Here is a 223,155-nt window from a genome sequence, read left to right as displayed (position 1 = left end):
CGCCCTTCCGGCTTCTTAACAAGCGTCCAGGTATTATTCCGTTCGAGAGAGTTCAGTTCATCATCTATAGCTGCTTTCCATTCTTTCCAGTCGTCATGTTTCTGCAACTCGTCGATCGTGCCTGGAATCTCATCAACATAATTCACAGCGCTTAAGGCGAAGCTAGCATATTCCATCTCGAAGTCTTTATGCCAGGTAGGAACCGTCCGATTTCGTTGTGGTCTGCCATCCTCAGAATCTGCCTCAATAACTTCGGATCCCGCATCTTCCACGAAACTTTCGAATGTTTCGTCGGATACACTTTCTTCAGAATCCTCTGTCTTAACACTGATGTCATCTTCATCATCGTTTGCAAAAACTCGAGCAGTTTGATTCCTGGTCTGATCCTTGCCCTCGACGGAGCACTTATCCTCAACGAAATCAACATCACGCGCTACCACAATTTGGTTTTTCACGGAGTTCCAAACTCGATAACCGTTAGGACTGTATCCCAGCAAAATACCCTTCCAGCTCTTCGAATCTAGCTTTCGTCTCAATTCATCCGGAATATGGACAAAAACATTACAACCGAAAACTCTTACATTCGACATATTTGGCTTCCGGCTTTCCCACAGCTCAAACGGAGTTTGCTTCGTACCAAGCGCATTCGTTGGGCTTCTGTTAGTCAAAAAGACCGCAGTTTGCACAGCCTGTCCCCAAAAACGCTTATGGATTCCTGAATCCTCCAACATCGCCCTAGCTTTTTCGACGAGTGTTCGATTCAATCTTTCGCTTAGACCGTTCTGTTGCGGTGTGTATGGAACAGTCCACTCGATTTGAATGCCTTTACGCTTACAGAGTTTAATGAACCGTTTGTTCTTATACTCCCCTCCGTTATCACATCTCAAACGAGAAATTTTCTGCCCAAACTTTGCAGTCACCCAGGCTTCGTATACTTCAAAAAAATCAATTACCTGGTCCTTAGACTGCATCAAATAAACTGCTGTGAAGTGACTCCAATCGTCCGTAAATGTAACAAAATATTTCACTCCAGACAGCCCAACCGGCGTTACAGGGCCACACACGTCTGTATGCACGAGTTCGAGTACACGCGTCGAACGTTTGCCGTCAGACGAAGTGAACGGTTTTCTCGTCTGTTTGCCTGCAACGCACGAATCGCAAACAATCATGTCACGATTGACACTTGCGGTACTCATGTTCATTCCCAATACCATTTCACACTGGACCAACTTCTTGAGACTGTTTTCATTTAAGTGACCGAGTCGTCGATGCCATAATTCAAAACTTTTCCGAATACGACCGCACGTCAACAAAGCATCACCAACACTGTGGTTAATCGAGAAAAAATCGAGTTCGTATAGCTTCTCTCGGCGAGACGCAATCGCGACGATTTCGGTACCCCGATAGATCTTCGCCTTTCCAGATTCAAACACTACCTTCATCCCTGCTTTTTCTACCTTCAGTACCGAGAACAAATTACAGCGCAACTTGGGAACAAACAAAGCATCATTGATAGTACATTCAATTTGTTTATCTTTCACAACCGACACTACCTTCACTGTGCCAGAGTGTTCAGCAATAATCGTTTCGCCGTCCTTTGCAATTGCAATTTCGATTGGTTTCTTGAGACGATGTAGCTCGCTAAACAGCCCTCTGTCTCGAACAAGATGATCAGTTGCACCGGAATCAATAAACCACCGGATACGCTGCTCTTCCAAAAATGGCATATCACCACTAACACCAACAAAACAAACTTTTTCTGCATCGTCTGTTTCGGCAACGTTAGCCTTCGATTTCTGCATTTCCTTTCGGTCCATTACCTTTTTCCGGTCAGGGCAATCCATATGTTTGTGCCCTTCCTTCTTGCAATGGAAACAAATCAGTTTCTTTTTCTTCACTTTCTTCGTTCCAAGGAAAACTGCATCTCCACTTGTCGAGGGTGACAACTCCATACCTCGCCGCTTGGTTTCTTCATCGAGCAATCTGCACTTGACAAATTCGATCGATAGATTTTCTTCAGGCATCGTCTCGAGTGCCGTAACTACTCCGGAGTACGAAGATCCCAATGTAACGAGAAGATTACAAACCACGTCTAAGTCCTCTAGCGCAGCACCGGTCGAACGATATTCACGCACCAATTTGTCATACTTGAGAAAATGTTGTTGCAAGTTTCCTCCTTCAAATCGCAGTTGCAGCATCTCCCGCTTTAAATGCATCCGGCTCGCAATGCTACGGCGTTCAAATACCCGATGTAAAGCGTCCCAGCTGTCCTTCGGGAACTGCTTATCGTGTATATACTCGAGCTGCGAGTCGTGGATCCTTGAGACTAGCAGTGACTTACATTTGCGATCTTTCTTAGTGCGTTTTTCCATTTTTTTCGCTTTCGCAGCTTTTACCTCATTTGTGTCACCATCCAACGGAACCAGTTCTTCCACTTGCGCTGCATACGTCTGCACGCACTCCACAAGCTCGTGCTCTTCCAGGAGTATCAACATGCGAAATTTCCACGCAGCGAAGTTTGATCCATCGAATAGCGGCAGCAATGTACGATCGTACCTCTCCTCCTCCATACCATTAACACTCCAATTCCAATCCACGAGAAACGCAATCTGGGCCCAGAACCTGAAGTGGTTTCGGGCAGGTTCAGAGGTAACGATCAAAAAAAACAAAGTGCGAATTACAAAAAAAACAAAAGTTGATTTTTATTCAAAACGTGTTCCTTGTTGATTAATTCTGACAATACGTAAACAAAGTTTTAAGATGCACTGACGTACCAAAAATGGGGGCAATTAGAGTACGGTGGTTACACACTCAACACTGAAGACACTAAGCCTCGAACTAAATTTGATTGGAATTTGTAATGCATCCAACTGGAAAAATTAATCAATAAAATTATGCTGCTAAAGTGCTAAATACTAAACCTCCAAAAGCTGAGGGTTTCCAAATTATGGAATCTTGTCGCCATTCAATTCAATACCCGAATGTACATCATAAATAGCGAAAAACGCGAAAAATTTTAATTTTTTTTATTACCAATTTTAGCTAGTGGCACTTTATATAAATGCACATAATAACCGATTTTGACCTGTTAGAGACAAGCATAAAACGCCATTTTTCATCAGTTTCTATGTAGGCGTTTTCATTGAGCTATTTTGCTTGATATTTACATGATTTATCAACTATAGGATCCTCACTAAAATATTAGTTACAAGATCCCATTCTCACAATTTACAAAAAGTCCCCATAACGTTTAAAACATTAGGTTCTCAATGTAATGAACAGATAATAAACTTCCAAAATTATTATTTGAATATTTAACAAACTAGTCAGCATCAAACTTTTTTTCTTCAATTCAAATATTTTGGTTTGGAGGGGGTTTTAACCTCCAAACCCCCCCCCCCTCCCCTTGGCTACGCCACTGATTGTCAAAGTAAATTTGAAATAAGATTTTGACATTCAGATGCTTTTTAGTTGGACAATGGTCCAACTAAAAAGCGGTCCAGTTAAAAAGTGTCCAACCAGCGAATCACGACTGTAGTATAACCTTTTATAATTTAGAGTAGGTTTTGCAATTCTTCAAAACTTCATGAACTAACTTTAGCAAAAAGCGCAAAAAAGTAAAAGTAGTTTCTTACCATCACTTTTATATTCCATATTAAAATAATTAGTATTTACCTGTAAGAATATCGTTTAGAAATTCACTTCCTCTACAAAAATTAAACCCATCATCCTTATTGTAATTGCAGGCCTGACAGACAGGTGTCTCACAACACGTTTTAGTTTTGCTTTGGTTCTTCAATTCTGGTACCAATTACTGGGTAGTTTTTTTAACAGTGCACATTCTCATGACAAAACGACAACAAATTAGTTCACGAGTGCGCCTGTTTCACAGGCAAATTGAATTTAGTTTGCGATTGAAAATTTCGATCATGAATCGACCAAAGGGCCGAAGTCGCAATGATATCGAATCGAGAAAAATAGCTTTGAAAATTCGGTTCAGAAAATTAAATCGTATTTTAACAGTGTTTGCATACTGCGCCTTCAAATGTATTGAAACACTTTGAAACAATACTAGTTTTCGGAAGCATAACTAAAATGTTTTATATAATAACGTTTTCGTTGATAAAATTGAAAACAGATTATTTCGCCGAGTGTTGTTATGAAATGTTGATTAGGCCATTTTTGAGTCGCCCTCTTGTTTTGACGACTCTCAATTTCGCCCTGCAGTGTCGCCAAAAAACAAAAATCAAATGTGGCTTTCGCCGTGCTCGCTGGAGGGGAAAATTTGTTATTCCCCCTGGGCGTAACAAGCACTTGGTTTTTGTTTAGGGCGATTCTGTTTACGGACCTTGTAAACAATGATGCTGTCAATTTCGCCTGTATACACTACCTTAGAAATGCAGAGGCGTAACCCGTCTGGCTTTTTGTTTACAGTTGAAAGTCGGATCCGCCGTTTTGTTTTTTATTGATTTTCATGAAGTGTGAAATATTTATAAATGAGTTTTTATATTTTTTATGAAGTATTTTTATTCCTCTTTCAGATATTAATCAAATCTCTGTTTGTGTACATTTGTTAGTTTCGCCCATTTGTCGGTTCACGATCGATTTGTTTCATGGAGCTTGTGAATGGACTTTCGACCCCAATTACGACGCAGAAGGAAACTACCGATAAAACCAGCGGTACTGAACGTGTGGCAACGATTTCACCAAATGGGTAGGATATGTTTTATTTACTACAGCTTGTGTTGAGCATCAACGGACATTATTATTATTGCTCTGATGTGTTAAGCCATTGCCGAACTGAACCAATCTGGTATATACAGGTATGGCGAAGATGGCACTTTGGTATTCGTAAAGTGAATCTTACATGAGTGGTGTGAGTGATCACAGAATAAATCGACTTGCTTTCGGCATACCGTTCGCTCCGCTCCCATTGAATCGTGTGAACGGTATGACGTCGACCCGTGGTGCTTCTAGATTGTTTACATATTTTTGGTTGCTAACACTAGCAAACCGTGTATTCTGCCACACCTATATATACCGTATTGCTCATTGAAACTGAACGTCATAAATCAAGAGTGCTGATTCAAATGGTCCTTAGTGACAAATGTAAACAAACTGAGTTATTTGCAGCACAGCACGTGATTATAATATAACGAATACCGAAGACCAGAACTCATTATGCCGTGTCTTTATCAAAATAATAAACAATATAAAATTATACAAAAGTCGCAAAATTTTCATGATCAGATTTTGAAATTTTGCACTTGCAAATTTTTTTTCTGCGCATGCGACTTTTTTTCGAAGCTGAATTTGGAAAATAAAATCGATTAAATTATGAGCTTTAACCTCATTTATTCCAATGTAACATCTCATTTATTGATTTTAGCCATTTCCAGCCAATGGTTAATATAAACTGAAATTTTCCGCAATTTTTTTTCTTTAGGATTTCTTTTAAATCCAATGCAAGAAGCCTTATGTGCAGCGCCGTATGATTCCTGGGCCCGAAAAAAAAACTATGTGAAAGGTCCTATAATTTTCAAGAGGACGCATCCTACTGAAGGGCTTAAAAACTACATTAGCACTTAACATTTCATGTTTTTATTAGCACATCCTTTCCTTATATTCCATTTTAGAGTTATGATGTCTTTGGGAATATTGGCGCATGGCATCTAGCGCTTTATTTGATTATTTCATATTAATTTGAAATTCAGTCGCAAGGGCGGCGCTGTTATCAACTTTTTAATGGAACGAGATAGAAAGATGGTGTATATGACAAAGTTGTATTTCAGGTAACTAAAGGTATATCTTCTGAAGACACTAACTTTGTAGGTCCTACAAGTTTTGAAATATGGCGTATTTATGAAAACAATATGTAAAATTTTTAACGAAATAATGCTCTGAAACCTATATTTAAAATGATAGGACCTACAACTTTTTCGAAGACACCACATTTCTATCTAGTTCCATTGAAAAGTTGATAACAACGCCGCCCTAGTGGCTGAATTCCTAACTAGTATGATTCTATCAAGAAAAAGCGCTAGGTGCTATACAGCAACTTTTCCGTAGACACCATAACTGTGTAACGAAAAATAATTATTGCCTCCACGCTTTTTTTTAATTTTTCGGCCACAATATACCGTTTTTTTCTTGATCCCTTATTGCTCGGTCAACTTTCAATGTAGAGACGTGACACTTTCACTGGAACTTTAAAAAAATTACGCTCAACAATATACAATCGTGCAAGAAATATATATTAGATAGAAAATAGCCATACATAGCAAGTATGTGAGCGGCATTCACCTTCAGGAATGACTGTTTGGGCCGAAACGTCAACGTACAACGCAATCCAACTAAAACAGTATTATATTGGGTTCACCAATGTGTGAGCTACAACATAACATTTACTGATGGCGAGTCGATAGACTACTTTTTCTTTTTCTTTTCACAATGTGGGGACCCATAAGACACAAAATAGAAGTTCATAATGTATTTTGCGTTGCGTGCAACGTATTTTGTGTTGCGTGCAAAACGTCAAAACCCTACAAAAAACGCCCTACATTCAACAAAACTTCGAACAAAGTGAATCAGTGTAGGACGTTTGTTAATCTTTTCTGAGAGGGAGTGCAAAGTTGATGCAAAAATGGAAATTAAATGCATTTTTTCTAATGTTCTAATCAAACACCCCTCCCCCACTAGGACGGGATTTACAGAGATTTAAGTTGCTTATTGATATCGATAACACAAGTCTGATGAATAAGGAGCCATATACTAATTACGTAAGGGCATATGGGGAGAGGGGGAGTTTCACAATATCATATCTGTGGGGGAGAGATGGTTCGTTCCTTCTTACGTTACATCATAAAACATGCATGAAAAATGAAATCAATAAGAAAAATATTCTTTTCTTATGCTTTAATAAATTATTTCTTACTTGTGCCCCAAACATTTTGTATATTATTACAATACGAGCACATATTGTACATCAAGGTCAAGCAAAGGTGGACCTCGAATTGAAGTGTTTTAAAACGACAGAATATGATTGTTAAATTAGTTATGGAATTTTGTTGATTGTTGCCAGCGTGAGGAGTGGCTCAATTGTCGATGGTTTTGGTTTTGGTTATTCTGAAATTTCAACTGGGCGAAATCAGAATGCAAAAAAATTACTGCGGATGATTATAGTTAAATTTTGCCTTGAACTTTATTTTAATAGTTCTACAAGTATCGTTTTCGCTGTCGTATAATTTATTGAATTAACAATATGATTTTTTAATTACACAAATCATGATAAGATCTTATGTAGGGGGAGGGGGAGTTTACCAAAATCTTACGAGCTCTTATCTAATGAGAGGTTGAAAAGTTCTAAAAAAAGCTTTTCGTAATTAGTGTACGGCTCCTAAAATAAGGTTTGTTCCAAAACCAGCTTCATGCTCCGGAACAAAAAACTTACTCCTGTTTACTTCCAGAAAATAATGAGCTGAGCTGAATACAGAAGCGACTTTCTCCAAGAGCATTCTAGTTAGAGTGTGGCCATGATGTATCCAAACGAACATGAAATATGACGTATTCACAATAGAAATATGTCAGATTTCTGCTCGTTTGGATACGTCAAACTCGTATTGGCCACACTGTACCTAGAGTGTGGCCAATACTTTCTCCCTGTATGCGCCGGAGTACTTCTGTAACAAACCTATTGTTTCAGGCAAGTAAACGTTTATTTTTTTACATTATTTTAGCATTGGCACTAACAGCGATCGTTCAATAGTATCGGTTTCACATTGGGAGCTCATGGATCAGATAGACGCATCTTCAAAGCAACGAAAGCGAGCCGAACGACCCCATAAATGCGAGATATGTGGCAAAGGATTCGCTCAGAAGTGTCGGCTTGAGCGACATATGTTTATTCACGCTGGCGAACGGCCGTTCAAATGTGATATCTGTGGCAAATCATTCCATGCGAAGGGTCACCTAAAGCTACATGGGGTAGCTCACACTGGCGAGCAGCCGTATAAATGCGAGATGTGTGGCAGAGGATTCCTTCAGAAGTGTCCACTTGAGAAACATATGTTAACTCACACTGGCGAATTGCCGCACAAATGCGAGATATGTGGTAAAGGATTCGTTCAGAAGTATCTGCTTGTGAGACATATGTTAACGCACACTGGCGAGCGGCCGTACAAATGCGAGATATGTGGTAAAGGATTCGTTCAGAAGTCTGGGCTTGAGCGACATATGTTCACTCACACTGGCGAACGGCCGTTCAAATGTGATATCTGTGGTAAATCATTTTATGAGAAGAGTCACCTGAATCTACATGTGGTAGCTCACACTGGTGATCGGCCGTATAAATGCGAGATATGTGACAAAGGATTCGTTCAGAAGTGTCTGCGTGAGCGACATATGCTAACGCACACTGGCGAGTTGCCGTACAAATGCGAGATATGTGGTAAAGGACTCCTTCTGAAGTATCAGCTGAAGCAACATGTGGTAATTCACAGTGGCGAGCGGCAGTACAAATGTGATATATGTGGCAAATCATTTACCCGTCAGAGTGTCTTAACTTTGCACAGAAAGATACACAGTAATGAACGATCGCATAAGTGCGATACATGTGGTAAGGAATTCTTTCATAATCATCACCTGAAGCGACATGTGGTAACTCACACTGGTAAGTTGCCGTACAAATGCGAGATATGTGGTAAAGGATTCGCTCAGAAGTATCTGCTGAAGCAACATATGGTAACTCACGGTGGCGATAGGCCGTACAAATGCGAGATATGTGGCAAAGGATTCATTCAGAAGTATCTGCTTGAGCGACATATGTCAACTCACACTGGCGAGTAGCCGTACAATTGTGATATTTGTGGCAAATCATTTTATGAGGAGAGTACCTTGAACAGGCACAGAAAAATTCACAGCAATGAACGATTGCATAAATGCGAGATATGTGGCAAAGGATTCCCTCAGAAGCATCTGCTTGAGCAACATGTGTTAATTCACACTCGCGAGCGGACGTGCAAATGTGATATATGTGGCAAATCATTTAGGTTGAAAAGATGTTTGAGCAGGCACAGACATTTACATTAACGGTCACATGTGAGGTATATGGCATACGCACAATAAATGAATTGTATGTACAATCAAATAAAGGTTTGAATTAATAATGTTTTAACAAAAGTATCACTCCATTAGTAATTGTTGTGCTTGCAGAAATAAATCGAAACATCAACATATACTAGCAGACATAACACTCAAAAACAATGCTTCGTTTACTACATTGCGTAAGTTTATTGTTCGGCCGATGTCACAAATGGTTTTCAACTATGCGGGTTTTCCTCTTCATCTATCTTCCTATCCTCTCTGAATCGTGCAACAAAATTTATTTCAATATTAATTCGTCAAAAGGGCGAAAGTGTTTTTTTGTAAACAAACTTGTTTCGCTCATTAGTCTGCTGCAGAGTAGAATTCATGAAAAATATGCGTTACTGTAAATTTTTATCCTTTGTGGAAGTAATTTCAATTGTTTTCTGCTTTGAAATTATAGTAAATTAAGAGAAACCATAAAAATAAAAGTTTGTTTACAAAATCTTGGGCCCTATTCTCACAGTCACGTCACTTGGTAATTCAATATATGAATGAAAAGAGAAGTTATACGTTTGATATTGAAAACCAAGAAATAATAAAAAGCAAAAAAAATCCAATTTCTTCAAAAACACAAAGTTGATGAAAAAGAGCATAAGTAAAATGCTTTTTATGCAGTTAGGTAGAACACAATAAATATCTCTAAATAACATCACAGACAAACGGACGTAACAGCTCGGAGAAAAATCTAAATAAATCGTCGCCCACGTTATACTAGCGACATCTGTTGAACACATTGCACCAAATGTGATTCTAACAACCATGGGAAATATTTTTTTTCAACCGAAGTCCTGGCAACAATGCCCACACGGGTTGTCAACTGCAAGATAGTAGATGAAAGGTAGGAGCATTGTTGCAGTTGTTAAATTTGAAGAGCAAAATAGAAAAATCGCCTGTCACGTACTTCAATTTCCATAGCATAATAACTAGACACTTTATACACAGACTAGCGAAGTGTCAAAAATTGCACACGGAAACGAAAAACTACCTAAAATTGAGTTCCTTTGACTCAATCTCGTGGTATCGTGGGGGAACATAAAATTAGGTAAACCGTGTTGAAGGTAGTTTCCATTTAACCACGGCAAAAATTACAACTCATTGATAGGTTTTTTATACTCAAATTTAAGTTGAATTTACCTAATTTTGAGTTCACCCCAAACAACTCAAAAGTACCTTCCTCCACGGAAGACCTCGACTGAGTCGAATCTCTCTTTTTGTTTTTGACAACACTAATAAGTGCGAAAGCGACGCACAACTCAAAAGTACGTTAAAAGAACTTATTCTGCAGGTTGTTTTATTTAACCGTGCAGCCAAACGGACTCAAAAAGTGCAGCCAAATGAGCATGAGGGTTTTGAAAGGGGAAGTGCAAGAGGAAGCCCATGCAAAGCTAATGGGAGCTTCCGTGATGCCAGTTTACATCCATGGTTGCTAGTTTTATTGTTTTTCTCTCCGCTAGTATGTTATATAAAGTGTCCGTAACAATAACTACAATTGACAAATTCAAAGAATGTAGAGCTACGTCTGCATTTTTAAAATCCAACAACCATTTATTGTTACGGGAAGTTAGGCAACACCAAAATTGTTTTTCTTTTCGTGTGAAGAAATCAATTCTTATGGTTAATTGGTCGTAAGATTGATTTTTGTCTCTATTTACTCTTCTTTGTCGTCGCGCTTTTGGAATCCCGGAGACATCAGGAACTCTTTATTTTATTTTTCAAACTGGCGTTTGCTTTTACTATAAAAACAAGGTTATGTAGCCTAAAAAGTTGGCTGTGTTATCGAGGTAATTGGATCAAGATCGCAGAGAAACAACCCCTAAAATTTCATTGCCAATATCAAGATCAATTCGCATCAACGATTTCAATTTTTAGTTTTTCGTAAATGAAAACTCACTATGTAGGTTATGGGAGAATTTAATTTTATAAAATTCTAAGCTGATGGTTCGTCACGATGATTCTGCATACGAGTACATGACACTACTTTCCCTTTCAACGAAATCTTTGATCTTTTTCTTGAGTGCAAACTATGCTCGATGTGTTGGTCTTCTACGGAACTGTATCCTAACGCAACCTAAATATGTAGTTATTATCATTCATAATAATCTCACGACTTGATGTTTTATCACTTGTTAGGTTGCGACTGATCATTAAACATATCTAGATTGAATATGGCCTTAGCATATCTTTAGTTTCCATAGCATAAATTGGCAAGATCTTAAAATGTATCTGCTCACCGACCGACATCGTGCAGGAAACTACGAGATGATTTTGAACAATTCTTGCCTTGGACACTTCGTCAGGAATACATTTCACATTTCTGGATCATTGTTGTCATTTTTCTTCGATAAAACAAACGAATATGAAGGAGTGTTCGAATCGGAAGATCCGTGGTGAAGTTTATTGGGCGTAAATCAACGATCCCGGACTGGATGCAAGGTGGAAAATTCTCCGACGGAACAAGTAACACTTCGACCGGGTCCGGGACTTTTCGGATTCCGCGTGTAACGATGGCAAAACAAAAGAGCGTACACTTTTTGCGTCTTCTATTTACGGGCGTAACTTTAGGACTGATGATGACAAAGCAAAGTTCATGAAATTCATAGGTATACACTTTTCGCCTCGTTTCTTCGCAACTCGTCGAGACACAGATACGAGGAAAAGCACTTTCTACACTCTTCCTCGATATCGTCAGCGACTATTGAACTCGGTTAAACCCAACATTTCCGAAAACTGTTTCTGTTTTAAACACCCCAAAGGTTTCGTAAGTATATCGGCGATCATAGATACCGACGGACAGTACTCAATAACCACAATTCCTTTCTCTGACAAATCTTTAGCAAAATGCAAACGAGTGTCAATGTGTTTAGATCGTCTGGACGAACGATCGATATCGATGAAATCAATACAACTGATGTTATCCTCCAGCACAGTAGTCGGTCCCTTCTGCTTCTCGAAATCTTCATGTAGCATCCGCAGCCACAGCACTTCTCTGCAAGCTTCGGATAATGCTATGTATTCGGCTTCCATACTCGATAGAGACACGCACGTCTGCTTGCGACTGACCCATCCAATTGTCGCTTGTCCAAGCTGGAATAAGTATCCGGTGTTAGACTTGCGATCATCCGTATCGCTACTCCAATCGGCGTCGCTGTAGCCGACTAGTTTGAGTCGCTCTTCTCTTTTACTGATTAGTTTCAGCACATAGCCTTTTGTAGTAACAAGATATCTAACCACCCTTTTCAGTTCTACCCAATCTACTTCCGTTGGAGCGCTCACTCTTCGGCTGAGAATCGAAATACTGGCAGACACATCCGGTCGCGTGTTGACAGCCACGTAAAGCAGCGCACCAATTAAACATTGGTATTGCTTGTTATCGGGCATCAGCTTGCTACCGTCCCTGCTGCGATAGTAGCCTGTATCTAGCGGAATCTTTGATCCTTTAGCGTGATCAAGGTTGAATCTGTTTGCAATTTTTGAAATGTAACCTTGTTGATCCATCGAATAGTAGCCATTTATATCTTTCGTGATCCGAATTCCCAGGAATCAACTAACGTTCCCTAGCGACGACAGCGTTAATTTTTTCTTCAGCTCATACTCTACTTTCGTTATGGCTTCTTCCGACACACAGGCAACGAGAATATCGTCCACATATATTAGAATATAGATCAAACTCTCTGGAGTACGTTTTGTGAATAAGCAAGGATCTGCTGGTGATTGCCTGAAGCCCATCGCCTGAAGAATTCCACAAATCGTTTCATTCCACACTCGCGCTTGTTTCAGTCCGTAAAGACTGCGTTGAAGTTTGCACACTAGGTTCTCTTTACCGCTTTGCTGGAAACCTTTCGGTTGCTGCATATACAGCTCCTCCTTTAAACGTCCGTGTAAATATGCACTTTTAACGTCAAGATGACGAACCACCATCTGCTGATGGCCAGCAACAGTTAGCAAAACCTTCAATGTAGTCTGAGTAGCAACTGGCGCGAAAACAGAATCGTAATCCACTCCAAACTGTTGTGAGTAGCCCTGCGCCACTAAGCGAGCCTTGTACCTAGTAATATTCCCTGCACTGTCCTCCTTTTTCTTGTATACCCACTTGCTGCCGATTGGTTTTCGGCCAGTTGGCAGTTCAACGAGTGTCCATGTATCGTTCTGCATCAAGGTATCATACTCCTCTTTCATCGCAGCATGCCATAAATCCTGCTCTGGTCCTTGGATGGCTTCATCGTAGTCAGCTGGATCACCTTCAACCACTAGAGCCACATCAACTATGTAATCCTGTAGCCTACGTGGAAAGATACCTCTAGTCGACCGTTTTTCACCGGCAGTCGAACTTTCTGCTCCCGCGGCTCCACCAACAAGGTCTTGCTCCTCGCAGCCGTAGTATTCCTCATCTGAATCGTGATCGGTCTGCTCCGTAGCGCTATGCTCTTCCTGAACGCACTGTTCCTCCTGAGCACCTATCTCCTCCTGAGCCGCATCAACTTCTGGCCATTCTAGATCAGCCTTCATTTCTCCTAATTCGTGAACTTGTCGCTTTATCATGTGGGGATTACCATGCTGCTCAATGAAGCGCGCATCACGACTGATCGTGATATTATTCGTTTCAGGATCTAAGAATCTAAATGCCTTACGATCCTCACAATACCCCACGAAAGTTAATTTTTGCGCTTTGTTGTCAAATTTCGTTCGTTTAACGTCTGGGATATGTACGTAGGCCGGACAGCCAAACACTCTAAAGTGGCCCAACTTCGGCGCCTTTCCGAACCATTTCTCGAATGGTGTCTTGTCAACCACACGAGAAGGAAGTCGGTTTTGAACGTAAGCGGCGGTCATAACCGCTTCGCCCCAGTATTGCCTCCCGAGTCCTGCGTCAAGCAACATACACGTTGCCATCTCCTGCAACGTACGATTTTTCCGCTCAGCTACACCATTCTGCTGGGGGCTGTATGCAGTAGTGTACTGAGGTAGAATTCCTTCCTTCTCATAAAACACCTTCAACACGCGGTTGACGTATTCTCCACCCCCGTCGGATCGGATGACACATGGGGCTCTTCCAAAACGCGTCTTAACGTGAGCTACATATCGCTTAATGCAGTCTGCTACATCGGATTTTTGTCGCAGCAAACATACAACAGTATAGCGACTGAAATCATCGATGAGCGTCATTAAATACTTGCAGCCGCCTGGGGTCACGTTAGCCACAGGTCCACATACGTCGGTATGAACAAGGTCGAGTATTCTACTGGCTCTGCTATCGGAAGTTTTAGGGAAACAAGTGCGTGGGAGCTTACCTTTCAGGCAGTCTTCGCAAACCTGCCGCAAACCGCAATCATCTATCTTGAAGCCGATACTGAGGTTACCTGCTTTTAGCTTTTCCAGTACGGCCGGATCTCGGTGCCCGAATCGTCGGTGCCACATATGTTGGCAGTTCGGCAGATGATGCAACTCCTTGCCAATCTTCGCATATTCCACAGTTTTCAGCACAAACAAATTTCCGTTCAGGTCTCCCAATGCGACAATTTTACCGGTGGCGCTCACTACCGAACATGCTGACCCGACAAAGTTCACTTGAAATCCTTTCTGCGTCAGCTTTCGTACTGAAATCAAACCACTGTCTTGCGCCGGCATAAAAAGCACTTCCACCAATTTCACCTCTAGCACTTTACCGCCTTCGACGACGCATTTCACGAATCCTTCTCCGGTTCCGTACGACTTCGACACAGAGCCATCTGCAAGTACGACTTGCACCTGTTTGCTTTCATCCAAATCGGTAAAAAACGCCCGATCGTTGGTCATGTGGCTCGAACAGCCACTATCGATATACCAACAACCCTTTCGACGGCCATTTCCGATGGTGAAACATATTGGAACGTCTTTTTCAGCTGTTAATTTGGCCTTCACATCACTTTTCTTCACTTTTTGTGTTTCTGCTTTTGCACTAACTGATTCCCCCGAACTTTTCGTCTGCTGCTGCAACCACTGCCGGCAATCCTTCCGGAAATGTCCAGGCTTCTGACAGTGAAAACACAGTCGTTTCTTCTGCTCTTTTTGCTGGAACTTCAAAACTTTTTCGCCCGATACCGAACCCCGCTCGTTTCGCCTTTGAAATTCATCCAATAACTTTTGCTTAACGAGCGTCATCGTCAGATCTGCTTCTGGTCGCGATTCTAAAGCCGTAACGAGACCGCCGTACGAATCCGGTAGACTACGCAATATCATGGCAATCTGCAGTGGAAGAATCACTGCGCTTGCCCCGCACACGCCAAACGAATAAAGAGCTCCTCCAAATCAAACAGATGTTTCTCCAAATCTTCAGAATACAGGAAATCTTGAAAGGAAGGGTCTGTCGAGAAAAAAAACTTGAACCCAGGAGGTGGCAAACGCACTACTTACACTTTCTTACACAGAAACAAACAAATTCAGTATGTACTACAGACCTAATATTATCCAACATCTCACCAGACCCGGAGAAATTGATGTAAAACCTAGGGGCAGATCACTCTAAGAATGTATAACAAATTTGCATCAAATTGAAAAAATGCCTTTAATTTCCATTTTTGCATCAGCTTTGCACTGCCCCGCAGAAAAGTTTGTTTAACAAACGTCCTACGCTGATCCACTTTATTCGACGTTTTGTTAAATGTAGGGCTAGTTTTTCTGTAGGGTTTTGACGTCTTACACGCAACGCAAACAACATTGCACGCAACGCAAAATACATTATGAATTTCTATTTAGATTGAAATAAATGTATTTAATTTCGCTGATTTTTAAAAATGCATCACAAGTGATCTGCCCCTAGCGTAAAACCCAGAGGCCCGGATATCGCTCTAAAAAACCGGAGTCTCTGGCTCAAACCTGGAGGGGTGGCAACCCTATAGCTCCGTTTTTTAATTACTCTACGAATAAATAAATCAAATTGGTTGTGAAATTTGTGCTTCGATTTCCTCTCATCAGAATCCGGATTAACTTAGACGCTATTCCATATTTTTCCCTAAGGAGAAAAATTTTGGTTAAAACCAATATTTTCAACATAGGAGAAAATTAGGTAAAACTACTTTTGCACGTGAAGGTAAAAAACCTATAACTGATTGAGAATTTGCGTTTCGAACGCAAATTGTATCTATATCTTTGAAGCTAGCGTCAATGCGGCGCTAAGTTGGTGTCGGATTCTGATGAGACGAAGTCGAAACGCAAATTCCATAACTAGTTTAATTTACACCGTTCGTGTGCAAAGGGGTTTTATCAAATTTTCTTCCTAGTGAAGAAAATATCGGACATAATAGATTGGACAAAGACATAAAATATCCTGCAAATTTTGCAATTTCGGTATGTTTTAATAACACAATTATCTATATTTTTATCACTAATTTATTAATTTTGTATTGTAAAAGTTCTTGTCGGTGAACAGCAATAAATATGTATAACAGAATAATCTCTCTCGTTGAATAACATAATATAAAATATAATACCATCATCATTGTCACTAGACAACAAAATTTGAACTATTGTGTCAGAAATGTCATCTAGAGAAATATATTAAACAACTTGTCCATTTGTCGCAATCGACGGTACACATCATTGAACACAGAATTCGATTTCTTTCCACTGTCGAGCCCCTTACTGCCGGAAATTTTCTCGCTGTCCTCCTCCGTCACTTCACTCGCGTCGTTATTTTTAGCTGATTGCATCGCACACCAGATGGCACTGATCAGTCGCTGGTAGAGGAACGATTGGCGGCAAACCGGTTTGCTGAGATTCAAGTGATCCTCCCTGGTCAGATAGAAGTCACCCTCGTCGATCCGAGCGGACGTCTCCGGAACAATGTGGAAAGCAAGCTTGAACGAAGTCAGTACCGTGGGTCGACCTTCACAAATGCTTACAATCTCAGGTTTCCTTCCAAGCGTACCGAGGGTTTTGAGAAATGTCTTGTTCAAGTGTAGTAGTTGTTTCGAGTTCTCTTCCAGCTCGCGAACTTCGACCGATGGCCAGACCAACGCGGATGTGTGCTGTTTCAGTTTGGCTACCGCACTGCCTCGATGGGGAGTACCCAAGAACATAATGGCACGTGAGTTTTGAGCTATTCTCTGTACGGTCGGATCATCGCTTTCAGCAGCTTGAACGATAATACTTTTAATCAGTAAACCACCCATCGAGTGGCCAACCCAAACCACAGGACGATCCTGACCAATGTTCGATTTGGCCAGCTTACGAAGGAACTCTGTAGCGCGTTTTTCCAACTTTCCGTCGTATTTCTCACAAGGGCATCCACTCGCCGACCACTGGGAAAGGGACGAGTCATAGTTTAACCCTATGACGCGTATATTGGGGAAATCCTTCGGCAGCCACTCCATTGGCCAGCAGAAGGACCGCCGCTCGGCCTCATCACCAAGTGACTCTTCGATCCATTGATCCCCGGAAACACTGTACCGACTTTCGGTTTTCAGGGCGCTGGGACTGGTGAATTTTTCATCTGCAACCAGGGGCAGATCGGGGAATACGACCGACCATTCCGAACTAAGTGGTTCGTCTTCCTGTAGTGCCTGGATAAGCTCTTTGGTGGGAGTATCACTGATTGAAGCCTGCCGCTTGGTCGGCGTCGGCTGTAACGTAAGCAGTTCATCTTTGTACGGTGCGATGCCCTCTGCGAGGATGAAATATGAAAGTAAACAGGAATGAGTTTTAAAGTTGTATCGTGAAAGTGAGGTTAAACTATTCAACTATAACGAAATAATCAAATAATAATTGAAACGTTGGCATGAACGCAATGGAACGGAACTACTTTTTTGGACGTTCTGTAAAATGACCATTATTTCATTTCAATTTTTAAAGCTATTTGTAGTGAACCAGTTATGTCTAATAACTTTCTCAACTATTTGTTTGAAGTCGAATTCGAGGTATGGAAAATCTTCTGGAAACGCAAAGTATATAGAAGAAATTTCATGTACTTCGAAAACTATCCATGTTATTTTAAAATTTTGAAGATATTCTTATGCGCAATGACTCTTCAAATCTAAAACAAGCAACGCATAATTTAGTCTCCATGTACGTCCGTCCGTCCAGCAGAGGGTTGGCAGTTTGGGGCAAGACGCATAAATGGCCCGCTTACCTTCTGCACGATCCACTGGAGGCTCGTCTTCATCGAAGGAGGACTTTTTGGCAGACCAGTTAAATAGTCGTACAATTGGGGCTGATTTTGGTGGTGAGACTTCGCCACCAGTCTGGGGCTTTGCAATCGCACTAGACGCCGAAACGTTCGCTCGCATCCAATCACCATGTCCGTGATAGTCACTAGCAGTACCGTTTGCACCGGATGCAACTAAGTTAACGGATGAATGTTTCTTACCTAGGAGACTGGCCGCCTGCGGTTTAAGATCCTTTTGTCGCCAGGTTACAAATACACCGCCTAAAAATAAAAACCTATGAGACCGAGTTGTGAAATAACTAACTTTTCATTTACCTAGCAAACCATGAATGAAAATTACATCCACATCCGGTCTGCGTTTCCTGCGTCCCTTGGGATAGAGAGGATATACGTTTGATTCGTAACTGAAACAGTTCGGATCATCCCGATCCAGATTTGACAGGGTCAGATCGGTAGTAACCTGCATTCGCATGTCAATATCTTTCTGCCAGCGAGACAATATACTAATCCAGCCACTTGCAAAAAAGTCATAGGCGCAATCTCCACAAACGGACAAATTTGCTACGATTCTCGAAATGATAAGTTTCACGTCGATATTATCCTTGAACAGCTTCTCAGCTTCGATTAGAGCCAGCAGACCACCGGCGGCAATAATCTTCCGACAGTTCTCTGCAGTCACAGTCAAATGGACCATTGCACTGAGCGCCTGTTTCAGCAGCTCATGCTCGTAACGGGACAAACTCAGCCGATAATCGATTCCATCATCACCAACTGGTTCTTTGATTTGATTTGCAGCGAACGTATGCTCCAATACGTACACAGCACACCGGTCCGGAATTAGCTTCTCGATCAGGCTCTTGATGTCGGATAGTACCTCCCGGATTTCCTTCTCCACGCCATATTGCCGGGGCGGTAGAAACCAACGAGAATCGCAGTTCGAACGCGCTAGAGAGACTGCAGTCTGAGCGTCGCACAACTGAGCCAAATGCTGGAAGTCCCAATCTGGAAGAGATAACATGACATCAAATTTGCAAACAAAGTTCGTGATCAATCCAAGCGATACAAGGTCACTTTCTATGTGTACCTCGAATGGAGCTCCCTTCAGCCCGAATAGTAAGCATGTGAGAAATGGAAACAGGCGTTTTAACACTAATGATAGAATCAACTAATCTTAAATCCTATCAGAACACAAACCCAGCTCACCTTTCAAATGGTCAATCAAAGCCAACTGTTTGACTGCCTTCAGTCGATCGTTCTGGTCGCCTTCCTGGGCTATCCGGAGCAACCGCCAGGCAACCGAATGCTTCAAAACCTTCCACCACTTGCCGAAGGGTTGCACAACAATATTAACCAGTTTGCTGTTCTGTCGTGCCTGCTCGAGTTCTTCCTGCAGCGATTGACGATAAATGTGATGCTTGATGTAAATGTAATCCGGACGCTTTCTGTCAATATCCAACACCCGAGTGTCAACCAAACTGTTCAATGCCGAATACGTACGATAAACTTCGTAACCGACAATACTACAGCTGAAATACAAAAAAAATTATGACCAAAATCATGCATTTTTGTTTTGTAGACTATACTTACAGTGACACCAATCCGCCACCAGCAAAAAGTTTGCTGTACTTTTTATACTCGTGCATAATTATTTTATCTGTTCAAATTTGCATTACTCATTAATTGGCTGTTTCAAAATAGTTCACTTCTGTCCACTGCCTTGTGGTTAATAGTTCTTATACTAGTACAAAACTCGTCACTAATAATTTTTTAGTCCATTACACTTGATGGAACGTGCACTGATTTATTATACTGCAAATATCTGTTCATTCACTACAAAACACCACCAATCACTGACGTTTCCTGTTGTTGAATGAAAAATCTAATTCCGAAGAAGGCAACAATAAACCCTAGTAGGCTCGTATACCAAGCTCGGACGATATTATTTACGTGAAAATTTTAGTAAACAACTGGTACCAACGATGACAAAACTTGCTGGGTGGATTTTTCTCTCTCACCATAACCCTTTCAACCCTTGTGGGTGCGACAGAGATCACTAGCTGAGTTGCGATATCAGCAGATCCAAACGCGTCACCTCACCTACCTATACTAATATTGCCGTTACATTACGCGTACGGCGCTGTTTATGTCTAGTCCATTCATGATGCAGAAATGCATTCAAAGCGCAGCAAAGAATTTTGTTTTTGAACTTTTGTTGTTGTTTTGATGCACTCTTCGGAAACAACATACTGCGTTGTGAACTCCGACATTCATTGTTTTTTTTTGTGTATTACGATTTAAGTTGAAGTTTAATAGTAACGTTATTCAAAAAATTCGACGAATATTTTAAATTTATTTTCTAGGAAATATTACGAATATTATCTCTATATTAGCGCTCAGATAAGCATATAATATATTACAATATGTATTTACGCTACGCCCAAGATTGAGAGAAAGGTGCACCTTCCCATGGGAATGTTTTTGAGTGCATTGTACACGCCACCGAAAAATTACCTAAAATTCAGTACTTTTGACTCAATCTCGTGGTATCGTGCAGGAAGGTAAAATTAGGTAAACCGTGTTGAAGGTTGTTTCCATTTAACTACGGCAAAAATAATAACCCATCCTTGAGTTTAATTTACTTAAATTTAAGTTGAATTTGCCTAATTTTGAGTATACCCGAAACAACTTAACCCTCAAAAAGGCAACCGGGTCTCAGAGGCCCGGCACGTTACAATTTTTTAGTTACAAAAAAATGTGTATGCAGTACAAGCTTGGGCATGGAAATTTTGATAAGTAGCTTTGAAATCTATAACAAAAATAAAGAATTGTGAAATTTTCATCTATGGAGTGATGCGCAGCTATGTTTGAATTTTTTACATGCACAAAAAGGCAAGCCGGGCCTGGCAGGCCCGGTGTGCATGCAATATTTACTAGGAATACCACGAGTTTTATACATTAATATTTATCTGAAAAAAACATTTTGATGAGTTCATCTTCATATTAGCAGAAATTTTTTTCATGATCTGATTGATTTTATCTTTTTACCTTTTCTTAAAAGAAAAAAATCTTGAAAGTTTGAGCGAATTCTATACATTTCTTTTATAAGAAATGGAAAAATAGCATACGATAATGACGTGTGTCATATTTTTTGGGTAAATACTTTTATTTCACCCACTGTGGTCTACTTGACAATTATTTGGATACAACATAACCTAACTCTGTCGTTATTGTCTATTTTTGTAGTCTATTTTTTGTATTATAGTTGTCGTAATTATTCAAATTGTAAGATCTAAAAGCAACAAAAATTGAAATGGCTATAAGACGATATGCCCATGTTTTCAATCGTCTCAAAGAATCTGAAATAATGGAAGAAATTCGAGCAAATTCAACAGCAGACGATTCCGAAACTGATTTGCAAAGCGAGGAAAAAGATGTGAATGATATTGCTTCCGACGATGAATCTGATGCAGAAAAGTATGAATATGTACTCCGGTTATGCATCAGAAGAAATTAATAGCAACCCAGAAACATTTATTGGTCGTTTTCAAACGAAATGGAGCTCAGAACCAATCGACAGTCGACGTGATCTTCCGAGTACTGACCTTTTGAAAAAAATTGACCTTTTTACATCCATCGCCTTATACGCTGAAATCGGGATTTGCTGCGTGTTCGTACTCATCATCCTGTAATTCCGGAACCGGACGTCGGATCAGAAATTCAACAGCAGCCAATGGGAATACTGTACCTTTCATTTGAAACCAAGTTTGTAAAAATCCGTAAAAAATTCGCTGAGAAATAGGTGTGACATTATCTTAGGAACTTGATAAGTTCCCCCGGGGCATCAAGAACCGCCAATGTGGTCGAAGTGCCTTCGGTGGGTCATTAATGATCTAGACATGCAAAGCCAAGTAATGTTGCACATATTTTAATATATATTGAATCATTTGGAGATCATGGTGGTATCAGTTTCTATGGAAATTTGCTGTGATTGTACTGTACGTAACTCCAGAACCGAAAGTCGGATCAATAAAAAAATCAATAGCGACCGATGGGAAGGCTGCACCTTTCATTTGAGACTAAATTTGTACAAATCGGTCCAGCCACCTCAGAGAAAAATCGGTGAGATTGTTTGCCACATACATACATCTATACATACATACATACACACACATACAGACATTTTACGATCTCGACGAACTGAGCCGAATGGCATAAGAGATTTGGCTCTGCGGGTCTCGGTTAAAAAGTCGAAATTTCGACCGATTGCATAACCTTTCTATATGAGAACGGCAAAAAGGAGCTTGAATTTAGACGGGCCTGAGAGGCCCGGCTTGCCCTTTAATGTTAGGATTTTGGCTTGCCTTCACAAGGGTTAAAAGTACCTTACTGCACGGAAGACCTCGACTGAGTCGAATCTTTCGTTTTGTTTTTGACAACACTAATAAGTGTGAAAGCGACTCACAGCTTAAAAGTACCTAAATTTAAGTTAAAAGATCTTATTCTGTAGGTTATTTTATGGTTGTGTGTAGTGTACTGGAGTCAGGGTGGCCAGATAGAATTCCTTAATATCGTTAGCAGGGATGCCAAGTGTTTTTCCAAAAAATCTGTCATAATTTTTTAAAAAGTCTGGAATTGTCTGGATGACCTAAATTCTTTAAGAAATGGTGTATTTCTCACCGATGGGCTATATTTGTTACATTTTACTAATGAAACATGTTTGTATATTAGTAAATATATTCAGCTTTTTGTTGGTGGCTGCGTTCCCAAATGCGCTCCCCACTATGACAAGTCGACCGTCCAGTGTCAATTTTGACAAATCGACAGGAGTGTCAATTTTGACAAGCCTTCAGTGTCACAAACTTTAACCTACCCTGCTCATTCATGTTCTCAACTCCAAATTTAAAATTTGTTTTCAATAATCTTTTCCGTTGATATCAATCGCTTCGCGCATCTTTTTGTAGGCTGATTAATAAATTTATAACATATTCTCAGTTGTTTGGATGCTACTATGAGTGTCGAGAGAATTAAGGGATTCAAGCTTCTGCTCCTACATGAATTCATCACGTACGATATGACCAACGAAACTCGGTGTAAAATCACCCGGAAAAGCACTCCATCTTTTTTAATACAGTAAATTAGCAAACCTTGTTTAGAGATGGGTGATTTTCGATCAAAATTAACCATTTATCACAACCACTCTTATTCGTAGTAAGCCCATTTGATTTCGATGTCGTAAACGGGAATACAAAGCACTTTCGAATGAATCTTGCATTCGTCGTAAAAAAGAATAAAGCCAAACTAGAAAAGCGATAAAAAACAATCTCATAGAAAATTGACGATTGCAGCTGCAATGACGAAATCGGTTGCAATTCAACCGGCTTATTTGTTTCAACTAAATCGAGTGTCGCTGATAATTGTTTTTCTCAGTATATCAATCGGCGAATTGAATTAGAGATGATCCACAAAACAAACACCTCAATTCACTCGATTGTGGTTTTTTTTATTTTCAACGGAAAAATATACAAAATTTTAATTTGACGTTTAACGTTTTAGTTGAGAACAGAAATGAACGCCTACCGTGATGTGAAAATTGAAACTCAAGCGACGGCTTGTCAAAATTGACAAGACTGACTATTTGTCAAAATTGACATTGGACGGACGACTTGTCAAAGTGGGGTGCGCATTTGGGAACGCAGCCACCAACAAAAAGCTGAATAGGCTTACTAAAAATTCGGTGATTGCACTGCTAATTTGGACATGTCAAATGCTTGATTTTCAGCATTGAGCACATTGATTAAATTTGAATCTCAGAGTTTACAAAATCTTGGGCTGCTGGAACTTCTAGCTGATATAATTCGGCAAAACATTTGTTGACTTTCAGCGAAAAAACTGTCGTATGTTGTGTTTCCAGCTTTCTCAAAAATTGGCTTATGATTCAAGGAAAAGCTCTTGAAACTTATTTTGTTATTTTTAAAATTGTCTGGATAAATCTGGACAAATTCCCTGAAATCTGGGTCAGACAAACCGAGAGACAAACATAAATCTGTATGTCTGGACGAGGCTTGAAAATCTGGAAGAATCCATATAAATCTGGAAGGTTGGCACCCCTGATCGTTAGGGTCACTAAAAGTTTATCGGTAGTTATCGGTAGGCCGGGTTGTTGTCCCAAAATCGTAGTATTGACATAGAATTGTAAAATACTGACAACACAGATCTCAGACCAAATCCAACCCAAAAAATGAATGTTAAGTAGGATGTGTCCAAAATCAATAAAAATCGGTAGTTTCCGGTAGGAATAACAAAAATTTTGCCTTGTTTGTCTGTGAATCGGTAGGGAAGACCAAAATCGGTAGGACTACCGATAAATCGGTAGGTCTGGCCACCCTGACTGGAGTCAAGACGGATACTCTCCATCTTGTATTGGAGTGACACCTCCCGGTCAAAAAAATGCGGACGAACATGGTCCAGCGATTTAAAAAGTTTGACATTTGACTCAACTCGCCTGTGCTAATTGCCCCTAGGAACAAATGCAATTTGCGAATGCGATTTGAAGGCAATTTCAATACTTAGACAAATATTCTGGCGGCTGAAATGGACTTGGTTGTTTTTCGTGTTTTTCAAACATGGCGGTTCATGTTTGGCTTAAGCTTAAAATTGTTTTTTGAACAATTGGTGTGTTCTCATTTGTACTTTGTTTGTCTAGTGCACTTCATTAAGCCAACGAATGTGGGAAATTGTGGAATCGTGTGTAAGTATAGTAGAACAAGATCTCCTAAAGTTTTAATGAACGTCAGATTGTGATAAGTTTTGGTGTGCAATACCAATTTCACCATTGATTTTTTCTATAATTTGGTGGTGATTACCTAGTATACTGGTAAGTATATGTGAGTAAATAACGAATCCGAAAATAAGTATTATTTGTAATTTTCATATTAGGCAATTGAGGGCGATTAAATGGCGCGTTCTGGGGGCGATTTAAGGGCGGGTAGAGCGGCAAAAAAATGACGGCGGCAAATCGCCCAAATGTTACATATGAAATAGCCCTCTAATTGCCAGCAATTTGCTGGCAAATTGCGGGGCAATTAGCGCATCCGAGTTGGCAAATAGCCCCCCGTTAGCCAGCAAATTGCCCTTTTTGACTGGGTAATTTTCATATTAGGCAATTAAGGGCGATTAAATGGCGCCATGGGCGATTTGGGAGTGATTTAAGGGCGGGTTGGGCGGCAAAAAAATTACAGCGGTTAATCGCCCAAATGTTGCATTTGAAATAGCCCCCTAATTGCCAGCAATTTGCTAGCAAATTGAAGGGCAATTAGCGCATCCGAGTTGGCAAATAGCCCCCCGTTAGCCAGCAAATTGCCCTTTTTGACTGGGATACTAACTACAGTCGACTTGGAGAAACATCACAACGTAAAACATCACATCTACAAAATATTAGCAAAGCTTTGGTATACTATATGTGACATTTTGACTTAAGATTAAATTAACGCATAAAGAGTTATCATTTTTCTCTATTATTTGTGGACGATAAAGAGTCAATGCATAGCTTTTATTTGGCATAATAAACTCAGTTTGTTTACATTTTTTAGATATTACGTTTTGAATAAACGGTATAGACTTTTCTCTTTCATAAAATGTTAACATCCATTCTCGGCGAGCTACGTTTTGTCCGCAATTTTCTCTCAAAGTGAATTTTGACAGCACGCTTATTGGTCGTTTACAAAAAAACACGCGAGAAATATATTTACACGGTAAAAAATTGTCACATTTAATTCAAATGATTTTACACTTGAATCAGTTTATCATGCATCACTAACAATTGAAGTGATTTGGCATTGATTTTTTAAGGATGCATAACTAGTATCAAAATGACCTGGTCTTTGAAAGCTATTTAATAGAAATAATCTTTAAATTGAAATGAATAGCCGTTGAATTCGCACCTCTGTACTAATCTATTGAATTTGAGTGGTTTCATCTTGAATTACAATTGTCAAAGGTACCAAAACACTAATGTCTTTAACCGATTACAAACATATGTTCGTAAATAGGAGCAAAAATGGATAAGTTGCATTTCCAAAGTAATGTAGAACGTGTAACAAGTGGTTTAGTTTCGTCCAAGACTGTTGAGATTTTCGCGTTTCTTAATATTTGTGTTTATTTGTGTATAGTGTCAAGAAAATAAATGTAAGATCTAACGGTAAGCAGCCCACCCAACACCCACATAGCACGCAGCCATCCATCACATGCAGTAGCTTCCACCACCCACCACTGGTCGCGCATATCGAAGGAAGTAGGCGGCCATGGAGGGTGGCGATAAACACACAACTATAAGGACAGAATGGGGCGGAATATGTGGACGACTGAGGGGTCACCGGTCGAGGTTCGAGGTGAACGACCATTAGCCTGGTAACCACCTAGCAAAGCGGTACGAAAAGTTTAAGTGAAAGATAGAGTTTTGAGCAGTGATTGCATTAAAGTGACGAAAGAGGAAGCGAATAAGGAGAAGAGAAGACAACCAGGTAATGGCCCTTCCAAGTAGAACTTCCCATACCAACCCGACCGTACCCACTGCAATATTTAAAGTCCTACCCCAACTGTTCCAACAGGACCCTTCGGTTTTACGCTAGGAAACCTCCAGAGCGTGTTAGACCGCCGGAGTTTCCCAATCCGTCAACCATCATAAAAGAGCGATATAGTTGCGACCGCCATCGCGGAGTCAAGGCCGACGCCATTCCTATCGGCCTCCTAAAAGCTGCCTGGATACGTTACCACATTCAGGCCAGCACAACAGGGTTACCAAGATCCTTCTGCAGGCTAACGAGACGCCGTTAGCAACCAACGTAGATTCCGTGGCCGTCCCGCGAGCTACGACGGAAACTGTGTACACCACTGAGCACGACGGTGAAGCAGCAGTAGCAGAAGGGGCCCCGAAATAACAGCAGGTGTAGTGCCACCATCGGCACCCGAGGTAGGAGTAGCTTAAGAAAGTGGGAAAAGTGCTCAACCAACAGAAGAATAAAAAAGTGACATCGATATCCGGAAATATACTGGGTTTTTACTTGAAGGTCAAAAAAGCGTTTTCTTGGCAATAGTTCGCGATCGCAAGCCTTCCCTGAGAAGTGTAGAGGGGGGTCTCATAAGTGCTGGGAGTAACGACCCCGCCAGGTTACAAACGTGAGTATTATATAATGTACTTGTGGATAATGTATGCAATTATTTATTCAGGTAACATATTTATAATGGGATATGCCGTAAGAAATGTGTATATAGTTGAATGTAAGATCAATCAGAAGCAATGTGCAACTCATTTCAAATGGAAGTGTTTTGTTGTTGATTTCGTAGTGCTTTGATATGATCTATTCCAATAGATTGACACATCGCATTGCAATGTTGGGCAAGTAGTGCGAAATCAACTGCAAATCACTTTCCATTAGCGTGACGATTTTTTACCGTGTACGCTACGCTACACTCAACATGGAGAGAAAGGTGGGAATGCTTTTGAGTGCATTAGTGTACTGGAGTCAAGACGGATACTCTCCATCTTGTACTGGAGTGACACCTATACTGCCGTGATCCGCATAACCGTCCCATTTGCTATGGGTTTCCTATGCAGGCGGGACTGTTATGCGTATCACGGCAGTATAATACCCAGTCAAAAAAGGCAAGATGCTGGCTAATGGGGGGGGGGGATATTTGCGAACTCGCGTACGCTAATTGCCCTTCAATTTTCCAGCAAATTGCTGGCAATTAGGGGGCTATTTCAAATGGGGGATTTGCAGCCGTCATTTTTTTTTTGCGGCCCCGGGGTAAGTTGGCGGTATGTGTGAATACGCTAGAAAATGGAGATTCAATTATATCAAAGGTTCGTGTTGAATGTCTTTTCAATAAAATTGTACATTAACTGACAATTGCCGATATATTTCAGTCTCAATACCCCGGCATTTCATTTTGACGCGTATTCCATATTCAAAAGCATATTTTCGAAATTCTTCAGGTGATTGGCCGAAGTAAATATCCCCTGCATTGACGAGATACACAAAGTTTTATTTTGTGTGAGTGAATTCTAAAAATAAAAATATTTGATGACTACATTTGCACTGTAAATAGTATCGCCAACTTACCCCGCGTGCGTCACCGCCCACTTACCCCAACCGCAATTTTACAAAAAACTTTTATTAACTTTAATTCATGGATAGATTTAATATCTATACGGATACTGAAAGCTCTTTTTACGCACTATCGAAAAATGAAATCAATTGGGAAATAGATTTAAAATCACCCTAAATAACAGTGTTAAAAATTAAAAAAAAATGTTAGTATGCTCGAAAACACAATATCGCCCGCAACTTTTACAAAACAAAATGTTTTTTTTTAACAAAAACACATTGGATAATGGGTTTCACATAACATGAGGTACACAATGAGAGGCAGCGCTATATGTCTAATAGAAACGAAGACAAATGGATTCCACCAACGTACCCCAACCACCAACTAGCCCCGGGCTCCCCTAATATTTAATTAACTTAATCAACATGAGTTCAACGTTATCTTCATGTGATTATATTTTGAAATGTTGATGGAATGGGTTTGGAAGTGGAGCGGGTGGGGGTTTAGTAGAGTGGGAGTGGAGGATGCGTCAGAAATCCTTCATTTTATTTCTGTATACGGGGAGGATGAAGGAAATGCGGATGTGAGGGTCGTCCAAAGGGAGAGGGGTGATGAAGGAGCGAGGTGTGAGGGCAAGGATTGGGGGGGAGGGGTGCTGAGTGGCGCCACAATACTCAACCGTAAATGTTGCCTTTCATTTGAGACGTGGTTTGAGAACATCGGTTCAGTCATCACCGAAGAACTTAAATTGTAAAATATGCCCGGAATCCGGGACTTCCGGAATCGTCGATAGTGGACAATATATCTAAAGAATGTTTGATTGGCAATCAGTGATCTAGATGTGCGAATCGAAGTAATTTGGTGACCATTTCAATAGTTTTTAGCCTCTGCGGTGTTACGATTCTACCGATTTATATGAGAAATTCCAGTTTAAGCTTACTAGCCAACGTGTAACTCCGGAACCAAGCGTCAGAACCGAATGAAATTCAGCAGCAGTCAATGGCATTACTGTATCTTTCATTTGAAATCAAGTTTGTAAAAATCGGAAGAGAATTCGCTGGGTAATAGGTGTGATATTAGCTTAGGAACATGGCGAGTTCCCCGGAGGCATCATGAACCGTCATAGGTGGCCAATGTGGTCAAAGCTGCTTTGATTTATCATTACTGATCCAGACCTGCAAACTAGAGTAATGTTGAATCCATTTTAATACGTGTTACGTCACTTGGACATCATGGTTGTACCAGTTTATATGGGAATTTGCTGTGTGACCGCACTATTCAACCCGTAACTCCGAAACCGGAAGTCGGATTAAGTAAAAATTCAATAGCAGCTTATGGGAGCGTTATACCTTTCAGATGAAACTAAAAAACTAAACTGTGAAAATCGGTTCAGCCATCTCTGAGAAAATTGTGATTTTAAATGACACATACAGATACATACACACACAGACATTTGCCGATCTCGACGAACTGAATCGAATGGAATATGACACTCGGCCCTCGGTTGAAAAGTCGATTTTTTCAGTGATTGCATAGCCTTTCTTTATATGAGAAAGGCAAAAAATGACTTATCCATACATTCTGAAGCCACTTACAACGATTTTGTTGTAGATTTTGGAAGTCAAGTCTTTATTTTACATTGTTTTAACAATGATTTTATTTGCTTTTTGCCTTTCTCATATAAAGGCTATGCAATCACTGAAAAATCGTTCAGTTCGTCGAGATCGGCAAATGTCTGTGTGTGTATTTTATAGCGGATTTACTGTTAAATTTGATTTCCAGAATAATTGAGATTTAAAAGAAATCATTTTTTTGTTGTATTTATTTTTATTATTGCTTGAATCGCAGTATAAAGATGCTTACACAATATCTCTACTTCACATTATAATCAATTCCTGAAGCACATCGCATATGGGAACTCGAAGCCTTATCCAAAATAAAACGCGCACCATTGTCCGGCGACAGAGCAAAATCTTGTCAACTGAAGAAATCGTGAAATAAAAATTTATCAAATAAAACTTTTAGCAGTCGTAGCAATATTGAATCATACTTCTACTTACTTGATACATGTTCATGTTCCGCAGAACATACTCGTGACATTTGTTGTCTTTTATCCTCGCTTTTACCTTTTTTGTGATGATCGACCACGCAGATCACAAAGTGGCCAGGATCAGTTCACGATTGCCAGCCTTTAAATAGAAAACATTGAACTAGATTTCTCTTATTTATCACATATATATCTCCTTACCAAAGTTTTAAAAATTGGAAAATGTTCCACAAAGCGGTAAAATAACTGCTGTGAACTGTGTTTGGCCAGTAACGGTTAGTCTGGAATTTTCTTTCAAAGGGAATTTTGACAGTTGGCTTTTAAGCCGTAATCATATGTTTGTCGAGATATGTATATTAATTTGTTTGCTACCAATTATTTAATGCAAACTGTAGTTAGCACGTCGAGCGGATAAATTGGCTTGAGAGCCCCTCGTACGATTTCTTCGTCAAAGTGTTCATTATGAAAAACATTCATTCCATGATGAATGCAATTCGAACGAACAAGCATTCCTTCTCCCTCTTGCTTTAGTGCTATATACACCATCAGGTTACAGCGCGCTCTCACTCACGCGTTCGCCTGCAACGTCGACGAAGAGCGCAATGCCGCGAATTCAACTCGCAGTTTCTGTCCGGTGATCTCGCGAGGAATCGAGCATCATTCGAGTGCTGTCACGCGACGTGTGTGGAAGTAAAAAAGGCGAACAAACGGTACCGTTTCCTCGCTCGTTTTGCCGTGTGGTGAACCCGTTTCGAATTGTGCTTTTGCCTTGCCTCTCAGTGGTAAAAATAATTGGAAATATTTGGTCACTTTTGACCGATTTGTGGTGTGAATTCGGTGTGAAATCTAGTTGGAAACGTCAGTCGGATTGTCAGTGTTTACGTTGAACGTAGTGTTTGAGTCGAAAAATGATTCTTCAGTGCCGAAAATAAAAGTTTTTTGAACGTCTAGGATTTTTTTTGGTATGCTACAAGCAGTTTCTTGCTGATGAAGTAATTCCATTGAATTTTACGTATGTGTGCGTTATTGAGGCCGTAGTTTTTGTCGTGTGTCGGTGCTTTCGGCTTCGTTGTGTACGCGTTTTGTGTGCTGGATCATGTGAAGAAGCAATCGTAGCGAGGAAAGAAACAAAACAAAATACGAAGAACAAGAAGAAAAAGATTCATAAAAGGCAAGAGAATTAAAGAAAATGTGAACAATATTTTCGTTTGACGCTACTTTGATCGTGTTAGTGCGACAAAAAGAAGACTGATCTGTACGCAAGGATGCAGTAAATTTTAGCTAACATACGGGAGTTGATTGCCACACAACTGCAACGGGATAAGAAATTTCATTGGCCAACTTCATCAGGTACGCAGTAGAAAGAGAGAGAGAGAGAGAGAGAGAGAGAGAGAGAGAGTAGAGTTGGTTGCGATAGCAAGGTTATCGTCAACTAATTTTCATGAATGAATGTTACTGTTAAGAATGATCACAAAATAGTTTGTTGGAAGTAGCAACAGAACTGCCATTAGAGTGAGAGAGATGGGCTTAGGGTAAAAAACCTGCTAGCCAAGGAAGTAGAATTAAAATATTTACATTTTGTTTACGTCCTATCTGCGCATTTGATAACGTTAACAATAACAACGCTATTATTAATGGTATTACCCGTCAGCGAGTTTATGTTTATTGCGGCTCAGATGAAAGTCGATTGTGGAAAAGGCTGTACTATTTACTGCACTCGGTCGAGTGGCGTGTTATTGAATGAAAAAATCAATAAAAATAGGAACAATAAATTGCATGCATGTGCTTATTTCTTCCTAAGTTTTATGCTTCCTTCTACCGTAATAATTCATTTCACACCGTCGTAGTTTCATGCAGTGGAGCATTGTTGTCGGTACCTACATATTTTGGAATGCTTCCGTTCATTGTTTCATCATGCCATGTAATCGAATGAATTGAATACAAGACCCGGTCACGGAAAGCAACGGGAACTGGGTATAGTGTGTAAATTTCGACAAAATAACAGCAAAGAGTAGATACCTGCAGCCCACAACGTCATCCGCATCCGCTATCGACTCGTTGTAGGATTTGTGAGGGATGACGTAAGATGTTTTTGCATTGCTATGGCGATGTGCTCATTTTTGGTAAAACACGATTGAAGCAAATTTGACAAACAAACTGATTTGATTAATACTTATCTGCTTTATTCCATTGGGGTAGAGTTAATTGCTGTTGCGTCGAGTCAATGACTATAGGAATAGAACTTAGAAAGAAAGCTACAACGTGATATGTATTCTAGTAAATGCTATAAAAATGATCGTTTCGGGAAAATGAGTTACTTCATGTATTGCTGACAGTAAAAAGCTAGTACATTCGCAAAACCTGGACGGAACCGGAAGTATTTAATGATGAGCGTCAAACGACTAGCAATGTGTATTGCTGTGGCACTATGTGTGAGAGTTTGTCATAAAATGCAAGCTAGTGAACGTCGAGTTCTCCTTAGAAATAATGACAGCTGCAGTGCATTTGCTAAATCCATAAATTCAGTGTACTTAAGTTCCCTTTTTCATGATACATGTTGATACTGATTCGCTAATAGCTCGTTTGAAGTACGACGATTGGAAAGTGCGCCCACTCGTGGTCGTTCCACAGCATGGCTATCTGTCGATTAGTGATGCGGTTTGCCGCGAGAAAATCAATTGAAAGCGATCTCTTTTCGCCACGTTTCATTGTGACAAGAAGCAAAACAACATACAGTCACACGCCCATACGCCGCAGGCAGGCAGGCAGCAGCGAGACACGACGATTCAGCAAATATTGCAAACCGGCAGCGTCCGGCCAGTACGGTTCGACATCGGTGCCTGTTTTTGTCGCACTTGTTTTACAGTAGTGGCACAGGCAAATGATGTGCGAATTTCCGCTCTCACTCAGTCGCGAATTGCGATCTTATCCGCAGCGGACAACAACGAAAACTACATCACACACACCGAGAGAGGTTGGTAAACAACTTTGTCAGGCATTCCGCGACCAAATGATCGAACAGATAGAGTACAGTGGGGCAAGGTTTGCTGCACTTATTTACAAACATGTTTGAATACATGCGGTATCGGAAGAAAAGAGCAACTCAGTAATCGTGCATTAGCTACTGAACCATCCCCACTTTACCCTGGCGACTGCTTGCGTTGCGCGGGAGTAAGTGGTTTGTTGTTTCTCGCCTACACCTGATATGCGCGATACAAGGTATACCTTATCAAAGACAAATTTCCAGACAATGTTGTAAATTACTTGCGCAACAGGATTGAATTCCTTGGAATTTCCCATGTTATCGCACGAACTTTATTTCTCCCGAAACGGCTGACACAGCAGAGGTCGTCAGTGACAGGATGAGTTTCGGAAAGAATTTTAGTGCCGTAATTCTTCTGTACCGTTGGATATACCGGGAGGCCATTCAGGGAAAACATCTCCAGAAAAGGGAATGAAATCAAAGCTTGGATTAATACGGTCACCATCTATGACTGATAGAGAAATCACTAAGCGGAATCTGGAAGGAAAATTACTGATACTAAATACCGAGCTACCGAAGACCAACTCAGACGGTTGTTTGGAGAAGCTTATTTATTCTCTGCAGCAGAAGGTCTGACGAACAGATCCTCCAAGAGGCGACAGGCCCGATAAGTTTAAGATTCGATATATCACTTAGAAAACCCTTCTTTGAATGTAGGACACACTCGCGGCGTTTCGAAGCAAGACTCCGTACATTTGCCGAGTTCATTTCGATCATCGTCTACACGCATAACTGTCCCATGTGCTATGGGATGCCCTATACACTTGGGACTATTCTGCGTAGAGCGGCAGCGGTTCCGTTAGTTACTAGTTACTAATGGACTTTGCTACGTTCGGGTCTTCATGTTCGCCAGCGAAATAGCCGCTGAAACAGCAGACTTCCAAACCAATAATTAGCACCATCAACGTTCCAAAAGCATACAAATACGAAGAAGATGTATATACGCTCTTAACCCGATAGGCTAATGAACCAACCAGAATATTCAACAATGGGGATCAATACACCACCAACACATGGAACGCGTAGGCTTCTGCTTGGAATACGATACAGTATCTACCAAGCGAATAAGACTGGTTTAATCTCATTTCACGACAATAGACACCAGCACCGGCTCGGCCTTCTCAGATAGAACCGACAGTATAACAAACTACGTATTCTTCAAGTTGTCACTATTCAACCAGACAGCCACTGCTCACGAGGAGAAATTCTCACATTGAAAGTTTTAAAAGGAAAACTACATGGGAGTGTAAGGTCACTGATAGTGTATACTCATCCCAAGTAACCATTTGGGGCCACAGCCTTGTGTGGCTGGTTGCACAATCTATCGGGTTACTGTCTCAGCACCCAGTAACCCTAAGATGGTATGCACAAGAAAGTCCACACATTTAGTGATTTCATGTTCGCGAGTGCCTCTAGAGCAGCAGTAGGTGTTTCCTCAACAAGCCATGGGCAACAAGATTGCATAGAAATTGTGACAACATACCAACTTAAAGACATCCGCGTACACTCAGTTTCTTTATCTTTACTTGTCTTAACGCTGATCGCAGATGTCGGTTGCTAAGCATTGTGTGTATCCAGTTTGTAATATATAAAGGTACTCCATGGCCTCGTGCTGCTTCTAAAATGGATTTGAAAGACGCGTTGCAAAAAGCACCTTCTATATTCAGCCCAAGAATCAGAACTACCTATAAAGAACTCAGGGGTCTGGAAAGTGTGTGTCAAAAAGATAGATTACATCTTCGTCAGATGAGTAATCGCCATTAAGAGTTCTAATTAAAATGACATGAAAGTCTTTCAATTTTGGAAGTAACTTATTTAATCTACTAGTCTCGTTGAGTTGTGAGATATTTGTGTAGGGGTTTTTCCAACCGCTTCGCTCTGAGGATCGAAGGGCCTTGCTGTATGCTTTGCGAGCCAATTTAAACGCCTCTGACCCGTCCCTGCGCCTGCGATGCTAACTAAGCTCTTCTACATAACGTTTTTAGGTCGAACAAGTTTGGTGTTTTACTAAGGGCTCCAGCTACCCTATTGCTGCACTTGTTATCAGCATTTATTGTGCAGCAACTAGAAGATATCATTTTAATCCCACGAATTGCGACGAAGCAAACGTCCACTGCGTCAGAGATTTCCTTAATATAACAAGCGTAAGACCCACGACACTTCATGCGCTTCAGTCCTGTCAACCATTCGGTCCTCGGAATGGAGAAACTGGAACAGGACCCCAGTGGAACAATTTAACCTTAACCTGCCGGATGCCGCACGGCCTCTAGGCTGGTTACGCTACTATACGACTTCTTACTTGTGGGCGACTAATCAACAGCCAAATTCGGCCCAATGAAGAATGCGTCAGTTACCATTCCCTACACGTTCCTCTTTCCTTTCTCTCTTTGTTTGTGGCAACTGTCACGATTCACATCCATCTTGCTATTTCTCACATCTATCTCTACATTACCAAGTTGTGTCATTAGATGTTCTACTGATCTGCAATATTCGTTAATGTCCAATCTAACTTGATGTGTGCGGCTTAGTTGTAGTCGTGAGAAAATTGGCAACACGTTTGTATGATTAGAATTCTAAAACTAATACAAATTAGTTCAAACTCTACTTTCCCTGAAGATAAACGGATATCCCTTCGAAACGTTGCACTATGGGGATGCATGTAATCAAAAATTGGAAACTACAGTAACTCAAATTTAGTTCAATTTAATATTGAGTGTTTATATACTGAAATACAGGATATGCATGGATATCTCCGAAAAATATTTAACCAAAGTTGATAATATCGATAAAATACCCTCCCCTAGGTTGACGGGTTTGACGGTATTGCAAACATCTTCAAGCATATTTCAGAGTCAGTTTTAAAGAAGCTCTGGAAGACATCTGCTTTAAGATGGTTATTGCATTACGCCTCGATAGTGGTGCATCGAGGAGACCGAGAGGGCTTATGGGCCTATTTTATGTTTTGTGTCGACCTCGTCAACGTGCACAGGCGCATTAAAAAAAATAACAGTAGAACCCTATTAGTTGTGTTGTGTTGTAATAATTGTAGTTTTTGGTACTAGTGTACAATTGTGTGCTAGCCGTGTGTCTATCTGTGTATGTGGGCGTCTGAGTATTTGTGACATATGGACCAGGGAATTGATGCAGAACTGGCTTATATGATGGAATAGTGGGTGATCCTTCTTGGGATTCGTTGGTCACTTTTTACTGGTGTTCAATTCGTGCATTCGATTCGATTCATTCGGATTGGATAACTAAAGGTGCGATTAATTTACCGACGCACGTCAATCCTCCATTCCCGTCCAGCATAGCATGAGAAACTTCTAACGGAATTAATTATCGTTAATGGTAAATATATATCATTTTGTGGTATTCAGACGATTCCAAGTAGTTTTATTGCATGGTACATGTGTTGTTCAATTAATATTCAATAACAGTATGAGTCTTTTCTCTATTCTATACCTTTCCTCTATTTACCCTCTCATAGCCGACAATCAACTAGCAACAAATAGATAATTGGGAAAGGATGTGCTATGTGTGGTGGTTGGCTATTCAAGTATTGGTAGAGTTTGAAGTACTAATGTATATCTTTCATGTGATTATCATAAATTCAGCTGTATCTTGTGCCTATCTAATCTATTTCTTCTCTCATTTTCTGTTCGAGTCCTATACTACCATTCTACACCCGCCTTCAGCTGGGTCAGTAAAGATGGTGATAGTGAACGTCTTAACACTCACACATTCTCAAACGCGGTCTCAAGCGGGAACCTACAAAAATGCCCTCGCGCACGCGATTACGAATCGATCACGTCCGGAAGTCTATCCTTGATCCTAGAAGCCTAGGGCAATGCCTTCAGTTGGAGCAATTAAGAAAATACGCTCATACCTATTAGACAACACGTCTCATGGCGACATCACCGGGAACCCTATCGATATTCTGCCAGAATTCTAACCGCGCACCGAAAATTTAATATCAGACTCACGGTTCGCGTGACCATTCAAGAACACACCTTGCAAAATCACGTTAGCGTACAAACGTTAGAACCCCTCGCGATTTTCTAAACAACCTACGCCCACCAACTCGCAAGCATGATTATACCCCGGTGATAAGGTTAACGTCTCAGCGCTCATAAACTTACCAACGCGATCTCAAGCGTTAATCTACAAACTCCCGCGTTCGCGCCATCATGAATCGGAGTCGTCCGGAAGTCTCTATCCTCGGTACCAACAGTCTAGGTCCATGTTAATTTAAAAAAAATAAATCAAATTGAAGAATTAAAAAAATTGCTCCCATATCCACTAGACAAAACGTTCCATGGCGACATGACCGGAAACTCTAGTGATATGGGGTAACTCCCTCCCTGTCAGAATGTGATCCGTACACCAAACTAAAGATCAGAATGACGGTCCGCGAATATATGAATGGCCGCAGGGTTTCAAAATCGAATTTATACACGCGAAGTCACATGCACGCGAGCACACGCGACAAACACGTCAACATACGAACGCTTAAGCCCTTCGCGATCATCTACGCAGACCTATGCCCGCGATCGCGTAAGCTTGATAACACTTCGGCAATTGTGTGAACGTTTTAGTACTTACGAAGTTACAAACGCGGTCTCAAACGCGAACCCGCAAACGCGCGCGATCATGAATCGGTCACGTCCGGAAATCTTTAGCCTTCATTCTAGCAATTTAGGTCCATACATTCAGCTGGACCAATCAAAAAAAAAAAAAATAAAGCTCATATCCTCTAGACCACGCGTTCTACGGTGACATGATTGGGAACTCTAATGATATGGAAGAACCCATCTTCTTCTGGAATCTGAACCGTACACAAAAATCAGATTCACGGCCCGCGCGCGATCATTCTAGAACACACGCGAATATGCGAAAGGCACACGGTTATGAAATAGAATTTATACACGCGAAGTTACATACACGTTAGCACACGCGACATACAAACGCACACGCGATCGAGCACGTTAACGTACAAATGTTCGAGCCCTTCGCGATGATACACGCGATCGCGAGTCCCTGCGCCCGCACATACCTGAACCGTACAATGAATATCACATTCAGAATCACGGCCCGCTACAATTGGCCTAATGCAGTGTTTTATTGGGCGACATTGCCTGTCTCGTCTGCAAATTGTAGTATGTGATTCTGACGGGGAGCCATTCCGAGAACCTAGCTCTACAGCTCCAGTAGGACAACTCTCGAAAAAAAAGTTGATAATATCGATAAAATAATCGCGAACGAAGTCTAGACATTTCTCACTCCCTTCTATTTACTTCTGTGCAAATGAATATTTTGAAATATTTACTTGTCTCATTCAAGACTCGCTATCTCTCTGTCATTCTCTATTTATGGGGCTTCAAAGCACAAGTGACATTATCTCAGTTTACTTTTTCCAATCTCCTAAAAAATTACCTTCTGTAAATAAGTCTTGAGCATAAATGTTTCATTTTTCTGTTACAAAATACCTTTATTTGTGTTGCACATTGTTATCAATTCACGCAAATTTTCTGCGCAAGAATGTGAGAAAAAATATGTTAAGTTTGTATTAAACCTTCTAATAGTTCGTTGTCCATTTGACGCAAAATAAATAGGGGGCCCAGGCCTATTAGGACCGTGGGGATAATTCGCACCCCCTTGATTTCTCAGAGAATCGTAAGACTTTCTGACTGTCGTACATATTCGTGCAACTGCTATTCAAAAACATTAATTTTGACAGCTGCATCTAATTCTTTGGTTTTTTGTTTGGAAAGGAGATACAACGTGTTTCATTTTTTTGCCATCCTCAAAACAAAAACCACTATTATGGTAAAACCGTAATTAAAGCAACAAATAAAAGTGAAAAAAATAACAAGTAAGTATTTTGGAAAGCTTGAGGCTCCTATTCTATGGAATGGGTTTTGTTTGGGTGAAAAAACAGATATTTTCAAGACGCTCGCCACTTTTGTGCGGACCCCCTATTCCATCAAACACCGTTCAGCGGCTTGCGGCTCGACAGCTGTGACTAACCAGATTAAGATTTGATAACGCAATTTATTAATTTGTTTGCTGTTTTAAGGAGCTTCTCTAATTAATATTTCATAGGCAAACATAATTCAATTGCAAAAAAGTGAAAAAATTGACGTCCAAAATTGCCTGGTAGGGAGGTCTAAATTACAAATTTACAGTTAAATTTAAAGTTTTACAAATCGTCACCTAGCGCTGCCATGGAGTAGTGCAAATAGACTTTTATGGTACCAGAATGTAGCTGAGGTTTCAAGCTAACGATTGGAATCTTTGAGTAAATTTTTTTCCGCGTCTATCCACCTGGAAGGGCGATTTTTTTTTTTATTTCTATTATAGAGGTTTTAACCTTAAGGTCATTCGCCTCTTCGGGTTAGAAAAATCTCTTATGAAAAATTTCTAACCCTATGTGCGGGGTCGGGGCTCGAACCCAGGTGCGCTGCGTACAAGGCAATCGATTTACCAACTACGCTACGCACACCCCCGAAGGGCGATTTGCTTAGGTAGGTCCGAATAGCCCAGGGTTCCCCTATTATATACTCATATTTTTTCAGTTTCTTCATGTCATGTATTTAATTTGTTTTATTTATTTCATTCATTTTAAATATTTGACTAATTTCAAATAAATGATCATTTCATTTTAATCATTTATTTTATTCGGTATTCATTTTATTCAATTTTGTCAATTTAAGCTCCATTTTTAATTTAACTTATTTTATTCGTTTCGTTCAATTCAAGAAGCCTTCTTATATTTTCAGACATTCATTTATCCATTACATCCAAATTATCAATTTGAAACAATTTAATTCTTGCTGTTAATGTTATAACTTTTTAATGCTGTTTGATTTTTCATTCCAATCATTTAATTCTTTTTATTAATTTTATAAAATTAATTCATTTGGCTTATTTGTTTTATTTTTTGCCTTATATTTGCTTTGTTGACTTTCTTCAAATATAAATATAAATACATTCCACTCTTTTGTCACCTTTTTCGGATTATTACCTTTTTGAAGAGGCTCCTGCTGGCAACGCTACTTTCCACAGTGCCGTGGTGTCCCTCGATCTTATTCGAAGGTCGCGCCGAGTACGATTCCGAAAGAGTCTGGGCATCCGATAGCTGGCGTTGCATGGCAATACTGTCTGTATTTGGTCACAAGTGTCGCAATCGTATGTCGAGAAAGTAGGGAAAAAGATACGATGTGCCAAACCTGGGTAATATTGAATTGATAAGATGGTTAGGGGGCCTAAGAACTAATCCTAAACCTAAGTACACGAAAAAAAAAATTGTTCCCAAAATCGTGAAGAAAGTGCCATGAATTCTGGAACAATCACGTTTTTACGTTACGACAACAGGACCATGAAAAAAAATCATATGCTTTATAATTATGTTAATTTGCTCTTCAGTAACGCCAGCATAACGTTTTTATAAGTGAAAATATTGGTTTCTGTTTTGTGAATTTCAGTCACGAAATAGTTCGCAACTTTATGAACATTACTCATAAAAGCAAAACACGAAATTATTGCGACACATTCAACAGGGCATAACTTTTTTACCATTGGGTAAAAATAATTCAAATTTTGCACACTTTCTCATCGATGTGTATTGTTTACATGCTGTCAAACTCGAAGTCGTGTTTTTCGATTCAACGAAAATGGAGGTGAACCAACGCGAGTCGAGAGAACAAATTCTTTACAAACACCTGGAATTTCCTGACCTGTCGCACCGGCTGTTGCGAAAAATGTTGAACATTCACCATTCAACCGTCTCCAGAGTGTTGAAGCGGTTCCAGGAGCGGTTGACGTTGGACCACGGCAAAGGAGTTGGAAGAAAACCGGGACCGGAGAACAAAAAGATAGAGGGAAAGGTGAAGTGGATGATTAAAGCAAATCCCAACGTCTCAAGCCGTGATTTCGCTAAAAAGATCGGCATGTCGCAGAACTACGTCCAGAATGCAAAGAAGAGAGCTGGACTACATACATACAAGGTACAGAACTTCCCAAACCGCGATGAGCGGCAACAATCGACGGCTAAAACTCGGTCACGGAAGCTCTACGAGAAGATGCTGACAAAATATGGCTGCTGTGTGATGGACGACGAAACGTATATAAAAGCCGATTTCAAGCAAATTCCGGGGTTGGAGTTTTTCACCGGCAAAAGAAAATGTCGAAGTTCGCCTCCAAATAACTCATTTGGCAGGCCATCTGCTCTTGCGGACTGAGGAGTGAGCCTTTCGTGACAAAGGGCACAATAAATGGCGGGATCTACAAATCTGAGTGCCTCGAGAAGCGCCTTTTGCCGTTCTTGCAGCAGCACGACGAAGCTCCGCTATTTTGGCCAGATTTGGCATCATGTCACTATTCTAAAAGTGTCCTGGAGTTGTATGAGGCCAATTCTGTCCATTTTGTTCCAAAGGACATGAATCCGCCAAACTGTCCGGAGCTGCGCCCGGTGGAGCAGTACTGGGCAATGATGAAGCGGGAACTTCGGAAGAGCAAAAAGACAGTCAAAGACGAGAAGGACAGGTTAAGAAAATGGAAAAAAAAACTGAGAAACTGGTACCGGATGACACTGTAAAGACTGATGGCATCAAACGAAAATGCGGTCAATTTTACACTCAAGGCTTCATCGATTAACTTTTCTTTTGATTTTTGAAGTAAATATATGTATAAAACTACCCTAAAATTTTGGTTTGATTTTAAACATTATAAGAAAATTGGCATGAAATTTTCGGTGTCGCAATAATTTCGTGTTCACCATTTATATATCTAGAAACATTAGTTGACATTATCGGACAACATTATTTTCTCGTGAATTATTTCACGAAACACGAAATTTTAATAATTATCCCATGAAATCCCCGTGAACTAATTCATGATTCCTAAATATTAGTAACGATCCGATATCCGTGCTCGTGAGATAGTTCACAAAATCATGAAATATTGATGAATTCGTGAACTGGTTCATGATTCCTAGTACAATAGTCACGACCATGCTTGCCCGTGAAATAAGTCACAAAATTATAAAATATTCATGTACACGCGAACTAGTTGATGAATCCTAGTAACATAGCCACGACTTACCAGTAGTGCTCGTGAAATAGTTCACAAAATTATCAAATATTATTCTTTCGTGAACTGGTTCATGATTACAATAGTACAATAGTCACGTCTGACCATTCGTGCTCGTCAAATAGTTTATAAAATCATGAACCAGCTTTATAAACATTACTCATAAAACCAAAGGCTGACTCATGATGTTATTCATATATTGAGGAACATGAGTTCACAAAATCAAAATATCTTGGATATTTTCTCGTAAACTATGTCACGAAACTCGGAATTTAATTAATGAACCTATTAAATCCTCGTGAACTAATTCATGATTCCTAATACATTAGTCACGATCCGATATCCGTGCTCGTAAGATAGTTCACAAAATCATGAAATATTCATGAATACTTGAACTGGTTTATGATTCCTAGTACAATAGTCACGACCATGCTTGCCCGTGAAATAAGTCACAAAATTATAAAATATTATTCATGTGTGTAATAGCCACGACGTACCATTCATGCTCGTGAAATAGTTCACAAAATCATCAAATATTATGCATGTATTCGTGAGCTGGTTCATGATTACTAGCACATGATTTATGATCTTTTTTGTGTGCTTGTAATATTTGGAATATATTTCTGACGAGCGTTTTATACGAGCTGGATTTGCTGGATTTTTCTGCTCGTGTGACGCGCTGAGGGCCGCCGTCACGGTTGTCAAACGAAGTTTGTGGTTTTTGTTTCACGTTTGCAAAGTTGTACGAGAGGCAGCCATCCCCAAAGTAGCAGTACATTACATCGTGGGGGATTGGTGCGGAATCTTAGCACGTGAGGTCTTTCCAGGGTACGTTGGCTGTTGCGGAGGGTCCAGCCGACCCACACTCCGTATCTTTAATTCGGCCATATGCACACGAGCCGTTGTTGTCGGCCACATTTCGTCACCTTCGTCGACTGTGAGTCGGTCGATCCACATCTGTTCGACGGCGACCATCGCTAGTTCATCGGCATAAACTATTGTCCAATCCGAACTTTTTTTTGAGGCCAGCTAAAAATGAAATGAAAAATATAAAGCTTGAATTTACGTTTTTTTGAGTTTCGGTTATATTTGAGCAGAATCCTTTGAAGGAACTCACTCTCATTTCCGTTCCGTTGTATCCACTTTGGTTTTCCGAAATTTTCTTCTCGATTCAACGGTTTTCAGGTTTTGGAAGAGTGTGAAATTTAAATTACGAATTAGTTGATTGCGAAGGTAACACGGCGAACATAAGGCGAGTTGGATCTGATATTTTTGTGTAGCTAAGTGGACCGTTAGTAGCACAGTGGGGCAAGCAAACAAGACCGGTGGTCTCTCGTTAACCGCTAGAGTGGCGCATAAACCACCGAGTTTGAGATTCCTCTAATATCTTGTACGCAAACGGTTACAACTATTAGGATCTCGAACATCGTTAATCATTTGATAGGGTTCAGTGTGATGTCTCGACAGAAAACGGAAACTGTGTTGAGCACCACAAATCGTGTTCATGATATATTTCACAGAATAAAATTGCTGGTATCATGAACATGGGTCACATTTCTGCACGTGTCAAATTCGAAAGCAAGTTCTAGAATAAAATATCATGATAACGTGACCAGAAATTACGAAAATCGTGACTAAGATCCTGAAATCATACACATGAATCACACAACTCGTGACAAAAATGTCAAAAATCGTGGCTAAGATCCTGAAATCATGAACATGAATCACTCTACTCACGACTAGAATATGATGATAACGTAAATAGAATTTACGAAATTTACGACTGAAATCCTGAAATCATGATCATAAATCCAGCCAGTCTGACAGAAAAATCCGATAATAAACTAATGAATAAAATGGACAGGTAACGTGATGAGAGAAAAATCGCGAATAAGCTCCTGAAATCATGAATATCACGTGACTGGCGGCTGTGTATTGTCAAATTATGAACAAGAATCATAACAAAAACTAAACATGTCGAGGGAACAACAACAGTAACCCAACCCAACATTCGAATGTAACGCCATGTATATATTCGGGGCGAGTATGAGGTTTATTATTCACAATTTCAGGAACTTGGTCAAGATTTTCGTAAATCGTTCACGAAATCGTAATCTTTTGTTCATAAATTCATGAACGGATTTTTTTTCCGTGTAGGGAACAGTAGCTGGGCCATTCCATTCCTCCATCAATTTGTTCGATTTATTAGTGCCTTTTTGAAGAAGCTCCTCCCTAATAAAAAAAAATATACACAAACCTTAACCCATATAATCCAACGATTCCACATATTAGCACTATCAGAAACCAAGGAAAAGGACATATTTTACATCAACAAAAAAGAATCATTTTAAATAGTATTAACTGAAAACGCCCTCCAATATTCCATGGCGGTATGAAATAAATTAAATAAAAAACGTATTCTTCCTGTGAATAGCTGAAATGATTACAGTTTCACACACATTGTTAGTAGTAAAGTGCTTCATTTTCATCACCTCATTCGACAGACATCAAAACAACCGTGCGATGCGTTGACCTTAGCCGAGCTCCGGGAAATCTGTAACGAAGCGAGTAAATATGTTTACATCGCTCCATCGTTGTTCTAGGAAAGGTTTCGTTTTTAATTCACTATATATCGCGAAATCTTTCACGTAGGAGTAGAATGAAAATCTTGAATGCAAATAAATTATGAAACTGAATGACTTGTTTATCATATTGCCTACCTATTAATAGTAATCAGAAAATGGCTTCCATGAATCCAATTAGCACTCACCAATCTGCAGCATCGATCAACTGTCGACGAACAAAACGAGAGGGTGAAGGTCACCGCCTACTGCATGATTGCAGTTGGCTCATTTGACTGTGAGTGCCCCGCTTTTGCATTCACCGTGACCGCAAACGAAATGATGGATCGCGCAATAAAAACACAGCCCATCAGATGGGATGTAGCGGCGCGGTTGAATTAGAGAGATTTCAGACGTGCTGATAACGTGCGTTCATGGCGTGCCATCATGCTGTGACCTGAAATTACCTGAAAGAATGTTGCCGCTGATGATAATAATTGATGCTCACTGCTAGCACAGACTGGCTGGCATAAAGCAGTCCGTCGGTTAAACAGAATAAAATGCGAATGGTTCGCGGCTCTGTACATATGCTGCCGAACAGAATCAGCAAATATTCGCACCTGCTTGTGCCAGAATGCTCACGTATGCGTAGAGAACACCTATTTACACATACACACACGGCTGCGGTGTGTTTGTTGTCTCTGTTTGCTGTGAATGGTCTGATCTCTCGAGCTGATGGCTGACGGCTGTTGACGTAAATACAACTGATTTTTTTTTCCGGGCAATACCACAGATAGTGCCGTCACGAACGATCACATGAAACCATTCCGGGCCAGACGCCAACTGATGTAATACGTCAATGGATATTTCATTGAGCTCAGTTCAGTGAATGAATGACACGTTTCTGCGGATTATTTCGAGCAAAAAATATCGAAATTTCAATTTTAAACATGTGCGGTATACATGAACTGATGTCACTATTTATAAAAATTTACCATACGTTCATTCGAACGTTCAACTTTTACGGTTGCGAGACCTGGTTAATGCTGACAGAGGAACAATGCACCTTTGAAATATTCGATCGGATGATGCTGTGCACCATCTATGGTGAACTGTTGATGGATGCTAAAATGTGGAGATAGCTTTTAAACTATGAATTGTAACAGCTGCTTCGAGAACTACCCATCGTGATCGGTCGTGGTGTGTTGGGTATGTCGCCAGAATCATTCAAGCACCTTCATTGTTTTTGCCACTTAGCCACTAAAGTACATATTTTCCACCAAAATTCGACATCCGGTTGTTGGTCCTATAAATATTAGTAACAATATATTTTTTTAGTTATCAATAACATTTGACTAGAAGGATTTCATACTGTCATCTCCCTTATTAAGTAACTTCACATGCTTGGTTTTCGCAGAGCATCTGTGTTTGCCTATCCGAGTCATCACTCCGGACCAATCAGTTTCTTCAGGCGTTCACATATGTTATGCGAACCGTTCGGATTTTGTGTTCAACTGACGTCAGCTTGGATTACTTGTCTAACTGGCAGCAAGTTGGTGTCAGTTACTGACGAGTTGAATATAAAAAGTAAAAATTTGGCTTTTCTAAGTTAGGTTTTATGCTCTTCTGCGCAAAACCTATCACTTGTTACTACTTTACTACTACGGTACCACTCTCTAGCCGATCTCTATCCGTCGTGTAATAGCATCGAGGTTTACTACCAAAACGTCGTGGGCCTAAATTCATCAACGGACAGCTTTTTGATCGTGTTACGACTTGGTTTGCCAGGTGTTTGGTTCAGCGTTTGATATCTACCGCTGTGATCGTAATACCCTTAACAACCCCTCGACTGGTATGTGCCAAAGCAAACAACTAGCATCAATTAACAACCTCCGCGACAATCAACTATCCTTAGTTTCCTTTGAACTTAACAAAAACACCTGTAAAATTTGACAATTTGGTGGAATCTTTATGTTGATGTACATAAGTGGACAATTGTCGCTTCTAGGCCCCCTCCCCATTAGGTTGTTTTAATTTTAACAAAGGGAGATGTTGGCTTGAAAAAAATGGCCGCCCAAAACTATTCGAGCTGGTTATTTTAGATTCTATTTTCTTTCACTGCAAACACTACTTTGCAGACGACCAGTACGGTTGAATGCCTAAACAATCCACAACGACCCACCTGCTCTCGTTCACAGCATATGTACTCGATAGATTCGCTGACGGATTACAAACCGATGCTATTTACATGGATATATCTGCGGCCTTCGACAAAATCAATCATGATATCGCAATAGCGAAGCTGGACAAACTCGGTATTCATGAACAAAGCCTGCGCTGGTTTCGTTCCTCCCTCGATGGAATGCAACTTCAAATCAGCATTAAGGACTGGCTATCTTCACCATTTTTCGCCACATCCGGCACCCCCACCAGGAGGCCATCTCGGTCCAGTAATATTCCTTCTCTACTTTAATGACGTCAATATTACATTACAAAAACCCCGCTTTTTCTTCACCGACGACATGAAATTTTTTCAACAAATACGGGATAAAACCGATGCTTTAGTACGTGGTGTGATCAAAACAGAATCGCTTTAAACCCGAGTAAATGTTTCATCGTTACGTTCACGTGGAAGCACTATCCGATTCAGTTTAACTATAATTTCTTCGACCCGAGCAAATCAAGGGTCTCGAAGTCGTCATGGATTCAGCTCTAACGTTCAAACCACATGCTTTAAGGACTTTAAGGATATATACTGTTTACTTTAAGGTTATATACTGTTAAAAATCACTATTGCGCGTTGGTTCGCTCAACACTAGAATATTGTTCTGTTGTTACGAATCTGCACTAACAGAACGGCGTTAACAGAATCGAAGCCGTCCAACGCCGGTTCATATGCTTTGAACTCCAACATCTTCCTTGGCAAAACAGATTTCAGCTGCCAACCTAAGAAAACCGATGTCAGTTAATACAGCTCGACACTCAAGGCATCTGGAGGGACTACTCTTGATCCCTGGTCGTCTCGGACTTACTGTCTGGCAGAGTGGATTGTCCTACAATCCTCGGACGCCTGGAGCTTTAAGCCCGCGTTCGAGCTTTACGCAACAATTCTCTTCTGCGAGTTCCATTCAGGAGATTCAACTATGGTCGCCAGAGCGCTGTTACCGGACTCCAGCGTATTTTTAACAATGTGGCGACTTTTGACAATGGGGGCCTTTGAGTTCAACCGGACGAGGAATTCGATTAAAGCTAAAATATTATATATTCTGAAATTCAATTAGTTTAAGCAACCATCATTGGGGTCAAGTTGTCTGTTGGTGAAGGTACAACAAATAGACAGTAAATATAAATAAACGTCTCTCTTTGTTAAAATTAAAACAAACCAATGCATGAACATGGGAGGCATGGGCCTAGAAGCGGTTGGGGGCCCACCATATGTTGCAAAAATGGCCAGGTTAGTATTCATGAACAACTCCTTCCCTGAATTCATTACTACCTCGATGGAAGGCAACCCCCAAATCATCATTAAGGATTTTTTTCACCATTTCTTGCTACATCGGGCATCCCGCATGGAAGCCACATGTGCCCACTAATATTTCTCCTCTATTTCAATTACGTCAACATCAAACCATAAGGGCTCCGCCTTTCCTTCGTCGACGACATGAATTTCGTCAAAGTAAACTTCTTTTTCAAAAATTTCAAAAAATTGATATTTTTTCTTTGCATTTTTTGAAAGGTTAAGTGTCTGCTATATTGTGTTCAACAATTTGTTTTTCAATCCACGCATCAAAAAAAGTTTCTACATGCCATTGTTTCAAACGGCGTCCTGGCCGCCACGGGACGCTCTCGGATCGAGACGCGCGCCTCAGGTAGAAACCTTTCCATGGCATTGTACACGTTTCCAGAATGCTTCACGTTGCACAGTACATGTGTACAGGTCTCGAGAACGTATTTCATGGCATGATTTGTAGAGGCATCGCCGACCAATCGTGAGTTATCAAACAACCACAGAAAATGACGAAAATCGAAAAAAATTTGGTCAAAATTGTTGGTCACATTTTAGTCCGCCATATTGAAATCGTTATTTTTATTTGTTTTTTATACATATTACCGCAAATTCATGTTTATAAATCACAAAACTTTTTTTTCTTTCGATTTTGGCTGATATGCAACTTAATTTTAGTGGAGGTCCGTCCTATTGCATAGGTCATTTTCAATTACGAAAAATTGATTACAGATTTGTAATCAGTTATTTCCAAAACCCATAATTTCATGTAATTGTTGCAAAATATTGACATTCTACCACGAACAATTCTTCGAAAGTGTTCTCAAAACTTTAAATGCGTTTATCTCATAACATGATTTTTCAAAACTACGACATTTGAAAACACTTCATCTTTTGACCTCTCGAAAGAAAAAAAAAATCATTGGAGCAATGACCTATCAAATTTGCAATTTCGTCTTAAAAAAATTTGTAAATGAAGACTTAAATATATACTTTGTGAATCCTACAACTGTTTCCTTCTATGTTTTTTCATTGGCCCGCAATTTTTTTTTGGTAATTTGAATGAAAACCTCCCCTTAAGTACGAGGTGTCGTGATCTGATCCAGTTCACCTACTGTTTGTTCGACTCAAGCGTTCTGAGACACTGACACGTTAAGGCTGTCTGAGTCATCTTGGAATCGTGCAAGCTATTTTATTGTATTCACACATAGAAAAAATCGTGAAAATTTACGTCTGCTGACCATCACATATACGAGCATCAAAAATGACACAGTTTTACGTTTGATTTTAATTTTACATAATTAAAAAAAAACTATTTTGTAGTTAATTCCGTAGTATGTACAATTACTTAAATAACGGAAATCTTGGCTGTTGTTAAAGCAGTTATTATCTGCGCCATGATTGGTCCGTATAATTCGACCAACGGACCAAGCGAGCCAGACTCTTGCGTTGATCATAAACTGAACCGAGCACAGAGCATACTGTAGGCAAGGGATGGTGTGCGAAGGACGCGAGCGTTAATTTTCTTTTCGCTCGATGGCCAGCTCCTTTCGCTTCGAATGTAAATTGACCACAAAATCGAGGGCCATATGCCAGTGCAGCGTCATTCGGATGTTACACTCGTGCTTCGCTGACAATTCCATTCGGTTCGTTCTCTAGTTACCTGTCGCTCGAATCCATCGTTTGCTGAGAAAGGGTCACTACGTCGAGCGTGTCGGTGCCGGAACATCCCTCTACATGGTAGCAGAGATGGAATATCTTACCGCCGAAGTATTGGAGCTGGCAAGAAACGTTGATCGTGATAACAAAAAGACCAAAAGAAGGGCTGCGTAACCTAAATCGCAATTTTTCTGGTCGAATAAAAAATTAATTTGATTTGTTCTAATTTATGTACATTTTGAGGATTTGACAATTTTTAATTCGCAACTGTAGAGTTGATATCTGATATAGGTTCTCATTCCCCTTGCGTACTATTTTTCTGTTTATAAAACCATACCTCCCCGCCGACCATTTATTTTATTTTGAATAATGGTACGAGAACATCTACATTTTCAATTATACTGAAAACCAGTGCCCCACAACTTCAAGATTGAAAATGGTGCAAGCCGGGGAAAATGAAACTAATACAACGAAAAACGAAAATTTCAGTTAATTGTTACTAGAATATAATTGGTTGGTAAAAAATATTACTTAGAAGAATTATAATTGAAATTTTCATTTACAAGAAACAACTTCCTGTGAGGAATTATAATAGCGTTGATTACGGCGACTAGATTCGCAAAAGCTAAATAAAAATTTATTAAACTCGTTTTTCAAAAACTTTGTGTAGTAAAGTATTTCAAACGTTTAAGTATAGGGGCCCTATTTCAAAATTTTCGGACGCAGTTTTACCCGCTTTTTTGAACGCGAATATCTGCCGCTGTGTTGAATGAAAAAATTGGATGTTTGTGCTATCTGATGGGAAAACAATTTTGTAACTAAGTCCGTAGAATGTATAATTACTGAAAATAACGGAAATAATGGATTTTGTTAAAGCAGCTATTATCTGCGACATGGTTGGTCTGTACAACTCGACCAAGGGACCAAGCGAGTCAGATTTGTTTTCGTTCAAAGGTTCACCTCTTTGACGATGGTAGTAAATTGTCCATGGTCAGGCCCGCTCGCGTTAAACGTAAACTGAACCGAGCACAGAACACACTGTGGGAAAGGGGTGGTGCACGAGGGACGCGAGAGTTGATTTTCTTTTTGTTCGATGGCGAACAACCTTTGACTTCGAACGTAAACTGAACCAAGTACACAACCGGGGTTCATATGCGAGTGCGGTATCATTTGTGTGTTACACCTGTGCTGATTACAACACACATAGGCTCGATATGCCTGGACGTAGTAAAGGAGGAAAGGTGACGGAAAAGCCACATTCCCATCCGGTTCGTTGCGGTTTCCAGTTCCCTGTCGGTCGAATCCATCGTTTGCTGAGAAAGGGTCACTACGCAGCGCGTGTCTGTGCCGGAGCTCCCGTCTATCTGGCATCAGTGATGGAATATATTGCCGCCGAAGTATTGGAGCTGGCAGGAAACGCCAAAAGAAGGCCTGCGCAACCTAAATCGCAAGTCGACTAGAAGAATATTTTCTTCGCATAAAGAATTAATTTGAAGTCTAGTCTAATGATCCGTACAGTTGAAATGTGAAATAGTTTCTGATCCCGCTTGCGTACTATTTTTCTTTTTATGGAACGATACCTCCCCGCCATTTTATTTTGAATAAACCTAGGCCAGGTAGGCCTCGTTGGCTTCTTGGCGGGATATTACGACGGAGTTCTGGAATACACATTGAAGTCCATCGGTATTGTAGTCCAGCAAAATCTCTAGGACCAGATGCTAGAAGAGCAGCTTGCGGATTACTAGCTCCATTCACCTCTGATAGCGCCCAATTTCTGGCGACAGTTGGTGGTCGTTAGCGATTGGGCTTCTTAACGCTACCAGTGGCTGGGGCAATTTTACGGACGGCTTTCGGTACTCTTTGCTAGCGGGGAGCTTTCCCTTCGGTGGAATTGCGGACGGTCTGTTTGGTACGGGCCATGTTTAGCCTAGTCTAGTCTACACATACACAGCCAATACATGTAGTGATCCTGGAAAATTGCAGACGTTCGCCTACAATTTTTCTTGTCGATATTAATGTTTGTAGTACATATGGTATGTAACACAATCATTAAAGCGACCAGGCCAACTGTACAGCGTACAAAACGAAGATGATTCAAAATTATACGGCAATAAATAATTTCATTTAATGAAGAATTTAATCAACGAACTATTCTGAACCTTGAATAAGGAAGAAACGTGGACAACCGTACCGACCGTTTCGATTTAATGGGTGTTTGAATGTTTGATAAATCGTTGGGAGTGACGTGGCTAAGAGGGTTAATGTCACTCCTTTGGTCCAAAGTTCCTGGGATGGGACAAAGGTATTTAGCCCTGTCCTGGCTAATGAGCCTAGGTTACAGCGCCTTTATTCGCTCTCTGAAATAATGGTTAAGAAAAATTGCGAAAGCGGTTAATTAGTGCTAAACAGCTCCAAATTTTTCTTAGCATGTTTAATTTCTTAATTGCGTAGCAATAGCTTAGTATAGCAAAAAATCGTTGGTCTGCCAAGCCACTCACTATGAAAAGTTCGAATCGTCTTACCTCTTGTTGCGAAACCCATGTGAAAGCCGATTGAGAAAAGTTTCGATATCTACTCTACTTCAACTGCATAGCCATGTGAAGATGACGTACCATAAAATTTATAGCTTATTGGAAGCATACCAATAAACAATATATTAGATATCCTATTAGTTGCTCCAAACAGTAGCTCTCAGTTTGAGCAGCCCATCCTCCTGCTCACTGTCGTGGGAGTAATTAGGAAACTGCTCACTATTAGCGAACCTGTCAGATTCGCCACCAACATCAATTGCACGACTCTTATTCTTGTCCTTCGATTCCCCAATTTGATTGATGGTCGAAGTATCACTTTCTCTAATGCATCCAGAAAATCTTGTGGAGTACGGCACCGACTTCCATCGTCCCTTGCCTACAATGTTGCAACAATCCTCCGAAAGCGCTACGCACACACTAGGTGAGAACGCACCGTACGGACTATGACGACACACACTGGTTCAATGATCCTTTGCAGTGGGAAAATTAACTTTTACAAAGTAATTCCTCCAGGAGTCGCCCATTGCTTCCTAAAAATAAATCGTTATGTGACTTTTAAAGGAAATTTAACAAAGAAACAAAGTTTCGAAAACAACAAAACGATCTGACGCTTCAGAAAAAAGTTATTAAGCAGAAACCGATTGATGCTCTGACGATTGATGAAATATTCATTTTTTCTAGCACCACTGCTGTTGGTTGTTCAATTATACACAATTTTGTTTTAATCCTCTCTGAATGTGTCTAAATCGTTTATCTACACTATTTGGCTACTTCGCAAGGTTTTGAGGGATAAATTGAGGCTTCTTTTGTACATAATAAGAGAAAGTTAATTGTTTTTGTATATAATTAGACCGTCAGAAGCAGTGATGCTATGAAAAGTGAAATTTTCATCAATCTTCAAGACATCAATCGGTTTTTGCTTAATAACTTTCTCCACAAGCATCAGATCGTTTTGCAGTCTTCTAGACCTCGTTTCCTGGACAAATTTCCTATAAAAATCAGACATCTATTTATTTTTAGGAGGTAAAGGCCGACTATTGGAAGAATTAATTTGCAAAAGACAATTTCCCCATACGAAATCCCATGTAAACTTTAAACCGCGGGCGCAAAAATATAGTTTCACCGATCGAGCTGAAAATTTGCAGAGTTGTTCTGCGAGCTAAATGGGACTCAAAAAGTTACTCGGAGCCAAATTTTATTTTTTTCATATAACCATGTCCCACTCTACTGGACAGTTCTGTTTTGGGGTGGAATGGCAAACAGTTGAAACTTGTTAGACTGTTTGTGCAAGTTAGCAAAGTTTCTGATTAGTTTCACAACTGTTAGTGATGTTTGCATACTTAACACTATTGGCCAGCTCTATAGTTACATAGTTGCACAATTAGTTTAAAAACCCGTGGAAATTATTTTCAAATATATCCAACAATTAAAAATATTGTGTAGCAGTTGTGCAACATTTAAAACTTTCAACAAGTTGCAATTGCTACTTGGGTGGTGATCAATTTGTGCATTTGGTTTTATTCATTCGGGATAGTCGGATTGGATAAATTAGGGTGCAATGAATTTACCGACGCACGTGAGTCATCCATTCCCGGCCAGCATAGCATGATGAAAGTCTAACAGCATGCAATTGTCGTTAATGGTAAATATACAACATTTGCTGCATTTAGACGAGTTTGATTGCATGTTACATGAGTTATTCTATTACTGATGTATACCAAAATAGTATCGGTCAATTTATACGCTTCTAATCAAGCTCTTTGTATCTTTTTTCTTTATTCGGCATGTTATGATTCCTGTTATTAGTACATACCTACTATACGCTATCTATACTTATATAGGTACAAACGCTCGTGGCCTTCGTGATAACACAAACGCGACCATCCAATTGCAATAATCCACGCATACTAACGCCCGCGATTTCGCCAACATGAAAACATCCCGGTAGTTAAGTAAACGTAGCACCTTTAAACTTCCACGCGGTCTAAAACATTAACCCACCACTCGCGCGATCATGAAACGGTCACGTCCGGAAGTCTTACTTCAGTCCTAGCAGTTTGGACAAATGCCTTCAGTTGAACCAATAAAAAAGTGACGCTCATATTCACTATACAATACGTTCCATGGTGACATGACCTGGAACTCTGGTGATTTGGGGAAACGGCCTCTCTTCTACCATTTGTACACTAAAAATTAAGCATCAGATTCACGGTCCGCGCGTGATCATTCAGGCATACACGCTGCATGATTATAAAATCGAAATTATACACGCGAAACCACATACGCGTGACAAACACGTTAATTTACAAATGCTTGAGCCCTTCGCGACCATCCACGGCATCTCGTAAACATGATAACATCCCGGTGATAAAGTGAATGTCTCAGCTCCTATAAATTTTTAAACGCAGTTTCAAGCGTAAACCAAAAAACTCCCGCGCTAGCACGATCATTAACCGGTCACTTCCGGAAGTGTCTATCCTTGATATCAGCAGACTAGGTACATGCCTTCAATTTGATCAATTAAAAAAAGAAAGCTCTCATATTCACTGGACAACATGGCAACATGATCGGGAACTCTAGTGATATGGGGTAACTTACCCTGTTAGAATGTGAATTGTACACCGAAAACTAAATATCAGAAGGTCCGCGTGACAATCCCAGAGTGCACGCGTATATATGAATGACATCACGATTACAATATCCAGTTTCGTACACGCGAAGTCACATGCACGCGAGCACACGTGACAAACACGTTAACATACGAACGCTTAAGCCCTTCGCGATTAACAACGCACACCGCCGTCCGCGATCGAGAAAACTTGATAACACCCCGGTAATAAGATGAACGTTTTAGCACTTACGAAATTTCAAACGCGAACCTACAAACGTCCGTTTTCGCGCGATCACCTCCGGAAACCACTACCATCTGTCCTAATAGCTTAGGTCCATACATTCAGTAGGACCAATCAAAAAATAAAGCTTATATCCACTAGATAACACATGGTGACATGTCGTACACCAAAAATAAAATATTATTTTCACGGTCCGCGCGCGCTCATTTTAGAACACACGCGAATATGCGAAAGAAAGGTTTTAATATAGAATTTATACACACAATGTTACACGTTAGCACACGCGACATACAAACGCATACGCGATCGAACACGTTAACGTACAAATGCTTGAGCCCTTCGCGATGATACATCTTTTTTAAACCAGCTTTTCAACACTTTTTATTGAAAGGGGAATACTTACAAATGTTAATAAACTGAGTTTTCTATTTATGCGAATGAAGTATTCGAGACGCAACAAATTCACCTAAAAAATTGATTATCATAATATTGTTGCCCAAATTACAATAAAAAATACAACTTTGTTTTACTACCAACTCAGGGGGCGAAACTCATTTTTCCACAATTTTTTATGGTTATCAAGTTACAACGATCGTAATTGACCCTCCGGAGGTCGCGCAAATGGCTCACCGAACGAGCACCAGCTGGTTCCCTAAGACAATTTCACTAGATTTTCAGAGCAGCGTGCACTCAGTGCACTAGCACGACTGCCGGAAGGTTAAAAAAAACCGGGGGTTTTTATAAAAAAACATAAGAACGATACTTCAATGGTGATATATGGAACCAAACAAGTAAACAATCACCCTAATCTGATGGTGTCGACTATCATTTGATCCATTTATACATTGAAATCGAATTGGATTCGATAATTTAAACACTATGAACTATGCTGTGGTGGAGAATAATTTTGGTAAAAAAAATTTTTTTCCATTAAGGAGAAAATTGTTTAAGCACAAAATCTATAACTAAATTAGTTATAGAATTTGCGTTTCGACTTCGTCTCATCAGAATCCGACACTAACTTAGTAAAAGGATTAGGCTAGCGCCGGTTTGACGCAAGCTCCAACAAACGGTAATACAATTTGTGTTCCTGAGCAAACCCCTAGCCAAGCTTGATGTCCTGCAAGAAAAGGAGCTCATTTTAAGCTAATGAGTTCGTCTCATCAGAATCCGACACTAATTTAGTGACAGGAATAAGCTGGCGCCGAATTGACGCTAGCCTTAAAAAAACCGGATACACAATGAGCAAACCCCTAGTCAAGCATGATGTCCCTCAAGAAAAGGAGCTTTTTTTAGGCTGGTGAGATTTGAACATTTGGTTTGGCTTAGCAAGCCAATGCAAGTTGCACTATGCTATATTTCTTCTTAATGGAGAATAATTTGGGTAAAAACTATGTTTCCTCTATTAAGAAGCTAAGTCAAACCAAATGTTTCGATTTCATTAGTTCTCGTCATCTTAAAATAAGCTCCTTTTCTTGCGGGACATCACGCTTGACTAGAGGTTTGCTTAGGCACACAAATTGTATCACCGTTTGTTGGAGCTAGCGTCAAACCGGCGCTAGCTGAGTCACTAAGTTAGTGTCGGATCCTGATGAGACGAAGCCGAAACGAAAATTCCATAACTAATTCAGTTTACGGAGCTTTGTGCATCGATCACTGATTTATGCAATTTAGAATGAAAAAAAAGACACGATATATTTTAAAACCGATATTAAAACCAAATCCGGAAATTTTCACAGTAAATTTTCTTAGAATCATGTCACTGCTGGTATCGCCCTTTTCACAAAAACGTGTTGATGAAATCTTCCTCACCGCGTAATGTTTTCCACCTTTCGCTGATTTACAAATTATCCTAATCACTGCTTTGAGAATTATGTATTTTCGCTTTTCTTGGAAGTAATTCTGAATTCCAGTTATCAAGTGTTATCTCTAATTGTGGTCGGTACTGACGCAATTGCAACCACCATCATGTCCAAAAAAAATTGCATATCGAACAGTTTCCAGGTTTAACTATTTATTTATAGAATAACATGTAAGCCGTTTGCAGTCTGTTCGGCTTAGCGGTTTTCAAATGTTTTATTCAACAACAAACCGAACCCACGCCACACGCTATCAGTCAATCAGTTCGCGATTAGCATCGCACATCGAAACGCCGAATCAGTCCAGCCTTGATTCATAATTGAATTCTGCGGAACTCGCGAAACCTCTTTGTTCGCTCAGCTGCGCTGTTTGTCCATTTTATTTCCGGCAGTTCCGGCGAAAACTGTTCACACTTTTAATTATACAAAGCGCAATTCTCAGGAAATCGGTCAGCTCTCTCTCTCTCTCCCTCTCGGATTGTTGTCTAATTGAAAAGGAACTGCGTGCGGAATTGTTATTAGCATCTGGGTTCCCAGCCGGTGCTTTTATCACCGACGTTTTCAGGTGAAATTATTGAAGCGGGTTGTACAACAAATGGGCTCCAGTCACGCCAGTCAGCACCACCACAGGTCCGTGTGATTTCCGTGGCGATGGCATCTTGTTTGCTTCGTGTACAATTCGTAAGTTTCGCTAATGTTCTGGATTGGTGTACGGCTTAGCATTGTTCGTACTTAGAAGCTAACCAGGTTTAACCAGGAGTACCTGTAAAAGAAAAAAAAAATGAATTCTCAGTTAGTTGACTGTATTATTTCTAAATTAGCTATGGAATTTACGATTTGACTTCGTCTCATCAGAACTCGATCCTAACTTAGTGACAGGACTAAGCTAGCGCCGGATTGTCGCTAGCTCCAAAGATAAAGATACCATTTGTGTTTCTGGGTAACCACAAGCGTGATGTCCCGCATGAGAAGATGTTCTGTTTAAGCTGAAGAGAACAAACACTCAGGAACATAAATCGTGTCTCCGTCTTTGGAGCTAGCGTCAATCCGGCGATAGCTTAGTCTTGTCACTAAGTTAGTGTCGGATTCTGATGAGACTAACTCGAAACGCAAACACCATAACTAATTTAGTTATATGTTTGTGCCCTTCACACGCAAATATGGTTTTACCCAATTTTTTCCTCAATGTAGAAATAAATGGTTTTTATTAAACCTTTTCTCCGTTGGGAGAAATATAGCATAGTGTGTTATATCTAACGTTTCAAAAAGTGCAAATCGTGACCATTTCGTTACTATAAACAAAAATCGTTTCAGTGGTCATGTGTATGCCATCATTGCGTCTAACCGAATGTATCTTCAAGTTAACGAACTCAGCACACAAACGCAACATCGCACGAGGTTAACAACGGTCAGACGAGTATCGAAAAAAAACGAGAACCCCCTAATAGCAACAGTCTTCACACATGAACCCCTCGCTGACTGATTTGACAGTTCATAGCACTTGGCAGCTGCATTTAAACAACTCAACCACACTATAAATACTGCGTTAATAAATACACTGCGCGGTCATTCGTGGAACTGTGTGAGTTTACTCAATCAACACACCGAACCGCGTCCAGTCAAGTCAAGGCACGAGACCTAATGGCAGTGGCCCCCTTGACGGCAGAAGAAACGAAGAATAAGAAACAAATGGATGGTAAACCGTACCAACACAATTTTAACTCGCACAGGCTGGGAACAGGTTCGGCCTACTGCCATCATGATGCGGAATAGGTATAGAGAAGTCAAAAACGACCCCCAGCCCAGTGCACCGTGTATAGTTCAACGCCATTGAAAGAGCATCAGCTCAGAGGCAGGGGTTGTCCTCTGTGTATGATCGATTCCCTGTGTAACAAAACGGAGACCCTATGAATGACGACGAAGGCAACTGCAGTGATGATCCCCTTCCCCGCCACGACATATTTCATCGAACCTAAAATGCACTCGTGCATGGGTTGGAACGACCAAATTGACACGATCATCTCGCTGCAGAGGTATCTTCCCGTTTCCCATTAAAAAATCATCTCAGCAGTAATATTTCATGTAAATTAGCTTATCTCTTCTTCTCGTGATATTTATTACCTTATTTCTACTTTGCCAAACAACGGCAAACTGCAGGATGACACCTCTAGACCGGCTCATCTTGTGAGGGGGTCTCTTGGCGGAAATTGAAACCATAAAAAAACTAACTGTAGCGAAACCTCTGTGGTGCGATAGAATGCAACGTGAATCCGGTGGTAAATGTTGCAAAAAGAAAACGCTTGTTGGCATTGAGGAGAGAGAGAGGGGGGGTAGGGTCCACATCAATTAACGGGTAATTGGACTGGGTCCGAAAGGCAAACAGAAAGTTACTTTTTGGCATCACAGTTGATCGCACCGCCATCCAACGAATTTTTCTGCGGTGATGACAATTTGAATTTTGAACGGGTTGTAGTTTTGAATTGATTGGTTTTAGTGAAGTAGCATCTGCGATGGTACTTGGTGAATTGATTGAAAACTTTCATGACACAGTGTTTTACATGATCACACTATTTTTATGTGAACAATTTCACAGAACTCAGAATATTATTCAAGGTTTTGTGAACTGGTTCATGATTCCTAGTCTATCTCGTCATCGGCACTGCTTTCCTGCTGTTCATGGTCGTATGTCCTTGTTCCTCTGGGTCGCTATTGTGTATCCGTACTCTTCAGCTTTCGTTTCTTTGTTATTGGTGCTGGTTGTTTACTTGGAGATACTAGGTGCCATCGTTCTTGATTGAATATTTGTTGCTGCCAGATCCGCAGATCCGTAGCCGTTTATGGTTTAACATAAGCTGATTGTGAGCTGTGTTTGGTTGTATTTGGTGGACTTAGCGTATGAGTATTCTTGGATTAATATACTGAAATGAATACAGTTAGTCCCATAAAGATGGGAAATCCCATAGAAAATGGGACAAATATGAGATCATGGATAGTATACCGATCACAAGTACAATATTCTTGAGCTGCTGATTTCAGTTTTAGTTGAACCGGATTAATGTTGAACGCAAGGATAAATTATGAGTCACGGCGACAGATACTCGACCAACAAAAGAATCGTTAGTCCTTATTCTGCAGCAAAGAATACGAGAACCGAAAATGAATTATTATTATTCTAAATCATCTGAAGGGGATTCGTTCCTGATCAGAATGCAATAACAAGATTATAACAGAATGCAATTTTCATAGTAACCTGTGTTATAAATCTGGTCTCGTTGGTGGGTTAAATAACAGAATATTATAACATGTAACAGCGCGAGATATAGTTTTGAATTGTTTTTGTTATGTGTTTCTGATCGGCTTAACACAATATTGATTGATTTCAAGATTTATTTTAGCGAAGTGGAATGTTTATTGACAAACCAAATGTGGCTTTGTTTGTTTCTTGTTCTTATGTGTCGCTATTGTGTATCCGCACTCTGCGGCGTTCACTTCTTTGTTGTTGGTGCTGGCTATTGGCTTGGAGATACTGGGCGCGATCGTCGTTAAATGAATATTTATGATTTCCGTTGATCCGTTGATATTGATTTTGTGGTTTTAACATTAGATGATTATGGATTAGCTGCTTCTTCGCAAGGTTTTCCGTGGTGCAGCGTATCGTTGCAGAATTGGTACGTAGGCAGTGTCGTCTTTGGGAACACGGGGCTCCAAGATGAGGATAGGTACATAGAGTCATACTAGTTGTCTGCTATGCTTGCGCCGTAGAAACTTTGTAATAAAAGAGCGGCTCAATCTTTATTTGTAGCGAACAATTTTATGACCGTTCTTGGATTGATATACCGATCACAAGTATGTTATTTTTGAGCTACTGATTTCAGTTTTAGTTAAACCGGATTAATGTCAAACGCAAAGATAAATTATGAGTTACGGTGACAGACACTCGACCAACCAAAGAATTATTAGTTCTTATCCTGCAGCAAGAAACGCGAGACTCGAAAATGAATCATTCTGATTCTAAATCATCTGAAGGGGATTCGTCGACACAATAGTGATTGATTTCAAGAAGTTTTTTTTAACTAAGTGAAATGTTTATTAAAAATGTGGCTTTTCTGAAGACACATTGTGCCCAGTTTCATCACCTTAAGAACGTGGTACTGCTCACGTTTAATATACTAAGGATAATACTTTTATAAACCTCAAAGTTTAAAATGAAGATAAATGTTTACGAAACTCATTCGTTTAAAGACACACTCGTGTTGAAATTATAACCGAGATATATTTGCATTAAAAGTTGAATTTTATTGGCATATTGTGCTTCTAGTATATTAGATATTTGTTGAATGTTGTCCACGAAATTATTGCACCATGGTCGGACATGATTCACTTTATAATATGACATATTTAAAAAGATGGGTGGGTAATGTCAAAGACTTAGCCGCAATGATGTAGAATACACTTAATTTTTCCCTTCTAATTTATGCCATAAATTGTCATTGGAATCTACAAGTAAGTCGTTCTGGATGATTTTTTTCAAATTCAAAAAGAAAGATAGTCTTCATTTATTGTTCTGGAATATGCAAGTACTTCAAAACTATGAACATTTTCTCCATAATTTTTTGATATTTGCAAGAATTGTTCCTAATTTAATAGTACTATTATTTAGAACAAAAAATGGGCACAAAGCACAAATTCATCCTAAATATATTTTTTCGCAAATATCAAAAGTTTGGTGACAAACTCCTAATTTTGTTTGTAATTTTCATGAACAAATAAAATTATTTCTCTCAAATAAAAGACAATTCTCTTTGTAACTTTCTTTGTAACTCTTTTGAATAAAAGATTGTCGATTCGTAATCTCGTTGTGAAATTTTGGAGTGGCAATTAGTAAAAAAATAAAGGATTGTGTACATGACACGACCACGGCTAATCAAAAATATAGCTACTTTCAAAAGCGTGTAACACAATTCGCGAATGAACCTTAATATGTCAAAACTATCGATTGGAGACGGGTTGGAGACTATATAATCTTCAGTGAAACACGCTATAGCCAACTCTCCTACTCCCATGTTACAATGTGCTACATAACAAAATTCTAAACCCAAGTACAACACCATACTTTCTGCCTTTACCTTCAAACAAATTTATTAGTTCAATTAATCAACCATCTTTTGGCATCAATCGACTACAGTCAACAACTTTATGAAAAACAATCTATTCATGCGCACGCCACCTCGCCGTGCGAACCGAAACCCTGCATCAGCATGTACATTAATGCTTGTACCATCCGGACGATATACCCATGGTGTTGCTCGTTTAATATTCGAGCGATGAATGATTAAAACGGACATGCGGCACCTCTATTTTTAAACTACCCGTATTTGATTGGGGGCTCTTAGATGCGAGTGTGTGCATATTCCAACGTTGTCGAAAATCCATAGCGTCTACCGCTTATTGTACAATCTGGATAATACAATCAGTCAACAGGTTGCTCGTTTGGCAAGTGAACAGCGACTGATACAAAACGAGCACGCGAGGCCTATATAAATAACTTTCCCGTATGCGATGAAATGCTTAGATGCTCCTTTTTGGCGGCTCTGCTTGAAATAGGCTTGAAAATATCGCATTTTCCCCGTCGCTTTCGAAGAATTTTCTAAAAATTCCGTTTATAGTAGTCGTACATTTTGCGAAGTAGAATACAAAACTCTTGCACATATTTCCGATCAGATGATGCAAAAATATTACGATTTTGTTTAGTAGAACGAAAGTTATTCGCATTTAACAGCTGGCAAGGTTTCTCAGCAAAAATTTTTGAAACGGGACCCCCGTATTCAAACATTAGAAGTATTCTACTTTAAGAGTTTTGAATGGCACTCATAAACTTTTACACCGTAGTATCTGTAACATCTCTCCCAGCTTTTTTATACTTTCGTTACATTTTAATTTCATTTTTAGCAACATCTGCTTTACCTAGCTGTTGCTTCGCGATTGCCCAGTATCTTTCGATTTAGTTTGGCGTATTGCAGTCCTTGTGCACAAAATTTATCTTGATGACTCTATAATAAAACCCTAGAACTGATTTTTCATAACCGCACGATGTCTAATCAGGTCAAAACCACACTCTTGTCTAAAAGAGATAATTGGAGTTTTTTGAAGGCACTGGTTCATAATCCCAGTTGTGACATAAATCTGGCTTCGTTTGCCGAAACTGCAGATTGCTTGCCGGATCAAAAAATCTTGGCCAATTTCGAATTAATGTTGGTTTGTATTTTTCGGCGCTATTAAATTTATCCATGGCGGTAAATATCAGGCACTTTCGAAACCGTGGCCGTTCACGGCCCCGAGTCTAAGTTTGCGATTTCGAATTCTTACTATACTATACTGTTAATTCTATCAGTATGCTGCTAACTGTGCATTCAATTATACGGATCGTACACTGAATTTTGTTCCGCGTTGCAAATGACGATGTTTGCTTTATGTTTTTGAACATCATCAGCACGCTATATTTGATATGTGCATTTGCCGGGTGTGTCCACTTCTACAAGATTGAGCTCCGTCTGCACTTTTGGTAATTGTTTCGCTTCACGAATAGCTGGTTTTACGGCACATTTCGAGAAATCTATAGCAATACAATTCACCCGCACATACTCATCACTGTTTCATTAATTGTTATATTATTGGGGCAGTAGACATCGTACCTTTGCAAAATAGACAAAGGGATGAATGGGTAGAAAACATATTGGTTTCACTGGTCGCAGCTAAGCACTTCAGCTACTGTTCTGAGCGAGATGAGAAGGTAGACTGATATCGCAATTTTTATTCGTCTCGGCTGAAAGTTCAAACTTTGGGTTTGATACGTTCCAATGAACTTCACCAGTTTGCTAGTATCTAGCTATTGCGATTGCATCCTCAACAAATTTTCCACGTTTCGAAATACCCAAATACTTCGATTGAGCGGGCCGGAGTCAGTTTGGTTCTTCATTTTTTTTTTCTAATTTGATGTCTGTCCGTTCATATTGTTTGAAATAATGGATCCCTTTCGACCGCAGCTGCATATTACAGTTTGCTAGCCAGCAAACATGATCACAAAAACAAATTTATATATGTTGGAAACATCTTCGCTATCCCTGGGCAGCCTAAAACTGCCGCTCAGAAGCTGTTTAAAGTTCAATTTGATGCCAACGGAGTTGAGTTCCTTTTTTCTTCATTAGTGAGGCATTCGAGCAAACATCAACTTTGTTTATTTTTGCGCAGGATTTCAAGAGAAAGTCAAAAATTTCCAGAACCGATCACTAAGAATACTGTGCCGGACTGTTTCAAAAAAGGATTAACAAAACACATCTGACGTGCTTACTATTCCGTCTATTGTTCAAGCCTGATGTAGAAATAAGTAGAACGGCTCATATTTTTAGATTCGAGACATTTTGGTGTTCTACTTTGAAGCAATTTTAAGCCAACATTTGTAGCAATAAAAGCTTTGAATTATTTTTTCGATTGATAAAATATCATTTAGTGGAGTAAGGAATCTGAAATAAGAACATGATGGCTCATCTGGCACGTTCCCTATGTTTTTTTGATGATTGTGCTTTGTTATACGGGAAGGGACTAGGAAAGCGGTGCGTTTTTGGGATAGTAACGGCACTTCCCCGAAGGAACATTGTCGTTTACATTTAATTTAAACCAATTTGAGTTTACCCATTTCACTAAACACATTTCATTAAACGCTCGTCGATGCTGCAAAACGGTTTGGCGCGCAGAATATTCCCAGTGTCGGCAATACGTCGGTGACCACAATTCTGTATTTCCCATGGAATATAAAAGATCTTCTTATTCTAATCAAGATTGTATTATACGATAATGAATCAAAATAGAAAAGAGGTCGCTCGAGAGATCATCAACTATACCGGTAGAGTCGATCAGAATGGAGGTACGATAACTCCTTACCACGAGCTAGTGTGACCACTTTTGAATGAGGTCAGATCCGTAGATTTTGAGTTTACCCGCCAGAATCCAATTTTTAACGTAAATTTGGATTCTTTTTCAATCCCAATTGATGTAGCGTTTTGTTATCTTGGATTTAGTTTTTAACTTTCTCGTGTTAATATAAAGCTGAATTGGAGCCCTGGGGCGTTTTTTCAGCAACTTAACTTAACCCTCCGGCACTCGCGCGAATGGCTCCCCGAATGAGCAAGGAAGAAAATTTCGTTAGAGTTTCGGAAGGTGTTGCACAAAATACAACGACGCGAGTGCCGGAGGGTTAATACTTTTCAGTTTTAGATCAGGAAATAGTTAATATTTTGTCTTTGGAATTCACTCAGATACAGGCCTTATAAATGAAAACCGCGTAAATTTCAAGATCCGCGTAAATGAAAACCGCACAAATTTCAAAATACGCGTAAAAACCACGCAAAAACCGTAAAAAACCTGAGTGCATTAATCAGTTTTTCTGTTTACATTTGAATTATCAAGTTATGAAACAACATAAGTCAGTTATATTTCTATGTATTATCGCGAATAATTAAAAAAAGTCGCTTCCTGATTTGATTTGCATTTTATACTTTATACATAAAAGAACTAACAACGACTCTGTTTTATAGGTTAAAGGGCCGTACAACTGTGCTGCAGAATCTCAATAGCTGGTATATGCGAGAAACCGAAAATATGGAGGTTGAATTTCTGAGAAATAATTGACTTTAGGAAGAACTCACATCAGCATATTTGCGATCTTTAGAAAACAATAGATCAGCGACATGAATGGCAGATCCCAGCTGACCAAGATATCACGAATATGGACACTGAGTGATCTAGCTCGGACATTTAAGGAATCTTATGACCAAACAACATGCTCGATGTCTTGGTAACTCTTGCCATACACGCATATTTCACTATCAGTGATTCTAATATGAAAGAGATGTGCATAGTGTGTATAACCAGCGAACGTAGATGAAGCGGACTCCTGCAAAAATTCTCTTCCATGGACGTGTATTCTATGCAGAACGTGTAATCTGAATGTGAGAGAAACACACGTAAAGGAATTAATACTTTGCGCACGTGGCTGAAGGGATATCCCAGAATTCGATTTCCGGCAATATACAAACAACGCAACTGTATTCGTTCCACATTGATAATACAAGTGTTTGTGGCTGAACCGAAACACAACTCCCATAATTAGTTACAGAGAATATAGTTATTTGATACAATCTTTTTAAGTTTCATAGGTAAACACCATACCAAGATCAAATTAATGCGCGAATAAAATTAATTCCTTGCTGACATTTAGTCTAACGATATCGGATCCGAATGTATCTTTTTCAAACGCATTATGAATCAAACTACCCTTCGGGTACTTAAATGCGAAACTTCAGCGATCATTCTATCCTTTATTAGAAGTTGAAGTTGAGCTGGACCATGCTTCATTGAAAACCAGCTCAATTTCCTTCTAGGGGAACTCGATACGCGAATTTCCAGCCAGAGTTCAAAAATGTTCAAATATACCTTGCATTGTTTTTCGCAAATCTGTAGCTCTGTGACAGAAACCACGGCTTATGGAAACAACAATTTATACAAATAGTTATTTAAAATTGTACGAACTTATACGAATAGTTACTTAGAACTAACGGTGAAGTTTATTCCAGATAACAATTGCTACAGAATTGTATGGTCCTTTATTGGCCACGAATACACAAACCAGTCGCTCTTTATTGCGTATGCTAGTTGAATTTTCGCCGAAAACAGCATAGGAAAATTATTTGTACCCTTCCCGTTGCGAAATGCAAATTGAATTTTGATAACAAGCCGTTTACCTTCATCCAATTGTCTGGGTGTAGTGTAATGCAATCGACCGATACAAATTGTGGTCGAATGCTGGTTATATATGAATAACAATGTTACATGTCTCCTGTCGCGTGGACCAATGCCTTTCTGCAGAAATCAGTTGTATGAATTCAATTATCGACTCTTTGTCGGATCAGCAGATACTTCAAAAATTGAGTTTGATTCTGTCAAGACCATTATTTTCGCATGACACTAGTGCATCTGGGTATTCATCGTTAAATGGGAGTAAATTATGTAATTCCGCGGAGACATGTCACGCACAATTTTCTGCATATAAACAGAGTACTGGCATACCTTTCTAAAGTTTATCTCGTCGAACTACTTCGTGTGCTCGAAAAAAACTTGTTTGAAGAAATCCAATCATCGTTTCGTTGGCATGACATTCTTGCCTAAAGCTATGTTCCAACTTTGAGCGAAAAAGGCTCACCTATTTCTCGAGTGCGGGATCTGCACCAACGACATTCAGGTTCACAACTGAACAGAACTTTAGTTGTTTTCTTTTCCTGCAAACTAGCTAGGTTATTTGTAGTCTGCTGTACTTTATAAGCCTTTCATGTTTGCATACCAGTTGATAATCAATTTCCGTCAACGACTGCACCTCATATCTGAATAGAGCAACAGGGAGTATCAGCGATATGTATGAAAAGAGTTTTGTGTGTGTCCATAGGCTGCGGGACTTTAGTTGATTATGTAAATCGTAGAAGATGCCATTTACAGCAGCAATCCGCTTTTTTCCCACGACTGTCACTAATGTCACTAGTCTTCCAAGATATATGAACTCGTGGACAACCTGTTGCCGCGTCAATTGCTATCTCGGAACTAACACCGTGCTGGCGATCTGGTTCTCTATCAACTACAATTTATTTTATTTTACCAGAGTTTATACTCGTACCGATATTGGCAGCCTCTCTTTTAAAAGGCAAAAAAAACCTCTTCCACTGCACTACGGTCGACTACAATGGCGTCTAAGACACCCAGAAACCAAGAAGCATGCGGGATCTTTTAATGGTAGTTGTGTTACTTTCGAACAGCTGTTCTTGGCATCGCACTTTCAATCACTTTTCAACAACAAATCAGAAAGTGCATTGCTCAGCTTCAGTACAGCAAGCGTCACAGACGAGTCGGATGTTTAATAGCCAAAGATGTAGCTTGTTTTTAACCTAAACTATTCAATTTGTCGGGAAGTCAAGTTCAAACATTATCTGAGACCAAAACTGATTTTATTGCACTGAATCATGGACTACCTTAAATTCCACAAACAGATGATAACTTGACAAGTTGTATTCCCAAAATATAGGGTTAGTCTTCTAAAGAGCAATTATTAAAATCGAGAGCCCTTACCTAGTTGTATTGGTTCGTATTGGTGTAAAAAATTCAATATTGAATTTCCGGATATAAATATAGATAGATAACTCAATACAGATATCCTAACAACTTCTTCGAACATGTTCAAAGTTTTTAGAGTTGGTTTCAGTAACTGCACAAATTTGAACAAGATTTTCTGGTTCCACAAAATATCCCAATGTTTGTTTCAGCTTCAGTCTTCTGACCTATAATACTAATCCGATTTTCTTGATGCGAATAATCTATTGAGTTTATCGGTGATCTGTCACACTATCGCAAGAAACAAAATACAGTTCAGTTGCTGGGTCCGATAACATTTTATGAATTTGTTTATCATCGAAGAAATTATTCACGTTTTCAACCCAGAGTTAATATTGGCTCGAAGGTACCAATAGTATTCCCCATTTGTCTTCATGAGAGAAAGCCCTCATCGTCCATTATAGAAATTCGCGTTGCTCTGTACTTCAAATGAACGAACTATACGAACTTTAATTTAAATGTTCTAGATTGAATACCAGTCAAATTTTGCAGAAATATAATTCGGGATTCTTGTGTATTCCTACACAAATTCATAAACCGATTACGATTCGATTGGCTTCGGAATTTAAAACATGCATGATTGTCTATTTGATGTCATGAAATCGAATACGTATTATTTTTACTAAACTTCCGTAGAATTCTGAAGAAATTTTGAAAATTCCGTAGATTTCACGAGTTAATCCGTAGATCCGTAGAAAGGACAGAAATCCGTAGATCTACGCGAAAATCCGTAGGGTTGGCCACCCTGCCACGAGCACAAGTATTGTGCAGCAATGTATTTTAACGGCTATGATCTTTCTTTGATGATGTATATGTAACCTGTTGCATGATTACAAGTGAACCTTTTACAAACTATGTTCGAAATATAACAAAACTTTATTATACTTTGAACTAGTAAATCCAATTAAGTCGTCACGATTCGGCGAGCCTATGTCTAATAATCAAAACTTTCTAAAAGGAGCTCAAGGGCAGTGCTCTATTATAGCTGCGTTCTCGACAAAATTGCGTTCTCGACATGCACACGGCACGACACAAAGCGAGGGCCTCTCCCTATGCCATGACCATGAGTAAGTTTGTCGTATTCATGACTTTGTCCAAGTCACTTGAGTAATCAATTTGTGGAAAATTCTGTCAGAGCAGAGAGTTAGATCTAGCATCTTCTCTTCCAGATCGTGCAAATAATAGTCAATTTTCTGCATTGTGTATATAATGATACTTCATCCTTTTACAAAAGGTACTGTGGTGTAAACGCATTTCTACCACAGAGTGACACAACCCCTTAAAATTATCAGAAGGCAAATACGTCGAAGCGTTCTATCCATATTGACTGTCGCTTGCGACATGCGTCCATAGCGCTATACGTTAGTATAGATGCAGATTGGTCATGCCATCTGGTATTGACGACTTATCGTCAAAATAAAAAAAAACACATTCATTAAAACCAACGACGATTGAATTTTCGTCAAATCTCTTCCATAGTCAGTGAGACGAATGATTTGGCGCGGCACATGTAGCGATTACTAATACGTAGTATGTGAGATAGATAGAAATATATTGGAGGCGTTTGAGCGGGAGGATGACGAGGATTGCCTGTAAATAACATTATCACTTAGATATTTGAATTTGTCATCTGAGATATGGCAATACCCCCACTACTCATATACAGTGACTATGCTGTATCCAGAGCTGTACGGTAGCCTAGGATAATGCGTTAGCGCCAGAGTCGCTAAGGATACTAGGTTGAAGTCCCAGTCAGTAAGGCCAAAAAAAATCTTTCACGGGTTTTAATCTCCGTTAATATTTTACTTGTTCTTTTTCTATCCCCATTACCACTGCATTAGTAAAATAGGTATTGAAAGTCAAATTCACGGAACTGGAATTAAACAAGATTAGTGTGTTCATAAAAGTTAGTGTGTTCAGAAGTCACGCAAATAAACTAGCAAGGCTTCTTCCTGTCACGTTTTGAACGACTGTTATCAATAGTTGAAGTAAATAGGTGAAATTATAAATAAAATTCAGTGCATTTTGTGTCCGATACTTTCTCTTCGTAGGAAAGGTAGGAAAGGACAATCCATTATTTAGACTTCCGCACAGCGAAGAGTATACTTGCAGGCGAATTACTGGTTTAATTCTATTTTTAATTGTAGCTATATGGAAGCAGGCGTTGAGTTTTTATTAGTCGGTGTAGTTGAACTGTTTTGATGTTTTTTTCTGATTCGAATTTGTCACTGAATAACAACTGTTCGACGGGGAGACAGAGTGCTCACGTGCGCGTTAGAAAAATAGGGTTTAGTGAGACATGGCTATATTTCCGTGTCATTAAATGGGATCTTTACCATAAATCCGTATCTAACTCTCAATCTTATCGTGAAACGTGAATGACACTAATTATTGTATGTGCGTGTTTCGTGTGACGTTGGTGAGACTTTAGATAACCAGCAGTTGATAAAACTGATTAGAATTGTTTTTGTTACTAACACTCCCACACGGTGAAAACATCCTGCTATAATACGACTTCATTTGTATCAGCAAAAAAAACGAATAGACGTGGCTCTGTAAATCAACAAAATGTTCATGTGATTGCATCACGCTTCTCTGATTTTGTGAATTGATCATTTGGCTCTGATAGGGTAAAAAGCTTTACTGCTTTCCTCAACTAAAGTAGTATTATTTTCGTGCCATAATTAGCTTCCGGAACGTTCTTCTTTATTCAAAATTTCCTGTTTTGGAAGCAATGGCGTAGTCAGCACCCAGAGGGTGGTGGTTCAATCAATGACCGAATATTCGAAGCTAATTTTCAACAATCATGCACCTAAATCTTGGTGATTATGAACATTAGTCTTTAATCCGTTCAGGAATATTCCCATTGCCATAGTACAGGTTGGAAACGAGATTCCTGTTCGCGTTTAGCTTCGAACATGTTGTGAGAACTGTTTGTATTTAGTATCTATTTGGTGCCAGTTTTGGTATTAGTTTAGGTATATCGTCTAACGCAGCAAATTGGTATCAGTTACTGACGAGTGGAATACGAAATATTAAAATCCAACTTTTCTATGCTAGGTCTTGTGTCGCCATGCGCAAATTGAATTATTATTTTTTTTCCTTTGGGAACGCCTCAGAATTTTATTAACTGAAATCTCGAACACATAACGGTACATCAGTACAATTATGGTTTCAGCCTCGTTACCCTAATAGAATTTCGTACACAATAGAACTGTAAAAAGATGACTGCCGTAAGCACAAACATGATTTTCACCTACAGCTAACAGAAGAACAGATACGACCATATTTAGAATCAATTGCTACTGTGTTGAAACGAAGTGTATTCGCACTACGCTATGAGGACTCACTTACCTCGATCAAACAACAATCGTACATCACTATTGTAAGTGTTTCATCTCTAACGTCAGATCGTGGATGACGTTAATTGTCGATTGCTTGGGTCAAGGTAGAAAACCGACGGGTGCGTTTTTTTGTCTGCGCCTTTTGATATTGCACTTGATCGGAACGCGAGGCTAATGAAATTGAGCTATTCAATCCAGAGGAATTTCAAGAAGAATCAAAGTCCGAAAACCTCCAAAATCGTGACCGACCATCTTATATTCCGATGAAACTTTACAGGTTTCACAGGCATGGAATACTAAAATTTTCCACAGTCATTAATATTATTTTGACTCAAGCGCAATTTTTTAAAAGGGCGTAGACGTTTCTACATGTATTAATGTCAATCTTTTTTTTTGTTCGGTAACCCAATTTATACAACAAAATACCGTGATAACGAGTTACAGGGAATGAATACTTCTTCAGGAAAAAATATACACTGAAAAAAATGTTGTGTCATTTTTCACCAATACGAAAATTGATGTTAAAAATTTTAATGGCAAAAAACCCATTTTTTAATTTTTTATTTTTTGTCAACAAAAACCTAAAGAGAAAAGAAATATTTTGAATGTGATTGCATGATGGAGAACTTATCGGCAAAAAAGGTTCTTCTAACAATAACTTTGTACATATTTTTAAATTTTATACTGACATACTAAACTTTTTGTATGGCTTTTAAATGGTTCACAATATCACCTTGATGTCAAAGAGAAAGTTACAGGAAATGTTATGAGCCTTTTGAAAAACCTATCGTTGTTGATGAAGAAACGCGAAAAACTTGAAAAGGACATAATAAAACCTGTTTTAATCCACCTAGCGGAGCAATTGTGCCTTTCTCATTTCTTCATACTATGGCTCGGTGGCTGGCTATGTTCAACATAATTGTGGAAATGTCCATTACATTCTTAGCACTTTTTGCACTTATACACAATAGCTTGTCAGCCATGAACTTAATGAGCTACGTGTCGACGGTGGAACAGTTGAAACAAAAAAAACCTGTTTTAATCCACCTAGCTTGTGCCTTTCTCATTTCTCTAAACTATGGCACGGAGGCTTTTTATGTTCAACATAATTGTGGAAATGTCCATTATATTCTTAGTACACTTTGCACTTATACACAATGGCATGCCAGACACGAACTTGATGAGCTACGTGTCGACGGTGAAACACTTGAAACAAAAAAAATATCATACTTCATTAGCCTAATCAGCATTAGATCAATGTTATCTGCTTGCTAACTCATTTTGTCATGGGGGTGGGTATGTGAGGAGGGCGAAAGTCCCATGAACGAACGACTCCACAGCTTAAATCGGTATGCTTTGTGATATAGTGGTGGTTTAAAGATGATGGGGTTGAGAGGGGGGGGGGGTATGAGGGCTGGATGGGATGGTGGTCTGAGGAGTGATTTAAGGGGGTTTTAAAGGGTGGGAGTAGAACAGCAGAGGGGGGGGGGGGGTAACCCTGTCAAAAAAAAATTGGCCCGGGATTAGGTTGACGGGTTTCAGAGTGATTGCACAACCTTTCTATATGAGAAAGGCAAAACAAAATAATTGTGTTGTTAAAACAAAATTTAAAATATCTCGGTAACTATTATATTGCAGAAAATTGCTGATGCATTTTGATTTTAAATGGGGTTTATATTCAAAAATAAAATTATATATTTGACTGCAAATAGTATGAATTATAAAAATATGTCAAAAGTTGTTGTTGTTGTTAGGAAAACTTTCTTATTGAAAGTTTCCATCCATCCATGATCCAAATACACTGAAAAAGTTTCTTTTACGTCTATACGATAAACATTAGATTGTTGACATTTTATGATGGGGTAACGCGAATAATTTCTAAAAAGGGCATACTTACACGAATTAATTGTTTTTGTTGGAGCAAAATTCCAATTATCTCGAAAACTATCGCATTTTGGAAGATTTTTGTTATATGCATTTTGATTTAGAATTTAAAGAAATTTATTCTGTAATAAAATAAAAGTTTTGTTCGTCAATGATGATGCCATTTAAAAATATGTATAAAGTTATTGTTAAAAAAACTTTTTTACCGATAAGTCTATCATGCAATCACATTCAAAATGTTTCTTTTTTTAAGGTTTTTGTTGACAAAATTTAAAAAAATTAAAAAATAGGTTTTCTTGCATTTTAAATTTTTAATAGAATTTTTTTTGGTGAAAAATGACCCAACATTTTTTCAGTGTATATTTTTTCGCATAAAAGTATTCATTCCATGTTATTCGTTCCCAGACAGTTTTGCTATATAAAATAGAGTAATCGACCGGGTGGGAGTAGCGTAGTTGGTAAATCGATTACCTTGTACGCAGCGGACCTGGGTTCGAGTCCCGACCCCGCACATAGGGTTAGAAATATTTCATAAGAGATTTTTCTAACCCGAAAAGGCGAATGACCTTAAGGTTAAAACCTCTATAATCGAAAAAAAAGAGTAATCGACCAAAAAATTTTGGAAATTAATGCACATAAAAACGTCTATGCCTGTATCAAAATATCGCAATTGCTAGAAAAAATCATGGAGGTTCATAAACCGAACACAACTGCAAAGTTTCGTTCGGATCGACCGGTTTCTCATGGAATCCCTCTCCAGCAAACTTCGTTTACTTGTTTGCAGACTTGTATCGTTTTCCGACCGGATCAATCTTAAGGGGTGGCCTGTGCTCACCATTTTCGCGATTACTTCGGATGGAAATGATAGCAGATTTTTTGAAAAGCTGCAATAAATTTTAACGTTTCAGAATGTGTCAAAATGGCTGAATTATAGGTTAAACAATGAACCAACTCGTTACTGTAAAGTCTGGTTTTTAAGTGTTTCGGATTCTGCTCGTCAGTAACTAACACCAACTTAATGCTAGTTTGAGAAGTCCAAACAGACACCAACTTGGCGCTAGTTAGACTCCAAAATCCAAAAAGGTCATACGTATTCCGTGAACGCTTAACAGCTGGCTAGTATCAAGTGATGTCTGGCCAGTAAGCACAATGTTTTATTTTCCGACTAAGGATGTTAGATTTTAGTGTCTAACTAGCGTCAATTTGGTGAGGGATTGGATTTATCAAGCTAGCACTAAGTTGGTGTTAGTTACTGACGAGGAGAATCATCACCAACACCAAAAATATTAAATGCTACTTATAGAAAGTGTCTTTCAAGAATTAAAACAAGTAAAAAAAAATTTCTTTTCAGCACTGTATTGTATTATAAATTAGTTAAAAAATGTAGTTAGAATTTTTTGATTCGCGTTTTTTAAAAAAATCGAAAAAAAAATTTTTATTGGAAAAAGAGCATTCGAAATTCTGAGAATAATCATAACTCGATAATCCTCAAATTCTAGAATGTTTTTTTATGTCAAAGACCAACTTTCCTTACTTTTTTGTAGATATGACAGTCGGTTTTATCAACTCCATGGTGTATTTTAGACTGACAAAACGGGAATATTGACAAAATAATGACATTTTTCATATTGTTTAACATATCGAAACTGTTAAAATATTCTCCATTAGTCCCTAGACATATACACCCTTTCTTATTATTTAGTATACATCTCCCTTAAATGCAAAATTGAAAAGGATATATTTTCATTTTTGAATGTTTCAGATCTATAAGATAAGAAAAATATGCTCAGGAAAAAATTTAATCGAATTTAGCTTGGTTCGTCTGCTACAGACCATAAGACGAATTTTCAGGCGGTGGTTAACTATTCCCTATTTTTATAAGGGATTCGTCAACAGTGCTATCTTTGCAAATGTGCCACCTTATTTATTCAACTATTTTAATTTTATTATTTTCAAAAGTGCACATATTTTATCGCATTCAATGTTAAATGTTCGTTGATTTCATTGGACTGTAAGGGAACACATATCCGCCGGGTGATGCCAATCGAGCTCATATTTCTTTGGACTAAGAACACTAATTTATTTGATCAACTAGGGAACTAATCTGCAGGGCATTAAATGTGCACGGGCAAAACGTATGGTCTTGTCTGAGTGGAATGATGACTTTAATCATGTATGAGCGTTGGGAATTGACAATTCGCGAAAAGTATCGTAAACCAGTTACCAATTTTCTTTCTATCACTACAATGAACAAATGTTTTATTGTCATGTTCATTGGATTGCTTGTAGTCCATTAAGTCATGTTCAACATATTTTTGCTCATTGTTTTGAGTAAGTAGTACATGCACTCTATTATATAAACCGTAGCTTGATTTTTGTGCTAAAAGGCAACAAAACCAATTGTCCCTTTTTGTCTCCCATCTTCTGCGTTTTCTGGGTTTGGTACATTGCAGTTTTAAATTAGAATTTTACTTTTTTCTGCTTATATGTTGTTAGAAGTGACCAAAACAGTACTCTCTATGCTTGATCTCCCCTAGTTTTTTGTACTAAATTAGTAAACTAATTATGATCATTCTTCTTAGCTACCGGTGGTGGTCGAGACCATCAGACGAATTTTCATGTAGCTTGTCAGCTTGGACAACATCGGTTCAAAAGCTGATAAAACCAGGGGTACACAAAATCAGGAGCTGACAAAATTGTGTCTTCACTGTAATTACTTTATACATTAAGTACAGCTGTTAATTGCAAAGTGCTAGCAATGTGTGTTTGCTAGATTACAACCCATTATATCACCCCAGTAGGAAATTTTAATTTCAGACTAGCTGAGGTGAGAACAAAAATATTTTTCAATTTCATGTAAATCAAAGAAACTGAATCGTTGTGGGTTCCGTATATTCTCAGTTTTGTAGAACGATCGCTGTCGGTCCTATACTTTGCATCCCATGTTGCACTGGCGATCGATTCGCAGTTTTCGGTTGCAATTGCAAAGAAATTTAAAACTGTGCGTGTCCAAATAAGTTAGATCAATGTCCCAAAATAGCTGGCTTTGATACGTTTCACATTCTAAAAACAAACATCCACTTCAATCGGATTTGCATTCGGGTAGATGATTTCAACACAGACGAATTCAACTACTAGTGATCGAAATAATGGAGTGGAAAATCGATTACTTTCAGTATTAAAAATATTTGTTTTCAATGTAGGATTGATTTTGTTAATTTTACCTGAACATTCATAAAATTTTCTAAAAGTCACCTATCGGTCACATTTTGATAGAGTAGATTGTAGTAGATTTCGGACGAATAAAGTATGTAGTTACATTTTTCACACCGACAAAAATTCATCAGAAATCCTTCTGTGTATTCCATATATAAGTTGGCACGAAGTTCACCGCATTCAGTTTTAATCAGTTATGGAAGCACTAATTAGTGTTTTTTTCTTTGAACACTCGACTATGTGATAATCGTCATCGTGCTGCGTTGTGTAAATAATGATTTTCATTTAATGATGCTCGTTTTTTTGGTCCGTACGTATTCCAAGTTTATTTATTAATTTACGTAATTCAAGTTTGCTAATTGAATACCTCAACATCTAGGTGTTTCTCAGAACCAGGATCGATTGAAGATTTTTAGGATGTTCGCTTTTACACCGGTACTTCCGCACACTTGCAACACGCGCTCTTCCTCGATTGAGCACAGCTAGCGAATGAAGGGTGTGTTCTGAAGCTAACAGCCATTTGTTTAACATTGTTTCAATTAAACATAACTTCTATTGGTCTATTTTAAAGAATAACAACTATCTGTTCAGCTCACTCTAGCCTTCAATGTTTGGTTACCAGATACCAGCAATTTTATTTTCCCTCGATCTCTATCAGACGCTATGTAATATGTTTTGACATACTTTATATTTAGTCCGATTCTCGTAGCATCTCGTTCAAAATGCAAAAAAGCTATTCACACTACTCAGCGATCAACGTTTGTGATTTTAATGTCGGAGTTGGTTTTTAACCGCACTGCGTCTTACGAATCAGCATCAATAAGGCCTTGTTCTAACATTATCTGCAACAGTTCGTTTCGTTTCACTGAATCGTACGCTACACTAAAATCAAGCAAGCCAATGGCGAGTCCGCATGTATTGTATTCCTGAAATAATTTATTCTTCCGCAGGACGTTACATAAAAGGATAAAGCAGCGTGGAATATAATAGAGGTATCTACTCATATGTACGAAAGTCGCTCGCGATCAATTTACGATAATTCGAAACGAGCAATTTGAACTCCGAACAGCCGGTCATCAGGAGTATTCCTTCTTACTATCACTTCAATGATCATTTTCAAAGCAAAGGGTACAAAAAGTATAAAAAGCATAAAAATGAATGTGAAGAAGTTCACTGCGAAATGTTAATGACAAGTTGGCATCTCCACTCTCCCTATCAGACACGTTTTCATAATTGGGTTAAATGCCAAATTGCGTAATAAATATAATAAACACAATGACGAGGGATTTTGATCCATCGGCGGCTTAGAAAAAGAATGTGTGGAAGAAGAGCAATACTGGCAAAGACCGACTACCGTATGAGCGGTTCAAACTCGAAAGAGTGACGCAGAGTACTGCACTGGATGATCTTGTAAGAAAGACCAGGAGTGCGTTTTTACGCAGTTGCAGCATCCGGTGGCCCTACATTTTGTGACAGAGTGATGTTCTGGAGTGATGAAATGTTTAGCACTATTTTAGTACAAAGTTAGTGTCGGACCTTCATGAAACCTCAACAAGTTACTTTTGGAGGTATTCCTCAATGCAGATTTGTCGGTAGACGGTTCCAGATTTAATAAAAAACTGGCTTCAAAGTCTGTTACAATAGAAACCGATAATTTTTGCAAGGGATTTGCTTTTTTGGTTACAAACGTGTCGATATTCGTCGCGCCGGCGCGCCGCCGCCTATAGGTACCAAGAGCGTATCGCCGCTGTCGCAAGCCAAAAATGTCGTAGGTCACCGCCGATCGAAAGTGCATCGGCGCACGCTCAACGTCCGGAAGCATCTACCATAGGCCCATGTCTTCAATCTCCGTCTCAATAATACAAACCAACTTATATACACTGGAAGTCTCAGGGCCCCAAGGCCGGATACTCTAGTGATATGGAGGAACTCACTTCCTTCTAGAACCGTAAACTCAAACTAGCAGTTTGCGCGAACAGTCAACGCGAATATGTAAGCGGTTACACCGGTATACACACTAGCACGTACGACATACAAACGCCCGCGCAATCAAACACGTTAACATACAATCGCTGGATTCCTTCTCGATCTCGCAAATGTAAATTTATAAACTTATAAATGCAGTCTCAAGCGCGAATCTTCAAACGCTCTTGTTCGCGCGATCATTAAATGTTTACGTTCGGAAACTGCTGACCACGGTTCTAGCAGCCTTGGTACATGCTTTCAATTGGTCACTCTGGTGATATGGGGGAACTCACGCTTTTTTAGCATCTGAATTGTTTGCTGAAAATGAAGCATCAAATACACGGTCCGCGCGATCATACAAGAACACACGGGAATATGGGATTGGTCACACGGTTATAAAATCTAATTGATAAACGTGAAGTTATATACACGATAGCATACGCCCATGCGTTTGTACACGAACACGTTACCATAAAAACGTTCGAGTCCTTCGCGATGATACACAAAGGTGAACATGCAATCGCAAACAGAAAAAAACGCCCCGATAATTTAGTGAACGCTATAGCACTTATAAGCTGATCAACGTGGTCTTAAGCGCGAACAAATGATGAACGCTCGTTCCCAGGCGATCGTGAAGTCCCCCCTACGATACACAGAATATCGCAATCAAAATCATGGCCCGCTGCAATAGGCCGTAAGCAGTGTTTTAGTGGCAAAGCATTTTTCGTCTCGTCTGCAATTGTGGTGAGTGATTCTGACAGGGGGCTCTTCCGAGAACAAAGCATCGCAGTTGCAGTTGGACCACTTTCAAAAAATATATATCTCCGAACAATAAGTTCGCAGACCATACCCATCCATATTATATTCGCTCTGCAATTCAATTTCCTATTACGTTTGGAATAAAGGGTAAGTCGTTAATTATAACGACACTTTAGATTGATTGTGTATTCATTTCAGCTTGTATGTGTCGATGAAACTTTGTGATTGGTTTAAGTGAAATGGTCGACATTTTTGATAGGTGCCCTCCATTAGAGCTTGTACAGTCGTTTCCGGTACTTTTTTCTGTTTTTGTCCAGTTCCAAGTCATGTTTCGTCCTTTGCCTCCCTTTTGGTCTTCCCAAATTCGTGCTTTTCATGGACCAATAGATTTAAATCCGACGGAGCTCAACATATCAGACCAAAACGACAGGTTTTGATCATGCTGTCTCAAAAGTCACAGAAGCCAGACAGTTTTATAAATCTCATTGTTAATGGAGCTTTTGATCACGAATGGTTCATCCCGTCTACCGCAAGTGCATATGGCCTGCCAAATCTAGTAGTTTGAAGCGAATTTCTACAGCTTTTTCCGTTTGAAACCATCATCGACAGCAAACCTATTCTTAACCTGAAACTTATGATAAGGGTGATGTGCATCCATCAGTTTCCCCAAGTCGCAATGCGAAAACCCGGGATTTGGTTCTTTTTACTCATGTATGAAAAAGTTACGCAAGCTTGAAGTATATTTAGCGACTCACCCCATACTCACTTTGCTTCTTTTCTTTGAACTTGATCGAATTTTTTTCCTATGTTTAAGGTTTTAGAAGGAGCATGATTCTCATAACTACTAGTATTCAGAGGTTGTGGGAAGTGACTCAATTTTCGATTCCCCGAAAAAAAGATCTACACGCATCAACATTTTAATCAAAAAGAGTGAGAATTTACAATCTAGCAGAGTCCACACAATTAAATTCAATTTTTCTACCGCTTATTCAAAATTGCTACATCTCAACATATAAATGATCAAAAACCGATGTACTTATGGTCAGATAACGACGGTTCGAGCTCGTTAGGTAAGAGCGTAATATCGTCGGAGCAGAGGGTTACATCTAACATCTCTTCTCTGCCAGATCGTGCAAATGTTGGATTATTTCCTACATTAAGTATATGCAAATTTGTACTTCTTTAATAGTCCATCTCTCAAATTAATATCAGAGCTGCCTCAAATTATGTGGTGCCACTTATGAGTGGATGATACAACCCTTTTATAATCATCAGAAGGTGATGATTCATGTTTCGTTCCACGCCGATAGTATACGTTATTTGCAGTGCCAAATCCATTTTTGTAGTTTTCTTTCAGACGCAAGCGCAGATAACTAGTAGGCTTTTTTATTTTATATCCATCCTAAAAGCGGGGCCTTCGATACTCCGAAGCCCCTGGCACTAGTGCAGTGTACCCATGCGTGAAGACGGTTCTGCCATAATGCATCAGAACGGGTCTGGGTCAATTGGTATAAAGTCATTTAGCATAACGGACATTTGGCATAACGGTTATTTGGCATAATGGTCATTTGGCCTAATTTTGAGAATTGATCACACTTAAGGTCATTTGGCATAACGTACATTTGGCATAACGGTCATTTTGTATAACAGACATTTGGCATAAAGGTATTTTGGCATAACGGACATTTGGCATAACTTTGAGAATTGATCACATTGAAGGTCATTTGGTATAACGATCATTTGGCATATCGAACATTTGGCATAATTTTGAGAAGTGATCTCACTGGAGGTCATTTGCCATTTTTTCAACTACTGGGAAACACATAATTTAAGACTGCGAGAAATCATGTAATTCGGCATAATTTTAGGCCATGCTACTGCTGAAGATCTTTCCGTACAAATATTATTATTTTTAGGAAAACAGTAATTTAGCATAACGGTCGTTTGACATAGGTATATGTAGTGATGAAGTTATTGATTACCAGGATGTTTTTTGAGTGTATCCTTCCTTGTATGTATTATGTATTTTGATTGCATGCTGACAATAACGTTCATCGTTCGGAGTAAAGTTAGTTATGCAGTTGTAAGCAGCTGAAATGTAGATCAAATGTTTGAGCCTAACGGCAACTATCTAAATATTTAAATGACTTTAAATGAGTTGGTTTATCAATAGTACCAAAAATTGAACTACTACGCTACATCGCTTCAAGTCGCGTGCTGTCCGACATCGCTGTCGCTCCGTTGGACTTAAACTAATTTATAGCCCCTATGTTTGAGTAATCCGGGCAAACGAGTGGATCACAAGTTTGCTTGCGAGGGGCCGTCGCTTCCGACTCACTTGCGATCATAATTATAATAGCCAGAACAAAAAATACGTTGGGTGAATCGCTGTTTTACACAAAAATTTCAAAAATTAAACTCAAAAGAACTGCTCATATTTAAAAGAAGGCAAAATCAGTTATAAAATGTTGAAAATTCACTCGAAATATAATAAATAACAACACATTATTATTATTGCTTAGTGCTTAACCGTATGGGTCAAGCTGACCAACCGTACGGAATTTGGGAGGACAGTACGGATTTTTGGTCGGGTGTCCGGAAAAAAATACTTGTACGGATTTGTCCGGAATTTGTACGGAATTTCCAACTTCAGTGGAAGTGGAGGTACTCCCGGGACAAACAAAAATCTTCCACAAATGGAAACAGACTAAATAATGTTGCAAACTAGTTTCCCAGGTTCCAGAAATGCAATTTTTGTTAGCAAATGGAAACCGGTGAACAAGGAGAGTGCTAAAAACTTGATTTTTTTTAAATTTTCTCATAAGCTGTGGAACTAAGCAAACTTTGCGATTTTTTCTAACATAAAAGAAAAAATTTTAACTTTTATGTGTCTCACTGTTCGCCTCGACTAGTTGTTTAAGTCGTTCTCCCAAGTTGTGCATATTACTCATTTTTACTTTTCACCGAATGAAGTGTTTAGTAAATTTTTAGTAAATTTTGGGAAGGTATTTAGTAAATTTTGGGTGAAAAATTATCTAACTTCGATAAAAGTGAAACAACTAAAATGAGTAACAAGCACACATCACATGATTATTCTGATTTTTATTAGGGTAACTGCTTTAAATATATTAGAATGTTAAAATCGGAAGCTAAAAGAAGCTCTTCCATGTAACAGTCGTTTAAAACAAAAAACCGGTATAAAATCCGTAATAAATATATTGGGTTCTTACAAAGGAATCTTCTTCATCCGACTTTCAATCTTGAATGTAACGTTATACGGATTTAGCCACAAGCCAATTATGCTGGAGGTTGCAATTTTTTTCGAGTGAGAATTTTCTAAGTGATTCTCATGCTGAAGGATCTCTGTCCGATTTTTATGCTTGATGTTTATATTCGATTTTAACATTTTAAGATAGTTGAAGTGGGTTTTTCAAAGCATGTTCTATCCTTGCGACTTTAATTTTCGGTCGCTCAAATCTAAATACAAGATTCTTAAAAAAGCGCTAAACAAACATTCTATAGTCGATCGAATCGAAAAAACAGGTTTCGGCCGGGTTAAAATGATTTGGGAAAAAACCCGGTTACAACCCAAAAATAGAAACCTCAGCGATACATAATAGAATAGCGGCATAATAGGTATTGTGTTATATATCAGGCTCGTTTGTATCAAAAACCGTCCATATTTACTGCTGTATGTTGTTGTGATGAGATCTGTTACTTCTATTTCAGTTATTGGGGTTATTTTATATTACGTGGATGCCTCTTTGGCCATAACCGGAAACTCTAGTAATATGGGAGAACTCACTCTCTTCTAGGATATGAACCGTACATTGCAAATTAAGTATCAGATACATGAAAATCCACGCAAATATGCGTCTAGCCACACGGTTACAAAACCGAATTTATACACGAGAAGTTACATACACGCTAGCACACGGGACAAACACGTTCACATACAAACGCTTGAGCCCTTCGCGATCATCCACGCATACCTACGCTTACGATCTTACAAACAGGATAACACTCCGGTGACTAAGTGAACGTTCTAGCACTTATAAATTTACAAACGCGGTCTGAAGAATGAGCCTATATACGCTTGTGTTCAGGCGATCATGAATTGGTTATGTCCGGAAATTCTTCCTCTCGGCCCTAGCCGCCTAGGTCCATGCCCTCAGCTGGACTAATCAGAAAAAATGACGCTAATATCTACTAGACAATACCTTCCATGGCGACATGACCGGGAACTCTAGTGATAGAGTTGATAGTGATAGAGAACTCGCTCTCTTCTAGCATCTGAACCATAAACTGAAAATTAAGTATTACATTAACAGTCCGTGCGATCATCCAAGAACACACGCAAATATGTAAATGGACACCCGTTTTTAAAATCGAATTTAAGCCTGCGAAATGACACGCTAGCACACGCGGCACACAAACATCTACGCGACAAACACCCACGCAATCGAACACAATAACATCCAAACGCTCGAGCCCTTCGCGAGGGTACACAAAGACGAACATACAATCGCGATCATCCATGTACAACTACGCCCAAGATTTCATAAACACAAAAACGACCCCAATGATTTAGTAACCCCTACAGCACATCTAATCCGATTAACGCGGTCTCAAGCGCACACAAATAAACGCTCATTCCAACGCGATCGTCAAGTTCATTCCACTGCACAACTGAACCGTACAGTCGATATCACAATCAGAATCACGGCCTGCTGCAATCGGACTGAAGCAGTGATGAGTGATTCTGATAGGGAACCCTTCTGATAGGGAACTGATCGTTTAGTGTCGAGATATGTGAATATTAAAAACAAAAGTGGAACTCTGGTCAAAGAACGGACTTCGAGTCTTTCCGTATTAGCCCGAGTTTTTGGAATATTTAGTTACAGGTTTGATAGCCTAGCCTTGCGAAAGTCACCTCTATCAGATGCCATCATATCAGGCATTCAATAATGATAATTTTCGATAGATTGCGCCAGGCAAACAAAATCATTTTGCAGAACAATCTACAACATGTCGTTGATCGTGAAGCACTATAATTAAATTCAATATCCTCGTGTTTATGGATAAAATCAAGATTCAACTGCCCCGATACGGTACCTCGAACTTGTGATACGGTCTTTAAAAGTATCGCTGTACAGAAAAGTGGAATCGTTACAAAGGATACATGAAAAAACTAATTATGCCTAGATTATTTCAATGGTGATTACACGGTAAGATTACGTCCTTCCTATCTGATCCGACAATACAAAACACGACAGTATTATTTTACAAATAATGCTTTGCAGTTATCAATGACAGATTCCTACCTCCATATTCTATGATGAAACGGCTCACTATCATAAAACGTAACAGCAGTCGTTAAGGAAACTCATCTCTGACAATTAATACCAATACACAGTCTTCAATTCCGTTGCCTGATCCCCAAATGGTTGCCAACTTTGTGACACTTGTTCAGGCAATAACGGCAACTGCATAAAACCGTGAAAACTGTGTGCAACTTCAAATCAAAAGCCAGAGTTCTCAGTTGGACGAAGAAAAAAAGAAGATCCAACCGTGCATGTACTGATGAGATGAATTCGAAACGCATAAGCATTTTATTTTTAATTTGTCGATTTGTAACAGCTGTTTTTGTGAATTTGAAGTATAGAATACATCCTTTTTATTCCAAAATTCGAATCTGAAAAAAAAAATCTGCGCACGTTTCGGGTCTTTGGTCTCTGTACTAAGATTCTAATCAAAATTCATAATCCCGGGATTGGATGGTCGTGGATATTTAAATTCGAAACCTAATTATTTTATCCAATGTGCTGAGCAACAGTCTGTTATAATTTCGTAAGATCATTTCGATCGGAATATCTAATTTTCTACAGAAACCCATATAATTTCAAAGAACCTTCCTGAATGGCAAGAAATTTCAGTTCGTCGTGAACTTAACATGAAGAATGTTAAAAAGAAGGTATTTTTTCTGGATTTTTTAAAAACATAATGCGAAGAACGAAACGATGTCTCGGATTGGTCGAACTAGACTTAGATGGTAAACTAAATCTAGTTTGGTTCCATAAATTATAACTGCAAATTAAAGAACAAATGTACATGAAGGAATTAGGTCAAGACACTACAACAGGAAACTATGGCATATAATTTTTGTGCTTCATCACTTACATTGAATCCAGAAAATATTTCGATTATAGAGGTTTTAACATTAGGGTCATTTGCCTCTTTTTTCGTGGTAGGTATCTCTTTTGAAAAAAACTGTAACCTTGTGTGCGGGATTGGGAATCGAACCAATCGATTTACCAACTACGCTATGCCAACCCCTAAAATCATTGTTAAAAATTCCATTGCCTGTAGTAAAATATAGTAAACAAGAGAAACACTAAACAGTCTTAGAAATCAACCTCTGTGTTCTAAATTTTGAAATGAAATGTGTACGGATTTTTCTTAGCCCACAGTTGCATTCCCCTGGTAAACTACACATTCGTTTGTTATGCCAAATGACTTTCAGTGAGATCACTTAGCAAAATTATGCCTAATGTCCGTTATGCCAAATATCCGTTATGTCAAATGAACGTTATGCCAAATGTTTGTTATGCTTGTTTGTTATTTTCAAAATTATGCCAAATTACCATCATGCCAAATAACCGTTATGCCAAACGTCCATTTTGGCAAATGACCTCCAGTGTGATCCATCCTCCAAATTATACCAAATGTCCATTATGCCAAATGACCTTATGCCAAATGACCCCCCCCCCCCAACGTTTGATAAATGTGTAAAACCTCCCGCAACAATTCATAGGAAGCCAGCGCTCGCACTGAAAAAACAGCCAGTACCTAGAAATTAGTATACCATCTAAACCCACGACTTTCGGCACCTTGTCTTTTGCGCTTGATTTGTTTGGAATTGTTCGCTTGGAGTATTTTTGTTTGCCTTCCGCGCGTCGCTGGCGGTCCGAAACGAGTTTCTTCTTCTTTTTTTCATTCGCTTAAAATCTTGTTTCACAACGATTGATTTATTATGTATGCGTATTGTATGCGTGTGAGGTGAGCTTGAAGTATCGAAGTGCGCTTGAAGGCCTAATGTCTTTTGGATTGAGGGACGGAATCGTCGTCGTCATCATCTAGGTGTTGGGTCTATTATAGCAGTAGAGCCTATTGTTACCATATTTTTCACTCCTAGGTTTCGAATCGAAAATGTGAGTTTATGATATCGTAATATAACAAAAACTTTGGTGATGTAAAAAGTTCAGAAAGTTTTCTACCATAACGAAGAACATATTTGTTGAGAATTGTCGATTAACTTAAATTTTTAGGTAAACAAAACATACTTTCTTAATTCTAGTAGCTAATTCACCTTCAGCATAGTGAATCGAATCTCAACGATTTGCGCGCTAAGCGAAATTCATTTATATCAGCGACACATTTTTGGCAAATTTCTACTTACAACACAAGAATTATAAAACATATTTCACCGAAACATACCTTAAATTTAAGTGGAGAACATTTTTATTAATAATTCACATTAAAATTCAACACACAACGATAGATTAAGTGTATGTTTAAAATAGACACAAAATAAATACGATGGTTCATATTATTACGTGATTTCTTCAAGCGCACGACCACAATCGAAGCAATTATTTCACATCCTGCATACGGTATACAATCATCCGTGCTGCCAGACATTGTGGAATTTGAATTTTTTAAAAGAGTTTTATGCAATTGTCGACACTATATACTATATTTCATTATACAATTTACATTAGAGAATACATCATACCAACGGTATAATCAGTTGACATTTTAGGACAATAATCAATATTTCAGTTGAATATACGACATTTTGGATAATATTCATATAACTACACTTTCAACAGAATGCAGAAAATCTGAAAAGGCCAAAGTTCATGAACAAGATGTAAACGATATGCATTTGTATTGTTCAGTGATACTGCAACGAGTTATGCACTAATGATGCGCCCATCCAGCTCGATTTGTATACATTTATTTACACAGAAACAAATATACGAAATGCAAGGGCGAGACGTGCAATTGTATTATTCTACTAGATAGTTATGGTAAACTTTGTTTTGCACAGCACACACAAACGATAGCATAATTCATGTCATGTTGAACTATATGATTTCGGTTCAAATCTGTACCTTGTCGGCAGAAATCCCTTCCGCATCGGAATAACACGATTATCGACATTATCTAGAAATTATTTTACACACGAATGATTCCCTGTAAAATAACAACAACATCAAGAGGGAAAAAGAAGACCATCTTAGCATGTCCCGTCCCAGGTGTACGCACTATCAAAGTATACCTGTTTATTCACCATTATGATAAAAAGAGCTTTGAAACTTACAAATTACATGGAAAATTTGAAAATTTTACTTGTTTTTGGTTTTCAATAAAAATAGGAAAAAATGCGAAAAAAATATTCTGGCAGCACTTTGCCCCATTGCTGATTTGGTCCTTTAAAGAAAAAAAACTTTACACTGTTGTCATCGTCAGCTGTCATCACGAATTATATCGGAATCGGAATGTCGATCGGGAACAAATTCGTTTTATTTTGTAGCGATATCCTGCTGAAATAACCGTTTGGATTAAATCGTAGACCATTGCGTAGTAGTGATCACATACACATTTCAATGGAGCCGTTGGATCTACGGATGCGAATCAGCGATGATGGCGGTCTCGTGGATATTATTGAAAGTCAGGACTTTATCGGCACTGCTTACAGTGTTCCATTCAGAAAAAGGTGGGTAAAAATTAATGTTGAGTGCTACCCTTGAAAAAATTGTCCGAATTGGCGAACGAAGCTTTTTGCGTAGTCCTAAAAACAAGATGCTTTGCTCACGTCAAAGCTCGGATTGTCCAGACGCGTCAAATTTATGTCATTCTGAAAATCGTGCACTGAACAAAAAGTGTAACGTCAACACTTGAATGTGTGAATCATTTTAAATTCATTTTTAATATATTTTATTGTTTTTAGAGTAATACCACGGTCGTGCAATCGATAGTTTCTTTCGACGAAAGGAATCACACAAATGAGAAACTAAAATAAAACGAGGGCTGCTGGTAAACGAGTATAATTAGTATAATTAATTGGTATAAAAGTCTCTAAGAATGTGATCGAATCGAAAGAAATTTATTTTATCCGAAATTCATTACTACTAAGACTCGTGAGATCAGTACCATACATCCATATAAAACCATATGTTATAAAAGTTAAGCAATTGTATGATGAATGGTAGGTCTTTCCAGTTAAAAACCACATTTGAACACAATTTTCCTAGTTTTTACAGAATATTGAAATTTGAGTGAGTAATAGTGAATCTTCAGGGTGTACCTCGAAAAAATTCGGTGTGCACCATAACTCAAAATCTCCTGGACCAATCGCTTTGAAATTTCGCACAGTTCTTCACATTATTGCCCATGTAACTACCGGAGCGTTTATGATAATTATTTTTACAACAGTATATCGGATTGCGGCTTCAAAGTGCTTCAAAGAAAATCGGATTTAGCTTCAAAGCTCTCGATCATTACCCGATGTGAAGAAGAACCACAGACTAACAGATATAACGCTATGAGGGAATTCCCTCTAGAACATCGATCCGGCAATTTTCCCAGAACACTAGCTCCACCTTTTTTCACGGTCCCACTCATTTGCTGGTGGGTTACCCCTCAGGTTTTAGAACATTTTTTCACTAGAGGTCTATCCCTCATATGCATGCTCATATGTCAGTGGCGCCATAATTGCAAATGTGGCCACAGTCCCAACTACAAATACATTTAAAATGACCGTTGAAGCGGGCGAAGCATTGTTGTCGAGTGTTCTGTCTGTTAGTCTGTGGAAGAACTACCAAAGTTCAATACGATTGTTCCGGTAGGTTTTGAAACAAGTGTGACGTAGTGCCTCCGGAGATTCACTTGCATTCGCTCAACTTTCAGTATTTTGCTTTGAAAATTTGACAGAATATAGTTCAATTGTGTCATTAGTATAAGCAAATTGAATAAATATACTAACACTCTTTCTGTATCCTATTAACAAATTTGTTAAAAAAATGTGCTTTTGACCGAATTAGCCTTATTTTCTTCTTAATGACATCCTTGACAAGTACTTTCAAGTACTTACACACGCTTACGACAGAACCGGTCGCGCCAAATACTTTTTGAACGTATGGTCGATCGCACCGATCTCCCGGTCCAAGTGTCGGAAAGATTTCGTCATCGTGCTGCATCTTCCGGATACTACTTTTTCGGTATACGTATCACACTTATTTCATTTTGTCATAGCCTATAATTCATGTGTATAAAATATAAAACTGCTCACTGAAAAATTGCATAAATTTCAACATTTGCAGGCAATAACAATTTTTGAAAGCAGAAGAGAATTTTTGAAAAATGGCGTTTTACGTTTGACTCTAGCAGATCCTATTCGATTTTTATGAGCATTTGATTTTTGTTGTATTATCAATTATATGAATAGGTAAAATAAATGTACGAAAACAGTTTTTTAAAGTCAAAATCACATTATTCCGAAACCGCTAATTTCGGAGGTTTAGCATCTTCAAAGAATTTTACGTGAAACAGCATATCATTTGATAAAATATTTTGGCGCAAAAGGACACAAAGTCTGTTATTATTTATTTGAAGGAAAAATTCTCCAAGAATACCTTTAGGAGAATTAATTACTCAAATTATTATATCAGAAGATGGAAAATTCTTCGAAATTTTAAAACTTCAAAGATGATATTTTGACAGCAAGTTCGATTTCTATCAAACACCCACTGAGTGTTTCGCTGGCTATACCACTGACCCCAGGTAAGTAGAAACAAAATCTTTGTACACTCCTCCACAAGAAACTTATTCGAATACTGTCTATCTATTATATTATTCACTATGTCCTACATCAACAGGTACCTACATTCCATTTTTCGAGAACATTTTTTTTCTATTACATTGAACTACACCAAAATTTTGGTCGTTTCTTTAGACGTTAGTTTTTAGCATTTTTACTGATTTAGCCCTCCAGAAGTCGCGCAAATGAATTTGAACAAGAACCATTGGTTCCCTAAGACGATTTTGATAGATTTTCAGAGTAGCGAATACCAAGTGCACTAGCGTGAGCGACGTAAACTTTTCAAAAGGTTTCGCGAAAATAAATTGTTCCAGTAGTGATGATGATTTTCTTTACAAAAAACGGGTTTTGTGAGTTTTTTAATTTTTTCTTTGCCATTAGAATTAGTAATAGTGATTCAAATCAAAGATAATACTGGAAAGTTCGACGGTATTCGAAATATTTTGCACTCTTAAAATAACATATGACGTAATCAACGTAGCGACGTATTTTTCTTTCTGATAACAGGACTTTACCTGTTCTGATATGTAAAATTAAATATTGTGAGTCTTTTGATGTAAAACTCAGAGTATATGTCCTTAGAAAATACATTTCTTTATGATACTAAATGTAAATTTATGTGAATCGAGAGGCTCCTTTTCTGGTGCATCTTGCAAAACGTAAAGTTACAAGATTTTTTAGCTGTGTGCTCACTGTGAAGTGACTTTTCGAAAAAAGTCGATATCGAAATATAATTTGAAATATGCACACCGACAAACCGACATGACAACTAGAACGATTTCAGTATAAATGTTTGGCAAATAATTTAAACTAATTCACGTTGGAACAGTAGCTTCATCTGTATAATGAGTTACACATCATTACGCAACGTGTCTCTCATAAAAGAACACTAATGTTTTCTAGTAAATGTCTGAATAAGATGAGTTTGACATATTCAAACGAGCAGAAGTTTTTCGTATTCAAATGAGCGAACGGACTTCATGAAAAACAAATCAAAAAAAAAAAAAATTTCAAACACATTAATTGATAAAACCATTCCATTTTCGTCGTTAGAGAATGGAACGGTTTACTATCAGATTGCAAAGATTTTTTGTCGAAAATGCAGTGTATATCGTTTACTCTGAATTTAGCAGATTCACGGATATTTTGTCAAAATATCAAATAATTGTCAACTGTCCAACAAAACCGGAACATATATTTCTAAGATCATTGCGCGCTTCAACAATTTCAAGTTTAGTTCAACTTCTTTGAGTTACATTTCTTGACGCTATGGTTGTCAATTTTCTCTTGACCAGACTTTTACTGTAGGAACTCTAAGCAATACATGACTGTTTCCTCGATTATTAGAGAGTTGACGCAAAATTCTGTAACTCGTACTGTCAAATGCAAATGTCCGTTTGACAGTATGGGTTACCGATTTTTGCGTCAACCCTTTAATAATCTCTTGTCAAATCTAAACCTAGAGTGTCATGTCAGATTGTCGGTGGTATGCACGCTAGGGTGGGACAAAAATTAGATTCCTGCTCCGAGCAACTTTTTAGGTTCCATTCAGGTTCTAGAACAACTGTGTAAATTCTTAGCTTGATCAGTGAAACTATATTTTTGCGCCCACCGTTCAAAGTTTATATGGGAAAATTAACTTTCACTAAATAATTCCTCCAGGAGTCTCACATTGCTTCCTAAAAATAAATCGTTATGTGCCTTTTATGGGAAATTTAACAGAGAAACAAAGTCTCGAAGACCACAAAACGATCTGACGCTTGAGAAAAAAGTTAATAAGTAGAAACTGATTGATGTTCTGACGATTGATAAAATATTCTTTTTTTCTAGCACCACTGCTATTGGTTGTCCAATTATATGCAATTTCGTTTTGATCTTCTCTTAATGTGTCTAAAATAATTATCTGTACTGTTTGGACACTTCACAAGATTTTTAAAGGATAAATTGAAGCTTTTTTTGTACATAAAAAAATAAAGTTAAAAAATTTGTATATAATTTGACCGCCAGCAGCAGTGATGCTATGAAAAGTGAAAGTTTCATCAATCTTCAGGGCATCAATCGGTTTTTGCTTAATAACTTTTTCCACGAGCATCAGATCGTTTCGCAGTCTTCTAGACTTTGTTTCCTTGATAAATTTCCTATAAAAATCAGCCATCTGTATATTTTTAGGAGGTAACGGGCTACTCTTGGAAGAATTATTTTGCAAAAGATGATTTCCCCATACGAAATCCCATGTAAACTTTAAACAGCGGGCGCAAAAATATAGTTTCACCGATCGAGCTTAAAATTTGCAGAGTTCCTCTGGGAGCTAAATGCGACACAAAAAGTTACTCGGAGCAAAATTTTATTTTTTTCATATAACCGTGTCCCACTCTAATGCACGCGTGCACTTCATCGGTAGCGTGTTATCAAGAGTTGCAATTCCAGTTCTAGTTCTTAGATCGCCATGATAAATTGATAAAATTCGATTGAGGATATGTATTTCTTTTTCTTTTTTTGATTATAGAGGTTTTAACCTTAAGGTCATTTGCCTCTCCGGGTGAGAAAAATCTCTTTTGAAAAATTTATAACCCTATGTGCGGGGTCGGGACTCGAACCCAGGTGCGCTGCGTACAAGGCAATCGATTTACCAACTACGCTACGCTCACCCCGATATGTATTTCAAATATATGTAATAAATATATATCTCGATTTTTTGGCCCAGCACAACCCCTTCAAGGGAAATTCAATTTTTGCATGCATAATGCATTGCTTGAGGAACTTCCCTCTCGCAGGTTGATGGGATTGACGGTATTGTAAACATCATCAAGCCACAATATATTCAATAGAGTTATCTAAATATAAGGACCTTCGCTCTTTTTAGTTTTTATTTGCACCAAGTTCTACTACTAGAGGTTAATTAGTTCTCATGTTAATAATCCACCAAACATTATGACTACTGAGGATTTGATTTATATAAGAAGCCCGCTTCAAGATGTTGATTACAATACGCCTCGATAGTGGTGTGTCGAGGAGGCCGGGAGGGCTGATATGAGCCTTTTGTCTGTTCTATACCTTTCCTCTATTCACCAGCTCATAACCAACAATCAACCAGTAACAAATAGATAATTGAGAAAGGATGTGCTATGTGTGGTGATTGGCTATTCAAGTATTAGTAGTGTTTGAAGTACTAATGTATGTCTCATGTGATGATCATAACTTCAGCTGTATCTTGTACCTATCTAATCTATTACGTCTCTCATATATTGTCTTTTATTTCTTCTTTTCGAGTCCTATACTGCCATTCTACACCCGCCTTCAGCTGAATCAACAACGATGGTGATAGTGAACGTCTTAACACTCACACATTCTCAAACGCGGTCTCAGCGGGAACCTACAAAAATGCCATCGTGCACGCGATTACGAATCGGTGACGTCCGAAAGTCTATCCTTGATCCTAGAAGCCTAGGTCCATGCCTTCAGCTGGACCAATTAAGAAAATACGCCCATACCTATTAGACAACACGTCTCATGGCAACATGACCGGGAACCCTATCGATATAAACGATCCCACTCTCTGCCAGAATTCAAACCGCGCACTGAAAATTTAATATCAGACTCACGGTTCGCGCAACCATTCAAGAACACACGTTACAAAATCACGTCAGCGCACAAACGTTAGAGCCCCTCGCGATTTTCCAAGCAACCTACGAACTCGCAAACATGATTACACCCCGGTGATAAGGTGAAAATCTCAGCACTCATAAACTTACCAACACGATCTCAAGTGTCAACCTACAAACTCCCGCGCTCGCGCCATCATGAATCGGGATCGTCCGGAAGTATCTATCCTCGGTACAAACAATCTAGGTCCTTGTTAATTATTAAAAAATAATAAAATTGAAAAATAACTACCATATCCACTAGACAAAACGTTCCATGGCGACATGACCGGAAACTCTAGTGATATGGGGTAACTCTCTCCCTGTCAGAATGTGATCCGTACACCGAAAACTAAAGATCAGAATAACGGTCCGCGAATATATAAATCGCCGCAGGGTTTCAAAATCGAATTTAAACACGCGAAGTCACATACACGCGAGCACACGGGACAAACACGTCAACATACGCACGCTTAAGCCCTTCGCGATCATCTACGCACACCTATGCCCGCGATCGCGTAAACTTGATAACACTGCGGCAATTGTGTGAACGTTTCAGTACTTACGAAGTTACAAACGCGATCTCAAACGCCAACCCGCAAATGCGCGATCATGAATCGGTCACGTCCGGAAATCTTTAACCTTTATTCTAGCAATTTAGGTCCATACATTCAGTTGGACCAATCAAAAAAAAATAAAGCTCATATCCACTAGACCACGCGTTCTACGACGACATGATTGGGATCTCTAATGATATGGAAGAACCCACTTCCTTCTGGAATCTGAACCGTACACAAAAAATTAAGTATCAGATTCACGGTCCGCGCGCGATCATTCTAGAACACACGCGAATATGCGAAAGGCACACGGTTATGAAATAGAATTTATGCACGCGAAGTTACACGTTAGCACACGCGACATACAAACGCACACGCGATCGAGCACATTAACGTACAAATATTCGAGCCCTTCGCGATGATACACGCGATTCCGAGTCCCTACGCCCGCACATGCCTGAACCGTACAAAGAATATCACATTCAGAATCACGGCCCGCTACAATTGGCCTATTGCAGTGTTTTATTGGGCGACATTGCCTGTCTCGTCTGCAAATTGTAGTATGTGATTCTGACGGGGAGCCCTTCCGAGAACCTAGCTCTACAGCTCCAGTAGGACAACTCTCGAAAAAAAAAAATAATGCATTGCTTGAGGAACTTAAATATTTTATTCACAAAGCATTTGTCCTATTATTTCAAGGGTTGTTTTCTTTCGCTTAACCATTGATTTGATTTGACTTTTGAAATTTATCGCACTGATATCGTCCCAGGCTGATTTAAGCATTTTTTCTGAGCCCTACCGCTGTGTTATGGAATATGTGTTATCAAAAAAGTTGCGAAACATCATGTTCTAACTGTTCTTATTCGATATAATATCCGAAGAGATTGATAAGAGTAATGAGAAATATGTCGTCACACTGTTAGATGGATTAAAATCGTTTTTCTTGGTTATACTCGTACTCTGGTTATGTAGCAAATTTGAAAATAATCTATTATTTCTGAAAAAATCAGTTAACTTTTTTTGTTCAGTGTATTTACATCGAGCAAGCGAAAAACGCAACGAAGCCCTTTGTAGTTTTTTTCAAAGATTTGTATGTATGTGTTCGTTGTGATCGGAAAGCAAATACAGAATGATTTGCTTTGCAAATCATGTAATTGCGTCCATATTAGGTGTATTTCTATACCCTCCGGCGCAATACGGTACGTAATATGATGTTTTAACTCCAACTTTTTTCGATATAGGGAAAATATGTACACCGTTGAGGTAACAATTGGTTTCATGGGGTGATAATGGGAACGCACAATTGAAAATTAGTATCTCCCCAACAAACAACGAAAGCTGAACAAGCCTTTAACCAGTGAGAATAAGCTGAACAAGAACTGTTTAAACCATTATCCAGCCAAAATGTTTGTTGGGTCTTTATATGGAATATTGATCGATATATGTTAAATAAGCGTTATGTAGATGCATGGTGCATAGAACATGGTAATCTATGCAATGGAAAGTTATTGATTTCATTACTTCAAGTAGACGATATTTAAAATATGATACGAACCCTTGCATAATATGGTTAAAATAGGCTCATCACCCTATCTGCGCAGCTGAGCGATCGAATCAAAAAGAAAAATGTTCCTCCACTACAAAGCCAACGAGTGCGTTGTGTGATGTATTTGGTTGTGTTAAATGCATATTGCGCGTATGCTAATTATTTTTTTTTGCGCGTATGAACTCGGAAGGAAGGGAAAATACGATGTCTAAACCATTCCATTTCCAAAGAAATAATTCATCGGTTTGTGTTCCGAAGAACCGAAGTAGAATTTGTATTGCACTTCGTTGGAAATCACCCCGTCCAGTCATCGTTGGATGATAAAGCAGGCTCCTGCCTAAGTTCAAATTGATGTTTTGTGTGCCTAACCCTAGTGGGAATTACCGAGAAAGACAAACGTTTCGGTATTGTGGTCGGAATCCTTTCGACGGATAACAGCTGTTCCAGGTCAAAAAGTTCTAAAATGAATCATTCCACGGAGGAAAGGGGTTTAAGTGGTGACTACCCTAGCTTGCGAGGGACTACAATAATAATAATGGAGAAGACAGAAAATTCTTCTGAATTCACCGGTTCTTTAATCGTTTATGAAGAACTCTTCAACGACATGGTGCTTAGTTCCATTGAAAACAGTTGGACTTAACATCGTTCAATGCACGTTCAAAAGTGTGTCCTTCGACTTCATCCACTTATTGCTCTCCATTCTTGTTAACCCCATTTGATTGTCTTCTTCATTTCCACTTTTACTTGGCTCGATTCATCACTCAAAACAAAACACGGAATGCAGTTCGGTGTAACGAAGTCAGCCGGCCTCCGCTTCGTCAGAAAGTGGCAAAAGAGGTCAATTTGCGCTTGCATGTTCGGAATGACGATATCGTTCACGAGAAATACTTAAAATTTTATTGTTACAGGCTTCTGTTAATTGGCCCGTCGCCGATACGAGTTTTCGCTGGTTAGTTGCAGTTTGTGGTTGAAAAAATCCAAATAGTTCTTAATTACGTACCAACTCTATCGATTTTCATATATATTATTATGACGCTATACGGACTACCGAAAATTTTTTTTTTTGTTATTCAAAAAGAGACCTCATTACTTAATCAGCAAAAGTTGTTGGCAACGAAAAAGCTTCTTAAACTTCTCCCATCATTCAACCTGTTTCGTTATTTCCGCCGCACGGCTGAAATGGGTGCCGTAAACAAGCACAAATAATACCCTCGTCAAGCAGTAACAAAAGCAAAAACGAAACGAAATTCATCAGAAATCTAATAAAATTTAATTTTGTTCTAGGAAAAAAATTGCCACCCTGGCTGAGCGAAACGACCGACATCCGTGCGGGGCAAAAACTACTACTACTACTACCCTCTACCAGGAAAACTCTCGGTTTCCATCCGAACAGTCCGTCGCACAGAGTCAGTTAATGAGGACGTGAAGGACAAGCACGCGCCCCCTCCTCGCCTGCTGCCGGAGAAATCACCGAACCAGAGGCAAAAACAAAAACAGACAATATAAAGACGGCCGACGAGGTAAGAAGAAGAAGAAGGTATTTTCGGTGTAAACCAATCACTCTTCTTCGTCGAGGATTAGTTGGAAGAGAGTGCGAGGAAGGTTGCGAAAGTAAACTTCCGAAGTGAAGTGATACAACCGCTCATGGGGACTAGGCATAGTCGCCGACAGCAGCAGCAGCAACAGCAAGCGTACCAAGTGCAGACAGAGCAGAGCCAAACGCAACGGCAGCATCAATCGTCGTCGTCAATTTCGTCGTCGTTGGCAGTTGGCAGCTGGCCGAACGGCGGTGAGTTTGTGGAAACCGATGCAGATGAGCAGGAGTCTGCCAGTAGTAATAGTAGTAATAGAAGTAGTAGTCTGGTCATAAAGATCTGTATGCTGATGATGGAACCGAGTCAAGAAGCCGCGGGGGTTGATGGTGGCGAAGAAACGCACTCTACCACAACGGTATTATCTCAGCATGAGGCTGACGGTGGCAGATCGGCATCGACGGAACCTCCAAAATGTGGCTGTTATGAAAATAGCAATTGTTCGATCAGTTTAGCACCTAATACTATTGCCGCTAATACTACCAATAACACCAATAGCGGAAGTTCTTTATTATCTTCAGAGGATGTGTACAGTGGTGGTAATAACAATCAAACGCAAACGGTCGCTTCCAAATGTGGCTGCAATTGTAATAACGATAGTGTCAACAACAATGAACCGATTAATAACAACATTCATTCAGCTGTAACAAGCTCAAGCACAGAAGCGAGAGCAACCGTTTCATCTGCTTCAGCGAGCGATTGTGCAAACAACAATGATGCTGCTCTGATTAGTGATATTCTGAACAATCATCATAATCTGCTGCATCATCATCATCACCTTCATCACCACCATCACCATCACCACATGCCATCCTGGACGTGTCCAACGTCTTCCTTTCTGGCGACGGTTACAACCGCTTCTTCTGTTGCGACTACGTCCTATCCAGTGAACATGGTCACTGCCACCGCCAGTAACAATGCCAGTGTTCTGAACCGTACGATGCAGCAGCATCAGCAGCAGTTGCGACAGCAGCAACTGCTACTCACACCCGTTCCGCCAGCAGTTCCTTCTTCCCCGGGCCCAGTGAGTCCCAGTCTGATGGTGACGGCCAGTACCGTTTGTGAGATGAGTGATAAGTTGAGTGATTTGAAGCTGAACAATGGTCCCAGTTGTACTAGTGAACTGCACACCGGTAGCAGCAGCAGCAGCAGCAGCGAGGAGCATCCCTTCAGCGTCGGAGAATGTCCTCGGTGTGCGGTTGCATCCGCGAATCAAAGATCTACCGCGGAGACGGAGGAGAAAATACTGAACACTACACCGGGTAGCGAGAAAGGTGAGTTGGTGTTTTTTTATTTCTATTTTTTTTTTTTGCGCTATTCTATTGTGTTGAGTAGGTCGCTTCAAGTGGGCGAGCTGAGGTAAGATGATAGTTGGAAACGACCTCTAGAATTTTTCTAGTGGTTTTCTTGATGGAGCACGTGTGACGATGTGACTGCAATTCACCATCGACAGCTGTTCCATTCATTCATGGCAGAACCACAAAACAAGATGGTTTACGTTGCAATTCAATAGTTATTAGCGAGGATGTGTGTCATTGATGAAACCTCGTTCGATTTGTGCGGTTTTTAACTGCAGTTGATGCAATTAATGGTGTCATTGGTGGCAAAATAATTGACTAAGATCGGTGGCAGAAATGAGCTGTAGCGTTCGCTTTAAGTTTCCTTGTAAACGATTATCGATTCCCTTCAGAATAGTCTTTCAACTAGTTTCAAACTGAATCGTTTGTAGAATGCTCTTCGAATTTTGAACTTTTAAATAAGCCGCTTCTTTGTTCGTAAAAAAATCAGTTCGATAAATGAAGCATTATTGTGTTATTCTAAATTTACAATTCAAGTTATTAAAAATAGTTGTTGGTGTTTATGTTGTAGTTGAACGACTTTCACAACAACATTAACTATTAGGAACCAATCAATATTTCTCGGGAGGATGCTGAACGATCTACCTACAGAAAGATTTAGAATTTTTATTTAAACGGTGGGCGGATATATCAACAAGAGAAGAGATATTGTCATTCAAATACGGCTTAAACTATAGCTCTTTACCACACTGGGTTAGAAACAATAGCATATCCTTGAGTTTAGCTTTTTCGACATAGGTTCATCTATGTATGGAGAACCAAAAATCCGAATACGCGATAGCAGTACTACAGGGCAGTTGCATATCAAATGATATGATGTTCCGTAATCGGATTCATAAAGATCACATGAATAATACTCAGCGCGCTGAATAATAGCCCTGTGTCAATTGAGTTTGCAATGTCCAGTCAGTGCCCTGACTATAATACTGCTATTGTTCTTGGAAAAATGCACCAAATTCATTTTCGGACTCACGTTCGGCAGGAAACTCTTTGTGTGAACGAAAGTTTGCAAGCTACGCCAATGGTTGGTATATTCGGATGCAGCGCAAGAGCGAATCTTGTGCTTTATTCAACTTATCGACAGTGGTAGAACGGGTTCTGGACCAACGAAGTTAGTCACAGCGCCAGCTCTAGCCAATTCGTCCGCCCATTCATTTCCAGTAATACCGAAATGACCAGATACCCAGAGAAGGTAGATAGCATTTGAAATGCTAAGTTAGAGTTCGACATGCTGTTACTAATTTCGATCTCGAATCTGCCAAACTAAGTGCTTTCAGGGCAACCTAAGTGCCGATTGTACGCCACACAGAATCGCAAAGATTTCTGCTCGGAATACGGTACAGTATCTACCAAGCAAGTGAGACTGGTTTAATCTCATTTCACGTTGGTAAACACCAGCACTGGCTCGGCCCTCCAACAAAGAACCGTCAGTATAGCAAACTACGTATTCTTCAAGTAGTTGCTTAATCCAACCAGACAACCATTCCTCGCGGAGAGGAATTCCCACAATGAAAGTTTTAAAAGAAAAACTACATGTTAAAAGATGCACATAAAAGTAGCGTCACAATTCACTTGACTCTACATTCAAGAATATGTAAAAATGCGGTTTGTTCACAATTCTCTATCTCAATTCAACCGAGCTCTACCTCAAAAGAGACTCAATATTTTATTTCACATGTCAAAAAATGGAAAATTCCATTATTAGACAGCAAAATACGTCGCAATGTTGTTTACGTCAAATGTAATTTTCATTTCTTCTGAGTGTGTAGGGTCCTGGGATCAAGTGTATACTCATCACAGGTAACCATTTACGGTCACAGTATTGTATCGATCTATTGGGTTACTGTTCCAGAGCCCAATAAACTTAAGACGGTATGCACAAAAATGTGCTTCTTGTTTCAAAAACACATATAGTGGTTTTATGTTCAAGAGTGCCTTGTGAGCAGCAGTAGGTGTTGTCGAGAACGAGCGAGTCATCGCCATCAAGACCATTCTCTGAAGATGGTTTAACTTTGATTGGATTGTCATAGCTTCTCCCTTCTGCCACCACACAGGGCACCGGTAAACCAGTATTGGGCTAATAATTGTTGTGTAGATCCACTGAATGTACTTGGGTGTGACTGTCCAAGATTTGCCGTCCACATTGGCCGAAGGCCACGCAAGCTTCCTTGATTCTGAAAAAAAATGTGAGCTGTCCAATTAAGATTTGAGTCAAGTATTACCCCAATGCACTTAACTTGATCTGAGAAAACAATTTTAGAGTCAAAGAACTGCAACAGACGAGCTCAGGTTGTAATCCTTCGTTGCGTGAAAATATGCAGACACCATTGCTCAACAAAAATGTTTGTTACATCAAATCGAAAAATGTGTTAATGCAAATACCGGTGATCATTATATGATATTAATCTACGAAGCCATACGTCGGAAACCCAAGCTCAGTTAGTTTCCTTAACAAACCATCGGCAACAAGATTCCATAGAAGTGGTGACAGCACACCACTTTTAGGACATCCGCAGGCACTGAGTTTCCTTATCTCTACTTGTCTTAACGATGAGCACAGATGTCGGTTGCTAAGCATTGCGTGTATTCAGTTCGTGATATATGAAGGTACTCCATGACCTCCATGAATTAATTCTAAGGACACATTGTCGAAAGCGCCTTTAATATCGAGAAAAACTTCGCTCAGAGGATCGAAGAGCATTTCTATATGCTTTGCGAGCCAACTTAAATGCCTCCGACCCGTTCCTGCGTATGCGATTGCAAGCTTTCCTACATAACTTTTTCAGTCGAACAAGTTCGGTATTCCACCAAGGTGTGTTCCTCTAGAAGCACGCATGACTCGAAGCAGACAAGCCTCTTGGTATGCTGCTACTATGAGTGAGCTTGTTTTAACCACGACCTCATCCAAGTCACCTGAAGATTTAATCGTCGGAAGATACCCATGAAACCTAGTCACCAAGCCCTCTTGGTAGAGGTCCCAGTTCGTAGATTTGCTATTACGATGTGTGACGATATCTAGCGAGACGTTTAAATGATCAACTACGTGTACTTATGATCAGATAGCGACAGTTCGAGTTCGTTTGGTGCGAGCCAGTTTGCCAACTTATGCGTAATACCGTCAGAGCAGAGAGTTACATCTAACACCTCTTCTCTGCAAGCTCTTGCAAATGCAAATTTGCAGATTTGTACTATTGAAGTATTCCATCTATTCGGTCCTTCTATGTTAACAACAGTATATATTGACTGTTACAGCACAAATATCGCGAGTTGTGAGGTCGGATATAAGACATGCGTCAATGGCACAAGTATACATGCACGAGGCATTTCACGTGGATTTGTCATGCCATTTTTGCTGCAAGCTACGAAGACGAGGTTAAACAGTTTTCCAACATAGAAGTTTCCTTTATGGAAATACGGTTATTGAACCAAAGCTATGGAAGCTTTTCCTTCATGCAAAAGGCGGGATAGATTCATAATTGCTGTACGTTTATGCTGAAGATTAATTTGTGCTACTGTAACCATACTTGATCACCGCACTACACATTTCATCATCAGCACTTGTTGCACAGCAGCTAGAAGATACCAAACACGTTGGCTTATAATTGCCTAAAGCGAATCCTGAAATGGGTATTAGGGACATGACCACCATTTGAATCCCACGATTGGTGAAGAAACAAACGTCCACTGTGTCGGCACCGAGAAAAACCTTGACTTGAGGGCTGCTGTTTTAAGTTAGGACATGGGAGCAGAAGAGCAGTGGATTAATTCGTGGTTGAGAAACTTCAACCCACCGGATGCCATACGGCTTCTAGGCTGGTTTAGTCCTGAGAAAGATAATACACCGTTATCAACCTCGTAGTGGTCCCAGCCACATACAAACATTGTAGAACAGCGGTTCTCAACCTTTTTCGCATCAGGGACCCCTTCAATATTACCCATGGTTGTTGCGGACCCGCCAGGTTTCACATCGATTTTTATATTTATTTTTTTTAATTGATACGACTCAATGCGTTAGCATAACTGAACCGTGAAATTTTTATGCTTTTTATATTATGTAAAAAAAAGAATAACACAAAGTTACTTCAGGCAGGAGGGTCTTGTGGATGCAGCTTGCTACTGCGTGTTGAGAATTTTTTCCATGGCGGTGATGCATTAGATGTGTTGTCCATCACAACTTGGGAACCAGCCCATTTGCCTTCTCTCGCGTTATCGTTCACTCCCATGTCTTGATCGGTTAAGCTTTCATGATGTTCGAAATCGGATGTTTTTATTTGTTTCTTGATCTTACGGATCGTTTTTGTAAATCCGTCATTATCGGAATTTATTGTGCTGGTTGTCAGTTTGGAGACACTAGATTAATCGTTGTTGGTACAGGAAGCTCGCTTTGATATACAAAGCGTATCAGTTATTGGTTGGACAATTGATTATGTTTTATCAACATCAGTTGAAAATTGTTTTGTTGTGTTGGTTGTAGTAGGTTGGTTACCAAACTGGTACGTAGGAATATGACCAGGGTATGTGCACAGCGTTATTTGCCAATCGCATTTTAACAACACGAACGCCGTTGTAAAAGCCACTGACAATTTTTCAAGTATCATTTATAACAGATTCCACTGCCATAATTTTTTAATGTGTTCTGGTTAAATTCGCGGCGCTAGATCGTGCAGACACACTTCAATTTTGTCGTCATCCACATATTTAGGATATTGGTTTTAACATTGTCATGTTCGATGCCGTGTTGCATGTTGTTCTTCGCAATGAAGTTTTCTATACACAGTTTCTCACGTGGTGTAACTGTATGAATGCCACTTCCTTAAGGTTAAGATCTGTTTTCACTTTTAATAACAGCTCAACGTCTACTGTAGGTTTCGATACGTTGTTTACTTTCTGAGATATAGGTCATTTTGTCAAAACATTGCAGGTTTATAGTAAATAACTTACAAACAAAGCAACGTCCCCACAACATGCGCATAGTTGGAAACCTTGTAATGATACCTTTCTATCAAGCTATATATTGTCAAAACCCGTTCACGAGCGACGGAGATATTAAACATTTTGTATTTCTATTCCTCGCTTACCAATTTTCACTAATTACAAAGGAGACCGTTTCATATAGAGTATTGCTTGACTGGTGTTTTAGGGGCAAAACTAAACCGATTTTGAATATCGGGGTATTAAAACACATCTACGTGATTCAAGGTATTCGATTTTGAAAACATTTTGTGAATTACCTATATAATAATTGAACTATTTCTCAAAAATCAATATGTAAGTTCACTTCAAAAACAAAATAATGTGTTAATAGTGAATTTTTTTCTAGAGTTCATGTATTTATCCCTTGGATTAGGCGTTGCGTTCAATCGTGAAGTAAATATTGGCTGGTATATAACTATACAGAACATCAAGTAATTCACCTAGTAGTGAGATAAAAGACTTCTCATACAATTATACTCACCGGCATCACCGAAAGAAACTGTATGTTTGAATCCCAAAACTCTAGCAAAAATTTAGCTCTTTGCAAAATTTAGATTATATTAATTATGGCGCAAAATTACTACTGACATTATTTATAATAAGGATGTAAGAAATCAATATATCGCATAATATAGCTATAAAAATAAGGTCTCGGCATGAACCATCATTTGCCATTCCTCACATGCCCTCCCCATCTCTATCTCACTCTCTTTCTCTCTCTCTCTCTCTCTCTCTCTCTCTCTCTCTCTTTCTTCATGTTGGTGGCAACTGTCACGACTCACATCTATCTTGCTATTTCTCTATTCATTTCTAAGTTGTGTGGTAAGATTCTCTTTATTAATATTCAAGCTAATTTCATGTGTGCGATGTAATTGTGAAGGTTTGAGAAAACAAAACTATTTTTTGTCTGTTACCCTATTATTTTTTCTTTGCATTTTAGTGTACAAGAGACTCGCGGAAACAAGTTTAATAATACATCCTACATGTCAAATAAAATATTTGTAGTCCGAGAAAATTTGCAAAATATTTGCCTTATGGGAAAACTATAACTATTTTCAAGGTGAAATTGGTATTTCGAAACGTTTCACTATGGGTAGACAGGTGACCATCGAAGACTACATCAACTCAAATTTAATTCAGTTCTATTCAAAGCTTGTATAAACACTATAATAAAGGCAATTTATGGCAATCTCACAAAAATGTGTGGCTTAACTGGGAGGTGGGACATTCAACGTGCGATATTTCAACTCTTCGTATCTCGATTGAATTTTGAATAAAACTTATGCTCAAATATGTCATGTGAAAACTATGATGATGATTATTGAAAATGCACATACATTGTATTGGTATGAACTTTCATGAAAATAACGGATCAAAGCCCAAAAATATCCACGAATTAGATCCGGGAAAAGAAGTCTCCCAAAGTCCCCACTCGCAATGGGGGGGGGGGGGGGGGTGCAAGTACAAGGTGTCTTCTAACTTATCGTCGTCCATATCTGCTCTATACTGAGTACACTTCAATTGAAGTTTCAATGGAAGTCACAATTAGTAGTGAAGTATTGGATAATTCAGCACACGTTTCGTTCGAGTTTTCCATATTGTACAAGTAAATTAGCGAGGATTTCAATCAGAGTTTATGCATTGGACAGATAGTTAATCTGACTACATTTTTGCCTTCCTGACAGTTTGAACCATTTCTTTTTCACAGTATTGGATTGTACAGGGCTTATTTATCCATATTTCCTGAACGAGAATTCCGAACGAAACAATATGCAAGCTATAAGGATGACTGGAAAGAGACTGTATTATAATCAACTGAATGCACGCCTTTTATGCTATTGACATAGCCTAGACACTTCACACTATTTATTTTAATTCAAATAAAAACTTTGAAATATCTACTTGTCCCTTTTACGAATCGCATTCTCCATCTTTTGCTCTCTGCTCAAAGAGCTTTCGTGAGATTTTGTCTACTTTCCGAATCTGTAATAAGTTTTGATGTAGGCGTTCATTTGATAAAGTTATGACATATTTGTCGAATGAAGATTCGTCAAATCGTTGTATACGTCACGAAAGAATGTGTCATGTGACCTTGTCTCACTTTACTATATTTTTTCGGGAATATGTGACCAAAAAGTAAACTTTGAATTCCAAAGCAAATTGAACGTTCCAGGTTCCTGATAACTAATTAAGGAACATCAATAACACTAAATAATCTTGAAACGACGCCGTCAAGTAAAGAAGCGTGAAAATGAAAAGATTAAAACAAAAAAAGAATAGAAGCCCTAGAAATCCCATTGTATATTAATTAGCCTTTTCTCGGAAGATAAAATTTTTAAAAAAATTTCATAACTTTCTGATGCAATGGTTCTCAAATTCGTACAATCTGGATTATCTATTTTCTTATTTTATTCAAAAATGTTTTTTAACTCCATCTTTAAATGATCATTGCATTTTAATTAATTGTTTCATTCAGCATCTTTTTATTAATTTTGTTCATCTGCGTTCATGTAATCTACTTTATTCGTTTCATCATTTGAATTCACTCTGATCAGTTTATTAATTTCGTGCATTTTAGTCATATCATTCATTTCACTGATTTTATTCACTGTTTTCATTCAATGCATTCTATTCATTTTTCCAGTTCATACATTTTGTTTAAAATGAAGAACATTTTATTAACCTGACTATTTTTTCAGTTTTATTCATTTCATCCAAATAATTCTTTTGACACAATTTATTTTTTCTATTAATTTATAACCTTACAACATCGATTAATTTATCATTTTAATCAATGCATTTCTTCTTTTTTATTCATTTTGTCAATTCACTTCATTTTGTTTATTTGGTTCGTTTGTTTCATTTATTCATTTAATTTATTTTTTATTCATTTTATTTTCTTTGTTCATTCCATTCATTTGAACCCTTAAATTAAATCGATTCATTTAATTCATTTGATTCATTTGCTTCACTTGATTCATTTGATTCGTTTGATTCATTTTATTTATTTGATTCATTTGATTCGTTTGATTTATTTGATTTATTTGATTCATTTGATTCATTTAATTCATTTTGTTCATATCTTTAATTTTGTTCATTTCAGGTTCATTCATTCCATTTATTTATTTCATTCAATTTGTTAGTTTGATTCAATTTTTTTCTATTAATCTTATACTTATTTCTAAATATAGTCTAAATTTTCATTAATTAGGCTAATATAATTTGATTTGTGTATTTTATAATTTTGATTTACTACTTCGCATGAGTTCTGCAAACTAATGAATGATCCAACAGTGATATGTGTAAGAAATGTCTTATCTCACTGCTAGGTGGATTAAATCGGTTTTTCTAGCGAAACTACACTGAACAAAGTTCTTACTGTTCAATGCTTGAAAACGCAATCATGTCGACATTTAACCTAAACTGGCCTCTACAGAGCAGATGGTAGCTTTGGTAGGTGAATAAAAAAGCATCAATTTGACATGAAGACGTACGGTTTTGTCATGAAAATCCCGCCAACTTGAAAATGAATGATTGAGGGAGTCTTAGAATCTGAATCATGGTTGGGGTAGATTAAACTGAAAGCTGGCATTTGAAAATGAAAATTCGAATCACTACGGTAAAAATTAATGAAAGATTACTTTTGCGTTTTTTATGTTCAAATCATTTGATTTACAAAACAAAAAATGATATTTTGAGCGGAATTTCGTATTTATTTAGACAGAACCATCACCCAAACCTTCGCTCAATGTTACGCAATCTCAATGCCAAGGAAACAGAAACCTCTACACAATTGCTGTAACGGCTCCCTTCTGTTTTTGGCAATGTTTGCAAACTTTTCGCTGAATTTAAAAACGAACGGTTCAAACGAAACCGTTATTAAAAACAACCAAAAAAAAAAAAACAAAATAACCGTACCCGATATAGTCGCCACCGTAATCACATTCCTAGAATAAGATATTAAATTTACTCGCTAAAATGTGGTGGCCGGAAAAATCAGAACAGGTCCCAGCGTAGGTAGGTTTGGATCGTATTTCCGTGTCCCATTACCAACACCTTCGTGGTCACCATCCCACCGTCAGCACCAATGAAAGACGGCCACAAACTAATTGGTGTCACCTTTGATGACTTCTTTCCCGGTTTGGGACCCGGCCGAAGCACCGTTACATAGACTATACCGTTCGGTCCGGTTGCAGAAACTTAAACCCCGCGTGTGGATAGGGGTTTTTTTGTGAGCGATTTCATTTTTGCGAACTAGCAGTTCTCGGTAATCACTTTCCAATTTATACCGTAACTCGTTTAATTGTTTGTCGCCCTGGCGCAGCGAAAACGCGAGAGCGCGAAACGAACTTGGATTGTGCGATTTGCTAAGACGGATCTTTTGTTTGACGTACCGCTATTCATTTATTTTTTTGCAGAATGTGATGATAACGAAAGACTCGGATTAATCTTTACATTAGGGTGATCAATTTTTTTTTGAAGAAAAGAGAAGAAAAAGTTTTACTTTTAGTCTTAGCATCTATACATCTAAAGCTGTAAGCATTTTCGCAAATTGGATCATTTGAAAAATATTCTCTAAATAACATAATATGCTTTGAGAATGGCGCTTCCCAGGCATTACAATGAACGGGGAGATTACATCTTGATCACCCTAACCAACGCACATGCTAAAGATGGTACCCTGCGAACAGTAATAACGAGAAGCTCTGGCAGCATTTCTGAACTAATTAAAACTTTCCTGGAAACGCCCGACTCGCCAAGACACACACACAGATAAGTTATTTTTGCTCATTTTTTCTCCGAATCGAATCGCTTCCGATCTTTGATGACGTAAGAAATAACAGCCCATCCGAGATCATAAATTCCATCTGCATGCGAATATCGGACGCTTTGGCAGAAAAAAAAATGTGAAAAAAATCGGATGGAAATTCCACGAAGGGACAATGTCCCAAAAGGGGATTGAACAAATTTCGTATGAAAATTTCATGATAAACGAACGTTCTTGTCGTGCCTCAATCGAAACAAATTGACCCTGAGCCGGAATTTGATAGCATTTTCGATCTGCCAACTGTAAGGTCTTGTTCTTTCAAAGAAACGAAATTAATCCCACCATATTTATGCGCGTAGACTACATAACTGGTTTCTTATTTCCGCTGTGCTGTGCGAGGGCGGATGCAGAAAAATCGATATCCTTTTAACTGTAGCTACACAGCAGTAGGTAGCATTTTGATCCTTTGGCTACTAGCCAGAACGCGACTACTACTACTACTCTAGTAGTTCGCTGATGGTGATGTGCTGCTTCCGACAAGGAGAACATGATATGGAAAATTTCACTTCCGAGAAGCATTAATTTCTCGACATCAAAAGTGGAGCTTGAAGTACGCGAGCTAAAACCAATATATATTAGTATATGTTGCTGTACTGTGCATATCTGGTGGCCGCAAACACAGTATCAAGGTTAAGTGAGAACACACGAGCAGTAGTGTTCCCGAGTGGTTCGCGGTGTCTCAAGCAAACACGTAAAACTGTAATAGCACTAAAGCACGTGGAAGCGATAGAAGTTTTATCAGGCTATAACCTTCCAAGAAAATATGCCGACTAATCATTTGCGGATACTGTTTGAATTTCAAGAGGGACGATGAATACCCGAAAGGTCAGGATAGGAACCGCAAAAAATCAATAACAGGAATTAGAATGACACGAATAATTTTAATTGACTTGTAAAAATCAATTTTAGAGTACGCTATTGCTTTTTACCTATTTGTGACATGATTTTAGCATGATCCCAAATAAAGAGAAAAAAAACCTATCACATAGTTAAAAATTTTAAGAATTCCTTAACTGAAAATTCAAATTGGATAGTTTTAAATTAGGATTCCGGAACAAACAGGAGATTTTTCAACACTACACTACAGTCCTGATACTAGTTTTTACATTTCCTGAAGACGAATGTGTATTGTGTCAAGTTTATTATGAACACGGTAGTCATGGATAGATTGATTAATTTGATCAGTTTTCAATGGCATTTCGAGAGAAATAATTCCACTTTTAATACCAATAACCGTAACTCAAAAGGTAATAGTCCATGTTACTAACATTACTAGTTGCACAAACCAAACCAAATCGAACGATAAAAATATCTCGAATCTATACATAACGGCGACATAACAGATTTCAGTGTTATTTTCAGTATGTGTCACCGTGGTTCACAATTTGTAGTTTGTCGTTTGTTTGTGTGCAAAGCTTGTAGAATGAGAAACCTACTGAAAGAAGCTACACAGACGTCTTCCTAGATTCGTGAATAGAGTGTCATGATTTCATGAACAATCACGTTTTCATGTTACGAAAACAGTACAAAAATCTTGTGTTTTATAGTTATGTTCAATTTTCCTTCCGTAACACCTGAATGATGCTTTTGTTAGTGGAGATATTTGTTACTGTTTCGTGAACTTCAGTCACGATTTCCGCATTGTGATTACCGAATTCATAACTCTATGAATATTATTTATAAACCAAATGTTGACTCGTGATTTTGCCCATAAATATATCATGATTGATATCGATCATGATTTGATTTTTGTGGTTGTGAATTAGATCCCAAAAAAAAAAAATTCTTAATATTTTCTCGTGAACCACTTCACGATTCTCGGAATATTCATGGATCCATCCATGCCTCGTAAACTGGTTCAAGTTCCCTAGTGTATAAATCTCATCTTACCATTCGTGCTCGTGTAATAATGCACATAATCATTAAATATTATTCATGGATTCGTGAACTGGTTATTCACGATATATCTTGCGATTTTGTGACAGATAGAAAATATCCCTAATTATTTACACTTTGATGCCACTCCGCTGCACATGGTATCGAGATGTTCACATGATTTTTTCAACGATATATAAAATATTATTTATAGAATCGTTTTTGTTTTGACTGCTACACTGCCCATGATCGCAAATCGGTCCCATAAAGATAGGAAATCTCATACAAAACGGGACAAATATGCGATCATGGGCAGTACATGGAATATAACAAAGTTACGTTCAACTGCTAGCGAGCAATCATATGTACGAGCAGCTGCTATAATCAAACTATTAGGACAGCGATCTATGTTATTCATTTGATAATGTTTGTGAAATAGTTTACAAAACAAGATACCTCCAATTGGTTGCACTTCCATGATTCATTCCAAATAGTCACGTTACTCTGAGTTAACCACCCGATAATAACCCAAAAAATACATAACACGAAAACGCGAATATCGAATACGAATATCTTTTTGTGCGAATTGTCCTACTGGGTCTGTAGAACTGTAGGTTCTCGGGAGGGCTCCGCGTCAGAATCACACAATACAATTGCAGACGAGACAGGCAATGGCGCCCACTAAAATACTGCTTTAGGCCATTTTAGCGGGCCGTGATTCTGAATGTGATATTCATTGTGCGGTTCAGGCATGTGCGGGCGTAGGAACTTCGCAATCGCGTGTATCATCGCGAAAGGCTCGAGCATTTGTATGTTGACGTGTTCGATCGCGTGTGCGTTTGTATGTCGCGAGTGCTAACGTGTATGTCACTTCGCGTGTATAAATTCTGTATTAAAACTAAAACCGTTTGCCTTTCGCATATTAGCGTGTGTTCTAGAATGATCGCGCGCGTGAATCTGATACTTATTTTTTCGTATATGGTTCAGATTCTAGAACAAAACGTTTTCTTCCATATCACTAGAGTTCCTAGTCATGTCGCCATGGAACGTGGTGTCTAGTGGATATGAGCTTTATTTTTTGTTTGGTACAACTGAGTGTCTGGACCTAACTTGCTAGAATGAAGGGTAAAGGCCTAAACGCAATGGCGACGGAAGCGGAACGGCAACGGAAAGCGGCTGTCAATTATAATTTTGGATACATGGAAGTCAATGCGGTTGCCCGCAATGATGGCGGAACGGTAAACGGGGCGTTGTACTAAAAGAACAAAACCGCGTTTTTTTTGAAAAAAATCAAAAAGAGCGGCAGTCGAAAACGCGGTAAACAGACTGTTTTAATTCAAATTCTTCGGATTCCATATTCAGTGGAATCTAACGTATTGTATTGCAGATATTTAGGTTGGGTAGATAGTGAACTTAATAACAGCTTTTTTGTTTCGTTCGATTTTAGAGATTTTAACCTTGGGGTCATTCGTCTTTTTTGGGGTAGAAAGCTTTTTTCTAAAAATCTCCAATCATATGTGCGGGTTTGGGAATCGAACCCAAGTAAGCCATTTTCGTGTGCCGTACTGATGGACCAGATGAAATTCAAAGATGGCGGCATGAAAAACATGAACGAAATTCACTGTTGAAACTGCACGCATTAGAGAAGATCTCTCTGGATTAGACGCAGGATGTGGGCAGTAAGTAAATTGGTACCCTCAAACGATGGCATACCACCGAGAACCGACTTAACAGAGGAATTCGAAAAGTGTCCCATACAAAATAACGATTGTTTTGAAATGAAGCGATCGCTACTGTCAAACTACGACAGATCGCTCCGCCATGTTTGAACAACGGCAGGCTTCTCGATAAGTATATTGATATAACAGAAGGTATGAAATTCCCTCATCTGCGTATGTAGTGGTAATATGCATTAAAATAGTATTCAGAATTCATTGAAAAGGCATATATTCTGTTACTTTTTGTTCTTTTAACGAACAGTTTCGTGAAATAGTGCATACAAAAGATAATAAAAAGCTGGGAAAGATAAGAAACGATTATTCAACAAGAATAAAAGATGGTTTGTTCGTTCTAACATACCTGGTACAACGTCAATACACTTTAGATTTTGCGTATACTGTTGATTTATCGTCGTCTACCACACGAACCATCATACAGATGCCGCTAGTGTAACAATGTATTTTAATTTAAACAATTAGGACAACTGGCGTATTTTTTGCTCCCTTTGGCACGTCGCACAGTGGCGGGTCTTCAAACAAAAGTCGAACAAAAGCTCAAATGTTACCTAATTTGACTGAAAATCATAATTTAAGCTAATTTTGAGGTGCTGAGCTCATTTTTGGTGTCAAAAGTCGTAAAATATTAAATGCATTTTTCCATAAAGTGTCATTGAACCTTTCTTATAACTATGATCCCGTTTTCATGATAAATTTTCCGTTACTGTTCACCAATGTCAGCAATATCATAAAAAATGAAGAACACTACTTTAAATCCATTGTATAACGTGTTGGTTTACTGTAGATTGTCTAACTATTTTACACAAAACACCATGCGCCTCCATATCAGCAACAAAGCTTCAAAATCTCCTTAAACCTTTTTGCGCACCGAGTGGACCGACCACGATTGGTAAAGCAGACATTCACTGCGATGAGCTTTGGAAAAGGAAAGTCGCTTTGGTTTGGTCAAAATTTGTCAACAAAGAAACGTCAAGCGCTAACCGCGCTCTAACCGCTGATGTTCATTGCGTTTTGAATACGCTGTAATGGTCGCGGTTTTTTTAGTACAAACCGCGACAATTCCGCGTACCGTTGCCGTTCCGCTTCCGTCGCCATTGCGTTCGGGCCTTAAAGATTTTCGGACGTGACCGATTCACGATCGTGCGCGTTTGCGGGTTCGCATTTGAGACCGCGTTATAAAACTTACCAAAACGTTCACATTGTTACCGGAGTGTTATAAAGTTTGCGCGATCGCAAACTTTATAACACTAACACAAAGCTTTCTTTTGTTAATGTGTTTGTCGCGTGTGCTCGCGTGTGTGTATGTGCCACGCGCACCGTCATTCTGATATTTAATTTTCGGTGTACGGATCACATTCTAACAGGGAGTGAGTTACTCCATATCACTAGAGTTCCTGGTCGTGTCGCCATGGAACGTGTTGTCCAGTGACTATGAGAGCTTCTTTTTAATTGATTTAATTCAAGGTATGGACCAAGACTTCTGGAATCGAGGATAGATACTTCCGAACGTCACCGATTCATGATCACGCGAGTGCGGGGGACTCTAGGTTCACGCTTGAGACCGTGTTTGAATGTTTATAAGTACATACTGAGACGTTCATATTATCACCGAGATGTTATCATGTCTGCGAGAGCGCGGGTGTAGGTTGCGTGGGTGATCGCGAAGGGCTCAAGCATTTGTATGTTTGTTTGTCGCGTGTGTGTGACTTCGTGTGTATAAATTCGATTTTTATATTGCCATGGAACGTGTAGTTTAGTTGATATTGAGCATCACATTTTTGATTGGTCCACCTGAAGGCATTGGACCTATGCTACTAGGGCCGAGAATATGGGTTTCCAGACGAAACCGATTCATGATCGCGCGGACACGGGCATTTGGAGGTTCACTCTTGAGACCGCGTTTGTTAATTTATAAGTGCTAAACCGTGCACTTAGTCACCAATGTGTTATCCTGTTTGCGAGATCGTAGGTGTGGTTGTACGTAGATGATCGTGAAGGACTCGAGCGTTTGTATGTTGACGTTTTTGTCGCATGTGCTAATGTTTATGTAACTTCGCGTGGATACATTATTTTTATAAGCGTGGGCCATGTTCGCGTGTTCTTCAATGATGTCTTGTCTAGTTTTTATTTTAATTGGTCCAATTGAAGGCATGAGTTTGGGCTGCAAAGATCAAGGGCAGAGACTTCCGGACGTGACCGATTCATGATTGCGCGAGCGGTTGGTTGTTGCTTGAGACTGCGTTAGTAAATTTTTAGGTGTAAGCGTTCACTTAATTATCGGGGTGTTTGAACGTTGGCGAGGTCGTGGGCGTTCGCATTTGTGACCAGGTTTGTGTTATCGCGAAGGACACGTTTGTACGTTTGGAATGAGAGACTGCGAGTGAGCCTAGCAGTGCCATATGACATTTCTTATGACACGACGTATTTACATGTTCATTATTTAACAGAACATGTGGTGATTTTTTTTTTCAATTTCGATTATAGAGGTTTTAATTTAGGGGTCATTCGCATCTATTCCGACCTAGAAAAATTTCTAACGGTGGAGTTTTATTGTTTTGTTTTATTTGGAGCATGGAAAAGTCCCCTGGAGCTAAATTTCATATAAACCCTTTCTCCAGCAGGCATAAAACCCCCTCATCTTTTGTACCAACAGATTAGAAACATCCAAATGATACATTAGGCAGCTAATTTCCACAACTAACACTATAGTTTTGCCACTGTATAATCAAAATAGGTACAAAAACAACTTGAGGAATTAACAAACAATCAGTCAAAGAACTGGGAACATCGGTTGAATAAACGGCACATACTGGCGAATGGCTCGTTAAGGCCATAATTGGTTCTGGCAATAGGAAGAGGAAAGAATGGATGGGATCGAAGGGTACGGCAACGGATATCGAAAGCCAATAACTGTAGAAGATCAGGGTAGTCGATTCGTGATATTCGCGATAAACAGAAAGGAGATCGAGATTGATGAGCCTGCAGCGGACAGCTTCGATGCGTTGAATGTCGTTTTGGTAGTAAGGTGCCTAAACAATAGCTGTCTATTCAAGCGTAGAACGAACGAAAGCACTATATAATGCTTTTAACCAGTGTGCATCAACGAATTCTCTTGTAACACGAAAGATCCATCCTAAAAGTTTGGAAGCTTAGGAAACGATGTATTCTATGTGTTCTTTAAAATACAGTTTTGAATCTAGCAGAACTCCCAAGTCCTTCACGGACGATTCACGTTGAAGAACACTCTGAGAAATATTGATCACGGAATGTTTGCGGGTGAAAGAGATGACTGAGAATTTAGAAGCATTCAGTTGCATCCTGTTGACTTGGCACCAATTTATAAATATATCGAACTGAGACTGTAAGAGTTCGGCATCGGTGGATGCTTCAATAAGGTAGAATAGTTTAAAGTAATCGGCAAATGATAATTTCATACATTTTATCGAGAGACTCAAGTCGTTGGGGTAGAGCAAGAATATGAAAGGTCCAAGATGACTACCCTGAGGAACTCCAGAGCAGGCAGCCAATGGAGAGGTAGTGCATGCTCGAATTTTTACAACCATTTCTCGTGCAAATGGATAGGAGTGAAGCCAATTTAAAAAGAAGAGCCGCCGAATCCAAGTCTGTCTAGTTTAGAAACAGCTATCTCGTGGTTGATATTGTCGAAGGCTACCAAAAAGTCAGTGGATATGGCGTCTACTTGCAGTCTTGTTTGCAAGGAACGGATGACGAAGGATGTGTACGATATTAAGTTAGTAGAAGTTGATCGTTTAGGCATAAAAGCGTGTTGGGTCTGGGATATGCAATCGGAACATTTATAAGTCAAAAGGCAATCGATTCACCAACGACGCCTTAGAGCACGTAATAATATAGCCCAATTAAAATTTTGCGAAACTTTTATATTTATGCCTTGATTAATTTTACAACCGGCGATAGACACAATTCGAACATCGCAAAACCAAACTGCCGCCCTATTGCAAACTTACATCGAAAACAAGGTTACGGTTCATTGCGTGCCTTCAGAGTACTGAACAGAATGATCAAGCAGAGTCTAGTGGCCAGAACCGGCTCGGACAAAAGTTCTGACCACAGCGCGAGGTAATATCCCCAACGAATTCGAATTGCACTACGCTATATTACTTCTTGAGCTCGAGCTTGTGCGACCACCCCTGGCTGCTACTCCGTTATCGATCTGGATTAGCTGAAGTTGCACAGGGAATCAGTAGATAATTATGCTTGGGAGTATCGAAAAATCTTTCAATGTGCAACTCCTGGTAATCCTAAAGTGTTTATTGATCAATACCGGCGCCCGCCAGGCCTTAACGTAGATCGCGGAAGGAAAGGAAAGGATTGTTAGTCCGATACTTACTTTTCTTAGAGGCCGTATACACTACTGCGCACTCCACAAGTATCACGGGAGGAGGATATTTGTTAGTAAGTATAGAGGGGTGCAATTCTTCATCAGAGAGGTTACTCCGCTATCTGGACTAGATATCGACCCATCAACTCATGAACTGGAGGGACCAACGCACAGTGGTCGGAAACGCCAAAAACGTGAACTTAATTCACTAGAGGCCAAACCATCGTATTTATTTACAGGGTGTCTTTGGAATAATTGTTCGTATGAATATTCCCCACAATCTAACTAAAAAAATAACTTTTTATACTGACGACGTAGAAAGTTGGTGTCTTCGTCAAAGTTTTAGAAATGCTCATAGTGAAGAATGTTGTTGAAGAACTTGAGCTTGTAGGACTAAAGTTTATCGAGTTATAAGGCGTTTTCTATGGCAACCCCCTTAAATCTAATTTTTTTAATAAAACTTTTTTCATTGTGACTTTTCGTGCAAACTATGTTCAAGACAAATATGTAGGTATCAAAACTATATAATATTGTCGAAGACTGTATGTAAAAATATTCATTCGTTTCAAAGTTATTGAAGATTTTTACATTTTTTACGCCAACTTCAACTACGTATAAGAAAGAAACCAAAATACACGAACACGCACTTTTTTCACTGTCTAAACTATGCACAATCAAGCTAAGAAGATTTGGTGCGTGGCACTCTAGAACCCTATGAATAGGGTAAGCTTACTTTATCATGTTTTTTGATTTTTTCCATTAGTAATTAATGGTATGACATCCTTTTGTGAGCATTAAATTCATTATGACATGTCCATTTGAGTATATATTAGTTTGGGATCTCCAATGATATTAAAAACTTCATATTTTTTCTCCCTCGTTTAAAAAATCTGAACTATTCAGGTATAAGTTGAAATAATACTGGAAATTGAATATCAAACCAAAAATTTAAAAAATTGGGGTAAAAAAAAAAAATAATTGTTTGCTGATTTTTGTATGGAAAAAGTAAAAAAAAATATGATAAAGTAAGCTTACCCTATTCATAGGGTTCTAGAGTGCCACGCACCAAACCTTCTTAGTTTTATTGTGCATAGTTTAAACAGTTAAAAAAGCGCCTGTTTGTGCATTTTGGTTTGCACCTTTCTTTCTTATACGTAGTTAAAGTTGGTGTAAAAAAATGTAAAATTTTTCAATAACTTTGAAACGAATGAGTATTTTTACATACAGTCTTTGACAATATTATGTAGTTTTGATACCTACACATTTGTCTTGAACATAGTTTGTACGAAAAGTCACAATAAAAAAAGTTATATTAAAAAATATATTTGGGGGGGTTGCCATAGGAAACGCCTTATAACTCGATAACCTTTAGTCCTACAAGCTCAAGTTCTTCAACAACATTCTTCACTATGAGCATTTCTAAAACTTTGACGAAGACACCAACTTTCTACGTCGTCAGTATAAAAAGTTCATTTTTTTAGTTCGATCATAGTAAGCCATGCCTAATTTCAATTGTTATCAGATTGTGGGGAATATTCATACAAAGAATTCTTCCAAAGACACCTTGTAAATATATTCGATGGTTTGGCCTCTAGTGAATTAAGTTCACGTTTTTGGCGTTTCCGACCACTGCGCAACGGGGCTTTACTTCCCTTCCGAAGGAAGACGTGATCACAAATTTTTCCCTTTAGAAAAATCTCAACGACCTCGGCTGGAATTGAACCCAGGCCAACTGGGATGGGTGGCGATCACGCTTACCACTCAACCGTCGGCGCCGTCTGCATATATATTACTCCCTGGTGGAGAAAAATTTAGGTAAAAGCTATTTTTCCACTAAAAAGATAATTGTTTAAAACCACCTTTGCGCGTACTAGGGCACAAGACCTATAACTGAACTAGTTATGGAGATGCGTTTCGAGTTCCTCTCGTCAGAATCCGACACTAACTTAGTGACAGGACAAAGCTAGCGCCGGATTAACTCTAGCTGCACAATCCGCACGAAAATTGATGATCTGGCAAGAGGTTTGCAGCTGCGTGCTCAAAACCTAATTTGAGAAATACATTTGGTCCGTCTATGATCGTTCTTCTCGAAACCCGCTTTGGGTTCAGCCTTAAGAGGCTGAATTAGCGCGGCTTATTTTTGCTAACGGCGTTGTCCTTCTGAAAGCTTGCTTTCGTAAAAAAAACTGCATAAAACGTCAATATACAATACGAACTACGAAACATTATTTGAAACATTTAAGAACAATTCCAACAACTGTTTATACATTTTAAAGATTTACACCAATGGATACATTTATTTATTTATGTATTTAATATGAAATTTTAAAAACGAAACCAAGGTGGAAGTCGGATTGGGCTAGAAGATCGGTACAGTGGTCTTTCGTGAATTTATTCTCTGAATGTGCGTCTTCCAGCGCATATCGCGTTAGCCATTCCAATCGAACCCAAAACTCCTTGGTATTTAAATTAGAAAATAAATAGTCAATTATTCAAGAAGTAGTGCGTAACGCATTTTTATTGAAAATGTATGTATTCTTTCGAGTACAAGCCGGGATGAAAACAAATCAATTTGTTTTAAATTACAAATTAAGCCGCATATCCAAACATATAACCTAAAAATAGGGAATAGTCGACTCCCAGTCAAAGTTTGGTGCGTCGTCTAAACAACAAAGTTTTCATTGGATTGAATTGGATTAACTGTCAGCAGTCTTCCAATTACGTTCCGCGAGGCAGATTGGCTCGCAGTGAGAACCATCAGTAGGAAGAAAGCACTTAATCAAATAATGTCACATACGTCGGACCAACGACTAACTATACACAGAAGATGACAATATTGTGTCGTACATTTCTCAAGCCATCTCAGAGAGAAGCTGCACGGTTTAAGCTTTCAGAAGTCGGAGAATCATACGTTATGTTGTAGTGCACAAATGCTATTATTTTAATTTGAGCGTTGATTGTATTATTGCTTCATAATGGTCGGATTGTCAAACTGACAGCTAGCTACCTGCTAAACTTAGATGATTGACAGGAACTTGCCCAATCTGACACAATCAGATAGGGGGTTGGGTTGATACACGCAATGCATTCTGCTGTAGATAAGACCGTCAGACGAAGGTTTATGAATGAAATGGGCTACCACATTGATAAGTTCGGTTGTAGTAATCAATTTCATGAAGAAAGTGGCGATTGTTGTTTACACAATCATATTTTTATCGACTGCAATTTGTTCGATTCATATCGCTGCCTTCACAGTTTATTTTCGTCACACATGTCTGGTTGATATTTCACCACATCCGGTTTTTTTTATTACTAGTGGCAAGGTAACAGCACAAACTAATGCCTAAAAGTGGAAACCATGACGTCAAGGCAGCAATTGATAACGATATCTATTTCCGTCGAATCGAATGACGAACAACGGAACTCAAATGTTCGTCTAAACAGTGACAAGTGAGATGGTTGATTGTGGATTAAAAGGAAATGTACAAGTTAATTGATAATTTTCATTTTTTAGCAAATTTGCACACTAAAAATGAGAATCGCGATATTTGTTGTGTACCAACGAATCAAATTCAACATTTTCCAGTAGATGTAGTTGATTGTAATTCTATTTGCACCAATTTCGACTGTACACAATCACTCCCAAACAACGGTGAAAACGAACAGATCCTGAAATTCTCTTATCGCCCTCTGTTCCCGGTACTATTTTCCTCGCGAACAAACATCACCATTTTTCCGGGAATCCACTGGTAATGTAGGGAAATCCAACAACAGGACCACCGTTTGCCGATACGGACATTCCGAGTAAATGCTATTATTCCAGTCTTCGCTGTTTTCCGTTCCACGGCTTCCCCCTGCAACCAAACCTGTCTGACTGTATGGAAGGAAGCGTTTCGCACAACAGACTGTGAATAAAATATGTATTTTTTATCGCCTGTTCGAATCAAAATCGCATAAATGTTTCTGAAGGCGATAACAGCTTGTAATTACATTTGAAACAGTGAAACTGGAATCATTATTCGCAGTGCACTTTAATTGACTCTGGTGGTGATGGAGCTGTACATACTCCATTTATGAAATTTGCCGTTTTTGTGGGTTGGATTGGTGGCATGCATCGTATTTAAACTAGTGCCATAAATACATGAACCGTTTTGGTGGAATGTGCAGGCGCGAAATTTAGCACACGTTTTTATACGCACTACGATTATGCACAAATGATAATGTATACATTAGACAGGGTACAAAAATTGACTTTTTATTCGGAACACCACTCAATCGAATGGTAATTGGCTTATTCCAAATACAAACGTGTTCGGATGCCTCTGCTTTACTCACGAGAATTTTTAGGTTTTTATGTAACAATGTATGACATATGGAATGGAAACAAATTCAGTAAAAAAACAGCATCATCTGAGGTATCCTAAAATAATCAGACGTGTATCTGAAGATGGAAGGATTAACATTGCAGAAGACTGCAAATTGATCCGACTTGGTAAAAAAAATTCTAATATAATGTTAAATAGTGGTTCTCTTTCTCGCACACGCTTAGAATAGGACATTTTCAAAAAAAAATTAAACCTGATCTTCGAAGTTAAATAACTTTGTCCAGTAACGTCCAACCATTATGCAGCCTAGCAAGTTTTTCAACAAACTGTTTTTACTCTCAAAAGGACACTTTTTATACACATTTTTACGGCGTGAACGTAAATGTTGGTGAAAGCCGTCATCATCAGCTTTGTACGAAATGTAGAAATGTATTTAAAAGAAATATTTAAAATTGTTCCTACCAGCAGAGGAGGAGAAGGTCTTGGAAATAGCTACGTTGTTCCCAAGGGGAAGGTTCTAAAATCCTCGAAAAAACTGCGTCATTTGTGCTTGGCCCCAAATGACTACTTAAAGTCATAGCAGTGAACCAATTATATGATACTTGGGAGTAGTTCATCATACTCAACGTGCAACCTAAAGAGTCTAAGATTATAGTATGATCAATAACGTAGATGGCCACGCCCATGCAGGTCAATTTTGGAATGGGAAGGAATGTTAGTTCAACACTTGTGACCATTATGACCGAGGAATTCTCTGCATCATCCACAAGTGCCGTAGGATAGGATTGGTGTTAGTAGGTAGAGAGATGAATCAGGATCTTGGTAGATATTGTGATTTAGCTCAGTACTCACGCGCTTTATCTTTTCATTTTAGATCAAAGTTTTCAGGTGTACGACCTCCAGTAGCAATATGAATCCATTCAAATAGGCATTTTAAAAATTATTCTTCCGTGGGGCGTAATGAAAGGATAAAGCCGCGTGGAATACGATAGAGGTCAATTCATCTATAGACAATATGATCTTAACAATATGTACGTAGTCGCTCGCGATCAATTCCGAGAATTCGAAACGAAGAATTTGAACAGCCGGCCATCGGGAGTAATGCTTCTTATTAACACTTCAATAATCATTTTCAAAGCTTGCAGTACAAAGAAAGCGTACAAATGTATAAAAGATATCCCAAATGAACGTGAAAAAATTCACTGCGAAATGTTAATGACAAGTTGGCATCGCCACTCTCCCTATCAGAAACGTTCCCATAATTGGGTTAAATACCAATTGCAAACGACATGTTTATTATGCGTAACAAATATAATAAACACAACGACAGGGGATCCCAAAAGAACAGCAATACTAGCAGATACGGAGTACCATATGAGCGGTGCAAATTCGAACGAGTGACGTAGAGTAGTGCACTGGATGATTTTGAAGAAAGGACCAGGAGTGCGATTTTACGAAGTTTTAGCTTCCGATGGGCCTACATTTTCTGACAAAGTGAAGTTCTGGAATGTTGAGAATTTTATCACTGTTTAGGAAAGCAAAAGTATCATAAAGCTAGCGTCAGGCCTTCATGAGACCCCAAGAAGTCACTTTTGGAGGTATACGTAAATGTAGATTTGTCGGTAGACAATTCCAGATTTAATGAAAAAATACCTAATGTAACACATCTACAGATCGCATGCAAAATGTGCGATTCGACAGCTCCATCTTAGGCCAATTCAATAAATTTCCTACATGAAAGTTTACTTAAAAAAAGGTTTTTAATTCAAAGCTTTGGAAGTTAAACCTTGGCGTGGAAGAGCCAATATATTAATATATGCTGTTTTTTTTATTCATTTCGTTTATTTAATAGGCACAAATGCGTTAGCTTGGCGGTGCCAAATTCTTTTGTTTTTACATCTTGGATATTTTAAAACTAGGAGGTTACAATGTTGATATATTTTTTTTATGAAAGAGAAAAATTTTACAGCTATCTTAAGACTAGAAATAAGATTCTATATACATGATAGGGGGCAAAAAAAATTTTTTATGGAAAATTTTAAAACAAGAAATTCAATAGTAATAGTTTTTAGGAAATATTTACAGTTATCTTAAAACTAACAATATAGTTTGGTACACAAAAGGGGGAACAAATATTTATGAGAAAATTCACCGGTGTTTTAAAACTAGGGATACAATTCTATTTACAAGATGGGGGACAATAGTTTTAACAAAGAGGTAAAATTACAAATATCTTAAAACTAGGAATACGGAATACAAATTTGATTTTTTATCAGAGACTTATGCTTGGTCAAGATATTCAGAGGGGGGATTATTTCCAAAATCGGTGTAGAAGCAGTTGTATCAAGGACAGGGGAGAGAATGCGTAGATGGTGACCGGGAGAGAAGAGCAAAACTTTCAACTTTCGGACAAACGGGAGATCAGCGAAACCAATTAGCGCCTCAGTCTAGTAGGTCGGATTGGCGGATGGTATTCTTCGGACCCGCGGGGAATCCTTCAAAAGTCATCGGACCTCGAGTCGCTCTCGGTTCAGTTTCCGTAGTGGTAAGGGCGACGGCGGTTACATAGTGGCAGTCTGGAGCTGATCGGTTCCACACGGCAGGAGGAAACTTCTAAAAACGAGAATTAAAAAGAGAGGGGCTAAATTGGGATATTTATCGTTTTTATGAAAGTATAAATAAGGGACATATAGGGGAAATCACGATTTGCCAGCATATCTCGGACTGGGACATTGGGTGGTCTACCTCAGGCTCGAAGGGAATCCTTTAACTGAGACCTGGCGTCCAAATACCCGGCGCATACCCAGACAACGTGCTCGATGTCGTGATAGCCCTCGTCACAAGCGCACAGACTACTCTCCGCAAGCCCAATACGCCGCAAATGCGCATCTAAGGTGTAGTGGTTGGACATAAGTCGGGACATTACACGAATAAAATCCCGACCCACATCCATCCCCCTGAACCAAGGCTTCGTTGATACCTTTGGGATAATGGAATGTAGCCATCGTCCAAGTTCACCATTGCTCTACGAGGTTTGCCAGCTGTTGAGTGTCCTTTGACGACAAATACTAAAATATTCGTTGAAGCAGATTGGTCTTTCGTATATGTCACCATTTAACGCGCCCACCTTTGCTAATGAGTCGGCCTTTTCATTGCCCGGGATAGAGCAATGAGAGGGGACCCAAACAAAGGTAATCTGGTAAGATTTTTCAGATAACGTACACAAGGACTCCCGTATCTTCCCCAGGAAATATGGGAATTGCTTTTTGGGCTTCATCGAACGAAAAGCCTCGATAGAGCTGAGGCTGTCCGAAATGATGAAGTAGTGATCTGTGGGCAGAGTGTCGATGATCCCAAGGGTGTACTGAATTGCAGCTAACTCTGCGACGTAAACTGAAGCGGGATCATTGAGCTTGAATGAAGCGGTGATAGTATTGTTGAAGATACCGAAGCCAGTGGACCCATTGAGATTTGATCCGTCAGTGTAGAACATTTTGTCACAGTCGACTGCTCGGAATTTATTATAAAATATATTGGGGATCACTTGAATATATGCTGTTACTTAGTGTAGAATTAGATTTCGTCCTTTACGGCTATTATAGAACCGCCAGAAGAAATTTAAAACGTTGGTAAACAATCGAGAATAGCGAATCAGAAAAGGTGACTATATGTCAGTGATTCACTAAAGACAGAATGGATAAAGGTTACGATGTAAAACCTTAAGGTCCGTCCAGGTTAAGTCTTCAGTACGGAGCAATACCTCGACCTTCGAACTCCTAGCATGTTATTAGTCGCCTCTTACGACATGGGAGCAGTTCCCAGAGGTTCTATTATTGGCTGAAATAGTGCAAAAAGATTTCAGCCCGCCGGACACCACACGGTTTAAAATTAGCATTTGTTCAATAGTCGTGACAAAATCGTTCAATAATGTGTGTTTATTAGCTATATTGTTTATGCACTAGGTCATCAAATCCATTACAAAAAACTTCTGTATTGTTGGAAAAAGTAGTATGTAATGAAAAGGCGGAAACAAGTTCCTCCACTCTAATGAACCTAGTTACATTTTAGCGTATATAAACAAGTTTCTGTCATTTTATTCAATGTAAACATTGTATAAAACTACTGTTGTATCATCCCTGGAATTGTAAAAGCACAAACAATTTCTCAGATTTCTGGACAAATTTCCAAACAATGTTGATTTCTTCTTAGCATTCAAAAATACATAATAAAGCTTGTTCGCGACAAAATTTAGACACCCAAAAACACATAGATCTTTTATTTTATTTTTTACTTTATTTTATTTATTTTTCATCTGACCTAGTTGGTCTTAATGAATATGAAGATGGGGAAAAGCCAATTTGAGTGAAACATTAACTATACTCAAATTGGCGTAAAAACCCCATATCTTTTCAAATACACAATACAGAACTTAACAATAAATACAGAAATAAATATAACAAAAACAAACTAATACAATAAAATAAACAATGTAAAAAAATATAAACAAAAGCAGCAATTAAAAATACAGATTAAAATGTCGTCAGGAAATATCTGGTAAGTCAGAAACTACTTAATAGCCGGTTTTTGAAGGTAGTAGATGACACGTTGAAATCGAGATCCGCAAACACTTCGTTGAATGTGGCAGACATGAAGCGAATTGGATCATGGCTACCATACAGGGAGTTCCTGTGTTCCAACAGCAAAAAGCTTCGTTGACGGAGTACACGTTCCGGTGCATAGATGTGGAGTTGGGCCAACAATCTGGCGTATCTAACTCTCCTAGAAGAATCTTAGCGACAAAAACAGCTTGGGCTACTCTCCTTCTCGTTTCAAGCGTGTGTAGACCTAATAATCTACAGTGGTCTTCGTATGGCGGAAGATTAATAGGGTCCTGCCACGGAAGGCGTCTTAGTGCATAACGAACGAATTTTCTTTGAATTGCTTCAATTCTTGCTATCCATGTTGCTTGATGCGGACACCATATTACGGAGTTAGATCCCAATATTGGCCGTACCAATGCGCAGTAAGGTGAACGGAGACATAGAGGGTCATTAAATTCATCAGAAATTTTAAACATGAATCCCATCTGGCGGTTTGCCTTGTTAATAATATAGTCGAAATGAGGTCGGAAAGTGAGTGCAGAATCCAAAGTGACTCCTAGGTCTTACACTTGTAGTACACGCTCAAGATGCTGTTCTCCAATACAGTAGTCGTATGAAATTGGTTTGTGCTTGCGATGATACGATATTACACTGCACTTATGAATACTAATTGTAAGCAAGTTTAAGGAGCACCAGTCATTGAAAGTCTCCAAGAGCTGTTGTAAAGCTAAGCAATCCCTGATGCACTTGACGATCATGTATAATTTAACATCATCAGCGTAGAATATACGACAACCCGGTGGTAATACTGTAGCTAGATCATTGATGTGAATAAGAGTGGGCCCAAATTACTTCCTTGAGGAACACCCGAGTTGTTCGAAACTGGGGTAGAGAACACACATCTAATTTTTACTACAAGTGTTCGATCTCTCATATATGATTCGAGCCAACGAATCAGATCAAAAGACACTCCTATTAATTTCAACCGTTCCAGAAGTATTGCGTGATCAACTCTGTCAAATGCTGATTCCAAGTCGGTTTAGACAGTATTGATCTGAGCACCAGCGTCCATGTTACGCAAGCAGAATGAAGCAAACTGAGCGAGATTCGTGGAGGTTGATCTTTTTGGGATGAATCCATGTTGATCAGGAAAAATGTAGCTTTGACTGGATGCAGAGATCACATCGATCATTATGATCTCAAAAACATTAGAGCAGGCACACAACGATGTAATTCCTCTGTAATTTTCAACATTTTGCCGATCTCCTTTTTTGAATACAGGAAACATAACTGACCTTTTCCAGCTGAAAGGATAACAACACTGCCTAAAGGAATTGTTGAATAGAGTTATCACCGGCAAAATTAATGCATCCGTGCATTTCTTGAGAACACATGAAGGTATGCCATCAAGACCAGGAGTGACTGAATATTTTAGCTTGCTGATTGCTGCTATAACCTGACCATCTGTAACAGTGAAGCTTCTCAAAGGACAAATATTTAATGGAGTGTTTCTACAAGCACGCGCAATTTGATCAATAGATGAAATAGTTTCATTGAATGCGCTTTTAAAGTGGGTGGCGAATAGGTCACACTTCTCCGAAGCCAGACTAGCACTCTGGTCCTTCAAAAACATATCAGTAGGTAATCCGTTCTCTTTCTGCTCGGAGTTCACGAATTTCCCAAACTGTCGGGGATTATTGCGCAGGTTTGCTTGTGTTCGAATGGAGTATCTTTTGTGCAATAAAAGGTTATAGGATCGATAATTATTACTCGCTAGCGCAAAACGATATTTGGCGAAACGACAGCGTGTACGGCAATACAATCGTAGTGCTTTTGATCTGAGTCGTTTGAGATGAAACCTCAACAAAACAACAAAAAATTTCTCACATATATGGACGTCTGTTCTATCTAAAACTGCATAATTTGTTAATATGCAAAAAATAGCGTCAAAAGAAGTCCCTGTTCAAAAAGTTATTTTGTGCAGTTCACACTTAAGTAAAAAGGTAGCCAATTAGAATAGTTGTAAAAATGCTTGGTAATCTGTAAGTTGTGTTCAAAATCATCTAATACTCGATTGCCAACGATCAAATGAAGTCGATAGTGAGATAAACATTCAAAAGAAGGTCAAACTGTTTTTGATTGGACTGTTGCTAGGAAAATGAAAATGTCAAAAGTATTTCTGCATAATTCGAAGCGTCATTAAGGAATAGGCATTCACACTATGAAATATTTGGTTTGGCAGGTCATCTGCAACAGTGGATGAATCAGTAAAAACCAGGTACCACGAAGATGGTTTACAGGAACAATTTCAATGCAGTCATAATGTACGCTTTGTATTTTGGCCAGATTTGGCATCTTCTAACTACGTCAGTGATCTTTTGCATGTTAGAAGCAAATAATGTTTATATTGCACTGTCCGGAACTACGTCCTCTCTTGCGAAATTGGGATCACATTATGAGAGAGCAGTCTAAATGCTAACAGCAGGTAACAAGTAGCTAAATTGATTATTCCTACGCACTTGATTTGACGCTATTTTCGAAAGCGCTTTTTAAATATCAACGAATTATGCATTTTTGGGTAGAACAGACGTACGTCCATATCGGTGAGAAATATTTCATTTCTTGGTTGAATATTCAAGAAATCTATGGCTCATTCCACGCAAAGTGATCAAGGTACGTGTAATCGACCTTCACGGATTTGAACCGAATTCGGTGGAATTGTTCATCTAAGGCCAATATATGAAAACCCAAATTTTTGTGTCAATTGAACCACTCCTCGGGCCAAGTGTAGACTAGACTAGACTAGACAATTGAACCACTCCTCGGGCCAAGGGAGCCCCCCCCCCTCATTTTGACAAATTGGCAAAACCCTTGATTTTCTTTTGATCATATCTCCGGTTCTGTTTACTCTAGAATTAAGCCACAATAAGGTTTTTGAAGAAAATTGTTCAAGGAGTCTAGAAAATATTTGATTTTTCGCGGCAGTGCTGCCAACTGTGTGATTTTTTCAGCTAAACATTACTTTTATTAGTTATTTTTTTCACAATACATATATTTTAATTTTGAAAATTCTAATGCCATCGTGTTCATTTTTACATAAAAAACACTTATAAACTCAATATAATTTGAGCCTATCTTGAGATACTCTGTTTTGAACCAAACAATCTCAATTGCCCATATAAAATCACAAGCGAACAACAATATAAAACCAACTTGAATATTCTAAGTTCACACATAATTTATCGTGAAGTAGACGAGAAATGATGAAAAACCACGTTTTTGATTTGTTTCTAGCAGATCAGGGTCGATTTTTGTGGCCGTTTGAAAATTTTCTCAATTTAGGTCAATAAAAATGGATTTTGATATGGGAAAATGTGAGTTTTTTCCTTCAAAACCATGTATCTCAGGATAGCAAAGCATATACGGATGCACAAATCGTAGGTGGCTGTACAATGATCAGCTAATATTTATCAGGATACCCACCATATCGTGTCGCAAGAAAAAAATGGGATTAACGCTTTTTCTTCATAGTGGAACAAGCATCACAGTGTACACCTGGCAACGTCCTTACAATCGTCGAGGAAGGGAAGGAATGTTAGTTCAACATCTACTTGCGAAAGTGCAGGGAACCCATACTACTTTCGTAGATGTTTCAGGAATAGGAGTTTGGGTTAGTAGGACAGGTTATTTATGAGGAGCTTATTCAACAACATTTAGTGCAAAATGGATGTAACTTACCTCGTTTATCCCGCATTAACAATAAGAAAAAATATTTGGATAAAATATATAAACATTGCAAAAATAACATTAAACAATTTCACCTGCTCTCAATTAATTAGAGTGCAAGGATTCTCCTCCATCATCGGTGAAATCGTTGCATCAACTAGTAATTTATAAATGGCGCTACGCTGAACGAGCGGGTTTATTTTTGGCGGCTAGATTCACGCGCATTCATTACAATGTTATCAGAATGTGACGATAAAATCACTACATAAAATCTCTATTTTCACGCTATTCACACCTACTAATACGTAACTCTATAGAAGAAATGACTATGTGAATGATTGACTTCGATTTTCCATCAAACACATTATATACTATTGGAAAACTTTGGAAAATATTACACGAACAGAAGGACACTCCCGAGCGGTTCGGCAGTGCTGCCACTGTCAGTTTTCTCCTTCAAAACCATGTATCTCAGTATGTGCTCAAATAATATTGAGATCAATAGTGTTTTTTATGTTAAAATGTCTGAGGAACACGATGGCAATAAATTTTTGTATATTTTTGTAATATATGTATCGAGAGAAAAAATTATTTTTTAAGGTTTAACTGAAAAAATCACATAGTTGGCAGCACTGCCGCCAAAAATTAATATTTTTTCCTTGGATAATTTTCTTCAACAACCATCTTGTGGCTTGATTCTAGATTAAATAGAACCGGAGATATGATCAAAAGAAATCAAAGGTTTTGGCAATTTGTCAAAGCGGTGGGCGCCCCCATGGGGTGGTTCAATTGACACAAAAAATTGGATTTATATGTGTTGCAGCGCAACGTTGTTATTGTACGCTTCCCTCCCTTTCAACTACAATTCCTATTGAACGTATATTAGATTTTCAGGTACAGACAGCTGGTTGTAATGTATGTGTAGAAGTAAGAAAATTATCGGATGTAATGTAAATGGTTCTCAGAATAAAATCAATATTCAGTGCAAAAAAGACCACTGCCATGGACGGTTGGTTCGGCAATCGCGCAGTTTTTTTTATTAATTTCCCGACTATCGGCTTTGCATCCATATCTGGATGTGAACCGCAAATTCGCCGTGTACTTACGTGTTCATCGATATGTGAAATGGCGAATATATGTCTGGTGTTACTTCTCCCGACTGCCGTACAAAACACAACGTAGGGACTAATCGCTGGCGCGATCATGTACTTGGTCCTAGATGAACAATTCCTCCAAATTTGGTTAAAATCCGTGAAGGTCGATTTCAAGTTTGCATCTTTTTTTAACACTTCGCGTGGAATGACCCCTATCTATTTGTTTTTGGTGTCCAAATTTTGTCGCAAACAAGCCTTATTAGAACATTATCAAAACTGAAAAAATGGCAACAAATTTCCCGACATTTTGTAAGAATTCTATACAGTTATGCACAAGCTCAAAACCGTAGTTGATCGCCAAAGCATAAGGGTCGACTAGATATTAGAAATCCACGGATTGAGTAGCATATTTTGAAATCAATCAATATGTAGAACAATTCGCACGCTACATTCATAAAATTTACAATTTTACTATTATATACAATCAACTCTTCCCTTGGTGCGTCAGCACCAAATAATCTCTGACAGACAGTTGTTTTAAGATGGGTATTGAATTACGCCTTGATAGTGGTGCATCAAGGAGACCGAGAGGGCTTATGAGCATTTTTGGTGTTTTGTGTTTTTTCATACTTTGCACGCGATCGTGAATCGGTCACGTCTGGAAGTCTCTACACTCGATCCTAGCAGCCTAACCTTCAATTGCACCAATAAAAAATGACGCCCATAATCACTAGATAACATCTATGGCTACATGACCAGGTACTCTAAAGAAATGGAAGAACTCGCTCTCTTCTAGCATCCGAACCATACACTAAAAATTAAGTACTAAATCCATGGTCCACGCGTGATCATTCAAGAACATCCGAATATACGAATGGACACACTAAAAAATAACGTACACACGCGAACTTACATACACGCTTGCACATGCGACAAAACCGTCATCATACAAACGCTCGAATCTTTCGCGGTCATCTACGCCCGCGATCTCGTGAACACGATTCTAACACTTATAATTTCGAAAACGTGATCTCAGGAGTGATCCTACAAACGCCTGTGTTCATGCGATTATGAACTGGTTACGTCCAGAAGTCCCTATCCTCGGAGCTAGTAGCATAGGTCCAATATTTTCAGGTGAACCAAACAAAAAATGACGATCGGCGACTGGCGACATGACGGAGAACTCTGGCGATATGGGAGAACTCACACTCTTCTAGCATCTGAACCGTGCACTGAAAATTAAGTAATGCACGGTCCGCGGTACACTGAAAATTATGTATCAAATTCACGGTCCGCGCAATCATCCAAAAACACACGCGAATATGCGAATGGACACGATTCTAAAATCAAATTTATTCACGCGATGTCTCATACACGCGACAAGCACGTTAACATACAAATGCTTGAGCCCTGTGCCTCAATGTGCCTCAACCCTGAGCCCTCATCCAAGCAACCTGCACCCGCAATCTCGCAAATATGATAACATCCCGATAAGGTGGACGTCTCAGCGCTTTATAAAACGCTGTCTCAAATATGAACCTACAAACTCCCGCGCTCACGCGATGATGAATCGGCCACTTTCTAAAGCCCCTATCCTCCGTACTAGCAGTCCAGGGCCATGACTTCAATTGGATGAATTAAAAAAAGAAACCTCTCGTATCCACTGGACAACACGGTAACATTTTATGGCGACTCACTCCCTCTCAGAATCTGGACCGTACACTGAAAACTAAATATCAGAATGACGGTCCCCGTGACCATCCAAAAACACACACGAATATGTGAATTGCTACACAGTTACAAAATCGAATTTATAGATGCGAAGCCACATACACGCAAGCACATGCGACAAACATGTTACGATAACTTTAGCCCTTCGCGATCATCCACGCACACCTACGCACAGTGGCACGACGAGTGACAAAACCCCAAAAATCAATGTCTTGTAATTTTTTGTAGATATTTATTTTATTTTTCTCTCAATTTGAATAAAGATATCTCAAAATTTTACTATAATCAAATGAAAAATGAATTTTTAACATATCGTTGAAGCAAGTGATGTCGAGGATTTCTGTTCAATTCAATTCATTAGAATTTTTAGTACCTTAGAGTTTCAAATGGCGATATCTCAAGAACTACACAGCCGATTGGAGCAATGTTAAGTTCATTGGAAAGAAGAATAAATATGCTAAACTATAGATGAGAGATTTTTGTACAAAACTGATTTACGTTTGTTCTGCATCAAAAAAATCCAATTAAAAAGTTTTATATCATATCAGTAATTTATCTTTACACGTCTTCCAATTTTTGAGATGGTCTCCCATGGGTCACTTATCATGGATCTGACTCAAAATTTATTGCAGTTTTAACATATATAGGGCTCATCTTGTGCATTTTTGCGCCGAAGTTGGTATATCTATGTTTTTGAAAAGACCCATATGGAGACGCCCTGTAGCTCATAAATCTCCTTACAAATTAATTGCCTAAACAACATCCTACATACTTATAATTTAGTGATTTTTCTAGTTTTGTCAACCATTTCTGCTATTCGATGATATTGGCTACTATGATAAATGTTTATATTAACCCTTTAACGACCAACGCATTCAAATGGGTTTATATAAAATTAGTCGAAAAAATGAAATATGGAATATCAAAACTGATAGCAGAAATTGATTCAGTGTCCCAAAATTAGTTAAAACCCCAAGTTTTAGCCGCATAGACCAATTTTTATAATTTTGTCACAACTTTGTATGAACAGTTGCCACTGTGCTACGCCCGCGATTGCACAAACTTGATAACACACTGGTAATAAGGAGTACGTTTTAATATTTATGAAATTACAAACGGGAAACCACAAACGCCCGTGTTCGCGCGATCATGAATAGGTCACGTCCGGAAATCTTTACCCTCCGTCCTGGCTGCTTAGGTCCATTCATTCAGTTGAGCCAATCGACAAAATTTCGCTCATATCCACTACATAACTAGATAACATTGCGACATGACCCGGAACTCTAGTGATATGAAAGAACTAACTTTCTTCTAGCATCTGAACTGTACACCGAAAATTAGGTATCAGATTCTCGATTCGCGCGCAATCATCCAAGAACACACGCGAATACGCGAAAAGCACACGGTCATAAAATAGAATTTATACACGCGTTACGTACACGTTAGTACACGCGCCATACAAATGCATACGCGATCGAGCACGTTAACGTACAAATGCTTCAGCCGTTCGCGATGACACACGCAATCGTGAAATCCCTACGCCCGCACATATCCGAACCGTACAATGAATATTACATTCAGGATCACGGCCCACTGCAATTGGCCTAAAGCAGTGTTTTAGTGGTTGACATTCCCTGTCTCGTCTGCAATTGTAGTGAATGATCCTAACGGGGAGCTCTTCCAAGAAGCTAGCTCTACAGCTCCAGTAAGATAACTCTAAAAAAATAAGAATGATAAAATTTTATATGAATGACAATGCCATAGAACCCCAACTTCTCGTATTTCAATTATGATCGAAAAGATTTTGTTTTGATTCTTGAAATTCTTTCTCATTAAAAATAAAAAAAGGGGCTTTGGGCGGTTCGCAAAGTTGTCCAAACTCTAACTTTCTCTATTTTTTTAAGAACCGAGCATATTCCCAATCAAATACTAAGGATATTTCCTTTAAAAAAGATATTAGCTGTCGATTTCCGAGAGCTAGCACAAAAGTTATAGCACTTTTAACGTATTTTTCATCGTTTTTCTCCATAGTGGAAATGGTAAAAACTTCAATCGAAGTAGGTGTGGGTCAAAAATTGTCCAAATGATCCTCCAAATCCTGCTCCTGATCAAATACATCCTACCTGTTTGAAACTTGGAGTTTCTTGGCTACAGCACAAAATTAAAAAAAAAGCTGGTTTATCCTCAAAATGTGAATATTCCAGTAATTGGTGAAAATACTAATTCTTTTCACGATGACCATCTTAAGGGTTACATACCTTTTTGAGAGAAAAAATTGAGGAAAGTTTTTTTTAAGTATGTAGCAATTAATTTGTTACAACAAAGTTATTGTTTTTGGTAGTTACTTTTTGAGAGAAAAAAAGCATGAATTTAAAAAAAAAATGGAAATTGGTGGAGTTATGGTCTTTTTCCCGAAACCTTTTTTTGTTCAAGAGGTTTGCGGTGATCACGATAGAAGTCCAGCAGATCAACTGAAAGTCTACAGTTAAAAAGAAAACGACTTTTTGAGCACTCAAAATTGTATTGAAAAAATGTTACCCCGAAATAAAAATTTATGCACGAAAATGGAATGGCTAAGGTACGAGAAAAATTAATTATGATTAATTAAAAAAAAATTAAGAATATCGGTTGAGTAGTTTTTCGGCAATCGTGATCACGGAAGTCAACAACATTTCGAGATGATCGAGTCTAAAGTTTTAAGTTAGGGGCCATTCATATACCACGCGGACAAAAAAACCTTCATTTTTGACCCCCTCCTCCCTCTCCGTGGACAAGCGTGGACAATTCCTGTATCCCTACCCCATCCCTACGATGTCCACGTGGACTTTCCAAAAAAAACGGGTAATTTCATAAAAATGGGCTTTCAAGAAATTTTCCAATGAGTTAGACTACTATGATACAGAAGGACTGAAAATAGTTCAAACTTCAACTACAAAATGTCATTCAAACTTCTTCAGTCTTTTGTGAAATTTCCACGGAAATATCTCATCTCTAAACGACATTATGATCTTTTATATTTCCATTTTAAAGATTCATCATAATAACACAAAATTCAAGCAACCTATAGATTCTTGAATTTGCTCGTAATTTCGACCGCAAAGCTTCCTATTCCAAAATTACTATTACTATTACCACTCACATACTATGCTATTAGAAGTATCTCAAAATCTTAAAAAATTTAAAGGTAAGCGCTCACACCAATGACGATACAATGTTTTTACATTTTCTTATAAATGACAAAAAAACTAATGAAAAGTCTACGTGGACATTTCCCATACCTCCATTCCCTCCCCATGGACAAACGTGGTCTTTCCTGTGACCCCTCCCCAAACCTAAATTGTCCACGTGGTATATGGATGGCCCCTTACCACTGCTCTTGGTAGATGAGGTGCGCTTCGAAGCGCTGTAACTTTCGATCTATTGGTCGGATCTCTATGAAAATTTGAGAAAATATTCTCAAGGAGTTTTACTTTCAAATAATTTTCTTTTTCGATTTTCTGAGAAATAAAAAGGTATGTAATTCCTTAAATATGTTAGCTTATGCATTGGATATTTCTTACGAATAAAAAATGAGTCACCAGAAAGCTCTCAACAGTGCTCACATATCTCTTAGATATCCCCGATTCTTGTAACCCAACCCAATTCGTTTGTTTATTCACATGAATCATTCGGATCCAATTTTATCCTCCGCCATCCGTCAGTCTGTATTCGGATTATTATTATGACTCAGTTTTTTTTATTGCTGCTTATGCGCAAATGACCAAACTGGACACACCCCCAACCGAATGGGAACGTTCACACCCGCAAACATTAATTTTACCGCTGGATGCAGTTCTTTGACCGCATTGAATTCAATTATCGTCTCGACTCGACTGTTCATTCTAAGTAACTGGAACGCTTCCTAATATTTACACATGAACCTATTCCTTAGTTCCGTTGAAATTGAGTCATTCGCACTAGATACCTTGTTTGGGTTGGTTTTGTTGAGATTGTTATCAGTTCCCTGTAATAATTAGATAGATCTACGCCGCGGAACGAAGGAATTGGGAAATACACTATAAAGTGTAACGTCATTCATTCTCGATAAATGTTTAATTTTTACGTCAGTACCTTTTCATACGTGGAATCCGCATCGCGTGATAGCGTCAGCTCACTTCAGGGAGAACCCCAAACGAGGTTGTTTGACCTGTGCTTTGGCGTGACTTTTGGTATAAGTGTTACCCGTAACATCGGCCAATTGGTGATTGTCCTTACGATTGTTGTTGTCGATTAGTAAATAGGTCATTATCCTGTCGATGCTTTGATGTGTGTGTTTCTTTCTGGCACAAGCGTCAGCGATGGTATCATTTCAGTCATGATTTGGGTGAAGGTGGCTAGATGGTGGAATGCTTTTAAAACAGTGAACAGTTAATTGGTTGGGGCTTTTCCTAGTTATTATGGGAAGCAGTATAATTCGTACAGTACAGCATTACTAATTTTCGAGGGAAAAATATATTAATTAAAAAAGTTTATATTTTATCTTCAGTGTAGCTATTAAAATTATTTCACTTCCTACTGTGACAAATTTCTGAAGCAATTCAAATGTTCCCTAATATAAAATCCCTTCTAAACTTGACATCGATCAATTAGCTGCGAAAATTTCGAATTATTGCGTCACCCTGTCGAGTCCAGTGTGTGAAGTGTCATTAGCAAGAGATAAAGCTATAGGTCATTTTTCACATGAAAATGACGCGATTGTGAGAGTGAGAGTATCGGTTTCTTCGAGACGCCGTGGCAATAGGGTCGGCTACCGCGAATAAAGTGTGCTATTTTTTCGGCACTTTCCCATTTTATTGCGTTTTAGTTGACTGTTCGATCAGCAGGCAGTCCAGTAGAATTGCATTGTAGGATTCCGCGTTTAGTTTTTGGTGCTGGTAGCAGCCCCTCCAAATAAGGTTAGCATTTTGGTGGACGCGATAAATATTTCAACACGCAGTTCTGTGGAGTGCTATTTAAAAAAATATATTTATGGATCGCTTGAAAACTTCGATATACTGAAATTTGCAAAATATGTATTTATTCTGTATTTGTTTTAAACGTTTTTTAAAACAACGAAATTTGTTTTTCCATAAAATTTAACTGTCGTTATTTTATATCGATTGGTATTTATAGGCGCAAAGATTTTGTATTATAAAGTAACTTTTTATACTCAGTTGTTTGCCGTATTCTGTGAACAAAACATTTGGCGTTCTGGGTTTGTCCCTGGAGGTTTAGTATTTTCAGTAATGCATATTAGGTAAAATTTAGCACAGTTTTGATCATTTTGGTTTCAAATTTCTTTTTAAATATAGACGTCCTAACAAACAACTTTATTATGCATGTTTTTTGTTTTGGTTATTTGGACATACAATTTGAACTCATATATACGCTAGGACTTCTGTAGATGACACTGTATAACATTTCATGAAAAGATGGAAAGTTTTTCATGTATAAAACTCTAAGTATCATATATTATTACCAAATCTTTCAAAATATTCATGATTAGTCGCATTCGCTATGCGTTGTTCTTATTTTACGATACTTTTCATCGCAAATGTCTGCAAAGTATGTTCTACAAAAAATTTAATTACACTAAGGTTTTTTTTACACGGTTTAAAGGCAAAAGACTTAGACGATTTTTGATCAAGTTTTTTTTTGCACGGATTTTACTTTTATTCAAAGACTAAAGATTTTTGAAAAAGTGGAAAAGGGTTCCTTCTAGCACGTCAACAATTTGGTTGCTTTTGGAACAGTATTAACGAGTAGACGCCGTGTCTGAGGCCATTTTGAAAACCAAGATGGCGACTTCCGGTTCAATGAAATTCTCCAAACCCCATCAACATGGGTATTTTTGGAACGGAATTGATGAGTGGACGTCAGATATCGATGTTTAAGGCCATTTTGAAAACCAAGATGGCGACTTCCGGTTCAAAGAAATTCTCTAAACCCCATCAACATGGGATGAGTGGACGTCAGATATCGATGTCTGTGGCCATTTTGAAAACCAAGTAGGTAACTTTCGCTTTGGCGGAATTCTTTAAAATTCAATCAATATGGTTAATTCCGGAATGGTTTTCATGAGTAGGTGCTAGAGATCGATGTTTGGCGCCGTTTTGAAATCCAAGATGGCGACATCCGATTTAGTGAAATTCTCAATAATTTTGTTTTATTAATTTTATTCAATTCATTCATTCCAATCATTATATTCATTTTATCCATTTCATTTGTTTGATTCATTGTATTCACTGGATTCATTAAATTCATTCGATTCACTTGATTCATTTGATTTATTTGATTCATTTGATTCATTTGATTTATTTGATTCATTGGATTCATTTGATTCATTTGACTCATTTGATTCATTTGATTCATTTGATTCATTTGATTCATTTGATTCTTTTGATTCATTTGATTCATTTGATTCATTTGATTCATTTGATTCATTTGATTCATTTGATTCATTTGATTCGTTTGATTGATTTGATTCATTTCATGATATTTTTTTCTTCAATTTGTTAGTTTGAGTCAATTTGATTTCTTCTATTAGTTTTATCACTATTTTTAAATATTGCCTAATTTTCCATTTAATGAGCTAATCTAATTTGATTTATATTAATATATTAATTAATTTTATTTATATTAGTCTTTCTATTCGTTTTATGAATTTGAAAGCCTTTTTTTCGTTTTTCGCTCCTTTTTTTATTTTGTTCGTTTTATTGATTTTTGATAGTTTATTCAGTTTATTCGAGGTTTTATTCGTGCAGACAAGAAACTGTTGGGTACCTACTTCGCGTAAATTCTGCAAACTAATAAATGCTCCAACAGTGATATGTGTAAGAAATGTCTCATCTCACTGCTAGGTGGATTAAGTTGGTTTTTCTTTTCTAAGCGCTATTGGAACGGTTCCAGTGGTGGTGGTTTTCGTAATAACTTTCGCCATTTTCAAATATTTGTTACGTTTTGCTTGAATTTCTTTAGTGTTTATGCATAAAAGTAAGATTTCAGTCATAATTTAAACCCAAGAATTTGACTTAATCAGATCCATTAGAATTGATAAAATAATTATTATTTGGTTTAAGAAACAATGGTTTATGGGCCAGACATTGCCCTAATCCCATTTCGAAAATTCTCATGGTTTTTTTATTATTATCCACAAAATCGGAAATCGTCATCTTTGGTTTCAAAATGCCATCTGACTTCGATCTCTGGCATCTACGTGCCAATCCCGTTCCGAAAGCACTAATATTGACTGAATTATTGAGAATTCCGCTGAACCTGAAGTCGCCATCTTGATTTTCAAAAGGAATCTCCAAGACCAGTCGTTATCCCTCATTCTGTAATTTTCTAAGTTTTTTACTTTCAAAAGAATGTAGATTGTTTCCGCCAAAACCGTGTTTATTTTGTAGTTGCGTTAACACTGTTTTTTTTACACGGAGTCCGCAATTATCGCGGTGATTTGCACTTTTTATACGGTATGTATCACCCGCGTAAAAAAAAAACTTAGTGTATATGTATTTTCGGTAAGTTGAAATCTTGGATCTTAAAATGGCTTCAGATGTAGACATCCGGAAACTGCTTAGTCATCCGGTTCCAAAACATTCCATATTGTCTGAGCTATATAAAATTTTCCTATGTAGAAAGTAGTCATCATGTATTACAAAATATCTTCGGGCATTGATCTCTATTATGCACTCATCAAGCCCGTTCCGACAATACCCATATTGATAGGGTTTTAGAGAATTTCACTTAACCGAAAGGTGCCAACTTAGTTTTCAAAATGATGTCAGGCATCGACAATTGGAGTCTAGGCGTTAATCCTGTACTGAAAGTTTTTTGTACATATTTAAAAAGACTTAGAATGAATGCAGAAACCGTGGTATGTAATTGCGAAATCCGTGCAAACAAAATTCAAAAATCGTTCAAAGTCTTTTGCATTCAATGTAACGCAGTATTTTTTTACACGGATTTCGCAATTAATGCGGTTTTTTACATGGTTTTTTTAAACGGCACGTATCCCCCGTGTAAAAAAACCTTAGTGTACTAATGAAGGGGCAGACAGTGTTTGTGGCTAATTTTACAACCGCGGGAGAGAAAAGTAGGGCAACACGGCGCTTTTTATCCTCAGACGTTTGGAATAAGTGGACATGACGTTTTGCAGAACAGTTTTTTAAAACTTCTGTCAAAAGAATGTACTAGACCAGTTGAAAACAAACCCAAATTCTCAAAATAATGCTCAATTTAATTTAAGATGCTCAACACACTAAAGACAGATGTTTTCTTTTTTACTTATTATGTAAGTATATACATTGGGGGTCGATAGGTCAATTGGGAGGAATCCGCGTAAAAAAGCGCGTTAATTCGAAAATCCGCGTAAAAAACTCAGCAAAAGACTTAAAAAAAACTCAGCAAAAGACTTAAAAGTTTTTTTTGCACGGATTTCGCAATTAATGCGAGTTTTGCAAAAATAAGTCCTTTTGAATGCAAAAGACTTAGACTTTTTTCTGAAAAAAATTTCCAAGTCCTTGTAAATGCAAAGAACTTGGAAGAATTTTGGCAGTTTTTATTTTGCGCGGATTTCGCAATTACCACGGTTTTTTCAAAAAAATATTCTAAGTCCTTTTGAACGCAAAACGCAAAAGATTTTCGGAAAGATGGAAGAGACGGGTCTGGAAGACTCTTTATGGCCCGCACCCCAATAATATGGGTTTTTTTCGGAATGGACTTGAAGAGGAGGTGCCAGAAATTGATTTTTGACGCCATTTTGAAATCAAAGATGGCGACTTCCGGCTTAGCGAAATTCACTATAACCCAATCAATATGAGTATTTTTGGAATGGTCTTGGAGAGTAGGAGCCTCAAATTGATTTTTGAAATAAATTGGCACCTTCCCCACAAAGTTTTTCATGAAAAATTGATTTTTGACGCTATTTTCAAATCCCAGATGGCGACTTCCGGCTTAGCAAGATTCTCTACGACTCAATCAATGTAAGTATTTTCGGAATGGTTTTGACGAGTAGGAGACAAACGTCGATGCTTGGCGGCATTTTAAAATACTAGATGACGACTTCCGGTTTACGGAAATTCCTGCATGAAAAATCTGGGCAATCATCCAAAACATCCTCAAATATAAGATTTAATCATAAACCAGCAAAATGCAAAATATTTTTATGTGATCATCCAGAAGAGTGCCGTGAGAATGGAAGAGAGAGAAGAAAGAGACGTATATGGTGTTAGTTGGGGGTTTCAATTTGTTCAAATTAAACATATTGCTTAAATTAAGTAAATTCAATTGTTTAATTAAGACTGTTTGTACTACAACTTCAACTTCCAAAAATACCCATATTGATTGGGTTATAGCGAATTTCGCTAAATCGGAAATCGCTATCTTGGATTTCAAAATGGCGTAAAAAATCAATTTTTGGAACCTACTCGTTAAGATCATTCTGAAAACACTCATATTGACTGGGTTATAGTGAATGTGGCTAACCCGGAAGTCGCCATCTTGGAATTCAAAATTGCGTCAAACATCGATCTTTGTCTCCTACTCATCAAGACCATTCCGAAAATACCCATATTGATTGGGTTATAGCGATTTCGCTAAACCGGAAGTCGCCATCTTCGATTTCAAAATGGCGTCAAACATTAATTTCTAGCACCTACTTGTCAAGACCATTCCGAAAATACTCATATTGATTGGGTTATAGCGATTTCACTAAACCGAAAGTCGCCATCTTTCACTTTGAAAAAACCACAGTAATTGGAAAATCCGCGTAAAAAACATCGTAAAAAATCGCGCAAAAAAAACCGCGCAAAAAAAACCGCGTAAAAAAACCCTGAGTGTATCAGTTTGACCATCAATCAGTATTGACTTATAACAGCAAGTTGCTTTAAGATGTAAGTTGCAATATGCCTAGTGATGCAACGAGGAGGCCGAGAGGGCGTATTGGGCCTTTTTATATTGCTTGCTGTTACGTACTTTCGCCTGATCAAACCAAAATTCAGCCAATCGAATATTTGTATTGTGTTCGAAATACAATTTTTGCCTTTCTCATATAGAAAGGTTATGTAATCACTCTGAAAAACGTCAACCTAAGCCCGGCCCGGAGGGCCGAGTGTCATATCCCATTCGACTCAGTTCGTCGAGATCGGAAAAAGTCTGTATGTGTGTGTTTTTATCCATGCTCTGTTTGTTTTGGCCTTTGTTGTCTCTCGTTTCAAATTTATCCCATTTTGCGCATGATTTTCACAATATCCAATGTCCTTTTCTAATATAGGGTATGATACGAGTCGTAAGTCCATCCAACCTTTACTGAATTATTGTCTAATTAATTCGTTGTTTTTCTCGCTGGTGCTTTTTTCTCGGCGACTCAAATGGCTACGTGATATAAAGAACGCCCACAATGAAATACAAATGCTCTAAGCATTCGTAATATTACAAACTCGTTTGCAAGTGCAATTACTCACGCATTTCTACGCTCACGATCTGGCAATCTTTTGAACGTCCCGGCGATTAAGTCAACGTCGTAGCACTTACGATTTTATAAATGCGGTCCCTTGTGCCAACATACAAACGCCCGTTCTCATGTGGTCATCATCGTACTCGTCCGGGAGCTCTCACTCTTGAATACAGAACTTATATACAATCGCTAACAAGTCTCAGGGAGCCCCAGTTGGAAACTCCAGTGAGATGGGAAAGCTTACTTTCTTCCTTTATCTAAAGTGTACATTCAATATTAAACATCAGAATGATGGCACGTAAAATTCGAAAGCACACCCACGTATTCAAACGAAGTCATCACAACATCAAAACTTCCACGCGACTAAACACGTGAACATATAAACGCTCGTGGCCTTCGCGATAAGACATCAGATGACGCATGCTATCATGTCATCGCGATCATCTGCGCATACCTACGCCTGCCATCTCGTATTCATAGAAACGTCTAGGATCAAGTAAATATGTTAACCTTGACGAATGCGGACATAAATCGGTCAGGTCCGGAGATCCCTATTCTTGACCCTAGCACCTTAGGTCTATGAATTTAATTCACACATCTTAGTAGTACACTCAAAATCTAACATCAGACTCGCGGCTTGATAGAATATTCAAGAATCCACGCGAATATGCACATGACAACACGGATATACAATCGAAGTTATACGCGCGAAGATACATACACACAGGACATGCAAACACCCACGCGATCAAACACGTTAAAATGCATTCGCTCGAATTCTTCGCGACCATTATCACATATCTAGCCTTGCCATCTCGCAATCATTAAAACGCCCCGGTGGTGATTAAGTGCACGTTTTAGTACGACTTAGAAACGCGGTCTTAAGCGCGAACCTGCAAACCTACCGCCAGTGTTCGCGCGATCAAGAATAGGTCACATCCGAAAGTCTCCATCCTCGGTTCTGGCAGCCTTCAGTTGACCCAGTTTAATAAAAAAAGAAAAAAATAGTGCTCATATACACTAAACAATACGTTTCATGGCGACATGACCGGGAGCTTTAGTGATATGGGTGAAATCATTGTCTTCTAACATCTGAAACCTATTCCTTTTTGATTTTAGGGTGGTTTCGAAAGAAGTGTAATATTTGCGATGCTTCTGAACAGATACTATTTTACACCTTGCTGAACGGATATTAAGAAACTTAACCCTAAAATGCATGAAAATCATTTTTCTTTGGTACTCATTTTTCGGTATAGATACGATATTTGCCGCTTGTTGAGGCTTTCTATCACAGAATTCGGTATGTTGCCAAATGTCAACAGTATGCATTTAAGGGTTAAGAAACAGATTCGCGTTCCGCGTGATCATTCAAGAGCACAATATGCAAATGGCCACCCGGTTTAAAAATCGATTTTATACATGTGAAGTAGCACACAAGTTAGTTTACGCGACATGCACGTTAACATACAATCGCTTGAGCCCTTCGCGAGCATCCACGCACGCCTATGTCCGCAAATCTTGCCAAACTAGGTTTAGTTTGTTGTCGTATTCATTGTTAGTGTGCTCCAGTAAACATGTTTTTTTTCAAATCTGTAAACATATCTTAGTTTTGGAAACATGTTTTGAGATTAACAATAATATGAATAGCGATATTTGTTGATTTGTGTCTTGTAAGTATTTTGAAGTTTTTGAATCAAAATATATATTCTATTGTAAAAGATGAGTAATTATTTCATAATTTTATATACAAATATGTAATTAAACACATTTTTCTGATGTCTTCCGTTTTAGTTCCACTATGTTAAAACGGAGTGTTTAATATAACATTCCACTGAGCCACAAAAAACAGTGCTTTTAAATTTAAAGTGGTAAATATGTAATCTATTTAAAACCCCTTTTCCACCGCGTTAATTTTTTTTTCGTTTGCGTATCATAATAGAATTGTATGTTTTTATATGCCCTGCATTCTAATCATGGCAATAGAAACTAATCGCTATCACAAAAATATATTTGTCTGCGTAAAGATTTTGAGATTTTTTTGTTTATTAATTTGCCAACTAACAATGATGGAAAACTTTTATTAAACCACAGTGACACATTGCTTGTCTGATCAGATTTTTTTAACAATTTTTTTTTCTTTTACGAATACGTTGAATTTGAATGTGGCTATGTGATATTTCTGTCTAGATTTTTTACTGCATCCCTTAATGCAGGTTTCATCAATACCCACATTGTAACACGGTTTGGCAAGCAATCATATTTTATTTATCCACTACCGAAATGATTTGTTCTATATTGGGATTTTTTCGATTTTTTTTCTTCCATACAATCTATTGAAAATGCATGTAGAAAATGCAAAATAATTGCAGTCCCAGGTCGTTGTACTGTGTGTGTTCTATAGTGTTGCAATGCTACAAATTTACTTTTAATCTCAGAACATTCCGCGTTCAACACCCGTCGGTTGTCCTCAACAGTCAACGATAAACAATAAACATTAAATTTCAGATTTCTCAAATAGCCATTAAAAAATTCCTTCTTGAAATAAATTATTTTCAACGAGTTCAAGGTCATTATAACAGCACCCAACCCTATTTTCGTTCTCAATCGAGCCGAGCCGCGATTCCTGGTATTTCGAGTCAAATATATGGGGATGGCGTTATTCCCTCACCCCGCGCGACCGCCACCGAACCGTCTCGTCAGTTGGCCAACTCCTTTCGTCGACGATCGTGACGTATGATGGCTGTGGAGACGCCGTGCGTTGTCGGGTCGAGGCGGGTGGTTCGTATATAGCTCTTTCGTCGTCGTCGCAATTCGCTCCATTCAACCGTTCGCTCGCCCGCTATCAAATGAGCTAACACGAAAGAGAAAGAGAGTGCAAACGAATCGGAGTAGGCCGGAGCTGATACCACCAGCTGACTGATAGCACCCCGTACCCAACCCCCGCTGCTGCTGAGTTGAAGTTCGATTCGCTAGCTTTTCACTCACCACAGGCCGCAGTCAGTTCACTTTCGGTTCTAGAACAGATGCGACGATTTTCAGTTTTGTTCTCGTTCTTCAATGGATAGCGCATCCAAACCCCCGGTGTGTTGCATTACAAGCGCATGATGACATAGTTTGGAACACGCGGTGAACGTTTCTTACTTTCGTTTCGGTTTCTAGTCATTTAATACTGTGATAAATTAGTGAGAGTTTATTGAATAATCAATTTTAATTGTGATTAAGACGTTGCCTTGCAAGCGGTGAACGTAAAATAGAGTGGTGCAGTTCAACTGACAGACCCAGCTGGTGGACATCTCATTGTGTGTATATGCGACTTCTTGGTGCGGGAGTGAATCGTTATTCTGGGAAGGCCTGTGCAGAGACCGGTTGTAGAAAGGATGCGATTTAAGTGGTTAAGTGGTTTTACTTTCTTCGGTTCTAGAAAAGGTATTTATGGCAAATTGAAAATTAATTGGTATTCGAGCTGGATGGGGATTTTATTAGGATGTCCGACTGTGATGTAGGGTGCTGGAGAAGTAGTTCAGGATATTGCTCAGATGGTTGCGATTATTTACTGAACAGATCTAATGACTTACCAAATACAATAAGCCGTCCCTATTCAAAGTATCATAGTATACATGTAACAGATAGCAAATGGATACGTAATATGAATGTTTTTTAGATTGCTCATACATCAGCAAAACTTTTGAAGTGATTCAAAGCAGGTATTCGTCATGGTACTTCTAGGAACGGATGGCAATCAGTTGATGGATACCTGTCAAGAATGACTGCAAATATCAAATCAATTAAATTCTCTATGTTGTGTTTCAAAGCAGTTAGATTGAGAGGCATTTGAATTTAATTAAAATTGCGGTAAGCAATATTCAACAACTTCTGGTGTGCTTTTGATCATGTACCAATCAAACTTAATATTTTACGATAATTTGATAATTATTTCATTAAACTTAAAGAACTTACGTTAACATCAAAACCAGGTCCAGTAAATCATTTTTCTAATCACTGAGAATGGTGACAGTAGTCACAAGATTCATCATACCTCTAACGAGCTATGTAAACATCAGCGCCGCTATCGAGGAACGCCGAGCTGCCTACAGTTTTTTAAGATGAAATATATGAGAAAACACTACTGCATATCGAAGTCCTGGATAGACTTTTTATCAGCCAATCTCGGTTTGATTTTTCGTAAGCTGAGATGCTATGTCTTTCAATACTGTGAAATGATTTTGGAGTACACAAAGTAAAACGCGAAATATGCTGTGTATCATGAACCAGTATAGAGTACGTTATTTGGACATTCGGCCTCGATCTACTTCACCTCAGTAGCTTATACTGCGTTTGAGAACCGATTATACTCCGTTTGAGCACCGCACTAACGTCAAAACGGTTCGGTTGGGTTTCGTGCTCTGCCGACGACTAGTCCTCGGAATTGTCTCACCATGAGAACAAACCTTATATCCTTTTAAATCTTTCAAATTTCTTGAAATTTAAATCATAGCTCAATTTATTACAAACTTTATCGCTTCTTTACTCAGTTTCCTAGAAACATACATGGGATAGATATGTGGTTATGGGTAGTAAAGCAGCGCGCCTCCTCAAAGCAGTAGCAAAACTCGCGAAGTAAGTATGGTATACCTTTAAGACCGATTATCTTGAAGGTATACTATACTGTACCATGTGAAAAGCACTCTCCTCGGTGCCGGAAAGAGTTCCTAATACCGCAAAGTTGCAGGTAATCAACGTGTTCTGCACTAAGTTGAATCTTTAGTTGAAATGGTGTGGCCGGAATCGTTTCTAAAATCCTTGTTTTATCTCATATTTCCAAGACCAAGAGCTGTTTACTTCGGATTTATGTCAGAGTTTCCTCTAGTTGGTATATTTTGCGGCCTCTCAAGAGAAAAAATGTAAGCCTTTACAAGTAATCTCATCTGATTATAGTTTTCGGGAGCAGTAAATGTCAATGTGCACATTGGGATCATCAGAGTCACACTCCTTAGGTAAGATTCGTCGTGGTGAATGGCGTAGCACTTTCTGAAAAAAAAAAATTACTAACCAGTGATGCGAAATCTAAAACTCAGCTTAGACGCTGTTTGTATAAAGGGCATGATTATGTATCCTGCCAAAGCTTACCTGACACGCGTTTGAAAGGACACACAATTTCATCCTCTCTTTGCTCTCCCCGCGCTTCAGTAGATCCACGGAATTGATGACTACACCTTTGATTTCAACGTAGTGAGTAGGCATGTAGAGGCGGTAGTCTTTCATAAAAGCCGTATTCCCAGTAACGTCATTTGTTTGCCTTAGCCAGAATATTACAGTTCTGAGCTTATTTGGGGGAACTTTCGTGATATATGACACGACTGAATATTTCTAGGTCAGTTCTTTCGAAATCTTCAGAATAGCGGATTATCTGTGATCCGAAAGATGATTAGATAAGTACCAACCGATCCATTTTACCATTAGCGGGATTTTTTCAGGAGAGTTTATTTATGTGCTGGCCTAGAGCCCAACGAAAAGTTAAGGAGGAGGAGACAGAAATTACTGGAGACCTAATAAATTAAAAGACCAGTCAGAGAATAGTAAAGTGAAAATGTGGTCAGAACTTCATGTATGACTGGATGTTACCGATTTTCTTCAAAGTGTGTGTTAAAACTTTTGTCAGTAATATATCATAAAAGCATCTTTGTCTTATTCGCATGTGCTAAATGATGGGTGAGTTCGAGTTTGTGCTATCAAAGGGTTCTTGGTGTTTTTGAACAGGTTAAAATTTTTACACACATGTCTTATTGGGCTGAAATTTTGCGTGGAGACTTTTTTCGAGGTACTAATGCTTTTGAAGCGTGTCTGGTTATAAAATACGATGGTTACTTTTGTCCCATACATGCCATTAATACCGTTGAATAAATATTCAAATAAATTCTTCCTATTGTTGTCAGATAGATGCGGGTTGAGTTCCCTAATAAATCATTAAAAATTGGTTCAAATTTGCCCGACTGATGTGTTAATCCTGTTAAATTTTCTATTGATGTATTTCGCCCTCTGTGCACATTGCACAGTGGTCCAGAATGTAAATTGGCAGAGCTATAACTTTTTGCTAAAACTGAATAACTTAGCCTTTTAGGAAAGTCGTGCTTTGTGCAGCCCTTCTTTTCATTTAAACAGAAGCTGGGGTAATTCTAATTTTAGCAAGATTTGAAATTGAACTTGACTGTCTTCGATGAAATTGTAGAACATTTTGGTAAAAATTGCTGAAGCTAAATAAGCTCTATTCTTTTATACTTTCCATTACACGATAAATCCAAATGTAAGCTTGAGGGTACATGGGACAGTGGCGTCAATTAAGTGTACCTAACTATATTGAACAATAAAAAATATGCTATAACTTTTAAAACATGCAAGATAGAAACTCAGTGTCTTCAGCAAAGTTGTTCACAAAAGAAAGAGCTATAAAATTACTGAAGACATCATCTCAATATGATCGCTTATATGAAAATTAAATGAAATATCTCACTTATAAGTGGTTTAATCTGTGAACACATGATATCAAAAGAAAGAGCATATTGATTGCAATAAATTCCCCGAAGATACTATTTACCTCAACTTAGCCGTTTTGGCGTTAATAGTCAGTTGCATGTTTTTGGTCTTATTTCAAGATGATGGAAAACGTTAATAAACCGTCAACCGTATTTAATGTTAAATAACTCTTTTGATAATAATCCGATTTCAATAAACTTTAACTCATTTGAAGGGTATTCGTAAGATATATGTTCATCTATGTTGTCAATTTTGAGAGTTATTTTCCATAAACTGCAAAAAACGTCTTTTTTACACATTCAAACAGCCATATCTAGGAAATTAAACATCTGAATCAAATTTGAATTTGATTTGGATAAAATCGGTTCAGCCGTTGCCGAGAAACACTAATGAGAGGTTGCCCATTACTTACACAGTTTTTCTTTTTTACCTGCCCCCGATTTTATCAGCTTTTTGATCCGGTTTTATTAGCCTCATAGCCTGATAGTTGATAGTTTGATGGGCTCTAGCAGACAAACCAAGTTTAATTCGAATAAATACTTTCTTGAGCATATTTCTCTTACCTTTGAGATCCGAAATATGCCAAAAAAAAAAAATTTTGTCCCGATTTTGTCAATGTCTCTGTTTTATCAGCCTAAAATTCACCAATGGGCTGATAAAAACGGGTCTTTGCCGTATCGCCACTCTATAGTTGAAAAAGAATTGTCTTTTGTTAGCCCCAATGAGTAAAAGAACCCCATTTGGTGCCATGAAACAAACTTCAGTTTTAAATCAATACCGCAAAAGTTATTGGAATTAAACAGTTTTTCTAAGAAACACTAACAAACACCCTAACCTTTGATTATGAATTTTGTTGTAAAGTGAAATGTAGGACAGATAGAGCATACATGTCTTCAGCAAACTGTTTTAAAATTTGTCCTTCTACAACTTCACTGAAGGTCGAATGGCTCTATCTAGAATTATTAAAAAGTTAATTTTTGATCTCGGTAAAATTGGATCCAACCTAACTGTTGTTTTAACAGAAAGAAGGCGCTCACAAGCTACGATAACTTTTCTAAAGACATAATACGGCTAAGTGGTTTAGTTTTAGTAAAATCTTAAAACTTCTGCTAAATTTGCATTCTGCACCACTGTGTATTGTCTCAGTAAATAGGCGGTGGTCAGCTATTTTTATAAAGTAATTCAACAGCAGTGCTATCTTTGGAAATGAAGCATCTTGGTTATGCAACTAATTTTTTCCGATTTTTTTTAAATGCAAATAATTTAGCAGTCTTCATTTCGTTATATTATGAATTGCACATATTTTGTCGCAAGTAATTTTAAATATTCTTTGATTTGATGGCATTGTAAGGGAACACGTATCCGCCGTGAGCTGACATTGATTTAGACTGAGCAAACTATCTTCTTTGTTTGTTTAGTGTTTATTTGACCAACTAGGAAACGAATCCAGTGAGCCTTTAATGCGCGTAGGGAATACGCATGGTCTTGTCTGAGTTAATGATGACTTTTGAATTATGTAGGAGGGTTGAGAATTGACAAACCAATTACCAATTTGCGGCAATCATTTCAGCACGAGGAAGAAACGTTTTATTGTCATATTTAATGGTTTACCTTTAGTCCATTAAATGGTCAGTCAATCATTCTGAGCTAAGAATAAGTACGTACTATTTGGAGACGGGGTGTGCTTGATCCGTGCCTGATATTAATATCGTTTAGGAATACAGCATCGATATTTTTTTCTGTTTCCCATCTTTATTGTAATATCGCAACGTTAACTCGAATGAGGTGAAAAATTTCAAGTTACGGGATCTCAACATGCTTGTGCTAATACCCATAAAGGACCATTTATAAATTCTGGCACGCTATTAGGGGGAAGAGCTATGACAAATAGTGTCATAAATGGGATGCGTACAGTGGCAGCATTGTGCTCCTACAAAAAAAAGGAAAAACCCGAATTCATTTGGTTCGTATTAGACCAAGGGAATAAAGAGCGTAGTTATATGAAAGAAAGTTAGTTAGTATTGGGAAATCTTTACGTTGCATAAATTATGTATTGTCCACAATACCACTTTTGAACTCATTGTTTATGGCCCATTTTATATTGTCGATAACACTCCCGACAGCCTCCTGTCCGGAGTTCAAGACACATTCCACGCACTTGTATCGCTTACCTCATGAAAATAAATCTGCTAATATAGGTAAAAGTTGTTCTGAAATATGTTGGTATAGGTTTAAGGCTCACAAATCATAGATATATAGAATTTTTTTAAAAGAATTTAATGACGCTCGTCAATAAAAACCAGTAATACATTTAAGACTCGTTTTTAATAATTGAATGTATTTTCCCGTACTACACCGGTATGTTCGTAATAAAATTAATTTAGAATAATCTTTAGTGCCATTTTATTGTATACATATTGTACAAAGATTTCATCTTTGGACGCAGATTTTTTGAGTGAATGGATTGCCGGATAAAAGGGGGGGGGGGGTAAAAATTGACCATTTTTGCGTTGACCCCTAACGCAAAAATCATGTTTTTTCAATTTTTCACGAAAATAATGCACGATATCTATGAAATATTTTCAGAAGCTATTAGTACTCATCAATACCTTTCAAAAAATTTGCTATTTGTATATAACAAACTTTGAAATCGTTCTTTCACAGGGGTGCACTGAAGTGTTGTTCCCTAACGCTTTCCGTTACAGTACGGTAAATCCTTCTGCAGAGATACTTTGGGAGCCTACAGAACAGGATATAGACATAAAAGATATAAGCAACTTATTTCAGAAATAGCACAGCCATGCAGTGGTATGAGTGGCCTAATGGGTGGAAAGTATCGAGAGGGGGGGGTTATGCCCCCCCCCCCACGATACTAGGATACTAGGGAAGGCCTACCTTATAATATCTTAAAATAATCGAGTTTTTATTACATCTATCAATGGATAAACTATCTAAGGATAAATCAACAATTTTAGAACAGGGTTCAAAGATATGGAATGGAACGCAATATGCCAAACAAGTATGAGAGCGCACGGAAGAATTTGGTCATAGGGAATAACACTCACTTGTCCTCCTTAAATATTCTTTCAAATTGACGGGATAACACTGTTCAACACACGATCGGGGAGCAGAACGAAAAAAAAAAATGGCGAAAGTTTTGGGTCCCAGGAAACCCCTGGTGAAGAAATTTTTGAAAAAAATTGGAACCGGGCTTCACAGTTTAAAACCAAAGTTTGTATGGAGAACTAGGGGTGTTCAAGAGGCAGGATATCAATAAAAATGGTCATCTTAAATTTTCGCATAAAGTCTTACATAAAATGCTTATTACATCGAAAAAGTAATCTATGCAAGTTTTTAGCGCAATCGGACATCATTTAGGGGGTGTGGCGTTTGAATATTGTTTTCTTAATATAAGAAAAAATCCATACATGAAATGTTGAAAATGGAATTTTTTTTTGTCGAAATATGTCTAAAAATAACATGTAACATCAGTATCTAGTCTAGGGACTTCACAGTTTAAAACCAAAGTTTTGCGAAATTTCTGAAAATTTGCATCTTTTAAGTGAAAATGGACATTTTTGATCGAATTTGTCCAACGTATTGGGCTTGGGAGCAGAACAAATAAAAAGATGGCGGTCAAAATTTTATCGAGGATGCGCATTTCTCAGAATTCGCAAATAAAAGATACAATTTCACGAAATTCTCCAGTTTTCTATCATTTAGATAATTCCGTGCCAAGCCGGCCAGCTGACCCATAAGACCGCAATTACATCTAAATTTTCCAAAAGCTGCGTTTTTCCCTTCTTTTCCAAAAATCGCGTAAGACTGCTGCATTTTGATTAATTTCCGTAATCATAACTATTAAGTGTCTTCTTGCAGATCTATGAGTAGAAACGGTTGAACAAACGCAAGAGGTTAAACTGGAAGGGCGATATTCTATTTCGAAATCTTCAACCGTATTACTGGTTTTTCACGGCATTATATACAATATGTAAATATCATAACTGCTTGACTTAGTATAATCGTTTGACAGTCTTACCTTTGCTGAGTTGCTTCAGTGTCATTTGTTTATTTTCAACGCAACAAGAAAATAAATATTGAACCACCCTTATGACGTTTTTTGATCTGCTTTAATCAACAGTTAATTTTATTTTCAAGATTTTATAATGTCAAAAAACAAAGTCAGCGCATTAAAATTGCTTGAAAAAACTTATTTGGTCAACAAAATAAAAAATTGTTGAGTCACCCTAATAAACAGTTATTTTATTTAATATATTTTCCGATGTCAATAATGTATTGTGGTCTACAATCTCTTATATACCGGGCCACACTGTGGTATGCGGTGTGGCCTGTTCTCAATCCATATTAATTTGATTTCTAAATATCATTTGTCAAATACACATGAAGGTGAAACTAGAAATACATCTAGTTTGGCATTTCAAATCTTTGTTTTGAGTTATTTACATGTCTAGAGGTAATAAATATACTTCGCTTTGTTTGAGCTTCAACCCTCGGTCGCGTTAGGGGACAACACTTCATATGCGACCGTTTGTGTTCATTTTGGTGTTGTCCCCTAACGCAGCGTTTACAACGTTTGTGAAAAAAATTTCATGAAAGCACGAAAATCTAAGTATACAGTATTGTTTTGTGACTATCGATGATCAAATTCCTAGAACAAATGGATGCTCTAAAGTTTGAAATAGAGCAGGTTTTTTGATAAATACAAGTGTAGGTTGGAAAATCAATATGAATGAAATGACTACCTGAAAAATATCGATCCCATAAGATTAACGTTGTGTTAGGACTTTTATAGTATTCAATTAAGTGTTTTGAGCGTACATCGTAGGATTTTTCAAACGATTAGCTGTTAACAGTTGCATAATGCGTGCAAACGTTGTCCCCTAACGCTGGAATGTGTCTCAAGTTGTTTCCGATGAAACAAACTCTCGATAAACGGTTACCCAGAGTTTAAACACATTCACATCTAGAAAATTTACGTATCCTACAGTCAATAAATTTTTCAAACTTTTTATGCACGAAAATATATTCTCAGTCGCATCGCTTGCTTGAGGCGAATCCTGACTCACAATCCACCCACTAACCAATCCGCGATACTTATGGGAGTGTCACTGAGTCGGGGACTTCCGTTAAGTAAGTACCACCTCAACACTTTCTTTCTCGTATGCCAAGTTACCAATACATGGCTATATTTTCATTTTTTGTGTAGGTTTCATGATCTTCCGAAATACATTTCAGAACAATAAGTTTAGGCTATATTTTCATTGCGACATTCATAGATATAGTGAATATGTAGATCCCATACAGAGTGTTGACATTATTTCCACCATCTTCATCAAACTCGAAATAGTCACAAATAGGATGACACAATGAGCCTGATGATATTATTCGTTAGCAGAACCCACACACGCAGAGTAACTTTTCGCGATGACGGTTATAATTTTCTACGCACTACGTAGAGGGAACCGAATAAAAGCGTATCACTTCGAGCTATGTACATACTTCCCGACAGACAGTCATTTAGTGCTTATTGGTTTATCACGTACTACCTAGCCGGATAGAGCTACGAGCAAGCGGATGGATTCGCGAGAGCGTAGGTGTCACTCGCGTACTCGATAGTATTTCCCACTTCCTGGCGCAGTAGTAGCGACTTTGTTAATACCGCCCATGTGCTTATCACGGTTGCCCAACACCGGTTTCACATTTTCTCGCAATAACAGTCGCGCGGTGTATATGATTCATAATTTTTAGGGTTGTCAGAATGTAATTCATTCAACTTACACAGCACTTGAAATCCGAATGTTGGATTTTTTTCAAACGCATGTTTTACCTAGTTGAACAATGTCTGTATAATACCAGGCTATTTTAAGACTTGCTTAGCTAGAGTGAATTAGATAATTTAACTTTAAAATGGGATGAACCTAATACCATATTCTAATACTTCAAATTGTTTAGAAATATTCAGGAAAAGGTCACGCAGGTTATCCTTTTATCCCTTCGTTTTTATTACGAAGAGACCTTCCATTAATCCCACATCGTACAACAATCTGAGGAAACGGCATTGCCGGGCAGTTTAATATTTTCGTTCCCGACGAAAGCTGACCTTCGCCTTTAGGACGGTCATGCCTATTTCCAACAAAAGGCACGTGCCCTTCGATGATCGAAAATGATCGATAGTGACCTGCCCGGCGGATTACAGCAATAAACATGGTTCCTCATCCATACGCAGCTGGTGTAAGTTCAATGTGACTCACAATTTCGGGATCGCATGAAAGAAGTTCATTGTTCAGACCGTTATAGGGGACAGGGTGGGTGAGTCAGAACCATGCATTCGGGAATCTGTTTATATTTTTTCGCCCTACTTGCAGCTGCGTTCGCTCCTCTCCTCCTGTCTTGTCAACCACCCCTCCCGGGGTTTTTTTCATAGGATCAGCTGCTCCCTCTTCTGTGAGTAGCAGCGACGACTATGCAGGGTAGGCTGCATCAAACTTCATGCGCCGCGGATCCTGCTCAAATGCTGATACGGTGGAGAATCTGTATCAAACCAAGACACAACGTGCCTCAACTTGTTGTGACGTGTCCGACTCTTGTCGGATGTTATTCGCTCAGTTCCCGCACAAACTGTAATCGGTTTATTTTTATTTGATACGCATATGCTGCACAAGCGCGCTTTCATTTTTTCGATGAGGCGTGCTTCCGATTCGGGATATGTCGTCTTTTCGCATCGTAAACATTTAATTTGCTCTCAAATTGCTATCAGCAGCGAGGCTGCAGTACAGTTGATGTATGTTGCTTATTTCTTCGTTTTTTTTTTTATTTTGAACTGCATCCGAACGTAGTGTTAATTACATCATTTCCACAGTTAGTAAATTTATTTATTTCAAGTCGTCAATCAGATGTAGACCGGTTTCATACAATAATTATTAAACTAACTTAACACTAGTTAAAATTTTGGTTTACTTTAAACTGCTGCATAAGTTTTGTTTTCGACATAGTGAAGTCAATGCTTTCGCAATGTTTGTTGTAAATATTCATCATTTGGTTTAAAGGGCCAAACTTGGCATAATTGGTGCGATGGCGAATTGTACAAAAGATGCTGCGGTTACGTAGTTGTCGAGAAGGAGCATAAAAATTTAGTTTCGATAAAAATTCGATTGAATCAATACGATGTGATACAATGTCGTTTACAAATGATACCATAGAAAATTCACGACGATCTTTCAAGGTTTGAATGTCAATTAGCATGCACCGTGCTTCATAAGATGGCAAATGTAGTCCAGTCCAACCTAGTTTACGAAGAGCAAACATCAAAAACTGCTTTTGTACTGATTCTATCCGGTTTGCATGTGTTGCTGAAAAAGGCGACCAAACTATATTACAATATTCTAGTGTTGAACGCACATAGGCTACATATAATGTTTTTATTGTGTAGGGATCTTGGAAATTATAGCAGAAGCGTTTAATAAAACCTAGTGTGCTGTTTGCTTTGTTAATTATTGTGTTATAATGATCTATGAATGTTATTTTGGAATCTATAATAACTCCTAGATCTCTTATTCTGTCACACTTTTCTACTTGTTGATTTCCCAATAAGATTCTATTGTTCTGTATATTATTCTTTCTACTCAATGTTATGGAATTACATTTTTTTACATTCAGTTTCAGCAGGTTTTTATTACACCATGTATAAAATATATTTACTTCGTTTTGAAATGTCTGAAAGTCTTCACCATTTCTTATTTCTAGAAATAGTTTCATATCATCAGCATATATAAGAACTTTTACATTTTTGCCTTTCTCATATAGGGTAGACGAGCCCTTATTCATCTCATTAGTCAGGATATCACACTATTTCGTTGATAACTCGACTTAAAGTTAGTGGATTGCGCTTAAATAGGTATCATCATCTTTGCTTCGTTCCTAGGAAGCAGTACAGTTAAAAAAATTTCCTGGGAAATGTAAAATACTCGCGTTTGAGCGAAGCGAAAAGTCGAGCACAACGTACCCTTATTCATCCTACCATTTGAGCTAATGCGTTGAATAGAGATAGCAGATACTGCTCTAACTAATGTGTTCAAATGGGTGAGATGAATAGAGGTGCTAAGATGAATTAGGGAGCAGTTACCCTAGAAAGGTTATGCAATCACTCTGAAAAACGTCAACCTAATCCCGGCCCGGAGGGCCGAGTGTCATATCCCATTCGACTCAGTTCGTCGAGATCGGAAAAAGTCTGTATGTGTGTGTGTATGTATGTGTGTGTGTGTGTATGTATGTGCGTATGTGTCAAATAATGTCACTCATTTTTCTCAGAGATGGCTGGACCGATTTGCCCAAACTTAGTCTCAAATGAAAGGTGCAACCTTCCCATCGGCTTCTATTGAATTTTGGATCGATCGGAATTCTGGTTCCGGAATTACGGGTTTCAGAGTGCGGCCACACAGAAATTTCGCATAAAACCTATAGGAAAAATTAAAAATAGAATTTTTATTTTTGATGCTAAATGTATTCAAGGTGCATAAAACGTCGAGATTTGATGCAAACACGAAAAAAATTTGACGAAGATTCACGTTTTTGGATTTTGCACATTTTTGCCTTTCTCATATAGAAAGGTTATGCAATCACTCTGAAAAACGTCAACCTAATCCCGGCCAAAGGGCCAAATTTTTTTTCAACTCGCATAAGGTTTCTGGATTTTAACAGGGGCGTAGTTGATGGTTTACGGAGAGGGGTTACACCCCCCCCCCTCTACTGTTCACTCCCCTCCTTTAAAAATCTCCTTAAATCACCGCTCAGACCACCACCTCATACCCCTCCCTTTCAACCCCATCATCTTTAAACCACCACTATATTACAAAGCATACCAATTTAAGCTGGGGAGTCGTTCGTTCATGGGACTTTCGCCCTCCTCACATACCCATCCCCGCATGACAAAATGAGTTAGCAAGCAGATAACATTGATCTAATGCTGATTAGGCTAATGGAGTATGATATTTTTTTGTTTCAAGTGTTTCACCGTCGACACGTAGCTCATCAAGTTCGTGGCTGGCATGCCATTGTGTATAAGTGCAAAGTGTACTAAGAATGTAATGGACATTTCCACGATTATGTTGAACATAAAAAGCCTCCGTGCCATAGTTTAGAGAAATGAGAAAGGCACAATTGCACGGCTAGGTGGATTAAAACAGGTTTTTAGAATGAAGGAAATGTCGTTAACAAATAAAATAAAGAATAGCGGGCCCAAATGAGACCCTTGAGGGACTCCTGATGTAACTTGAATTGGGATTGATTTTATCCCTTTAAATCTAACAGCTTGTTCACGATTTGTAAGATATGATTGTACCCATGTAAGAAGTCCCGGCTCAAACCCCATTTTTTCTAATTTAAAAAGTAGCATGGGTATGTCGATGCGATCAAATGCTTTGCTAAAATCTGTATAAAGAGCTTCAACGCGGTTTCCGTTATCCATTGCTGTTAATGTGTAGTTAATGAATTCGAGTAGATTTGTACTTGTAGAACGCCCTTTGAAAAAACCATGTTGCACATGGGTAATTCTGTTTTTGATTTGGTGGAATAAATTTTCATTAACAATCGCCTCGAAAATCTTGGGAATGCACGAGATGATAGCTATTCCACGATAGTTACGCACATCGGATTTTTTACCATTTTTAAAAATTGGAACTAGGAAAGAGCTTTTCCATGTTTTAGGAAAACAACCTGATTCTAGAGACATGTTAAAAAGCCAAAATAAAGGAGCGGTTAGTTCTATTGACAAAGTTTTTAAAAACACCGGTGGAACGCCATCAGGTCCAGGGCTTTTAGAGCTATCCAAGTTTTTTAAGGCATCCATGATTGTATGTACTTTTATCTGTTTAATGTTAATATCTCTTGAAAGTTCTGGGAGGAATGAAAAGTATTCACGCTCTCGATCCTTCTCTGAAAATGTAGTGTAAACTTCCTGGAAGAATGTTGCAAAAAGATTGCAGATTTCCTCTGAGTTATCGCCTACCTTTCCATCAAGATGCATTTCTGTTGGGAAACAATCCGATTTTATTTTAGTTTTTACGTAATTAAAGAAGTTTTTTGGGCAAGTTTTTATATTGCGTTCTGTTCTTGCATTGTACTCTTCAAACGCGATATCAATGGCAAGGTTCAATTGATCGCATAGATTTAAATAGTTTGTTAAGTTATCTTCGCTGTTGTATTTTTTGTAGATTTTGTGTGCTTTCTGCTTATGATTTTTTAAATTTTTGATTTCTCTATTAAACCAGATGGGATGTTTTGAGTTATAGTGACGCCTTCTTCTTTTCAATGGTATATCTTCGTGAATGACTTCAAATAATATTTTGTAGAAGATGTCTACGGCAGCTTCAACATTTTCTTCATTTCTTAAAATCATTTGCCAGTTTATTGCATTAATTTTTTGCCTCAAGCTTTCATAGTTAGCGGACTCGTAATCAAATACCTCCTCAAATTCACTATCATCAGGTCTGTCGTTAACATGCAAGAATATAGAAAACTCAATGGCTGTATGATAAGCTTCATTCTTCCATAAGGGAGTAAGTGATTCCGTTACACAGAAGTCTTCGTCTATATTCGTCATTAATAAATCTAAATAGCAATGTCGCTGATTTCTTATGTGATTTATTTGATTAAGTCCTAAACTGGCAGATTTATCGCAAATGAACTGCAAAGTTTCATTTTCCCCTACAACAGGAAGTAGGATGCTCTCATTATCAGCATCTGGTATGAAATCAATACCGCGTTGATTGAAATCGCCATATATGTGAACTTTTACGTGCGGGGAAAGACTATTAATAATGCATTCAGCAGCATGATAAAACTTTTCGTAAGTCGTTTTTCGAGCAAAATTTGGAGGAAAATACACCGAAGCGAAAACGTGAGTTTCGTCTTTAACATGTACTTTCACCCACACATGCTCGAATTCTTTTGATTTTATAGTTTTGATAACTTCTGCATTTAGTTTTGCTGAAATCGCAATCAAAGCGCCCCCTCCTGACTTCTTACCAGATACATGACAATCACGGTCATCCCTAAATACATTGTAATTGCTTGTAACCCGCCAGGGTAACAATTTTGCACTGGGTGGAAATATACCCTTTTTTGCGTATACACTCCGTAGAGTGGGTGCTGGGTCATTAGGCCGAAAGCCGGTAGGCCGAATGTCGTTCGGCCGAATGCCGTTAGGCCGACTGCCATTAGGCCGAAAGGGTCATTAGGCCGAAGGCCATTTGGCCGAACGGGTCATTAGGCCGAATGGGTCATTAGGCCGAATGGGTCATTAGGCCGAATGGGTCATTAAGCCGAATGGGTCAGTGGGCCGAATGGGTCATTAGGCCGAATGAGTCATTAGGACGAATGAGTCATTAGGCCGAATGGGTCATTAGGCCGAATAAACCAAAGAGAATGATAAATATGTATTGCGGTTGTAACTGAAAACTTTCAATGAAGGGGGACTTTTTACGATTTTTTAAAACTTACAATAATAATGTTTAGAATATTTACAACACCTTTCTCGTTGCTGTAATGGAACAAATAAGTGAAAGCGACGCCTAATGTGGCTACGCCACATCGCTTTATGTCAAGTGCTGTCCGACATCGCTCCGCTCCGTCGGACTTAAACTAAAAAAAGCCCCTATGTTTGAGTAATCCGGGCAAACGAGTGGATCACAGGTTTTCTTGCGAGAGGCCGCCGCTTCCGACGGCGGGTCGGCGGCCACCTCGTCCGGCGGATCCTCAGCGGCTTTACGCCGCTTCGGATCCTTGTCCTCGGTTATGCGGCTAGGCCGCATGCGCTAGAGCAGTGTAACAACCGAAAAATAGTTATAGCTAGTGGTTATATTAAGTTAAACTGATTTTTTTTATTTTAATTTTCTTTTATTGCCAATGCTTTTTATAAATGGGATTTTATTTTGAAATATCAATCATTGGCAATATACTTTGGGGTTGATTTTCTGATGAACGGTACATTCTGAGAAATTTTTTCCGGATATTGATATTAAAAGCAGAATGGTTTTGTTTGGTAATTTCTAGGGAAAACTCTTCGACATTATATTTTCTAGGGAATGTTTAGCTAAAACTTATAGAACCACGTTGGACTCTATCTGATTGCAGTTAACATCGTATATTTTATTTCGGGAATGATTCCTACAAAAGCAATAATGCATTCATTAATTGCATAGGTATTAAAATTTTTAACGACTTTAAGGAGTCGTTCATTCTTCTGAGCGTATTCATTCCTCTATGCGGTTCTTCCTCCAACAAGGAACACATTCGCCCACACACTACCAGCTATCTGTCCAAACGAAGTTCGTCAATCGTCTTCCATGTTCTCACATGCGGTGCTCCAACAAGTTTCGACTGGTTATGCCACGTTTCGACCTGGTTTGTTGATAATTCAATACATTGGAATATACAGATCAAAAAGACGGAGGGTATATAGGAAGACAGCGCAGCGGGGACTAACTAGCTAACGATCAGAGGTTAATCGAGACTACCAACTCACAAAGAAGTATTCCAAATTCCATGGTACATCGTATACTAGATCTTTTGAAGTAAAGAAGAAAGAACGGTCCCTTCAGTTTTTGCGGCCTTGACAACCAAATTTGATGATCGAATTTTCAATCAGGCTCGTAAAGCAGGTAGCAATTGTTTATTGTTCGTTGCTAAGCTCGTTTCTAGGATCGTTGCTATATGCATCTGTTATTTTTTACGAGCAAAAATGCGTAAAGATATTTAAATCATGCAACTCCACCGAGATTGGGAGAAAGTAGCTCGTTAAATGGACTAGGAAAATCGTCAATAGAATGGTGAAGCGTGAGGGAATTAAGTACTCAAAGGGAGGTTCCACTTGTACTCGTAAAGAAATTTTATGACGAGATGTTTTGAGGCGCTTGCTAATATTAAAACTGATAGCGAATATGCGTCATTGTGTCAGAGAGACCTTATGACGCACTAGGGGTACGTTGTAAACATCGGAAACAATTTGGGTTGAAACTTTAATTTTTCGGACGTTATGACATACACTCAATTTTTGATCTCATGACATGTTCCGGATGATACATGCAATGCTAATGAATAACGTATTGGTATCCGCAATCAGCAAATTAAAAAAAGTTTCTAAATAAAATACATATAAATAAACCCATCACAACCGATGTTAAGGAATATACAGCACTCTCCAGAGAAAAGCCAAGCACCTTCGATTATCAACGCGTCATCTCAATAAGTCTCTGAAACGATGCTTTTAATCAAATGACATTCAGCGCAATGGTACATACGTCCTAATGAGCCATTTGGCCCTACTGCCTCATTCGGCCTAACGACCCATTCGGCCTAACGACCCATTCGGCCTAGTGACCAATTCGGCCTAATGACCCATTCGGCCTAATGACCCATTCGGCCTAATGACCCATTCGGCCTAATGACCCATTCGGCTTAATGGCCCATTCGGCCGAATGGCGTTCGGCCTAATGACCCATTCGGCCTAATGACATTCGGCTTTATGACCCATTCGGCCTAATGGCGTTCGGCCTTGCAGCATTCGGCCTAACGGCTTTCGGCCTAATGGCCCGACACCGTAGAGTGTATTGTTCACGTAAAATTATGCTCACCGCTGTTCGGTACCGTTCACATTTAGTTGTAAATTTTTGTTCATTTTCGCGTTTGTGAACGGTTTTATTCGTACAGATAGGTTAGATAATTTTTGTTTTACGTTTGTGAATTAGTAACATAGGGTTTAGGTAGGTCTCCGCTCTCCTCTCGCTGTAAAAGTGATTGCTAACTATGCTGTACCATGGCAATGACAGCTATGCGGCGGTGTGTTTTTTGGTGGTTGGTTGGTGGAGTGAAAAAAGGCGGCCATCGAGATAAGGGAGAAAGTGACAGACCACGGTGAAATTCAGACGTCCCCGTTACACCAGTTCGGGACAGTTTCCAGCCACAATAGCCGTAGTGCGAAGTGCGCGTGTGTGACGGAAAGTTATCCGTCGTAAAGTGCCGGCCCGTGGTTTGTGCGCTTGTTTATTTTGTGGTGCTGGATCGCCGTCGGGGGAAGCTAATCATCAAGGAATTTTCGCTTCCCCGGCTAACCGCAAAGGATCCAGACGCACCAATCCGCCCTCGCTGGGAAGGATAAGCCGAACGAGCTTTGCTCTCCTTCCCAGCTAATAGCCAAGGAGGGTGAAGCAGGGTGGACAAAGGCTCCCCCTGGGAAGAACACTGCGGTGTCTTCCGGGATTCTTTGCGGCGAGCAAAGAATCCGGTGATTCATCACCACCGTCGCTAGGGAGGTTCCAACAAAGGAGCCAAGCTCACCTCCCTAGCTAAAAGACAAGGACCGCTGCCGGAGCAGCCAACGTAATCAAGGAGAACTCGGCCGTTGCTGTCCCGGTCGGTCGGACGAGACCGCCCACCTTTCCGCCCAGCAGTAGCAGCTCAACGGCAACAGCAGCAGTGGAGAGTATTAGGAGGAAATAAAAGTCGGTAAATTTGTTAATTTATTTGTTTAGTTTACCTTTTTTTTGTTGTGACGAAAATCCGAAATTCTGTAGAAGCACCTAGGCCGCCCTGAAACGAAGGGTACGCCGGGCAAATAAGAACCCGAGTAGTGGGCAAACCCCTACTTACATGCTCTCGAAAACTTCTTCACTTCTCACTGTTTCGTCCCAACTAGTCTCAGTTGCTAAAATTACGGAATAATGACAACCTAATATTTTGTTTTGAATCACATTCATCTTAGCTGCACTTTTCATGCGGTTAAAGTTTTGGCAATAGACCAAGATTTCTGTTCTTGACTGAGATTCTCTTGGAGAAGTGTTAGTTGAATGGGAATTAATTAGACCTAGCTCTACCTCTTCTAAATCTTGAATCGCAATATGATTTGTCAATTCATTATTATCTTGCTCTAATGAGCGCGTCGATAGCGGCAAAAACACTGACAGGTGCCAATTCCGGAGGGGTACATAGGTGTGGCAGCAGCTGTTCGATGTGAGGTGCTAGGTTGGTCGGTAGGGCACGGGTTTAAAACATCGCCTCTCTGGAATGCAATGGTAGGTCTGAACGAAGTTGAAGGTGGCCTCGAAAAACGTTATGAGAGATTACTATAAAAAATATGGACAAATCAGAATCAGAAAATCAGCTCTGAGATTGAATTCTGCTAGAGGAGGTGATAACACAACTGTATCTTTATCCAATGTGACATACGGCACCTGGAAGGGTCTCAAAACTGGTGTCTTAGGGGCCGTTAATAAACCACGTAGACTCATAGAGGGGGACGGGGGGTCTAGCAGAAGTCTACGTTTGTCTATGAGGGGGGTGGGGGGGTGGGGGGGTCTTTGAAAAAGTCTACGTAGACTTTTATTTTTTGTTATTCTCGTATTCCCAATTATAAATGGGATTTAAAGAGAGTTGTATTCAAAATATCGGTCTATTCAACTAGGTGTATTTATGCAGATACTTCAAAGCTAGTACAATATTGAGGTAACTACTCGTTAAGCGACCACTCAACCCAGAACCCACGATTTTTTGGACAACCTCACACGTTGTTGTTTCTTGCGTATATTTTGATATAGTTTTGATCTAGGAATAATACAAAATGACAGTTCTAAAGACGATCGCCCAAAATTCCTCTCGACGGCAGATTTTGACTGTGAAATAATCTGAGAAACCACTAGTTAGCAGACATGCATGGACCATTCAATGCATGAAGCATAAAAAGTTAAAAAATTGTCAAAGTTAAGCATTAAAACCACCATTGTAATAACACCCGATTTTTAACAATAAGTGGATTAATTTTTTAATTTTTTATTTATTGATTTCGGTGGTTAAAGCAGTAGTGTAGTTAAACTTCTACAACAAAGTGTTTACTCGAGTTAATCAGTTTCTCTTGCAATCATTACACTGATTTCGAAATCTTTAAACACCCGTTAAATTTTACGTCTTGACCCTATCAAGTCCGTGCAAACCGGTTCTACTATATTTATCTTCGAAAATATTCGGAGTAAAGCTTTGATACTTTGCGATAATACTCTCAGGTGATATGGCTACTAATTACAAATAAATAATAAATAAATAATAAATAAAAATAAAGATTTTTGGGAATATTTAAATAGCTTCGTTCCCGTAATCAAATAAGGCAATTTAGGTTATCTTATTATCTTAGAAATATTGAAATTTGATCATGAAAAGTGAAATTTGTGTGCATGTTTGGTTTATTTTTTTTAGTCTAGATGATAGTATACATCAACAGTATTATTTTGTAATTGTTTCTTATAATTTAACAATTTTGAATGCACCAGTAGCATCGCATAGCAAAAACGACGGCACTCATCATGGGTTGCTGATACAGTGAAATCTTTTTATACAATAGTATAGTTCACTGCACACCTGGCCGTGTCCTTACGATCGCAAAAGGAAAGGGAATGTTAGTTGAATACCTACTTAAGGAGACACGGGGAACTCACGCAATCCCCATAGGTATGCGGTTATTTGATATTGTTAGTAGGGAAGGAATAAGGGTTGTCGAATTGGTGTGGTTTATATAATATTCAACGTAAGAGATAATAAAGATTAAATTGGATTGATCTCAACCAATTTAATTGGCTGGGCTGAAAAGTGACTGGCTTCCGACACCACTGCTCAAGCACCTCCTCCGAGTATTTCGCTGGTGGTGTTGACTTTTTTCGATGATCTCAGCACAAATGTTGACTTTTTCGTGTCTGAGTATCAAAAAAAATGCTTCCACGTACGGGGTTCTAAATCTCACAAATATTTAAATTTCCAGTTCGCGTTAACTACATAATAGCACAGTCTAATCATCCGATACTCCATCGCTAATCCAGACACGGAAATGGATTACTTTTCGTTTCAAATTTTTACCGAATTTGAATTTTGAATGCACCAGTAACGCTCAAAAAGTATTTAGCACTTCTGCATTGTTGGTGTTGGTCGCACTTCGGCCAAAATTTGAACTAGTTATAGTAATAGATCTTTTTACAAATACTTGAGTGACTAACCTTGAAAAGAAGTATTCCGCTAGACAATCGTTGGGAAGCACCTTGACTTGGTATTAATTGATTTGATCAGTCATAGACATAAAACCAATGTGAAAAACCTTTCTTTAATATTTAAAAAGCTTGAAATAAATCTGAACGCTAATTTTTAATTGAACATTATAATGTGCTTCTTATTAATTTCACATTTCCCGCGAATAAAAAAAATTAAAAGTCTACGTAGACTTTTGGCGTGGGGGGGGGGGGGGGGTTTGGTAAAAGTCTACTAATGTCTACTAAGGGGAGGGGGGTGGGGTTAAAAATTCTCAAATTTCGGTCTACGTGGTTTATGAACGGTCCCTTATTTTATTGCATTGATCCTGAAACAAATCCAAAACATGTAGGCCTATTTTCACCATACTAAGCAAGGTGCCTCACTAATTTGTTAATTTCTCGTCCTACAACCAATGGAATGCGTAAAAATTGACATCAATAGCTTTGCTTCGTTGTAAAGAAGCAATATAATAACATAAATGCGCTGAAAACAGTATAATTCTTGAGTTTGAGCGCAACGAAAACTCGAACCGAGTGCCCCTATTGTTGCGCTACCATTTGACTCAATGCGTTGAACAAAGATGGCAGACACTGCTCTAACCAACGGCTTCAAATGGGTAGGGTGATAATAGAAACATGGCGCAAATGGGCTCATCACCCTAGGTCTTTCTATGATAATCCTTTGAAATGAGTTTTTATTGATGAGAAAGTCTTGAAGAAGATTGCTATTTCCAAACACCGAAGACAACGGTCACGGCTCACGATACTTAAAAGAAAAGAATTGTTAATTTTTCTTTGCTAAACACATTTCAAGGGAGAAAAATTAAGGTGAACTAATTTTTCCACCTAGGAAAAAATTGGATGAAATTGCGTGGGAAAATGCGCATGACGGGTACAATAATTTCAACTAAATTAGTTATCGAATTTGCATTTCGACTTCGTCTCATCAGAATGCGACACCAACTTAGTACGGATCGACGCTAGCTCAAAAAACGGAGACACTATTTATGTTTCTGAGCAATAAGTTAATGAAATCTGTGCACTTTGCTATATTTCTGTTGAGGAGAAGATTTCAGGTGAAAAATTGAATTGTTGCCGTGGAGATCTATCGGGATGAGTGAGTCGCAAAAGCAAAAAGTGGTGCTCCAGCCAAATATGGTAGCTCGGGGTGGCTAACCCTACGGATTTTCCCGTAGATCTACGGATTTCGGTCCTTTCTTCAAATCTACGGATTAACTTGTGGAATCTACGGAAATTTCATAAATTTTTCAGAAGTCTGCCGAAGTTTAGTAGTTTATCGAATTTGTATCATGTACGCCCAATAGTTGTTGCACTTCCTTGCACTGAAGATTGGTTCATTTTTCATGGTATTTTTTAACTCTGAAATCAAATAGACAATCATTTGCTCGATTCAATTCCGAAACCAATCACCCCGGAATCGGTTAATACATTTAAGCGGATAAAACTTCCGAATAATATTTTAGAAAAAGTTGACTGGTATTAACTCTAGAACATTTCAAATTAAATAGTTCGTAAAGATATTGCTTCATTTGGAGTACAGAGCAACGCGAATTCCTTAAACGATGTGAGGTTTCTCTTACGAAGACAAATGGGGAATGCTATTGCGTGCCAATATCATCTTGGCAGAAAACGTGGTTGATTTCTTCATTGCTAAACAAATTGATTAAGTATTATCGGACCCTATAACTGAACATAATTGAATTTCTGAACGATGGTGTAACCGATCATGGGTGAACTCAACAGATTATTCCAACTGGAAAAGTCTGAAACAGTGTTACAGGGAAGTACATTGAAGGAGAAGATGAAACAAATATTGGGATATTTCGTGGAAGCATTTTCTTCAAATTTGCGCGATGTAAATTTGAAAACGAAAATTTTGTAATGCGTTGTAAACAATTCAAAATTCTATAGCGTCGAAATTTCAATATGGCACTTTCTACACGAATATGAACCAATTCAACAAAGTAATGGCTCACGATTCCGATAGCTGCTTCTTACAGTATAATGACTGGAAAACAGCTTGCAAATTCTGTATGTGGATTTCAAGGCATTGAACGATTCAGTTTGACAAAATGAACGGTGGTGCCAGATAATACTAGAACATGACTTCCCGACAAACTGAATAGGTTGGGACAAAAAAAGCTTCAGAATAGCCAAAGAGACATCCGACATCTGTTTGTGACATTAGATGTATTGAAGCAGATGCACTTCCTCATTTATTGTTCAAGTGTGCCTGAAAGTGCGATACCAGGATCTGGTGTGCCAAAGTACCGGCACCAACATTACGAGATCTCACATCATTCTTGGCTTCCGGGCGGCGTAGATACCATCAGAGTCGATCGTAGAGCAGTAGAAGAGGCTTTTGTCCCTTTTAAAAGAGAGGCTGCCAACATCGGACTGACTATAAACTCTGACAAAATAAAGTAAATGGCAGTTGATATAGAACCAGCTCGCCGAGGTAGAAATGAACGCGGTAAGAGGTTGTCGACGAGTTCATATATTTTGGAAGACTAGTGGCATTGGTAATGAGTGATGAAGAAGATAACCGTGCGATACAAAGCGGTTTGCGGCTGTAAATGGTACTCCCTATAGCTCTGTACTAGAGATGGTCGGGTTTCAATTTTTTCGAATTCGAACCCGACCCGAACTCGAGAGCTTGAAAATTGAAAAACCCGAACCCGACCCGAGCCCGAAATTATAAAATTTGAAAAACCCGCACCCGATCCGAGCCCGAAAATTTTAAAATTAGAAAACCCGGACCCGACCCGTACCCGAGAAGAAAAAATTTGTAAAACCCGACCGGACCCCGAGAATTTTAAAATTTGAAAACCGGAACCCGAAATTTTTTAATTTGATAAACCCGATCCGAACCCAACTTGCTAATATGGAGAATCCACCAAAGATCTCGAAGATTTTTAATTTTAGGCACCCTAGGCTCATCTTAGAATAGTAGAATCATTCGAATCTGAAGTAGTACGATACGCGTTGAGTTATATCTGCCTATGGCAAAACGAATCACTGGCGAGTAGAATCCGCATTTTTATTTGATATTACTGAACGTCGAATTTGTAATGTTATGAGAAACTTACAAATTGTCGATATATTAACCGGAATGTAGAATAAATCGGCCGCTAACTCATGGGGAAACAAAAAACAAACAACCTTGTCCGTCGTACTTAACCAAAATTTCTAATTTTGTATCAAAAGCGAATTCTATACATTTCTTTTCTAAGAAATGTAAAACCATTCCTGCAAGGTAGTTTTGTATGATTTATCACATGTATTAAATTAGCTATGGTAATTGGCCACAGCAGTACCACCAAATTTGTGATTTCAATATATGGGAATTGTGAAATCGTCCCCGGTCTACAACGCCCTTTTTAGTCAATGGTTACAGTTTATTTTAACTGCAAGCAATCTTTATCATAAATCAATTTGTTTATTATTAAACTTCCATTAAAGCAGGTACAACCTATTTGTTGCATTTGACCAACTTAACAGTTCCCGCTTAAAGTTTGTTTGAGGTACAAATGTACCCCACAAAACCGTTTACGTTAATGTTTTTTCATGTTTACATAATTCCGATGACATTATTATATCTATTTTTTTAAAGCAAAACATCGATACATAGTAAGCGAAAAACGTGCGTAAAATTGTATGTTTTAGAATAAAACTATCCAATTTAATCATAAATTTAATATAAAAAAGGCATATTAGAGCGATTTTAGTTCTGGGGTACGAATGTATCCCACAAAACCGTTTACTTAGAGAAAAAGTCACGAAACCGTTGTAGGGTTAATGGACAATTATTATTCAATATGTAGCAAAAAGTACTACCATTAACTGCTCTCGCAAAACCCACTGTTCGATTTTTCGCGACTGTCAAAACGACCAATCAGGAGCGGATCAATGTATTGGTTTTTATTGTTCCTACTTCCCGTAGATTTCTACTCGCTTTGCTTTAGACACTATTTGCTGTACGCGTTAGCTGAGTTTTATGCATTTGCTCTGACCGCGGCCTACGTATCTTTTTTACGTAAATTTCTTTTGACTTGATTTATTACTAATTATCATTAAAAATAAATCGCAGAGATTTTAGATGTGAGACACGTATTGTTGAATGCTCTCTCATGAATATTCTTTTAAAACATAAAATAATTCAGTCAGTTTGCGAATCTAAAGAGACAGAATTTTATCCAAGAATGAAAAAAATACTATATTTGAGGACCAGAAAATACGACGACTTCTAGCGATTTAAAGGTGCTACCATTTGGTACGGTTATATGTATCACGAAGTATAAAAAGAGACTGGGTTTTGTGCATAGACAGCGTCAAGAAATGGTTGGGTTGTTTTGTTCAAAACCCGAACCCGACCCGACCCCGACAATTTCTAATTTGAAAAGCCCGAGCCCGAAAGTTCAAAATTTTAAAAATCCGGACCCGACCCGAGCCCGAGAATTTCAAATTTGAAAGCCCGGAACCCTACCTGAACCCGAGAAGCTTAAATTTATAGAACCCGAACCCGACCCGAAACCCGTCGGGTTCGGGTCGGGTCCGGATTTCGGGTCTAAAAACCCGAACCCGACCATCTCTACTCTGTATCGACATTAGGCGTGGTTGTTGAAGGAAACAGACTATTGACTGGTTGGTGTAAACAGACATGCTGATATCGCACGGATTATAAAGCATGACAGACTACAGTAAGCCGGGCATGTAGTTAAGTTGCCAGAACAATAACCTATTTACATTACAAAAACAGGATCATGTGTTTTATAATTATGTTCAATTTCTCTTCAGTCACGGCTTCCGCCATGTCATTACCAAATCGATTTTCTGTACGTGAACTAGTTCACAACTTTATGAACATTATTCATAAAACCAAAAATTGACTCATGATGTTATTCATAGATTTAGAAACTTTAGTTCACAAAATCAAAACACTGGTTATTTTATCGTGAACTATTTCACGAAACTCGGAATTTTATTCATGAATCCATTCCATCCTCTTAAACTAATTCAAGATGCCTAATATTTTATACACGATCTAATATCAGTGCTCGTGAAATAGTTCAAAGAATCATGAAATATTATTCATGTATTTCTGAGCTGGTTCATGCTTCTTAGTATAATAGTCACGATATTCATGTATCCATAAACTGGTTTACAAATCCTAGTATAATAGTCACGACTTACCATTCGTGCTCGTGAAATAGTTATTAATGTATACGTGACCTGTCTCATGTTTCCTAATATATTAGGCATGATCCAATATCCGTATTCTTGAACTAGTTCATGATACAGTAGGATTCAGTTTTTGGCAACAATTTTATTTTTTCAGTTGCCAAAACCGGAACCGGAACCCTGCCAAAAATGGAACCTTATTTTTAAAGTTTGGATTTTCAATTTACTTCAAAAATATTTCAAGGATTTTTAATCATATGTGAAATGGAATGAGATAAAAGAAAAAAAAATAAGCAAATTCAATTTTATTCATAATTTTATCAAATTCAGACGTCGTACAGTGGGGCAAGCTTTCGACGCTCAAAACCTCTACCGCCCTGGGTATATATCTTAGAGGATTACTGTCTTTAGCAAAGTGTCTTAGATGGTAATGATCATTATTTTGACAACTTTGGTTTTGATCTAGATAAGTAGAAACTGATCTAGATCAGTTCTATCTTTTGATAGATGTGTTCTATCAAAAATCTTTCTTCGGCAAAATTGTTGGTTTTGATATTTTTAACACATGTACTGAAGACATTTATACTTTATAACCTATGTACATGACATTTAAAAAAATGCTCGAGAAAATGAATTTTAACATTTGTTTATGAAAAATATTTCTAGAAATAAATGTTCTATTCCTAAATCTTCGAAAATATACAATAATAAAAATGCTTCATAGAGTGATAAAAGTTATCATTTCATCAAAATATTAAAAAAAATCCATTGTTTTCATCAAAAATATTAAAAAGAAATCCACAAAATTTGTAATAACCCACGAAGCGGCAGATGGCGGCAGCTGGAATTTTGTTTGTGACTAGTAGAGTAGACCTTTAACTTTATAACCAGAAAAAAAGTGGGGAAAGGTGGGCCTTTTTTTCTGCAGACAAATGAAATGAGGAAAAACATATAATTCAAGTGAAATAGTTTCTATTTCGCTAGAGAATTTTTTAGTAAACTAAAATATATGCAAATATTTTCTTGTTTTTGAATTCAAATATAATATTTCGGACTGAGAATAGTTTTATCAAATAATTTATAAAGTAATATTATTAAAATGCCTTCTGTGTCTAGTCCTTTCTGCTGTGCTTATTCTTTGCAAGAAATGTTTATTAATCAGTTTTCAAAATGATGCTCATTTGCATCCAAGATACTTTTCCGACAAGACACAAATCCTTTAGGATACATACCTAGGACGCTAGAGGATTTGAGCGTCGAAAGTAGCATTCTGCCCTACTGTACGTCGTCCAGTAGAATTCTCACAATATTCGCGCACTTCTCGAGTGCAATTACCCTCATTACGAAGGTGTAAAATATCATTTAATTCGAATCGCTTTTCTTCGGTCCACTGAACGTTTAAACTCAAACAATTCACTGAATGGTAGTGTTGATTTCGCTCCTGGGGCTGTTACGTTTTCTTTCTGAAAATTATTGAACAATTTTGTTTAAAAAACACTGCTCTTTTAAAAAATAAAAAAAATTATTAATTTTCCATAATCAACCAATCGTTGATCTTTCAAATGGAATTGATAGATTGAAAATCGAACTGCAATGCTTGGAGATATTTAGGATTGAAGAAAACCATTTTTGTTGTAAAAATCACTTTCAACTTGTCCATATTATACATATATAATGCATCTCTATACTTATTGTAAGCATTAAATACAACACGTATAGTGTAAAATATAGGTAACCTTCAAATGCATAACGCTGTTTTAAAACATCTTTGCGAATAACATCTCAAAATTATCACAGTAATGTATTGAAACTATGAGACAATTTTTACAAAATCAAAAAAAAAATTTGCGCCTTTGAGGGTTAATATGACCCCCATGTTTGGAAATGAAGTCAAATGTGATATCAATTGATACAAAAATATCTATTGCACATTTTTTAAAGACTTTTTATGTACTACAAAAATGTTGCCAAGAACGGAACCTATTTGTTGCCAAAATCGGAGTGTGCCAAAAAGGGAGCATGCCAAAAACGGAATCTTACTGTACCTAGTTCAATAGTGACGGGTTACCATTTGTACTCGAGAAACAGTTTACAAAATTATGTATGTTATTATGTATTCGTGAACTAATTCATGATTGCTAATGCAATAGTCACGTCTGACCAATTGTTCTCTTCGTACGGGCCAATGGACCATCTGGTTAAAATCCTTAAAAAGCAGTTAAAATTACAATCGTTCTCGTCAAATAGTTAACAATATCCCGAAATATTATTTTTGGATTCGTGAACTGGTTTATGACTTCTAGTACATGATTTACGATCTATTTTGTGTGCTGGTGATATTTAGAAGATATCCCTAATCATATTCAATATCATGCAACATGGTAATGGAATTTTCTCGTGAACTTTTACACAAAATTTGAAGTATTATTCGTGGAATCATTTTTGTTCCATGCACTTTTTCATGAAATGTCCAGCTGCTAGCGACCAGCTCTCGAACATCTTTATTTATTTGATAAGGTTCAGTGTGATGTCCGGACAGAAAACAAAAAAAAAAATGTGCTCAGTAAATAGAGTTCGTGATACAGTTCACAAAACAATATACCGCGATTCAGTCACACACACAGTCCAGTTCGTATTGTTACGTTACTCGGAGTAAAAAACCGATAGTATCCAAAAAATAACAGATCGCGATAAGGAGAAGAGAAATTATGAATATCGTAAACCGGGGTGACTTTGATCACTCGATTTTTTTTTCGTAGATCGCTTATTAATCAAGAATGGTCTACCGAATCATTTTAATTTGAAATAATTTTTTCTCTAAACTTATAAAATACTGATTTGTTATATTTTTTGAGTATATTGTTCGGTTTTTGGGTACAAAAACTACAAAAAAGCGATTATTTTTACGAAGCTTCGTAAAGTGTCTATTTTTTTTAAAACAAATAAATCTCGGATTTGGGCAAGAGTAATAAATTACAAGCGAGTTTTTATTTTCCTTTAGATTGGGATGTGCTAAATTTAGTTTTCAATTTATTTATTTTAAATGCTTTTTCGTGAAACTAGTTGGCAATTATTTCAAATTATTTTAAGCTAAAGTTCGCAACATTTTTTTTATTGTTCAATATTCCAACGTGTTAAAATAGATGAAACTTTGTGTATATTGATAAAGCAATAAAATAAATCAATTTTACCTATTTTAAAGGTTTTCAGAATCTTTTATTCTAGTTGGACACAAATTATACGAATTCTGGTTACTCGGTGGTTTACAGTACATTGCAATACTTTGTATAATACTAATTAACATCTATTTAACAATGAGTATCTTTCCAGAATTAGTTTAAATAAACATTTCGAAAACATTGACATCAATAACTTAATGTTAGTGCACATTAGACTGGTTCAATTTTTGACTTTTAGCTTTACCAGGCTCTATTGATTCCTTTTATGGCCCTTAGTAATTGTGCAAATTTTGGTACCGATCGGTTGTGTCTACGGACCCTCCAAAAATTTCAAAGTTTATATGGAAATTAGTATGGAAAATCGGTTAAAATTGAAAATAAATTCTTAAAAAATCACCTCATCAATCAATTCACTATATATTTCTAAAGGTATTCTTCTACGGAACACATTCGTGGAACATTGTAAGGTTGCGAAAATTCGCTGAGAAAAGTTATTAACTAAAGAAGCAGCATGACTTCAAAACAAGTGAATTTTATTGGAGCTAAAAGTTAAAAATTGAACCGGTCTAGTGAACATGCAGGTTATCAAAGTCACCCCGGAATACGAAAACGGACTTCAACTTTAAATCATTTTTGGAAAAATAGCTGTAAGGGGGCAATTTTAGGTAAAATCATCCAATCTTGTTCTCCATACATCAGTACATGGTTTAAAAATATTAAACTTGAAAAAAAAATTTTGCGTCTAAAAATATGTAATTATTACTTTGAAAAGTGATCGATGTCTCCCCGGTTTACGGTACCATGATAAAACTGCTGATAGTATGAAAATGAATCCCATTGCTCCACGTGTCAAAATCGAAAGTAAGCTCTAGAATAAAGTATCATTATGACATAAACACATTCTTAAACCATGACTAAGACCCTTAAACCAAGAACATAAATCACAACTCGTGACAAAAATTACGAAATTCGTGACTAAGATCCTGAAATTATGAACATAAGTCACATTACTTGTTATCAAAATATTAAAAATCGTGACTAAGATCCTGAAATTACAAACATGGTTCACTCTACTCATGACTAAGATTTGGTCACGATTCGGTTTTCGTTAAACGTTCAGTTCACGAAATCGTGATTTTTTTTTCATGAATTTATGAGCGGATTTTTTTTTGTGCGCACTCGAGGATTGAATCTTTTCTTTTTCGTTCAATGGTAGATTGAAACCTCGAATGAATTCAATGATCATGCTAACCAAACGTTAATTGTACTTTTTGAACTGTTTTTATAATAAACGAGAAATATTCGACGCAATGAACTGTAGACTTTGCAAGATATGCTCGTATTCTTTAACGATGAATTGCCGGGTGTGCTAGCGTGATGCAAAAGTAATACTCTCGGGTCAGACAGAATCAAACTCATTTTTTAAAAATCTGCCTGATCCAGCAATGAGTCGTTAATTTAATTTTTAAAGAATCAAAAGCAGAGCAGAAACGCAGCAAGACTGGAGATAAGTAACATTAATTTTTATTAATAAACCGGAATAATCAGCTTTCGACCACAATTCGTATCGGCCAATCACTGCTTTTCTATTACGCTTCGACAATTTGCTTAAGCTTAGAGCTTAGAAAAATTGACATCCCCTCATCAGCTTGAAATTCAATTCATCCCCGCCGCGATGAATGAAAGGTTTGGTTCGTTTCCCTCGTCAATCATTCTTTCGATACAGCGCATTCACGCTCGGATATGTTCGGTTTCAGAAGCAAACTGAATTTTGTTTCTATGCTAGCTCTGAGAGGGATTATCGAGCATAAGTGAATCAGATCAGATTACGCTATTATTTCAATAGCGTAATACCCATGCGCATGTCCAATCACTAAACAAATTGTGATATCTTGGCAAGCCGGGATCTACCGGGCATGGCGCTGGTCTATTATTTTTGATAGACCGTAGATGTGCTAATTTGGGATCCAAGACCTGGGAACTTTCTCAGAGGTGGAATCTTCATATTTTCGGTATCTCACATATATCTGCTATCGAGGTTATGTGCCTAACACCATGAGTTAAGAATGCTTGTATGCTTCTCTTTCTTGTTCACCGATAAAATTAATACTCTTTCCGTTCTTTTGTATGTGATGAAAATGTGCAAATGTGATAGATATGGGATTTTTTACTAATTCACAATAATTATCAAGAAAAGATCTTTGTCATAATCATGTTGTTTCATAACTTGGTAATTCGAGTGATAACATAAAAATTTAGTATTAAGTGAAGTTTCCCTAAACTCTCCAGAGCTACAATTCAATTCTTTATTAACGCGAGAAAGTCGAACTACAAGGTAAAGAAACGGTATCGCAATTAGGGGCAAGCATAAAAATGCTAACACTACAAAAAAATTGGATTTTTGTGGGTGAAACTCAAAATCGACGGATCTGACCCTACGCCTTATGGCAACACCGCGGTAGCTACTGTCTTTCGGTCTTTTCGCATGAAACCGAGCACTCACGTTGTGGAATATTTGCTAAAAGTGAAAATGGAGCCAAGGCTTACGGAAGTCGCCTTCATCGAGTTATTTTTTATTTCGATTATAGAGGGTTAGAAAAATCTCTTAAGAAAAAACTCTAACCCTATATGCGGAGTTGGGATTCGAACCCAGGTGAGCTGCGTACAAGGTAATCGATTTACCAACTACGCTATGGCCGCCCCTTCATCGAGTTCTACCATGTCAGGCATTCAGTTCAGATAATGTCCAACAAATTGGCCCAGGCGAAACCATTCATTATGCTGAGCAATATAAAGCACATGGTTGTGGAAAATCAAAGTTCGGTTTCAAGATCTGACACAATTTACTTTCACAGTGGCCATTAAAAGAATTACGTCAAAGCTAGTTTAGAGAATTAAATTCCAATCTATAGTCTCCAATACCAATAAAGGGTGTCCTACATCAAATTGCATCACGGAAAAAAACGCTGTAGAAAATTACCCAGTGGGCCGATCCTTTTCAAACTTTCAGACAATAGAATATAACCCATTAGTAAGCTTCGGCATGTTAAACTTCAATACCATAACCGTACGCTCGCACCTTTCGCTTAAATCCACTCATTAGATTCTGTACAACATCTCGCTTCAGCTTCTTCTGTACGGAAAACCACATTTTCTTCATGTCTTCCTCAGTTTTGACCTCCTTGGGGTGCTTCCGTAGTGTGTGCTTCATAATTGCTCAGTATTTTTCGATGGCCTTAGTGCCGGTGCATTGAAGGGGGGGGGGGGTCATGTCCTTGGGTACGAAAGTGACCCCATTGGCTTCGTACCACTCCAGGAAAACATTTGAATAGTGTCACGAAGCTAGATCCGGCCAGAAGATCGTATGTCCCTCGTATTGCCTTAACAGATAAAGCAGACGCTTCTGTAGACACTCCTTGAGTTAGATCTTCCCGTTTACACTCCCGGTAGTCACAAATGGCACACACCGTTTGCCACATGAGCAGATCGCTTGCCACATCATGTATTTATTGGCAAACTTTGAACGTTTCCGCTTCCTGATTTCCTCCAGAACGTCAAACTTGTGCTGGGCGATGAAGAATAGTAGCTCCGGAAGCTGTCGGGAGTCCGGCTTGACGTAAGTCTCATCATCCATGATGTGACAATGAGGCTTCGTCAGCATCTGGGTGTACAATTTATGGGGCCACGACTTTCCCACCGTTTTTTTTTTATTTGGAGCCTTCTGCACTTTGTACGGTCCTTGGCTCTCTGGACGAAAGATTTGGACAGATTCAACTTTTTGGACAGATCCCTGACCGAAGCATTGGGATTCCGCTTAAACGCTTTCACTAAACGCTTGTGCTCCTGATCGCTAATAGAACATCCATTCTGACAGCATTTCTCCTTCTGCTCGATGCTCAGAGTTTGGTAGTAGCGTTTAATCACACGACTCACCGTGGAGTGATGGACGATTCCGAGTTGTTTTCCGATGTTCCGATGAGAAAGTTGAGGATTTTTCAGGTGCTTGTGCAAAATCAAACATCGCGAACGTTGCTTTTCGGGTGACGCATTTTTTCCAATTTTCGAAAAAGAGTGTTAAATACAGTGTTAACCCAAAGGGGTTATTTTCTACAGCGTTTTTTCCGCGATGCAATATGATGTGGGACACCCTTCACCTGAACTAAAAACAGTTGTGGCTGATCTGGTACTCCAGAATCAACAGCCAGTACCATCAATGAGGAAGTTCACACTCATAACCCGTAAGAGCAAGAAACAAGGAAGAACATCTGATCGTAAACATGAAGGTAGCAACCACAACGATAGCACAGAAGTGTACGATAGCGAGATAGAAATGAATGCCACATAAGGTGCAGTTGGCGAGGAAAAAAATATTTCCTCGACTCGTAAACAGGTTTCCATGTAAATATATAAAATACGAGCGGTTCTGTTTAGTTAAAGAATGGAACCGAGTAAAATAGACGAATTATATAATTAAAAAGTAGAGTTTTATAGAAGACTGGGCGTTACGTTGAGCACTTTATCGCTAGTGATCGTCACGCTTAACAGAACTGTTATAGCTTATGGCTTAAAGCAATTTCCAAGTATTTGGAAGAATCGGTTTTACAGTTTCGCTCGCGTCATGATTATCGTTTATACATGCACAAGCAAGAAGGAGAATCGCAGGTGATGAATCGGATCGAAAAGTGTCTCAAGATACCTTCCCAATATATTTGGCAGTACCGTTACATGGACCTCAAAGAAACAAAGCACTGTAGCTATGTCATCAATAGAAGCCGACAACGTAGTGATGAGTAGCTGCTTCAGCGAGGTAGTTTGGCTGAGCGGTCGAATGCATGGTCTATTTGAAACGCAGAACCTGTACCCTGTTCCAGTATTTGAAGGCAGCCAAGATGCTATCGTCATTGCAAAACAGAATACATCAAGCGGGTCCAAAATAACGATATGAAATGTCATTTCACTCAGGAAGCTGTGACTGTATTCAACTAATTGACAGTCCAAACACCAGGAGGCAAATATATTGACGAATACACTATCTACAGCATCGTTTGTTGCAGAAGATCACGTAATCAACTGAGAAGGCGTGAAGAAAGTGAAGATCAATGTAGCCGTTGATTAACTCTGACATTATAGGGTAACAGTCCCCTAATTCATCTTAGCAGCTCTATTCATCCCGACCATTTGAATACCATGCTATTTCTGTTCAATGCACTAGCGTAAATGGTATGATGAATAAGGCTCGACTTTTCACTTCGCTCAAACACGAATCTCACATTTTCCAGGCCAATTTTTTCATTGCGTTACTTTTTAAGAAAAAAGCAAAAATATTGAAACCTATTTAAGGACATTATACATGCGAGCCACAACATAACTCCTACGCCACACACACCCCTCTCCACAGTGGCACGACTTAGAACAAAATGTGGACTAAAGTCCAAACTTATCCGTAGCGGTTCATATAGAACGTTTTTATGTAACTTTGGTACGCTGAATTCGTTTTCAATATTAAAACATCTCAAAAATAAACATTTACTATTCATTAGGGTGTCTCAAAAATATTTTTTTCTTAATCGTCCTTAAAATTCGTGTATATTAATTTTCGTGTGCTAAATCGTTTTTGATATCAACATTTGTAAAAAAAATTCATTATACATTAGGGTGGCTCAAAAATAAATATTTTGCTGTGAAAGTTCAAAAAATTTTTAAAGACATTTTTGTGCGCTGAATTTCTATGTTGGTTATAAAAATAGAAATTAACTTTACTACTTATTAGAGTGGCTCAAAAGTAAATATTTTGTCTTTCATAATGATTTCTTTCAATTGTAATTTTGGAATTTATTTTCCGTATTGAAACGAATTGATTGACATCTCATTATGGGGCTTCAGAAATGACTATATTATTTTTAAGGATCCAATAAGATGTGATCGACTAATTTTGGAACGTTTAATTCATTAGTGGGTTACTTGGTATGAAAACTACATTTTCTTTCATTTTCAAAGCAAACATTTGAGCGTCTTAGTGGAATATTGATTTACATTCACTAATCAACAAGATGGTTAACGATTTTGTTTTCGTAGGTGTGTTTTAAGTTACTTAGATTGCTTATTTCATACCTTAAATAATTATAAATCCAAGATCCTTTTTTCGCGTATATGGTTCATTTAAAAATACTCTTTTTTCTTTGGATAATATCGCATAACCTTCAGCTATATCAGTGCTATGCAAACTCGGATAAAATAGTCTCACCAAATGACTAGAACTCAACTGTGTTCACTCAATTTGACAGTTATTGCGTAAGTTAGCAAAAATAGTTCAAGACACATTTCAATGGTTGAAAATATTTACTGATTTTTGAAAATTCTTAATTCCTTTACCACTTACTTCCCACCATACTTCCCACTCGGCTCCTTACTCTTGATCACTAGTAAAACCCTTGTAGATTGTGCTCTAAATGCTATTTGAAAGTAGTGCATAAATTAGTGTCATTATTCTAGTTATAAGGTGAATATTCAAAATAAATATCATTAATAACCATGCGTCTCCATTCACAGTTTTTTTTTCAAATTTTGACTGCTTATCGCAAGTTTTCGCAAAACTAGCATAGGCTCATTTTAAACAGAAAATGAAATGCTTTCGAATGAGCATGGTGTGATCGCGGGCATTCACGGGCGTCGTTGTTGTTTTCGCTTTAGAAGTTCGAATTCAATAAAAATTCATGACAAACAGTTATCTAAACACTAACTAAACCAACTAGTGACTTATTTTTGGCAATTTTACGATGTAATTTTATCACACGAATAATTTTGGTGAAGTAATGCAACTCATAAAATCAACCGTTTCTTTGAAAAACGAGAATAAACCTATGTAGTTCCTATGGTCAAATAATGCAAAAAAACCTCGATTTATGCCCTTCAAAAAGCTGTCAAAAATTCATTTTGCATTCAAATCACCTAAAATCTCGGGAAAATGTCTCCGATGGCTCAGCTGATACGAGAAAAATACTGGTGAGAATATCTCATAACCTTCATATATGGACTTAAGTCCGGGCTCGTCCCACTGTGCTCTCCCCTGCCTAACCATGTATCTGACATGAGCAAATATAAAATACGTTTTTCAACACTAACCTTGCTGGTGTGCCACGAAACTGCTACTTAAGGAAGCTAGAATATTTTCATATACAATCAATCCGAGTTTTTGACGGAATGCCATCTGTAGCTCCTATTTTGTTCGAAAATATCACCCCTCTTCACTTGGGGTTTCTTTTCGAAACACTCTTCTCCTCGTTTTCATAACACTTTTTCAAATGCACTTTTTTCACACACCACTGCAAAAACACTCGCGAAACTTTAATCGTTTACTAACAAAACTTCAAATTTTCTGCCAATGTGCAGATGACCAAAGGAACATGTTCGGAAACTCTCATTTGTGCGTTTGAATTTTCACTTCAGATTTCAGTTTTTCCTAATGTAAACAAGCGAGTCGGTGCTTAGCAACGTGGCTTCCACATATCTTCACCTTAAGAGCAATCCAGTGACAGTTGGTTGAGTTATCAACGAAATAGTGTGACATCGTTAATGAGATGATTAAGGGCTCTTCTACCCTATATATTGAGCTCGCAAGGCTGAATCTTCATAAAATTTTATTTCACGTTTCCAGCATTTAAAAAAGTGCTCCTGGATTTAATGATGTGTCTCGGCTTTTTATAGCACGTTTGATTACATGACGTTACACGATACTCCCTCAAGCTTCTATGTAATGCATCGAAAACTTATGGAACTCGTTAACGGATGGTGACCGCTTGAAGTAGCACCCGGTGCTTTACACTGCCTAGAAAATATTAACATTTAGGCTTAGTAGGTGCCCATCTAGATGGGCGGAAGTGTTTTTGTCAGGGCATGCCTCACCCTGACTATGACAAAAAGCTTCGAATTTACCTAAATATTTCTGCAGGTATACGAAATCTTACCAACGTGAACGTGACTGGTCGAAATACGTCTGACGAAAGCTAATTGAAAAAATCAAACTAGTAATTTGTTTTTAATTTTCCTTTGAGCGACACGGAATGCAGTTGCTTACAATCCACCTTAAAATGCGCAACGTTCGCTGGGTGATCAGGCTTACAGTGGGTAAACTTTGCTGTTTAAAGACAATTCCTCAACACGATGCACGAATTTCCTATTGCTCAATGACAGCAATTACGCCAGGAATAAGATTTTCACTTTTGCTTTTGGTAAGGCCTACTTGGTTATTTGGATTATGATAGTGAGGAATGGCGATTCACAGAACGCTGCTCTGTGAATTTTCAAATAATAATACCAGCCTACTGCTAGTCTGTATTTTATGTTTCTCTGCTGGCACAACAAAATCTGCGAAAAGCACCTCCAAATTTTTTCTCATTTTTACACAAAAGATATATCTCAAACGCAATTTTTCCTAAAATTTCAATGCAACGAAATCGTCTATCCCTTATCATTTGGTTGACATTTTCCTAATTGCCATTGTCATCAACTGGCATCAAAAAGATCCGTTTTTGATCTAACAACGTTAGCGCATCCATCCTTCGCCGAATTTTGTGACTCTTCGATGAAAAAGCTCAATTTTGGAAACAGCAAATTCCCGGAAGTACGCTTGCTTATTGACAACATTTCCTTTCTTTTTTTTTCAGAACCGACAAAACCAGCAGTGGAAACGTTGGGGGCGACGACAAAGGTGACGCCACCGGCATCAGCACCTGGTATGACTGCGTCGACGTTGCTCAGTTCGCTGACATCATCCGGTAAAAAGAACCGCACGTGCAAATGCTGCCGCAGTACCAATTGTACCAACCAAGGCAACAGTAGCAGCAGCAGCAAATGTAACAACGCAAAGGCAAACCCCAGCTCTAGTGGCACAAAATCGACCGGTATCAAATCTAAGAAGGGCAACTGGGGACTCAAGTTCAACTGTGCCAAACTGCGGGGAACAAAGTCCAATCAGGCTGCGACCGTCGCGGTGAACGATTCTAGTTCCTCTGCAACCAATTCCACCGTCGATGAAATCGCTGGCCATTCCCGCAGCAGTGGTTCTGCATCTTCGATCATCCTAGGCTCCTCCAACAGGCTACTCAGTAGTGAATCGGAAAGGGTAAGTATCTTTTCTAGTACTCAAATCAGAAATAATCTTCACAAACCTAATTCGTTACAGGTGGATTCATGCGTTTGTACTGCATACCGCAGAGTGGAGGACCTACCTTCGATTGTCTCTGCAAACAATGACTTCCCGTTGTCTTCGAACTCGCTAATGCTTCCCCATCACCCCCTGCACCATCATCACCATCACCATATGGAGGCAGAAGTTGCTGCTTCCGCGTCCAACGGTCAGGGTGTTCCCCCTGCCAGTAGATCGATTGGCCTTTCCGCTAATCAACCAAATCACGCATTCCTATTTCCTCCGGCGGTTGCGGGCACCGCTCCTACCGGTCATCACGATTGGATGCACGCACACCATCACCCAGGAACTACAACCATCATCCATCGGATAGATCGTAACACGGCCCAGGCGTTGCTCGGTTCCGGTGCTCACCCGGCCGCCAATTCGGTTATCGTCGTTTCCGCCCCCGGTGTCTCATACATCGCTCGGTAATACATCAACTGGGATTCTATCTAAATCAATCATAACTTATCATCTAATTGTGGCTCCTTTCAGGTTCAACGGTGCCGATGACATTTCCCTAGAAGATTGTGATGAACGTGCGCGGCTCCAGCGGGAGCTGGAAATTAGAGAGGGTGTTGACGCACCCGCCCATCTACCAGCTCGACCGGCTTGTGACGGTTCCGCTGCCGGTAATCACCAAATTGCGTTTGTTTGCACACCGGATTCAACGTCGGCACTTAATCTACTCCAGCGGAGACTGTTGCTACCGAACAATCTGCACGCCGAAGAGATGCTACGGGTTCATTCGCAGGTAGGAGCGGCTGTGAAATTCACACTGGTTACCGGTCAAATGTATGTAATGAATTCTTTTCTAGATCGACTTCATCCACTGCCTGGTACCGGATCTGCAGAAGATAACCAGCTGTTGCTTCTACTGGGGCAAAATGGATCGGTACGAGGCGGAGAAGCTACTTGAGGGTAAGCCGGAGGGAACGTTCCTCCTGCGGGACTCGGCACAAGAAGATTTTCTGTTTTCCGTTTCGTTCCGGAAGTACTGCCGATCGTTGCACGCTCGTATCGAGCAGTTCAACCATAAGTTCAGGTGAGTTCGAACTGAATAGCAATAACAGGAATTTATGAGTTCAATTTGAATATTCTCCTTCATCATTTTTTTTTAAATGTGAAAATGTCAAAAAGTTTGGAAAATTTTGAATTCTTGGTTTTTTATGTTTTATGAATTTTGGGATCGTGAATTTTTGGAATCTTAGAATTCCTTGGTTTTTTGACTCATGGATTTTTATAGTCATTCTTGTAATTACATTGTTTTGTAATTCTTTGATTATTGTATTCTAGGGTTTTCATTCCTAGATTTTTTTAATTTTTTGGATTCTTGGAATTTTGAGATCTTGATGTTTTTGGTTTGTTGGTTTCATAAATTCTTGGATTTTTCAACTTCTCAATTTCTGAAGTTTGTTGATATTTGAAATTTTAGATGCTTGTAATTCTTCGATTTTTGGATCCTTAATTACAAATTCTTAGATTGCTGGCTGTTTCAATTCTTGGGGTCAAAATTTATCGGTTTTTCGGGTTCTTGGAATTTCTAGTTATTGAATTCTTGGGGCATATTTTCTTGAATTCTAAGATTGCAGAATACTTAGAGTCTAGGGCTATTGGGTACGTGGATTTTTAGACGTTTAGATTATTGAATTCTCAAATTCTTTGATTTTTCTCGAGAATCCGAAAATCAAAAAATCCGTAAATCCGAGAATAAGACAATTCGAGAATTGGACAATGGACGATTCGGAGAATTGGAGAATCGGGGAATCCGAGATTCAGAGAATCAGAGATGCAAGGGATCAGATATTAAAGGAATCAGAGATTCAGTGAATCAGAGGTTCAGGGAATAAAAGAATCAGATAATCCGAGATTCAGAGATTCAAAGATTCAGGGATTCAATTATTCAGATATTCAGAGATTGAGGGATTCAGAGATTCCAAAGATTTAGAGATTCAGAAATTTAGTGATTCAGAGACGCAGATTCAGGAATTGAGAGTTTCAGAGATCCAGGAATTCAGAGATGGAAAAATTTACATATACTGAGATTCAGAGATTCAAATATTCAGAGATTCAAAGATTTGGAAATTCAGAGATTCACAGATGCAAAGGTTCAGAAATTCAGAGATTCGGAAATTTAGAGATTCAGAGATTCACAGATTCAAAGATTCAGAGATTCAGAAGTTCAAAGATTCAGAGACTCAGAGATTCATAGAATCAGAGATTCAGAGATGTATGAATTTAGAGATTCAGAAGTTCAAAGATTCGGAGATTCCGAGATTCAGAGAGTCACAGATTTTGAGAGTCAATGACCTGGAGATTTAAAAATTCAGAGATTCGGACATTCAGAAATTCAGTAATACAAATATTCAGAAATTTACATCACATTATCACAGATTCACAGATCCCTCAGAGATTCAGAGATTCAGCAATTCAAATATTCAGAGATTGAGAGATTAAGAGATTCAGGGAATAAAAGAATCAGATAATCCGAGATGCAGAGATTCAAAGATTCAGAGATTCGGAGATTCGGAGATTCGGATATTCAGAGATTCAGAGATTTAGAGATTCGGAGATTCAGAGATTCAAAGATTCAGGGATTCAATGATTCAGATATTCAGAGATTGAGATTTAGGGATTTGGAGATTCAAAGATTTAGAGATTCAGTGATTCAGAGACGCAGATTCAGGGATTGAAAGTTTCGGAGATCCAGGGATTCAGAGATTGAAAGATTTACAGATATTGAGATACAGATATTCAGAGATTGAGGGATTCAGAGATTCAAAGATTTAGGGGATTCAGAGATTCCAAAGATTTAGAGATTCAGTGATTCAGAGACGCAGATTCAGGAATTGAGAGTTTCAGAGATCCAGAGATGGAAAGATTTACATATACTGAGATAAAGAGATTCGGAGATTCAGAGGTTCAGAGACTCATATATTCGGAGATTCAAATATCAAGAGATTCAGAGATTTGGAGATTTTCAGACGCAAAGGTTCAGAAATTCAGAGATTCGGAAATTTAGAGATTCACAGATTCAAAGATTCAGATGTTCAGAGATTCAGAGATTCATAGAATCAGAGATTCAGAGATGTAGGGATTTAGAGATTCAGAAGTTCAAAGATTCGGAGATTCCGAGATTCAGAGAGTCACAGATTTTGAGAATCAAAGACATGGAGATTTAAAGATTCAGAGATTCGGAGATTTAAAGATTCAGAGATTCGGAGATTCAGAAATTCAGTATTACAAATATCCAGAAATTTAGCAATCAAATATTCAGAGATTCAAATATTCAGAGATTTAGAAATTCATAGTTTCACAGATTCACATTATCACAGATTCACAGATCCTTCAGAGATTCAGCAATTCTAATATTCAAAGATTGAGAGATTCAGGGAATAAAAGAATCAGATAATCCGAGATGCAGAGATAGTTGCAGAGATTCACAGATTCAGAGATTCGGAGATTCAGAGATACAGTGATTCATAGATTCAGGGATTCAATGATTCAGATAGAGAGATTCACAGATTCAAAGATTTGGGGATTTAGAGATTCAAAAATTTAGAGATTCAGAGATGCAGATTCAGGGATTGAGAGTTTCGGAGATCCAGGGATTCAGAGATTGAAAGATTTACTGATATAGAGATACAGAGATTCAGAGGTTCAGAGACTCGAAGATTCAGAGATTCAGAAATTCAGCTATTCAAATATTCAGAGATTCGGAGGTTCAAATATTAAGAGATTCAAATACACTAAGGTTTTTTTTACACGGTTTTTTTGCACGGTTTTTTTTACACGGCTTTTTTTACACGGTTTTCGCAATTAGCACGGTTTTTTTTGCACGGTTTTCGCAATTAACACGGTTTTTCGTAAAAATATTTTAAGTCCTTTTAAAGGCAAAAGACTTTGACGATTTCTCAACAATTTTTTTGCACGGGTTTCGCAAAAATGTTCTAAGTCCTTTTGGAGGCAAAAAACTTAGACGATTTTTGATCAATTTTTTTTGCGCGGATTTCGCAATTAACACGGTTTTAGCAAAAATCCTTATGAAGGCAAAAGACTTAGACGGTTTTTGACCAAGTTTTTTTTTTGCACGGATTTTGAAATTTACACGGTTGCTGCTTTTCCATTTCGAATGCAAAGAATTTCGAAGATTTTTGGAAAAGTGGAAGTGATTGCTTTTGGAACAGCATTAACGAGTAGATGCCAAATGTTCATGTCTGAGGCCATTTAGAAAACCAAGATGGCGACTTCCGGTTCAGTGGAATTCTCTGAAACCCCATCAATATGGATATTTTTGGAACGGGATTGATGAGTGGACGTCAGATATCGATGTTTAAGGCCATTTTAAAAACCAAGAAGGCGACTTCCGGTTCAGTGGAATTCTCTATAACCCAATCAGCATGCATATTTTCAGAGCGGGCCTAATAGAGCGCATGATAGAGATCAGTGTCAGAGGCCATTTGGAAAACCAAGATGGCGATTTCAGGTTCATTGGAATTCTCTAAAATCGAATCAATATGGGTATTTTTGGAATGGAATTGACGAATAGACGCTAGATATCGATGTCTGGTGCCATATTGAAATTCAAGATGGCGACTTCCGGTTCTGTGGAATTCTCCAAAGCCCAATCAATATGAGTATTTTTGGAACGGGATTGACGACTAGGTGCCAAATATCAATGTCTGAGACCATTTCGAAAATCAAGATGGCTACTTCGGTTTAGTAAAATTTTCAATTACCACAACAATGTGAGAATTTTTGTAATAGCGTCAATGAATAGATACCGGATGTCAATTCCGGAAGTCATGTTTTCATCTAAGATGGTGACTTCTATTTTAGTGCCAAGACGATGTTTTAAATATGAAGACACGCGGCGAGAAAAACAGTAAATTTGGCTGCACGGTTTTACAAATTATTTGTCTGCTAGTTTTGGCAACCAGGAATATTGTGTAAACAGTGAAGTACTTGTAGTTTTAATGAATGCTTGGCGAATTCCTTTTTTGAAATATTTCAAACAATACTCAATCATGTAACTTGGAAACGCATTGATTTACGTTACTGAGCCTGTCTACATGTTTTTCGTTGCACTAGAAAAAATGTATCGAGGACGTAGGATGCAGACATGCATTTCTTTTCATTTCAATCTCGATACTCCCCACGCATTACTTCCTAAATCCGCCATATTTGTTTACATTGCTAGTTTGGAACCGTTGTTTTGGGTTCGATTGGAACTTTTGGCTTCAGTCTTCGCGCATCTCTATAAGCATCATCTCTGCTTTAGTGTACATCTCATTCATCTTAAGGGGGCGTCTGGTGCAGTGGGCAAAAAAATCGACTTTTTTATCCGCTTAATTGTTAGTATTGAGCCTCTAGAATAGTCTCCCGCAATCTCGGTGACCACGCTGAACTTCTTTTGTTTTAAACAGCCATGCATTCCTCGCGCGTATTTGCTGTGACACACGCAGATTTCAATCTATCGGCAACAATTTTCTTAAGACTGACAGCGATAAAAATACAGTGTGAACAATACACTTTAAACTACTTCCACCCAAATTTTTAAGAGAAAATACCATTTTTCATTTTTTCCGTGATGCAATTTGATGTGGAGTATCCTTTAATAGCGTTTTTTCGAAACCGCGTTTTTCAAATTGGTGAACACGATAACTCAAAAACTAATCAAAGAATTGACTTGATTTTTTTTATGAAAATGCACAATATGTGTAGCCTGTCGGTGAACCACAGAAAACAGAATGAAAAAATTGTTCTCTCTATTATTTTGAAGAACAGTGCACGAATTTTACAGAAAAATATGAGATTTTTCGGTTTACATGAAGCCATTTTCCTAAACTCGAACTTTTCCTTGGGTTCATCGAGTAACTACAAGTCTAAGCTTTACAAATTTTACTTAATTTCCTGTGTCAAACAATTTTATCAAGAGTCATCGTGTTAGCCGCGGCGCTCCTCGACGTGGAAATGGTTGGACGTCTACTCTTGGAACGCTCGTATGTGTGGCTCTGCGTGGCTGCCGACCCTATTCTGCGCGGCGTGTGACGTGAGACGACTAATCTCACCTCACTCTACGTGACTTCACCCAATTCTGAAGAGTCACTTCGGGTGACGTGAGACTCCCATTTAACCGCAATGAGAAATCTCACCTCACCCGAGTCGACTCTCAGAATCGGGTGAGAAAAGTCACGTAAAGTGAGGTGAGTTTCGTCGTCTCACGTCACACGCCGCGCAGATTAAGGCCGTGCAAATATTTTTTTCGTACAGAATAAACGTGCAAATTTAAAGCTTAACATTACATAAAAGATGCATTGTTTCCTTGCCTTCACAATCGTAAAACAAAATAACTTTCGGTTTGAGCACTTCACACCACACGCCCCCCTTAATAATACAGCGAAGACCTGATTTTATTATTTCCCCCTGATTATGTCAGCTTTTTGATTCGACCTTGAGTCTCGCATGAAGATTCGCTCGATGAGCTCTAGCAGACGAACCAACTCAAATTTTTCTTATCTTATAAATGCAAAATATACAAAAATAAATGTATCTTTTTGTTTTACGCTGGATATTTATACTCAGACCTCTGGCAACTGCATATTTGTCAATACAGTTCCAAAACACTCCATGTTGTGAGTTATACAGAATATCGCTAAGCCGATAGTCTCAATGTTGTATTTCAAAATGGCCTCAGACATTGATCTCTATCATGCGCTCATTAGGCCTGCTCGGAAAATATGCATACTGATTGGGTTATTGAAAATTCTGTTAGACCGGAAGTCGTCATCTTGGTATTCCAAATGGCCTCAGGCATCGATATTTGGTGCCTACTCGTTAACACTGTACCGAAAACAACCATATTGTTAAAGTGCGGGACAAAAGGAAACCCCAAGATGCGACGTTTCCACTTTTCCAAAAACCTAAGGAATTGGAAAAAGCAAAAACCGTGCTACTTGCATAATCCGTGCAAAAAAAAACCTGTTCAAAAATCGTCTAAGTCTTTTGCCTTCAAAAGGACTTAGAACATTTTTGATAAAACTCCGAAATCATCCCTTTTCCTAAAATCGTCTAAGTCTTTTGCATTGAATGTAACGCGGTTTTTTTTTTGCACGATTTTCGGAATTAACACGGTTTTTTTTACACGGATTTCGCAATTAACGCGGTTTTTTTTACACGGTTTTTTTACACGGTACGTATCCCCTGTGTAAAAAAAACCTTAGTGTATTTGGAAATTCAGAGATTCACAGATGCAAAGGTTCAGAGATTCGACAATTTAGAGATTCAGAGATTCACAGATTCACAGATTCAAAGATTCAGAGATTCAGAGACTCAGAGACTCCGAGATTCATAGAATCAGAGATGTAGGGATTTAGAGATTCAGAATTTTAAAGATTCGGACATTCCGAGATTCAGAGAGTCACAGATTTTGAGAGTCAAAGATCCGGAGATTTAAAGATTCAGGGATTCGGAGATTCAGAAATTCAGTAGCACAAATATTCAGAGATGTAGCAATTCAAATATTCAGAGAGTCAGAAATTTAAAGATTCACAGATTCACATTATCACAGATTCACAGATTTATAGATCCAAAGATTCAGAGATTCAGAGATGGAGAGATTCAAAGATTCAGAGATTCAGCAATTTAAATATTCAGAGATTCAGAAATTTAGAGGTTCACAGATCCAAAGATTCAGAGATTCAAAGCTAGAGAGATTTAGATTCACAGATTCACAGATCTAAAGATTCAGAGATGGAGAGATTCAAAGATTCAGAGACTCAGAAATTCAGCAATTCAAATATATATTATATATTAAAAATAGAGATTCAGAGAGTCCGAGAAACCGAAAAGATGAGAATCCGAGCATCCAAGAATTCGAAAATTTAAAAATCCAAGATAAAAAAATTGATAATTTGTTTTAAAATATTAGGATCCAGGAGTCTTAGAATCCCAGAATTTAAGAAGCCAGGAATTCAAGAACACATGAATACAAAAACCCAAAAACCCAAGAGGTTGAGTATCCGAATGTCGAAAAATCCACGCATTCAATAGTCCAAACGTTCAGGAATCCAAAAATAGAAAAAATAACAAACCCACGTGTACGAGAATCATAAAATCCGGGATTAAGAAATAAAAAAATCCAAGAATTCAATAATCTGAGAAATCGAGTATCCAGAAATCCAAGAAGCAAGGAGTCCAAATATCGAACAATCTACGAATACGAGGAATCAAGAATCCGAGAGTCTGATAATCCGCGAATACAGCAATCTGAGAACCTGAGAATCCGAGAGCCGCAAAATCCAAACATCCTAGATTAAGAGAATCCGAGAATTTAAGCATCCAAGCATCCAATCCATTTAACGAATCAAAGAATCCAAACATCCCTTAGTCCCCAACAATCGAACAATCTGAGAATCCGAAAATTTGACAGTCCAAGAACCCAAGAATCCAAGAGTATGAGAATCCTAGTATTCAAGATTCCACGAATCCACATCCAGTAATCTGAGAATCGAAGTATTCACGAATCCGCTAATACGAAAATCCAAGAATCCGAGGATCTGAACACCCAAGAATTTGAGAATCCAAGAGATCGAGAATCCAAAAATTCAAGAATACTCAATAATTCAGGAATCCAAAAGTCTGAGAGGTCGAGAAGGCACGGATCCAAGAGTTTAAGAATTCCAGATTCGAAGAATTCATGAACACGAGAAACCGCCTATCAAACAATCAAAAACTTTAAGAATTCGAGAATCTCCGAGAGTCCGAGTAGTTGATATTCTGAAAATTAGAGAATCCAAGGATTAAAATTGAGATATGTGAAAGATTTTCAGAATCTGGAAATCACCGAATATGAAAATCCAACAATCCAATAGTCCAGCCTCCCATGAATCCAGAATTGTTCCAGAAATCCAGAACGCCCAACGCGAATCTCAACAAAACACCAACCGTTACCAATTTCTTCTGTACACTTGCAGCTTCGATTCACGCGATCCGGGTGTTTATACGTCCTCCACCGTGACCGGTCTGCTGGAACACTACAAGGACCCGTCCTGTGTGATGTTCTTCGAGCCGATGCTGACCCACCCGCTGAAGAGAAACTTCTGCTTCTCGCTACAGCAACTGTGCCGGGCAACGATTGTCAGTAATACCACGTACGACGGTATCAACGAACTGCCGCTGCCAAAGTCGTTGAAATCCTACCTGAAGGAGTACCACTACCGGCAGCGAGTTCGCTTCAAGGTCATGGACGAACATCTGTACTCGGAAGTGCCTCTCTCGTACGGTATTGGCTGGTAGTAGCAGCCGCCGCTTCGGCAGCATCAACAGAGGAAACGAGGAGTCGGGCGGAATGCGGCCAACTATTGGCCAGATCTGATTGCGGTCGCCAGTGCTCGGGAGGAACGTGAGGATGAGCAAACTCACCGTTGCATACGTGCGGAAAGAAGCCTGAAGAAGCTGTTTTGCTGCTTCCGTCAATGAGTTAGTGTCGTTCTTTTTTCCTGTATAATTGTACATAGCTTCGTATGGTATACACTCTGATTCGGTAATTCTCTATTATTTATCACAAATTGTTACTATAATAAGTTATTGTTTCGTGTAACGAGAGCTGCAACTGATCAATTCAACTGTAACAAACAGGTTGTACAGATTTTGTGAACTCAAATTTAACCTTTTGTCCATCGTCATCGAATGAATTTTCTGTGATAGGCTTCGGTTCCTTTTCGTCACTCTCGCAAAACACTTTGAGAAAACATATTTTAATGCTACTACAAAGTCGATTGGTTGCAGTTCTACTCCTAGATTGTATTATGTTGTAAAAAAACAGAAAAAAACACACAGTCTCTATGTTAACACAAATTTCAATTTGTTTTCTTCATTTATCGTAAAAAAAGGTTAAGCCTTATAGTAATTGTAGTGCAGTTCTAGTAACTTGGTAAGAGTGAAAAGTTTCCTTCCTAACTAATCTATCGTGACTGATTTAGAAGAAATAGAGCAAACCTATGTAGAAGGTATGGACTGTAGACAAATCTGATGGAGTGGAGATTGGTAAGGTTAACGGGAAAAAGTAGACCTAGCAGAATGTAGTGGAAAATAGTGAATCTCAGAGAGCAGGTAAAGTCTCGTTTTGTTGTTTTGTTTTTGTTGATTACTTTTAGTTTCGGAATTGAATGAACAAAAAAAAAAATAAATAGAATAATTGTCCTACTATGTAGTTCAACCGGTCAGAAATCATATACGACCTCAATAAATAACCACAATCTCTCCAGTTGCCACACCCGTTCAACAAAACATTAAAGTCCCAGTATTGCAGACGTTCCATTCAGGAAACTGATAGAATCACATATTGAAAAACTAATATCGTACAATTATTCGAGAAATATTACTAATGATTAAATCAACCCATATCCGCAACAGTAATGATAACGAAACAGTAAACATAATGAAATAAAATATTTCCAGTGAAATGATTCTATCTACCCTATTATGGAAGTTTTTGATATGAGGCAAACAACAGTGAATAATGAATAATCAAAATGACAACAAATCAAACGATACGTTCACTCGCTGAATATGAGAAAATTAAACTAATATAGAAGAATATACGTTCTGGTAGCTTTAAAAACAAATTAATAATATACGAAATCAAAATACAATTGTATGATGATTAGTGATGGTAGAACCATCCAAACCATATGATAAGAATAATAAAACAAACATTATAATCGAAAATAAACAGTGGGTTAGGTTAGTGGGAAAGATATCCTTTGAGTAGACCGTCACTATCGATGATGTTACTCCGGCGGGAAATTGAATTCGCCGACTGCGCGGAGTAGGTGAAAAAATTGTCCACTCTTTGTGGACATAATTGTTTGCACAGCACATTGGGAGCGCAGGAGACAATGGTTTGATCGATTCCCGATTCGCTAGACCAGACATCGACATGTTCGATTGGTGATCTATCAGTATCGTCGGTTCATGATCGGTTCTATTTTTGGGAGACGCGTTAAGAGCATCGTTTTTTTTTTGTTTTGTTCATTAGAGTTTAATTAACTGCAAACATTTTCTTGCACAACCGGTTTTACATTTCTTATAATTAAATCACTCCTCCTGTGGAATAGTATTCGCAAACAGTTGAGGAGTGAACAAAAAATTTGAGAATATGTTATTGGTCAATGGTAACACTAGAAATTGTACTGGTTATAGGTAATTGCTTTGTACTTGATTCGATGTAGAATCGTTTCGTTAAAAATTTGTCAAATGGTTGGCATGTTTGGTTGTTGATGGCAATTCTTAGCAGAAGACTTTCCGTTTGGGTGCTGAAAATATACATTGGACTGGAACTGATTAATTGATTGCACCATAGATGCAGGGAGCGTGAACTGATGTTTGACAGTGTTGTCTTTACTATTTGCCATAGATTAATCGCACATGTGATTGATCGTAATAAAAGATAATAAGCAAACGAATTTGTTTTTTTTAGGGAACGAAGAGAAAAGAAACGCTGAAGGGAAAATAAGACTGTCAGGTCTTGTCTTAGGCACTACCATATGAAGTGGTCTTGTCAATGGAAAACAGCGCAAAGCTATGAGTTTTGTACCGTACTCGTCCGAACGCACACGTTAGTAGGAGTTGTCGCAATGCCGTCGCAACCGAAATCTACGGATGTACCTTACGCCACCACTCTCTATCACATTTCTATCGCAAGCACTAAACGTCTGGTGAAACGGTATATCAAAATATCTAATCGATTGGGAATCATATGCATCACTCAGCAAATCATTAATTATATTGCGGAAGGAAATTAAAATGTTTGCTTTTCACGATGAATTCGAAACGAAATTTTTAACTTTATCTAAGTTTAGTGCTTAATCTATTTTTTTCCAAATTTTGCATTTTCCAGGCGTTAGGTCTCCAAGCTGAAAAACAAGACCTCGTTTTTGCTTTCTCATCAGAAAAGCAAAGCTTCTGTGCTTGCTTCCCGAGACACCACTCGGGAGTTGGGACCAACCAGTTGCTTTATGCGTTCACACAAGTTGTGTGATTGTTTGGATTTAGTGTCAAGTGGGTGTTCAGTTCTATCAAAGATGGCGTCGAAACAGCAAGCACTCCGTGAGCGTGTTGTGCGGTTTTATGAAACGCATGGTCATCGTTGAAAGTTTACATTTACTTTCGAGACGAAAACGTTCCGTTGAATACAGTTTACCGGATCTTGGCAACCCTGAGCGTAGAGCGGAAGGCCGGTAGCGGCCCTCCGGCGAAAATAATGACGAAGAGGAAGAAAAATAAGAAGAAGAAGACGAAGAAGAAGGAGGAAGCGTTGAAAAAGCTGTTCGACAAGGAGTTTTAGAGTTTTGAAAAGGTTTTATATGGATAAACCGGTGGCAAAGCTGAACACAATTTTTCCTACGCATCCTATTAAGCCTTCAATTCTTACACAAGCTTAAAAACGGTTTCTGGAGCCTTAAAGGAGCATCATGTGGATGGGACATAGTCTTCTGGCCGGACAAGGCGTCTTCCCATTACGCCAAGAAAACGCTTAAGTATCTTGAGCAGAAAATGATACCGTACGTGCCGAAAGAAAGGAGCCTTGCCCCAGTGTCGTCCCATTGAGGATTTTTTCGGCTTCCTCAGTGGCCCAGTGTACACAAATAATTGGCGCGCCAAGAATACGAAGCAGTTGACCACCAGCATCCGGAACTGTATCCTGAAGATGGACGTCAGTGCCGTCCAGCGTTCTTGTGAGTTGCATCATACGGCTGACAAGGGCCCCTTCTCCAATATTCATTGACTTTTTTTTTGAAGAATAAACATAATGTTTTTAATAAAAAAAAACTGAATTCGTTTAAAACTTTTGTTTTCTAACTACATTACTAAAAAAATTCTCATTTTTATTGAACAGGTAGAGGTAGAGCTAGAGATAGAGGTAGAGGTTTTTTTTATAGTAAGGTTAAAAAAGCTTCAAAAGCCTGGCCTGTAGTGTATTGGCACTGTGTGGGACTCACGACTCACGTTCGTGCGTAACCACTAAAACATTCCTTACTTTTTCCGCCCTTCTTCCCCCTACGTCATCGTATTACTTCGTGGGGGGTTCGTTGCGCTTTCGTCGAACCTCTTTCTGCTGCTCTATCTCGGAGCCTCGCTTGGTTCATGGAGTGGCACGACCTATGAGCTTTGATTTAACTCTCGATTCCTCTCCTGCTTCTTGTCTCCATCCATTACGTCGCCGTTTATTTCTCGTCCCTGTGGTGAGCCGTTTAGGTGCTGATTCCCTGAGCCATTCAGCTCATGTTTCCGTGAGTCATTCAGCTCCCTGCCTTATCACGATCCGCTTGGATAGTACTCAACGCTGAACTCATCCTACTCCGACCGATAGTTCCCCGACGGAGGAATTTCCCCCGACACCGATACCCGCTTTCTTGAGCCATTTAGCTCTACTAAAATCTTCCAGCTTTACCGCTTATCCTACTCCGATTGAGAGTTCCCCGACAACGGAATTTCTTTCGTTACCGGTGCTTGTTTCGTGAGCCAATGTGCTCCCCTTTTTCGTCACTATTCTGTCGGCTAGTCCACGGCGCCGAATCTACCCTATCGTGAATTCCCCGGTGGCAGACCGCTCCTGATACCGATGTACGTTTCTGTGGGCCATTAAGCTCCCTGCCTCGTCTACTCGGTCTAGTCCCCGGCGGTGGACCTAGCCTACTCAACGGCCAGCCAGCAGATGAGGTCCATCCAGCGATTCCGGCTGGAGCGTAGCTTCCGGTTCACTGGCGCCCCAACGACCCACTTCTGGCTATTCGACGCGGTCTACTCGGTCTAATCCCCGACGGTGGATCTAGCCTATTCACGAGCTACCCGGTAGAGTGTCGAGGTCGGTCCGGCGATTCTGGTGGAGCCTGACGTCCGGTTCGCTGGCGCCCCGACGACCCGAGCCCGGTGCTACATCGCGTACTACTCAACTGGTCCCCGGCGGTGGACCCAGTCTACACCGTCGGTGAGTTTCCCGGCGGCGGAATCTCTCCCGAAACCCTATTTGTGGTTCCACTGCGGGGTTCTAACCAATGTCGTTACTTTGTTGGTCCCTTCGCCACTTCCTTTGCAGCTCGGAGGGTATACTCGTATCAACTCTGTTGACAGCGTCCCAGATATGCTCGTTGCGGCACATCTCTTCGACGATATTGTCCACTGTTATATCAGGCACGGACTTCTTCGAATCTGGGGTATTCGAAGACCACGTGTTCCGGTGTCTCTTGCACGTTCACACACTCCGGGCAAAGGGGTGACGAAGCGTGTCCAAACCGATGTAGGTATTTCCGGAAGCATCCATACGCGGACAAAAACTGCGTCAGATGGAAGTTCACCTCTCCATGCTTCCTATATACCCAAGTAGACACATTTGGGATGAGTTGGTGGGTCCACCTTCCTTTCTCCGCGTTATCCCACTCTTGCTGCCACTTAGCCAACGAGTCCACTCGAATCAGTCTCCTTGCATTACGTTCATTTCTCCGCTGGTAGCATTCTACGTCCACAGCCAGAGTGATGTAGATGGGAATCATCCCGGCAATTACGCATACCGCCTCCGACGATATCGTTCTGTACACACTCGCGAACAGCCATTAGGCGAAAAGTGCTTGTCAACTTCGTCCGGTTCCGCTTTGAGTTCAGCGCAGCAGCACAGGTCGGTACGCCATATCTCAGTATTGAGGATGAGACACCCACCAGGAGACGTCTCGTGCTGCCTCTTGTCCCTCCGTGATTCGGCATGATCCTTGCCAATGCGCTAGTTGTCCTCGCAGCCTTCTCACATACATAGTCGACATGGCAGTTGTAATTCAACTGATCGTCAACCATCACACCCAGGTGCTTCAGCGCGCGCATCGATGGAATGGATTGTTCCCCGAAGCAGATCTCGACACGCTGGATTTGCTTACGGTTGCTGATCAGCATTACCTCAGTCTTGTGGTGAGCCAGCTGCAACTTGACGTTAGCCTATTGTCACTGCCGTCAGCATCTCCACCTCCTCAAGGGTCTCGCGCGTTATCGTCAGGAACTGCCCTGGGCAGTTCCAGTGTTAACACTCCGTTTTACATAATATTCCAGAGCGTTGGGCCGAGTATGGAGCCCTGAGGTACTCCCGCCGTTACCCTAATCGACCTCTGTCTCGTGTTCGTTTTGTAGAGCAGTACTCGGTTCTGAAAGTAACTTTTCAGAACCTTGTACAGATAGTCCGGAACCCGCATTCTATGCAGCGCTACGGCGATGGCTCTCCAGCTAGCACTGTTGAACGCGTTCTTCACGTCTATCGTTACCTCGGCGTCTATCGTTACCCCTTCTCTTTTGCTTAAATGCTTTCTCCGCGTTCGCGATGACTATGCGGATGGCGTCCACCGTCGATATTCCTTTCCGGAACCCGAACTGTCTCTGCGATAGTCCGTTTTCGCTTTCAGCTTAGGTCGTCTGCCTGTTGAGGATGACTTTTTCCAGGAGTTTACCGAGAGTATCCTGCAGGTATATAGGCCGATACGATGCTGGATCTCCTGGTGGTTTCCCTGGTTTTGGTAGCAACACCAGCTTCTGGATTTTCCATCTATCCGGGAAGTAACCATCGTCCAGGCATTTCTGAAGGACTATCCTGAACATGTCCGGAAACGCCAGGATCGCAGTCTTCAGTGCCACGTTGGGGATACCATCCGGTCCGGGAGCATTCTTCGCTTTCAGCCCTTTTGCCACTATAAGGAGCTCGTCGTTGGAGACCCGAAACCCTGCATTTCCACCATCTGCATTAGCGTACGGTGTGGGCGGCCATGCGGTTGGGTCGTGCTTCGGGAAAAGGCCCTCCACGATAATTTTCAGCTTGTCGCCGCACATTTCGACTGGCGTCATTGGACTCTTGATCCTGGCCATAACGACACGGTAAGCATTGTCCCAGGGGTTAGCGTCTACTTCTCTGCACAGCTCCTTTTAGCAGATGGACTTGCTTAGCACTATCTCACGTTTAAAAGCCGCCCTGGCCGCCCGGAATGTTACCTTACACTCTTCTCTGACTGCCTCAGATCTTGCTCTCTGAACGCGTCTTCTGGCTTTTAGGCAAGTAGCCCGGAGGATGCTTAGCCTTTCGTTCCACCAGCACGCCGGACGCCGGTAGTTTCATGGCTCCATTTTCCCCGGCATTGTTATATTGCATGTCCTAGCTATTGTTTCCGACAGCTCATCGGCACTCGGAATTGGAGTGGCGCTGTCAGCACGAAGTGCTTCCACAAAAAGGTCCTTGTCGAATTCCTTTATTTTCCGGTTGTATTGCTCTGGTGTCCACCGTGGAGGAGCATAACAGCTACACACGAATACGCCATTTATCCTGGCGAGCACGAAACCTTCGTGTGTGCTATCCACCACTTCTTGAACAGGGAAACCGCCCATCACTTGGATTACCGCCATCCCTGCACTATCCACCACCCGGTTACCGTTATCGGGAGGGACACGATACGGCTCTGCAATAATTGCAACGTCGCACTTCATTTCTGTTGTTGACTGCCACAATAGTTGCTGTGCAATGTCACAATGATTGAGATTGAGCTGGGTAACCTCAATCATTGTTGGCCTGCTTTCGCCTTTTTGTACTCTGGGAATGTGGTCTTTTCCGCCCTCATTTGTGCAGAGCAAGCACTTCGGTTGCTTTGTGCAGTCTCTAGCAATGTGTCCCTTCTCCCCACATTTTCTGCACAGATCAGATCTGTCCGGGCCTCTACAGTTTCTTACCTGATGGCCGAAACCCAGGAACCTGAAACACCTCTTCATTTGTTTAGTGGCTCCAGGGATCAATCGCAACGAGCACACCGACCACCCGATTTCGATCTTACCGGTCGACATAAACTTGTTGGCTGCGGTTGGCGATAAGCGTATCACTGCTGTCCGTGTGCCACTGTACGCCTTCCTCAATCTTATTGATATCTGCTCTCTCTCTCTCCAGGTTTCCTTGCTCTATTAGCGCGCTTCTCACTTCGTCTTCCGTTGTGATCTCGTCCAGATTCCTGCACTCGATCACTGCTTCCTGAACTAATGCTCTCACATTCGCTTCTCCTCCCACCGCTTCTGCCACGAGTTCCCGGTAGGCCGAGCTCTTGATCAATGGATCTTTCTTCAGCTCGAACAGCATTTCGCCTTTCTGAGTATGCTCCTTCAGCTTGGGATCCTCTCTCACCCTTTTGAGGATCGCAGCGTACGGCACGCCTTCGTTTACTTTGACGATTAGAGCGTCTCCCCTCTGCTTCTGCTGGCGTGTCCGAAGGTCTTCTTTCTTCTTTTTCTTCTTTTCCTCCTTTTCTTTCTGTTTTTTCCTCCTCTCTTCTGCGGTTTCTACGGTACGCCATTCACTCTGCGCTTGTCGGCTTTTTCGCTGTCCTTCACCAACCTTCCTGGGCTTCTTCGGTTCCTCCTCCTCTCCTGGCGTTCCCCTTATTCTTTTCACAGAACGAGAATACCGGTCGCCCTTTGGTGTCTCATAGGCTTCTGCTTCTTCTATCGCTGTGGACTTCAGCGCCTTTTCGGCGTTTTCAGCTCGCTCTAGTAACGCCATATGTTCGCATTCGGCTGCTACTACGGCGGATTTGATGGTAATCACTAGATCTTTGATCTGTCCTTGCACGTTGCCCTTGCTTTTCACGAATTCGCAGGGTTCTTCAATTTTTTGCCTCAACTTCGTCACTTTAGATAACCTAGACTGCTGGTCTTCTTGGGTAACGCTTGGTTTCGGTGTGCGCACCTGAAATCCTAGCTTTCCTTGGCGTCCAGTTGGTTTGTCGCCGCTCGTGCTCTGTATGGACGCGCTAGGCTGCTCTCGCTGTTGCTGTTGTTGCGGTTGCACTTGCTGTTGCACTTGTTCTATACGCTGGCTCGGTGTCCTCGCTAGCCCACCTTTGGCGAACGGGTTCACCACAGTTGCTCCGTTAGAAATTTTCTTGTTTTTGTTGATTTTATCTTCTTGCATGCTTTTTAGGTCCCAACTCCAAGCCGCTCTCTACGCCCGTAATAAGTAGTCGCCTCACTCGACTCCATGGTTACCTTTGCGAGCAGTGAGGTCGCATGCAAGGGTTGACGCGGTCCTTCATGGGGTACTGCGTTCAGAGCCTGATCGGCGCTAGTCAGGAGCCTTCAACTGAGCCTACTTCCACCGGCAAAGGTGCCAGGTTTCGAACGTACTTGGAGACCTGCCAAAGTTTTATTGGGATCATTAACCCACTCGCCGTTTCGGGGAAGTGTCACCCATCCTTACTAGGGTAGTGGAATGGCGTGGCTGTCGATCCGTAGATAATTTCGATGAAATCCTTATTCACATCCGTGTGCTGCCGCCAGTATGCCGTAATTAGGATCTTACTGGTGTCAGTCCTAATGTGTCGGTTGGCACTCCCGTTGGGTAAGGGTGCTTTATGCTAAAGTCTTGGGTAAAACCTTAGCGGAAGCGGTACCGACTCGCTTCGTCGGAGCTGCATTCGGATTTATATGGGTTTTTCTAGAGGTTTGGCAGAGCCCAACATTGCCTTGCCCCACCATATCCTAGCAAGACTCCCCAACTCGCAGTAGGTGCGGGGGAGGGGGGGGGGGTTCGTTAAGCCCCTGAACTTCTGTCCTTCTGTCCCTACTGCCCCCAGGTAGAGGTAGAGGGAGAGGTAGAGGTAGAGGTACTCCTACGTAGCAGAAGGTAAGGGATTCTTCACATTTCCTTTCGATCATGTCCATATGAGCCTGTCTACTCCTAGTTTTCCGTTCTAAGTTTATAACTGATTCACTCTAGAATACCTATCCGTCTTTCAATTTCATTTGCTTTCGTTTCTCTTAGTCTTAAGTTTGCCGAAAATAGCCAACAAAATCGATACAGAATACTCTGACTTCTTCGCCTTCTGTGTCGTCTAGGCTCACCTTCTGAGTCTATTCCTAGTCGCATCAGGAGCACTTGCACCAAATTTGAAGGGAATCGGACAAATCTAGTTACCGGAACCAATGTACCTGAAGTTTGTATGGGATTTTTCGACGATTTACATGGAGAAAACCCGCTAGCTAGCATTGTCACCGCTAGGTGGCACTGTATGCGTCGTATTATGACAGTAAGTGAAAACAAGAAACCATTTTTGTGAAATAATAACTAGGTTTAGCTCAGCAGCTTGTTCAGAAGAATTATAGTAAATAATACAAGTCATGTTTTGGTTGGAACATTTTAGTTCAACATGTTGCCGCATAGAGGTCGCCAACATTAACTTTTCATAGAAGAGAGATCGAGTATCAAGATGTTTGGAACAATTACTGAAAAATGTAGAAGACACTCATAATCTCTCCGTTGAAAAGGTAGTGTTGGCGCTCTCTATGCGGTAACATGTGGAACTAAAACTTTCACGGATTAGACTATTTTTACAACAATTTGCTATACATATCCAATTAAAAATTCAACTGAACGGATTGTGAATTGATTCTTTTTACAGAACTCTTCTGCTCACCTCTAATCGGTAATGCTGTGTGCTCATGGTCAGATGTTCATCACACTACTATATTTTTCCTTAGTGGAGAACAATTTAGGTAGAAACTATTTTCCACTAGCTTTATGAGACGAAGTTTTTATCTAAATTTTTCTTCACTACGGAGAAATTATAATATTGTGCATGTTGCACCTTGCACTATTACGACTTCTTTAATTCTCATCAGCCTAATCAGAACTCATTTTCTTACGGGACATCACGCAGGACTAGAGGTTTACTCAGAAAAACGAAGTGTTTTCGTGTGTGTTTGGGCTAGCGTCCATCCGGCGCTAGCTTAGTTTTGTCACTAAGTTAGTGTCGGTTTCTGATGAGACGAAGTCGAAACGAAAATTCCCTAACTAATTCAAATGTTCTTCCTGGCCTTTTTCACTAGCGAGTCACCAAACCCGCGCTGAAGGTGTATTTAATTACCCATACATGGGGTGCTTGATGCTGTCTTCGCAGTTGAACAGTTTGGCAACCTTTTGTGGCGCAGGTGATGGTAAGTGGATTATTTTGTCCCGAAGCTCAAATTCTATAAGGCTCCTTAGGTTCTTAGAAGATTCATTCTCCATTGATCGCTACGATTCATAACACTGTGGTGTATGATTTCGATATTTCACCACTTTCTGTCACCTACGATTTCCGTAAAGCGCAGTATCGCAGATCTTTTTTCCACCATCGATAGGGAAAATATTTTGGACCTCGAAGATGTCGAATCCGCAGTTCAAACTTTTCCCAACGATCTGGCGTACGTTATTGACAGGTACGTTCCGAAGAAAGTTCACCATCGACAAACCGGCCCTCTTTGGCAAACGAGTACATTGCGACGGTTGAAGTCTATCAAGAGAGCTGCCCTGCGGAGGTTTACCAAGTATCGTACAACCATGCCTACAAACGAGCCAGTCAAAACTGTTTCTATCGATATCAGCAAAATATTCAGCGTAATCTCAAGTCGCATCCTGAACGTTTCGGGAAATATGTGAACGAGCAGCGCAAGGAATCTGGACTGCCGTCGTCTATGACTTTCAATGGTAACACAGCTTCCACATCACGAGTATATGTGCACTTTTTTCGGAAAAATTCGCGAATGTGTTCACAGATGAGGAATTAACTATTGAGCAAATCAAACTCGCCGTTAGCAGAGCTCCACTTGTGGGTCAAACTCTGGGTGCTATCGATGCCAATGCAACGATGATTACCAGAGCATCCTCTCGACTTAAGTCATCCTTCAATCCGGGACCCGACGGGTTCCCCTACATTTTTCTGATAAGGCACATCGAAGTTTTGGTTAATCCGCTTCTTCACATCTTTCGAACATCTGTTGACAGAGGTATTTTTCCATCTTGCTGGAAATCAGCGAACATGTTCCCAGTACATAAAAAGGGAAATAAGCGAGACGTCAATAACTACCCTGGAATAACTTTATTGAGTGCTGTCTCGAAGTTGTACGAGCTTGTGATTATGGAACCTCTTCAGGCTCACTGTAAGCAGTACCTAAGTGACGATCAACACGGCTTCACGTCTGGACGGTCAACTGCGTCTAACCTATTATGTTTAACATCCTTCATAACAGAGAGTATGGAACATCGCGCTTAAACCGACGTTGTTTACACTTACTTATCTGCCGCTTTTGATAAGATAAACCACGATATCGCAATAGCAAAAATGGAGAGATTTGGAATAAATGGTAGTATTTTTCAATGGTTTCAATCCTACCTCACTGACCGAGAGTTAGCGGTTGTCATAGGAGAATGCCAGGCCCCTACATTCACTTCTACATCTGGAAAAGGAAGCCACTTGGGACCGTTGATGTTTCTGATATACTTCAATGATGTACATCTAATTTTGAGGACTCCACGGATATCCTTCGCGGATGACCTCAAGGTTTTTCGCCTAATTCGTTCAATTGAAGATTGCAGAGTTCTCCAGCAGCAGCTTCAAGTCATTGCTGATTGGTGTAATACGAACCGCGTGTATGTAAACCCGAAGAAGTGCTCGGTAATATCTTTTTCACGGAAGAAGGATTCGATTTATTTTAATTACCGTCTACTAGAGACAGAAATCGAACGTGTCAGTCACGTGAAAGATCTGGGAGTGCTTCTGGATTCTCAACTTACGTTTAAACAACACGTCTCCTATGCAGTTGGTAAAGCGTCTCGAGCACTGAGATGCATATTCAGGATAGCCAAAAACTTTACGGATATTTACTGTCTCAAATCGCTGTACTACTCTTTATCCCGATCAATTCTAGAATATTGCCCTGAAGTGTGGAGCCCGAACTATAATAATGGCGTTGAAAGAATTGAGAGTGTGCAGCGTCGCTTTTTACGTTTCGCGCTCCGTAGATTACCGTGGAGAGATCCTGTCCGACTACCTAGTTATGAAAACCGATGTCAGCTGATTCAACTAGAGCCCCTACATGCTCGAAGAAATACCGCAAGAGCTTTGTTCATCGCTGACACTCTGCAAGGCCGTAGGGATGCCCCAGCTATTTTGGAACAAATTGACATAAACGTCGCACCTCGAGCACTACGTAACAACATTATGTTCCGATTGCCATTCCGACGCACAAATTATAGTATGTATGGAGCCATCACTGGTCTGCAACGAATTTTTAACCAGGCAGCCTCAGCATTTGATTTCAATGTTTCTCGACAAACTCTGCGTATACGTTTCTTCAGATTGTTTAATCAATTCGTTAACAACACTTGACCTTTTTATTCTTTGTTTGTAATTATTGTATGATTATTAGAAATAAGATTAGTATTTAGGCCAACATCATTGGGGCTTTGATATGCCTGTTGATGTATTAAACAAAATAAATAAATAAATAAATAAATAAATGCTTGTTTTCATCGATAAATTCACAAAAACAAATATTTGGCAAGGAATCTGTTCCTTCAGCAAGAACATACTCTTGTGCATTTTGTGAAAGAAAAGACCATGAATTTGGAAGTATTTAAAACAAGTTCCATTTCCATGAACTACAAGAACAACAACGACAAGGGAGTCCAATTTACACCGCCTAATATTTATTCATTTATTTATTTAATTAATTCATCTGACAACACAGTCTTAATGAATAAACGAAAATCTAATTATAGTAACGAAGATCGCGATATTTTCTGCGCGAATTTGTGCGACGGTTCTCCAAAGGCGAACAGATCCTCAACTGTGGCGAAATTTCGCATACATGCTGATATCGGTTCGTTGAATCCAAACACCGTGCGATGAAACGTTGGTTGAAGCAAGCCAGTGGAGCGTAGAGGTCGTTGCGAAGCGCGGAAGTTAATAAGGGATAGAATCTTTGGAGAGTCGATTTCGGCGTTGATCACCTTCGCCATAAACACTGCTTGTTGAATTTTCCTGCGTCGCTCTAATGGGTCGAGTCCGATCAGGCGGCATCGATCTTGGTACGGTGGCAGATCCAAAGGACTTCGCCAGGGAAGGTCTCGTAGAGCGAGCCGAACAAATCTTTTCTGCACACGTTCAATTCGTAGATTCCAAACAAGCTGATGAGGACTCCAAATCAGACTGGCATTTTCAAGTAGTGGGCGAACCAACGAACAGTATAACGCCTTCAAGCAGTGCGGATCCTTAAAGTCCCGGCCGATTTTGGAAATAAACCCGAGTTGTCGAGTAGCTTTCGAGATTAAAGCTGTGCGATGCAAATTGAAGGTTAGCTTATCATCCAATAAGACGCCAAAGTCGCTGACGTGGTCAACTCTATTGAGCCTTTGCCCCTCGATCTGGTAGTCGTAAAGTATAGGATTGACTATGCGGTGGAAAGTTATTATCTGACATTTAGTGATGTTAACAATGAGCCAATTTCTACGACACCAGCCGACGAATGTATCCAGAAGCTCTTGAAGCCGAACGCAGTCGTCGATATTGCGGACTACGAGGTACAACTTCAGGTCATCAGCGTAAACCAGTTTGCATCCAAAACCAAGTAGCAAAGTTGCGTCGTTGAAGAATAGCACAAACAGTAGTGGCCCCATGTTGCTGTCCTGTGGGACCCCAGATTTGTTCGTAAACTGAGAAGAGACACAATAGCCAAGCTGCACACGTAGAACTCTATCATGCATAGAAAAACATTAACCCTCAAAAAGGCAACCGGGTCTCAGAGGCCCGGCACGTTACAATTTTTTAGTTACAAAAAAAAATGTGTATGCAGTATAAGCTTGGGCATGGAAATTTTGATAAATAGCTTTGAAATCTATAACAAAAATAAAGAATTGTGAAATTTTCATCTATGGAGTGATGCGCAGCTATGTTTGAATTTTTTACATGCACAAAAAGGCAAGCCGGGCCTGGCAGGCCCGGTGTGCATGCAATATTAACTAGGAATACCACGGGTTTTATACATTAATATTTATCTGAAAAAAAAAAACATTTTGATGAGTTCATCTTCATATTAGCAGGAATTTTTTTCATGTTTTGATTGATTTTATCTTTTTACCTTTTCTTATAAGAAAAAAATCTTGAAAGTTTGAGCGAATTCTATACATTTCTTTTATAAGAAATGTAAAAACAGCATACGATAATCACGTGTGTCATATTTGTTTGGGTAAATACTTTTATTTCACCCACTGTGGTCTACTTGACAATTATTTGGATACAACATTACCTAACTCTGTCGTTATTGTCTATTTTTGTTGCCCATTCTTTGTGTTATAGTTGTCGTAATTATTCAAATTGTAGGATCTAAAAGCAACAAAAAATTGAAATGGCTATAAGAACGATATGCCCCATGTTTTCAATCGTCTCAAAGAATCTGAAATAATGGAAGAAATTCGAGCAAATTCAACAACAGACGATTCCGAAACTGATTTGCAAAGCTAGGAACAAGATGTGAATGATATTGCTTCCGACGATGAATCTGATGCAGAAAAATATGAATATGTATTCCGGTTATGCATCAGAAGAAATTAATAGCAACCCAGAGACATTTATTGGTCGTGTTCAAACGAAATAGAGCTCAGAACCAATCGATAGTCGACGTGATCTTCCGAGTACTCACCTTTTGGAAAAAATTTGACCTTTTTACATCCATCGCCTTATACGCTGAAATCGGGATTTGCTGCGTGTTCGTACTCATCATCCTTTAATTCCGGAACCGGAAGTCGGATCAATTAGAAATTCAACAGCAGCTAATGGGAATGCTGTACCTTTCATTTGAAACCAAGTTTGTAAAAATCGATAAAGAATTCGCTGAGAAATAGGTATGACATTATCTTAGGAACTTGGTAAGTTCCCCCGGGGCATCAAGAACCGCCATAGCTGGCCAATGTGGTCGAAGTGCCTTCGGTAGGTCATTAATGATCTAGACATGCAAAGCCAAGTAATGTTGCTCATATTTTAATATATATTGCATCATTTGGACATCATGGTGGTATCAGTTTCTATGGAAATTTGCTGTGTGATTGTACTCTTCAACACGTAACTCCAGAACCGAAAGTCGAATCAATAAAAAAAATCAATAGCGACCGATGGGAAAGCTGCACCTTTCATTTGAGACTAAATTTGTACAAATCGGTCCAGCCACCTCAGAGAAAAATCGGTGAGATTGTTTGCCACATACATACATCCATACATACAAACACACATACAGACATTTTACGATCTCGACGAACTGAGTCGAATGGTATAAGAGATTTGGCCCTGCGGGTATCGGTTAAAAAGTCGAAATTTCGACCGATTGCATAACCTTTCTATATGAAAACGGCAAAAAGGAGTTTGAATTTAGACGGGCCTGAGAGGCCCGGCTTGCCCTTTAATATTAGGATTTTAGCTTGCCTTCACAAGGGTTAACCAAGGCCGTGACTAAATGAAGGTAAAAATAGTTTCTCTTTGAACGTCTTGGTGGAATGCTGAAAAATAAAAATATAAAAAAGAAATGTTTTCCTTTTAATTCCACCACGTATTTATTAAATTGAACATATACGGACTTTGTCGATGTCTTGGCGACTTCTTTAGTGATTGTATAGTCCAGTTTACAAGAAATAGTAGCAGTATAGCAGTTATGGTAGTTTTATATGGAATAGGTAGTAAACTAGGTATAAATTTTGAGCTAATATAGACATATTAGCTATTAACGCTAAAAACGCAAAAAAGGAGGTCTCTCCGTTTTCTGTTACTTGTTGCGACGGTTTGGGTAGAAATTTGAGAAAGCCATAAATATCCGTTGCCATGGTCCCTATTCAGCAGAATAGACGGGTCTTGTTTATGTATTTCTATACTTTCAGCTACATCCAGTTTCCAGCGGCATTCTACGACAAATCTCAAACCCCTGGAAAAAGGATGTAGCTGAAAGTATAGAAAGTATGTAACAAGATTGAAGCTATAAATGAAATAACGGGCCCTATTCTCACAGTCACGTCACCTAGTGACTAGAACAAGATTTCCATCTAGTCACCAAGTGACGTGACTGTGAGAATAGGGCCCAACATTTTATTTCAGTATATAGAATCTGCCAAGATTTAGGTGTAGGTAAAAATAAAAAATAGAGATGTCGAGTCTTTATACCAGAGACTCAGCGTCTTTAGCTGTCACTATCTGTATAAATACCTTTTGATTATTCTGTATTTTTGGTACCCGTACCATCACCTTCGGACGAACTCTCGCAGGAAATTTAATTCGCAAACTGCAAAGAGTATTTCAAAAAGTGTTAATAACACACATAAGATTTTCCTCTGCTTTTTGATATTATCCGACCAGCAGTACAGTCGTTATGTTTAAATGGCCCAGTCACTATTTTGAAATGGAAGAGTCACTATGTTGAATTGGCGATTAAAAGAGATCTCGCCGAACAAAATGCAATTTTGTGGTTGAAATATTTGTTTTGGTGTTGAACGGGTGTCTGGTAGGTGCATCTAATTTTAGAATGGTGCACCAATTTGCATCGATTGTTCAATGCTATCCACCGATTAGTTATTTCCCGGTCAGTCTTGAATGAACCGCATGAGCAAAAATAATTTAATGCAGTTTTATTTCTTAGAATTGACTAAATCCATTTTCCCAATCTTTGTCTTAGATAGAATGAATGTTATTTCCATTGATTACTATTGAGTTTCATTTGCATCGAATTTCCAGTTCCGGAGCTATTTGGTCGAAGATTAAGGTCATACACGTATCACCCATATAAACCGGTATCACCATATCTTAATGATCAGAATTCAGGAACTAGAACAATATCATTTCCTTGATGGGAAGAGATTAGTGAAACAGTAACGGCAAATAAATAATTTCATGGCACGCTTCGCTGGTCCTATACTTTGAATTGTCAAAATCGGCGCCGGACACATCCTTATAATCATCGGTGAATGAAAGGAAGGTTAGTGTAGCAATAGTTGTTACCGTGTATACCACTGTATCTCTACGTTTGTTTCGGCAGGAGTTGATAAAATTAATTGTCACTTCAGCCACACTCATATGTGATTCGTTGCTTGAAAAAGCATGTGATTTTAATTGTTGCGTCTGGTTGAAACGTGTTAAGAAATTAGAATAGCAGACGTCTTGTTAGCAACAAATTGAATATGGGTATGGCTCACGCAAAATATAGTTATATTGTTTAGACGCGAAGTGTTCTAAACCGTCAGTATTGTTTGCAAATAATTCACCATTTCTGCTTTCGGAGACACGTTTTTCAGTTTTTTATGCATTTAAAACAACTATTAACCTTGAATGGTAGGTAAGAACTCCTGCAGGAAATTTAATTCGCCAACTGCAAAGAGTGTATCAAAAAAAAGCAAATTCTCCATTAGAGTCATTGCTAAGAGTACGTATTATAAGACGCAAAATGTGCTAATAAATATCAGACAACGCCGCTCTGTTCAATTGGTGATCGTCCCGATTGGCGGCCAATATCCTCGTAAGCGATCTCGCCAAACAAATCAATTTTGTGGTTGCATTTTTGCGCTCAATGCGTCGTGGCGTAGGTAGGTGCATCTAATTTTAAAACAGTGCATCGATAGTTCAACACTTTCACTAATTGCTTGAATGAAAACGAATCATGGTTTCCTCTATTAAAAGAGTAGTTGAGATAATTGCAATTCAAAGATTTTTTATAGATATACAGAATGGGAAAATAATCCGGTCAAAATCATTCCGGCTTGAACCTTCGTTCGAACCGGTCACAGATCTTGATTGCTCCTGGTTTACCTAGAGTTTTCAGTCCATTTCAAGACTAAAACATTTTTCAAGAATGATTCAGCCCTAAGAAATATTTAATCCTTCCAACATGTCTGGGTCGTCCAAGAAAGGCCGTGTGCCAATTATATTAAAAATAAGCTGAAAAAGTAACTTCTCCACCCGAAAGTCCAGTTGATTGCAGCAACTCATTCGATGTTTTATCCGAATTTCGAGTTACAGCGGAGGACTGATTTGGCCACAAAGGACTACTCCAGTATCATACGAAGAAGTTATCTAAATTTTATTCATATGATTTCAAAGCAGACAGCCTGGTCAAGGCTGTCTTGAAAGGGGTACCGCAAGGAATTCTCCAGGAGCTTTATTTAATTCATTTTAATCGTAAGGAGGTTAATAATTTGAAAGTACGTTTTATCTTCGACGTGCGAGTAAAGTGCGAACATTATAGACGACACGGGGGCAGAAATCAAAATATGTCCCAGTGCCGTAGATGCAAAAGGCACAACAAATTGGACTACAAATGTATGATTTGAGGTGATAAATCGCACACCAAAGATATTTGTCCGGTAAGATAAAACAACAAAAAATTTCAAATGCGTAACGAAAACCATGAATCGAATTTTTGGGCATGTCCTATTCGAGAAAAAAATATAGTCTCGTGCAAAGCATCAAAAACAACAAATAAAATTTTTCCTTTTTCTTCAGGTATACTCAGCCCGGGGACAACTTGACAGCTCCCATATATTGAACTCATAAGCAAATTTTGTGGTGATTTGGTGATGTCATGGCGGCTGGAATGGAACAAAATTTAAAAAAGGCGCATCCCATCTGTTATTTTCTATAGCTGTAAAAAATGAACAATTTAAGCATTTCTATCACCAAATTTATTTCGCTGTTCAAATTTAAAACTGTCCATACCTTAACAGAAACATAGATTCCATTTTGGATCTAAAAATCCAAGAAAAATAAATCGATTTTCAGAAATACAAGAAGATGGCTTTCAAAATCGAGCCACTTCCACTTATGTTGAAATTTCCGAAAATCTTCGAGATCGAACCGACATGAAATACTCCGGTGTTCAATTGGTTTTCTGTCGGGCTGGAGCTGAGTAATATGCGAAATGAATTCTGAAGGAATCCGTACCAAAACCATCGCAAAATCTTTTGGACAGAATTATTGCAAAAGTCGAATAAAACTCTGGCAAGAGTCGAACATAATTGTAATTCCTGGCAGCATTCTAAAACCGGGCACTACCAGAATTCTGGTAAAAGCGCTCAAATTCTATCCAAACCCAATTTTGCTAACTGTGTAGAAAATCCTACATATTTCGTTTATATTCCCAAACAAAATTATAGAATTCTTGACGTTCTTAATTAATTTGAAACAAGATGTCATATGTTCACGAATTGTTAGGCTTGGTGATTTACTTTCATTGGCCAAAATGATTTTCATTCATATTTCTCGGGCAAAAAGCACAAATGATTACACACTTCACACAACAATAAAACAAAAAAAACAACGACTTCCAGTTAAATTTATAATAAGATTTATGTACCTTGCTGACAGTTTCCAGTTAGGGATAAGTTTATTCTCTAATAATTGTTTTCTTTATCCACATTTTGCAATACGCTTTTTCTAAATGTTGTTCTTGCTGCATTGACGACGTTCATAACACACGTTACGAAACACGCTTTTCTCTTGAAACTATTTCGTTTCGTTGTTCGTGGTACTCGTACGGAGAAGGCATACTAGCGCCACCATAAAATTAGTGGTACACATATGAAACAAGCACTATCTGTCAAGTTGCCCCCGGGCTGGGTATACTTCAAGAAAACAAGTCCAAACATGTTAATCCGCTTCAAAATAGAATAACAACTTCTCTACCTATACAAGAATCTTCTACCTCGGTCTCACCATCATACAATGGTGTGTCATCTTATGCTTCAGTGGTAGGTAACACGGCTGAAATAACGGCTACCACGCCTCCAACTTCGCTTGTACACAACACTTATTTCACTCCAATTGATCTAGGTAGCGTAGCAGGAGAAAAATTGAATTTATTGCAAGAATCAATGCTACAGCTGATGATTGCAATGTTAAATTTTACCTCCATGAGGCTTTTCAAACCGGGCGGGAATTTGCTAATTACAATGAATTTAAAGTTTAATAATGACTTAAAATAATCATTTAAATTTATTGGAATGCTCGTTCATTAAAAACGTGCGAAGACGAATTTTTCAACTTCTTGAGGATACTTAATGTGCATATAGCCGTTCTGGCTGAATCTTTTTTAAACCAAATATTAAATTGAAGAGTAACTCTAATTTTTTATTCATCGATTTGATCGAATTATTGGATTCGGCGGGCGAAGGAATCGCAATAGCGGTTAATCGCAGGATCAAACATCGCGTCTCACCATCTTTCCACACAAAGGTGGTCGAGAGTTTGGGTATTGAGGTTTAAACCGATCTTGGTATCATTTTTATTGCTGCAGCGTATTTGCCTTTTTAGTGCACTGGCGAGCAAATCGATTTCTTGAAAGGAGACTTACATAAACTTACAAGAATTCGGTCGAAAATAATCAATGATTTTAATGCTAAACATCGATCCTGGAATAATGCTCAAAGTAATTCCTATGGTAAACTACTTTTTAATGATTGCTCTGCTGGTTATTATTCAATTTTGTTCCCGAAAGGACCTACGTACTATTCGTCTGTAAGGAATCCATCAACAATTGATTTGGTTTTGACAGATCAAAGTTACATTTGTAGCGTATTGATTACCCAAGTTGACTTTGATTCTGATCACCTTCCCGTAACTATTTCACTTTCTCAAGAAGCTGTTCCCTATCCCATTAGCTCAGTGTTTAATTATCACAAAGTGAATTGGGAAAGGTACAAAACTCATATTGAGAATAATTTTAATCGTGATCATGATTTACATAATAAAGCTGGAATTTATACGGCATTACAAAATTTAAGTGATTTTATAGTAGGTGCTAGAAATTTATCAGAATTGTGAATCTAATAAGCTACCCGTTAAAGTAGGCGTCCCTCAAGGGTTAAGCGTCGCACCAATCCTATACGATATTTTTGATCTTCCAAATCTACACGCAGGCTGTAAAAATTCACCTTTCTGTGATGTTAGTAGCATCTCTGCCACAGGTAGGAGTCTTTGAATTAGCTGCTGTCGATTGCAACGAAGTTTGAATATTTTCAACGATTACCTTAAAAATTGAAAAATTTGCACTAATGCGGTAAAAACATAATTGATTGTGTTTGCGCATAAGCCAAGAGCTTCTTCTCTTAAACCAAGTCATAACTATATTATTAAATTTAATCACATCACATTGAAGGAATCCAAACAATATGCAACAAATATATAAAAAAATTACCCTCTTTTAAACCGGAACTCTAGGCTCTGCCTAAAGAGCAAACTATTAATTTATAAACAAATATTTAGACCCGCAATGCTATATGCAGTGTCAATTTGTGCAAGTTGTGGTGCTACTAGGAAGAAAACGCTTTAAAGTTTCTAGAACAAAATTCTGAAAATGATTTTGAAGCGTCCTCCTAGATTTAGTACAAACGAGTTGCACAGACTAGCAAACATAGTAACATTAGAGCATCGACACTCTGCCCACAGATCACTATTTCATCGTTTCGGACAGCCTCAGTTCTATCGAGGCTCTTCGTGCGGTGAAGCCCAAAAAGCAATTCCCGTATTTTCTGGGGAAGATACAGGAGTCCTTGTGTACGTTATCTGAAAAATCTTATCAGATTACCTTTGTTTGGGTCCCTTCTCATTGCTCTATCCCGGGCAATGAAAAGGCCGACTCATTAGCAAAGGTGGGCGCATTAAATGGTGACATATACGAAAGACCAATCTGCTTCAACGAATTTTTTAGTATTTGTCGTCAGAGGACGCTCAACAGTTGGCAAACCTCGTGGAGCAATGGGGAACTTGGACGATGGCTACATTCCATTATCCCAAAGGTATCAACGAAGCCTTGGTTCGGGGGGATGGATGTGGGTCGGGATTTTATTCGTGAAATGTCCCGATTTACGTCCAATCACTACACCATGGATGCGCATTTGCGGCGTATTGGGCTTGCGGAAAGTAGTCTGTGCGCTTGTGATGAGGGCTATCACGACATCGAGCACGTTGTCTGGGTATGCGCCGGGTATTGTGACGCCAGTTCTCAGTTAAAGGATTCCCTTCGGGCCCAAGGTAGACCACCCAATGTCCCAGTCCGAGATATGCTGGCAAATCGTGATTTCCCCTATATGTCCCTCATTTATACTTTCATAAAAACGATAAATATCCCAATTTAGCCCCTCTCTTTTTATTTCTCGTTTTTAGAGTTTCCTCCTGCCTTGTGGAACCGATCAGCTCCAGAGTGCCACTATGTAACCGCCGTCGCCCTTACTACGCCTGCATAGAAGGAAACTGAAGCGAGAGCGACTCGAGGTCCGATGACTTTTGAAGGATTCCCCGCGGGTCCGAAGAATACCATCCGCCAATCCGGTACTCGACGACTTACTAGACTGAGGCGCAAATTTGTTTTGCTGATTTTAAGATATCCAAAATGTAAAAACAAAAGAATTTGGCACCGCCAAGCTAACGCATTTGTGCCTATCAAATAAACGAAATGAATAGAAAAAATAGTAACATTAGAAGTTATGACAAGCAGTATTATAAGAAATTGGCGACAAAAATCGTTGCAATCACCAATTGCATAGTTATAGTTTTTTAACTTAGTTTATGAGATTTGTTTAGCTCCTTATTTACATAATAAGTAGGTTTAAAACTTCCCACTGCAAAAATCTGCGTAAACATATTATATCTTAATAATAATTAGCCGAATCATGTAAATAATAGGGATGAAAAGTCATGACTTGCAGCTGAACATCCAATATACTTAATTGGAAATGTAATGTAATCTATCTATCTATCTATATATATATATATATATATATATATATATATATATATATATATATATATATATATATATATATATATATATATATATATATATATATATATATATATATATATATATATATATATATATATATATATATATATATATATATATATATATATATATATATATATATATATATATATATATATATATATATATATATATATATATATATATATATATATATATATATATATATATATATATATATATATATATATATATATATATATATATATATATATATATATATATATATATATATATATATATATGTCAAAATTGTTTGTGTGCTATTGATTGAGGATTATCCTCCCACCAGATGGTGCTTCGGAACAAATTGTGTTTTCCTCCTATTTCGTTGAAAGTCGCAGCAACGCGCGATGGGTACTAGCTAGTATATATAAAAAACTATTAACCTTGAATGGTCGGTAAGAACTCCTGCAGGAAATTTAATTCGCCAACTGCAAAGAGTGTATCAAAAATATCAAGTGCTCCTTAGTCATTGCTAAGGGCACGTATAGTAAGACGCAAAATTTGCTAATAAATATTAGACAACATAAAAGACCACCACCGCCGCTCTGTTCAATTGGTGATCCGTCCCAATTGGCGGTCAATATCCTTGAAATTCGTGGTTGCATTTTTGCGCTCAATGCGGCGTGGTGTAGGTAGGTGCATCTAATTTTAAAACGGTTGTGAAGTGCACCAATTTGCATCGATAGTTAAACACTTTTCAACCGTTCGGTAATTGCTTGAATGAACTGAAAGCAAACATAAATCGACTGGCTGAAAGATGCAACGAAAAAATCTTTTGCTTTTTTAGAAAGAGTAGTAGAGAATGGGAAAATAATCAACATACATGAGGATGTAAAGTAGACTCAGTAACCGTTGAAAAAAAGCTAATTTAAAAAAAGTCAGATGAAATCCATCAGTTTTTAGGCAGATTTCAGGACGAACAGTCAAAAATGCTCTGAGTTCAGTAACAAAGAAACATTCTTGTTGGGCACTGTCTGCGTGACCTAGACGATGTATTGAAATGCAGCAAACTTTCAAGAATCCTCACGTCTCGACAAAGCGAATTTGGGAACAAAACGCACAGCATGCTGTGATGAGCACATAAAAAATCGTGCAGACAACACAAATGTATGTGGATAGCTTTATTTCCGATGTAGTACTTAATATAGATATAAAAATTCTTGGAATCGTTTGTCTAATGTGTTGGTTAGTACATATCCCGCCTGTTTTTTGTTTTGTAAACGGCCAATAGCATACAACTTTCAAAAAAAAGGGAGATATGTCTTTATAGTATAACCGCTAGTGAAGGTAGGATAACTAACCGCAATTAATTTAACTGATTTTATTTTGTTGAAACGAAAGATTATGAAAAATGCCTTATGTGTATCTAATTCCAAAGATTTATTACTCTTTGTAGTATCAGAAAGTCTAGCAGACTGCTTACCCAATTTCGCTTATTAGTACTGATCATAATTCGCGAACTAACGCTGACCTAGAAACGCTGACTCAATGAAATCGAGTTGTCGAGTCGAGCGGATTAGTTTCGCTTTTGAGAGCCTATCGTCTCTATTTGGTTTTCAATTCTGCCTGATGCCTCTAGCAGTGATGCGAATTTTTATTTTCAATTGCCAACTTTCAGTTAGATCTTCCGCTACTACAGACACTTCATACACAGACTAGCGAAGTTTCAAAAAATGCAGCCAAACGAGCATCAGGGTATTGTGAGGGGAAGTAAAGAGGGAAGCCCATGCAAAGCTTACGGGATCTTCCGTGATGCCGGTAAATTTTCATGGTTGCTAGTTTTACTGATTTGGTCTCCGCCAGTCTGTGTGTAAATAAGGGTCTGTAACCAGAATCAAGATAAAAATCAAAACCTCCTTCAATCATTCACTTTCAAGCCTTTATTTCACTATATATTCACTATATATTTGATATGTTTAGTATTTTCAAGCGCACATAGTGTAAAGCAGGTTTACTAAAATGCAAATCGTATGTTTAATTGTAGGCTTGCGAACCCATCTACCGATAAATCCGAGATTTCGAGATGTTGTTTTCGACTACAGTCGTGATTCGCTGGTTGGACACTCTTCAACTGGACCGCTTTTTAGTTGGACCTCCGCTAGTTAGACCATTATCCAACTAAAAAGCATCTGAATGTCAAAATCTCATGTCAAATTTACTTTGACAATCTATTGAACAATCTTTTGCACTACTAACGTTTTCTTTGGAGAGTTTTTGACATTTGTCAGTCGGTCCAAGTAGCGAAGTAAATTCGTTAGTTGGACAGAGCCTGTGGCCCAACCAGTGAATCACGACTGTATATTGGTAGGATCGGATAGGATTTTTCTTGGCCAGAATGTTAAAATTTTTATTATCAAAAAACGATTTTTTTTGGAAAAACCCATTTAAACGAAAAAAAGTGTTTCTTTGAAATTAAACAAAAAACATAAAACATAAACCGCTCTAGAAAAAATAATAACTTATACAAACTCTCGCAGGAAATTTAATTCGCCAACTGCAAGAGTATATCAAAAAATAGGCATAGCTCCATTGGAGCGGATGTTAGGAATAACTATTTTTTCATAGCGGTTTTGCAATTTCAATCTACTTAAAAAAACACAGTCGTTATGTTCGATTGGCGATCCGTCCTAATTATCGGCCAGTAACCGCGAAAGCGATCTCGTCGTACAAATTAATTTTGTGGTTGCAATCAAGCGTCTATCTGGTGTATCTAATTTTAGAGGCGTAAAGTGCAACAATTTGCATCGATAGTTAAACACCACCCACAGAGCAATTATTTCTTGGATGAACTTTATGTAACCACAAGTCAACATTGTCGTTATCACGCTGAGATAAGCAATGAAAACGATTTAGTAATTTTTGACAATCACTCTTGCAAAGAGTGATCAGTTTAATTATAAATAAATATTTTTTTGTTATTTCGTTGCGATGCCTTTGCTGGTAGCCGGGTACTATTTTCCAAAGTATTTTCAGACGAAAAAAAAAACAAATATTTGTTTATGGACTATTGCAGTATTTATTCGCTTGGGTGTCCGTCTTTTTGACATAGTACTACGACTTTGCAAATGCAACAAAAAATGGTGAGTTTTTGAATGCTTATCAATGCAACTATTTCATGATAAGTTTACGAAATGTTTGCACGTATCACCCAGAAATACATCTAAGAAAGATTGCAATACTTTTTTAAACAACTTTTTTGAACGACTTAGTGCAAGTTTAATTACACTTCTTATACAAGTATTCCGATTTAATTTCACTATGTTGTCATAGTTTAATTAAAGTAGAATACTTTTGCCACTAGAGGCCATAAAATATACAATTAGATTTTTGATGATATGGCGTTGTAAATTTGAATAGTATAACGCAAAGTCAAAATACCACTCATTTCCGTAAAGAAAGTAACCTGTGACGACAGATTCCAGTTTCTCAATAAGTTTTACAATCTTGTAGGTAGGCCAGCAATTGTTTACGATATAATATTCTACAACTTTACCAGGGACAACAGTCATCCAAAAAATGTGTAGGCGATCCATAATGGAATCAATCTACAGGGTGTACCGAATCGAATTTTATTACTTTCAAATTACTGTAACTTTTTCTCCATCAGATATTTTCTATTGAAATTTTAGGTGAAATTAGTTCAATGTGTATTAACATTTTGCAAGCTTCACTAATACACTAAGGTTTTTTTTACACGGGGGATACGTACCGTGTAAAAAAAAACCGTGCAAAAAAAACCGCGTTAATTGCGAAATCCGTGTAAAAAAAAACCGCGTTAATTGCGAAATCCGTGTAAAAAAAACCGTGTTAATTCAGAAAACCGTGCAAAAAAAAACCGCGTTAATTCCGAAAATCGTGCAAAAAAAAAAACCGCGTTACATTCAATGCAAAAGATTTTAGGAAAAGGGATGATTTCGGAGTTTTATCAAAAATGTTCTAAGTCCTTTTGAAGGCAAAAGACTTAGACGATTTTTGAACAGGTTTTTTTTTGCACGGATTATGCAAGTAGCACGGTTTTTGCTTTTTCCAATTCCTTAGGTTTTTGGAAAAGTGGAAACGTCGGATCTTGAGGTTTCCTTTTGTCCCGCACTTTAACAATATGGTTGTTTTCGGTACAGTGTTAACGAGTAGGCATCAAATATCGATGCCTGAGGCCATTTGGAATACCAAGATGACGACTTCCGGTCTAACAGAATTTTCAATAACCCAATCAGTATGCATATTTTCCGAGCGAGCCTAATGAGCGCATGATAGAGATCAATGTCTGAGCCCATTTTGAAATACAACATTGAGACTATCGGCTTAGCGATATTCTGTATAACTCACAACATGGAGTGTTTTGGAACTGGATTGACAAATATGCAGTTGCCAGAGGTCTGACGTCATTGTAACACCCAAGATGGTTCTGATTATTTAGTATAAATATTCAGCGTAAAACAAAAAGATACATTTATTTTTGTATATTTTGCATTTATAAGATAAGAAAAACGTGCTCATGAATGGATTTACTCGAATTTGAGTTGGTTCGTCTGCTAGAGCTCATCGAGCGAATCTTCATGCGAGACTCAAAGTCGAATCAAAAAGCTGACATAATCAGGGGGAAATAATAAAATCAGGTCTTCGCTGTATTATTAAGGGGGGCGTCTGGTGTAAAGTGCTCAAACCGAAAGTTATTTTGTTTTACGATTTTGAAGGCAAGGAAACAATGCATCTTTTATGTAATGTTAAGCTTTAAATTTGTACGTTTATTCTGTACGAAAAAAATATTTGCACGGCCTTATTCTGCGCGGCGTGTGACGTGAGACGACGAAACTCACCTCACTTTACGTGACTTTTCTCACCCGATTCTGAGAGTCGACTCGGGTGAGGTGAGATTTCTCATTACGGTTAAATGGGAGTCTCACGTCACCCGAAGTGACTCTTCAGAATTGGGTGAAGTCACGTAGAGTGAGGTGAGATTAGTCGTCTCACGTCACACGCCGCGCAGAATAGGGTCGGCAGCCACGCAGGGCCACACATACGAGCGTTCCAAGAGTAGACGTCCAACCATTTCCACGTCGAGGAGCGCCGCGGCTAACACGATGACTCTTGATAAAATTGTTTGACACAGGAAATTAAGTAAAATTTGTAAAGCTTAGACTTGTAGTTACTCGATGAACCCAAGGAAAAGTTCGAGTTTAGGAAAATGGCTTCATGTAAACCGAAAAATCTCATATTTTTCTGTAAAATTCGTGCACTGTTCTTCAAAATAATAGAGAGAACAATTTTTTCATTCTGTTTTCTGTGGTTCACCGACAGGCTACACATATTGTGCATTTTCATAAAAAAAAATCAAGTCAATTCTTTGATTAGTTTTTGAGTTATCGTGTTCACCAATTTGAAAAACGCGGTTTCGAAAAAACGCTATTAAAGGATACTCCATATCAAATTGCATCACGGAAAAAATGACGTGGAAAACATTCCATTTGGTATTTTCTCTTAAAAATTTGGGTGGAAGTAGTTTAAAGTGTATTGTTCACACTGTATTTTTATCGCTGTCAGTCTTAAGAAAATTGTTGCCGATAGATTGAAATCTGCGTGTGTCACAGCAAATACGCGCGAGGAATGCATGGCTGTTTAAAACAAAAGAAGTTCAGCGTGGTCACCGAGATTGTGGGAGACTATTCTAGAGGCTCAATACTAACAATTAAGCGGATAAAAAAGAAGTCGATTTTTTTTGCCCACTACACCAGACGCCCCCTTAAGATGAATGAGATGTACACTAAAGCAGAGATGATGCTTATAGAGATGCGCGAAGACTGAAGCCAAAAGTTCCAATCGAACCCAAAACAACGGTTCCAAACTAGCAATGTAAACAAATATGGCGGATTTAGGAAGTAATGCGTGGGGAGTAGCGAGATTGAAATGAAAAGAAATGCATGTCTGCATCCTGCATCCTCGTTACATTTTTTCTAGTGCAACGAAAAACATTTAGACAGGCTCAGTAACGTAAATCAATGCGTTTCCAAGTTAAATGATTGAGTATGTATTGTGGAAAATATTTCAAAAAAGGAATTCGCCAAGCATTCATTAAA

At 38.7% G+C, this 223,155-nt stretch overlaps 3 protein-coding genes across 5 annotated transcripts; 2 read left to right on the top strand and 1 right to left on the bottom strand.

Annotated features, from left to right (window-relative positions):
* Positions 1-4,608: 4,608 nt before the first annotated feature.
* On the top strand, positions 4,609-9,128 carry LOC131691489 (zinc finger protein 226-like). The gene is made up of 2 exons (XM_058977922.1): positions 4,609-4,714; positions 7,737-9,128. Exons 1-2 carry the CDS (start codon positions 4,614-4,616, stop codon positions 8,842-8,844), a joined length of 1,209 nt encoding a protein of 402 aa, XP_058833905.1. The 5' UTR covers positions 4,609-4,613; the 3' UTR covers positions 8,845-9,128.
* Positions 9,129-16,495: 7,367 nt separating this feature from the next.
* On the bottom strand, positions 16,496-20,277 carry LOC131690413 (protein SERAC1). 3 transcript variants are annotated; one of them, XM_058976149.1, is made up of 6 exons: positions 19,871-20,277; positions 19,487-19,809; positions 19,368-19,382; positions 18,599-19,285; positions 18,485-18,544; positions 16,496-17,782 (listed from the first exon to the last, which is right to left on the bottom strand). In XM_058976149.1, the coding sequence occupies exons 1-6, from the start codon at positions 19,924-19,926 to the stop codon at positions 16,665-16,667; spliced, it is 2,259 nt and encodes a 752-aa protein (XP_058832132.1). In that variant the 5' UTR covers positions 19,927-20,277; the 3' UTR covers positions 16,496-16,664. The 3 variants fall into 3 exon arrangements, with proteins under 3 accessions (XP_058832132.1, XP_058832130.1, XP_058832131.1); XM_058976147.1 differs by having other exon boundaries at positions 18,248-18,544; positions 19,871-20,276; XM_058976148.1 differs by lacking the exon at positions 19,368-19,382 and having other exon boundaries at positions 18,248-18,544; positions 19,871-20,275.
* A 10,796-nt stretch (positions 20,278-31,073) lies between these two features.
* Positions 31,074-195,134, top strand: LOC131692801 (probable serine/threonine-protein kinase DDB_G0282963). The gene is made up of 7 exons (XM_058980089.1): positions 31,074-31,787; positions 97,830-99,411; positions 183,876-184,333; positions 184,394-184,827; positions 184,895-185,153; positions 185,218-185,444; positions 193,375-195,134. Exons 2-7 carry the CDS (start codon positions 98,190-98,192, stop codon positions 193,694-193,696), a joined length of 2,922 nt encoding a protein of 973 aa, XP_058836072.1. The 5' UTR covers positions 31,074-31,787; positions 97,830-98,189; the 3' UTR covers positions 193,697-195,134.
* Positions 195,135-223,155: the final 28,021 nt, after the last annotated feature.

The sequence above is a fragment of the Topomyia yanbarensis genome, chromosome 3 (assembly GCF_030247195.1).
Source record: "Topomyia yanbarensis strain Yona2022 chromosome 3, ASM3024719v1, whole genome shotgun sequence".
NCBI classification, from domain to species: domain Eukaryota; kingdom Metazoa; phylum Arthropoda; class Insecta; order Diptera; family Culicidae; genus Topomyia; species Topomyia yanbarensis.
The sequence above is the reverse complement of the archived record's forward strand: the minus strand, read 5'-3'. Positions and strand labels throughout refer to the sequence as shown.

Excerpts from the sequence above, each read along its gene's own strand:
- LOC131691489 (XM_058977922.1), top strand. The coding sequence starts at position 4,614 with ATGGAGCTTGTGAATGGACTTTCGACCCCAATTACGACGCAGAAGGAA. Across the intron at positions 4,715-7,736 it reads GCAACGATTTCACCAAATGG|CATTGGCACTAACAGCGATC; the intron begins GTAGGATATGTT and ends ACATTATTTTAG.
- LOC131690413 (XM_058976147.1), bottom strand. The coding sequence starts at position 19,926 with ATGCACGAGTATAAAAAGTACAGCAAACTTTTTGCTGGTGGCGGATTG. Across the intron at positions 19,810-19,870 it reads GGTGGCGGATTGGTGTCACT|CTGTAGTATTGTCGGTTACG; the intron begins GTAAGTATAGTC and ends TTTGTATTTCAG. Across the intron at positions 18,545-18,598 it reads TTTCATTCATGGTTTGCTAG|GCGGTGTATTTGTAACCTGG; the intron begins GTAAATGAAAAG and ends TTTTATTTTTAG.
- LOC131692801 (XM_058980089.1), top strand. The coding sequence starts at position 98,190 with ATGGGGACTAGGCATAGTCGCCGACAGCAGCAGCAGCAACAGCAAGCG. Across the intron at positions 185,154-185,217 it reads TGCTACGGGTTCATTCGCAG|ATCGACTTCATCCACTGCCT; the intron begins GTAGGAGCGGCT and ends ATTCTTTTCTAG. Across the intron at positions 185,445-193,374 it reads CAGTTCAACCATAAGTTCAG|CTTCGATTCACGCGATCCGG; the intron begins GTGAGTTCGAAC and ends GTACACTTGCAG.